At 36.4% G+C, this 288,358-nt stretch overlaps 8 protein-coding genes and 2 long non-coding RNA genes across 20 annotated transcripts in view; 6 read left to right on the top strand and 4 right to left on the bottom strand.

The window, feature by feature from the left end:
* Positions 1-47,518: 47,518 nt before the first annotated feature.
* LOC125386333 lies at positions 47,519-50,967 on the bottom strand. Its single transcript, XR_007226384.1, has 2 exons — positions 50,091-50,967; positions 47,519-48,938 (listed from the first exon to the last, which is right to left on the bottom strand). It is a non-coding gene; the product is annotated as an uncharacterized LOC125386333 (long non-coding RNA).
* A 9,794-nt stretch (positions 50,968-60,761) lies between these two features.
* Positions 60,762-75,444, top strand: LOC100647133 (myosin-IIIa). 5 transcript variants are annotated; one of them, XM_048412117.1, is made up of 17 exons: positions 60,762-60,919; positions 61,969-62,303; positions 62,467-62,748; positions 62,863-63,447; positions 63,506-63,897; positions 63,992-64,320; positions 64,463-64,969; positions 65,040-65,326; positions 65,472-65,746; positions 65,868-66,235; positions 66,373-66,483; positions 66,563-66,816; positions 66,894-67,102; positions 67,214-67,294; positions 67,763-67,927; positions 68,160-68,181; positions 73,453-73,555. In XM_048412117.1, the coding sequence occupies exons 1-17, from the start codon at positions 60,904-60,906 to the stop codon at positions 73,462-73,464; spliced, it is 4,230 nt and encodes a 1,409-aa protein (XP_048268074.1). In that variant the 5' UTR covers positions 60,762-60,903; the 3' UTR covers positions 73,465-73,555. The 5 variants fall into 5 exon arrangements, with proteins under 5 accessions (XP_048268074.1, XP_012167743.3, XP_048268072.1 ...); XM_012312353.3 differs by lacking the exon at positions 68,160-68,181 and having other exon boundaries at positions 73,453-75,444; XM_048412115.1 differs by lacking the exon at positions 68,160-68,181 and having other exon boundaries at positions 66,373-66,480; positions 73,453-75,444.
* A 2,051-nt stretch (positions 75,445-77,495) lies between these two features.
* On the top strand, positions 77,496-156,457 carry LOC100646853 (alpha-catulin). Of its 4 annotated transcripts, XM_048412119.1 has the most exons (13): positions 77,563-77,698; positions 88,241-88,301; positions 111,686-111,875; positions 137,296-137,573; positions 143,110-143,352; positions 145,939-146,202; positions 146,898-147,149; positions 147,435-147,594; positions 147,778-147,896; positions 148,032-148,361; positions 151,486-151,692; positions 152,422-152,912; positions 154,440-154,550. In XM_048412119.1, the coding sequence occupies exons 2-12, from the start codon at positions 88,287-88,289 to the stop codon at positions 152,827-152,829; spliced, it is 2,466 nt and encodes an 821-aa protein (XP_048268076.1). In that variant the 5' UTR covers positions 77,563-77,698; positions 88,241-88,286; the 3' UTR covers positions 152,830-152,912; positions 154,440-154,550. The 4 variants fall into 4 exon arrangements, with proteins under 4 accessions (XP_020721498.1, XP_003393373.1, XP_048268076.1 ...); XM_020865839.2 differs by lacking the exon at positions 88,241-88,301 and having other exon boundaries at positions 77,496-77,698; XM_003393326.4 differs by lacking the exons at positions 77,563-77,698; positions 88,241-88,301 and adding an exon at positions 93,589-95,515.
* Positions 156,458-167,272: 10,815 nt separating this feature from the next.
* Positions 167,273-169,287, top strand: LOC100646613 (26S proteasome regulatory subunit 6A-B). The gene is made up of 3 exons (XM_003393323.4): positions 167,273-167,508; positions 167,848-168,981; positions 169,054-169,287. The coding sequence occupies exons 1-3, from the start codon at positions 167,467-167,469 to the stop codon at positions 169,162-169,164; spliced, it is 1,287 nt and encodes a 428-aa protein (XP_003393371.1). The 5' UTR covers positions 167,273-167,466; the 3' UTR covers positions 169,165-169,287.
* Positions 169,288-169,782: 495 nt separating this feature from the next.
* Positions 169,783-170,910, bottom strand: LOC100646731 (RNA-binding protein 8A). The gene is made up of 4 exons (XM_003393324.4): positions 170,670-170,910; positions 170,374-170,520; positions 169,970-170,231; positions 169,783-169,888 (listed from the first exon to the last, which is right to left on the bottom strand). The coding sequence occupies exons 1-4, from the start codon at positions 170,728-170,730 to the stop codon at positions 169,858-169,860; spliced, it is 501 nt and encodes a 166-aa protein (XP_003393372.1). The 5' UTR covers positions 170,731-170,910; the 3' UTR covers positions 169,783-169,857.
* Positions 170,911-171,220: 310 nt separating this feature from the next.
* Positions 171,221-175,470, top strand: LOC100649913 (testis-specific serine/threonine-protein kinase 3-like). Its single transcript, XM_003393348.4, has 6 exons — positions 171,221-171,561; positions 171,648-171,817; positions 171,926-172,075; positions 172,146-172,419; positions 172,531-172,710; positions 172,781-175,470. The coding sequence occupies exons 1-6, from the start codon at positions 171,403-171,405 to the stop codon at positions 172,937-172,939; spliced, it is 1,092 nt and encodes a 363-aa protein (XP_003393396.1). The 5' UTR covers positions 171,221-171,402; the 3' UTR covers positions 172,940-175,470.
* LOC100646493 (glycerol kinase) lies at positions 173,011-175,875 on the bottom strand. Of its 2 annotated transcripts, XM_003393322.4 has the most exons (10): positions 175,737-175,875; positions 175,211-175,469; positions 174,879-175,096; positions 174,592-174,804; positions 174,395-174,505; positions 174,068-174,324; positions 173,756-173,961; positions 173,507-173,644; positions 173,359-173,436; positions 173,011-173,290 (listed from the first exon to the last, which is right to left on the bottom strand). In XM_003393322.4, exons 1-10 carry the CDS (start codon positions 175,815-175,817, stop codon positions 173,193-173,195), a joined length of 1,659 nt encoding a protein of 552 aa, XP_003393370.1. In that variant the 5' UTR covers positions 175,818-175,875; the 3' UTR covers positions 173,011-173,192. The 2 variants fall into 2 exon arrangements, with proteins under 2 accessions (XP_003393370.1, XP_048268155.1); XM_048412198.1 differs by lacking the exons at positions 173,011-173,290; positions 173,359-173,436 and having other exon boundaries at positions 173,516-173,648.
* Positions 175,876-176,680: 805 nt separating this feature from the next.
* Positions 176,681-181,622, top strand: LOC100646370 (zinc finger protein ZFP2). 3 transcript variants are annotated; one of them, XM_003393321.4, is made up of 12 exons: positions 176,681-176,873; positions 177,537-177,769; positions 177,843-178,016; positions 178,754-178,942; positions 179,025-179,353; positions 179,688-179,929; positions 180,006-180,186; positions 180,245-180,482; positions 180,572-180,712; positions 180,791-180,910; positions 181,021-181,176; positions 181,243-181,622. In XM_003393321.4, exons 2-12 carry the CDS (start codon positions 177,548-177,550, stop codon positions 181,474-181,476), a joined length of 2,226 nt encoding a protein of 741 aa, XP_003393369.1. In that variant the 5' UTR covers positions 176,681-176,873; positions 177,537-177,547; the 3' UTR covers positions 181,477-181,622. The 3 variants fall into 3 exon arrangements, with proteins under 3 accessions (XP_003393369.1, XP_012167672.1, XP_048268154.1); XM_012312282.3 differs by lacking the exon at positions 176,681-176,873 and adding an exon at positions 176,898-177,327; XM_048412197.1 differs by lacking the exons at positions 176,681-176,873; positions 177,537-177,769 and having other exon boundaries at positions 177,855-178,016; positions 178,708-178,942.
* A 77,222-nt stretch (positions 181,623-258,844) lies between these two features.
* Positions 258,845-266,705, bottom strand: LOC105666836. Its single transcript, XR_001099627.3, has 6 exons — positions 265,954-266,705; positions 265,808-265,865; positions 265,525-265,699; positions 264,429-264,495; positions 259,017-261,563; positions 258,845-258,890 (listed from the first exon to the last, which is right to left on the bottom strand). It is a non-coding gene; the product is annotated as an uncharacterized LOC105666836 (long non-coding RNA).
* Positions 266,706-283,779: 17,074 nt separating this feature from the next.
* LOC100650944 (lachesin-like) overlaps positions 283,780-288,358 on the top strand; it is a 124,245-nt gene continuing 119,666 nt past the window's right edge. The window contains exons 1-2 of the mRNA XM_048411658.1: positions 283,780-285,493; positions 285,677-285,879. Coding sequence (XP_048267615.1) covers positions 285,854-285,879 — 26 coding nt within the window. The 5' untranslated portion in view covers positions 283,780-285,493; positions 285,677-285,853. The remainder of the gene's footprint in view (positions 285,494-285,676; positions 285,880-288,358) is intronic.

The following is a 288,358-nucleotide window of genomic DNA, read 5'->3' on the forward strand; positions in this document are numbered from 1 at the left end:
GACCGATATTTAGACTGATATTTTATAGGCGCTATTTACCAAAATCTTAGAATGAATTTAGACCGATACTGATATTTTATAGGCGCTATTTACCAAAATCTTAGAATGAATTTAGACCGATACTGATATTTTAGAATTTAAATGTTTAATACGGGTAGCTTTACTCGATGATAAAACTGTTTTATAACCCTACCTTTCCCTACCATCTTTTCGCGAGTAGACGTTCATAAACCACTTTTCCTCGGTAAAGCATTAACAAAGACCAGCACGCGTTTGGTTTAATAAACCTGGCAATATTACGGTCCGGAAAAATTAATGAATCAATCAGAATACCCAGGAACGTTGAACGATCTCCTCGGGCGAGCCGAATGAACACCGGAAGAAGTATTTTGAATATATTTGGACCACAGTGTCGACAGGAAGATAAGTATTCCCTCGGCTCTGTTCTAACACTCCCCGTCCAACGGCAACCAAAATCCATGGAAGCGCGATAAAGTAATTGCGGTACAAAGTATGAAATATGCAGGAGGCCATACGAGGCGAGGGCGAGCCACACCAGGGGGAGGAAGATGAAAATGAAGACGCTGACGAAGAGCAAGTGGAAGTAGCAGAAGAAAGATAAGACAAGGGTTGCCTGGCCGGCGCGCTATGCCGCGGCGGAAGCGACGAGCCGAGGGTTCCCGCGAATTATAAGTTTTAATTACTGGAAGATGAGCAGATGGATTACTTCGTACCTTTTCTTCCCCTTCAACTCTTTTTTAACGGATTGCCTTGGCTTGGCTACCAGTTTGGATGAATAGTTTCGTAGCGGTCTACGAGAAAAGACAGAATTCTCTAAAGAACTTTGAAACACGTTACGACCAATAATTACATCAACGAAGAACAGTGAAATTTACTTTGTTCGAGCGAGGAAATATTAACGAATCTATGGTAATGGATGATATGAGAAACAAGTGATAATCGAAGAAAAAATAAAAATTCTTCTTTTTGCACGTAGAAGCCTTTAACTTCTCTTACTTAAGTCTAGTTCTCTACTACGAAAGCAACAAGGATAACAAAATTCTTGGAAAATCTATTATATATTCCATTGGTCCAACTCGAAAGCTTATGCTCGAGGCCGGTAAAAATCGATCAGATTCCAGGCAACGTTCGCTATAATTTATCATCTTGGAACTGCCTGCCATTTTGCGTAATTGAGGAACCGATGGCGGATGAAGACTTCGGCGCGAGAAATTGGCCGTTCGTGAAATTGATTGCCGAATGGATCAGCTGTGCGAAGGCATGGACTTTAACTATTCAAGAGTGCTGGCATTTTCGTAGCACTTTGCTGTCAGTTTTAGTCCCGTTTTCTTCGCAAGTTTCTTCGATGGGAACGAATCTTGCTAATTTTTCAAGAAAAATTACCGCACTATTTTCTTTCCAGTAATATTCTCATTTATTAACCAAGTAAATACTAGCGCTAGGAAAACCAATCGACTCACTTGGACTCATTCCAACGAATCAATAAAAATGAAACGATCATCGTTCGCAATTATTTTTTACCTTAATACGTGTTGTTCTCTGTTTTGTTTCAAATAAACAGATTGGTTTTCAAAACACGTAGGCGACTTTTAATGGCCAGCTATTTAATTAAAAGCGATCACTCAAAAATGGTTTTATTGCCGAAAAAGGATTACGTAATATTCATTCTCATTAGTACTAAAATATCAAAAGTGATTTCACGGGCTATAAGGTCTTTGAAATCTGAATGATATTTTGAACGCGTTCTTACATAACGCACAAGCCGCTTACATATTCATCGGCTCATAAATGTCTAAGGTGTTTTAACGCAACATCTTGTTAATGCGTAATATCGCCTTTTCTGTTAAATCAACACTTTGCAATGGCAGGCGAACAATTGCATAACAATCTGATACAACGCATCAAATTAAAAACGAACTATGTGTATTTCTAATTCTAGTCTGACCAATCGTGACCTATACTTTTGATTCGCGTTGTTATATACGAATATTCGTTTGGCTTATTTTTATGTAACGACAAGGCAATTTTTCTTTTTACTAACTATGTGAAAAGTATGTATTCCTTAGTTACGAAACACATGTAGTAGTGTAATATTTAAAATTAAGTCAGAGTATAAGTGTTGTAATAGAATGAGTTTTGCAACTGAAATTTGATAACATGTAATTCCCATTTCAGTACCTAATTTAAAGAAGATTATTTTCCTTAATATATGTTTTCCTGCAAATTTATAGATTTATTATATTATCGTGGCCATTTAGTCTTCTTTCGTTCGTTTAACACTGCGATTCGCATGCTCCCTGGAAATTAAGCAATTTAAAAGTATATAAAATAACAAAGGTCGAAGATGTTGACCAAGTGTCTCTGAAAACTGAACGATTTTGGACCTTCGATGATAACGTACGTGTAACTAACGGGAGAAATTTTTCCGTCGAATAGGAATTCACGATAGAATTCCTGGTCGGTGCAACACGACAGAAGCGATGCTGATTGGTGTAATAGTACGGTGGAAATGGGTTTGATGGACCGGTGCTGGGTGCTGTGACGATCGTCACAGTGGCACGTCGATGAAACGGCACTCTTCGACCGCCTCTCTCCGCTTATGTAACACATCCAGGCTCAAGTCTCTGTGTGTGCAAAAGAGGCCACGGATGCTCCAGTGCCACTCTTCGATGCATACGGTAACACAAAGAATCCAATCTGTGTGCGTGTTTCAACGTTATACGAGGTCAGTTTCGACTAAAAACATCGTATTTCTTACTTCAACATCACCCTGGTTATTCCTATCGAGTTAAACGTGGTTTAGATTTTTTCCAAGTTCGTTTCACGATTTTTTCATAAATTTATTTTCGATAAAATTTCGTTACGTCCCTCCCTTAAAGTACCATGTACGAGAAAAGTTAAATACGCATAATAATTTGTTTATATAAATTTCAACCCAGTAAAAAGATCTAATTTCATGAGATAGCATTTCATTCAAACAAAGTACGATGATTTAAAGCCTTACAGCTAGTATGACTATGTTACCGTATGAAATTTCTGCGACAAATATGCACCGATGAACGTATAAATGCATGTATATATGTATGTATGTAGTCGCAAATCTATGTAACATGCGGCTAGCCCTTCGTCACTCTATTCCATACTCTCGAATACATGGCCTGTTCACCGCGAACCATCGCCTACATCAACATTCGTTCGACGTGTACTAAAAGGGCCATGGTCCAGATCATTCCTCGAAATTGCTCATCTAACGGACACGTAACTCATCAATCAATATTTCCTCGTTGCTCATGACTTATCACGTGGAAAACCAATGGGCGGCTGCGTATAAGATTTCTAAATCCTCAACTAAATTAATCAAACACCCTTTTCGCCCCTGCTCCAGTTGGTTCACTGTGATCTAAAGCTTATCAAATAGAGGGGAATGAAATAGCTATACCAAGTTACCTCCATTAACAGAATATGACAATAAAACAAATTTTCGATTTCGATTTTGACGAATATTTTTTAACAGATTACTAGTAAAAAAATAATTTTTCCGTACCAAAGTTTAATCCTCGGAAGGTGACGGCTCGTGTTTCATTTAATAAGCCTCTTTTTTTAAAGAGCTTCTCAATTACAAAAATTGGCGATCATAAGCTATCGAAAACAACACACATAAATGGAAATTTTCTTGTAAAATGTAATGTGCTAGTTGCTTACTAGGCTAATACCATCTTAATTATCGCGAGATATTTATAATTCATCAAATATCAATGACTTTGCCCAATTAATACAACCTTTATATGTATAAATCATAAATCACGATAATTGCTCGTGTTATCAATGCAGGATCGAAGCTTGCGATATCGAAATAAAAAGAAAGGAACGGATATATGAATGCAGTCGGTTGCAATGGGATTGAAACTGTATCGCAACATATATGTATATGTCACTGTAGCCGTGTACATATTATAGCAGCACGTATTTCACCGATATGGACCAATGTACACTATCGGCAATGTTGATCCTCCTATTATTCGACCGGCGAATGGCTAACGACGATTAACGGAATGTTTAGAGCATTAATCCCTAGCATTAATATTTTCCCCCTCCCTTGTGCCTCATCTATGTCCTTTATGCATCGAAAACTTACGCATGTCGGTATATTAATGCGATATGTGTGCGTTCGCTATCAGTTCTCCGAAACCACCAAATATTACTTCTCGATTACAAAATTAACTAGTTGACAGTAAAAATGTTTGAATGTCGATAGTTCGCAGAAAAAATCTTCGATTTACCAGGAAAATGAAAGCGTCAAATTTAATCCTTTGAAACACGAAAACAACGGAAAATAATATATCGAGTGTACAATACACACGTATTATATAATTAATGAATTATAGAAACCGTTTTGAAATATTCGTTCCATTTCCGAAAATGTATCAAAGGTATACATAGATACTAATAACAAAAACTCAAAGATCGTCACACAAATTCCGTTGGTTATAGAAGTCGATAAAAAAGTAATTTGTCGCCTGGAATGGTATTATTAATTACACTTTATGGCAGCTTAAAGCGTAAAAGTTATCACTTTCGTGAAATATTCGTACCGATCATTGACTTTCGCAAAGAAAACTTTTTATAACGATAGATCAAATTTTAGCTTGTATCGATATTAAAACAAAAAGACAATATCACTCAAAAGTATTCGAAGATATTGCCTATCTTTGCAATTTAATCGCAAATTTAACAATAAAAGAATCTCCGACGATGTTGTTTTTATGATGATTATGTCAGTATACAGTGAATTGGATAAGTAGAGAATAGTAAAAGACAAAATTAATTTCCAGAAACTAATGCAGGATAACAAAATTGGCGGATAAAAGGTAGGTATATCGTTTGATATCCGCGGCGGATATAAAAAGCAAAGAAAAAGAGATCGAAAGTAGGATTAATAGCTGAGCAAATTCGCGCTGCCTGATAAGCGAAACTAACACGAATTGAGAAAGTTTTTCCGGCGGAATGGCAGTGGGCGTTCGCGAAGGGTTCGCGTGTAAAGTCACGATAAATCGTGCGAAGACATTGATAGCAGACAGCCAGCTCTGGATATTGCGCATTTACACAACGACGATATACAGGGTGGGTCAAAAACAGGATGATATCAAAGTCAGATGTTTCTTTCAGGACGAGTATAAACGCAGAGGAATCGTTGATATCTCAATCGAAATAATTCGATAATAATAATAATAATAGAAATTATCGCCCTAGCTACGAAAGGTTTCGATTATTAGTCGTTTCAAATCTACATTGACGAACGAGAGAAAATTTTAAAAATAAACAATTCAAAAGCTGTAGTCTTACATGGTAACTTTACAAAATGGAATTATATTCAGTACGAACGATAAACAGATGTACTATATGTATATTCTAGAATAGATATTCGTTGGCAACATAGTAAAAGATATTCATTATTAGTACAAAATTTATTAATTCTCGCACAGACGAGTAACAATTTGAATCTTCTTTTAGCCGCCATTATATATATTGCGTAAGTATTATGTTAAATTATAATGTATAAAGTATTATACATGTATATTTTGATCATATTTTGATAAGATAGAATATACGCGAGTCTTATCTCTATATTGTAACAATGTCCATATTCGATATCGAAATTGCTTCGGTTGCAGGATTAACATGGATTACGTTTGATAGTGTTATTAATACTGCATAAGAGGTCTTTGAACCATTATACTACTCGTTACGATATCATTATGTTATTATACTAATATCAATTTTAATTAATATCTATGATATATCTACAACCTACAAATAAAAAACTTCAAAAAAGGAAGATCGATGTAAATTATGTAACAATCATAAAAGATAAGATAAATTTATAAATTTAATAAATTTATAAATGTTTCGAGAAACATATCCCCATGTAACCTACAGTTATTATCTCGTAAGGAGCGAAAGGAAGGCCTGGCAGTAAAACAGAATCAAATCTCGAATAATAAATATTTCGCGAGTGGCAATACGCAGTGGGTTATTTTCTATCCATTGCCGCCATCAAGAAATATTTTACGTAGACATTTTCAGAAAACTCACCGACGAGCAGCACATTGAAAACCCATTCTCGCCAGGTTATCGTTGATGCGAACCTGTCTTCGATCTTGTTCTTCGACTACACGTCAAAAGGCTTTCTGTAACAGCAAGAGAACAGAAATCTTGATACGAGAACGATATATAACCATGTAATAATATACCCGATCGTGAGTTTCCTCGTTCGCAAAAGGAGGAAGTAAAACTCGGAATGCGACGTCGTGGTCGTAGACGTCGTCGTCGTGGTCGTCGTTGTCGTCGCCATCGTCGTGCGACGCTACCTTAGTTTTATCGTGCAGCCTCGCTCATATCGCGGTAACATCTTGCCCGGTAAATGAAAAAGTTATTGTTTTCCATTCTACCTCCGTCCCAGTCCTTTCAGTTGCTTCTAGGCCGTCCGAAGTTCCTACCGAGCAAGCAGACGAAAATCTTGCCGATGTTTTGCTTCGTGGAAGCATTCCTTTTGCCCGTTAAATACGTATTACAAGCAAAACGCCAAGTGTTTTTAAAAGAATAATATCTTGTATCATAGTCGGTACGTCGGCAACGAAAATATTAAACGAGGTCTATCTCTTTTTTAATAGACTAAATGGTTTAACTTTCATTTTACGAAAAATATTAAAGCTACGCGATTAAATATGTTAATATAAATCCTTTTGTCAATAAATTCGCTAGCCCTAACGGTAACTAGTTCTTCACCGTCGCGTCGCGTCGCGCTGAGAAAATCGATTCGTTCCTAAATATTTTCAAACTGTTCGGTTACAAATTACTCAAATAAGTATGGGCGAGCTCGACGAAGACCTAGAAGATAATTCCTCGTTGAGAAAAAAGGACAGCCTCTATATCATTGTTTCATTCGATTCGGGTGTCTTTATCATAGAGGCCAGAGTCAGTATGGCGAGGGCTTGACAGGCTTGAACCCCTATGATTGATATCTATCCCTTCCTCTTCTCTACGCCTCTCTGTACAACCGCCCTCCTTTGGAGTAAACTACTACGCTGCATGTCCCCTTTTCGATTATATCGTCCCTCCCCCATATACGCGCACAGGGTACACAGACACACGAGTACGCAGACACTGTTGGGAGGCTTTCGCGTTCTCGTGTTCGAGCTAGTCCACCGCCACCGCCGCCACCGGTCGATACGGCTATTATGAAAATTGAAAATAAAGGCACTTTTGCACCCACGCGTAGACGGATTCAATCGACCGCCTTTTTACTCCTTCGATGGGAGGGAGACCAGTCCGAGTCTTGTTAATTATTTCTTCCAGCTACTGGTCGCGTGTACCATTCCGGACGCGGACCGTCTCCGTTGCTCGCGGGGATATTCTTTCTTCCAACGTGATACCAGATCGTAATATCCTTTGTCGTAGCCCACTACCAGGTTATTACCTTTGTTTCTCTTTCGTACGAAACTCCAAGAAGAATACGATATTAAATGTGACTTTCAAGGAGATTGGCTGACGTTCGACTGTCAGACGTTTGCAAAAAATCTGTTCCATGTGTTCAAAGACAATTGATTTCCTTCCCATTCTCACCTATAAAATTATTATCATCGTCGCTGCTTCGTCCACATCACAAACAAAATTATACGAAATATACAAAATAAAGTATTCGTTATAACAATTAGGAGACAAAAGCAATCCGTATATACGTACAATCATAAAATTCATAAGAACATGAATTTACACAAATGAAATGATTAAACATAAACTGATGGATAAATGATTCAAACGCAATGTATATGCAAAACATAAAAAATGAAAAAGAAAAAAGAGAAGAAAACTTTCGTTACCGTCATTCAACTCAAAAATCCATCCCAATCGATTTTCTTGGCTGCAAACGTAAAGGGATTATAACTGAAAAGTAAGCCGGAAATGGTTACGACCTCGATAAAATATCGAACAGTGTCACTAAAACAACCAATAAAAGACAACAATAATGACGCAGGAGACGAACTAGGCTCGTCGGAATCTTGTTGCTGGTTTCGAGAGCGCAATAACCTATCTTTCAACAACACGCAGTACCAAGCACACACGTGAAACGGATGCAGACCGATCATAAGTAGAGACGGCGTACGATTCGTGCAAACAGCGGGGTGAACCATACATATTGGACAATATTGGAAACCATATTGTGAGACGAGCTTCGTACACACGTGCCTTCCGTGCCAACCACGGTACAGCTACGGTTTATTTATTGATGTACATACATATGCGTGTACTTACACTTTCGCGTGTGCGCGACCACGGGAGTGTTCAATTTAGTGATTTTGTCACGGTTCATTTCTGCTCGTCGGAAGGGCATATTGAAGGGATTCGAAGAACAAACACCGACCGAGATAAAATAGGAGTACGTTTTTTTTTTAGAAATAAATTGATAAAGAAAGGATAAGATTCGGTTGAACGTGTACACTCTGCGGCAGGGTGGACAGGTGGATGTTCGATTCACCAGGGTATATGTAATGTGGTTGAAAGGAAACAGATGAGATGAAAAATCGTTTCAATTTTTCTTTTCGAATTTGATTCAACAATCAAAGCATAGAAATAATATTCTACGCTTCTTTGATATATTCTGAAATTTTATTGATATCTGATCGATGAGATAATTCTACCAAGCTTCCTAGGTGTTTAAAATTGAAAAAATCACGAATGAATTTTTACATCTACCTGATATTAAGATGAATCGCTTTAAGATTAAAAAATTTTTGGTTACCGCGTTAATGACACAGCGTTCTCTCGTTTATCACGCTTCGTGCAAGTGACATGAGCGTTGCTACGTGAAAGCGAAACGAAGAAGCGAACAAAATAAATCGAAGAAAATATTTTTAAACGGTCAACATAGAGAGCGACAGCTACAGCCGTCGGTTACGCGACGGCTACGTCTCGGCACAATGACAGGTTTAATTACCGTTCCTAGTCATGGATACGCGAATTTCTCAACCGTTCTCCAGTTATTGATTTTAAATGCCGTTCAATGCTTTCGCTTACAAACGCAATATTCATTCTACAGGGAAACATTTAGAAGAATCTCAAACGATACCTATAGAAAAAGCAAATTTTCTTCGATCACGTCTCAAAATAAATTTCGACAAAAATAATCGTATTAAAAAATACTGGTTTAATCGAATTTTTTAATTATGTCGATAAAGTCATCGATAGTTTTAACGTTATAAACGCTCTTATCGCGGTCTGACTAAATTTTCAACTAAAATCCGATCATCGAAAAATCAATCTTCCATCGAAAATTTACCTACAACTTAAACTGACGAGTTATCGATTATTCAAAAAATTAGCGATCAAACGAGTGCGAACGTAAATCACGCGCAGCTAAAACTCGAGCATACACCTGCTCGTCGGTTTCACCTGCACTGTGACGGTAAGAACAAGTTGTTCATCCTCCGAGTAGTCGTCAGGGGTGATTTACGAGTCCGTCGCGAGTTTTGGAATTTAGAAAATGCATTTAATCTAAGTGTAAGGAACGACGATGGTGCGCGTCACCTTTTCACCGGAGTAGGGGGCATACCGAAGAGGAATTGAAATTGCAAACCGGCCAGAGAGACGGCAGCCATTTCAGGTTAATTCTATTAATTAAATCTCCTTTGTTCTGTACCAGGTATACAGGGTGATTCTGAAATCGTGATACAACTGGAAAGGAGGTGATTTCACAGGCAATGGTAGATAGAAGATATATTGTAATATAAAATTTGTTCGTACGAAGCTTCGTTTTCAAGAAAATCGATATTAAACATTCGTCGATAAAGCGTTCAAGTACTAACGCTCTACTTGTTCCTTTTGTTATTTACTTAATTACTTTCCTTTTTCCGGAAGCAGCACGATTTCAAAATCACCCTGTACAGCAAACCGACAATCTCAAACGGCAATATGATAATTTAAGCGATATAGGGCAGGAAATTCGATACGCAATTCGATTCTTTTGCAATCAGCTAAACGATGATACGGCTAAGCGCTGTGTCGTATGGAAACATAGCTTTGTGATCCATGTTCCGGCATCGATTCCCGGACAAGCAATCTGCGTGTCTGATAAGAGCGCATCTTTTTTACCTACCACTCACCGAACAAAGAGAATGTCGTCACCATGTAACTTTCTACTTCGCTCAAATTACAATTAAGTGAAGAGGGTAAATGGAAAAAGCTGGTCGAGGAAAACGGTAAGCAGGTCGAGGATCACTTTTCTAATAAAATCCATCATCCGAAATGGTTTGCGTGAAATGGTCCTTAATCCATTCAACTATGTTTTAGCAATTCGATCAAACAATTTTTATCTACGATCTCGATAATTTCGTTTCAACAACGTATGATTGTATCGTGCGTTCTTTTGCCTTATTAAGGAGGCAATTGCTGTTTGATTTCTTCGCTACTTAAAACATTACGAAATATTTCACTACCAGCGAATGGTCCCTATATACGGCCTATATACGACTTCCAGTAGAAATGGCCCTGATCATCATTATTATTTATGAAAACGGGGAAAAATCAAGGTTCTTGAGATTTCTCTGATATCGGTATATACATACGTATATTCACGGCGAATAAAATTCGAGACGACGACGAGGTACAGGTTGACAGTGTGATTGTGGAGGGTGCATGATGCCAACTTAAAGACAGCGAGAATACGTCGTATAACCCGGCCGCTGTGAATTTTAGTGAGGCATTATAAAATATCCGTTAGTCTGGCTATCATAAACGTTAAACGCAACGCAATGCCAGCGTTAAAAAGACCACCGAACCGTATGTCGGTGGCCGGCGCTGTTCCGTTAGTGGCACCGTTAAAGGAACCAAGGCTTTCACTCTTCTTTCTTTTCGCTTCTTTCTTTTTCTTGTGCCTTTTATTATCTTTTGGGCTCTAACCGTCTGATTTGACCAATAATTTGACGAAACATCGAGCGTTTCGTAAGAGTGGGATCGATCAACGCAACGGACGTTACGTTAGAGATTGAACGTCGATATGTAGAAATGGTTAATGCGACGTGATTAACACGATAAATGATTCAATTTCGTGCTATTCAAATGCTTCCTTCCGTTTAAATGTCACGCATTTCACAGTCGCAACGACGCTGCTCCCAAGAAAACACCCGCTATGACGTGAAAACGTGCGTCTCCGTTTCATCGTACAGGGTTCTAATGTTATACGAGCCCCGTGAAAAGTGGCCATTAAAGAAAAACCGAAGAAACGGAAGGGTAGAGGTAGAAGGAAACGACGTTCCTGCGTCGCATCGCACGTTTACCAAGCGAATTAAATGCACCGGCGTGGTTTATCGCCGGAGAAGAAACGTTAAGTAGAAACGGATACGGTTTCGATTTTCCCATTCCTACGACGACATATACACGCGTCCGCAGTTACATCGATTTAATTTCATCATGGAGAAAGCCAAGCAATCGGCCGACTCATCGGTCATCTCCAATGCTAGTCTTTGAGACATCAATCGCAGTAGGATGACGTTAAGCGATAAATCGGAGACAATCTTTCCTTTCCAAAAAGAATCCGAGCTGTTTAATTCCTCGCCGATATCTCGTACGATTTATCGATTTCGCATTTATAAGAAAGTGATTTCAATTTCATAGATGTGAATGTAAATCTATATTATTTAGTAAATTTGTTATTTTCTTCACAAACCTACATTTTACCAAGATTTCGCAAAGAAAATAAGAGAAAAGAACGAAAAAAAAAAATTGGAAAGGAAGAAAAAATTCGTAGGAATTTATGAGGACTCGAGATAACATGGTTGTAATTACATTGGTTGCGCGAATCGAACGTTAGAAGAGAACGTCAAGCGTCGATAGAGTGAACGCGAAAAGGTTCGAAGAAGTAGCTTCAAAGGAACGGAGACTTTATTAAGTCCCAAAAGAACAGAGTAATTCGATTTGATTTCCAAAGGCGTTTCTGCATTTCTAGCTCGATATCGAGAGTAGCTTCGGCGGCGAGGCAATTACTTCTTCTCGCGCCTTTCCCGCAACCCGTAAGGTAGAACCTTGAGCAAAAGCATGCGTAGTACTTAAGGAACCATACGTAGTACGTAACGCCACGACGGGCACACCTTTAACTTTAATCGTGGAAAGTTACGATCGCAAAGGGAGTTGTTCACATCAAACAGAATCGCATGCTTCGGAAATCGAATCGAACGACGCGGTTCTTTTGGGGTTTAATAAAGTCCTCACCCTTTTGAGGAGATCTCGTTTCCCTCTCCTTTGGTCCCTTCTTCTACTCACTCGTTCGACTGGTAGCCAGTTTCCTTCTGATACGTCATGGAATGTTCGGCATTGAGAGATTCGCAGAAATCCCCCGGGCGAGTCGGGCGAGAAAATAAGTTGGACATATAATTTGAGAAGCTGAAGGAAAATAAGCAACAGCGGAACTTCATCCCCGGCAGCGTCAAAAGGCAAAGAAAGCCGAGGACGAAGCTGGCGGAGCGGAGATGAAAGAAGACCCTACCTTCGTCATGGCCACGCAACACCAAGGGATGCTACGAGGTAACAGATTGCAGGCAGATAGAAAGAAGCAAGGGTTAAGTTAATCCGGTCGCTGGGGCGAATTCGTAAAAAAAGTGGCACGCAACCCAACTTGGAGACCGTCACCGTTCAAGATCCTTAATTAGAACTTAATTCGAATTATTCTTCCTATAGGAGCTAGATGTAATCACATCGTTCCTGCATTTCCCTCGAGGTTGAGAGATCAAATTTTGCGACTCATATCGACTGCTTTTTACTATAATACTTACCAATGTCAAAGATCGAGTTCCGGTGTTTCCAGGAATATATTACAATGTTATTAAAGATTACCTCAAATAAACGTAGCTGTTAAAAACTGCTTGATTACGCTGCTTGATTCGTGTTATTCCGAACATTTAAATATGGAGACACGCAGTCTGAAGGCTTCCAACTGTCATTCTTCTGCCGCTCTATTCACCGCTCTTTTACGTTGCATTTTTGTTGGTTCCCTACGATGCGTTCAGGAAGAACGAAAAACTTTGATGCTTGCGTCGGACAAAGCGGACCACAGCCGTACAAAGTACATTTCCCCAAATAGAGTTCATCTACGTTAATTACCACTACATAAAAATTTCCTTGGCGAGATTATTTAAAAAATCTATTGGAGGGAAACACCGTTCCTTTCTAACGCTGCAATACAACAACTGAAATATTCTCATTCCCCAACAAAGGCGAATATTATTACTCGATGCTCGAGCCAAAAGGGTTCAACCAAGTGAAAAATCTTGCTATTTTCAGTTCGTGTTGTCCTTTATCCGAATGAAATAGCAATGAAAACGAGCAACGAAAGTGATTTTATAGATAGGCATCTCCCGGGTATTTTAACGGCAGAGTTTTTATGCCAGTGACGAATATACAGAGAAAGAGAGAGAGAGAGAGAGAGAGAGAGAGAGAAAGAGAGAGAGAGGGAGAGAGAGGGAGAGTGAGAGAGAGAGAGAGAGAAAGAGAGAGAGAGGGAGAGAGAGGGAGAGTGAGAGAGAGAGAGAGAGAGAGAGAGAGAGTTCCGTATCTCGAACGAGAGTCGCCACTGACACACATATGCAGAGACGAATCTTTATGTACTCATCGGGCACATAAGTGTACCTACGCGTGCAATATGCTTGAAGTAACGGCGCCAGCAGCATGAAACTTGGTCTGGGGTCAACCAGACCGAAGGACAATACCGATTCGCCGTTTCCACGGAACTCTGGAATCCGAGATGTCAGCCAGCTCGTCTAATTCTGAATTTAATAAACACATACCTATCTACGAGGGAGGCATTGAGCGCGCAGATGTTTGACCTAGGTATAGGTACAGCAGCATCACACTGCGTGGACCACCATAAATAATATACACCAAAATGAGACCTAGTATTGTGTGTCAGTTTCCCGACGCGACGCGAAGGAACATGCATTAAGAAGATTAACAATAAGAGAAGAGAAACATCGGTAGGACAACTAGATGATGCCATGTGCCGCGCAAACAAGAGTTTCGTTCTCGCAACACACATACATTCATGGATCTTGAAACGAAACAGGTTAATTCGTTGAAAGAAAATAACCTGCTGCTGCTAATCGTAAAGAATTCATTCATGGGGAAGAACATATTTCACGATGATATTAAAAGTAAAGTAATACTAGCGTGTAATTTCGTTAGCCTTTTTAAATTCGGCTCTCGTAAGAAATTCATAAACTCGGAATTAATTATAGAATCGCTAAATAATAAAATAAAAACTTTACTTAACGATTCTATAATTAGTTCCGACTTTATGCTGTAAAGCCTGAAAAAAGAAGAAGATTTAGCTCACAACGTTTTAACCAAAAATTGCAACGTGCTGGTGAACAGTGAATATTTTTATTAAAACCAACATGGTCGATCTTGCTTGATGGGTATTACGTTACTTGTTATATTCGAAATCGTAGGTAATAATTTTTTGCTTTATCGTCTCTGCGATTAATTATTATTTGTCTCAAACGAATATCGTTACTTCACTTGATCGCATAAATTTATTACAATACGAAATTAAAAATGAAAAGGCTGTTTCGTGTTGAATACGATAAATATCGAAAATTTTTAATTTTTGTTTCATTAACCGTTCCATTAGTGAGAATTATTTCGTTATTCTTCCTAATAAGGTATAAGTATAAACATAAATTGTTCATATTTTATTCAACCCATTTTTTTCGTAGAGTATAATTTTGTCGTACCTACGTTTGCAACGAGGATTGTAAGCAATTTCGCTGCATCATGGCCAAGTTGTGCACCTACACTAAAATTTCCTCGATTGTGACTTTTTTCTATTTTTGTACCATGCTAGTAAAAAATCACGTTGTATAAATTATAATTCATTTTAGATGTTTAGTAAAAATCGGAACTACGTTTTGAAAAATTATATAAAGCGCACGTACCCTTACTTATCTATATTTGAGAGGTGGTAAGAACAAAATGTTGAAAATTTTTGGAACCTTTCGCTCGTGATTTTAGCGTCAATTGTCTTTGTTGTTCCAAAGAACAATACGATTCTTAAGTAGTTGGGAACGATTAATAATTGATGATGGAAAGAACGTTGGACAATTCGTTTCGGTTTGAAACTTTAGTAATTAACTGATATTCTTACGACGAGCAAACGAACGGTTAGAAAACATTAAGAACTGATAAAAGCGTGGGGAAACGAGATTTCTTCGAGAGAAAGGTAAATTAAAATCAACTTAACAAATTAAGCGATTAGTCGCGCGAGAAATTCCCTTTTTCGACAGATGCGAAACGTCGTATCTTGAACAAAATTAAGATTTATTTATAAGAAAATTCCATTCGTTCTAGTCGCAATTTGTAATTCCATGCGTGCCATCGGTTTATGACATATCGAGAAAATTAATTTTAAAGGTAAACTATTCACTAAAATAGAGGTGTCCCTACTCTATCTCATAAAGTTAAACCTGTTTTAATAAAAAATTGCTTCTGCCTGGGCAGCAAACGCGCTTTCAATTCCGAGGGTATCGTAGTCAAAGAGTAGCACTTTATTCTTATCATTTATCGCGTTGAAGTAAGTCAGTATTGCACGCATTTAGAACCCATTCCTGATCATCATCTACTATTACATTCGCGTGGTATCAAGGTCGCCATAAACTCGCCGCATTAATAATCTTACGCAGCCAGTTTACGCTTCGGCCACGAACACTTTTCCATGTGTTCCACGGTGAACTTTAACCGTACAAAACTTACGCCTCAACACGATCCCAATGTAATAATTGCAAAAAAACTAGACGAACTTAAGACTAGCTTTACACAGTTCATAATTCGCTTAAATAAATTCGGCCTGAACTAACTGCAAGAAGAAACGTACAGTCCAGTAAATAGCATTATATGGATATGCGCCAGATGCAAGTACAGAAATTCGTTAGACACTTGAGAAAGGATTTCTAGAAGCGACGGAATAACAGTTGCCATATTATTCGAACCTCTAAAGAATCGAGGATTTAAACGAATTCGAGACTACAAATACGAAACGAACACGAAAATGATATTCGTTGGTTTCATGGCGTAAAACGATGAATTTGTCGCGTTTAACGTTCCGGTTAACATAGAGGCTCATTCCGCGTGGCAACTATCTCTCGAGAACGTTTAAAACGCAAGGCATTCCGCTTGCGAAGTACCGAAATTGTAGCATACATTCGAAGCAGACTTTACGCAGACTTATACAAACAACGGTTTAACGCTGGAAAGGGTTAATGAAAGCCGTTGGAGAATGACGCGAACGATGTCGTATCTGGGGGAATCCGAGCACGACGGAAACGAGCTTAAGGGAATAAGTAAGACACTACCCCCGTGGGGCCGTGTACGGTGCAAGAAATAAGTAAGGGACAAGCGTGAACGTGGCTACGGAACGTTCAGGGCATGGAACTGGTGGAATTGGAACAGATTTACTTGGATTTCGGGCTTCCTTTCCTGTTTCTAGCTTGACTCAACAGAGCACCAATGTCTCGTCGTAGAATAGAAAAGAGGGTTGCTTCTTCTATCACGACTTCCTCGTTCCTCAATTATACTCGCATTTCCTTCTCCGTGCTTTCTTCGACGCTTAGTTATAGTCCATCGAATTCACCAATAATTGGATGAATTTCGATCCACGCCGGAAGTTGCTTATGGATTGGAGCGCATCGATCATCCAAACGTCGGGTTCGAACGTTTCAGCGAATTAACTTCCGCGAACTTATATTTAACCCTGCTACCTTCTTCCAGGGTTCTCCCACCCATCGACCCACAGTTTCTCTAAGAAAAGTTTATAGCTTCGCAGAAAATGAATCTTTCGTGTAAAATTGAAAGGATAAGATTTCATATTTCGTTTAATCCATAAACTAAGAAAGACGAGTAAAATCTCGTTGACAAACGAAATCGTTCCTATTAACCAATTCTGGATATTTCTCTTTTCATAATGTTTCTAGCAATTGCAAGAACGAGAAATTTAAAACCTTTCGTTTTCGTAGATTTAATAATTTTAGCGTGTTAATGTCTATTAAGAGAGACGGAGCTTTTTTCAGAAACGCCCGAGAATCAATTACATATGAAACAGAACTATAAACTTGACTTTATGGCATCACAAAACTAAAGCTCATTGAACTAATGAACAATGTGTTTCGATTCAATCATCGAAATGAACCGAGCCACTTCTGAGCTCTGCGATACTTCTTGGCCACGGAGTAACGCTCGAGTTTCTTCGCTCATGGAGAAATTAGACGAGAGGAGAGGACAATCGGATGGTCGTTTAGCCTGACTGGAACATACCACGTGGATAGACGTTCAACGTCCAACGTCCATTGTAAAGCCTATCTCGCTCTTGGCTTAACGGAGATTTCGCACGAATGTTCAGGAAACCAGACCGCGTTAAAGATCACGGTTGGTTTCGGGAGGAAGATTGTCTTGGTATTGGTGGAAAGAAGTTGGGGAACGAACATAGGAAAAGTGGAAGAAGAAAGAGGGACAGAGTCGACACCGAGGGAGAGAAATCGCACGGATCTCACGGATTTTCGGATTTTATGCTTCTTAGGCATCGGTCCCATGCCTAAGCTCGAGCACGAGTTTTCCTTCCTGCTATGCCAACCAACATACACCTTAATTCTTTACCTTGTGTCCTGCGCGAGCTCTCTTATCACCGGAAGACCTTTCAGGTTATCGTTCAAAGAAGATTTATGGTGGACGATGCTTAGTAGGAAGAATACTAAGCCGAAACTCTGTTGCTTGGGCCCGGTAGCTTGGCAACTAGAAATTTCAAAAGATACTAATAGACACGAGATCGTTTTCTTTCAACGTTGCCAAAGAAGTTGGGATATTTTTATAATATTACGTTTTAACCGATTATTTTAATGGTTAATTGTTACATCCATGTATATGGAATATAAAAAGTCGGAAGGCGAGAAAATGCAAAAACCAATGAGAAGAAGGGAAAAGATAGTCACACGATGCAGTTGAGAATTCTATCGTACCTAATTATGTAATTTGTAGGGACGACAGCTGTAATATCGCTAGTATGACAGCGAGTCTTTCATCGACAAAGGGAGAACCACTGGAATCGACGATGCTATCAGAGAAATTGAAATAATCCCATAAAGGCAGAACTGTGAGCATCCATCGGTCACCCCGATATAATCCTGGCTAATGAATAGCAAACAACGATGTACACTTCTGGGGTAATACGCCGTAACTGTTTCTATGATTAAGGAACTTACTATTACGTTATACAAGCTAACATAAGAAGTGCTGTATATCAAACTAAATTCCAGGAAGGTGGTTTCCTGCAAGCTGTGCAGTCGCTGCGTTAAATCGCTGATTATCTTAAGTATCCACATTATTGATAAAATATATTTTCCTAATTTACCTTTCCCCTTAACAGAACGTACGATCGCTTTTGATTTTAATGAAAATTAGAAAAGAAGCCAGTTGCATGTGTTGAATAATTACGAATTATTTTTATGAACATATCACGATATTTACTTCGATGGAATTTTTTTTCACTCGTACGAATGAATGTATAAAAGTATTATACATATACAATGATCTAAACGAATACGAAAATCTGGGCTAATGATAAATATACCGCATGAAGCACCGCTAGTTCTATCAACAGTACATGCACACTTGAGCGATAAATTGTCCGAGTTATATGATATTCTACGGAGAATTCAAACGTGAATCCATGTGCGTTACGTGGCATACGACACATGCCAAGGGCAACCGCAGGGAAGCTCGGAGGGTAAGAGAAGTTTTGAGAGCACTACGAGGTATAGAAGCTCATCGACGCGTCAAAGTGGACCTCGCCAATTTCATAGGAAGGTGAGCAAACAGAGGTTCTCAAACTATTCTTATCATTTAGCTTTTCTCAGCTGCGTAAGGCAGCTGATAACGTCGGTCCTACTTCCATTTTGCAACGTTAAAACATGAAATCGTCTCTCGCCTTAGGGCAACACATTAGTGCCGTTTGCTATCCATGATACGTTAAAATACAAAGTATAAATACAAATTTATAGACATCGAAAAGAGATCGAAAAATGAATGCAAACTGATTGGAAATATTTTCTAAATGGAAGACCAAATTGTAAATGTCTGCGGAAGCGTGCAACGCTAGGTATCGTTGGAGATTATTGATACTCGTAATCAAAAGGTTATATAACTGTTAGATTGCGCGCGTACATTACGCAACAGCATTATTTGCGTACAACCCTCCTATAAATCTCATTAGCCTTCATTAGCATTCGTCTGTAATCTGCATTAAATGAGCTCAGTCCCCAGTGAAAAACTAGCCAGTCACTGCCAGCGCGATTACCAAATCGCCAGATTTGTTTTTCTATGTTTTATCGCGCAAACAATTTCTCTATCTTCGTTAATGGTCACGTGTATTGTTTGCTGAATAAAGAGAAAGTTAATATGACGTTACTATAATTTACATGGAAATTGTCCCCTCGTTAAATTAGCTCGATACGTGAGATATATCAATACATATATCAAGCAAACGGAATTCGCGTACAATTGCGCGTAATTCTACTGAATTTCAATTGAATTAATACGTAATAACGATAAAAGAAGTTACAGCTTGTGTAATGTCGCGCTCTATCCTGGATATAAAGCTTTTGGAGGAAAGACGATTTGTACGAGATGGAAAAGAAAATTTTCGAAAGGTGTAGAAACGCTGGCGTATTGCTGATCCGCATGGTGCTCTTAAATATATGTATATTATGTCTCCGAATTATAACAAGCGTCCCGAGATTATGCAAATGTTTAATCGCGAAGGAGCCCGCTAATGGGAAGAAATTGCAGCGCTAGCATCACAGATTAAGTGTCGCCCTCTCAAGGACCAACCGTGCAGAGACAGCGAGAGCAACCTCTCTAAGAACTCCTTCTTCCCTTAACCGCTCAGACCCCTTTCGCTTCACCTTGCTTGTCGGCTCTGCCGAGATAAGGATTTAATTTTTGGCCACCTTTAATCCTAATTCCGAGTTACTTGGAAAACGGCCACGCCGCACCTCTCGTCTGTTGCTCACCCCTTTCCTCGGTTTTCACCTTAACCGCCAACGATCACCAGTTCTATCATAGGATAATCGTCACCTTTAACCATCTATTTCTCCCTTTATCGAACACTTTCTTTTCTTTTTTAAATTGAACATAAGCTATAAGTTTTATCGTTAATTTTTTACTGTCAATCGATCCTGTAAAATTATACGAATTATAGAATTTTCAAATTACATAATTCTGTCGCGTACGCGTTACGATAATAAGATGCTATTTTAATTGTCGTCGATCATTCCAACTGACCGAATTAACAATAGATTCTCTGGCAGAAAACTGTAATTCTAGTCCTTCACCGTATAAATAAGCAACGGTTACACGTTAAACAAATAAATGGATATATTTCAATTTTCTATCCCAACAAGAACGTGGCAAACATTTCCTCAATCAAATAATACAACAACGAATGAAGAAAGCGAGCGACATGATGAAAATGCTATGCCCGACTAATTGAAAATGTCTCACCGTCTAAATTAATGCAAATATTATTATTCTTTGACATCGTTGGCGGTTCGCTTTTTCGGATAATCGCTCGGATGATAATAAGAACCTTTCCTCACGGAGAGGACGTCGTATTTTAATACGTTGTCGACTGGCAACAGACAAAATTTCTTGACAAGGAAAGGGCCCTTTAGTTTTAATCTCGTTACTTAAATTCTATCAAGGGGATAACACCTATTAATTCGTTCCCAGAATGAACTCGTTAAAGAAGCTCAACTTGGTCGTGATATAACTTTGTTCGCCCGGTGTGCATGAAAACATTCGACCATTCTTTAAACATAGCCCGGAAATAATCGGGGTAGCAATTGTCACGATAAATGCAGTTATCCAGGCCTCAAAGTCTCAGAACAGTCGATTCGATTTCTTATCGAAAATACTTTGCACAAAAGATATTTCACCAAGCTGGAAATCTTGCAGACTCAAGATTCATTTTGCGGATCGTGTAAACTCGATAAATGTTTCTTTATTTTTTACACTCGATCGATGTGAAATGTATCTTTATTAAATACAGTCCTGTAGCCGTAGATAAAAAATATGCATATATTTTTATGTGGTCTAAACAAAATATTTTCTACGGAGGGAATGTTCAATTCGTCGAAACCAAATATTTTTTCACGGAGCAACCAACTCTTTCGGAGAAAGTTTTGTTTCCACGAATCATTATTATCAGTTACCTTTCCTGAATCGTTATCATCCTATTAGATCTAACACTTGGAAATGATCTACAATTTATATAAAAAAACACAACGATTCTCAAAAATATCCCACAATATCGTCTATAATCACTCCTAATTATATCGAAATCAAATATACCGTATTAAAAGTATCGAGGTAATCAGAAAGACGGTAAGTTTCGATTCGAAACTGAAATGTATTATAGATTTGTACGTTACATTTTTTATACCTGTACATTATGTAATCTAAATTACATTTTCCCCCTAATTAAAGATTTTCCACTTGGACTATGATCAATTACCTTAGCTCTTTGTAATTTTATTATCGATGATCAGAAAAATGTTTGAATCTTAATTAGTGTTTGATCAAAGTTTCTTCCGCAATAGCGATTGATGTATCGTGAACCCACAAGAGCAAGATCAGACTGTAAACAAGGATTATAGGATTACGAGTCGAATCCCTAAGTCAAGAACGAGGTAACGTCCTCGCATTGCATATGTGCATGCAGCAGATTTATACAGAGTGTGAATAAAATTCAAGAAACTGTGAACAAAAAATCCTCGACGATACTTTCGTGCATTTGCGACTTGGAATATCTTAAAAGAAGAAATCGGAATTTTGAAACAGCTGTCATTCGATTCGTGAATCGAGTCGGTTTATGTTAATATTAATCCGTGAAGCATCTAAATTCGCTATACCGCCAATTCTACTGTGTAATTCCGATAGATTTATTTTTCAAGTTTTTCCAAATTCGGGATTCACTAATTACTTGAACTTATTAAAAATTTCGACCACTTTTGAAATAGATTGAACGCTCCATGCCTCTTAATAGCAACGCGAGAATCCTTCTTAAATATCGCGTAATAAAAGATGAGAAAAATAGTAATCATGAAGAAACTTCGTTATTGTTCACTCAAGGAAACGTTTCCACATGGTACGTAGCACTTTCAGCGGATTAATGAACTCTGTACGTATATTAGCAGAATTTTCATCCGCATTTCGTTATGTTATATCGTAAGGCGAACTCAGTACGGTGGTTCCCTGTGAACGAGCGTTACCCAGTTGTACAAACAATTAAACTAATTGTTAAAGTGATAAATACATATGCGCGGCACAGTATATTCCCTCGGGATCGATATAACCCGTGTACACGGGATGTACCTGCGTACGTACTCGACTACACAGCAAACACGATGTTACAAGAGCTCCTCTGAGTGGCACGTGTTGTTCTTACTCGCAACGTGAACGTGAACACACGTAACGCCAAAGAAAGAGATAGCTAGACAAGAACAGAGACATGGAAAAAGCTTCGTGGCGGATTCAAAGGAAACGGTCATCAAAGCTGGCGACTATCCTATCGTAAGAAGATGCACGAACGCATCTCACCCTTTAATTTTCGTATTTTCAGATCAGATATATCAGGATATTGAGATGTTGAGGAATCATGATACTCGTTGTGAATGATTTTACTTCGTCTCTAACGAGAAAAGAAATGTTTGCGAAGTGACGTGTGACAAACATTAATAATTTCCAATTGGAATAGCTTCACGTGCGATACTAATCAAGTACGCCGGGTTTGATCAATGAACTTGCTACCGTGTACCGTCATTCTCACGGAAAATATATACCTCATTACTCTTGGCAACGGTCTCTATCCTCCACACCAAATTATATATAAATTGAAATGGAAAATATTGCACATACCGACGCCAATGTTTATTCGCCGTGTGTATATTTAGTTCTGGCAGAAACCATTTTCATCCTTCGATACTCGATGCTTTCGGTGCGACATGGACACAACGTCACGTCGCGTCGATCATTGGTCGATCGAACGGGGAAAAAAGAAGAGATCGTTCGATCGAATGACAGATTCGATCTCGGAACAATATAAAGTACGATCAAAAAATGTTATCTACGTATCACGTACACGTGCCAACATTCAAATGCAAATATCTTAATAAAAATTCATTTTTTAATTTCAAGCAAATGCACATGACAAAGTTGATTGCGAATAAATTTTTTATCAAATCGAGTATATTCTTCAGAGGCACGAGGTCGGATATGAAATCGATCGAAAAAAAGTTAACGAAACGAAATCTAATTACTAATATCAATCGTAGTAACCCGACAACTTTCGACACAAACGCTTTTTGCGTCGATGATAACAATTACGATATTACTCGGAGAGCTTCCATACCCACTCTCTATCTGCCGTGTTCCGACAATTAATTTTTTAACGAACCAGGTAAATTCCAGCGCAATCCCCGTTGTTAATTCATCGAAATGTTTATTCAACGATCCACGTATACTTTACCGCGAGTTCATAAATACACTATACCCGTGAAATATACCAGTAGTAGTAGATTCGCCGTGTGATTGAAAACACGATTAATCTTTCACGTACACCTATAATGCGACAAAGATAGGTTATTCTTTTCTTCGATACGAGTCGTGAGTAAGGTCCTGATATCCTTTTTTCATAGTCATTGTTACCAGCAGCAGCTGATTTTCGACAAACACCAAACGCAGAGATCAATTTTCCTCTTTCAGTTTTATTTTCCAGTGCACGTTTTTCTCTGTAGTTACAAGCTCGAATAAAAGTTCCACTGTATCGTTTACTATAGGATAGATCGATTCGCTGGCATTCACTCCGGTACAAGCCAGTGTATTCGATTACAAAACCAAAGTTTCATTAATGACAGTAAATTCTATGGAAGGAAATGTTTCGAAGAAATTGTTGGCTGTTACATCGCGGCTCTCGGCGAATCAATGCATAGTAGGTATTAGCAAGAAGAAAATTTTCACACGGGTACGTGCGCCCGTATAGCACGTATAACGCTTCTGTGCGACTGGCCGAGCATTAAATAATATCGCACTCTTCCACGAGCGGAGCTTTGTTGCTAAAGCTGCTTTCTGCTCCCTGCTGTGAAATTGCTTCACGCCTACGTCGATAAGTTCGAAGGGCTTTTTGATATTTTCGTTGCACTGCACGCTCGATGAAACTGCACTCGCTACCGCGTGGCCAATACGCCACCGTTCGCTGCACTTTCATTAACCTGATGCAATCCAGATAAATAACCAACTGGATGCAGGAACATCGACTTCGCGTCGATTAAGTGCCGCTTGATACCACGATAACGACGCCGGTATCCGTGAACGATTTATTATTTTTACTTCATAAAAGCTCCCTATATTTTCAATTCTACTAGTTCTTCAACTTTGCTATTATCAGGCAGAAAGTTTCTTTTGCGTGGAAAGATATGCCGAAAACGGAGAATTAAAGATTTTTGTAAGAGGAATTCAAAAAATCGAAATTTCAAAATTTGGATAGACACGCGCATTCAGACGGCGACTTATATTTCAAAATTGATTTTCTCGAAAACGACACTTCAACCGAAAACAGTTTCGACTTATTTTTGTATGTAGAATAATGTTCTACCTGGTCCATTCGATGACTGTGTATATGGACGCACTGTATGCACAGTACACGTTCCATGAATCTTATCGATGCGGACATTGAACGCAAATAGTATGAAGTAACTACATTCCGCAAATATTGTGCTCGCAGTGCCGATTACAATAAATCACACATATTTTCGTAAGCAAAATGTATAAAAGCCATTCTGTTTCCTAAAAGATTAAAAGAAATTTTTTAAAAATTATGCAGATATGGAGACGTCGATTAATTTTCCTGTCGTTATTGGGTTCTGTGTGGGACTCGAACGAAATTTCAGTTTTTCCATTTCTAATTACATATATATGTTCCTTTTTCTCCTATTTCTTTTCATTTCCTATGTTTTTACTGCCAGAAATTACATCGAGGCTTACCCGGTTCACCACCACACCTGCAACTTTCCCACCCTTCAAGCTTGATATCTATCGATTTTCTTTAATCTTTCACAGTCAAAAGATCGGCGGAAATAGCAAACACCGGTTATCTGGATTTACGTGTGACACATTCGTTGCGAGTTCATCCAACTGACCTTTAGGGATTAATTTCCTTAAAACGGGTAAACAGACATTTTGCGATAAAAATGTCAGACCATACTACTTATTATTAATACGTAACTATCGCACTAGGATCAACAAAGATTGGAAATTCAAGCGTCCTTTCGAGATTTGTCACGCTTGAAAGGTGGTTCGATTTTAACTGGAGGTAAAAAGTCCTCCCCAACTTTTATCTTAGAATTTTCTTACGAGCTAGCGTTTCTATTACCAAAGATAAAAATATAAAACTCGTATTAATAAAATCAAAATGAAAGGTGTATGATGAAGTAATACATAATGCAAGAGGGAAAAGAGTCTTTATGTATTTCAGAAAAGATCGTTTAAATTTCTGTAGATACGGCAAACTTTTTGCAGTGTGTAATACTAAAAATCAATTCCGTCTTTTAGCCAGTTATTATTATTAATACCTTCAATTGTAGCGAACTACTAATTATTGCTAGTACAAGTTTACCAAGGATCCCATTTTAACTGAAAGACTGAACCGCAGGAATATATCGCGGCACGTTAATGAAGGCGGAAGAAGAAAGATATCCAAGCTATTCAGGAAGCGAAGCACTCAAGAAAGTTAAGTTTACAATCAGGTACGTTGAGAGGAAAGGTAAACCTACCTTCGTCCTACAAGTTAAAACCACCGGGCTTGGCTAATGGCTCCGAGCATCAAATGACACGCGACAAAATAAAATGTCTCTTATAAGGAGGTTCTTATTTCAGAAGACAGCACGCACATGGTGTTCCGAAGAAACTTTTTTTAGGAACGTTCCCTGTAATGGAAACCGCAAAATGGAATGGTCCAATTACTATGAGAGTTAAATAACAATTACTTCGCACGAATTTACTCCACTTTCTAATATCAATAATCGCTTTTATACTATTTACAAGAAACTTTCCTTTAAATTTGCACCATATAAGGTGTTTCAAAGGCGTAGATCGAATAATATTATAAAGATAATGAAGGATTTTACCGTATGGTACAATGATATCCGTTATTCTACCAAATTCAGTTGGAATTGCATTTTTTGCACAACTTATGATAAAATTCGATGAAAAGTGAGGAAATTAGCAAAAATATAATGTATTATATATGAACAATGCGCTCCGATTCTCAATTAGATTTGAAAAATTACGATCACTAATGACTAAAGAGATTCGTAATGCGTTCAGCAATATTATACAGGGATAAATCATACCGCCCTGGTCTATAATTCCGAAACACTTTATATTGGAATATTTGAAAGATAAAAATAATTTATAGGAGGGAAATGAAACAAACATATTAGAACAACGTAGAAACAGATATTTATCAGTCGAAGAGTGTAGAAGCTCCTTACATAGAAGCAACTGTCGTTTTTTTTTTTTTTTTTTTTTTTTTTTTAGAGAGAGAAAAAAGAGAGCTAACGTTCAAGTTCATCGAAGAAACGCAAAAGAAAAAGAAACAGTAAGAAACAGGTGAGTGGAACGTGCATAACGTTGAAAACGACACACTTTGGCAACTTTTCGTTCGGTTCCTCTGGTAGATCATTAAATGGGTAAGGAAGAAGTTTCCCCTCTATTGGTGAATGGTGCAAGGTAAAATCGTTGGAAAGTGAAGGAACATCCCATCGGGGTTTCGAGACAACTTCTTGACCTTGCAACTCCTCGTCTTCGTCACCGTACTCGTTTCCGCCGATGTGAAATTACCGTGCAAACGCAATTGAAAACGCTCGCGTAAATATGATTCGAGGACCGGGAACTTGGCTAAAGAAACTAGGGAGCTTCGGAGATGAAACGGCGGACAAGGATCAACGAAATTCTATAGCGAATTGAAATTCAACGATTTCGAAACATTTGCGTCAATTTCATTCTTTCAATAAGAATAGACATCTCTGAATTAAAAAAAAAATCAACGTCCATCGTAGAGTGTTTATCACTCCCTTAAGAAGTAATCTCGAAACATTAAAGAGCTAAGAGAAAAAACGATTAAATTCCAGAGAATGGTCAACGTCATCTAGACACTTGGCGTTATAAAACAATGAAAAACATAAGGCAGAGAAATCGATTACTATTCACAGAGCGATTATAAAGTTACATAAGATCAATTTTAAATTAAAATTTACGTATAGATTTATAAATTCACCCTGGGACGTTTCGATCGCTATGTTACGAGGCTCGAATTAACGAACAGATTAAATACATCGCACGGTACGAGCGCGATGTTACGTAGCTACATCGACCAACAATTTAATCTTCAATTGCATGGAAAATGATATAATATGATACTTGGAAAGTAAGATAATAACTTGACGAGTTGTGCGCTGTTTAATCGTCCAACGGAGTTCAGTAGTTGCGCGTCATGATAGTCAGACTACTCGAGTTCCCAACAATTGAAACGGTATTAATAACAACTTCTAAACTGATTAGTGACAAACCTTCTATTGAAACTTCGCATTGTCGTCTCTTGTCTTTCAAAAAATTCTACGGTTCCTTTGTTTTTCTATATTGAAATACCAAAATTTGATAAAAAAAAGTATACGATTTTGTCTACGTTATGACAAATTTTTATCAAATGACTATCCTAGATACAACTGTATCAACGTTCGAATTATTTCGATTATTTTTAAAGAGATAGACTGAAAGATTCTTCTAAGAGCTGAGGTAGTAAGACGTAGACTATGTGAGAATAGATTCAAGTAGTGACTTACCGTAATGGTCGGGCCGTATCAGGCAAAGATTGACGGAGAATCGCCGCGATTACTTGCTCAGCCGGTCGATCGCGTTGCTGCTCGTTATGAAACGGGTCACACCGCCTCTTCGTTTCACAGTTTAAAGCACGATGACCCCACTTTTCTCTGTGGTGTTCGTCAGAAAGTCGAGATGTCACGTGCAACACCGAGGCACGAGTCGACAACTCTGGCGGCCCCCACGTGACGTGTCATGTGCGTACCCGCATGAAACAGGAACAGGTGCCATTGTCGACAGCAACGTCCAATTAAAAATGAATGAAACAGTAGAATCGAATCAGTTCTAGAAGCCGACTGAAACGGAGAACCTCGTGTGTTTCGATTCACCCATCGAGAATAACTGCAACTTGATAAAATCCTCTATCGAGAAGTAGAGAATAAATAAGACGAAGAACTATGCTAAGATTCGTTGTCGATGAATCTCCAAATCAATTCACTTAGCTTTCAAGTCTTTTTAAATACGAAATGTGAATCTACGTTAGAGCTTGTACATCAGAAAAGAAATTTCGGAATTAAACTTGGAGCGAAACTCGCAATGAGTTTTCCGCTTAAGAGGGTAGAGAAATGGGACTTCGTAAAAATTGAAAACCTAGCGAAGAATATATCTTATATTTGCGATCGGTTACCGGAAAATCTTGTTTCAAAAAATGAAGGTAGATTTATTTCCTCAGAAGAATAAATTTACATATATGTATAGTACAAATATTATGCAACCACTCATCTAGAAATATTAGGATAACCTAACGAACATAACCCCAAGGAATTATTCAAAACTTTGACACAAAACACTATACTAGTACCAAAATGAGTAGCGTATCGCTAACGGAGAAAAATCACTGTGAGTCGAAAGTCGACGATGAGAAAGAAGTCTGCTTGTAATTAGTAGGTTTTGTAAAAACGTCAAGAGACGAATCGGTGAAGATGCTTGAATCTTTCTTGTCTTGAACAGATGAAATTAGTCGAATAGTCGAAGGATCCCGGTTGAAAATAGAGTAACGGAAAGAGAATTTTGTTCATCGTGTTAGGAAACTGATGGTAAGACACTCTATCGAATTCTCTATCAAATGATGAAAGTACATACGGGTAATGTAAGTTTTCCGAATAGGGAGGGACTCTAACACGCGCAACGTCGAAACTGCATCCAAGAGAAGCTCGTGATAAGGGGTTGTTGACTGTGCGGATGCGGACGTTAGACTGAAGCGCTGGTAGGATCACTTGGAGGATCGTGTTGGACGGTCATTGGCGATCGGGAGTGGCTCTGACTTGATTTCGAGGGACGCATGCGCACCCCCTTTTTCAACCAAAAGACCCCACTAACAGCTCAGGCGTTTTCCACCTTCTTTCGTCTCCCTCCTGAAGCCACCAACACTATTCAGAAGCACCCTCCGACTCCGACTAAAGGGTAGGGTGGATAGGTGATACGGTGACGAGACACCTATATGTTCGGTATATCGGCTCCATCCAAAGGGAAGAAGGAAGGGAAACTTTGAGAGGTAAAGGAAAGGGTGCGCGCGCGAGAGTTTCGACCCCTCCTCTTCGTACTTCTCTCGTAACGTCGTCGGAAGAATGGTCGAGAGGGTCTACTTTCTTGGTTAGAACTCGTCGAGAAATTCGCTCGAGAAACATACGATACGTCTTTTCCGTGCGGTCCATGTGATCGTTCACGATTATTAGCCATCGCTCGCTGCAGTTAGTTTTTTCCTCACGTCGAACGATCGCTATGTCCTTAGGGTATATCCTTAGGATATCGCGTTCCAATGAAAATTCGTACAATAAACCAATTGTTTTTGTTTATTTAGGATGGTAAACGAGCATAAGTTTGTTCAATATACATGAAACATATAGACAAAATATAACGAAATAGACTATAACGAAACAGACTATAACTAAATTTAGAACTGTAGACCGAAAACTGAAAAATGGAAAAAAAACTAAGACTAAATAAAAGTACATTGATATAAAGCAACAGTTATAAAGGTGAATTACAAGACTATGCAATAATTATATCAATTTTATCAATTATATGGAAGACTCGCTTTATTTTTGATATAAAAATCGCAGTGTAAAAGTTCCTAATTACTAGTTTCACTTGCCTTTTAATTCAAGGTATTAATACTTCATCGCAGAGGAAATCTAATAGTAACGGAACATTTCGTAGGGAACCGAGAACAATTCGAGTATAACATAATGTTAAAATACACGTAGAGACGAAGAAGGATGAAGAAAAAGAGTAAGTGAAAAAAAGAAGGAAGGAGAGCAATAATTGGTTCTAGTACTTCCCTCCAGGTTCTATTTACTATTTATTCCTGTAAATCTTTGATTGCGCCGGATGGGGATAGGTGGATAGACGATATCGGTTCTAGAGAGGGGGTTGGAAAGAAGAAGTGAGGTGCGCGCGCGTTTTCGAGCCTCCCTCCCTTTCTACGATCGTACATCGACGAAGAGAAAGATAAAAGAATTCGTTGCACCCTCTTCCTCTTTCTAGATTACTGGTTAAAGGACGAGGTGGAAGTGAATTTTCACAACGGAAGAAATTTTCTTGCGAGGAATAAGAAGGGAGTGTACCCTCTGACACAAAGTGTCCTCGTAAAACTTATTTAGAATAGATTAGTAGCGCTGAGTATTCAGTGGACTCATTTATATCATAAAACATATGTGCGGTGGAGAAATGCGAATGGTAATCGATATGCGTTAAACTCGACGCGAATAGACAGACTTACATTTAAACGCAAACATCGACAAATAAAATTATTTAATTAATGTGTAAGTACATTAATAATTTTACTAAACTAGGAATTCAACTCGATCTAGACGACGAAACTATATGTTTAAATACAAAAAAAGATACACTGTAAAAAGATAAAAATATGTCACAACGAAATATAAAATCATTTCGGCTCATCGATAATATGTAAAAGAATCTAACAGGCGCTATAGCTAGATTTCAATGTTCGAATGTACCTCAGTTTTCTCATCCTTCCACAGAATTTCTAGCAAGACGAACGTAATCTTGTCTCCTATCACGAATAATAAGCGAAAAGTGACACATGACACGGCGGATCGTGATTATCGAGTAACACTCTATTTTCGGGGAATAATAACAACGTAGGCCAAGATTACGATCGTGTGTCGTATGATCGAATATCCCACGAATGAGTGCTTTTAATGGACGTGTATACCTACTTGTCACGTGATATATACGAGAAAATAGTAGGGTTCATCTAGTAGGACAAACACGTATTTATACCTTGCCTAAGGCGCTATTCACGAAGAGTGACACTACGTTTAATCGCAGCTAGTTAATCGCAAAAGGTCGTGCAAGAACAAGTGGATAAACGTGGATTCTACTTCCAACATTTAGTTAATTATCACGATTAAAAAGTTGTATATTTAAGTGTCAACAGCTGTAATAACAAATCGTTAAAATAATTTCCTTTCATCTTCTTCCGGATAATCCAATCCGATAGGTCGTTAAATCATTTGGCTCTTTTCGCAAACCAGAGCCGCGCAAAGAGTACGTTAGATAGCGAGAAGACAGCCAGCAGCCAAATTATATATCATAACGTTGATAATCCGATTGTCGGATCAAAATCATGTATCATCCCCGTATCATTTGAATACCGAATAAACGGATATATCACGTAGCGTCCTGTCGCATGGTTTAGGCACTTTATGTAGGAAGAGGTCCAACGTACAAATTCTCACACAGTTACGTGTCCAGGTATACAGGCGCCCGTCTCTCTACCACGGAAGCGTGATTTGTCAGCCAATGAAAGGGGGTGAGGGCTAGTTAGAGCCGTATTCATTACAAATTACAGACCGTGGACTGGTTTTATGATACCGCAGGAACGCCAGGCATACGCGGCCAAAGCCGTGTGCTTGTTTTGCGGTATGCCCCCTTTTAATCCGCCACAAACGTTCATTTTCTGGTCAATTATTGCTAATTTTCGTTAGAACCAAGAATTTGCAACCCGTCTGTCGGCTGCCGGATGGTCCGGCCGCATGAAATCTAAGCGTTCTCCGGTTCATCGTTGCAAAGGGGCTGATTTGCCTTTCTATTTCCGCGTTTTCGAATCCATTCACCGGCGACCCTGCTGTTTTTGGCAGCCCACAGAGACCGTCCAAGTAAAGCGAATCGATGGAACTATAAATGAGATTATAATTGACAATGAGCGAATTGTCTTCTCCATAACATGACAGTTCTTTGATTATTTGGAAATCTATAGTCATTTTCACTGTATAGTTCACTAATTCAAATTACTAATGTTCAACGTTTTGCTCGTTAACGTTTTTAACTATAGATATTATTAGATTTTTTCTCTATAACATGGTTTTCATATCAAAGATTTTAAATATACAGAATAATATTATTGCATATATCTAATATAACGCTAATATATCGTATAGTTCATTTTACTAATATAATATTTGTTTTTATGATATCGATATTGATATCATATGATATCTATATTTAATTGGAGATTAAAAATTTATTCTACATATGTTCTATATCTTATATGTATGAAAATATTTGGATCTCCGATCAAACTGTTAGTTCGAATGCACAGTTAAAAAACCAAATGGCAAATCGATTCGTTAAAAGGAACACAAAAAATGATCTGACTGTATTCTCCATAAAGTTTGGTATTCCATGAAAATAAACTCGTCGAAAGTTGGAACGATCGCGGAATCGAAAAGAAAAAAAAAATGGGAGAAACAAACGAAAGCGTACGTGGGACGAAATCGAAAAGTGGATTATGCTTGACGCGACTTAAATGTATATCGCTTATATTTGCACGTGAGACAGTAAAACGTGTCAATCTCGTATCCGGGGTAACAATCTCGCTCGTGTCAAACAGTTACACATAGTCGTAAAATGGGGATCCAATAAAATTATAGGATCGGCACGCGGAGATCACGAGATCAAACATCGTATAAAGAATCCTATCGGTTTTCCGCACAACGTCCGTGAAAACCTACTCAAGAATTTAATATATTGTATTTTTACGATGAGCTACGGTTCGAAATAAAAATTGAAAACTATCAGCAAAAACTGTGCTCAATTTTTGTCGATAAATTGCAATCGATCCCTATCAATTTAAGAACAGAATGTCGCTAATGCGAGATTGACAGACTGCGAAAGGAAAGTACACGACAAATAGTAGGCAATACGAGCTCTGCTCGTGATCAAAGTATAAAAAAGAAGCTTCTAAAATGTCGTAGATCGAGTTCTTTTGATTAAGGGAAGCGACACCAAGATTTCTCGATTTTAATTAGAAGTCGTTGTTAAGAATCGAAGAAACAACAAATTAAAGACATTCTATTTTTAAATTATAATTTACTATCCATCTATCGCGTAAAGAGTAGGTAGAAGCGCATCATATGCTACGATACTTTATCTCCTCGATACTATCGGAACACGTTGCTTCTATAAACGATCGTTCGTTATATACACAGATGTAATTGTAATCGAAAAGAGTTTACATATTAGCGTACAGAGTGCTATGTGACAATAGTTAACGATCGATTACCCTGCTTAAACGTGTGAATTAATTCGTTAATATCGCAACGAAACGTTCATAACCGGAGTTGACATTGTCTTTGCAAATAAAATACCCTCCCACAACAGCAGCAACCCTGTCTGGTCTATCGACACTACACACAGACACTACAACACGCCTGTCGCATTAAACAGGGACAAAGCGTCAAGTCAAGTGCCGCTAAGTCATGTCGAAATTATGCATCATGGCAGTTTGGACAATTTTCCAGCCGTTTAAACCGCAATATCTTCCCGGTTACCAACGTCCACCCCTTCTTCCTTTCGGCACAGACGTGGAGCAGTCGGGCTTGAAAATCTTCTACGCGATCGCCACCCCCTCACGAGCATATATGAAACATTGTGGAGGCACGTGTACCAACGTCGATTCCAGTTTTTTTCATCGTCGTTGCGCACAACAGATTTGGAAATTATGCAAATCTTATGACAGGGTCTGCGAGCATCGATCGACCCATCGAAAATTATTCATTCGCGCTACATATTTCATTTAAATTTACCTTTTTACTGGCATACTGTCTTTCGTTGATACATGGCTTTCGAGACTTCTATTCTCACTCGACAATGCTATATTTGTAGAGGTTCTTTTTTTGAGGAATATTATTCCTACCTTCACTCTTATAATTTATCCTGCTGAGAATTAAAATCTTTTTAAACCGTCGCTATTCATACTTGCGCCGTTCTAACGTTTTATTTTTTAATGACAGCCAATCCCAAAACAATTTCTTTTCTAACTCCGATCTTTCAATAGAAACTAATAAAATAAATTTCGTCGAATGGTTTGCGTATCTTTTAATTATATCCTAGTATCCTTATTATTTGCGTGATAAATTACTATTAAGTTTTGCGATATTCAGTTACAGCACTATAATTACGAGCCGTGCATATCGCTCTTTAATAAACAATTAATACACAACGATATAACGATACTCTGAAATTACGTATTTCGAAAAATAAGTAATTGATAAATATTGTCTACTATAAATTTGGCTGGTTACAAAAACGATTTAATTTATAACATTATGTATAGCAAGTAATAATTAAGAAACGACAAACTCGGTGAGGCTAAACTTGTTTTAAAACTCCTACGACTAAAATGCGATATGTATATGTGTATTTAGGAATAAGTACACAACACTTATGAGAATATTTAAGAATATTTATTGCGATTAAAGATGTTACTTAACCATCGTTGTAGCATTCGTTACCTCAAACCTAGTGAATTTACAATTTCTATAAATAAATGGAATACACGTTCATGATTCTCAATCATAACGAACTTGATTTTTGAACAACGAAAATTATCGTTTGCGTTCACCGACAAAGTAAATGATATGTAATTATTTGTTGATGTTTTTAAGCGTTACAATGTTACCTATATCAATCATGGTTCGATATTTTCGCATCGCGCGATTAATAACTCTATGATTTGCAACGATCAATGTCAAAATTACCAACTGTAAATTTAAAATAATGATACAGTCTCGAAAAAAAACGACACGGAGAAGAAGTGTAAAACGAGTATACCGTAAAAGTTGCACAGTAAATTAAACTACAAAAATAGTAGCTGCACGCGCCTGTCTAATGGCTCGACAAACAATGCTTTACCGTGCAGTTCGGTGCACAACGTTATCCGTGTGTGCAACTTCCAAAGTTCTTTGGTAACTCACATAGAACGGTTCATTTTTGGTATAACGATTATAATATTAATTCAGCATTAATTTGAATTATGGTATGAATTTAACATTCATACACGATAAAATCGAAAAATTAAGTAATGTGAGATTCACTTCACGTAGCTCGATGAAAGACCCCAGTAGTAAGAATATACTTAGATATATTATTCGAATAATATTTTGACTATTCAAGACAATGTTCGTTACTGATAAACTCCAATGTCACGAAATGCCTTCCTTTTTGCTTTTCATGATTCTATATCGATTTGCACATATACGAACACACCGACACATACATGCGCGCGCGCAAAAGAAGCACGTACATCAGTGAAACACGACCATACTCGTTAGCATAACGATACAACTCCAACTCGGATGAACGAGCACGTGTATTCGACCCTCATAAGCCATAAGCCAATGCATATTTATATATTTCGAAGTTGCACGGTATGTAGAATACACGTTATTAAGTAATAATCCTGTTAAATGTAACGTTAAACAGCATTCACATCCGTCCAGACAAAATTGTACGCTGAAAGCTGTGTTCTTACTCGATGGAAACGAATCGTCGATAGATATCACGTCCGACGCGATGAACGATAGCCGAGAACACACAGTTCGTTTAATTTAACACGTAGCTAGTATTTAATTATGTTATTTACGACTGTTATAGAGTTATTTACAAACAGGCAGAGTTTAACTTCATTTATGCGGCGTATTTCTATCCGTAAGATCGGAAACATTCTGATAAACTTTGGTATAAACGTCTATCTAATGCAAAAAGAAAAAAAATAATAGACTTGGAAACCCATACAGACATCTACATCTTCGATATCGTACGATGTATCTTAACTCGTGAAGAACTACGAGGCACTGTACCTAACGATTTTTATTCAGTGCGAAAGTATATTCTAAAAAAGAATATTCTTTGTGAAACAGTGATGAAAATTCTGCCTCTGGATGGTGAGTAATATATAAATAAATTACAATCTCCATGATCGTTCGATAAGAAGGATCGACACGAAGATGGACGGTATACTCAGAAAATGGGGAACTAAAAATGGTTGACGTTATCGCTAAGCAATCTTCCTGTATCGAACCTTGTCTTGTCGGTACAATGCATTCTGATTTAACGAACAGCCGGACTTCGACGATCAAGATGTTACCGGCGATAATACAGATGTTCCAGCAATACCACAAACACGACATTTCTATAGCGTGGCTCGAAGGAGGGGTAAACGAGGAAATATAAAAAAAAATATTACAGAATCACTTTTAAAAGAAATGTTCCCTGCAACTAATAGATAGAACGCGAATATTTATGCAAATATATAGTTCTATGTCTGTATAATTAAATATTTGCTACCAGCGTCAAAATATAACTAAAATATCAATTATTTACTCAAAAAATTAAGAAATCTTGCAGCTTCCTATCTTGAGATAACCAAAATAACTATGTTATGATTATTCAAAGAGTGATACGTCTTTGAACTATTACATATGTATATTAATCATAAATTATATGCATAAATTGTGCGCCGTATTTATCAACACAGAGACATTTTGTTCCGTTTCGAAAGATAAAAGAAAAGGAAACTAGTGTTTCTCCCCTTCCTTTGGCACGTGGATGCACAAAGAAAGGGAGAAAGAAAAACGAATTGAGAAAACGAGCCTCTGAAAAGGTTGTTGAGATCTGACGAGGAAGATAAGGCAGTCTCGTTGGGGCGCTTTGTGGTTTTTAACCATACACTGCTATGATTGGAGGTTCCCCACAAATCGAGGCTCAAGCTAGTTCAATATTCGATGATACGAGAAAATGAGAGCGTTATTCGCGTACCGATTGAGATCAAAGGATCGCAAAATGATCATTCTTTAACGACACTGTCACCAATTTTTAAACGTAATATTAGAACATTCAGGAAAGAAAAATAATTAGAAAATTATTCAAACTTTCAGAAATTGTTATCCCGTTTCAGTTTTGTAATAAATAAACCATATGTCGAACGATATAATAAAAATTTCATCAATTAGAACAATACAATTTTTCTCATCGATTATTATTATTATTATTTTAAGCAATTTTAGCATTGAATAAGAATGCTTCTTATTATATTTATTGTTACATATTTAGTTTCATTTGCGCATTAAATGTACAAGAATTCGAATTTTCTGTCTGATTCGTCGCATATATTTCGGTGAACGTTAAACGACGTGATTGTGGAACATGTTCAATTTTTGTTATGTCAGAGGACGAGAGTAAAAAAGAAAAGGAAACAGACATTCGTAATTTGCAATCAGTAGCGAAAAGATAAAAAAATAAACTTCATCGATCTTTCTGCCCAGAAAACCATCTTTTGAGCGTAAAAAGAAGGAAATACACCTTTTGATGTTTAGGAAATTGGAATATTTCTTTTTTACAGATTTCCCGTGTGATCGATGACACCGTGCAACGCGAACAGCGGGCCAATTATTCTTTAAGCTACTTATGATCATTAGCGATTCTTTCAATCCTACCCTTGATAGTTCTCGTTTCTTGCAATCACCATTGAAACATTTTCTGTTATTTCATTTAAGGATTGTTTTACAATCTCTTTCCCTTTATGTCCTTAAAATATTGTAGAAAAAATGCAACAATTTTTACAGGTACATTGGAGCGTTTATCAAGATTATCCCCTATAATTACTGTTATTCCGATCTCTAAAACTTTTCTCAACCCAAAAAATTATTTCATAAAAATCAAACCTTTGATATACTATAAAATATTATAAAAGTAACGAGTTCTTTGCAAAAGGGATAGAAGAGCGTCCCTGCTGTTTTCTAGGATACTCGACCATTCGATATCGAATTAGAATCCGTGACAAGGAAACCCTTGAAACATATAATATCAATAGCTCAAACAAAAGGAACACGTCATTATTTTATCCTGGCGTGGCGTACGCCTGCTCGAAGCACATATTGAGTGCTCGAATTTCCGTGACCTCCCTAACGAATATGTCCACTATCGCCTACGAGTAACTCGCCACTTATCGCGTCCTATTTATCATCACTGGCATATTTCAGGCATGGGCCAGGTAATACTTAGTAGATGCGGTTGCGTACGTGGCCTGTATTTGCATTGCACTTGAGTCGGGCCACGCTTTTGCTCGCGTAATGACCACGTCGAGTCGCTGTAGATGGATTTATGTCCAATTATTTCTTCCTTACTCATATCGAAGACAGTTCGTGATGTAGCTGTAAAATGACAACAGGTTATCTGATTTTACGGCGAGAATGGTTGATAATATGTCGCGAATATTCAGAAAAGCACCTGTGTTATAACGCGGAATAAAAAAAGATAGTGCCGTCTACATTTTACATGGTAGAACCTTGAGAATTTCATTCTACATATGTATATGTATACCAAGAACTTCGTTAGTAGCAATTTTCTTAATGTTGTGTATATTTTATGAAATATATTCATTAGTTTCATAATTAATTAATTAGTTTTTAGAAAGACGTCGAATGTACATAATGGAAATGTAAAAAATGAATAATCAGTCGTACCATACATAATTCTTAAAGGCTAAAATAATTAACATGTTTTATTTAACATTCCATATATAATGAAGTAATATTGAATTGCAAAGAAATAATGATTTTATGTGATACCAAAGAGAAAATATTCGAATGAAATATATAAATGAAATGTTTTTTCTCTTAACACACGTCTGTTTTACTATACTTCATGCAAATTAGAATTCACGCATGATCGAATAATTATTTGATAAGTATAGACATAACTAGGAAATTTTGTACGCAAAATATCTTAAAAAAAATATAAAAACAAGATAAAATTAAAAAAAATTGTAATTTATAACTGCGATGGATTGAGAAAACATTTATTACAAAAGTGAGCAATTTGTAAGTTTCGAACATAAAATGGGGGAAAGCTAAATTAGTCTTTTTATTTGAATGTGAGAGTACACCGGATATCGAGCTATCGGGAAGTTAATGAGAGGTTTTTTTCACTCGGCTAATTGAATTGGCTTTCTTGACATTCCTACGGTGCGGCAGGAATACTTGGCTTCGTAACTTGCTTAAACGGACGACGCAACTAACTTTAGTTGTGATGACATATACACAGACGTTTCAATTAAGTCTTCAGTTTCATTTACCCCCTGACGATTTGGCGCGTCACCCAAAGATATTAGTTCATCGAAACCCTTAAAATATCCCATTTCAGACCCGCTGTGTACACTTGTGTACACGTGTACAATAAAACGAGAACTGATGGGTTCTACATTTATAAACACAATAAATACAAAAAAGTTTATACTTCTTAATATAAATACAAAAAGGGGTATAAATACAAAAAAAATTTTCCAGAAAGGTATTATCGACTTCGAAATGGGCTGAAAAATGAAAAATAATTTTCTTTGTATTCATACAAATAAGGTGCGCGAAAAAGTATGACATAGTTTCTATTTCGTCTATATTTTACTTACATACATATGCAAAAACGGTTAACATTACTTATTGACCTACTAAACAGCATATTCAATATACTACAACCTTTTCGAAAACGGTGGTAAATGCCGTAAAATACTTTAGCGCCATCCTATAAAATTTCAACTCATTTATATTCATATTATTCAAATTTCAACAAGTTTATATTTAATTTTATTAAATCGAAATATATTATAGCACAAAGTTACATAGAACATTTTTTAGTCTTGGCCAAACTGGAAAACGTTATTTATATCCGAACTGATAGGAATTACAATTAATGTATATATTAATAATGTATAAGTTAACAAAATTATGTGTATACCAAACTTGTCCCTAATTCAAGATACAATTGTTACAATTACTGATGTTATGCAAATAGAAGTGGAAATAGGCTATATATTAATAGTATTTTTAATTTGGCCTCGCCTTCGAAAAGATTGCAAATGACGGTAATTTATTTATATCGATTTATTGTATGTTTCAATTCTTAATTCTTATTAAGGAACAAACAACTGTATAGGCTGCCCAGCTCTGCATGCGAATAACCGTGATAGAGAAGTATATTTCTATAACTTAATAATTCCGCTTTGTAAGTAACATTCGTTCCAATGTTTTCTGCGACGTAAATACGAGTTGAAGCTTATATTGAGAAGCGCAACCATCGAACAATTTGCTCATGCGGAGCAAGTTATTATAATAGCGCTCGCCTAGGCTGCTGTAGATGAAAAAGGAATTAAAAATGAACGTTCAAAAAATCCAATCATAATTTATGGCGATGAAACAATATACGATGACCCAGTAGATTTATATAAAGACTAACAGTAAGAGATAGTTGCAATGCCGGAAGTGTGTTCTTTAATAGCATTCGAAGTCTTAATATTCAATAGAAAGATCTACTTAAATCAGTTTCTGCAATAATTGAAAAAGATATTAAAAACGGGTCTATGAAAGTACGGAAGAAATGTTGTTTTTCATTATCGGAAGAGCTGGGCAGTGGCAAATCGTTCATTTTAAAATTGCTTGTCGGACCTGTTAAACGCTGATATAATCCTGCAGTCGACGCGATAATAAAATCGTCTATTATCGACGTAACTTCTTTAACTAACGTTATGAGCCGTCAAATATTCGAAAAAACTGCATTCTGTTTTCTCTTTACCCACTGCGAAAGCCACTGCTTTGACCTATATACCTGACTATTGATGGTATCAATAATCAGCGATATAAATAATATCTTATGAAAATTTGCAAGTAATTCATTTAAGACTGCAGGAATTCGAGATCAATGAAAAACTGTTTAAAAGCATAAATGTACTTCTCCTTGGTGACGTCATGCAACTATCTTCAATGGAAGGGCATTGATGTTTTATACAACTACAGCGGTGTGCAGCAAAGATTAATTATAGCACCAATTTTCATTCTACGAATTCACCATTAATATAATATGCAAAAAGATGATTATCTTAGACTTGGCAATATATAAATTACACGCAATTGTATTAAATAGGATTGTAATTGATTTTAGCGGAAAAGATTTGCAAAGAGCCAAAACTACGTCACCGTTGGTCGTATGTAAGGTTTAAACGACCTAGTCATATCTGATTTAACACCGAACATAAATTCTCAATAAACCGCATGACGAAAGTGCACTTGCAAATATACACAGGTTACGACGACTTCTTTCACAAAGAAACTGTTGCAATCTATTTCTTACAACCAATATGTAATGAAACGACCCAAGTTTGCTTAAAGCGATACGACACGGGTCAAGTCAGCTTTGAGCGACCAGCCTATGTACAGAAGCACACGATGTGCGCTTCCAGAGGCAATTTTGTAAAAAAAACTCCAATTTCACATCGCTTCCAGCGACGAATTTGTAGATAAACGACCAGACAGAACGCAATGTAATCGGTGAAAAAATTTTTCAATCGAAACTGATCGGTGGAGTACCCCTACAAGATGCAGGAGGTTTCATCCCGATAACTCATTCCAATTGTGAGTAATCGATAAACATACATAAAAATTGTATACATTTTTGTAAAAAAAGTAGTTTACAAAAAAACGAATGCAAAAAATATTGTAATTGGACGAACGGAAGAACGTGCCCGACGAGATGCAAACGGAATCACCTTTATTGGTCAAGGCACCTCGGAGAATTCGAAGAAATATATAAAAAAAATATACGCATAGAATTGAGATATCTTCTGTCTTTTCTGAAGTCTGCATAAAAGAGGGGGAGGGGGTTTCTCATTGAGAAATCATCGATTCTCATTATGAATTGAATACAACCGATCGAAGCGTTTACGCTACAAAGCGTTATTATACGTAAAAAAAGTAATAAAATATATAAATATATAATATATAATACGAAGCGTTAAAACATCCATAAACCACATATTAGTGATTATAAGAAGTTCAATGTTCAGAAATAACAAGAGTTAAATTGATTACATTAACAAATTTTTAACGAGACTCTTATCCGAGTAAATTTTTGAAATGTTTGCGTGTTGCATAATAACCTACTTTACCACGAAAAACGCGGCTGTTATGAAAACTCAAATGTTATTGAACATAGAACGATTAGTATAGATGCCGTTAGTATAAATGTGGAACACTTAACGATCAATCTACAGTTTCAGTAAAGATAATTAAAGCAATTGGAAGCTACCATCGTAATATTGATTAACAGTAACCGTTGTCAAGCACCCTATGTAATTCAATAAGAGGATATAATTCAATAAATATCCCGTTCGAAATAAGCTTTAAAAAATCGTCTTCGATATCCCATATTTTACAATTATCTTAAATAATAGTAATCTGTATACATATATATATATATATATATATATATATATATATATATATATATATGCATATATGTAAATATCTATACAGAAATAGCGATCAATTATGATTAATAATCCGATTTATAGTACACAAAGACAAGAAACCGCTCGTTAGGAAGATCAAATTAATCGTTAGAGATTCATTCTCGAATATCTAGAAATCGTAATAATACCGTCGTGGTTGATGCAATAATACGTTTCGGAATACCGCTCTATACTCATACCAAAAGAGAATAAACCGAATTGCTATAGTTTATAAAGAAAAACTTAAAATTTCCATTTTTAGCTTTAAAAGCTACTGCTGTTTGGTACAAGTATGGGTTATTAACATATTTATTATCATCCCAAAATTACTAATTGCTAATTATGTGCATAGCAACATTTCTCGGCTAATTATATCTCATCATTTCATCGTCGATGCAATCAGCATCTTGTTATTACATAATCACACTACTAGCGACCGATTTATTAGTAGTTGTTCAATAGTTGTTTCTATTAAACTTGAACACGAATGAAATCCGGTTACTGTGGGTTAACGCAAGATAAACGAATTGTTTCCGAACAGATAAAAACAAGAATAAAACACTAATTATAGGAGAAACAAATAGAAGGAAGAAAAGGAAAAAATTAAACAAATTCGATCGCGTCCCGCATTGTCCAGATCAATTGAGAAGCCATGGGTGGCCAGCTTATTGCTTTGCTACCGTGAATTTGTGAAATTAAGAGTGACGCATGGGTGACGATGTCCTGCAGAGAAATTAGGAGTTTGTCGCAAGTCGCTAAGCGGAATTTATCGTTTCTGTGGGATCAACCGATTCCGTGGGACCCTCGCCGACTGTGAAAGGATTCTTCAATTTATGCAAGGGGTGTGTAGAACGAGCAGCTGACGACTGAAACGTTGCGAGACCGTTTTTTCTCGATCGATAAAATTGTAAGTCAGATGATGACTGTTTGATAGATGCGGGAATAGGGGACGGCAAACGGATCGGAAATTTATTTTTCGACCGGTTTGGCAGATCGTATCGCGATATTCGACATTCGCGACGATTTTCTGTCATTCTTTATGAGATTGAATTAAAATTATCCAAATGATAATATTCTTTACCAATGAAAGATGATACTCACGATATGAGAATTACCGTGAGACGTGTAATAATTGATTGCCAAAGCGAGGAGAACCCCCCCCCCCCCAAAAAAATAATTAAAATGTAATCGATATGAATACGATTCTAAGCATATATGTATATCGAAACAAAAAACAATGTAGAAAGAGCAGCTAAATATTAGCTTTTACATACATACATATGAACTTTTTAAAGATAGTGCTAACATTACTCATAATTTTGCTATTTAATCCATACACGAGCGAGGAAGATTAATCTACACAACATATGGTGCTTTTTCATCCTTATCCGTGCCCTGACGTAAGGTAAACAAAGGCAGATGTTGTTATCAAATATGGTAAAAACCAATCAAGTCAAAAGTGAAAATGTATCTTTTGAATTTTTATATCACAAAAGTATATATTTAGTTTCTTTTCACCGATTGAATAGAAAGTTTATGATAGAGAAATAGAAAACTCAGGAGATGATAGGAAATTAAAGGAAATGTGGAGAAGTACATTGCTCATTAATTATGAACAAACAATTATGAACATTGTTTATTAACATCAAATAGATATGAAAGGCTATATTACTTATACTATTCTGTACTTAAAAAGAATAGTTTGAAAAATTCCGTACGATATCATGCGTATTATCACAATAAGATAAGTTAACAATTTATGACGGAACTCGATTAATAAAACTTAGTTGGACGAATTGCAGAAGTTGGCAGGCTGCAGTAAATTTTTCATTTATTTTATTTGTTATTATATTTATAAAATTTTAGAAAAATTCCCTTTATGAAAGTAAAAATGTAAAAAATGTATTATAGTCTTCTTGCAGGATAATTAATTTATTATTAATTAGTAATATAAGCATTTTAATAAAAATCAGTTTGGTTGCTTAAATATTGATAAAAGCGATTTCTACAAAAAATGAAAACTGTTTCATAGAACACATTACTCCATCTACTTGATCATAAATGTATTAAACAGAGGACCAAGGAAATCGATGCGAAACACGCTTGATATTTCATAAGCAAAAGTAGCAAAAAGAAATTTAAGTTAATAAAGTATCGACCGTCCAAAATTGTTATAAATAAATATTTATCAAACAATCATAAATATAAATTAATTTGATATATTATACATACTATATTAATAGTTTATTCTCTTTTATGCTGGATCTCCCAAGGTATTTATCTACATCATAATTTGATTTTTAGATATTAATATATTATTTTTAAAAATAAGAAGAAATTACATAAATACCTTTGTATATTTCTAAATATATTTAAACATATAATTGAATTTTTAAACCTCAATGTTGAAAGCTACTAATTTAAATTCCTACCAGAAATATCGATACAAATACTTTTAAGTGCAATAAGACGTTCTCTTGTATGAGTATAGATGTCTATCTGTGATTTTAAATATTTAATTAGTTTTCACTTTATCATGTACTGGTAAACGAGATCAATGTAAATACATATGTACATACATTATTCATTCTCTGTAACCGAATAGTCGATGATATTATACATACGTGTGTATATAGAAAAAAATCAAAATATTATTTAGTTTAATCAAATAAATTTTTTCTTACAGATCTAATAACGTATCGTTTGTAATACGTTTCATAATTTTATTTTATAGTTAAGAATTTATTAAATAACAACAATCTTGTGGTAAACTGTTTCTTATTGTTTAAATATTAAATTTCTCTCCGCTGTAACCAATTTTCATAACTATCCATGCTAAAGCAATAATCGTGTTTATAATTCTATATTATTAATACTAACTGCGAATTTATAAAAGAATATTTTGGGAAAGACGTTATAACGAATATAGCGACATGTGAAGATACTTTTTAACACCTCATATAAAATACTAACCAATATACTAGAGAATAAGTATTAAACGAATTTTGAAAATATCGTTAATTTGTATTATGAAAAAGTGCGTTACGAAAAATCTTACACATTTTACATTTATCGTTATTCGTTCAGTACTCAGTTCTAACATAAACTAAACTAAACTCTAAACTCTAAACTAAAAACTATTAACTATTATAAAATAAATAACAAATTATTTGATGACAGTACATTAGACAGTAGGGATTTAAAAAACATAGATTCATGTGTACCTATGTAATATTTAAGTTAACAAAGAAACTATCGATTTTCAAGAGTAGGTAAGTAAGGAACTGTGTACAGTCTTTAGCAAAAATGCAACGATTTACCATTGTGTTAAGTACTTTTCTAGAAGACACTAAGTAGGCAGATACTTGAGGTACTTCATCTAAACTTATGCACATGAATCATTAAAGATAATACAAACATTCAGAAACTGTTTTCCACCGTCTAGTTCACTGCAAATATTTCACAAGCATCGCGCTACTCAACAGGTTTTTACACTAATCGCAATTTAATTCGTTATAATTTCTTCTTGATTGTGTTCTGTAATTGACGCTGCTTGCAACATTAATATCTCTTCTGTGAAATTCGTTTAATTAATGATTACTTATTATGCGTTTGCTTGATTATATGGCAAGAATACAAGTTTGCACAAACTTTCGCAATTCTTTATATTGCACTATTGATTATCTTCTACTAATTAAGTTCCGCGAAACATAGCTGTCCCTAATTCACTGAATGTAACTTATCTTGTTTGCATAGATAACTAAAGTCTTACAGTAAAATAGAATACATATGATAGCGTAAAAATATCAATAATGTTAAGATCTGTTATTGTCGAACGATATTAAAACAAATAATAAAATAGTAATTATAACTGCAATAAAATTGAAATATAATATAAAATAATTTGATGAAAAATACGTAGCAGAGGAGTTATCGCATAAAACATACGATGATAAATTAAACGAATAATTTGAGACGACGTTACGTATCATATACATTACAATGAGCGTTTGTGTTTATGCAAAATTATTCAAATATTAAAGGAAATGCAAAATTATTAAAGGAAAAGTCATCCCAACAAAACAACAGTTAGCGTGAAATCTAAGATTTTATCGCTGTAATTATGGTTATACAATAATAAATGTAACAATATAAGCTCAGAAATTATTCCAATTATCTATTGTATGTAGAAAAAGGTCATAATGTGAAATTGCCAAGTTTGTAAAAATGTGGAGAAATAATAAAAACGCTGTAATATTATATTAACCGTGGAAATTAAGTTCCTATCTTTTAAAAATATAACAGCGGAATATTCTTACGCGTTAATGTAAAATAATAAAGCATTTATCGTAGTTTGTTAAATTTTTGTATATTCATATTATATATAAGTATAATACAACTGATCCGAACGAAAGACAAATATATGTTATATCTTGTTTATCGAATGTAATGTTCACGCTTCCTGAAACACGCGGTTTTCAAAAAAATTGCGAGACGAATGGTACAGTGTCGGTTAATACTCAGTCGAGAAGAATGAAAACGCGTTAGAGAACGCACTGATGCATCAAATCGTGAAACAATTTTTCCAGATAGGCTTTTTCCTTCTTTTTTCTCGTTTGCAAATGTTGACGCGCTACTTGGTACGTGGAATTAGATAAGAAACTGTCCGATATAACGTGTCATAGTCATAGCCTAATAACTTACCATCAAGAAAATTCGCACGAATCCTTGCGTGTTATTGAGTTTCGCCGATAAATCATTCTGCTAGAAAGTTTAATCACTTTGAGGTAATAAATGCGACAAAACACTGCATAAATGCCGAGTAAAACAAATATTAATGATGAACCTTAAATAATAAATGGATAATGAAATTTTCATAAAAAGTCTGAAACTGAAGCTGTTGGCCTTTTATTCTTTTTCCATTGTAGTAGAATGTACAGGATGTTTTATCAGTGATAGTACAATTGGGCGATTCTACCTTTATTACAAAGTAATACAATTTATCGTTATCGTTACTTAATACTATACTTTTCAGTATCCATTACAATAAATATAAACGTGTTATACAAATATTTAAAGTAAATTTTTGATCGAAAATGTCAAAATTCCATGTCTTTCATTTACTTTTTCGTACAAGATCGCCTTTCTATTTGACCATACATATTTGAATTATGGGAAAGGCTGGATATTAAATCGTATAATCCAATCGACAGACGTTTAAAGTAATTCACTTTATATTTTACGCGTATCTTATTATCATCTATTATTAGCATCTCATTTCGCATGAAACAAGGCGAATACAGTTATGGAAAATACGCAGAAAAAACAGAGGAAAATCGAGCGAAAAGAAGAGTAACGTTAGATAGAACCGCAGAACACTATTTACTTCATTCATTGCTGTAATCCATAGCTAATTATGAAAATTTAATCGCCTAGATGATATATCCTACGAAACACAAAAGTGTGAAAGGTATATACCAACGGTGTTAATATATGCGAGTATCTTTTAAATCCGATGAATTCTGGTGTCTAGAGAGATAATAACATTTATAAAATTCTACGATAATCTACGATATATTTAAAGCGTATACTTGTGTGACAGCGAAACTATAAATTTGCATAAATATTCGCGGTCTGACTATAACCACGTTTACGTTATTATGCACACAGTTAGGTTGGGATTATGAGGTCAAAATAGTGGATAAAAAACATGATAAAAAATCTTTTACGTAACTTTTTAACTATAGAACAATCCTCGATATCTTTACTTGAAAATGTTTTGATCGTGTAAATGTGAAATGTCGTGTAACAAGGAAAACTAAAATTGTTATTTGAAGGGATTCGGCTGTTTCATATTAATCGGATAAATCTCGGTATCAATCGAACGAAAGAACGAACGAACGGGCGATCGGATAAAGTTAGCAGACGCAAGCGGAAGGAGTAACGGATCATTGTGAGAGGCAACGTAGTAAGGAAGAAAAAACGGAGAAAAGGAGGGGGCACCAACGTGGTTCCTGTGGCCGTGTAGCAGCGAGTAGCGAGGAGCGAGCATCAGCCGAAGACAGAAGCAGCACTCGCGTGCCCTGTTCTTCGCTTGCCAATCCTGTCTGTATCGTTTCGAATGTACAGTACCGGAGTACCGGTTAGACAACCACACCGTGGCTAAGTGCTGTGAACTTACTTCCGACAGGGATTTTAAGCTGGTCCTTTTTTTCTACGATTGACACGCAACTGGTTTCAAATTCCGCGTCCCTGATCATGTTCGCCTGAGTCTTCTTCGCGAACCACGGGGACTTCTGTCACTCTGCAAATCGATCTTCAATCAATGATTCGGGTAAGCAACATCTTAAAATGTTTATCGACATACAAATATTTTATGGTTAAGTGTACATACATCACAATAACAGGAATGCTTGGCATAAAAGTAATCGTTCGATACGAATGCCTTATTCGATCGATAATTGGTCGAATTTGGATTTCAATTGGTGTTACTCTACCGCGTATTTTGAACCATTTTCAACCTAATCGAGTTTTTCTATTTTTAGCAAATTTCAGTTTGAAAGAAATATGAAAGATTCGTTTGGTTAAAACATTAGGTCTTAGTCGTATGATATTAGAATATTACGTAGTTTTAATACGTGTCTTTTAGATCCTACGTTTTTCCTAAATAGTGAGCAATATATATTATATACATACATGTATATATGTAACTGAACAATCGAGACGTTAAATCAATTACCGTGATAGTCCTGCCCCAGAATATGATCTGCTTAAAATAATGCGAATTCTCTCATGATACACATACTGGTTTCTTACTATTGCATTATGTACAAGGCTCCAAGAATTCATCCACTTTACGTTATTTGTAATTCTTATAGGCGTATCACTCGCAATCGTAACGTTTTCATTAATTGTAATAATCGTCTAAATGTTATAGCATGACGAATGCGTCGAAGGAGCGCTTTGCACGCTACGTACATAACACGTATCTTGCATTCATTCGCAAACGCGTCAATTAAAATTAAGCTACAAGCTGAAACGATTCGTAGATTTGTTCATGCCATAAAGCGTAAACTATGAAAATATTAAAACTGCAATTTTAAAGCCTTTTCATGTCGATCATCATTATTTATAAGAAACATTTTGGTCTCTGATAAGCAACGGAATCAATCGATAATAGATACGGATAGATCTTTAGGATTATGATCGATAAACCAATTTTTGTTTTATCGAATAGCAGATTTAAAAAAAATATTCGACATTTAACATAAATATAAATTAAATTAAATATTGTACGATGATAAATATGGAATCGAGTAATACGATCGAATTTTAGAAATATGTAATTGTTTATCACAGGGAAAATAAATTACATTTAAAATGCGTATTTAGGTGTTCTAATAAGCAAGTGAGTTTAATTAAAATATTCGAAACTCGAGTACCCGAGTGTTATTACCTTGGAAGTACATGCTAAAAAGTAGAACAGAGAGATTTATCGATCTATCAGTCTTGTAAATATTAACATCTTTGGTACGAGCCTCGACTACATTACTCGACAGCCGCCAAATATATCCCTACGACCGAGCCTCGACTAAAGTCAACAATACAATACGCTACGGCTACGCATCGCTCTTGCTCGCAACCGTTAAATGACACTACGCGGCAGTCGAGCGCCACACTATATCGTAGAGGTCAGCAGTTATGATAAATCTGTGATACAATCGAATCGTAGGATTAGTAATCGATAAAGTGAATTGTCTTTACACTATATATTGGGGTATGTAAGCATCCAGTATAATATATATATTCGATTGTATCACAGATCTACATATATATGCGATATTATAAACTGGAACGATAAAAGATCATTCACCAAAGAAACAAACAACGTGTCAGATCGTTCAAATCGTATTTCTTATAAATATTTATCAAAGTATTAAATGATCAAGACATATCGCATTATGTATTGTATATTGGTTTCTACATGCAAAAATTAAATATGGTGATACGTAGTCAGAAAATAGGCATGCACATAAGTAAGTATGTACCTTGAACGCGATCGCAAACAAAAGGTCAAGAACGATCTTTGCCAGTTATATTTAAAATAAGCAAATATCGGAGATATTCAGAGAAAGGTAGAAAGACTGGGCAAGTTACTATAGAGTGCTTCTGATACCCACGTGCATTACAGAAATGGCAATAACCAATGGAACCAGTTATAAATCGGCTGGAACGTTAATGCAGGCCTTTGTGAATCGCGAAAGAGAAGCTTTTCAACCACGCCCACATGCGAAACTCGTTCATTCCCGATCCTATTATTTTCTGCTATTTCCATCGAAAAGGAAAGACAAATTCGGAAAAATGAAAAAGAAAAAATAATTTCAAAAGGAAAATTTAACATTCACATAGAATTTCTTTCAATCTGGGAATGGAAAAATGATATTCACACGCTCGTAACTTTCCATAATTTGTTCCAATTATATTTTGATGTCATTTTACCATTCGCAGCCTGAGAGAAATTTCATTATAGAAAAATTATGAATATCGAAATTTACTTCCAATCATGGTACATATCCAATTCTCTATGTACAATTGTTTACCTTCTTCGTATACGAGTTCGTTACGCGACATTTTATTTTTAAGATTGATATTAACACACCAACGAGCGCAGAAATACTATTAAATACACGCATGTGCACCAGTTGGTTAGTTCTGTAATTATAGAACTAATCAAATATCGTAGTACATAACACTTATTAGCCTTAAGTAATACGAGAAATATTGATAAATTATAAACATAATAATAAGATACAAATAAATATTCCTTATATATGTATGTATGTATATACGATGTGTGTGTGTGACGTTTCAATCCTTTATAAAGCATTCCGTACGAAATAAATATTTACGGGCAATTATTTATTACTTTTATTATATTTTGTTCTTCGATAGAAGTAATCAAATATATAACGATAAAAAATTGCAATGATCGATATTATATAGTGTGTTTACTACGTCAGGATTCATTTACTGTCAGGAATGCATTAGTAAAAATTTCACATCGAGTGAGTGAGTGACTACTTACAAAATAAGCAACGCTATCGGAGAAATGAATGGTCATTTACGTGGAACGATGACCGGTACATTTTGCCTCTCTATAAGGACGTGACTGTTGATCGCTGATTACGTGAAAATTATTACAGGAAACAAACGTCCAAGCTATGCTTATAAGGACTAAGGAAATTATTATGTAAAAGAAAGTACAGGAGCCGTACTGATCCATTTATTGAATGATTTCATTAGTGTTTGAGTATCGCAAAGGTATATTTGATACACTTCACTGCCTTTCTTTGCCATCCGCACTTTCACGCGAAATTATTTCAATAATAATTCGAAAGTTATCTTTATCGGATCTATTTTATAACTAATAATAAAATAAGATTCAATATGCGATTTTTGAATCTTCCTTTTTTAGAATTATATCATGGTATAGTATATAACATAGATAAGGATGTAGTATAAAGAATTCAGTGTAGTCTTATATGTTTTCCATATCGGGTCGGTTAAATACGAAGAAATATTCTGCTATCATTTTACTGTTATATTTACACAGAAAGGATCACGTAACATTCTGTGACACTCGACATATAAAAAAAGAAAATGATGAATTCGTCGCTACACGCCACAATGTTGCATTCTATTGCGTTAATTTTCTTTTTTTTCTTTTCGTGCGCTTCGTTGCATTCAGGAAATGCATTTCCACTTCCTCTACGATCGATACCAACATCTAAACTAGATCTTCGCATGATTTATAAAATAGGATGTTGAAACGTTGCGTAAATCTCACAATCTGGGTCAGTCAAACGAATTAATAAAATCATTGAAACTTAAATAGAAACGTAAGAGCAGTATCGCTGATCCGTGTTCACGGATTATAAATCCATCGAGTACCTTTCTTAATTCTGCAGCTAGCAGCTGCGTTAAATTAATACGAAATATTCATACTGTTTCGTAATAGAAAAGTCACTTTCGCAGCAGAATTTCTTTCGCTAGCAGGTTTCCATCTAATTGTCGTTAATTACACTGTCATTTGGTGGAGGAACTGACAAGGAGGAAAGCATGTGTTCTTTCACATTATTCAGTTTAATTTTGCGAACTGCAAGAACATTTTATATCGAGCTTAAATTACACGAATAAAATGAAATTAAATTAAATTATGTGTCTTTAGATATCACAAGGTGACAGAAAAATTGGAAAATATCGCGATCTTTTCGTGTATTCCTATAAAGTTTCTATGTTTTCACGTTCAACAATCGCTATTATTTGAAATGTATTGCTTTTAACGGAGCAAAAGGTGTTGCCTGTTTAAAATTATCATAATCGATTAAATTTTATTCTTAACACGAATAATGTAATTAACTTCGAGTTAATTCGCTACATTGATACAATTTTTGCTTTGCTAGTTTTATACAATGGAATATAACATTAGATAGAATTGGTAGCTTGGAGATTTATTTTTAGTAACGTTATATTACACTTGGCAAGAAGGGAAAGAGACACTAGAAACTAAGATCAATGATCTGCGAAACGATCGTTCAGCTCTGAATCTTCCTGTGGATCGTCGTCTTTTCAACGCGGTTTGACTTTCTTCCGCAGTTAATTATATAGCTTCCACACTACTTTCCTTGGTTGTTAGTGCAATTGTTGTCCATCACATAATTACATTCCATTTCCATCCGTACCGCAGATTACTTTTTCATATTCCACATCTATTAACGTTAAAATTACCGACCGGTAATATGTATCTAACTATATTATACGTAAACGATTTTAATTAAAGTAATATAAGAAAAATATAAACAAATATTTCTCGTAGTTTTGTTGTCGACATTCAAATTACGAATACGAGAAAGAAATGCCTGAATTGCAATACTTATAATTACCACACCGCTTGTTTATGTATCTAGAAAAAGAACTCGTTCATCTCAACTTGCATTTCATACGTTCACCATAGTTGTACCAGCGGTTGCGCATGTTTTTTTATTAATGATATATTCCAGCAAAGTGGTAACAAAAATCAAATATCTTTTTTTATGTAACAGTTTTCATGTTGGTTTCTTATAAAACGTAACACCAACATACGATACACACAGGTAGATTATCTTAATACTTAGAACATCTGTCATATTTTTCCTTTCCGGTTGTCACTATTCTTTTCATCCTAGCTACCGTAACGTGACACCACATACTTCTGTACCACTCTTCTACATCCTACTTGAAGGAAAAAGCAACCGAGATATAAACTAGCAACGGATTCAAGTTAATTAGATTCTGAAGTTTATAAATACGTAGACGATAATGGATTACATTCACTACAAAAAGGAACTGAACTATAAAAATAAATCGGATAAGGAAGCATAACGAGAGTTTCCTGAGATCTATTCATCATGAGTCTATCCATGAATACATTCCCTGACGTTGTTCGGCCTACACATCCAAATGATCGTGGGTGTTTCATTTCCATAGAAAGGAATCGCGATTGCATTCATCGAGAATTTTCAGTCATTAGAAGACCAGTGTAATTATCGACGCGACTCGTTCCGTAGGAAGTGTATTGCACAATTTACACTTTGCGATGAGTCTGATCCATTCAACTATCCAGTCAGAACTATGTCTGTCCTATCAGTCCGCCAACGTTGCAATTGAATTTTCCCGGCACGCTGGACACGCGTAATAGAGCGGTACTTCGTGGTTCGTTTGGAAATTTCGATCGTTAAAAGAAATTGTTACTCGTCTGCCTTCCGTTCACCGTCTTAAAGGAGTCTTTTTTCAACCGAGCAATGGCTCGTTGAATCGCTATTGCCAGGTTTTCTAGGCGGTCTGATTATCACTATGGCAAAGCGCTGCTAAAAGCTACCTACCAATAATTTCATAACGCCGCGCCGTGCCACGTCGTTTTTATGAATCTTTCTTCCACGCAGAATGTTTTTTCTAGATAAGTAGAATGGGTGAAAGTGTTGTTTAAAACATATGGAACGATTAAGGAAAAGAAGTTATAAATTTTACTGAAATATTCAAAACAGTTTCGTACGATATTTGCGCTAATTGCATACTGATTTGAATCTATTAACCGAGAAAGACGAGTTAATTCGTCGTTCGGATTCTTTATTCAAAGATTCTCCATGTCTTTACGTGCCTACCTGGTTGGTAAGTAATATCAAACTATTCGGTTTATTAAGATACTTATAAAATTGTAAATTCTAACTGCGAAGACTCGTATACTTTCTAAGAAACGCAAACTTAAATTTTACTATATATGTAGAGTCGCTGTCGTCCGAAATTAGAACATGCAATTTCAGTAAGGTAATTCAATGAAGTGTATCGTGTATCGATATCGTGTTTCTCCTCCAATAACATTTGAAAACCAGTAAACCGTGAATCGAGGATCTGATAACACGTCTAGGAATCAGTATCGTGACTAGATTGTATGTATGTGTAGTATCCTTACCGATTTTTAAAGATCAAGATTTGCTACAAGTATCACTTGAATTTTATAGGAGCTGCTAAATAAGGAATTTGTATTTATATTGTTAATTAATATAATTTCGAACGTTCATTCGAAAGTAGAGATGCAATACGATGAAATTTAAAATCGGAATATTTTTCAACAATCTTGTAAATATTCTGACTTCATGAGAATTCTTGCATTTTACATCACAGGCAGCTAACCGACGCGACGAATACAATAGGAAGTACGTTATGTGAATTCGTCAAGCACGAGATTTCCGACCGGAAAATTACCGCGAGAAACTAAATATCAAACTTCCTGGATAAATAATGCTAATAATTAATCGTAATACTTGCAAATTTTCTCGCTTTCAACGATGTTAATTGCGCCGAATTAGACTTTTTATTAAAGCGAGTTTCTTTCTCAGGCACAACTTATATTAAAAGTGTAACATTTGACGGAGGAAATAACCAACTATATTACTTTTTATTTCGTTTCTTCATATGTAGCGGATGGAAATAGTATTAAGTGGTATTTGTTCAATAATTCACATTCCTCCTACGGCTGATTAATAAGAAAACTATAATGGTCGTGTTCGAGCGTAGCGAGTATGGAAGCAAATAGTGGTCAAAGGTTGGAAAGTAGGGCTTCGCATTATTGTGGAATTAGCACACTTTTACGGAGTCACCGATGGCACCGACACGACGCAAATTCTATGCATCTTTTAAAACGCTGTGCACGTATGTTTTTTCAACAGTCACGTAATGATGATTTAGATGAAGTAATCTATTACTTTTTATGCGTAACATACTGAATTCACCGATGAATCGCCAATTTCAAAACAACTTTACAGAAATTAAAACGAATTATTGCAAGCAAAATATGTACTCTTTATCAGATAATAAGCACATACGGTGTAATTTGTGAAAAAATAGCTCATCTTCACAGTTGTTTGTTCGGGTACTCGGAATTTATTACTATAAAATCTCTGCTAACTTAAAATCATACGAATGATAGAGAAATGGACACCATCGTTGAGGGAATGTTTCTCACAAGAATCTGTAATAAGAACAACAACGGTTTCGACTGGCCACAAACTTCCATTCATACATGGTTTAAAATATCGTAAATTCAATTGCGATCCTTAGTAACGTGACACGTACGATTCGTGAGATGGATTGCGGAAATGTGAAAAGCAAAATACGAAAAAAAATCGCAGCATGTTTGGCCGATTCATGCTGACCGCGATTTTTAACCGTTCACGTTCTTATCGAGGTATAGTCGACGTAATTCTTCGCGAGAATATGATTCTCTAGAAATGTAGTCCTCGAAGAAGAAACAAGACGGAGGAAAGAGAAAAAAGATGATGGTAAAAATGTGTCGTTCGTTGTTCGATGACGATTGTCATGGAGAAATGATCGCGAGGCAGACCGATAATTTCAATGTTCACCAGTACACGCTCCGTCGAAACGAATATTTCGCGGTTACCGGAATTAATATCGCAGTTCCATTCTGCACCGACAAACACCGATAACACGATATCGAGGAAGCATGATCCAATTTTATGTCGCGATGAACGATAAAAAAATATCAAACCACATAAAAAGGGCTTTATGCGGAAAGCGAAGTCGGTCACGGATTAGTTTGCGGAATCGTCGGGTGTTAGACCGTTGCTGCAGAGAAATTTTGCAGTTGATTTACACTGTCGCGCCGCTTAGCTGGATAATAAATGATACCGGCCACGATCGTAGCTTGTCGTATATCGTTATTCTAACCTGTCAATGGTTAAAGACAGGCTAACTTGTCATACGAATTCGCGTCGATCCTTTAAAGTTTATAATTTATTTACATAGGGTTCTCTAGCGCGTTTAACGTGCCGTTTCTCTTACAAATATGTATATTTTCATCCGAGGTATTTAAATACAAATTGTTACGCCACAAGTACGAGTTTCTATTTCGCCTATCAAAAGCATACGAGAGTAGTCGATGAATCATTCGTTCAATTATAATATAATCGATAGGTAATTTTATTTTATTTGATTTTTTACTAATTTCTTCTTAAAACGTGTATCCATGTGACGATAGACATCATCGATCCATCAATGACATGCATTATATACTGTTCCCTGTCATAGTGTGCAGCAAATCATCCTATAACACAAAATGGGACAAATATACTCCAAACACATATTCCATTGAGAAAATAAATAAATTATTAAAAGAGAATACCTAGATAAACAACAAGATAGGGTGCTTTCGTGATAAAAAGTAAAAGATAATCGATAATCTGCAGCTCTTTACGTAATTGCAGCAACCAGCTAGCTTCCCGTCAAATTATTGTACGGTACGGTAAATAGCTGAATTTTACGAACTACGATAATAAGCTATTATAATAAATATCATAGAATATTCCTGGCTTATTGTGCAAACTAGAACGCAAGTTTTCTTAAACAATGTACAATTATGTATATGTCTATACGAGATCGTGGGATCTGTAACTCCTTTGAAAAAGAGATCACATTTGAAACAATTAACGCAGATATCTAGTTCACAGTGGTATTGTTTAGAGTGGTACGTGGTTTAAACATTACGCAGCAGCAGTATAACCATTGATAGCACGCACTGTACCGTTACACCGTCACGCTGAAAGGATTAAGACAGCGGAACTGTGTATATGATTGGAAAAGCCTCTGACCTTTCACTTCATCTAGTTTGTCATTCGAAAGATGTTTAAGTCTAATATTACTGAATAGTGTAAAAATAACAAGTTCCTCTGTCCAATAATTTTTGTTCTAATTAATTATCTAATATATTACTCCTACAACACACGACCTCTGACCTTTCACTTCATCTAGTTTGTCATTCGAAAGATGTTTAAGTCTAATATTACTGAATAGTGTAAAAATAACAAGTTCCTCTGTCCAATAATTTTTGTTCTAATTAATTATCTAATATATTACTCCTACAATACACGACATTGGTTTATATATTCAAAGAATTAGAGAATTTCTGTGCTGTCCAGACAATGTGTTGAAAGTATTCAAAATTGAAATTCATGTTCTATATAAATTGCTCCTATAAACTAGTAACAAAAATGTTAACAGGTTTCGCAATTGACATAAAACACGAATGATTTACAAGGATTTTTAAGTACTTCCTATCTTGTACAGATTTACGTACAATTACAGTTAACTTTCGTCACTCCGTTTTGTGTTTTATTCAATTTATTTCATTATAAATGTCACTGTATCCCATATAGCGTCTATAATTACCAAATACCAATAGAACGTTTCATCATAGGAAACCACGTAAATTGCAACGAAGTAACCCTGACGAAAATGCGACATAATTGAAATTGATAGTCGTTAATAATGAAGTTTTCGTAGCCAATAACATGGTTGTAACTGAGAAGCCACGATGTTCGTGATTTGACCGGCTTATACACCACATTAGGCGTAGTCAAGTATTGTCCAAGTATAGTTGGTATTGTCAAGTATAGTTGAATATCATGATGCAGCTCGAAGAGACATTACTTTACAGTTGGGGTGACTCTAAGCCAATTTCACGTCGGGTTTCTTCGCTCTAATACCCCTATCGTACCACGTGACTTCCCTCATGGCAAATGACCATTGTTTAGCAGTGATACCATGCTCGAAGGTATCGATACCAACAATACCATCATCGTAAAATGCGATGGCAAATCGTTTGTCTTGTCAAAGAAACGAGATCATAATCGAGAACAATAAGTATGATCGATGGTACGAAATTGGCACTACTTTCGAAACGGATAGGAAAGAGATGTTCGCAGAAGAGAAATCATCGATCTGTGAAATTGACAGGATTCTCATATTCTAGGTCGAAGACACTGATCGCCAACTTTTTTTAGCAACTGCTGTTCTTTCGGATAAATGTTCAAAATTGGATCCGATATTTGAACAAAAGAAATTTCGAACAATGTACGTAAGTAGTACCTATACCTTCAGGAAGAATGAAGTTGAATTTGGTTGTATGCGATCGTTAAACAAAGCTTTTATGGAACGGCGGTACATTTGCTTCGTTTATAGAAGATATAAACGCCTTTTAACGTATTTCTTTCCTTTAAAAAACCGACATGACTTGTCATGTAAAATGTAAAGAAGTTTGAAAAATTTTGAAATTTCAGTAGAATTTTATTAAATTTTAAATAAAGGAGAGGCAAAGAGAGAAAGGAAGAGTGCAACAAAGTGTATTCTTTAAACAGAAGCAACCGATAAAGTTGCAAAAGACTACATATTTTTAAAGGAATTCAAGAAATATGAGAATAGATTATATGTAGGTGTAAATGTAAAGGGATTATGTGAAATTATAAATTATCAAATTTTACGATATACATATAGGTAATATATACATATAGTTAAAAGAATGGTTCTTACAACTTAGCACGGATTTACATTTAATTGGGCAATTCGGTGTTTAAAATGCATAACGTAATTTCACGAACAAATTATTCCATAAATGCCAAACGCAAACAGAGATCGGATGCGTTTGACACACTTCACGTGTCTTGAACGTCACTTTGAACGTGACTGTAGATGGCCAATGGCGATGCACGATAATTAGCACCTGATCAGGCATATGCTTACATATGCAGTTACTAAAACCTGCATGCTCGTTTAAAAGTATTACGAAATTATTTGTATACTTTGACCTGCTCTTACATTTACATCTCAAATCAATATAGACATTCTAATTGTACGTTAGCTTTCCTTTTTGGAAAGAATTATATTTTACAAATCTTTATAATTACTCCATTTAGTTTGTTCGCAATGTTCGTTCGGCATGTACATATTCGAGAACACGAAATATTGCATTTCTCTTGTGTATAATTTTGCCATAATTTTGCCATAGAATTCATCGAATTTTTCCAACTGGATTATTAAACTGATTAATCTATTTCTTAATCTATATATGACAATCTCTTAATCTATCATTGTATCATTGACTACACACTTGACACCCGTGATCTATAAATGTCCTGTTTAATTTAGTGTCATAAAATGTCATTCGAAACCACGAGTGAGTGGCTTTGATCCTTAGATGGCTTCATCCAATGGCATAAGTTACTTATTATCATATCTTGGATTTATATATGCAGAAGCAGGAAACAGCTTTTCATTATCAATTAATTAGACTCAATTTCGTTTTACGCATGTCCTTGCAATAAGCGATACAAGAAAAATAAAATTACGTAACGATGTTGTTTAACATAATTTCGAAAATGAAAATAGACGAAATCCGACAATCAGGTATATGAATTTATTCTGATCGAAACAAATGATATCGGTGAAAAAATAACAGTTTTCCTATTAGTACCTTTTTTGTTACGTATTGGTGGTTACGTGAAACAAGACTAAAATATCTATTTATCTACTTATATAAAAACCATGCACGGTGCATATCAGATTCATAATGCATATACGTAAGCATGTTCAAACCATTATGGAATTAACATCAGAAATCAAAATGACAGAGGAGCACGTGGCGTGGTCTTCTTACGAGACCTATTTCTGAGAGTGAGCACAAGTGCGCCGGTCCTACCGAGCCTGATCCTATTAAGGAGTTAACAGGTATCTGGTTAGAAGACGAACAACCCAGTCGTATTTCACACCTGGTCAAGTTAACAGTGTCTATTGATAATCACTGGCGCATCATTTAATTATTTAGGGCCTTAAATAAGGCATTCAGAATTTTAAAATATCCAGCGTAAACAACGATTACCAAAATGGGTGATATAATTGGTCAGTAAGAATTCACGTCAAGGAAAAATTTTGGCGAACAATATAGAAAGTGCAGTGGAACAATTGTTGGTAAATTCGACAAGGGAGAGAAAGTGTTCTATACTTTGAACTCAGTGAAATTTTATTAGTCTATAAAACAATAGAGCTGCATAATCGTCGATTATTATCTATTGTTATAGATGCCTTAACCAAAGAAATTTATATTAATTTAATTGTGAATTCAAACTCGCGTATGTTTCGAAACAACTGGAATTTTTCTATCTGTTTCATTCATGTAACTAGTTGGCAATGCGTAAATTCGATTACCATAAGAGAATATGTTATATAATTAACTACGCTGATATATATAAATCTTCATTGTAATATATCTATTTTGACAAGACTACATATTCATTTGATTTCTAAAATGATTTCGGTAAAAATCAATCTTTCAATATTATTAATACTAAATAAATTTACTTCTTCGATGATCACACTTTATCTTGTTTCATCTATTTGCTCTTTTGTAGTATTACAAGATAAAATGTGACTTATTTTCAATAACATTTTATCTATCTCTTCTATGGAAAGATTTAGTTCCAAGAAATGTTTTTATTGCCCTATACTTACACGGTATAGCAGTGACAACATTTCTCTTCGTGGTTCACCGCAACTTTCTAAGACTCGAACAAGGAATCATCTCGTATAAAACTACCGATAAATGCAGCACGTTATGTTATTAACTTCATTCACGATTTATCATTCATATATTCATACACGATTTGAGTGTACCATACTCATTACATCCCGATAGAATTGAAATTTATATTCGTAATAATAATTGAAGGCATTAACGTAATAAAGATATTAATATAATTTTTATGCATTATTATCAATGTGTATTATTAATAATAAGATGGTAAAATTAACTAATTTTTTAATTTAATTTATTAACTAACTTAATATTACTAATCTATTAACTTAATATTACTAATTAATGTAATTTAATTTACAAATTAACTAATTTTACTTGTACAAATAAAATGTAGAAATATAATTCCCTGTTTCAGAAATGACCGGTGGAGGGACCAATATGGCGTACCACGGTCTGAGTCAGCACGTAAATTTTGACGTGATACCAGATCCTGGAGATCGCTTCGTCTTGGAAGAATTAATCGGAGAAGGAACCTATGGAGAGGTTTACAGCGCGTATTGCAACGAATCTGGCAATAAAGTTGCAATTAAAATTTTGGAGAACGTCGCCGACAATATCGAGGAAATCGAAGAAGAGTATCTGGTGCTGAGAGACTTAAGCCATCATCCTAATATTCCTCTCTTTCATGGCTTGTTCTTAAAAAGAGCTAAACCTGCTCAAGAAGAGGATCAATTATGGTTCGTCATGGAGGTATCGTTGCACTAATTTTCGTCTTATAATGTAAACAGGAAAACGTAACGAATATACAATCGAATACATCAATATCGTTACCTAATTAAACGTTGTTTGATACCGCTTTGAAATTTCCAAAAAAAAAATTCACATGAGTTATTATAAAACGTTCCGATTGTAGTTATGCACCGGAGGGTCGGTGACCGATCTCGTTCAAGGCCTGAAAAAAAAAGGAAGGCGCCTAACGGACGACCAAATAGGTTACATCCTCGCAGAAACGGTGGAGGCACTAATTTATTTACATAGCAATCATTGCATGCACCGTGACGTTAAGGGACACAATATTTTGCTTACCGAAGATGCACACGTTAAACTGGTTGATTTTGGCGTGTCTTCGCATCTCGTTGCTACCCTCGCCAGAAAAAATACCTCGGTTGGCACACCGTACTGGATGGCACCTGAGGTAAATTCCAAAATTCTTTCTTCGACGTTAAGTCATCTTTCGATTATCAAAAATTTCAATCGTCTTATCAAAATACGACATTAATCAATGTGAAATCTTACAAATTACGAATAGGTGATAGCTTGCGAACAACAACTTGATTCTTCTTACGATTCTCGATGCGATGTTTGGTCAGTTGGAATCACAGCAATCGAACTAGCAGAGGGCGATCCACCCCTATCTGAACTGCACCCTATGAGGGCACTCTTTCAAATCCCCAGAAATCCACCACCGTCCCTCAAAAATCCAGATATCCATTCTCCAGAGTTGGTCGACTTCATCACGGAATGTTTGGTGAAAGATCTCGAGCACAGGCCCTTTGCCAGCGAACTAAAAGAGCATCCTTTATTGATGAATATCGAGTCGAACGCGGAAAAGATTAGAAACGAACTACAAGAGGAGATCCGACGTCAAAGAGCTGATGGAAAAGTTCATAGACAGCCCGAAGTAACGACCAAACACGGCAAATTGAAGACCGATCGGAAAGCTAGGCCAGAAAAAATGTACATGGACGACCTGGCTGCTTTGGACATGTTATCGGAGGATGCAATCGTCGATCAGTTACAACACAGATATGAACAAACTCAGATATATACTTATATCGGAGATATACTTGTAGCTGTTAACCCTTTCACAAATTTGGGACTGTATACAGGCATCGTAAGTATCATCAAACTCTATTTATCGAAATTTCTTAAGTTTCAAGTTATTTATGCAGGAACAAAAAAGATACAAAGGCCAGGCAAGATCGGACAATCCACCTCACATTTTCGCTGTCGCCGATGCTGCGTATCAAGCATTGCTACATCAACGACAAAATCAAGCAATTGTAATTAGCGGGGAGTCAGGAGCAGGAAAAACGGAAAGTGCGAATTTGCTGCTGAAACAATTGGTTTACCTCAGCAAAGCTCCTAATCGTAATTTGGAAGAAAGAATTCTTCAGATAAATCCGATAATGGAAGCTTTCGGTAATGCGACTACTGGGATTAACGCAAATTCATCGAGATTTGGCAAATATCTTGACTTAACCATGACTAAAGGTGGTAAAGTCACTGGTGCCAGAATATACGTATATTTGTTAGAGCAATCTCGCGTTGTAGCTCAAGCTGAGTAAGTTTCTGTATATCATGTATTTATCGATATGTACATTGTACGTTGAAGCTATGTAATAATTTGAACATTCTGATCTCGTTGATTCACACAGAGGTGAACGCAATTTCCATATATTTTACTACATGTACGATGGTCTGGAGGCAGACAATCGTCTTTCAGAATTCTATCTGGATTCGAACCTTCGGAAGCATCATCGATATTTGACAGATCAGAGTCAAACATCTCAAACGCATATCGATAAATTTCAACAACTAAAAGTCGGTTTTAAATTACTGGGATTTCAAGATAGCGAAGTGGACATAGTATATCGTATTCTGGCTGCGATACTTCATCTCGGTGATATCGAGTTTGGTGAAGTAGCCAGCGAGGATAATACCGATAACAAAAGCCGCGTGATTGATATAACACCTTTACACAGAGGTAATATTACCAATAAATTTATCTCTTCTAAATTATCGTTTCTTTCGTTTTCGTTCCTTTTCTTCTTACTTTTTTCTCTCGCGAAGAAGTACTCTTTCGAAGAAGAATTTATGAAATTTATAAACTTCGAAACACATTTCAGTTTCGCAATTACTTGGTGTGGAAGAAAATGATCTTTTGGAAGCATTGACATCAAATTCCGTTATGACCAGGGGAGAAACAATTACGCGTAACAATACGGTAGCCGAAGCGTGTGCGGCTAGAGACGCGATGGCAAAAGGATTGTATGGTCGATTGTTTGACTGGATGGTCAATCAAATCAACTGTTTACTATGTTTCAATCGTTCACCGAACTACGAACCGCTGGCGATCGGTCTGCTGGATATATTTGGTTTCGAAAATTTCCCGAGGAACTCCTTCGAGCAACTCTGCATCAACATCGCCAACGAACAGATACAATATTACTTCAATCAGCATATTTTCACCTGGGAACAACAAGAATATATGGCGGAAGGAATACCGGTAGATTTGGTCGAGTTCTCTGACAACAGACCCGTTTTAGATATGTTACTCAGCAAACCTATGGGACTTTTGGCTTTATTAGACGAAGAAAGTCGATTTCCCAGAGCCACTAATAAATCCCTAATCGGTACGAATCTCCAATTTTTTGTTTTTCGGTAAAAGTAATGCATTCCATAATTATTGTACATATATTACAGAGAAATTTCACAACAATATCAAGTCTAAGTTCTACGTAAGGCCAAAATCGGACGCAGTTTGTTTTGCAGTCCATCATTTTGCGGGTCGCGTAGTTTACCAAGCAGAAGGTTTCCTAGAAAAGAACAGGAATTTCTTACCTCCTGAAGTAATCCAGCTGATCAGGCAATCTCAGTACGATATGGTCCGTTTCTTGTTCCAATGTCCGATCACGAAAACTGGCAACTTGTATTCGGCTGTTCACGAGACTGATTCAAAAAAATTGTCACAGTCGAATCAGAATACAAAGGTATCTAGGTTTAGCTACTCGATTAAACTATACAGGCTTGACAACGCTGACAACTCGAAAACAACGCCGTCGCAGCGATGATCTTACAGATTGAAAATTGCTGGAAATTTGGTTTAAATGAAAATTTGTTTGTAAATTGCATTAGGAACGGTACTCCAGTCGGGGATTGGCGTCACAATCCAGAGCTCAACAAACCGTAGCAACTTACTTCCGTTACTCCCTTATGGATTTACTCCAAAAGATGGTATCTGGGTCGCCACAGTTCGTACGATGCATAAAACCGAACGACTCTAAGAGCCCACGATTCTTCGATAAAGAGAAAGTCGTGAAACAATTGAGATATACCGGGGTCTTGGAGACAATAAGAATCAGACAAAATGGATTTTCGCATAGAATATCGTTCAACGAATTTCTAAAAAGGTACTCCTATCAATTTCGAAATATTGATCCAATCAAAGTTCATAGATCAATCTTTATTAAATATTAAAAATTAAACGGGCTGTTTTAAATATTTTTGATTAAAAAATTATGTATGTTTCAGATATTGTTTCTTAGCATTTGGATACGACGAACGTGTGGTAGCGAATCGCGACAATTGCCGTCTCTTTCTGATCCGTTTGAAAATGGACGGATGGGCATTGGGCAGAACAAAAGTTTTTTTGAAATACTATCATGTCGAGTTCCTTTCGAAGATGTACGAGGAACAGCTGAAGAAAATCATTATGGTTCAATCATGTGTTCGTCGATGGCTCGCTAGAATCAGATTTAAGAAGCAGAAATGGCAATTCGCCGTGTCTGTTGTGACACTACAACGTCATATTCGTGGCTGGTTATCGCGGAAGCACTTCTTAGAGGAAATGAGGAAGAAACAAGAAGAGGAAGAAGCAACTGTTCTACAAAAAATGCAGGGTATATGAGTTTCCTTCTTTGCTTTTTTTTTGTTTTGTTTTTTTGTTTTTTTGAGATTTCTCTCGGGGAATAAAATTCACAACATACATTATACATTGAAAAGAATATAAAACGAATCGATTTAATATGTTTCACAGAGGAACAGAAAGAGAAGGTGGAGATTGAGAAGCAGACAGAAGAAGACGAGGAGGATGAAACTACGAAAGAAGAGTTGAAGGAAGATGATGCTGCAGCTATCATACAAAGTCGTAAGATTAATCCTGATAAAAGCATAAATTTACGTTGAATTTCATAGAAATTAATGTAACAAATTCTTTTTGTCGTTAGATTTCAGAGGATACACAATTCGCAAACGCTTTGGACCTGAACTGGAAGAACGTTTCAAGAAGATCTTGAACAACTACGATGATAAATTTGAGGCACATAAAGCGTTACTGCGCGAAGGTTTAAAGAACGAAGAAGCAGCGTTTATAGTCCAACGGTGGTATAAAAAGGAAAAAGTGAAAAAAAGGAAACCTCCGACAAAAGATCTGGTACATCATAAATTAAGGCAAGCTGATCTTATACAATTTTCTCAAAACGTGAGTAAACGAAATTTTAGATAAAAACTTTGATTCCACTTACGCATAATGTTTCATTTATTCCAACGGTGTCGAAGGTTCATATGAAAAATCAAGAAGTGCACAAGAATCTACGTCACAATAAGCCAGGAGTCCGATTAAACGAGATAGAAGAACCGCCACCGGATTATGTTCGACCCGAAGGATTCAACATGGTGCAGCCGATCATGCAATATCGAAGTGGCAATCAAGTGGATGGAGAAGAAACGATCAAGTACTACCGTGACTTGAAGGATGAGATGAGCAGGTAAATAGACATAATGCATTGACGCGATCGATTATTCATTCTCATTTTCTTCGAGCGAATGAGAAATTCGAATGCTCAATTTTCCAATGCTTTTGGCACTCGCATCGGAAGTGGTTCGGACTTCGAAGAAGAAGAAGTTGGCTGGGACTTACCGTTGATACAGCTAGAAAATGACCTTCACCCATTGACGAGGTACATTCGTAGATACCAGGAAGATTTTATCAAATTATTATCTACCTCGCACTACACCTGTAGATATTTGTAAATCTTCTTCGACCTTTTTTCGAATATCATAGTACTAGGCAGTAGAGATCTACATTAACATCGTCACTGAAGATCCCATAATCTTTTATCGAAAATCCTATTCTATCCTAGAATACAGAATATCCTCTTAAAGCACTTGAGCCATAAATTCACTAAAATATTCAAAATAAACGGGCTATTTGTATTATCCTTGTACCATGAATCTTATTGTTAGTTACACTGAAAATGTGTCCCTTGCCAACACATCTACAAAGCGAACAAACAGTTTCGAACTTTAGCAAGATTTTAGCGGATCCTACTATCAAAGAACTTTGTACTATACCTATGTAAAACAGTGACGTAGAAAGCAGGAACGCATGTTGCGCATGAAAATTATTGCTTTATTTCTAATCTCAGGAGTCGAATTGGGCAGATTCTGGAAGTGAATACCGAGAGGAGAGAACGTTTGGAAGCTCAGGGAGACTTTGCGATAGCTTCGGAACAACAACTTTCGGATATATGGCACAAAGCTTTGAGAAATCCGAGCGAGGATCAGCAACAAGAGAACTCGGGCAGAGTGGGGTAAAGTCAAACTTTCTCAATTAGACGTTTATTGTCTTCTTGTCTAAACTTAAGTTTTCCATCTAAAATGGAAACACTTCCCCTCAAACAGACAGTTATCATTACGTTCGTTCCTTTACTTGTCAAACTCACAATACATTGTTCTTGTAAATAGGCAGTATCGTTGAATTAATCATTGTACGATAGCAATCGAGTTTTACTAATCTTTCGTTGTGTTTCTGTACCTTGCCAGAGGTATCATGGCAAACTTCCAGGTAAAACTATAAACTTATGCCATCCGTAGTATGTATCATACCTGTTTCAGAGATTTAATTTCATTTAGAAATCGTTTTAGGGTAGATTTTATGTAAATATCAGAGAAAACCAACTTATCTTACACACGTATCTAGTGATGGGATCTGAGACACTTTGAATCAGTTCGAACAGGATACGAAGCTTAAAAGTCTTGAAACCCTTGATAAATAATTGATCGTCTTGGAAATCTTGAAAGTCTTGATCGTTTTCGATGTCTTGAAAATCTTAGGGCCCGCGATAGGGTTTGATAACGTGATGTGACTCAACGTATACTGAACGTAGAAAGTATTCTACACACTTTAAAACGGAATAACTGTTTGAAAATTGGGTCAGACGACTTGATCTCTTTTGAGGAGTTAGAAGGATTAGTTTACTAAATGACGCGCAAAAAATTGTAAAAAAGTTGCAATTGGTCGAAATTACGAAGAAAACAGTAATGAAAATTTCAACAACATATATTGAACCCACCCACTGTATATTGCAGTTATGTATAATAGTAATGTAGACGCGGATAACAAATGTGCATGATCGACCAACGTGTTACATGAGACTGCAGTGATGAGTATTCATGTCTTACTGCTTTTTTATTATTTTGATTCAAATAGTATCATTGATATAAAATATTAAAGAAATTCCAGAAAATGTGAGTTATCATAAATACATTTATTTATGTTACTCGTTTCTATAGCTTGCAATACAGATTACGAATACTGATACAAACCTGGCGAATGCGAGGAAAAACATATAACGAACTAGGAAAAGTTTTTCAAATTTAGAACAAAAATTATGACAGAAATAAGTTTATTGCATATACATTAGTTATTAGCTATTAGATAACAAAATCGTATTGATGAAATTGATATAGTATCGTATATAATACAAAAGATAATATAATATAATATATGGTATAAAGTAGCAATTATATTTTAAGGTGAATAAGTTAATAATTATAAATAATAATAATAATGCTTCGTAATTACGTATATCGAACGGAACACGCCTCGCCGATTTCAATGAACTCCAAATATGTCATTAGGCACTGATCATGTTATGATCAGTTTCACTTATTCATATGTAGCGACTTATTCGTTGTTTATTCATATAACTGCCGCTCGGCTTTAGTTTTCGAGATATTCATATAAATAAATATTCTTAAAACTTTTAGTTTAATGTAAGTTTATGTACGGATATGATTATATTTATATTATACGTTCGTGCTGCGATGGGTTTATACTACCCCTCGGACTTCAATTTTTAAACACATGGAAATAAAAAAAAACTTAGCTTATCTATTTGAAAGCATGTGCTTCGGTAAATGACAGACTTTCCTTATGTTCACTAATATTAATGGGACTAATAGACTTTCTAATTGATCAAAAAATGATTCAGGATAAAATAATATAGCTCGAAATATTTCTAATTAGTATAAAGAATAGTTTACCATAAAAATGTATGTAACGGTTACATACCGTTGTTTATGTTTGTTTGGATGTTGTTTGTTTGGAATGTTTTTTATGGATTTTTTCACCCAAATCTAAAATCAAAGTATCAAAGAAAGAAAGTTTGTCATTTACTAAAATAATGCTCTCTAGTAGCTATGCTAGGATTCTTATTTACTTGTATTTAGAAAGAGAAACGTGAGGTCACATTTAAGTAAAAAGTTCAGCAAGAATATTACATGAATATATCGAAAACTACAACTGAGATAAAACTTCAGTAAAGTTAACTCATCTCCGATTTCGATAATTTTGAAATATATTGTAAGTTTATTGCCGGCAATAGACATTGAATTCTGCTTTTAGTTGCGCGTCACTGTGACAGTGTATGTGTCAGTTTGGTTGCCGACCGCTGACCGCTTATCTTCTGTTTATAAACGAAGATCGGCCGAGCTTAAAGGTCTCGTACACAATTACATACACGAGGCTGCAAGAAGCATCTGTTATAATTTAGCTCGATTAAAAGTGAATACAATCAATGTATCGTGTTTGAATTAGACTTTTCAATCCGGCGTTGCCTCGCAGCGACTAGATTGAAAAGTCTAACTCAAACCCAATACATTGATATTCACCTTTAATTGAGTTCTAAGTTACAGGAGACAATTCTTGCAACCTCGCATATGTAGTTATCACGGGGTCTTTAAACTCGTCCGACTCTCATTTATAAATAGAAGATAAGCGGCAACCAACACTGACGCGTACGCTACTGCAGGCGCACAACCACAAACAGAATTCACTGTAGTGGTATCGACAGATTTTTGCGAATATCTTGGGAACTAAGCGAGACTGCCGATCATACGTATAGGAAAAAATTGTTCAGAATCACGTATATTTACCGAATCATGCATATTTACCGTTTAATATTCTGCATATACTTTATTTAGTTGTAAAAAAAGTCATTCCGATCCATTCCCAATTTAATAACTATCCATCAAAAATACAACCTTCTCTTAAATCTAGTTGCTTAGCAAAAGACAAGTATTCCAAATGCAAAATTTATCGAACATACCAAAATATAAATTAATTTTAAAAATCGAGACACGTTGGAATTTAAGATACGAAATATTTAATGGATTATTATAATAAATACAAGCAATGACATCAACACTATCTTCTTTCCCCCATTTCCTTCGATTTACTAACTAGAAATGAGCGAAATACATTAGCTAAAACTTTGCTTATGTTACAACCATTTCTTTCTTTCATCATAGAATTCAATACTGGATCCGATATCTCGATTTCTAAAGTTATTATAGCCATGAAGCAATTACACACTTGTCTTAAATTGAATGGTTAGAATCTTTCAGTCATAAAATTAAAACAACAAATATCTCAAGAGGAATTTATGTTTAGTGAAACTGCTGAAGGAGCAAAGACACATACATTTTTTTTAATCTTTGTTTATTATTTCCAGGTTTTTTACATATTTTTTTCTTTTTTTTTACATGATTTTTTTCCAGAATAAACGCTGAATTCTGGTTGTAGGATGTTTCAGGCAAAAGTACCGATACGCGACGGTACGACATAGCCATGCATTATTACATTTTTTTTCTTTTTTTTTTTTTAAGATTATTATTGTAACTTAAATTTAAGCCGCTGTTGCGCTGTGCTTATGTGCGATATTTTAATTTATGTCCTGAAAGCCTGGTCGCAAAAACAGGACAGTTCGTTAGCCTATTTGGGAAGGGATGGGAGAGGGTAGACTGGGAGGGGAGGGGAGGGGTGGATGGAGCAAAGACATTAGTCAGATCAGATTTCAGATGTAGCTGATATTGAAAGTACCTCGTTTGAGATAAACACTGATAATCCTTAATAATATTCCACCTACATCTTAATAATACATCACTATGAACTCGTTGTCTTGAACTCGAAATCGTTGTCTTGTGACAACGAAGTAATATGATAAAATTTAATTAGTGAAGATTCTATAACGGAAAGTTGTGTTAATAGATATTCAGATCTGTGGCGGCACTCGATGACAAATACCGTCACTCGACACTAACTACTAACGAGTAACGGCAGCGCAGTGGTTTGCGCCTTCCCCTCCCCTCTCAGTCCATCCCCTCCCATCCCCCCCTAATAGGCTAGCTAACTGTCCTGTTTTTGCGTCCAGGCTTTCAGGACATAAATTAAAACATCGCACATAAGCTCAGCGCAACAGCGGCTTAAATTTAACTTACAATAATAGGCGTAAAAAAAAAAAAAAAAAATGTAATAATGCATGGCTACGTCGTACCGTCGCGTATCGGTACTTTTGCCTGTACCACCCTACAATTAGAATTCAGCGTTTATTCTGGAAAAAAACCATGTAAAAACAAATATGTAAAAATCCTGGAATCAATAAACAAAGTTAAAAAAAAAAAAAAAAAGTGGTTTGCGCCTTAGGTTACAAACATTTCGGGACCCGGGTTCGAATCCCGCGCTCCTGTGGTTCGATTTTTCTTCCACGTATCTAAATTAGAAGAATAATAGCAGTACCCCAGCAACGACATCTACAGCCAGCAACTCTCTACTACAATTATCACGGCCAATACAGTTACATCTCAGATCCATTACAACATTGGAAAAATAAAATATCCAAATATCCCAAATAGATCATAATTCCTGCCTTCGAAAAATTTCTTTCGCGTGGCATTAATGTGGCAAAACAAGACAAAATTGCTTTTGCTAATTAGTAAATTTTGTCTTGTTTTGCCACATTAATGCCACGCGATAGAGATTTTTCGAAGGCAAGAATTATGATCTATAGCAAACAAAACATTAAAACATGCCACTTTGAATACAATTTTAATATTAAATAAATATTATTATTTATAATTATAAACTTATTTAACTTTAAATATAATTATTACTTTATACCATATATAGTATATTACATTGTGGATTACATAATATTACATTAACTTTAAATACGATTTTGTTATTAAACAATTAATATATATATAAACAATAAACCTATCATTTTCATAAATTTTCTCCCAAATTTGAGAAATTTCTATATCAACACTCGTAATATGTACCGCAAGCTACAAACTATAGAAACGAGTAACAAATAAATGATGATAACTCAATATTCCTGAATTTTTTATAATATTTTATGTCAATGAACTTTGAACCAAAGTAATCAAAAAGTGGTAAGATACTGAATACTCATCACGCTATCAAACACGCTAAAACACGCTAAAAAGACCAGGATATACCAAAACTCAAGACTTAAGACTCCAGACTTATCAAGATTATCAACAGCTTTAAGCTTCGAATCACGTTCGAAGTTATTCGAATTTTTTGCTATATATATATATGTACAGATTCCATGCGATTCGAAGTATATCAGACCTCACAGATAATGTATCTTTTTCTTCATTTAATACACTTTTGACTAACATACTTTAGTTACTTTAAATTATGTAATTTATAAAAACAAAAACTTATTTTCTGATGCATACATTCTAATTAAAATATAAGAGAGATCGTAAAAAGCTGTACAAAAAAATAAAACATGTACGATCGAAGAAATATTTAAAAAATAAATACTTTATCCGACATTTCCATAAAATTTTTATCATTCGAATTAAAAGATGTCTATACTATTTCTGAAGTACATATTCCGATACCGTAGATCATTATTTATCTTCATTCTTTGAGTTTCATTTACAAATCGGTAGTTTTGAAATCGATAACGAAAGATCAATATTTTAGGCGATCTTCGATTTAAAGCGATTCTTTTGTTTACAGTACAAGGACTAATCATGCGGCTGGCAAAGACTTGCGGTTCCCTGAAAGATATCCGCGCTGTAAACAACCTACAGTCGACTCTTCGAATATCAACCATTCAAATGGCCTACGATTCAAATACATCGACAGATACAACGGTGTAAATGACCGTCAACAATCTATCAGTGGTCAGCAGTGTATCGTCAATGGATATCATGTTGCAAATGCTCATCAGAACCTGTTTAAGGGAGGTTCTAATTTTCCAATGGGACGATCGGCATTTGTTAACGGGCACGTTCCTCTAAATAATTATCACGGCCTCGCGAGCGGACACGAAACTACAATCAATAACCATTCAAACTCGGTTAATGAACATTCATCGGCAAACAATTTGGTCAAAGTCAGTGGATACCCACCTTGCAGTAACGGATACCGAAATATCATTAGTGGTTGTGAAAATGGTCTGTTCATAAATAAAATGGTCGTGGGAGATGATTTGATCAAACCTTCGAAATTAAACAATGGCCTTAAAAATAATATAAATGGTCGTGTAAAGGAGATACAGCCTACGAAAGAAAATGACAACTTAAGTAAACATCGATCACCTAACGTAGACAGCAAAAAGGGAATCAACCGATTGGTTAATTGTCAGAACGCCATCAATGGTCGATTAGCTGCGAGAAAAGATCTGGGTAAGGATACGTTTGGGATCCCAGCTGATCTCAGACAAATTCTCAAACCGACTGTCGTCGTTCAGAAGCGACAAGAAATCTTTAAGGTAGATTACGATCCAGAAGATATCAATGGACCGTACAATTTTCGGCAGCTATTGAAACCAGCTGAATACCTTCCTACGGAATCTTTAAGAAAAAGGAAGGGCAGCAGCTTAGCTTGCAACGGAGTTTCGGTATCAAAGGACAAGGTCACTGAGAAACACGTGAAAAGAAGAGCACCGCTCGCACCAAATCAAAATAAGCTCGTTAACGCAAAAAAATAACCTCAATGAGATGCCCGAATGTTCAAACTTTCTTAGACATGTTTTTTCAAATATTCTACGGGCACTTAGACTACCATTAGACGATGTAGAATAATTATCAATCGCATATACGAATTCCCTAAAAAATATGTTTCTAAGGAAACATAAGCACAGAAATGGCAAAAGATACTCGAAGAAGATTTAAGATTTGAAAAAAGTATAACAACTACAAAATAATTCTTATCTAGTTAATATAACGCGATATAATATAACGCAACATAAGACAAGGTATTAATGATTCGTAAATTTTATCAACCGATATTTTTCAGTATTATTACTATATGAAGCTGAAAATATGTGAGTCGGATCGTTTAACGAATTGTGTAGGTATTAGCCGTATCTAATAATTTTTAAACTTATGCGAACTAGTTAGTTTCGTTAAATTTTGTGAATACTAGTTATTCGTAGAATTTTGAATTTTTTTTTAAAGTATCAAGAATTCATTTGTGACGAAAGAATATTAATAAAATACAACAGATTCTGTGAATTTAATTTATTGTAATTCATGATAACACGTTTGTCATCTATCGAGTTATTTTATAAATACTTATTTCTCATTATTCGTTCGACTCAATAATTTGATCTTTTGTATCAAATAAATGAAAAAAGAGATATTGATTTGTTTGATACAATCAACTGCTGCTGCTTAACGAAATACATCTTAAAAATATTGTTCATTTAGAACTAGTCATGTGTAGCTTTACAAGAGTTAGATGTGTTCGATAGTTTTAAAATAAATGTTCACAAACTTCTGACAATGTCTCATCGTAATATTTATGTTTTAGACGCGTACGTATAACTTTCAAATACGACCACCAATATAATCTATTGATAAACTTGTTCATTAGCATCTCGTCCTATTAAACGTTTCCGAATACGTCTTAATTAGACGCTATTGTCAAATGTTTATTAAATCCTAATACTAGTATGTATTTCGAAAATACTGCTTGTAAATAAAATTCTGATAGAAGCAAAAATATACTTCTATTTATTATTACATTTATTATTTAAACATATAGGTTCTATTTATTTCGAGTTTTGTTTTTCGGAACTATTATTTAATATTTTGATATAAGTCGCAAATTTATTTTATGAAATATTTACTGAATTTAATTCTATAAGAAAGAATAGTTGGATAATTTTCTGTTGATAAAATAACGCGTTAATTGTGTCAAAACTACTTTATGAAAATCTTCATGATAGTTTCAATATTCAATATTACATTTTCAATATGTTACGTCCTGTGACCCAAACATATATTACCATTTCCTATTCATAAAATCATTTAATAATTTATAAAATCCTCCTTACTACGATCAAGCCTCTTACCGTCCTAAGATTTAGCCTTTTTTTGATTATTTGTCAACATACTGTCCAGGTCCTTAATTTCTACAATTCTTTAAGTCGAGACGCTCCTTGGGATTGAGTTGGAGTTGGATGTAAGTGCCCAAGAAATACTCTCGATGTTCAACAATAAAGTTTATTTAACAATTAACAGTCAACAATCAACAATCACGCTTCTCCAATGTGTTTGCTTCACTGTTACGCTAGACCCTTCGCACTTCGCTGTTCGAAACGGAATGAATCTTTTGTTCAAAGCCGAACAGATTCTTTTCCTTCGTTGCCCTTGATATCCCCACTACGCACGCGTTTGTTAGATGCCCGCGACCGTTGCCGCGTATGCATTCTTCCGAATATTCGGCGGAAGAACCGTAGGGATATCGATGGTACATTGGGCATATCGGCCTTACGCTTTGATGGTATAGCGCTTTGTGTCGCGAAGCCGTCGGAAAGTTCCGTCGTCGAGTGCTGCCACAGAGTTATTGTTCGTTACGGTAAAACACGGGATAAGCGGGTTTTTTCATGTACAACACTCGAAGGCCGATTTCACCCGTGAGCGATCTTTGGTAGGGGATGGCCAGCACCCATCCTTACCTATCAGTTTTTTTTCATCCAATTAGTAGGGATGGTCGTTGCCCTCGCTTCCTTACCGAAAATTACAATCAACGAATCCACTTGTCTCGTGCTCTAGACGCACCTATCACTAATTTTCCTCCTCGATATCACTGTCACCGAACATCACTTGTAATCAACTATTCGGTCAAAATACTCACCTACATCTTTCACACGCAACACTAGCAAACACTTCAAAAGTTGTTGGACTTCGTACCCCTTTTTCTTACTTACGTGTTCAAGAAGTGAGCCATTAATACCTCTGATTCGGATTACAACCTTCTTAATATATGTATGTTTTCTGTGCCGGGGTACATCACCCCATTTGTTGTTGGACTTATTTGTAACGTTCTTTTTCAGTATCGGGGTAACAGTATTTATCCGACCACTCCGTTCTCGGAGTACCGCAATATTTACCCTACCACGTCGTTCTTGGGGTAACACGATATTTACCCTACTACTTCGTTCTTGTCTTTTCTCGCTTCATTCGTGTTATTTTGCGTTTCTTAAGTTTACACAATATATCTATAGAAGTGGGAGATCGTAGGTGTAACAACAGACAAGACGGTAAATCATACGTACAAGTCTAAGGTTTTGATATATTAATAAAATTTGTATTTTGTCAATGAGATTAGTTTGAAATTTATATTAAAAAAGAGATTTCGAAGCGTTTAACGCAATGCTCCATTTTCATATTTCTGTTAATGGCGCGCAAGCCGTTAACAGATTCAAAATTGCATACCTTCTTTTCGATATAATCCTGCTTCGAAAATTTCATCCTCGCTGTATTCTACGCGTACTGTATTTTGTCTTTCTTTCAGTTTTATAGAAAAATTCCGATTAAAAAGCGATTAAAACATGGAGAACTAGGAGCAATAAACGAGCACTATCCAAATGCGGTAACTCCATTAGAACTCGGAAGATGGTGCTACCGTAGCTTCTTGAAACTTGGTTGCATAGTTACACGACGAGAAGTTGCAGGTATATCACCGTTGCAACTGAATGTCGCTGGCGTCGCCGATTAGCAACGCAACGATTGGCTAGTAATTCGAATAGAGGGGCATCTAGGGAAATAAGTGGAAACGCACGAGTGTTGTGAGAGGGTAGTGTGGACGCACGAGAAGCAAGAGGGGTGCAACGAACCCTCTAGGCTCGGTTCGAGTCTACGGAGCTCGGAGTTGTGTTCGAATCATGGCGACACCCGACCCCGTAGACCCAGCCACCCTAGAGATAAAGACCCGTAGCATAGAACAGACACTACACCCACTAGTAAAGCAGGTAAGACAATTTATCGGAAACCGGAAAAAAAGAATGTTTGTTTGCTCTAATCACTTGGTTTTTATTTGAGCCGCTTACATTCCTGGCTTTTAACCGCGCTAGGTTAAGGTCTTACCCCGGCTTACCTCGATGCGTTACGTTTTTTTGTACCGTTGCACGGTATTCGGTATCATCTATAGAATAATCATGCTTGTGTGCGTGTTCATCTATACGTCACTCTGCGTATACGTGTATCATCATACACGTGTAAGAGCGTGTACAAACGCGAACGATGCATGTATTCATAGGTAAGTGAGAGAACCGTGTACACGACAGAGAAAGAGTAGAACTCGTAAGACGTGAGAGAAGGACAAACAAGCGTGCCGGTTGCTCTTAAGAGCGGGATAGATATACACAAAGAGTGTGTATGCGGGGGATTAAGTGTTACTTACGATAGAGAACGTGCAGCATTAACCATTCCTGCGATATCGATTTGATCTTAACGGAAGTGCCCTTTTTAGGCCTCCATGGTTTTACTTTCAATAAAAACAACACTGTATTTGACAGTTCTCACGCCGGGCATGTGCTTTCTATCATCCAGCGACCGGGCTGCCACGCGCTCCAACTAACAGATATTTTGGTACTACATACATATACATACTTCTTTCTCTTCTGTCTCTTTCTGTTATCCACCTTTTTTATTCTCACTCTTCTAATCATGGCTACATACATGTCTATATGTGTGTGTGTGTGTCTATGTATGTATGTGTGTATGCATTTATCGGAAATCACATGACTTGTGTTTCGTGTCGCGGCGTCAATTTTGAGTTTTCATAAAATTATGACGAATTTTTCGTTGTGTGTAATTGCGGTATACACCCTATAATTTGTATGCATGGCCGTCGGTACACGCTAGGAAGCACACATGCAAAAGCATGCTATAAAAGTCAAATCACGTTGGACGAATTTGTGAAAAGTTTTAATCGAATGAATTCGATCGGGTTAATGCACAAAATACCGACCATATTATATCACTATGACAAATACACATTTAGATTAAATTATAGTTTCAATAAAACCTAAAAATTTACAAATCTAATCAGTCCAAATACAAAAACATATTCCGTCAACAACCTTTTTCGTTTTCGATTTTACAAAATAGAAAACGAGAAAAAAGATAAAGGAAATGCGTAGTATAGTGAAAAATAGAACCAAATATGTTTAATTACAGAGGCCATTTCGTGACAAACTTTAGTCGCGTAATTAATGAAACAAACGCCTTTAGCCTCTGTCGCTGATTTCAGAAATGAAAAAGGGTCATAAAGATTTTCAGTCGTTTATAATAGTCTCTGTTCATAGCTGTGGAATTGATTCTCTATAAATATCGTGTCTATTCCCTGCAGCAAGTCGGATTGGATAATTTTCTTTAAATTTTCTTATACACTATCAAAATATAACTGTAAATTTAATCAAATGGGTAAATTCTTTTAATAACGTTAGGTAATTAACAGATTTGGAACTTATATTAATTTAAAAGAAAGGCGCCGAACCAAAGGTTTGAAAAATATTATTACAATTTAATCATATTTTGTAAAACAAATATCAAAGGATTACTGCTCCTTTAATTAAATGAAATACAGTTCGTTTTCCTCTTTGAGCATATTTCAAAGGGTACGTGGCTTTAAAAGGAATCTGAATTGACGGTAATCTTGTATCGCTGTGATCTGAAATCTTCACCTCTTTATAAGACGAAATAATCAAACATGAATTCCACAATAACTTTGTTCATAAGAAAACATCGTTGTCAAAGGCAGAAGAATAAATAAACAGATTCGAATGAATTTTTTGTATCGAAAATCCATTTAATTTAATAATCAACGGTCTAGCTTTTTTGCATTACTTATAGTAGCTTCAAATGGTTGCCTTGGTAGTTCTATACCACGAAAGTTGAATGATTATATTGAGTAGATTCATAAATATCGATGATTGTGAATATATTTAATTATATAGTATTACTATAAAATTTTGTTTAAGAAGGTATTGAATAATTTTAGGAAAATCTATCAGCATCGTTGAAAGATTTTTCGATTTCAAAAATTTCCATAGAGAGCTTAGACGATTAGGAGCAAAATGCAAAAATGGCGTGTTTAAAAAAACTGATATGTGACAAAGTGCTTTATGGATAGTCAGGTAATAGGAGTGATCGACCGGTCCAATTAACCAACCGCCGTTTGCGGGAGTGTCACGCTGAAAATTATTTCAAGTCAAAAGGGAACGAAATATCAGTCGGTCATGAACGACCTTTGTGTCACATTAAGTGATATTTCCTAATGTTAGTGCACACGTATGGTCACAAAGAAACGGGAAATTGGTGTGTATTGGTTAAACCTCTTAGATAGAAAAAGCACGCGAGTGTCTGGTGCATGACACAGAAGGCGATCGTTACGGGCTGCAGCCACTTGTTAGAGCTCCGTCTAGCCACCTCCTGCCTCTTTCTCCTATCTTTCTTCTACTTCTCCCTTTCCCTTTTCTATCTACTTCTATCCTCTGACAGAGACCTTCGACCTATACTTTTCGTACAGTCTATTCTTCCCATCCGGTGTTAGAGTGATAGTCGAACTGCAGTCAATATTTTATTGATCATCGCCTACTTTATTCGTTGGTAATCACGATTATTTCCTTTAATGCCCATTCCTTTCTTTTATTTCATTTTCCCCTGCTTATTTCAGGTTTTTCCACGGATCTTCGATCGATCGATCATTATTATAAAATAGATTTCCTTGTTTAATTCTTTCAAGACGATAGGTTGTTGCAATTAATTTTTTAAAAAACCGTCGAATTGTTATGATTCTTCTATTGTCATTCAAATCTAAGAATAAAATTCATTAAAAGAACTGATAAGTTACAAAGTATGAGAATTCATGAATTTTTGTTGTTATTTAAAAAATAATTATAAAGTAAATTTAAAAGTTAAAAGGTAATTATGGGTGTTGTATTTTTCATCGCTATTACGAAAGGTAAATTAAAGAAAAATTCCTGGAACACTTCAATTAATCGTGGTTCCACTGTTGAACTCAGGTTTTAATATCATCAATGTGTTAAGATTGAGACTGCAGGCTGTCCATCATTCGTGTCAATTGTAAATGCAAATTAGACACTAACTATAGAGTAATCTGCCGACTGATATCAACATCGTAAAATTTTAGTTCCATACGAAATTTTAAAAGAAGTGTTCGACCAATTTTCTTTTTTTATTGTATGTATTACTTCAGCTAATTCCTATGGTTGTATGCTTATTACTGTTATTGTACGTTTTTTACCTACAAAATTAAACTATTTTACGACTTTGAAAGATCTTTTTTTGTAAGTAAAGAATATAACGACAGTTTACTTTTAAGTGACAGATTTATGAAGTCATTGCAATATGTTTTACTCGACTGATTAGGAAGATAGGATTGAACTTTAAATTATTCAGGTTTATGTTACCTTTCGACATTTTCTCAGAATACTTTGCATACTTTTAACATATTTGAAGTTATTCCACGATATTTATCTTTTCAAATGCTTTTTTCGCGTAATATATTTCAAATCCATTGTAAATGTAAAATTTTATTGTCTGTTATCCTCACTCCCTTTATCCTTCCTTTATTTCAAATTGTTATAAATGATTATATTTAGTTTGATGTCTATCACTGTAGTATAACATTTGTTTATGATTTGTGAATTTCTTACAAAATAATAATTTTATATTTTCTTTAATAACTTTTTTAATAATTTCATATCATCTCCCTCTCCTTTTACTTTGATAAAAGTACGTTATAACACTAGAAATATATCGTAGTCTCTACTTGTCAAGTAGGGAAAAAAAAGAATTTTTAGTGGAGAAGTCGGCGACACATTCGTAAGCCACCAATATCTGGTGAGAGTTTCTCGAGTGACATACTCGAACACTTCAATTAACCTCGATCTTCGACCTAACCCCACAGTGACCCATTACTGACACGTTACGATCAGTAACTACGACCACAGACTTCCGCAATGTCTGTCCATGGTTATATATATATATATATATATATATATATATACATATATATATACGAGAAATTCTGACAGATAAATGGTGCCGTAAGGAGTTAAAACATCTCAAAAGATATTTTGCCAGTATTTCAACAAACTTATTTAACTTGGTCGTAAATCTTCTTAAAATGTTCTTTTACCACGGACATATCTCCTTCGAGTTTTCATGCATAAACAGGGTTGCTTATGCTTTATATCTTTATCTTTATACGATTTTATGAAACACGTTTCCTATTCTTATTCATATAAGAAGATGAATTTAAAATATATCCTGGAATTTTTCAATTGTAATCTCCATTGTCTGTTGTGCTCAAAAAAATTTGGAATAGGAATTTCATAAAAATTGTTTGCAAAAAACGCAATATAAACACGCGTAGGCCTAAAAGTATGATTTACATTTCTGCTTAAAACAGATTCTTAATTTACATTTTTCGTTAAAGGAGTTTTAAAGTGGTACGTATTAAAGTTAATACCTCGGTCTACTGTCTCTTTCAACAAACCGATTATGGATTAGGTTCGAATAACGGGAAGCAATTTTCTCGTGCACATACCAAATCCCACTAAGCAGTGACTTTGTCGGTAAATTTTGCACTGAAAAATTACTTTTCGTACTTTCGATCGTTCAGATGTTAGCGATTGAAGACACGGAAAGACAGAACTTTTCGCGACAAGTGTGCGCAGTGAACTGTAATTTACGACCTCAAAAAGCAGTCATTGGTGTTAAGATCCTCGGCGAAGTCACTATAAACCCCAAACGTTTTAGAAAATTTAATAATGATGTATAATACAACGGTAATTAAATGATTTTATTGAAACGATCTCAATTTTGCAAATTTTGTCTATTTCCGAGCATCAAGTGTCCGAATTTTATTTTAAAAAGTAATTTATATATAAATAATATTTTATATACATATATGTGTGTGTGTGTATAGTCATAAGAAAATATAATAAATGTAGAAAACGTAGCTATGTTCTAAGTATACGAATTCCAAATCAATTAAGTTTATAGACAGTTAAAGTATATCTTTATTATATATTACATTGTTAATAGATTTAATTAATAAATTTTAAGCTTCTAGTCAACAAGAGAGCTCTTCAGTTTAAGTGTAGTTTTGTCATGTATTGTGGACAATCAATATTTCCTTCAGGGATGTACTTATTTACTTGTTTCGATTTTTAATTTCATCATTAAGCAAAAGACCTGCAGATATGTCGTTAGACATTACAATTTTTTACTCTAATTTCTTTCATTTTGCTTATATTGCGCTTACAGCATTTTCATCAAACATCATCATTGATCTTTTTGCATAAAATTTGAAATTTCCTTAAAGCATTTTACAGTATTTACCTTTCAGATTTTCTCATATATTTATGAAAAGTTCAGAGGCGCAATGATGAAATTGAAATACATAAGAAACTTTCAGTGAGTCCAACTTGAGGCTATGTGCTCAAGAAGTTTAATCATTCATTAAAATTCTTCCCACTACTTTCATTACCGTTTCCTGTTTTTTCACGTTCCTGTTGTCCTTGGAGTTTTAACACAGAGCTTGCACAGAGTTCCCGTAATATTATTCAATATGGTGTTCCCATTGAAGAATCGCATTACTTTCTAATTAAACCAATAATGTCCTTTATTTATACAATATGTCTATAAAGAACGGAATTTATTGCACGAAATAATTAGTTGATATCAGTGTAGTCTCCTTGTATTTATACTTTGGATCTAATACAGTTCTTTAAAGTTTTACGTAAACATCCATCACAAATAATTCGCTGCTTATGCAACGAACATATTTTTCGTCCGCATGCAAAGCAAGCATGCCAGAAGCCATCGAACAAACTAATATTGACCGTCGGTCTATATTATCTATCCAGTGATAGTGAAAGTTTGATTAATGTTTTGCTAGAGCTAAGAAGGGTTAATATCCACCGTATGCATTGGACTTCAAATTATTCCATACCCCATTAACATGATAAAATCTTAGTATTATGCCAGAGTTAATTGTCTATATCATGTAATTTAAAACGAAAAGAAAAGATATGCCGATATTTCTGCAACAGTTTCAAAGGAAACCAGTTGTAGCTGTTCACGTGGCACGTTCAGTATTCATTTGTCTCTTTGTATGGCGAAAGTTTGTACGAAACAACAACCTGAATTTTCTCAGATAGACTCTAATACTTTCAATTATTTTCCTATATATATAAATTAAATTCAGTTTATCAGATTACCATATATGTATGTCCCTTGTAAAATTGTATTCCAACAAAAACTCATTCGAGCTTTCCTAAACCTACAACGCACCTATCGAGTTAACGAAGTTTAAGGAAAATTTGTTTCTCATAAATTAGATACTTGCTTCATTTCTTGTAAGCCGTTTCGATCGCCATTTCATAATCAAAATCAAGATGAAGTTTAAAAAAGGTATCTATTCTTTATCTTACATGATTTTGTTTCGCTTAAAAACATGATCAAATGGGAATAAATTCCATAATTGGAAACATAGATCTTTCTTAACCGCCTAGCCACAATAAAAGGCTTTAAACAGACTATAGCATCGCAGCAATTATATTAAAAGCAGTGTAATGCAGTTTTTCGAGCGTGATAGTCCATTAAAAGGGAATGCCACAAATTTCAATTTTCAACGCGCACCACTTCAAAACGTTCATCGTCGTTTCTATCGCCGGTCGTGTTAGATCCAGCACAATAAACTGCACGTATCGGAGACCATTATACTGGAATAAAAAGTTACCAGCCTTTTCTACTTATTACTACTTATCTAAAATGAATGGCGTATAAGGATTTTATGTCGCACAACGCTTTTGCATGATCTCCAGTCATAACAAAGATAGGGGAACAAATAAACATAAATGAGAGAACATTTCATTATCGCTATTAATCTAAACAAGCAGAGGAAAGATTCTATTAATAAATTTATAAAGCAGATTACAAATACATAATCAAAATTGTACTTATTAAATTCTTTCGTAATGAATACAAAATAATGAAAATATTGGGTTCGAAAAATTTCTAGCACAATTTACATAAAAAATAAGAAGTCACATTTTGAGACAGCCTGCTCCAATCTTCTCTTCTACTTTCCGATAGAAAGAAAAGAATAATAAAAAAAAGAAAGGAGAAATCTACGCAAGTGACGTGGTTTTGTCGAGAAAGTTCACTGATTTACCGATCGTAATAACGTCTGAGGGAAGATCATTCAATGAAAATCCGAAGCGTATTCATGACGTTTCTGGATTTCTGAAGGAAACTGAATCGAGATTGCATAAGCGCGAAGCGTTTGCAGCAAAGTTCGTAGGCTGAGAAAATATGGGCCAATCGTAACTTAAGAAGTAAAATTTGTGGAATCTTTGCGTCATTATCTTTTAATCAATTACGAATTTGACAAATTCAAAATTTACCAATCCAATTATATATATATAAATTATCGAATTAATTAATTTATCGAATACGAAATATAAAAGTAAAATATATATATATTTTTTTTACTTTTATATTTCGTATTCGATAATAAATGAAAAAAAAGTAATTAAGTTAAGTGTAAAAACGAGATAGAATCGATAGATACGAATCGAGAGTAGAAAAGTACAAGCATCAGTGGTTGAATGTAAACTGTTTCATTTTATGAACCTAATAGTTCACCTAATAGAACCTACTAGTTACAAAGTAATACGAGAGTGAGTACCTGACACTGCATCTAATATTAAAATGGAATGTCCAGAAGACACGTTTTGATATTAAAACACCGATACCTTTCGATCAACTAAATTACAGCATTAACATTTTTCATACAATTTTTACTTCGTTTCTATCGAAATGTTATTTTGATAACATTTAACATTAAACTAATCTGACATTTTAGTTGTATTTCAAAGCATTCGAGTATAATATAAATCTCTAGAATCTATATGAATATCTAAAAGAATGTACTATTAAAAACTTGAATTATGACTTTAAATTATTCTTGATAATTATTCTTTTATTCGTCGATATTCGAATTGTTATGATCTTTAGCATGGAATTCAAACAATAAATGATTCTTCCGTATTTACAAATTCAAATTTGAGAAATTTTTTAAGGATAACAATTTACCACTGAATTTTTGATAAAAACAGATCATAATCAAGCGAATTATACACCTACACATACCGCAACATTCCCCAATTTGAAGATACAACAATGAAAAAGTTGGCTCTTGTTGGCAATGAAAACGCGAAATACCAAAGAAACGTATAAATTACGAGAGATAAACTAGAACAGACAATGAGGAAAGCATCTGAATAGGGTAAAGAGATCGAAACCGTTGTATAGTTTCCTGGCGAACTGAAAAATATCAAAGTTGTTTGTTTTTCTTTATTTTAATTTCCAGACTGCAGAGATTTCATAATACTCCGCATCAATCGCGCATAAATCAATGAGACGCGATAAAACGGTTGAATTTTGCATTTTACGTCATATTTAATATCAAAACCTGCATTTTCTAATATTCGCTACAATATTCGTTTTTCTTACAATCATTCGCATATAATATACGGTAGCAGTATTTTATAAATTACGTAGATATATTAATATTTTACAATATTGTTAACTTTATTTTTCATAAAAGATTAAATTTTAAATGGTGAAGCTCAAATTTATAACGATTCGCGCTTAATTTTTTTACAAATTTAATAGTGCGAACAATCTTTATAATTTACAAATTGGAAATTTAGAAATTTTTATGCGGAGTTTGCACAATTTTAATTTTATAGTAACGAGCACAAACGGCGTACCGTTCGTACTTATATCTTTTGCTTTAATTAAATGTTATTTATCTAATTATAACTGCCTGTTGAAACAACATCAAATTGTGGTACGCGTAAAATTAATTTCACATTGGAAACTTCATAAATGTTGTAATATGTGAAGTTATGAAACACGGTTGTACGAATTTCTGGATCAGGAAGTTATAATTATTTTAAAATAGCCTTTAGCTCCCTTCTTCACTAAGCAAACTTTTACATCCTCATTTTCACGTCCAACGATAATTCGGCACCATTTCCTATGACTAAAATTTTAGTGCAAGGGAAGAAATAAAATTTTGTCGACATTTCCTTTTTCGTAATTACACGACCGGTATAATTTTACGAGCAATAATGTCTTTTTGAAACTATTTAATCGAAAAAGATTTACTAAAGAATTATCGTCGATTTCCAAATGATCGTTTAAGTATATTTTTCAAGATTTATTTATTGTTTTATTTATTTTTGCAAGAGTCAATAGTGTAATCAGAATGTCAAGAACGTAATCCTTTCCTTGGACGTCTTATTTAGGACGACGTTTCTCAAGAACGAAACGGCCTGATTTCTCTTCTACGTGATAGTGGTGCAATGAATAAGCTATGGAACAAAAGTAAACGAGGAAACAAAGGGATATTGATAAAATGAAGAGAAGGCAACGGAGAGAGAAAAATGTGATTTATCTTACACAATAATAGCAGGTTTGTGTTCGTTGATGACAAACATATCAAACAAGAAAAATGTCAAATTTGATCGTCTCGTTTCGCGAAGTGGGTCGCCTAGAAAGAGAAAACTCGAAACTTTCTTATGTTTCGTTCGTACTTCATACTCTTAACTCACTTATCAGAACATCATCGGTGTCGGTATAAACTTTGAACGATTTTGAATATATGAGATTCATCCGATGAAATTCGCATTCCATTTTTTATCGCGAATAAATTTTCCCAAGACGAGTTGAATTTTGCATTTTCATTCTTCAATTCTTCGAAGCCTTGTCCGTTAACGCTTCTTCTCTTTAGATGCAATTTGTTCTTGACTTTGAAAAAAAATGTTCAGCTGTTTGCTTCTTCGGTATTATTTCTAGCGGAATATTTTAATAGCATTTTACCATGTTAATAGAAAACAACACGAGTAAGTGTAAATTGCAAAAATATATTCATGTTTCAGTACATGAAGCAAGTACTAAATGTAAGAATCCTTTTACTATGGCGATTAATATTTTTATAATGAAACTTTCTCGCGACAGCTTCCCTTCGTACTTTATTGCCCTTCATTTCCAAAGGGAAGGCTACTTTATTAGGTATCGCATCACTTGTCGCGTATGGAGTATTTGACGTATCTCAAGTGTGTGTTTCCACGTAATAATAATACCGTAAATATTATTCCATGATAACGCGGCAAAGATATATTGGGGTAATATCATTTCACATTATGGCGAATTTCAGAAGGGATATACGACGTTATTTCTGGAGAATGTCGAAATCTTCGTCGCGAAAATAAAATCAAAGCTCATGCTCTGTGGCGCAACGCGCCGTGCCGCAACGCGTCGCGACGACGGCCAGAAATACCGTACAGGGGAAAATAGCGTCGCTTTTGTTTTTACGCTAGAAAGTAGAGCGAACAAGAAATCAGCGCGGTTGCACGAGATCATGATTTTTCACTCAACGTGAATGTACGATATATGTGTTCTAGGCACTTCTTCTCAATCTTCGACAGGCGAATTGAGTTCGTAGGTATAATGGGTTCTTCCATGGTAAGTGTTTAGTGGACATTGTTCCACCGATACATAATCGCTACCTACATGTGGTGTAACACTATTAGAATTATCTAGATGATTAGAGGTATTATCCAATGATGTTGTTTACGTGTACGTATTAGAGAAAGAGAAAGAAAGAAAGGAATAGACAGAAAACCGAACTCAACTGAATATTTCTTTCCAAGCTTTCGCAAAAATTTGTTGCAATACTGTTCTAGATCGATGTAATTAGAGACGAAAAAGAATAACAAAGCATAAATGGTTGGAAATGGTTTGTTACATTGGCATAGAGATCCGTAGAAAGCGTTAATTGTCGATTGTTGTGTATGATTAGAAAAAAGAGGGAGAAAATTGTAACCGTTGTATCGCCATATTTGTGTTTTTCTAATATATTATCGAATATTTTTGTTTTCGCTACTTTTGTTCGAGTAGTCTATCTGACGAACGAAGCATGATTTCAATATAAAGCTCGGTTTGCTATACTGTTACGTTATATTACGTTACGTTCGCCGGAGAGATTTCTCGATGCTCCTCGGTAAAGTAGTACAACTTTTAAATATTAATTTCCTCTTTTGTCCTCTCAAATTTTATGTCTTTAAAATTTACTTCGACGCAAGTCGTATCGTAATTGGAAAGTAGCCGAAAATTCTCAGAGCTATGCGACCAATTTTGAAACAGAATTCATATCATTAACTTTTAATAGTCGTTGTTCGTGTAACAATATATTTTTTTAACATACCTGGCAGTAATGTCTAAGAGTAATATAAAATCAAAATCAGTAATCAGAAAGGTATTTAAATTCTCTTGAAAAAAGTTTTCAACTTTTAATTTCTTTTAAGAATATGTTTTCAAAGATATACTCGTAAAACCCCTTAAATTCGATTTTCTTAGTGTAATTTCGTAAAATGGATTTGATCAAATGGAACTCTTGCGTACGTTTTATACTACGTGAAATTTCAATTTTTGACAAAGTTATAAGAAATAACTGAATATCTATTAAATATTCTTCCGACCTAACATCCTGTCGATTCTTATTATTATAATTACTTTTGCGCTCTTTTCTACAACCGTTTTAACTATTTCTTTACTTTCATTTCTTTGTTATGGTCGTTTCCTTTCCTTTCCACTTCTTTTTTCCCCTTTCCTTTCCTCTCCTCTCCTCTCCTCTCTTTTCCTTTCCTTTCCTTTCCTTTCTTTTCCTTCCTCTTCTTTCCTTTCCTTTTCTTTCATTTAGAACATAAGATCTATGTAATAAAAAAGTAAAATTCCGTTAAGAGCTCGTCCCGTTTCCAAACGATGTTTCCTCAAATTATCATACAATTCAATGCGTCCATTGTCTTGCTCGAGGGAAATTTCATTATAAAAATTGCTTCTTGTAAAAAACGAAAGCTTTTCCTTTTTGTTCTTCGTACAAATTAGCTAATGCAATACAGTGGGCAAAAGAGCACCGATCGCAAACAGTAAATGCTTCGAAAAGGATTGAATCGAAGGGTTCTCCTGTGAATAAGTATCTTATTAACTGGCGATTCGAAGTCGTGCTCCATTAATTATTTTCCTAGTGACACATAAAACATCGACTGTATGTGATACATACGTAGTATGTTATAACTATAAGAGGTCCATAAAAAGGAGCCGCCGTGGCACCGTATAGTATACATATTACATATATGCAGTAGAAATTCGGAAAATGAAAGCGCGAATGCAAAGCTCATAGCTGTTTGTTACTCTGGAAAGTTAATTAAATATTACATGTAATATTAAGTTGGAGCATATGAAATGTTTTTCTCAAATACAACCTCAATTTATTCGCTTTAAGGTTGATCGATTCACCCCACGTATTATTATGCATTATTAGAATTGTTAATAAAAGTTCTGAAGATGGCTAACATGACAGTTTACATGTACCTATATAAAACGGTATTAATTTTATTCCGCACAATATGTACCTTCTTTTTAATTAAGTAGAGGTGATAGGTAAGCCAACTGCGTGGAATTTCTCGTTTTCTCTCACGTGTCGCGCGAAGTGTGTAGGAAAGTATCGCACATAGATTTCCGTGGAAAGACGTTTTCGATGACTTGCTTTAAGGTATTTGCTTCCCCTAATCTTTCACATGGCACGGTACGTACATATCTAGTCGATGCAGATACATTGGCACTCTATCATTACACTATCAAACAAAAACCGACTTCCTACTCCTTACGAAACCTGCAAAGTTCACATCTTCTGATTCATTACTACTCCGAAACATATTTTCTATTCATGTATTTTTTACTGTATAATCGAGTAGCTATTGGATCTAAAATATTAATCCTCGATAGATGCACAGAAATTGAACTTCTTGTTATCGTAAAAGAGAAAAGACATTATCGTTTGCGATGAATTACAATAAAAGCGTTAGTTTTGCGATAGACTGTTCTCTGAAAACTCTTTTCTTATTTCTCGCGTGCTTCCACAAGTGGAAGAAACCTTCGAGCCGTAAGGCTACCACAAATATGTACAACAGTCACGTTCCTGCTTAGTGTTCTCCTTCTGCAAATCGTACCGCTTTTGTCTCATTTTGGCGTTTAGCTTCGCTTTCTTTTCTGAAATTTCTTCGTTCCCTTTTGCGATTTTTCTTTACCGGTCCAATTGTACAGGATCCATTTTTTCTCTTATCAAAATAACAAACAAGATCCTATAACGAGAACAATACAAAAGTATTGTAACGAAATACATATATTGGAAATTATAAAAGAGAGAAAGAGAAGCTTTGTAAGTGTGAATGTATGATGGAATCTATTTGTATGTGATGTTGTTTTACGGAAGATATTTGATACGTATTTTTTCATTACCTTTTTACATCGAAGAGAAAGAGAATGATAAAAATACGTCATTTCTTAGTTGGACCATTCTTTAAGAACCGAATAATTTTAGATATATTTTAAAACTCAATTTTTCAAACTAGACAGAAAAAATGTGTTAAATTTTCGTCTGGTATGAATCTTGTAACTGCATATGTCCGATCACGCACAATCTCTTTCTACTGAATTGTACAGATTGATTTCCTGTACCAATTTCAAAATGTAAATGAAATTTTGTTTATATCTCTGAATATGTTATCGCCAAAGAAAATGCTTGGAAAACGTATTATTGTGTATTACGACTTTATAAATTTCTTTTCTCTTTTATTCGTATTTAACTTCAACATGAAATGAAAAAAATTAAAAAAGAAACAGAACGGATTTGGTAATTTGTATGGTGACGGTATACACGTAGTTCGTATAATTTAAAGAGACTAGACTTGAATTTTTAGTTTTTTTGCATGTGATTTCTTTTTCCTCTATTCGCAAAATATATTTTTAATTCTACGTGATACTCCCTTCGTATTTCGTTGTGGTGAAATCTCCTTCGCAACGCTTGGCTTCTACGATTCCATTTTATCCTTGCAAGGAGATATATAAGATCGCTGTTCGATGATTATAATAATATAGCACTTCCTGGTCTTATAATAATTCCCGTTCTGTAGTAATATTATCTAACGCTGCTTCATAAAGACGCTTCTTGTATAGAAATTATTAAATAAATTCGCTACTTTCGCTGCTATTTAAAATCCTATTTATTTGTACGGGCAACTAAGAGAACTCACTTTTATGGTCCGATACTTTCATACATGGTAGGTACATTTAAATTTCAGAAGCTTCTGAGCGAAGCTGAATGTAAATTAACCAATTTTGGAAAAAAACGTAAAAGGTAGTAATCTCAATCTATTACAAATAGTAATGCGTGAGCGATTTGAAATTGTACATTAGCACGAAAAAAACCGACATTATTTTGCCAAAAAATGAAGTCAACATATTTCGATCGTTTTAGATAATTGTTAATAAGTATACTATGTACTATATATACTAGTATATACTACATACCAGTGTGAAAGTTATTAGAGCTTCAAATTGGTCGCAGAACTTTTTAAATGCTTTATGTAAGTCGTCCTCTAAATTAATTCGTTTTCAAACTTGTTCGATTTCCTAAACGATTAAATCATCATCAAACAAGTGCTAGTAATACGCGAACTCGATAATAATTAGTTTGCACCAACGAAAGTCGAGCCAAATAGCGTTAAACGCGCGCTTTCGTTTCTTATTGATATTTTCTTAAGTTATCCGTATCGCCTATAAAAAAATTTATGATAAGAAAAAATCAGCGAGCCAAATGGTTTATCTTTGGTTTGACCCACGCCAGTGGCGCAAAATACTCTTAATGGTTCGATAATCGAATATCTGTCACCAGATTTTCATCGAACATGTGAAGAACTGTAGCTCCAGATTTACGAACACGAGTTGGATAAATAAGTATTATGGTTTTGTATAATTTATATAACGATCCTTTGCACGATGTCGATTAATAAAGATTTGTTGCGACTTTGTTGTTCATATTTCCTTTTGGACAAATTGCTTACAGGAATTGTATTAGGAACAGAACGTGCTTAGTCGCATAGAAAATAGCTTATTGTCAAAATTACTTCGCTTCACCGATATACGCAAATGTAATTTTATACAACGTACAACGCCTATCGTATCTCTCGACCAAAAGAAAGAAATATAGGTCGAATCAGAGTTGAAATTTCGGTATTCGGTCCGATCGAAGATTCGACTGTAACGAAAGGCGATATCGAGGTAGAAGATCGATATTGAGAAAAATTAACAACCAAGCCTGGCTATTGTTGACGAACCAACAAAAGATTCGAAACTAGCGGTGCAAATGTTCCTATCCTCGTCGCTGTCGATCCGTAACCAAGACATTCCCGCGCTTTTACGCTCGAGTGAGCATTACGGAAAAGAAAAAAGATAATAAAAAAGTGAAAAAATTAAAAAGTGACGTAAGATTCCAGTCTATATAATCACCATAGAAACGTTGAACGTGGAAATCTGGTATAGAGAATGGTCGGTGGTGGAGGGCGATAGAAAAACGAAGATGAATCCCAGCGACGCAGAAGGGAATCGGCATACGGAAACTGGAAGAACGATGGAACTGTGAAAATTACGATTTCGCGGGCGAAAGTGCGGGCCTGCCGACGTATTGATTGTCGGTCGGTGGAGAGAGTCAGCGCGCCTGTGCTCCAACGTTTCACGCAGAGACCACGGGAGAAAGGGAGAGAGAACAAGAGAGGAAGCGCACCAGTAACGAAGAGAGGAAGCAGCGAGGGCGCACGGAGGGCACACGGAGGGCGGAGAAACATCGACAGAGGGAGAGAGGGTATGGAAGAGGGAGAAACACCCTCGCCCCCGTGGTCCTGCTGCCACCGTGTCGGTTTCCAGTCCAGTCTTCCCCTAGGCACTCGACAGGCCGGTACCTGTTTCTCGAAGCGACACGCACTCTGTCTGTCGTTCTCGCAGCACACTCGTCAAACACACGACATTCATACATACATACAACATACATACATATATATATATATATGTATATACACACATACATGCACACATACGCAGATACATTCGTGGACACGGTTCTTCTGCACGTATGAGTCTACACACACATAAAACAATTCGCCACGACGTACGGTGTATCTGTATATATGATACATAAAGATATACTCATACGGAGAGAAAAATATAACATACATAATATAAAACGAGGAAACGTACGCGGGCGCACACGTAGAAAATACAAACCGCGCAGAGGCACCCACATGTCTACTCACACTGTGTACACGCGTACGCGAGAGACCGTGCCGCACACACGCAACGAGTGGTTATCGCCTTCATCTTTGTCGTTTTTGTCGTCATCGTCACTACCGACTTCGTTTTCAACTTGTTCCTCATCGTCGTCATCGCAGTTCTGGTCGCTCCTCTACTCCTCTGTCGTCGCTTCGTCCCTCTATATCACACGGCACAGTTATAGAAGGAAACGAACAAAACCAGGCGTGTTACATCGTAAAAGAAACGAGGAATAACTCACACACGATCGGCTGACGAAGAATTGCGTGGCAAACAGAGATTATGGCCCGTGAAGGGAGTTAAGCCTTGTGCCGGTTTCCTCCCTGCAAAAAAGATTCGCTGCTTCAGGAAATATCAATCAAGACTCGGCAACCTACGATCTTGCATGCGAAACCGTTGTTTAGGAATTCAATAAATAGAGGTTCGAGATTACTTGAAATGTCATCATAGCCGACGGAAGTCAAGGATATTCGACCACTGGTGTCTGACACCATTTCTGAGAAACGAAGAATTCCGTTGGTTATTGTGATCGGTGGGAAATCGATCAGGCGAAACTTGGACAACTCGCGATATCGTCAATGACTTGGTCGTTCCATCTTGAATCATAGGAGAAAAAGAACGAGGCCTAAAACCAGTGCCCTTCCATTACCATGTGAAAATCTGGTAACCGGTTCACGCTAACCTGGCATCGTGCTATCTAGTGGACGGCAAACTGTTAATACGCAAGAGAAGTTACCAGTGGAAAGTTAGTCTGCTGCGTGTTGCGGATCATGAACCCTGTTTGAAAGGCGACGACAAACTTTAAAAGTGGGGTTCATCGTACCACTTTTCGTGGGAGACAAGTCCTGAGCCTGTGGTAGTAGCCTAAAAACAGTGATCTTCCTGTAGATATACATATATATACATGAACGCCTATTTTTGTTCTTCTTCAGCTCGAAAGCCGAGCCCATTTTTTCCGGAACTGGTCATGTTAGCGAAGCAAAGAGATAAATAGTAAAAATTATCGTAATTCTAACGAAGAAGCAGAGAACACACTTGTTAACGAACGACATCACCTGCACCGAGAGAGATTAAATATTTCTATATATAGAAATCTATATATGTATATAAATACATATATATATTTGTATATCTATCTATATATGTGTATATATGCATATATATAAATGGAAAGTATACATATCTTAACGATGTTGATGATTCATAGTATATTTTGATCATACGGAGAGTAAGATAGAAACAAAGAGTGTGAGTGAGAAAAAGACAGAGAGAGAGAGAGAAATTAGCGAGAGAACGAGTAGGCAAATCGACAGGAATAATAATAAAAAAAGTTCGTAATATATGTAAAAAGATAAAAGTAGATATTAAATCGTAAATAATAAAACAAGGGAAAGAAAGAAGACGAAAATCGAATTGTTCGAGCCTGATCGTCATTTATAATTGCCTACATGCCTGCCGCATTCTATCGACGTGACAGAAGCATGTACGACTGTGACATGATTCCTGATCGTCAGGTATGTTTTACGATAATCTAGTACTTTTAGTGCTTTTAATCTGCCGCATCGAAATTTCCAACGATTCATGACACGTCGAACAAAGATCGAATTGTATCGGCGAAATCTAAGTGGAAATCGTGATAAATCGATAAACATGTGTTTTCAAAAAATATGTCGCAAAGATTGAAACGAAATTTGGAAGAATCGATAAAGTTTCGAATGCTTCCCGATCGTTTTTAAAAAATAAAAATAGTTACGAGCAATTTTAAGATAAAAAACTAATACGTCCGAGTACCACACGAGCAAATGATATTTCTTTTCAAAGAATTTCATTTTATACCTGAAAGAAAAACTTATTTTCTCTCATATGAACACAATTACTAGAAGCATATACCTTCCATTAACTGTGATCAAAAAATTTTGAATAGCGTATAATCGAATAGTACTCTAAAGATTGGAGATTACATTAACGAAACAAGCAACAGCATTTTTACTGTCCTTTATGATTTCCACCGATAAAAAGAATCGCAGTAAGATCATCTCAAATCTCTATAATTAATTCGCGATGGTTATACGATCATTATCATTGCATCTATATCAAACGGTCGTGACACAAAGCGGATCTTTGCGCGAATCCAAGTGCGATGTTTCTTTGTAACTTAAACTAATATTTTATTTAATAGTTTGGAAGTAAATGATCTGCCTATTGTTCTTTCCGCAACATAATTAAGTTAAAATATTTTTCGTACGAATTTGAAACCAGCGATAAGTCCAGTAACGATAACGTTCATTTTAGAATGGAACGCGATGATTGATCTAAAAATATAATTCCCTTAAGCGTTTACACAAGAATGAGAAAACAAGCTAGAATGGTAGAACAGCTTTGAAACCATCGGTTAGGTAAAACTTTCTCGATAAATTCTTGCTGAATCCTCGATACAGTCCACGAGTAAACTGAATTATTACATCTGATCATGATTATCGTAACATACGATAAGAAATGAAACGGTTTTGCAAGCAAGAGGAATTCTTTCAATTCGATTATTATGTAGTTTCATAGGTTTTGTTTCTTTATCAAAAATTTGACGTGAAATAAAGGATTAAGACTAAAGGATTACGAATTCGATTACTGATATATTCTCCTTCAGCCCTGTCATTTAGGAAGCAATTTTTCTAAATTAGCTAAAATCTCAATGACTTGGAACTCGATTAAAATTTGGTAATCAACATTCCCCTACCGCGATTTCAAAAACAATGTTTCTAATTAATATTTTCGCAAATGCTCTTGTTTTAGGTCTTCGGTTTCTATTATTCTTTTAGCATAATAGCCTAGCATAATAGCTAATCCTAGCCTTATTAAAGTTTGCATTTATCGTAAATTAAATACCAATTGAGAAAATAGACAACTACAAAATAGTATGGTATAAAATGGTATGGCTAATGATAACAATAGGTAACGACACTTCGTTGAAAATCGATAATAAAAAACAACAAAATTTACGAAGCGATCTATGTAATATATTATATTTATACTGATTTTTTAAAATTCGATATTTTCAATTCCGCGAAACTTTCATTCACAAACATTTTATTAGAAATTCCGTATTTTAACGGAAATCTGTTAGACGTATCATAAAGAACATAAAGTATGCGATGCATCACTTTGTCAGTAAACGTGTATCAAATAAAAACCCGAAAGAAAAAAGTAGAAATAAACGAGATTAAGAGATAAAGTGGGAAAAACAGATCTAGAAAGATGAAACGACGGCCCTGCTTCTGCAAAATAACGACGTCTCTAAGCTATCTTTTGATTGGTGTAACACACTAAGAATTTGAAATCGAAGTGTACGAAATAGGTTGCCTAATTCTACCGATCTTGGTAACAGAATGTCTTGTTTCAGAGGAAAGTTCAGTTTCCGAACAGTTTCGTCGCAATTTCCGTTCTTAATCTCCACCTCTAATCTAGAACTATTAATCCTTTTTCACTAAGAATTGTGGTCAATATTATCGCGTTTCACATCTAAAACAACTTTGTCTTTGAGGATATTATAGTATCTACCGCGATAAAAGATTTATTTAGTTCTAATTTCAACTTGAGACACAGCTAACATTTTGAATTTCAACAAGGGACGAGATGTACGTGAAATGAACATGATTTGATAGTGACCACGAGATCACATTAAAAGATATATCTGTAATCATCGATGCGAGTAGAAAATCCATTCAACTATGAATATTTCAACAACTTTCAACGATGCGAATTCCGTCGAAGTATTTTGGAAGAATTTTTATGTGCCGATCATTCATTTTTGTATTAACAACGATTCTTTCGTATTTCTCTCCGAGCTTAAGATAATTTATACCGATAGAAAAGTACAGTTTGTTTCAAAATGCTGCAAAATTGAGAATTAAAAAATTCTCGATAATTATGCTAGTTGATCTACTTTTGATTGCATCATGAATCTTCATATCGTGGGAATAATGGCGAAAACTTGATTAAATATATCTTTAAGCACTATTCACAACACATTTCTCGTAGATTCGTCAGCCGCTCTCTGGATTCGACCAACCCCTCGAACCCTCTCATTTTTAGGGAGAATCCCCAACGGAGGAAACCGCCCTTTCTCCGCTATTCTGTGTCTTTTCTACTTGAGAGAAGGCAACTAAGCTGGTATAGCAAAGTCATCTCGGTGAAGTGAATTTCGTACCAAGTCTACCATTAAACCTTACTTATTACTTTCTCTCGGGGACATAGCAAGCAGATATTTTTCATATCGAGAAAAATTATTAGGCCCTATGTCCAACATGTTCTAATGCTCGATCTTTGTTGTTGTCATTTTATTTCGAGAAGAACGGAGAATGAAATTATATTCTATATAATTTCCAAGTGGTTAAACATGATATAATTTGAAATATTTATTCTTCTTTTATATCTACAATTTATTAAAACGAACGCATTTATTACTTTTATCGAGTAAAAAATTTACGTGTTGCTTGCAAAATCAAATCAAGTTTCTTACGATACTTTATTATTTACAACACGTAAGGCTCGTTAATATTTGAATTATTGAATTATTAAGTTTGAATATTCTTTTCTCATGTATCGATACATATTTACGCGTTTCTATAGTTTTTCGTTGATAGGCACTGATCAATCTACTCGTAACAAACAAGTTTTCGATAAATTTAAATATAGAACAGAATTATCTAGTGATATCGTAAAGAATCTTTACTTAGAAATAACGGGACACAATAAAAGGAATTCTATCTTATTGTAACTTATTCTCATAAGTTTTAAGTTTTATGAATTTTATTTTTATAAGTTTATTTTTATTTTATATTTTTATGAGACTGTACTGTTTTTCTGTACTTATTTTGTTTATTTATTTATTTCTTTTATTATAACTATTCCTTAGAATGCCTTCTGGCTTGCATCGTATTTATAATACATTTACATTCTAAGCTCTTATCTTATTAATTACTTAACTGAATACATTTTATCTCTATTTTACGTTCGAAAAATTAACGGTAATCTAGAGAGTACATATTACATAATAGGAAACGTAGAAGAATATTATTTAAAAGAATATAAATAATAGAGAGTATTACTCGTAGAGAAATATCCGTTTAATCCGTTATCGTTTCCTTATAGTCTATGAAGCATGACCGTTACTCTTAAGTAACAATACTTATATTGAACGTTTTATAATTGTTATATCTAGACGATATAATCACATAAATGTTTTATATCCTATATTTTCAAAGTGACAATTACTTAACGAGGTAGTTAGTTTCTAAATAGTTCATTACGAAGTTCTAATTATCCATTTTCGTTAAAGTAATTAAATAAGAAATTGATGTCAATTAACTGTTTGTATAATGTTTCAAGATATTCGCAATGTAATCTCTCCTCCGATAAGTTGAGCATAAAGTTTTTTCGATCTGAAGTTATTCTTATACACGTCTGAAAAGAAATCTGATCGCTTTAAAAATATTCCACCAATCCTCACAACAATTTCTATATTTCTTTTTAAATCCAGATAAAACGATGAAAGTAGCGTTGTGTTATATATTCAAAATTAATTTGGAAGTAATCCTATTTTATTAAAGAACATAAAGATGTTTTCGTACATAACGATGTCGAAAATGTTCTCGCTGATATCAGCTTTTGTTACAAAACAACTCAAATACTGTCACGAACAAAGAATCAAAGTATCTTTGATCATCTATCGATAAATTCCTAACATTTCTACGATATTAACGTATAGATTTGATAATCCAAACCTTTCGAATGAACTGTCACATGTTAATGATCACATCGTTTTACAATACGATTTCATCGAATCGTCAGAGGCATCGATTTCAGCGAGGTACAGGTCGTTATAGCGACGGCGAATCGTTTTCCGTGGCATATCTATGGAATCACTTGGAATCCAATCATGGATAAACGGATTACGTTAACCCTGCACGCTGTATCTTTGTTTACATAGTAGTATCGTGAACAGGAACATCATGCAAAATTGTCATCTTAGTGACAAGCCAGGTTTCTCTTTACAAGAACATCGACGAATACGTTAGTACACCTAGAATAAGAAGAGCCTAAATTTCTAGAGAATTTTAATTAACAGATAATCTTGTTTCCAGGGATTTTCAGAATATTAACTAGAATGTACATCATGTATGGTTAAATATTATTAATATACTAATAATATTAAATATTATTAGTATATTATATATATTACATATATTATATGTATATATGTGTGTGTGTATGTTTTATATATAATATATATATGTATATATAAATGTAAATGTTTAGCTTGCACTGTTTTCCCCCCGATGTGCTTATAATGTCATTAAGTACGTGAAAGCGTGTATTAATTGTGCACATTGTGAGTTTTCGCATTTTGGCGAACCAGTAATTTCGCTTTATGCGCTCCAATGTCTTCTCTGCGCTCAGTTGTCCCGCGTCGTGGTGGTAGAGACGACATATCTGGAAGCGCGCGTTCTTCGGCACCACACATGCCTTTCCTTTATTAGGTATTGTCTGTATACCTTGTTGTCTTTCAAGGTATACTCCTCGAAGTACTGTTTTGTTTTAGGGTTCCGATCATTCGTTCCCAGGATCTTTCTGACGTGTGCCAGTTGCTCGTCCTGCAACTGAGCCGCCATTATCCAATCGGCCTCCGTGATATCCACGTACGCAAAATTCAATATCGGTAGCGGGTTTTTACTGAGGGCCATTCTTGTTCCGGCGCGGATATCGAAGGTAAATTCTTGTACGTCCAACCACCAAAGTTTGACCCTGGGCAATAAATTTTTCTTCGAGAACGTCGTCCTCAAAGAGTTGCAGTTCGCGACCACCTTGAAAGTAAGGCCGAGTAGGTAAACTCTGAAGTACCGTAACGCCAATACTACCGCCATCGTTTCCAACTTGTAAAAATGGTAGTGTGGTGGTCCGCCGTGATCTGTTTGTTGAAGTACGCGACGACGGTCATGCCTCCATCCTATTACTTCTGTATAAGCATTGCTTTTACATCTAAGGAGCTCGTATCCTTAGGTAGTTCTGTTAACTGTTTCGGATCGAAAATCATCGTGGTCAACATTCTCTTCGCTTCACGGAAATCCTGTTTCTGCCTTTCCCCCCAACACCACGTAACATCCTTCCTGGTCAGTCACGTAATCAACTCCACGATCCTTGCGAAATTCTGAATGAATTTCCTGAAAAAACTCGCAAGTCTCAACAATTGCCGCACTTCCTTGATGGTTGCCAGCACCTTCATCTGCAGCACGGTTTCGACCTTCCATCATCCCGGCTGCACTCCCTCTTCGCCAATTTCTCAACTGAGGTACTCAACCTTCATCTTAAAGAAAGAGCATTTTTCCAAGTTGAGGGTGAGTCCGTGCGTTCGTAATGTCTATAATAGCTGCCACAGCCACTCTATCCCCTTGTCCATAAGCCGTTAGAACGTGGCAGGGACGTTCGTTAGTCTGAAAGGCATTCGCAAAAGCTCATAGTACTCCTCTCGCGTTACGAATGTCGTCTTCGCAGTGGAGTTTTCCGCCATCGAAACTTGATAGCATCCGGATGCCAAATTCAGGCCCGTAAAATATTTAGGACCCCCAAACTTGTCGATTTGGTCATCGATCGATCTGGCATTTAGCTTTCGATAATCAACGCATATCCTGCAATTGTTCGTATTTTTCTTCATTAAGGTAATCGGATTTGCATACGGCGAATCCGACTCCAAAATGATTCTATTGTTCAACAATTTCTTGACCATTTCTCGTTGGTCCTTCTTTCCAGCTCCGCGAGGCAACACGGACGCGTCCATTGCGCGCTTAATTTTGAGTACCGTTTCGTCTGTTTTTCTTAACTCGCGCATTGACGACAACGTGCAACAACGAAACTCGTCGATCAACGCAACACACTTCCGATGCGCTTCTTTCTCAATCTCACCAAATTACAACTTCAATTTCGCGATCACGTGCGCAGAACCCGATATCCCTCCCCGTCGTGATTTTCTTCCGCCCGAACGTAGGACTCTCGTTAAATATTAAACGGTTTCCACGTTTGATCATGACTACATGATCTTATAATCTGAAGTTCTGTCTGATGATGACGAGATGCCGCGTGTATTTGTCAGGAACTACGAACGAGTCCACATTGGTCTTCACGTTTTGGATCGCGATCATCACGCGAGCCACCTTATTCTCCACCATCGTTTTTCGCGCAAACATTCGAGGCAGTGCATCCGCGATAACCCTCGTCGCAACACCTAACTACCTGGCTACCGACGAGCACATCACGGTGCACGCAATACCCGTGTCAACGAGGCTATTTACTCGATTTCCGTTGACACTTATGCTAATCCATATAAATTTAGCACCGGTTTTATACGGTCGAGAGTATTTTCTTGCTTGCTAGTATCACCCTCCTTTTCGGATTTGTGGCACCGTCTCGCGATGTGTTCCATCTCTGAGCACCGCTGTGACACCTACCACTGGTCGTCAATAGACGCCCTTTTCCTCTTTTTTTGGTCGTCGCCGGTCGTTCCGCCTCCTTCCGACGGTCCCCGTCGATGGCCGTCGGACGCAGCCTTGATTCTCTCGACGTGATCGACACTGGACGACCCCGCGTTACCCGCCCTCGCGACTGCATGTCGCCAAGGGTGCTCATAAATGCGTATAACGCGTTGGAGTCATAATGCTTCGCCGAGCTCACGGTGCGGGCAACAGCGTCGTCCGGCATACCGCCGATCACCATATTCGCCTGATATTTATCAGGTATATCGATATCTAAGTTTCGCAATTTGCATGGCTTCTGGAAACAATAATCTTCTAAGTTCTGCCCAGGCCGTGCTTCATACGATGCTGCCTCCTTGAACAGACGGCTAAATGGCACCGTCTTCAAGAACTGGGCCACCAGCAGTACTTTCGTCTGCGCGTAGGTGATGATGATATTGGTGTCACATCACTTCCTGAGGTCACAGTCGCGTGGCAATCAACTGCATTACCGACAAGTCGTCCCAATCATACCGCTTGATAAGTTCATCCACATGTCAGACCCATTGTTCAATCACTACAACTTCGTCTTTCATGAAGACGAATACGGAGATTAATGATTCGTCGGCGAGTCGGGTATGTGGCCGCGAGTGTGAGCGGTGGCTCAGATGCACGAGCATTTGCTCCAAGCGTTCTAATCGACCGTCCTTGTCCGGGGTCCTACAACACCCATGCGGCGAGCGTGGACGCGAACGCGCGGACGATCAAGAGCGCGGTTGCGAGCGCGCAAACAATCGAGAACGCGGACGCGAACGAAGGATCTCCACCAATCGTTCCAGCCATGCCAACCGTGCTCCTCGGTCTTCATTTTTCACGTTTTCCGCATTTTCGCGTCGCACTGACGAGACGTTCAGGAAAGAATCATGTTTCTTGAACTTGCAACGGACGCACCGCGAAATACCGATTCGCTCATTTCTTCCTTTTCTATTCCCTCTTCTCTATTTTTCCTTTTTCGCACTCCGCACTGCACGCGATCACTGTGAAATGTTTCGCATTATAGCATGTAAGCGAATCTCACTTCTGATATGTAAGAAGCACTAAAAGTGAATTCACGGTAGTCCCGCTTACAGCACGTTCTGTAAGCTCGGAAAATAATGAACTCGCGTGATTTTATTTTTACGTTCGTCCGTGGTGACGATTGTACAAAGAATGGTCGAGTACCCTCGGCGTCGCAGCCGCGCAAAAGGTCAGAGCCCGCTAGCTTGTGTTCTAACCAGGGAGAGGGCATACTTTCGACACCCTCATGTGGTTTCGTTATCTCTTCCTAGAACCCAGGCAATTGCAATCGTAAGACGTTGGGACCGCTGGGCCACACACCATGCGGATGAGGGCTTAATTTATAGCGCTCTTAAATGTTGACGCCTACTTTTCTCATAGCCGAAGATGATGAAAGACAGCTTGTCAGCCCGGGCTTTCGATCTTCGCATTTTCTTACATTGTATACATATAAGTCTAATATGTAACCAAGGCTACTTCTCATACAAATCGATTTTATCAAGATTTAATGTAAATGTGAACAATATTGTCATTACAATCGGGCACTGTTCTTTGTAACAATTCATTTGTTACAAGGAAGGTATTGTGGATAAATTTAAAACTATAGTCTGCGATTTTAGTTGTGCTACAACTTAATTTATGAACGTGCAATTTTTTGCGATTGAGATGTCGGTCTCGTGATCATCAATTATTATTATTATATACGAAGCTTGGAGTATTATTATTATACTTGAATCATTTCTTCCACCCTCGACAAAAAGGTATTCTTTTCCGTGTACTTATTTGTCCCCTTGATATAGATAATCAAAAGAACAATACAAAACTCCTTGTGATATACTAACTACTCGTTCAGTTTAAACGTGAAGGAATGATATGCTTAACTCTGCGAAGGTGAAATTAGTTGGTGAGGTCCAGTTAGCCAGGAATAGAGCGAAGTTTGAGATAGTTTCGTCGTTTCTTAATTTCATTCTTCCCTTGAACGGTGCCTTTAGATTTTTAACAAAAAGAGCAAACGACAGTGTACTGGATAAGCATCGGAAATTAGAAGCATGACAGGAGTAAATTGACTGGGTAATTCATTTCCATCGATTCCCTAAACTCTCGTTTTACGGCAATGAAATAGACTGCACTGGTAGAGCGGCGTCTGGTTAACTCCTAGTCATCCGTCGTTTATCTGAGTGAAACTGACGTAGTGCTTTTCCATTTGAGCAATTTAATGGATTACATCGAATCTCCCATCACGATTGTTTGTTTTCATGATGGCAGGAAAATTGGATGAAATCGGCATCATGCTCGGCTATTTTCAAGGAAAATCTTCGCGTGCCATTTCGACGGAGCTAAAATTTACATTGTAGAATAAAAGCACGAGACCAAGGGAGCTGCTGCTATTAGGTTGGTGTCGGTAAAATGTTTCTTCGAGTAAAACTAGAGCTAAAAATTAGAGCTAAAAGATTGATCGTCATTTATAATTCGGCACTTAATCCTTAATTATCCGAAACTTTTCGCATTTTTACTTACAGTCTCCGTAATTTTCCTACTTTTTCTCTATACCTTTTTCAATCTCATGGAATTTGCTTGAATCCTTCCATGATTAAAATTTACTGAATAAGCATTGTCACTGTTTCTCCGAGATTTTCTATGATTCAAACTATATTACCATTTGTTCAACGTTTCTTCTTTTATGATATATTTTCAACGAAAGCGCCAAAGAAAAGTTATATGCCATACGCTTATAAAATATAACGTCAGAAAAGTTGTATACAATTGCGAAATGTTTATTTAGCTTACTGTATTTTAGTAAAAATATGAAAGTATAAATAAATAAGAATTTTAACTTTCGCGATGGAACAATACATGAAATTTCAAATATAATCGTCGCTTATCGTACAAAATTAGTAAACAAGAGACTTAAATAAAACAAGTGAAAATAAAATCAGGGTTCCAACCAGAATTGTATCCTCATCCTGATTAAGATTCAAGCGAACGAAACGAAAGATTTATATCAGATGTTCAAACTTTAATAAGCTGCCGTTCGCTGTTTCGTTATTTCGCTAATAAAACGCCGACAAGATAAATAATGCATAAACAACGTTAGTGAAAGGAAAGAATGTCTTGAAACTATGTCGTACGAATGGTTAAACCGCGATTGAGTAGAAAATGGCGAAATGAGGAAGCACTGTGACGGATGGCGTGAACGATGTAAAAGCACAGCTCATGCATCTTTTATAAGGGTAGAAGTAGAAACCAAGGGGTTGTCGTGAGTAATCGCATAATACGTACAAGAAGGGACCAAAGGGGGAAAATCAAGAGGAAATGTCGAAGGTTAGATCATGCACAAGCCAATGGCCACTCGTTCTAAGAGGCTCTATCCTCTTAATTAACTCTACATCCGAATACGTTTTATTTCTACGTCGTTGCCATCCTTTCTGACAATAACTATCGATTATCACTTTCTATTTAGCTGTTGCATTGTTTTAAAATATTTAGCATATTTGGCAAATTTAATTTATCGAGGCGAAAGGATCAATGAAAGTATAAATTGAATATGCCAGGTACAAACAGACGATCAAACTTTGGTGTCGTGTATACATTGCGAATTAATTTTCTATAATGCGTATTAATTTTCTATGCGTACGAAAGCATAACATTAGAAAAAATCAAACGATCGCACACATAAAAAAGGCATGTAGCGTAACGAGCAGCGAGTCGTTAAAAAGTTCAGTGACTTCCATAGCGAAAAGAAGAAATGTATTGAAAAAATAAATATCATAATATCAGATTGTTTACGAGCATGTGACCTCTCACTTTGAGAGACTCTGCAGCCCTGATTAACGCCAGATTAAATATTTACGATCTTTTACAGCTAACCATCACAACAAGGTTCGTCTTTGCACTATAAATTACAGCGGTTTCACAGGACCCACTGCAGGTGGTATCGTTCTAAACCGCCATGTTCTCCCTGACTTCCGTTTTCTCCGTATCTCGTTGCAACCAGTTTGATTAATCGCATCCGCGAAATTTCCCATATAAATTTCTCTATTTCATTATAGTTTATCGTTTCTATTTTTTTGTGGAATTTTTTACATCATCTACAACTTTTAACAGGAAGACTAATTTTCCATTGGATTCATTTATATTATAAAAATCAATTCATATTTTATGTGATATATTAACATTAGAAACAATAGCTTTCTTTTTATGGTAACTATTTCTCGTTATAGTACAAGTATATTCTTTCTATAAGTCGAAAACTACACGTAATATAAAACTCCTGATTTCTGGACAGAGAAACATGTTTTTTCAAGCATCTTGAGCTAATAAAAAGTATGAAATATAAAAATATAAAAAGAGCCAATGCGGCAAGTTAAAAAAGTAGCACCTAACGTGGAACATAAGAAATTTGTAAAGAAATATCTTTCATTTTTTAAACGTATATTACATCAATTTTCTTTGTCTTTTACACGTTGAACACGAAAATGAATGTGCAATCTCTTCGTGATTCTAACGAAAACAGCGAATACATTTAATTCATTTCTCGCTATTATTGTCTTGTTCTTAATTTTCGCTACAAAATAAATATCATCAAATATCAACATCATCATCAGTAACAGCGTCATTGACATGTTCGATATTACAACGTGTTCCATATTAACTACTTAATTCGTTAATTACATTATTTATAAATCAAGTCGATGCATGTGTAAACACCGATTAACTATTATCACATTGTATTTATCGCTTATTGTGCAAAATTACCGATTTTACATAATCGGCCAGCGTTACATACCGTCCACATTGATTAATACGTATAACAATTGTTCTCTTATCAGTCGTTCTCCTAACAACATCAATATCTTTTTTTAAGGACGAAACAGAGAAAAAGAAAAGAGGGAAGAAAGACAAAAGATTATGGTTGATGACGGAAATAATTCACGAGGACGTCAGAGAAACGCGTCAAAATCGGGGACATTAATTAGGAAGTCTTAGAAATTTGTTCGTAAAAGGAATTCACGGGTTGAGAAAACTTGGTTAATTCGTGAACTTGGCTTTTTAGATAGAAAAATGAACTGAGTAGAGTTGGAGAACTGATTAAAACGTACGATTCACGACGTTATGCTTCACATAATTTGTGGAACCCTTTTCGTGGTTCCATCATACAGGAAGATTTAACGCTAATTCGAACTACCACGGGAATTATTATGCATCAACCTTGTTCGATTTGAATTCGAATTAATACGACAAAACTATTATTAATAACGTCGGCAAACTGTCTGATAAATGGTTCGCACTAATTTTGTACATTCGGGAATCGCAAGATCACGATGCAAAATATTCACCATAGAGGTTCTCATAAATACCGTGTATTATCGCACATCCAACATCAAATAATATTCTATCCGCGATAGATAAAATTCGGGATGCGATCAATGCTATCCAACTAATTGACTCGTAAAATTTTTATTTATACGATATTAATAGGAAATAGAATATTAATAGGAAATAGAATTTATTTTATAACCAGTCCCGTTGCAAATGATCTAAGCGAATTAAAGTTACAACAGCTTAAAAATATCGTTCGAGTCTGTTGGCTTTAAAATTACTTAGTTGCTTTGCATTATTTCTTTACTAATCATTTTATTCTTAAATTTCTAATATTTTCTCTGCATATAGCACCTGCTCGAGGTATTAATTCCATTAATTTCATCGCGGGAGTCATGAGATTGATAGCTAAGACCCATCCAAGATTTCTAATAAACAAATTACATGCGATTCGCATAATTCCATGTATGCAATAACTTTCTTATTGCAGGAAAGATGAACTTATGCGAAGAATTTGTTCTCCGTCCTGTCGCTGGATGTGTGGCCTACTTATATCGAACTAATGAATTTACGAGGTTCCTTCCCCACGCGACCGTACGACCTTACGGTGGAAAATTTTCATCGTGATGTTAAGTTAGATGGTGTCAGAGATTAAAAGTATTCTTAAATAGTAATTCCGATTAGGAACCGACGTTATTTTCGTGATATTAATGCGTTCAAGAACGCGATATGTTAAATTCTGGAGAATTCTCCGGACGACTTTATTTTCTGACGTATAGGTCATATATTCGTCAATTTTTAGTTTTTAATTTTCTCTAGAATTTTCTACCCGAATTCAGAGTGATCGGATCTTAAATTACGACACATTTTCAACTGTAATAGAAATATACACTAATGCTTACGATTAAAAGTATGCAATCCTCGTATAGTTTTACCCGAACCTAATTTAATATAATATATTATAGAAAATTACGGATAAAAGAATAATCGATATTAATATCAATGCGATAATCGCATCATTTATTAATATTATAACTGTGTATCGTAAGAAGAAGGAAAACGAAATCGTCTATTATTCGAAAGATATTAATTTTTTGATCCACGTGTCTGTTCATATCTCTTTCTCCAATTTGGATTTAAAAATTTCGGATTTTTATTTTTTATGACGTTGCATATAAAGCAATACAGAGAGAAGTTCGATGACAACCGAACTTCGTGAAATACCTGCATATTTAACGGAAGGGTTGTTAGTTAGAGACCGCATAGTATCAAGAGTAAAAAAAGAGATACTGTCATGTCACAACAGAGATGTCCTTTATCCTTTCCATGGAAACTATACGGCAGCAATTGCGGGAACAAACGCGATCCTAGGGAAAAACACGAACCAGAGAGGCTGTCTGATTCGCAGTTGAAATTTCAGTCAACAGTCGTCATTGTTTGGCCAGTCTCTTATTTTGTCCCCACGGCGATATTAAAATCTTCCACGTGCTCGACAGTTTTGGGAGGTATAAGTTCTGGTTTGAAACGAAAAAAACCCAGTCGACCACAATGAACACATTGAGAGGAAACGAGCTGTACACATCGTCGCACATCGTCACTTTGCACCTGTCTCGATACAGGACATTTAACAATGCTCCAAAGTACAGATCTACGAATACGAATCATGAACCGAACGCCGCGTATGTACGTATGTATATAGATTGTAGATACGTGGGCAGCGATTGCATTGGTATTTGCTATTCGGTGTTGGTATTTGTACTCTTGCCTACATCAATATGTACACGCAAGTACGTATATGCGATCATTCGATTGTGCGCATTCACGTCGCGAAACAATACCCCCGAGTTCAGTTCATCTCTTTCCCAATATCCCTTGCTCCCCCTTTTCCTCCGTGTCAATTTCTCTTTCATTTCTTCCATCGCTGCTACTTCTGCCTCCCTGACCCTTTGCCTGGCATCCAGATGCTTTACGGTCTTCGCCTGATTCACTATTTTCCTTTTCTTAGTCTTTTTATCTCTTTATATAGGCGTTTAATTGTTGTTCTCTCAACTGTTCGTAAATCTCTACAATTATTCCGACTGTGGCCTAATTTTCGTTTTCTCCCTTCTCACACTTTATTTCTTTAGATACGTTTCTTTAGCCTACCACGTAGTTTCCTCGTTCGCCTCCCTTCTTTTTATCCTTGCGCTCTTCTTCTTCCTGCCCCCGATTTACCTCTGAGTTGAGCTTCCTTCGATCTGGAAACTGGCTCCGTTCTCTATACCCTTATAGTTTTTCCTAACTTGTCTCCGATTGTGGAGTTGGCGAAATCGTTTAAAGAGGACTGGTCGACTAAAATACATTGTCTAATTGTGTAGAAAGTGAGATATATACAGGGAGGATCCGGCGAAGCCTAGAACTATAGGCTGGCTAACGGGGTTACTCTCCTGCAGCTTTTCTGAATACAGACAAAGTTCGGCATTTACGTGGAGGATACGGAGGCGAAGAATGAAAAATCTCTGTCTGGTCGTTAGCCAGCAGACAATACAATCCGAGCGTGGATGCTTTCCATTCTAAACATACAGTGGATGAATTTACGCGCATATCGCAGAGATGCTTGGTTTTCGGAGTGTCGCACACCACAATGCAACATTAATAATTAGAGCTAGCTTGAATCTTGGTTAATAACGAGGTTCTACCCCTCGTACTCGTGCATCTTTAGTTATTTCGCGTCGTGTCATGGTTTTTTGAAATCGATGACATTCAGTAGAAGTACGTAAATCGTATTGCTTCGCAGGAGTTTGTGAAGTACATTTACATATATACGAGTATACACACATACATATCTCTGTTTAATATTTAAAACTTAAACGAAAGACAAAGCAACGGTTAGTAATTAAGGAAAAAACACGGGACAAGATGTTGCGTGACCTTTTTTAATTACGATTAATCTTTCTATGGGCACAAATCGAGTGAGACGTGCTTGATACGATGAGTATCGATGCGGTCATTTTTATGTACCGAGAATAGTATTTTTATCTACTGAAAAAGGCATCGGATATACATTATTATTAGCTTTACAAAACTCGTAAATCGTATCTGATGAAGTTGTTTAAAATATATTTTTCTCGCATTGCGCTCCTGTAAGTTGCATTTATTTATGCAAAGTTCAAGTAATACCGAATATCCACGAGTTTTTCCTCGTGGACATTTTTTCGTGCCCGCGAAACGTTATAAGGTATACCAATATAGTGAAATCATCAATAAATCCTTGTTGGTGCGGAATTAACTAGAAACCTCGTTCGTTTCTATGAAACATATCGGTCTTTGAGTGTGATGCATGAATCTATATATTATATTCGTGAAAATTCAACCAATTTACCGGAGTTAATCTGCATGACCAGCTGCTTTTTAAATGGCTGTTTCATTCACGACTAGAATGATAACCTGGAATTCAGCCAGGCAAATGTATACTCTAATTTTATTCTCGTTAACAGGAGGAGTCCGTTGAGCATAATTTCTTAGAAAAATATCGTTTGGATTGCAAAGATTCACTAGTTATTTTATCATCTATGCAGCCACGCAAACATTCTATCGTGTTCCAAAGAAATGTTTTTTCTACGGGATATTATATTTTTTCATTTGTTTAAACAAAGTTACTTCTCTGATAGCTCTTATCTTCGATTGTAATTTTTTTCAAGATACATATCGTAGTCGATCTCGAACGTAGTAATTAAGAAACATAGTAACTTCAAAGTTTGTAAAAGTGGCGATATCCTTAAAACATTGCTTGTCCGATGTTACCAATCCGTCTTTCTTCGTTTTCAGATTTCTACGTTAGTGTCGCACAGAGAACGTCCGCTATGTTCGGACAGAAGTCTCCGTGCTGTTGCCAGAGTCGGACAAGCTGTGAATCTGGCAGTAGAGAGGTTCGTCACTGTTGGCGAAACCATCGCGGATGGAAATCCAGAGATCAGGGAGGACATGTACCAGGCGTGCAAGAGAGCAAGAGATGCTGGTAAGTCATTGTCTGCAATCTGTCTATAAACCATTATTGACTATACTTGATTTGTCGTTATATGCATATAATGAATGAGCCGAGACTAGAGAAATCACGTTGCAGGCGTTATTTCTTCAGATTTCGACTTTTATCGAACATAATTCATAGGAAAAATTTGTTAATTTCCATTTCTGTACTTTAACGTGCCGGAAATACATATATGCAGGAAATTATTTCTTCCGTCCTTTAACACTGGGTTAAAGACCATCTACATGTATATAAGATTTTCACGCAACAAACGAAAGTTCATGTTTGTCGCGTTAGTAACCGGTCATCGAGAGATCGCCAAAACTTTTTAAGCAAATAGAGGTGACCTAAAAATTTCTGCGAAGATTTTAAAGCCGCTTGAAGATGTAAAGACGTTTGTCACGAATTGTCGCTTCTAAAAGTTGAAAGGATATCTCTCAGCAGGCATTCAAGCTCGTGCTGACGTTCAGAGAGACCTAGTCATTGTTACTTCCAACAAGTTTTACTCCAGCTTGACTTCGGTCTACTTTGCTCTCTTGATAGTCTGTGACACTGTCGCATCGGTACTCACTAGTAGCTCTATTCGTTTGGAAATAAAATCTCTGATAATACCCTTGTCTGCGAAACTCACGAAAAAGCAGCGTTATATCGTAGTTCCTTTATTTGTAGTATACTTCGTACGATCCAACGTGATGCGACGTCCACGCAATATTTCGAAAATTAAATGTATTTATGTACAGAGCGGGACGAAGTAAAAGAAAGTAGTTAGGAACTTGGAAATATTAGGTCATCCCATAAATTCGTGCCGTTTTTCGAGCGGTTATATATGTTAAGATTGTTTACATACCTTTCAGTTTCATGAAAAAATGTAATCCCCCTCTCGTTGTACAACTTCTTCCCATTTTTCTAGTAGGGCCATTATTCCGTCTTGATAAAAGTTCTCTTGTTTTTCTTTAAAATAATTTTCTAAGCTATTTTTGAAAATGTCAATATTTTCAAATTTTTTATCTACTAAAAAGTGTTGTAATGCTCTGAACAGGTGGTAATCAGGTAGGACAATGTCTGGGGAATATGGGGGATGTGGTAAAATTTCCCAATTAAATCCAGACAATTTTTTTGTAACGCTTTTCGCGACATATGGTCTAGCGTTGTCGTGATGGAAGATAACGTTGTTCCTATTCACTAAACCTGGTCGTTTTTCAGCTAGTACTTCCCTTAATTTTTCTAATTGAGTGCAATATTTGTCTGAATTAATGGTATCACCACTAGATAAAAGTTCAAAATAGAGTATTCCTTTATAATCCCACCATACACACAAAAGAACTTTACGTGGATGTAACCCTGGCTTTGCACAGCGTTGAGGTGGCTGATTTCGTTGGGACCAGCTACGTTTCCATTCAGGGTTTTCGTAAAGTATCCACTTTTCATCACCAGTTACCAGACGTTTAAGGAATGGCTCATGTTTATTACGCGCAAGTAATGACATGCACACAGTCATTCGTTCAAGACGGTTCCGTTTTGTAAGTTCATGGGGCACCCAAACGTTCAACTTTGACACCATCCCCATTTTTTTTAAACACCTATGAATCGTTGTCTTAGGTATTTTCAGAACATTTGACATCTCTTGAACTGTCAAACTTCGTGATTTTGGAGAAGAGCGTCCCAATGATCTGCAGCAGCAGCGCTGGTTCCATTTCCGTCGTTGTCAGAGAGCCCTTCGCGCGTAGAATTCGTGTCACCGTCCTGTATGGCCTTCCCCATAGGTCGGACTCGACTGCTTCTGACAAGGCACGGTCCTTGGCGATCTTGATCTCCCTTTGTAGCGAGCGCCATAGCATGTGGTACGCTTGGTAGCGCAGGGAGACTTCTTCCTGGTCGCTTCGTCACCAGCGGCGAACTCTCAGGTACCGTCTTCAGGCTCGGACACATCTCGCCCTCAGCTCCGCGATATCGGGAGTCCACCAATACACGGCTCTGCTTCGCCCTGTGCCCAGCGTGGTTGGCGGTATAGACGTGTCACATATTGCCGTCATGACTCGACGGAGGTTCTCGACCTCGTCCTCCACGCTTGTTTCCGTCGGTGTCGTCAAGGCCTCCCAGTTCCAGGCAGCCACTATTGCGGCCGCTCGAAGCAGACCGTCGTCCCTTTCCTTGATCTTCCACCTTGGTGGTGGGCGCGCGCGTTTTCTTCTCGGCAGGCCGCGACCATCGCCTGCGGTCACCGTTACAAGTCCAAATGTGTCTTTCACCTCCATGAATATGTAAAGGTGATCCGAGAGTGTCTCGATCTCCTCGGCCACTCTCTAGCCTGAAATCCACCTGAATGCATCGGGGGAAGCCCATGTGATGTCAATGACGGAGCTCCCCCTCCATGCCACGCAGGTCCTGGCCGAGCTCCTGTTCACCAACAGGAGTCCAAGTCTCGTGGCCCAATCTGACAGCTCGCTGCCGCGCGCGTTGGTCCTGGGGTTTCCCCATTCCGTGGAGTGTACGTTGAAGTCTCCCAGGACGAGCACCTGCCGAGGAAGGTGCCGCCTGACGCAGTCGCCAACCCCGTCCAGGAACTCCTTGAACGCTGCCCATCCGCTGCTGATGCTCATCCGGTGACACGTACACGCCCACCATCATCATTCCTGCCCACTCGACCGCGACGTATCCGTTGCCGCGCTTCAGCGGAACTCCGTGGGTGAACGGCGTTGACGTCCAGGTGACAGCGACCATTTCGTCCGTATCTCCGGCCCAGTCCGGAGCATCCAGAGCTCTATGATTCGGTCACCACCGCTAGGGCGACCGTGCTCTCCCGAATGATTTGGTAGAGCAGGTCTTGCGCTCGTCTTGACTGTCCCAAGTTGGTCTGAAGGATGCGCATTTTCTCAATCACCTAAGGTCATCGCTTCCGTGGCTTCTTCCGTGCTAGCCTCCTTGCTCGCGGGCTTAGGGTCGGGGATTTCCTGTGACGGTGAGCCTTTTTCGTTGCCACTTCCGACCGCGGATCCGCAGATGGTTCCTCTTGTTTCCTTTTGGGGGGGGGGGAGCGCAGGCCGGTTCCCTCATCCTGTGTACCAATGGTGCTCCGTGCGCCTCGCAAAGCAGGCATTTTGGGTTCGCGGCAGTGCATCCTTTAGCTTGGTGACCCGAGTCGCCGCATCTGTAGCACAGGTGCCCCCTGTCGTCCTTAGAGGTGCATGTCTTGCTTATGTGCCCAATCTCCAGGCACCTGTAGCATTGCAAAGGTCTTCACTCGATGGCTTCGACCTTCGCTATCGACCATCCTATGGCGACCTTGCCAGCCTGGGCCAGTTTCCTCACTGCACCAGCCGGGCCTTGTATCCACACGGATCCAAGACTGTTTCGAGCGAGGCGGATCTCTCCCAGTTGGACGTCTTCCGCTTTGCGGACTCTCCTTCGCCAGGGTGTTCCTGATTTCCTCCTTGGTGGCCAAAAGGTCTATTCTGGTCACCCTTGCTTCCGCGGCTCGGAAGGGTGTCGTCACGAGGACCTTGCTCGGATCCAGCGTCCGGGTCAGCCGTGATGCGAGCGCAGCGGCCTTCTCCCTCTTCTGGTCCTCGGAGACCTCCAGAACGACGCCTCCGGTCATAGTTTTACGCATCCTTACCGCGTTGATGCCAACCTCGGCCAGAGAGACGCTGTCCTTGGCGCCTCTAATGCTGCTATGTATCTTTCCATTATCGCGAAAGCGCTAGGGGCGGGGTCCATCGTTCTTACCATCTCTGTTGCACCAGCGGCAATGGACCTCGCCACTTCTCTCAGCATCTTCACGTGTGTGCCCTTGAGGTTACAGAATGTCTCGGCAACCTTGGTCACCTCAGAAGCCCGACGGAGCAGTTCCGCTCCTATGTCCGACGTAGTAGATGTCCTCATCTCTTCGGCCAATTCCGTGGGGAGCTCGGGAGATTCGCCGGTCTTCCTTTTCTTCGCGCGGGGTGTTTCGACGGCGCAGGTCTCTTCTTCCTCCGTCGTTTCCTCAATCCGTAGGCTCCCCGTGTTCAGTGCGGAGCAGAAGAGGCCCTCCTTAAGAGGGACCGTCTTCCTCATACTTCTGTTGCCGGCGTGTGTAGGCTCAGCAGCTAATTCCGCTTCGCCCTCTCCACTCATGGTTTCATCCGCCTCTTTATTCTCCCCCACGGTTGTGTCCTTTTTCCCCCATTGAGCGCACAAAATGGCCACTTATACCCGCGCTTGTCACTACCGCCTGTCACTAGCACTTTGAAATGGCTCGCGCGATGCGCTTTCGGCGTTTTTTTCCACAGGCACTAGGCCTTCACTCTGATTAACTTCCTTGTTCGAATTCTCCAGTTTTCCCGGAGATTTCGATCAGATTTCCGTCCTCTCTACGACTGCTCCATGCAAATAACCTTCGAAGCGATGACTGCTGTAGACCTGAAAAGCTAACAACGAGCATAGGCGAGAATGGTAGGATAATGCAAGAGGAACGCATTTATCATTGTCACGTCTTGTTAAAACTTACGCATAATATTTACGAACATTGTTAGGTTACACGTCCCTGTGATCGCTATACTCATAATCACTAAGAGTTTTAAGTTTTAAGTAAGTTTGAAGTAAGATGCGTAAATAACATTTAATTTGCGGTGTTATTAACGGTTCGATATATACTTGCCTATCTTCCATATTGAAGCATTGCGTCTGTTTTTCTTTTCTCGTCCTTCGTTTCCTCCCGCTCGTTTTTCCGAATCGCAACATAACGTACAAAAAAACACTTCTGGCTGAAAACTTTGAACATCGTCGCTAAAAGAACATAAATGCAAACTCGCGTATGCAACTTTACGGAAAGCACCGGTAATAATACTACTAGGAGAAAAAGTCGCGATATCCTCTTCCGCTCAAGGCAAAACAATTCTCGAGAAAGTACTTGGTAACATATTTGCCCTGTATTGATTTATTGCGCTAAAACATACAAGACCGAAGAACTAAGCGAAATATCGATCTATGATATAACTGACCAAAATATTTCTCTGATTTTGTGGCACTAACTTCGAGTTTTGTAGAACTCATTCGTAAATGTTTTCCGATTTTACTAGAACAAACGAATGGTCTGGTAAAATCGTCAAAGAGAAATGGAGATGTATTTCGATGGAAAAAGATGAAAATGTTTCAAAAATTCGCTGTCGAAAGTGCGGTCGTAAAACAGCACGATGTAAAATTCAAATAAAATATAATGCATTCACCTATTTCATGGAGCCACGGGAGGATGGAAAACATTTGCCAGGTTGAATGTTTTCCCGTGTAACGTTGGACAACGTCATTAACGAATCGTATTAGGTCACCCATAAGTTCGTGCCGACTTTTGTGTATACATTTCATATGTCGATTTATAAACATACGGCGATAAGGGACCAATGCATTTGAAAAATGGAAAAAAGTTGTACAACGAAAGGGGGATTACATTTTTTCATGAAACTGAAAGGTATGTAAACAATCTTGACATATATAACCGCTCGAAAAACGGAACGAACTTATGGGATGACCTAATATTTTTGCATTTTGAATAATGGCGTTCAATACGCCATATACATAATTCAAGGATAAATCAAGAAGCATATTTTCATAACGTGAGGTCTCCTTCGTGCCTTTTTCCAGGGTGTATGCCAAAAAGTATCTCGAATGTATAAAGCGAATACGCGATGACCCATATTCCTTAGTCCTTGAAAGATTTTTCGCTATCCCAAGTGGAGCCTTGAGCAACGTCTTCTCTGGATGAAAAACAACCAGAAAATTATCGCCACGAGATTTTTTAATTTTACAATCTCTATACTAAGTGTTACGAATCAATAACAAATTCTGTAGCTACCGACGTAGTACGTAGATACGCTCTGATCGTTTCACGAAATATGAAGTACTCTAAATTCGGAAATGTAAAATCGAGAATTACTGGAATTGGAAGATTATCTTGAACATGTTAAAATTTACGAAGGTCAATGGAAAAACGCTAATCTCTGGCTAAAATCAGGCATAAACTTGATTACGACAGATCTTAGTTTTACGAACGATATCGCGGAAATAATTCGCCGCGGTTTGACACGAGTGTATCTAAATAAATCTTCATGTGCTGGTTCAATTTCACATTTCATCTTCTTAATCCATTCATAAATATCGAACATCTTTCTGTAAAAAAATTCGATATATTCTATACTTCCACTACTACTACTATTAATGCATTTGAATATGAGGATCTAAATATTTCGCGAACAATTTAATACGAATGAATATAATTTCCGAACCAAATATTTTAATTAAATTAATTCGAATCAATAAACAAAGTACATCAAATGCCTCGTTATTTTTGGTAAAATAACACCATCGAGCTTAATTTTATTTGGAACATCCGATAAATGCCATGACATATCCTTCGAAGCAAACGTTCACTAAATTATATAATCTTATCGAATATTTGGAACGAGAATATGCTCAAATATTTTTTGCATGACGCGACGCGAACTCTAAAACGAATTAACTGAAAATCATATCAACTCCAAATACGCGGTTATTTACCGAGCAAGCCGAATAGTTCCGGTGCTAGTTACGTACTTGGAATTACAGATTATTCTATTTTCAGATAATTTGTTAAATTAGTGAATAAATTCAGAGAAAATTCGATTGATTCGTCCCATTGGAAAATACGCATTGATAAAGCCCGCAATGGCAATTAGACCATGATTAATAGCTAATTGGGACTCTAATAGGAACGGCGGCGAGTTTGAACGTGGATCTACAGGAAATTGCGGCGATTTCGTCCGCAAGAACGATTGCGTCCGTGGTGAACGATAATTTACGATACACAGATTCGAAAATTCACTGGATGAATCCAGCTGGCCACGGCGATCGCCTCTTAAAGATGTGTATTTACGAGCGACATTGCATGCCGGGTGAAATAACTTTTATACGGCACCAACTACATTTCCCGTAGTCCAGTTAGTTTAAATCGCTAGCAATAATCGTCGATAAATTCAAAAGTAGCATTCATGTCCCTCCTTTCTTTTCCGATTTACCATATAAATTTCGTACTTGTAATTCCTTCTTCGTATAATGAAAATCTTGGTTTTTAAATGCTAATCGTACGACGACGAAGCGAAATGTTTATTTTCTATTTTCTCGAACGAAAACATTTTTCCCTGTATATCAGGTCTGTATATATGAAACCAGAATTTGCCTATAGATGGCCCTAGCTGATAATGTAGTTATCACTAAACTGCGTCATTGATGCCAAAAGTCTTTGTTGACATCTCACAAACATTTTCAACTCAGAACAATACAAGTTTCATACAACAGCATAGTTTGTAATAGCGTTGAACATGTCGAATTTTGTGCCTGGAAACTACGATTTGCGGACAGCATTGATTTTCTATTACCATTTGAAGAAAACTGCTGCAGAATCGCATCGAATGCTTGCCGAAGCTTACGGTGAGCATGCTCTTGGTAAATCACAGTGCTTTGAGTGGTTTAAAAAATTCAGAAGTGGCAATTTTGACGTGAGAAACGAAGAACGTGGAACGTGGAACGTGATCTATTATGAGCTGTTAAAACCTGGCGAAACCGTTAATACTGAGCGCTACCGACAACAAATGATCGATTTGAATCAAGCTTTGCGTGAAAAACGACTAGAACATCAAAAAAGGCAACACAAAGTAATTTTGCTTCATGATAATGCACCATCACATACAGCAAAACCGGTCAAGGAAACGATTGAAGCGTTCAGTTGGGAAATACTTTCGCACGCGACTTACTCACCAGACTTGGCTCCATCCGATTACTATTTATTTGTATCGATGGGACGCGCACTTTCTGACCAGCACTTCACTTCTTATGAAAATGTACGAAAATGGCTCGATGACTGGTTTGTTTCAAAAGAGCGACAGTTTTTTTTGGCGTGGCATCCACAAATTGCCAGACAGGTGGGAAAAATGTATAGCTAGCGATGGGCAATACTTCGAATAAAATATTTTTAATCATTTTCATACAATAAACGTGTATTTTCTATAAAAATTCCGGTTTCATATTTACATACCTGGTAATATGTAAATATTCCCTGAAAACGATTTTCCCTGTATAATATGAAATCTGAAAGTGTCTTCATGAAGATCTTGTTTGCGCGATTAATTTTGCTTCTTTTTCACGAAAATCAATAGGATAAGAGCTTCCAAAAGACAAAGAAGCTACGAGAATCTTCTTAAAAATTTCATACGGAACAAATATTTGCATGTTTCTCGCGCTTGTTAAGCTCGTTTAGCCGCTGAAAAATTCAGATCTAGCGTGGAACAATAGGCAGCTGGTATCAGGAAAATGAATAACGCGAGAAAATGTAGTACGAGGTCGAAAGTCGAGAGGTAGACGATGTTAAATGAAAGGGCAAAAGGCGTGGAGTTAAAGTAGAGGAGTAGAAAAACAAAGATGCTGAAAAGTTTGAAGATGGTAGAACGTGGACGGGAGATTTAAACGATTCGTTCCTTTACCCTTCTTCCATTCGATTTTATTCACGAATCAATTAATATTTCGCCAATTTAACGAGTATCTTATGAAGATGGAACGATACCAAACGGACGTCAGAGGAGTATAGAACGTGCAAGAAAAGTGATTTTCCTATAGCAGGATGACTCGTATCTTGAATTTTGTTTCAAAAAGTAAAAAGAAAAGTTCGTATTTGCCGCTAAGCTGCGTAATATATCAATTTCGCAGGAAGCTTTGCACCATATACGAGGTTTCCCAAATTTTTAGATCGTGCTCTACAACCTACAATACAAGTCCGCAAAGTACGTGTATGGACAGATTAACTATATATATAAAAGAAAAGAAGAGATAGAAGAAGAATTTTCTCGTTGAACCGTTTGGAATTGAATTGCAATGTCTGCACCTGGAAAAAGAGCGTATAAGCGAGCGTCAAGACAGTTTAACCTCCAATTGCAGTCTTTACCATGGAACAGAGCTGTATCAAATGTTTCATAGTCTTGGAGTGCTTTACGGACAAAGATGAGCCGAAAAGAGCGGAAAGCAAGTAAGGCAGAGCCAGCAACACGGCTGGAGAAAGTGGCGAAATGCCAAGCGATATATCGTCGTGAACATCGCCATCTTATAATATCTCCTTGGTATTCTTGTTAAAGACAAAGGAATAGGCAGGCGATCGCCTTTGCCTTCCAACTCCTTTCCTTGACCACCTAGCATTTTAACGTCGTTGTTTCTATAGGTAGATTCATAGATAAATTACGCTCAGAATTAATATCACTGGCTTTGGTTTATGTCTTATTTTCCTCTCCATTTGGATTTTAGACGATGATTTTTAGCGACTTTTTTTAGGCTAATTTAGTGGATTTTCTTGCACGAATGACGCGTAACGAATTGTGAAACCAAAAGGATTACTTTTCATTCGGTTTAGTAGTAAGTACGTGCGATACCAAATTCTCGGTTGGTTAACGTCTTCGTTCTATTCCTTCTTGAAAATATAATAAGTTTACTCTATATCGTACAAGTCAAGGTTTAACCAAAAAGGAATCGAAAAGCGTAGCACATACATATTTGGAAGTTCCAATTTTGCCTTTCTCTCGAAGGAAGCGGTTGCTGTGTCGTCATCCACTAATAACTACATCGATCAACGATGAACGGTAACTTCTTCCACAGTCTGTGTACTCTTACGATAGACGGCACTCTGCTATTTTTATCCCGTCTACCTTTTAAGATCGGGTCAAGTAACGTGCAAAACATTTATTAACCCCTGAGTATTTTCTAACTAATAACCAGGCCGGGAGCATCGTTTCCCCAGACATCGATATAACCGGACATAAGTCTTTCCAAAACATTTCCTTTTCCAGTATCTGTTTAATTCTACTCGATCGTTATTTTTTAAGATATCTTTTCAAAACGATTTTAACTGAAACTGATCGCGAAAATTCTAACGAACCCAACAATTTAAACACACTTACGAAAGACAGGAATTTATTCGACTCGACTCGATCATTAAATCTCTCGATACTTAAGTAAGTCGAGCTTTGCTGAATTTCCACTTATAGCTCTCGGCAAGCGTGATGGAGTATTTTCATCGCAAGACTTGGACGAGCGTGGAGCTTAAAGCGGTTATTTTTTATAAGGTTATACTAAACGTTTAAAACTACGTTTGCGTAACATCGCAAAAAATGAACCTGTAGTAAATCGTTTTTAATTAAATCGTACGTCTATAAATCGTAGCCCGCTCGCTCTCCCTCTCTAAATTTCCTTTCGAATATTTCAACGATTTAAAATCACGAGCGCGTTTATCATTGACTCGTAGAAACAACAAAATGCTTAATCATAAACATGAATGAAAGCTTTGGATAGAAAAAAGGTAAATTAAAACTTACAAAGAGATTTATTCCATTCGCTACTTTGTTCTACGAGTAATTCGTTCAGAAATTGCTTTCTTGCTTTAGATTACAATTATTTTAGACGATGTAACATTTCTATTATCGAACAAGAAAAATAAATTCGAGAATAGACGCAACGTGAACACAGTTGCATATTTTCAGCTACGTTCGATTCATTTCGTATGCAAGACGAATTTTCAATGGAGCTTGAATCATTTAATATCTGTGCCATGCGTCACGTACACTATTGGCAGTGCATTTCATATTGCAACATATATGATGTATGTTCCTAAAGGATTAATCAAGAAGCCGGAAGGAACGTTAGCGTATTTCACTTGATATTCCGTGTAAGTATACATGTACATTCGATAGATCTGTGGCTTACTAATTCCGCATACATCGAAGATGCAAGCTCGGTAACTTTATCTTTTTTTGCGATATACTCGTGTACTTATAATATTCATAATTTCTGGTCCAACTCGTATACGATAATGCAATAATTCGTTGAGTGAGCAGAACGATTGGAGACACACTGTTCGTTTAATGTCGTTAATTTCTTTATTGATGATTATGTGATTGTATTCCTCTATCAAAACAGCAATGACAAAGTTGAAAATTTATCGCGAGATTTAAAGACGGCGAACCAGATGAAACGTTGGAACTTGGCTCGACGAATCAATATTTTTTCCATTATTATCGCCAAGTTATCGATTACGACAATTCTTCTGAAATTTTAATTATCATAGCAACAATCGCAATGGTACACAAATAGTTTGCGGAATGGTTTTCAACATCGTCAGCAGGTGTTAGACCTATTGTTAATTAATAATATCTAGAAATGGACCCTGTAGAGTCATTGATTTGTCTACATCTATTGTCACGGCAAAGGATCAATGGGATCGATCTACCAATCGGTGAACTGGGTTATACGCAATGCGTCTATATTGCGGTGCTGCGATATCTGTAATCTCATGCTCTCGAATTTACATGAGAAACTGCAGGACGATTCAATTGCGTTGTTTATGTACCGCTGTTATATATGCCCAAATAACTGTCGAAATGCGATCAAAACTTACGTTTCTAGTGAAATGTAGGCGATGATAGCATACTTTCATGCTCTCGCTGCAACCATTTTTTTTTTTTTTTTTTTTTTTTAGAATATTTACAATCAATTCTCGTCGAGAATTTTCAGTAACTTCATTTGGCGTGATACAATGACATGAATTATAATAGTTTTATATTGTTCGTTCTAGTAGAATCTAAGGATTTAATCTAGAGGGTATTTTCTTTTTAGTCTACGGATCTGGTCCGTCGTGTCCAGTAGTTGGGTGACTAATGGATTGTGGTGGTTGTTGACTCTTGTGTTATATCTGCTTCTGGACTTGTGTATTTCATCTTTGACTGTAGGTATCTTGAGGTCACGGTGGATTGTTTCGTTAGTAACATACCAGGGTGCATTTAATAGGGATCTTAGCGTTTTCGATTGGAAGCGTTGGAGAATTTCAATGTTGGAATTACTTGCTGTTCCCCATAGTTGGATTCCGTAGGTCCAGACAGGTTTTATTACGGTCTTATAGAGCGTAATTTTGTTCTGCGTGCTTAGGTTGGAGCGACGGCCAATGAGCCAATAAAATTTTTTGAGTTTGTCCCTGAGTTGTTTAGATTTGTCTAGGATATGTTGTTTTCAGGTTAATCTCCTGTCCAGAGTCATGCCCAGGTATCTGACTGTGTCCTTGTTGGAAACTATTATATTGTTAATGGAGACCTGTGGGCAGGTTTGTTTTCGCAGCGTGAAGGTTACATGTGTGGATTTTTTTTCATTAATTTTGAAGCCCCATTTATGGAACCACTTTTCCATTGAGTCGAGACCTCTCTGGAGGGTGGATGAGGCTATTATCGGGTTGGTGTGGAACGCTAATAGCGCTATGTCGTCGGCAAATGTTGCTATGGTTATTTCTGTTGATATTGGTAAATCGGCAGTGTAGATGGAGAATAGAAGGGGTCCAAGGACACTGCCTTGGGGTATGCCCGCTTCCATTGAGAAAGTTGTGGTAATGGCGTCTGCATATTTAACCATGAATTGCCTATTGGTTAGGTAGGACTTTAGGATGGAGTAGTAAGTGTGTGGTAGGAGTTTTTTAAGTTTGTAAAGAAGCCCTTCGTGCCATACTTTGTCGAATGCCTGTTGAATATCAAGGAATACCGCTGAGCAGTATTTTTTCTTTTCGAGGGTTTGGCTGATATTGTGTGTTATTCGGTGGATTTGCTCTATTGTGGAATGCTGCTTCCGAAAGCCGAATTGATGATCTGGCAGGGTTTTCAGATCCTCTAGGAGTGGAAGGAGTCGATTCGTTAGCAACTTTTCGAATAGTTTTGACAAAGTGGGTAGAAGACTAATTGGGCGATGGAGCTAGTCTCGTGTATTGGTTTTCCAGGTTTAGGAATGAGTGTAATTTGTGACGTTTTCCAGGTTTTGGGGTAGTATTCAAGGTGAAGAATTGCGTTGAAGATTGAAGAAATGAGTGCAATCCCTTTTACAGGTAGTTCCTTAATTGCTTTGTTACTTATTTGATCATGTCCCGGTGCTTTCCTGGGGTCCAGACGATGGATTAATTCAGTAACCTCTAGAGAAATGAAAGGTTTAATGGGGAGAGACATTTGGAAGGGAGAATGCAGGTATTCTGTTATTTCAGGAGCGGTATTGGAGGAATGAGGTTTGAAAACGTTGGATAGGTAGTTGGCGAAGAGGTTGGCTTTTTCTAAAGGGCTTCGTGCCCATCCGCCTTGCGGACAGCGAATTGGTGGGAATTTTTTGGGGGGGCCGCGTGAGTTTCCTAGAAGCCTTCCATAGTGAGTAGTTGGAGTCGGCAGAGGGGGACAAATTGACGAGATACTTTTGGAAACAGTCATTTTTGTATTTTTTAATGGATTTGGTTAACTTCCTGGTTGCGTTGTTTAGCTTGCGTTTGTCGTCCGGTGTTCTATGGGTTTGCCATACTCTTCTTGGTCTTTGTTTTTCTATAATTTTGTTTAATATGTAATGGGGATATTCGTGTTTACTGATATAAGTCTTAGTAGATGTTGAGGAGCGGATGGCGTTTATTATGCTCATGTTTAAGTATTCTGTGGCAGTTTCGATATCTGCCTTTGTTTTTAGTGAGATTGAGGCAGAAGTTGAGCGGTTAAAGATTTCTCTAAAGAGCTGCCAGTTGGTGAGTTGGTTGTGAATAAGGCCATTAGGTGGGTTCTCGATTATTGCTGAACCGAGTGTTGCTATTACGGGGGAGTAGTCGGAAGAGAGTTCAGTCGAGGAGTTGATTTGGACATGTCTGGGCGAGATATTTTTGGTTATGAAGAAGTCGAGTAAGTCGGGGATTTTGTTAGTGTCAGCGGACCAGTATGTGGGTTCATATGTGGTGAGGTAGTTGAGATTGTTGGTGGTTATGCTTTGCAGGAGGTTTTTGTCTCTTGCTGTAACAAGTCTGCTGCCCCATTGGGTATATTTGGCGTTATAGTCTCCTCCAGCTAAGAATCTATTGCCTAGGGCGTCAAAGAGGCTGTCGAAGTTTTCTTTAGCAATCAAGTGTCTGGGAGGGCAGTATACTGCTGAGGTGGTGATTGTACCATGGCGGTCTTTTATTGCTACGCTTGTGGCTTGAAGGTAGTCTTTCTGGAATGATGGAAGCTCGTAGTGCTTAATGCTGGATTTGATGATGATTCCGGTACCGCCGTGTGCCTTTCCACTGGGGTGTTGGGTGTGGTAGAAGTTGTAGCCGTGTATTTTGAGGTAGTTTTTGTCGGTGAAGTGGGTTTCAGATATGAGCATTATGTCGATTTGCTGTTGTTTTAAGAATAGTTCTAGTTCAAATTTGTGCTGAGCTAGACCGTTGGCGTTCCACAGAGCTATTCGCATTGGTTTTATTTTGCTTTTGTGCGTATAAATTTGTCCATGAAGAGTGTGAGTAGTGACAGCAAGTTGTTAATTTGCTCAGTTTGCTTCTCGATAAGTTTTTCGAGTCTGGTGAAGTTGTCCGTGTTTTGTGAGGTGGGAACACTATTTTCTGAGTGTTCACTGTTGGTTTTCGAGTTGTTTATGTTTCCTTGAGTTGCCTGAGCATAGGATATTGATGGTGTGGTGAGTTTTTGGAGTCTTGGTTCTTGTATAGTCATTTCCTTGGGTCTTAGCTTTGGATACTTAGTATTATGTAGTGTTTTATAGGCTGAGCATCCTTTGTAGTTCGCAGGGTGTTCTCCTTGGCAATGGATGCACGTTGCGGGGGTTTCTGGGGATTTAGTGCATTGGTCAGTGGGGCGACTGCCTGCTCATTTTACGCACCGGAAGTTATGATTGCAGTATTTCTGCGTGTGGCCGTACCTTTGGCACCTTTTGCATTGTACTATCTCTTTCTTTACAAGAGGTGGTTCGAACTTAACTATGGAGTTCATCAGCCGGTTGACGTTGTAGATTTCTTTGTTATTTTCTTTTTGTTTTAAATCTACGAAAAATAGCGATAGGGGATTTTTTGTGACTCTATGTTTAATGTTGCTGATGTTGGTTACCTCGTGGCCAAGTGTTTGAAGTTCGAACTTTAGTTCGTCTAGGTCGACTGAGTGGTGGATATTCTGTAGCACCACACGAAAAGGTCTTTCTTGCTTGAGCTGATATGTGTGGAATTTTGCATTCAAAGTTTTTAGCAACTTAGTTTTCTATAGGCGTCTGGGTGGGTCGGCAGAAATTTCACGCGGTTGTTGTTAATTTTTAACTTGTAGTCCTCTTTACTGATATCTTTTTCAATGATCCTTATCATTGTTTGGATGTCGATTACGTCGTCAATGAATATTGGCGGCGGAGGGGGAATTCTTTGGGTATGGAGATTATTTACCGTTTTGGTTGTATTTATGGAGTCGTCCGTAGTCTCCAGTATTGAGAATCTGTTGTAGGTGGTCACTTGGCTAGCTGGTGGTTTAGCTTGACTCTTGTTTACATTTGTCTTGATTGGTTCCAGCTTGCGTTTTTTCGTGTGCTGGTCGTTTGCAAAGAGAGATGTGTTGCCCCTTTGCCACGGGGGAGGAGAACGGCGGTGTTATAATTTAGCTCCGGAGAGCCTGTTTGGAATGTTAGGGCCATCATCGAGCTAGTTAATTCAGTATGAAAGAACTAGTCGAGAGGCTGTGTGAACACTTAGCTAGGTTTGTTGGATTCGCTTTCGACAGATGGGCGTCACGTGTAGTTTTGTGAACTTCACAGAGCACTGGACACACGTCTGCACGCTTCGGCACTCACCAGCAAACTGATGCATTAACATTGAGTACAACTTAGACGCTAAAGAAGAGTAGAGTTCGTCATCCCGTTGACCGCGGATTCGTTATTGAGCCTAGGATCATTGTCATTAGCTTCTCGAGTATCTAATTACCACGACTACTTGTCAAATTCTATCATAATCATATTTGCACTAGTAAATATCTCCCCTATTGCATAATGATCACGTCTAATGCCAATAGGGATTCGTTTTACGCCCTTAACCCTAACTTTAATGTTAACGCCAACCCGACATATATATATATTTTTTTATATATTTATTTATTGAAATTCACAATTTGTCCAATTTGGACATTTGGTAGAATTTTTTTAACAGTTATATTAACATGTTGGTGGCTACCCACAGCGGGATACCATCCTCGCGTTTGCCAGGTTATATCCTTTATGAGGTCTGCTGGGTGCTTCCTTTTTCGCCTTCTGTCCATGTTTATGGTTTTGAACGTTTCCTCAGTTAGCCGGTTTGGGTGTGTTGCTATTCTTGATTTGTATTTTTCTGAGTATCTGCTAATTTCTTCTTTGACCGTTGGAATTCCCAGGTCCCTCCATATGTCTTCGTGTCTGACGTACCAAGGTCCGTTTACTATTGTTCTAAGGATTTTAGCCTGTATTACCTCTATTTTGTTTATATGGTTCATTGCTGCCGTCTCCCATAATCGTATTTCGTACGTCCAGATTGGTTTTATGATCGTTTTATATATTTTTAATTTATTTTCTATGCTTAATTTGGATTTTCGGCTTGTTAGCCAATGCATTTGTCTCCTTGTTTTCTGTATTTTTTCTATTATTGATTTAGTATGTAGTTTCCATGTGAGTTGTGTATCTAAGTGGAGTCCTAGGTATTTGACATGATTTGTTTGTGTTATATGCGTGCCGTTCAGAAGGATGTTTGGTGGTATTTTTTTAGCGTGAATGTAATATGGTTGCATTTATTGGCGTTTGCTTTTATTTGTTTTTCTTGTAGCCAATTTTCTATTTTTATGATATGTTCTTGTAGTATTTTGACTGCCGTTTCTGGGTTAGTATGCCTGACTAGTATAGCTGTGTCGTCCGCGAATGTCAATACTGTGCTGTTGGTAGTTGTTGGTATGTTCGCCGTATATAATGTGTATAGTATTGGGCCTAGGACGCTTCCTTGTGGTACCTCGGCCTTGATGTCTTTAACTTGAGAATGTGTGTCCTTGATTTTTATTACGAAGGTTCTGCTGCTTAGGTAGGATTTTATTAATTGGTGTATTTGCTCCGGGAATTGTTTCCTAATTGTTTGTAGTAGACTTTCATGGTTAATTTTATCGAATGCTTTCTCTATGTCTATAAAGAGGGCTGTGCAGTATTCCTTGTTTTCTAGTGCTACTATTATTTCGTTTATAAGCCTGTGCATTTGCTCTATTGTGGAGTGTTTGTTTCTGAAACAAAACTGGTGATCCGGTATTAGTTTTTTGTCTCCATTATTGTTTTTATCCGGCAATATATTATTTTTTCCAGTATTTTGGAAAATACTGGAAGCAGTGATATTGGTCTGTAAGATGCAGTTTGGTGTGGGTCTTTTCCTGGTTTAGATAACATTTTGATCTGTGCTAATTTCCATGGTTTGGGGAGGTATTGAATTCTTAGAATTGCATTGAATATTATTGTCATTAGTCTTATCGCTTTTGGCGGAAGCTTTTTCAAGATTTTACCATTGATTAGGCCGATTTCTGGTGCTTTGTTGTTTTTTGTTTTATCGATTATGTTTCTAACTTCTTGTGCTGTTGTTTTAGGTATGGTGTATTCCTTGTCGGTTGTGATAATAGTGGTTTGCGCATCCTCCTCCGTATGACTTTTGAGGTTGCTGTTGTTGATAATATGTGGTGTGAATGTGTTGCAGAGGCGGTTGGAGAGTTCTTCAGCTTGTTCTTCGTTGTTTCTTGCCCATGTGTTATCTGCTTTTCTGATTGCTGGGACGGGTATTATTGGCTTCCTTATTTTTTTCGTGGCTTTCCATAGGGAGTAGTTGATGTTCTCGTGTGTAGAGAGCGTCCCTATGAACTTTGTGAATTCGTTATTGTTGTGCTCTTTTATTTTGTTTTTTATTTCCTTTGCAAGTTTGTTTAGGTGTTTTTTATTTTCTCGAGTTCTGTGTTTTTGCCATTTTGCTTTCACTTTTCTTTTTTCTCTAATTTTGTCGGGTATTTCTTGCGGAATTGTTATTGTTTGTCTGCTGGTTGATTCGGGTGTAGTGGTTGTTCTTGCTGCTTCTTGGATAGTTGCTGTCAATGTTGCTACTGCCTGTTCTATGTGTTCAGGAGTTTTCAACGAGATGTTGCAGTTTATTTTGCTTTCTATTATTTCTTTGAAAGTTTGGTGACTTTATTGCATAATGTTTCTGGTTTGCTATAAAGTATTGGTTTGTTTCTGTACTCAATTATTATGGGTGTATAATCGGAGCTAAGCTCGAGGTTGGGTGTTATTTTTAGTTTGCTTGTGTTTAGTCCCCTTGTAACTGCAAAGTTCAGAAGATGTGGTTTTTTGTTCAGGTCAGTCGGCCAGTATGTCGGTGTTCCTGTGGATAATATATTGAGATTATTATTTCTAATGTATTTTTCCAGTGTTCTGCCTCCTTTGTAGTGTTTCTTGATCCCCATAGCGTGTGCTTTGAGTTGTAGTCTCCCGCTGCGATGTACTTGTCCCCTAGGTGCTGGAAGTATTCTTCCCACATTTGTGATGTTATTTTGTGTCGTGGAGGCACATATACTGCTGACAACTGGAAGTAGTTGCTGCTAGTTTGAACTGTGACGGTGGTTGCTTGTAGATATTCCTTATTAACTTGGCTGTGTAGATAATGTTTGATATCGTTTCTGACTATCACTGCTGTCCCTCTGTGCGCTTTTCCTGAGGGGTGTTTGGTATCATATATGGTGTAATATGGTATTTTCATGTAGCTTTTTGTAGTGAAGTGTGTTTCTGAGACGAGTAGTATGTCTATATTGTTACTGTATATGAATGTTTTAATTGCGAGGGCCCGTTGTTGTAGGCCGTTTGAGTTCCAGGCTGCTATTTTTAGAGTGTCCGTTTTTATTTTTTGCTTAGCGCGTTTGCAAGCAGTTGTAGCATGACTGTGATTTGTTGAGTTTGCTGTCTAAGTACTACGTTTTGTTCGCTTATCATTCTGGTTAGCATTTCGGTGTTCTTGATGGATTGTTTGAGAAGTTCTTTGATTTCTGTAGTGTCGTTGTTACTATTGTTGTGATATTGGTTGTCTGAGTGTGTCGATTGGCTGGTTACTTGCGCGTAGCTTCGACTACCAAAGGTGTTTTCCTCCTGCTTGCGAACGGGGTTACTTTGCGTTTTTTGCTGGAAGTTGCCACCGTTCAGCTTTCTTCGTGGTGTGTTGGTTCGTTATCCCTGTCATTGGCTTGTGATATTTCCATGTTATCGGCCTTTTTTTCTGAATATGTAGAGTCTGTAGCTCTATTTATAAAATATGTTTCTCCTGAATTAGTTATTTTTATTGGTGGAATCTGCACGGTTTCACGTTTCGTCAATGGACGTTTACTTTGCCGCTTTCTCTTCTCTCTTGCCGCACTTTCATTGGAGCACTGTTTCGCACGTCCGTTTAGGTCGCCTGCACAGGCGGAACTGAAATCTATATATGTATATCGGGTTCACATTATGATTAGGATTATGGGCGTGAAACGAATCTTCATTTGAATTAGACGTTGTCGTTATGCAATAGAGGAGATATTTACTAGTGCAAATATGATTATTACAGAATTTGACAAATAATCGTGATAATTAGATACTCGAGAAGCTAATGACAATGATCCTAGGTTCAGTAACGATTCCGCGGTCAACGGGATAGCGAACTTTACTTTTCGTCAACGTCTAAGTTGTACTCAATGTTAAAACGTGGAGTAATCACTGCGTGTAAGAACGATACTTCGTTTCGGTACGAGAGAGTACCGAGTCTCCATCAAGGTAACGCTGTCGAGGAAAACTATGATAGGTGTGTCTAAGGGCACGAGATCATCGGATTCGTGGAGAAAAGCCTTCGTTCACAGGGTGAGGGAAATTGACGTTACTGTTAACTGGTCAATTTCCATGTTGGTGGTTAGAAAAGGATGCTAGCCGCCCTTGAGGGAAAGTTGCTAGCAAGAAGCGTCGTTCGTGGAAAAAATAGATTTCTCCTATCTTCCCGTAATTGGAACGAGGACTGTTTGTCTGTTTGAAGGACTTTAGTTAACTAAATCTTAAGATTCATAACGGGTCCTCAGGCTAGCTGAACATGTACTGTGGAGATGCTTCGACGTCTGGTAATCATCTTACCCGAAGAATAGGGTCTACGTGTGGCGAGCCACGGGACAGAAATCGTTGAAATGTTTACCGTCGTGCCCCGTCCCAAGTATTTCTTTTAAGGAGAGTTATAGAATTACTCCATGCCTTTGTTAGACAAAACGATCATCCCTTGACCGCGGCTACGTTCGGCGACTGGTTGTCGCCTCGAGCCTAAACTCATTATCACAAATCTTGAACAAATACAATCGGATTGAATGATGGCAATTGCTTAATTACGGCTATGATTAGAATCTAGATTATAGTATTAAGAAGTTTTTCCAAAGTTCCAAAGGGAAGGCTTCGGTGTCCTTCCATCTCCGACATGTAAATACATTTTTTAATTCTCGATGCGACATCAAATTCAATTCACACGAGTTCATACGAATCGATCGCTCGATAAGTCGAATATTCAAACGTTGTCTCGTCGCTCTTCGAGACCGACGATGAACAGATACTAGGAATTAATATTTATTTGTACACTGAATTCGTCCTACTCCTACATACATGATCGTTAAAAGCGTTAATTTTTTGTAATAAAATCGATAAAGTAGATAAAATCGAAATAGAATGTACGCGGAAAGGGAGCAACGAAGGTAAATTTTTCCAACTGTATCGATTACATATCGAAATTCGTTAACGTTGGAACGTAGTCCAATTGGAAACTAGTGGGACGAGTATACGTAAAAAATATGTATGTACATAGGATGGTGTAGGCACTTTAGATTGATACATTGGTTGCGGTATGCGCAAGCTTTCCCTTCCGTCGAACAATGTGCTCATTCGCAAGATACGATAGAAAATAGTACGAACGATATCGAATCGGAACAATGCAATGCACTTGTGCGATTGTTAAATTGGGTCAAGGGGGATTGCATGGCGTACTTGATTTTCGATCTGCATAAAGCGTCCTAAGGTTTCTCTATCAAGGCAGCTGAACTGATTACGTTACGCGAAGTCATCTCTTCTAGGTTACTGTCAGAGTATAAACGGTGAAACATTTCGCGCAACGAATCGTCAAATTTTTTGAATAACGTCGCGCTAAATTTGAACGAAACGAATATGTAACAAGAAAATACGATACATTATGGAATGTCGCGATATCTTCCGGGCAAACTGTGTCGGGTATAAAACTATAAGCGTAAATAAGAAAAATATCGTGAAGGTTAACTTTGTTGTTTTAAGTGGGCTTAAGTTGTTTTAATTGGTGCACTTCGAGATTCTCTATAAAAAATTATTGATCTATTTATGTCGACGAACTATTATTTTACCGGATATTCTAACTTTTATCTTGTAAAATTTATCGCATGAAAGATATGGAAAGACACGAGGCACCACTTTTGTATTTGTTCTCCTTGCCTTTCATACGTTAAGTTTTGCGAAATAAAAGTTAGAATATCTGATAAACTAATAGTTTTTCGATATAAATAGATCAACAGTTTTTTATAGAGAATCTCGAGCTGCATCGATAAATATGCATTAAAAAATATATGACTCCACTTAAAAAAACAAAGTTAACCTTCACATGATCTTCACGCATACACCTACTGTAAAACTAATAACATCAGAATATGCCATTCAACTTTTATCTGAAACATTTTTCGATATAATTAGTAGTATCAAAAATATTTCAGCTTAAACTCTTAGATGACTCATCCTGTATACATTAGATAATGTTAGGTATACATATATTCACAAATTTAAAGTTTAAGAAACAATACATATAAAATTTCAAGATCTTCATAGTTTAAAAGATGAAATGATTTTGTGAAAATCGAGCACGATCGAATTAGGATTTAATCATAGATAACGAAAAATGTCGAGGGGAGACAACAAGATAGATTTAGCCGGCGATTCAACAGCATATCTAGTCTTCTACTTCGTTTGCTGCTCGTGCTTTCGAGTGCTGGATAAAATGGTCAAGTATAAAAACGCTGTCTGCTAACGCTTCGTTAAACACCTTCGACAATATAAACCAAAAGATGTTTTTATGTGACTGTCGATCGATAGTCTAATGATAAAACGTAGAAATTCAGATATGAATCTCTTCCTTATTAAAAATATGCTTGCACGGATTTTTCTATTTCACAGATTTAAAAGAATCTATAATAACTGTAATGTTCTCGATTACGGAGTAAACAGAGAACTTTGGGATAACTTTTATATTATACGAAAGTAGTAACAGACTTTTTCATCAATATAAAAAAAAGTATAAGTCGACGCAAATAATATCATAAGCCAACAAAAGTATATCGAGCGCGATAAATAACAAGGCAAAACTGTAGCACGAGACGAATTCTATTAGAAACGTTACACCCTATAAAAGTTTTGTATGCTATGGTAGATGGTTCCTGTTCCTCTCAACTGAACCGACACATCTTCAAACTTTATTTTTGTCGACATTGACTAGGGGTGAAAATTTATGGCCGTATCAACGATCCTAACTTCGGCGTCCGTGAAACGTGAAACTTTGCGCTACTTTACAGTGAACCGTAAGCGAAAAGCGGCCATGGAAAATAAAAAGAGAGACAAAAAGATACAATTTTCTAGTTGAAGAGGAAGATTCGAAAAAAGTATGTATTCCGATATTAAAATGACATAGTTTCTGCGATGACTCTTCAATAAAATAAAAACTGAACTTTGTTTCATAAGAACAACTATTACGCGTTTTTCTTTATCATCAAACCATTAATCCTGTCATAAAGTATTTTTTCTATTTTCATTTTTCAACATGTTACGCAATAAATTGTTGTTTCAAAATATTAATCGTCTGTCATTGGTTTCTGATCGAAATGCAATCAACGTCCTGTTTTATTCGCATACTATGTTTATACTATATTAAGCGAATGTTATTAACGATTAAAGCCGATTGATACTAGGATTAAGAACAGATCTAAATATTAACTTCACGAAGAAATTTTTAACAGCGAAACGTTCATCTAATCGACGATTTGATAATTGATTAGTCGTTAATATAATCGGCGATTAAATATCCACGATAATCGTTCGTTGCAACTAGGTCACATTGATGGAACATGAGATTAATTAAAAATTGTATTATTATATATATTTGCGTGGAATATCGATCAATACTGTATAGCAGTACACATTCAAAAGATTCGCAACTGGTTTACGATGTTAGAAAGCGAAAGAAATTAAATTTCAAATAGTTTACGAAGTAAATTTCCTCAGAGAATATTTATAAAGAAGTTGCTATATATTTGACATTATCTAGAATATTTGTCAAATGTATGTACATATATATATATAATTATATATTATTAATTATTATATATCATTTATATTAATATATTAACCTCTCGGAGAATACCTTGAGTTACATATATTTGTACTTTTAGGTAATACTTCTTTTCTGATCGAAACACGATCAAAGATAAGATATACTTCAGACAAATACAATCTTTATAAGCGCGTATATTTTTCTTAAATGTTTTAATTTTTAGCGGTCTTAATAAAACGATGCCTGAAGAAATTAAAAAGCGGTAACACATATAAAATTGTACATGGACGAAATAGATAAATAGAAGACCGAAAGAAATTATATGGAGATTTATAAAGTGGATTTCAGAATTCGTATCTTTAGAATCGAGATTCTATCTCAGACCAAAATCAGAGAATTTATGTCGTTCTCGTATCGTGTAGATATGACTTTGGAATTTATTTATAACCAAAGTTGAACACGCCTGTAACGAAACTCGTTTCGACCATAGCTATAATTTGCATATCATTTCATCAAGAATCAACATCTCTACACACAAATTTTAAAAGAAACTAAAAACTATTTCAGAACACCAAAATGCATCAGATTTGAAAGGAAAAAAGAAAAAGCGCAAGCTTCATAATTCGCATTAAGGAACATGAAATGCACACGATTTATTACCGTGATGAAAGTTAACATTAAAGAAAAACAATTTAACGATCGTAAACTTGTAGTTAAGTTTCTTACAATGTTAATTGGAAAGCAGGGAAGCTATGGGTAGAAATTACGCGGGCAAGGGAAATATCACGGCATCAGCTTAAATTGAGAAATCTCGTTTTTCTCGTGAGAAGAATAAAGTTGGTCATGCTATGTTGCTTTTACAGGAAATTACAGACACCGACGCGTCTGGCAGATAATTAAAAGCACTTGATTATAAATGTTATAGCCGTAAAATTTAGCGATTAATCGTTTTGCATATTCCGCGATATATTTGTGATAACTGGGTTTCGGTAAAAAAAAATCTACTACATAATACAAATTGACTGCATAATCTTCAGAAAAAGACCCGACTGTTACCGTATATAGTGGTCATTGGATCTGCAAAATTTTAGTTGAAAAATTAACTATTTGGTTGCCGACATAATGAAAATGGACACGCGGCAGACATAGAAATATACGGTAAGGAATTAAAGAACAAAATTCGAAGTTTCAATTATAGCAGCCGACGTTCAGTTTATCTTTCGAGTGAAAAATGAGAAAAGCAAATGTAATCGATATTCTTCGTCACACGTTGAACACGTTCTACAAGATAATAAATATTCATCGTGTTAGATGAAAGGAAATTCGATTGTCGGAGGCCGATGATATCAGCGGCTAACTGTATAGTAGCAACAGCCAAACGACTTGAAATCGTAGGTATAATGTGTGCGCGTGCAAGAGATTGATTTACATAGAACATCCTACGTATATATCCGAGAACATGTAGATACAATCCTTACAAATCTTAACCTTGTACTTTGTATTCGATGCGATTGCATCATAGATGCTCGATTAAATGTTCAATTCCAGTTTCACTCGCCCTTCGTAATTCACATCGTTATGTTCATCATTTTAAAAAATTGAATATTCGCAATTATACCGATAACAAAGTTGTTAAAACTAAAATCAGGTTCATAGTTATATAAAATATGGATAGAACGCTTGAAGTTGTAATTAATTGTATAATTACGTTATTGAAAGAAAAGAGCTTGATGAATAAGTGATTAATTGTGCATAATTATGCCACTCTGATTTTAGACATCTTTATATGCGACAAACACGTATTAATATATATAATAACAGCTATATCTATTGCGTAAACCTAGGCATTTCATCTCTGCGGTCTTCTTCGATTTTCAGAATAGATTTAAATCTATTATATTAACGTTATCTTTCGCGGTTGATTTATTCATAAGATAAAAAAAATGTATTCTTCGAATTTTATTAAATATGATTGTATCGTGATATCATTATCCTAAATTAACAAAAATCTAAAGTGTATTAAGTATAATGTTATTAATTTAAAAGAAAATCGAATAGAAAAATAGTATAAAGTGCAAATATGTAAAAAATTTATTAATTTATATACTCAAAAAATAATAAGCGGTAATTATAATTGCAGAATAAATTCAACGAAGGAAGTAATTTAATTTGCAGGCTCGGCGATCGAAAAATTATGCGAGTGCGCCACAGAGGACAGTTTAGCTGACCGAGGGTCTGTTGTCAGAGCTGCAAGATGCCTTCTTGGTTCTGTGACCAAGGTCCTCCTTCTGGCTGACATCGTCGTGGTCAAACAACTTCTTCTTGCAAAGAAGAAAGTGGCTCGTAGTCTTGGCCGTCTCGAAAGTGTTTCAAACTTTACCGAATTTGTGAAGGCGTTTAGCCAGTTCGGGGCGGAGATGGTGGAATTAGCACACTTAACAGGTGATCGTCAAGTAAGTAATTATCTTGATCGTAACTTTATACGATGTATAAATTATATCTAATTAATATCTGTGTTAGAAAAGTTTTTCTAATCTTGCTATCGCGTTTGCTTCCATCGGATAGTATTTCATGGAATGGATACGATAAGAATTCTTCTTCTTTGTTTTGTTATCAATAAATGCTTGAAGGCTCGTTTTAAGATGTGTAATATTCCTGAGTTAGTCACGTTAAATAGGATGCACGATTATGAGACAGGACGACATTGATCGTTACTACATTAACCCATATTTATTTGCCTCGTTTGCCGTGAATCATGTTCTTGACAGTTTTATAATTAGTATTCCGAGAATATCTTTCGCTACTTTCTGTATCTTTCAGCCACCCTAAGGTGTCGAATTGTCAATAAATTATCTATTATATTTATTATATATATATAGAATATGATATATATATAAATAAATATAATATAAAATATTTATTATATATATAATAAATATAATGGATATATATATTTATATTGTAATATATATATATATATATTTGCTTATATCGATTAAATTTAAAAATTTTAATTTCCGGTACATGTTTCTTTTAATTACAATAATAGCGAAATTCATTACATGTCATATCTATCATCCTATCATGATCATAATGTGAATCATGATCCTATATGATAAGTTTATTGATAGATGGATCTATTTATAGTGCTTGAAACAGGAAACGATGGTTATTTAATGCAGTAATGTGATATAACTAAGACAACTAAATTGATAATTCACAACTCACAACTAACAATTAACAACTCATAACAACTCGGCAACTAATGATTAATCTCAACTCTCCCCCGACTCAACCCTCTCCACTCAACTCTCTCCATTCAACTGACGACTCACAACTAACTTCTCGCGACTAAACTCTCAATTAACAACTAACAATTAATCGTCTTTCTCCCTCAAGCATCCCTTTGTCGTCTTTTCATACCTCCACCAGGTACATGTTCCGTAGCCGCCCACGATCATGGTCACGTACGTCTTCTTCCGAGTAACTATTTGACTGAAGGATCGAGGATATATTGATGGGCCGCTTGGCCCATTTAAGTTTCCCGACCCTTTCGGCCTGTCGGCTCTTAGGCTTTCTCGCAACATTTTTTTTTTCTTTTTTTATTTACTTTTTATTTTACTATCAATTCTCGCATTGAGAATTATAAGTAATTTTCTCTGGCGTGGCGCAGTGACATGGCTAATTATTTATAATAAGTTAATACTTATTATAGATAAGTATAATTTATAAATAATTATTATAAATAAGTAAATATTACTTGATCTAAATATCTAGTTAAATCTTGTGCTTAGGTCTAACGAGTAGTGTTTTTTTAGCCTGCGGATCTGGTTCGACGTGTTAAGTAATTTAGTAATTAGGGGGTTTCGATGTTTGATGACTCTTTTGCTATATCTATTGCTATATTTTGATATTTCTTTTTTGATTGTGGGTATCTTGAGGTCGCGATGTATTGCTTCGTTGGTGACATACCAGAATGCATTTATTAGGGATCTTAGCGTTTTCTATTGGAAGCGTTGAAGCATTTCAATGTTGGAATTACTTGCTGTTCCCCATAGTTGGATTCCGTAGGTCCAGACAGGTTTTATTACGGACTTATAGAGTGTAATTTTGTTCTGCGTGCTTAGGTTGGAGCGACGGTCAGTGAGCCAATAAAATCTTTAAGTTTATCCTTGAGTTGCTTCGATTTGTCTGTAATGTGTTGTTTCCACGTTAATCTCCTGTCGAGAGTCATTCCCAGGTATCTGACTGTGTCCTTGTTAGGAATTGTTATATTGTTAATGGTGACCTGAGGGCAGGTTTGTTTTCGCAGCGTGAATGTTACATGAGTGTATTTGTTTTCATTAATTTTGAAGCCCCATTTATGAAACCACTTTTCCATAGAGTCTCGACTCTATCTGTCTCGACATCGCTGGAGAGTGGATGAGGCAATTATCGGGTCTGCGTGGGAAGCTAATAGCAGCAAATGTTGCTATAGTTATTTCTGTTGATATTGGTAAATCGGCAGTGTAGATGGAGAACAGGAGGGGTCCGAGGACACTACCTTGTGGTATGCCCGCTTCTATTGGGAAAGTTGTGGTAACAGCGTCTAAGTATTTAACCATGAATTGTCTTTTGGTTAGGTAGGACTTTAGGATGGGGTAGTAGGTGTGTGGTAGGATTTTTCTTTAAGTTTGTATAGAAGCCCTTCATGCCATACTTTGTCGAATGCCTGTTGAATGTCAAGGAATACCGCTGAGCAATATTTTTTCTTTTCTAGGCTTTGGCTGATATTGTGTGTTATTCGGTGGATTTGCTCTACTGTTGAGTGTTGTCTTCGGAAAACCGAATTGATGATTTGAGAGTGTTTTCAAATCCTTTAGGTGTGGAAGGAGTCGAATCGTTAACATTTTCTTGAATAGTTTTGACAAAGTAGGCAGAAGACTAATTGGACGATAGAAGCTAGTTTCATATATTGGTTTTCCGGGTTTAGGGATGAGACTAATCAGTGATATTTTCCAGGCCTTGGGATAGTATTCAAGGCGAAGAATTGCGTTAAAAATTGATGTGATGAGTGCGTCCCTTTCATGAGAAGTTCTTTGATTGCTTTATTGCATATTAGGTCATGCCCCGGTGATTTCCTGGGATTTAGGCGACGGATTAATTCTATAATTTCTACAGAAGTGAAGGATTCAATAGGAGGAGACATTTGGAAGGGAGAGTGCAGGTATTCAGTGATAACCGCGGCAATTTTGGGGGAATGGAGATTAAATACGTTATATAGATATTTAGCAAACAGGTTGGCTTTTTCTATAGGGCTACGCGCCCATCCACCTTGCGGACGGCGGATCAGGGGGATTATTTGTGGGGGGCGTGTGAGTTTCCTGGAAGCCTTCCATACTGAATAGTTGGAGTCAGCTGTGGGGAACAAATTGGCGAGATATTTTTAAATACAGTCATTTTTATATTTTTTGATGATTTTTGTTAGCTTCCTAGTTGCGTTGTTTAGTTTGCGTTTGTCATCCGGTGTTCTATGGGTCTGCCATACTCTTCTTAGTCTACGTTTTCCTGCGATTTTTTTAATATGTAATGGGGATATTCATGGTTGCTGATAGAAGTCTCAGTAGGTGTGGGGGAGCGGATAGCGTTTATTATGCTCGTGTTTAAGTATTCCGTGGCTGTTTCGATATCTTCACTTGTTTTTAGTGAAATTAAGGCTGAAGATGAATGATTAAAGACTTCTCTAAAGACCTGCCAGTTGGTGAGTTGGTTATGAATAAAGCCATTAGGTGGATTCTCGATTATTGTTGAACTGACTGTTTGCTATAACGGGGGAATGGTCAGAAGAGAGTTCTGCCGAGGAGTTGATTTGGACATATCTTGGCGAGATATTTTTAGTTATGAAGAAGTGAAGTAGATCAGGTATTTTGTTAGTGTCAGTGGGCCAGTATGTGGGTTCATATGTGGTGAGGTAGTTGAAATTGTTGGTGATTATGCTATTCAAGAGATTTTTGCCTCTTACTGTGACAAGTCTGCTGCCCCATTGGGTATGTTTGACATTATAGTTTCCCCCAGCTATGAATCTATTGCCCGGAGCGTCAAGGAAGTTATCAAAGTCTTCTTTAGTAATGGAGTGTTTGGGAGGGTAATATAATGCTGAAGTGGTAATTGTACCGTGGCAGTCTTCTATTGCTACGTTTGTAGCTTGTAGGTAGTCTTTCTGGAATGATGGAAGCTCGTAATGCTTAATGCTGGATTTGATAATGATTCCGGTGCCGCCGTGGGCCTTTCCACTGGAATGTTAGGTATGGTAGAAGTTATAACCGTTTATTTTGAGATAGTTTTTGTCGGTGAAGTGGGTTTCAGATATGACCATTACGTCGATTTGCTGTTGTTTTAGGAAGAGTTCTAATTTGAATTTGTATTGAGCTAGACCGTTGGCATTCCAAAGAGCTATGCGTCTTGGTTTTATTTTGCGTCGGGGCGTATTAATTTATCCATGATGAGTGTTAATAATGATAGTAAGTTGTTTATTCGTTCTGATTGTTTTTCGATTAATTTTTCGAGTCTAGAGAAGTTGTCTGTGTTTTGTGGATTGGGAACACTATTTTGGGAATGGTCCCTATGGATTTTCAGGTTATTTTGATTTCCTTGTACTACTTGGGCATAGGAGATTGAAGTAGTAATGAATTTTGGAGGACTGGGCATTTGATTGGTTGTCTCTTTGGCTTTGAGTTTAGGATACTTATTTATGTATAGGGTTTTGTAGACTGAGCAACCTTTGTAGTTAGCAGGATGGTCTCCTTGATTGTGGATGCACTTCGCTGGGGTTTCTGGTAATTTAGTGTACTGATCAGTGGGGTGTGTACCTGCACATTTGACGCAGCGGAAATTATGATTGCAGTATTTCTGCGTGTGACCGTACCTTTGACATCTTTTGCATTGTACTATCTCCCTTGTTTATTAAAGGAGGTTCGATTTTTACTACCGAGTTCATTAATCGGTTTATGTTATATATTTATTTGTTATTGGTTTTTTGTTTTAAGTCGATGAAGAATAGGGATAGCGGGTTTTTAAAAATCCTATGTCTAATGTTGCTGATGTTAACTACTTCATGACCAAGTTTAAGAAGTTCGAACTTCAGTTCGTCTAAGTTAGCCGAGTGGTGGATGTTGCGTAGTACCACTCGAAAAGGTCTTTCCTGTTTAAATTGGTAGGTGTGAAAGTTAGCATTCAAGGTTTTTAACAGTTTTGTTATCTTTCTATATTAGCCGGCAGAATTTTAACTTGGTTATTGTTTATTTTTAATTTGTATTCCTCATTGTTGATTTCTTTCTCAATGGACTTTACCATTGTTTGTATATCGATGACATCGTCAACGAATATAGGTGGGGGAGGGGAATTTTTTTGCATATGTTGGTTAGTTGGTGAATCTGCAACGTCCATGGAGTCATTTGTGGATTCTAGTATTGAATATCTATTGTACATGGTTACACCGCTTATTGACTGTTCGTTCTGATTTGCGTTTGTGTTTGTTTTAGTTGTTTTCAGTTTACGTATTTTAGTGTTTTTGTTGTCAATAGTACGGATGGATATAATGCTCTTTTGCCACGAAGGAGGTAGCGCGGTGCAATTATGGTTTTGCTCGAGAGAGCCTGGTCGCGATTCTTGGGCTATCATCGAGCTAGTTAATTCAAGTTGAATAACTAGTCGAGAGGCTGAGGCTATGATTCGGGTAGAGATTAGGAGCGTTGGAATTTTTTTCACTAATAAGATAGAGAACACTTGGATTATGTCTGTTTCGATTCACTATCAACGAATGGGCAACACTAGATCCCGGCGTCACAGAGCACGATCGTACCAATAATTGTTATTAAATACGACATTTGTTCGTTAGATGTTACAAAGTCGCATTAATTATATGAATAACGTTCACGATGTTACGGATATACAAAGTAAATAGCAACACGTGGAACAGGAATGAATGGACGGAACGTTTCAAAATTCCAGAATGACTTGAAAGACGAGAGACGAAGGGCACAGATGGCTGCGGCTCGCCAAGTTTTGGAGAGAAGCACTATGATGTTGCTCACGTCTAGTAAAACTTGCTTAAGGCATCCGGAATGTCCATCTGCCAGAGAAAACAGAGACACCGTTTTCTGCCAGATGCGAAGAGCTATGGACTTGATACACTACGTGGTCAAAGACGGAGTATTAGATTGCAGTGAATCGCAGTCTTATTCCAATTCCCAGGTAAACAATTAGTTAATATACAATTATTTTTATTGAGAAAGGTATACATATTTAGATGGAAATACGTTCATATAAAGATCGTACAGATTTGAAAAAATAAACACACAGCAAGGTCAAGGTTCGTTGCATGCATATATGATACAGATTCGCACTAATACGGTTTCGACAAAGATTTGTTGCACCGCGATTATATATTCATGGAATTTTGACACCACGAAACCACGAATGTTGTTATACCTCATCACCTATAAACGTAAATATACATTTGATGTAACAACATACGACGACGTAGATAGAAACATTTATAATGAAATACATTCGAAAGTTTGGAACGAATCCAAAGAGCTTTCGTTTGCCAAATTCTGACTCATGTTTAACACATAATATACGATCGAGTAAAATTTTGGAGACCTTGATTAACTTTGGCCATCTTACAGTATGCGATAAAACAACGAAATAATTATTATTTTCGCCAGAAATTGTAAAAACTGAAGTAACGATGGTCATGCTTAAATTTCTCTCGTAAGTAGGAGAAATCTGTACAAAGACGGACAGAGGAGTCTCTTCCTAAGGTTGTCGCGTATTTAAATTCATTTCTGAAGAAGAAGAAGAAGAAGAAGAAGTTTTTGTTCATTTTAAGGAAGTATTAGCTAATGCAGATATTTGGAATAATATCTTAAATCTTAAATAGAAATCTTAAATATTACTTTTTTTTTAAATAACATTTCAAAGAAATCTTTTTTACCAAAATACAAATCACTATCGGCAACTTCGTATATTTCGTAATACAGAAATGTTTCCCCAATACGTTCGTATTCAAACTATAGGATTCGATAAAATAGGAGAAAATTACAAACATTCCAAAATTCATGTATGACCCGATATATCGGCACCATCGACGGATCGGCGGACATGCTCTTGCATGAACGAAATTCGTTGCATTTTCGAAGTTTAAGGAACATCTTCAGCATGGAATTAATGCGGTGAATTGACAGTAATGCGAATTGATATCGTACCACACATAACAACCATGCATAGCAAACGACGCCGAAGTGAATATCGTAAATGACGTTGCGATATGTTCTTCGGCACGTGCCAAATTGCAGGTAGCGCATTAATTTCAATTTCTCGCCAGTTACGTATGGAAGGCGGGCCAAATCTTCTCATCCCTATTGGGACAATAAAACAATAGGGAATTGTTTTGTCGAAGGTTAAATTCCTTTTTCATTTTGATCACCTTATTTTCTGCTATTAAGCTGATAGTATTAGGTCATCCCATAAATTCGTGCCGACTTTAGTGTATACATTTCATGTGTCGATTTATAAACATACGGCGATAAGGGACCAATGCACTTGAAAAATGGGAAGAAGTTGTACAACGAGAGGGGGATTACATTTTTTCATGAAACAGAAAGGTATGTAAACAATCTTAACATATATAACCGCTCGAAAAACGGAACGAACTTATGGGATGACCTAATAAATACGACAACCCTTGACCGCAGAAAATACGATGAACATTGTTTTATACAGGAGAAACAAACGATAAAAGAAACCTTTTTTGTATATAAAAATAATAAAGTCACATGAATGACTCCAAACACATATCTCGCGCAATAACGATAGAGCTACATTAGCATAGTTTACCAAAACCTGCTGATTCCGAAAAAGGTGTTAAAGCACCGACCAACTCTTATGCAAGTTTTACCACGATGTATAAAAGGGTTTACCTAAAACTTCTATCATTCTTCAACGAAAATACCATAAAATTCCAATTTTACCGCGTAAACAGTATACGTGTGTTAACGTATTTCAAGCGTCTTCCCGCTGGAAGGAAGTCACGATATTCGTAAAAGAGCTAACTAGAGGATGGATGAAAGCTTAAAGTATCAGCGAAAAATGTATAATACGTCCAGATTGACCGATAATCGAGAAGCTTTGAAAAGAAATGCGGATCGAGGTGCTCGGTCACGTTCAAAAATCTAGTGCAAGTAATTGCTATCTAGAAGAATTCATAGTTAATCGACGCCATCGGGATATTACATAGTCGAATGCTCTCTATCCTTGCTTAAGTGCAATCGGTTCAGCTGCACGTATCTATGCCGACCTTAGGGCGAGAGTATATTTAGGTATGGCGTGTCATTAAAGCTTCGCATGATATCTTGATACTACATAGCAACAGCAAGTACATATATACAGGTCATACTCCTGTGTAAATATAGCAACTGTTTGTTACATGCGCAATTAAACTCGAAGCATGTTTTTTCTTTTTTTAGGCGTTTTTCTAAAAGCAACATTCGCAAACGTATGAATAAAAAACAAACATAAATACCGTAATAATAAAGTTAATCGAACATCGCGTTATTTGCGTCGTATTAATGTACATTTACATACTCGCGTAGCAATTGTTTATTAAAAGAAGCGTTGAATATTAAGAATATTAAAACAGACTGAAAACTTTCGAACGATAGCGTACGTCGAAGATTGAATTATCGTTAACGTAAATCCACAGACGGAAAATAGTACGTATAGTATATTACTGGAAGAACAGAGAAAATCTTTTACTGAATCGATGACTGATTCCAGAGTCCGCAGCAGGAGGATTGGGATAGTAGCACGGCATTCTCTGCGTTGAAACACTTCGAGAGACTCGTTGAAACCACAAGAATGACTCTCCTAGGACCAGGTTGTCGAGAGACTCTCACCGCCGCGTTAGATACCGTTATTGAGAGAACGCAGGATTTCACTGATAGCGCATATACGAGCCACGAGCACAGAGAAAACATCCTTTTGCTTTGCGATCGAGCGCAACTCGAACTCAACACGCTCCTGCGAATCGGCAACAGTATGGTAAGGATCAATTTTTTTAACAGATCTCTTGTTAAAAGTTTAATACCAATTGTAAGTCTCTTTGATCTACCTACTAAAGTACTAAAAGTACAAGGAAAAAATGATGTCATGGTCGTGGATTTGCTAGAAAGAAAAAAGTTTAATTAATTCATTCATTAATTCATTCCCGTGGAAAAATAATCCGAAAAATGGCTGACATTCCGCTATAAATCTGAACGAAAGACACTGCTAAACTGAATCACAGTTACGAATCTACCACCGGCGAATAGGTACGAGGAAGCATGCGAACGATTCCCTCTTTAAAAAGAAAGAGAAGGTACTCTTCTTTTTGTCGCTGACTGTGAGAAATATCGCAACGCATATTCTCGTAAAATTAGTAATTACTTTAAACACGTACTATCCATCTTTAGGATACGTTAAATGAAATATTTTATGCTCGCTTACATTCTATCGATCATATGAATAAAAAAATGAATAAAAAAAAATGAATAAAAAAAAGATACATCAAGAAAGGAATACTCTACCGCTGAAGGTATCAAGACACTTCGGTGCTGGATTTATAGTAATGATGTTTGAATTTGATTAAAATCGCGAATGCCTCCAAAGAGACAATTTCTTTTGCTAAAATCATAATTGTACGTATACCAAAGGAGAAAAATAGTAAAACTATTACTACTATTATTATCTGGTATTAGAATTACGAAGGTGGCAGTGGTTCTCCAAGTTCTGAAATGGAGCAAGCTGTCTTGGGAGTATTACGTACCACCAGGGATCTTCGCCAGCAGCTATGCACGACCACGATGGAACAAGCGGCCGATCTTGGACAGGTAACTAAAGCGGGTCAGGAACTTGTTTCAACGATCAGGAACGTCGCTTTGGCCAATGACAGATATCTTCTTCAAGAAAGCAACGAAAAATTTCGCGAGTACATTGAACACATTCTCGAAGTAAGTATTCGATTCTGACGTCAAGATCGAATATTTCATTGAAAAATTCTCATACTTTAGATTTCGAATCCTTTCGCTTTTCTACAGTTTTCTTTAGAAAATTTACTCTTCTACGATATTAAGATCAAATACTAAACATAAAATGAAAGGTGTTTGAAAATCAGCTAATCGGTAAAGCTCGTTTAATCTTCATCATCGGCAGTGTCTTTTTCTGAAATGCCATCGAAATCTAAACGATATCATTAGCGATCGATAATTCACGTTTTCGAACATATCGATTAATAGGTGTGCAAAATGCTGAGACACGTTGCGCTCTCGGAATCGTTGCAAGTTTCAGCCAAGTTTACCGAAATTAACCTGAGAATATACGGTCCCCAAGTGGTGACAGCGGCATATACTTTAGCGAGACATCCTACCAGTAAAATCGCTAAGGAAAACCTAGAAGGTAGATTACTCATAACATATTAATCGCTAGTATTCCGCTCAGGAATTTCTATTCCACTCTTTGTTTTTCCGTAACGATACGTATATTTAGAAACTCTTCCTTGAATCCAAAGTCATTTTCGTTTCTCTAGAATCTCTAGGACATGGAGAAAAATACTGGATTTCATTCCGATACGTGTTTCAGTGTTTGCCGACATGTGGCAATGGCTTATGACTGACGTGACCACCGTGGCGAAAGACGTACTCGAATTGAATCAAAACCGACCTGAAAAACAAGTTTATATGTCCTTACCACGACCTGGAGTAAGTTAATTTGTTCATATTATGGTTTAGAATCGTTGACTCGATATAGTTTATTATTATTATTATTTAATATTTTTTGAATATCTATAATTTCGAATTTGCATCTCATAAGATTAATGTCTTTGTTTATTTCAGAAACACGGTACAACGAGCAAACCACTGAAACCGGTAAAATTGGACAGCGAGGAGCAGGCTAAGATCGCAAAGGCAGGTCTGGAGATGAAGCTGATCACTTCGGAAATGGATGCGGAAACAGAGAAATGGCAGGAAAGTGGAAGCGCCCTAGAAGAGAACAACGACATCGTGAAACGCGCGAAGAACATGTCCTCGATGGCATTCTCGATGTACCAATTCACCAGAGGTGAAGGGGCGTTGAAAACCACCCAAGATCTATTCACCCAAGCTGAGTATTTCGCCGAGGAGGCGAACAGATTGTACAAGGTTGTGAGACAATTCAGCTATCAGGTATGTATCAGTTACTAAGGCAGCGTAGATTCAGAACAAAACTGATACACATTTTTTAATTGGTCTGATGTTCAGATGTTATGTATATACGTGTATGAGTACAGGAAACACCTATACGTACACGTATACACGAACATCATCACTCTTACTTTGTAATCATACTCTTTTATCATTGTTTATTATTATTATTATTGTTATTATTACTATTTTTATTACTATTGTTGTTATTGTTATTATTATTATTATTATTACTATTGTTATTATTATTTGTTATCATTACTGTTTACTATTATCATTATTGTTATTATTCTCATGATCATCATCATTATTATTACGGATTCTATACTGGACTTGATTCCGAGTTTTTTGATCCTCGCTATATTGGAAATATTTTTACTTCGATTTCGCTAATTGATTTTCATTTTTATGTAATTGCTACGCTAGAGCTACGTCGAATCCAGACAAATTCCTCTTCTTGTTTACGGTGTATCATACGTTTATATAAGTACTCTTTTTGTGTCTGATCGATATTTTCAAGAATAAATAATATTTTAATCGATGAGAAAAATGTAACGTACGGAGTAATGTTAGAAATGGATTGGGGGTAGCTCGGCCGTGAGATATTAGCATTAGACATGTTCGAATTAACACGTTTGCTGCCCTTTCGACCCTCCTAGCTAGGCCGAATATATATATAGTTACCCAAAACCATTTTGATCTTTCTATATTTTCTTGAAACAAAAGTCAACAAAAACGCTAACCTTGTAATATATATTCTTGTATTATGAAACCCTTTTTTGACCCTCGCTCTTTGAATGCCTCCATCCAGGTAACTCTTTCTCTCTTTACTTTAGACCCTTGTTGGGCTAATAGAGATTACGTTCGCCTTGTATAAATCGTTCTCATTGCCGTGCATTATACCGCTCATTTTTCTGCGAACTCATTGTTCATCAGTTGCTGTTAAGTGTTTTCGTGTTTCTCTTTACATCACTACACACTATCTTTTTATTGTTCTATTACTTTACTATACGCAAGAGTACTGTGCTATGCAAAATCGTGCGATGATACCTGATATGATTTATCCCAAACAATCGTTTTTCTCGAATGACGTAGTATATTTGTACCTCATACGTTGCTTTTGTTCGTTCTCATTACAAGGAAGGACGTTGCATTTTTCATAGTGACTTACATGGCGGTAAAATAATTTTCGCTAGGCAATCAAACGATTACGTTGTTCCCAATTTGATAATCGAAAATAATTTCTATAGCTCGCGTGTTTATACCGTTACGGATTAATATTGAAAACAGCTATACGATAATTGTCGCATCGGTAGATATGTATTCTTCTTAATGTCAAGTTTCATACAATCGAGATTTGAAATGATCAAGTATATTCGAGTTTCGTTGTTTGAAAGTGTACGTAACTACGATTACATTTATAATATTTTTCGTGTTTTGTTTTTACGTTCGTTAAGAAAGCTCCAGCTGAGAAAATAAAAGTTCTTTAGATTAATCAGTTCAATAGCCAGAACTTTTTCAGACTCTGGTAATTAACGAAGTATGTATAAGTTCTGCAGCAGGATTGTGATTCTCATTTTGAAACGTAGACATACCGTTGAATCTCTCACGTCTCATACCACCAAATCAACTATGATCGTTATTTTGTTGATAAAACCAATTTTATATACGTACATTTACGACTTTTTTTGTGTACGATTAGTAAGGTGTGTTTTAGATGCTACGGGAATGCTTCCGTCTGTGGACGACGTCTATGTGCATTGTGGTCCCCCTCCTTCCACTATCTGGGGCATGACTATTATGTCTCAGTTTTTGCCAGCTTCCGATTCGACCTTTTTTTACACTTTATTATTAAATGGCAGCTAAAATGAAATTTTATTCTATTTTCGTGGGATCCTCCCGATAGAGCGATATTACTTTGTTACTTTGTTCGCTACAAAAAATTAAGATTAAAATACATGTGAAGATAAGTCTTACGACTATGACACATAGTCGTATAAAAAAGTATTTTAATCGCATGTAACTTGCTTCTAATTGAAAGCGCGTCACTTAATACTACTACGCATTTTACTCGCATAAGGACACGTAAAGTCACTCATTCTTCGTCACTTTCGAGACTCTATCATCGAAAGGAGTACGTGAAATAATTTTCTATGAAAGAAATTCTCAAATTCAAAAAGAAATACGTTTGATTAATTATTTATTTCAAGTTCATTTTAGCTGCGATCGTTTGAGAAAAGCGTATCGCTTGATCTTAATTATGATTCAAAATAAATTGTCATTCGAGAAGCTTGCAAAAACAACAAGGTCTGTACTAATTCACTGTCATTCACACAGTCACTCTCTAATGTTCTCGAACAGCAGACACGTTCTTTTTTCAAACTTGTTGCATTGTGTTCTATTAGGACGAATAGAAAATGTCTTTTGTTAACTTTACTAGATGCAATCTTTTTACAAATATCCAAGATATACGTATTTTAAAGTATTTATTATACTAGTCAATCGATAAAAAATAGAATCAGGCATTGCTTTAAAGATTTATTCGACTTCGCTACAAATGTATAACGATGATTTCGCAGGGCAAATGTAATTGGTGTTTTTCAACGATTCTCCAACAGAAATTGGATCGTATTATATCGTATCGTATCGCGTCGTTTCCTTTAGTAATGAAATAGCGAAAATACAAAAATAATAATTTAATCGAATCGTCTTTTATACGATCCTATACAATCAATTTGTATTTTGCGCAAAAATTTTTAGGTACTAAAAAATTACTCTAATTTATATTTTGCAGAAATTTTCAATACAAAAAACCACAATTTATTAACGATTACGCGCTCTCGATAACAAAGGAAAATTTTGCACAGAAATAACAAATATGTATAACATTTCTCTTATCTTCAAAACACGACCCATGCTTCGAGTTAGATCAACATCGAATTATAGATATACATAACATGCTAATATGGCAAATATAAAAATTGAAAAAATGAATTTTCTAGATTTGAAATATCTGATCACGTCGTTGGAAACGAATCACGATTACGTTTGCCTTGCGATACGAACGAAGACGTAAGATTGTATACGATGTTGTGCATGGGTGCAGGTACCAGGGGGACCGCACAAGAAAGAACTCTTGGAAAATCTTGATCGTGTGCCAACGTATGTGCAGCAGCTTCAATTCACCGTGAAGAATCCCACCGTTGGAAAAGCCGCCACCTTTACCAAAGTCGATAACGTAATACAAGAGACAAAAAATTTAATGAACGTGATTTCGAAAGTGGTGACCACGTGTTTCGTCTGCGCCACAAAGGTAAGATACGCTCGCGCGTTATTTCATCTTATACCATGCACAAGAAAAATTTTAGCGTCGACCACACCAATTGGCCCTTTTAGTCACGTTACATTTTTATCTTTTGTTTAGTATTTCCCTCACTTTTCATCTTTTCTTTTTCTTTTTTCTCTGTTTTTCTTTTGCTCGAGAACGAAATACGTATGTGTGTGTTCAGTCTTTATCGTTCCCTCGCACTTGTAGGAGGTATTTTGTTTGATTAAAATTGTAGAAATAGCTTGTTGAACGAAGGAACAAAAGACTGGGCAGTATTTTTTATCATAGCTGGCTTTGCGATAGTGAAAGTGATATGTTTTCATTTTTACATAATTGTTTAGCTATTATGTCATGTAATACTGCAAAGTTACGAGAAGATATCTCTGTGTAATACTTGTCTTTTTAACTATATTCGCTTAACGTGGAGCATTTCTCACGAGGATTCAAACAAGGAGAAACAACAAAAACAATTTATTTACACCTCATTTGTTCCTATCAGAAAATTTTCCAGTTTGTATTCCTTGTGTATTTCCGATATAATTATTACTCGTCAGATTTTAAATTTATTTGCTTGGGAGGCAAAACAAAGCTAACGTAAATATTCGCACAAGCGAACTACACAGTATTATAATATACATATATATATATATATATATATAGTAAGCGACGCAGTAAAGTGTGTTCTATGTATCCTTCCATGCATTCGTCGAATAGCACAATGTCACGATGCCGCAGTACATGGAGCTCAGTCCGACGATACCTGGCCTAGCTGAAGAGGATTGCTTGTATCCAGTTAGTCCGCAATTGTTACCATCCACCAGTCCCTACGTACAACCTTATCCGTTAACTTCGGCCCAGTTACACAACATTCTAAGAGGTGCGAATCTGGGCTTTCCACTCTTCAACTACAACACCCTGCCAAATACCACTTCCACCAGTACTGCTACACGCAATTCCGCATCCTTCGTTCATCCATCGGTCCTTCCATACTCGACACCCATCACGACTTCCACTTGCGGGCCGCAGGCTCCGTATTGCCTACAGAATCTACAGCTGCTGCAGCTGCAGCTACAACAGGCACAGCTGCAGCACCTAAGACACGCCGCCACCTTGCCGAGATAACACAGACTTTCGTTCGCACCCCGAAGGTCGCACGTGTTCTTCACGCACAGCTACAGAAGCGCTGTTCTTTCTGTTGTACACAGGTTCGATTTTGGTTTCCACCCATTGAGTTTTTCGTTTTCCGTTTTCCGTTTTCTGTTTTCATTCTTTTTCCTTTCGCTTTCTCGCTTATTGTCAGCCTGCTTCTCGCCTCGCTACTATGTATTCGAGCGAACGCCAATGATCGAATTACGATCGACCGAAGAACTTTTCCATTTCGAGCTTCGAATAATATGTACACTCTGCTCGGGAAATAAGTTAATTGAATTTCCACGGTTTCCATGAAGTTAAAATGACAGTAATTTCCGATTAGTTTAACACCTCGAATTTAGTCCTCGAGGTACGGCTATAGATCAAAATTGTTCTATGAAACGGTAAAATATCTAACGCGATATGACATTGCAATACCGTTAACCAAACGATCCAATTGTCCCATCTTCTATCTAGTACGATCGATCGTTTTCGCATCATTTGTGTTCGACAAACGCGTTCCCCTTCCCCCTTTCCGGCGCCGCTTTTTCTTATGCGATGCATTTTACGCGTAGTCTTTGTTTTATTGCTCTAATAAGTTGGCTCGATTTCTTGTTTTTCTTACTGTACTTTGCAGATGTTTTTTTCATGGTCCAATTTTTGAACAGCTTCGTTTCGATCGACAAGTTACACAGTGACATCGAATATCGATTTGGCATAGTTCACGGCACGAAGAGGAACTTTTAATCAATCTAGTTTCCTGTTTTCAGCTATCTTTACAGGAATGGATGCAATACCATATTTCACCGTGTAACGGAATTCATTATTTCTTCTTTCTCTATCGATATCATATCTGACACACCGTAAACTGTAAAATATAACGCTTGTTTTTTAACATACCAAATTAATTGACAATTTTCATTAGAGTAACAATTTGTCATAACGACTTCCGATTTTTCCAAATCATCAACTTTTTATAAACAAGTAACGATTCATTCTTCATGATCGCAGTGCATCATTAACAATTACGACCGCTAACGAACCCATTTGCAACTAAAACACTTCGAACGATCATGAAATGGAATATCGATACGGTGGACAAAAGTATTTTGAATTTACATATGATTAAAACGAACGAATAAAAACCAGCCAGCTGTTATTGACTTGCCTTTTTGTTGCGAGTCGATATCTTGATTATTTTTTTACGTTTAAGTCAAAAGGCTTTAAGTCAATATTTTAAACATCTATGCGCTCGATTGGCGTAGATATGACATTCCATTAACAATGAGGAACAAGAATCTTACCGAGCAACGTATTTCTAACTGTTTTTACACGTATAGATTCGTAGTTTATATCGACTTGGAGATCATGGAAGAGAGGTGGCGCAATAAATACACTTTGTATGTGTACGAATGTCTGCGAATGTCTGCGATAAATAGACACGCGAGGATAATTAAAGGGTGTATTGCCAAAGTACTTTTGGTCCGACGTATCGATCGAGAAGCTAGTCCAATGCTTATCTCCGTGATCAGGAAGAGTCGGCGGAAAGGAAGAAAAAATGTACAGAGTGGATAATCTGTAGTTTTGGATCTATTTTTCAGTACAACCTGGATTTCCGAGGTCTGTCGGCGCGTGGGGCCGGCGGCTCGCCGTACAGGGGCGGAGAGGGTGCAGGCGCCGATGGCGACGGTGGTGGTGCTGGTGTCGACGGCAGCAAGGCGGGCTCCGCCCCCGGCAGCGACCCGTCTGTCTGACAGTTTGGGATGGCCCGACGGGCCAAGGGGGACGCTCGCCGCACTCGGGTTTCCTTTCTACTTTTCTAGGAAGAACCCTCGCCTGCCCCACCGAAACGTACACGTCGGGCTCCCTCGATTCCCTTCGAGATCCCAACGGAATCTTACAGATTTTCGACGGGATTTCCAATCTTACCAACCAATCGTTTATGTTTATTCGGTTCCTAAAGTTTCTTATTTATTAAGCCTTATTTCACGAATGATGCACGTAGCATCAAAATGTCAATTTCGTCGAGAGAAATGCCGAATTTAAAAAATTCTATTACGTTTGAATAATTATCTTCTACTTGTTAAAAAATATGTTTATCTAAAGTCATGTTGTAGCAAAATATTACAAATAGATCCGAGAAATCCCATCGAAAGAACAGAATATTTTCAAACCAATTATTATTATTATTCTAGTCTGCAATTTTTAGCAAAGAACAAACGTTCATCGAATCACGTCGAGGAACGAATATCGAACAAACAAATATGGTCGAATGAAATGTTGGTCGTTCCGAAATGTTGGCCGAAACGAACGATAAAATTCGATGAAACCTTCGTTACAAGTTACAGGTTTCGATTAACGAATGAAAGAAATTCAATCTTATTTCAAATGTTACCGGTGCTATCCAAAATTACCAATCGACTGGTTTCTTGATTAACTAAGGATTGTCTAGGAGATAAGCTGACCGTGTAATTTCTTATGAGCACATTACATTTGTATCCGACGAGTGGACTTTGAAAGCGCGTTTGCTTTTCAAAGGGAATATTTAGAATTTAGATTATCGACGTGTACGTTTCTCAATCGTAATTTGCTTCGAGCACAAGCTACATATATTCCACTGATTAGTTACGGTACACGCGTAATCTTTGCGTTGCTCAATATAGAAAATGAAACGGGTTTTCCGCTCGAGAAACGGTTCCGTGTCGCTTCGCGTGACTGCCATGAAACGCATGACAGGAACCAATAGAGAATCACAAGAAATTTAGGTACGCTTTTACACAAAAAAGCGCACGCGTCAAACCGTGCAAAAAATCAAGAACACAAAGAACGTTAAAGCGCGTTCGTTGGCGTTTTAAAAGATATACGAAAAAACTGTTTCCTTAGGAAAGTAACGGCTATTTCGATTTTCCAAAATTTTCATGTAATCGCATAAAATTATCTTAAACGTGTTTCGACGCGTACGTTTAAAATCGTGTTTGCTCCGAACACGACCCATTTACGGCTGAACGAAATGTAAAATGAACGTCACTCGAAACAAACAATTTTTCCTGCACCCTTTTTACTCTCTTCTTTAGAATTTCATCATACGGTAAATTTTATCCTGCAATGTATCTATGAATAAAACGAGCAAGACGAGCGATTTAGACTCTAGAGCATCGTCGAGTTGTGCGATGAATTCAATGTTTACAGCGGCAATAATGCAGCCATATCAGAAAAATCGACGTCCGATGAGCGAACGGCAAAACTGTTTGGAATAATTAACGCCGTTAACAGAAGTCGCTTTACGCGGCTTTTATTCGAAAAATCCTTTCGCCAAAACAACGATCTGCGTAGGTAATTTGTTCTCTTCGTCCGTGACAGTATGCGTGCCTCTATCGTAATATATGTTGCTGCTGCTACCGCTGCTTTAAAATTCATTCAACTTTCCGTGTGATTTATCGAACGATATACATACGTGTAATTCAAGTGGCAGCGAAGCAAAAATTTCAACGCAGCACGTTTCATCGTTAACAAGTCGTTTTGTCTTTTGCTGCACTGACTTTAATCATCTCTCTGTCTCTTCGTTCGAGAATTTCTGAACGACTCCATATGCAAAAAAAAAAAAAAAAAGAAAAGAAAATTCTAAAACGAAAGAAACTCGTTCTTCCATGTAGAAAAGTTGGTGCAACGACAATAAACTCGATCGAAATGTCTTTTAAACATCCGCTTACGCGTCTCACCAACTGATTTTTCAACAAATTTCCCCACTTTCTTTCTTTGTTACGTCAAGTCACGTTATGTATCTTTCACCGTTAACGCAACGTGCTGCGAGGCATTACGCTTCTCAAGATTCGCTTTTGACGTTCAACAGTTAACTAATATCTCGCCAATTAACGTATGGCAAGGTATTAAACACTTCGATAGACAAACAGTCTCGCTTGTTACCTGAACAATGGCTATGCGTGACGAAGCCTAGAATCTGATTCTTTGAATTTTCAAACTTTTTACACCGTCGCACTAGGAAGCTAAGGAGAACGCAAACCTCTGCGATTTTATATTATAATACTATACCAAATATTCGTTCGGCGTCATTATTAAAGAAACGGTTTACTTATAACAATAATCGTCAGATCAAAATGATATGATGTTACTAAACATAAATTACTTTCAAGTTATACAGGATTAATTTTACAAAAAGATTGTTCTTTATGCTTTAAATTCAAATCGCTTCTTTCTACATATGTATAAAGGTATTCTCCTCAACTTCACACATTTGATACGCTAAAAGCCTCGATAAAAATAACTCAGGATAATCAAATTCCACGCAAAGAAATATCGCGCGAGAACGAAGACTATTCGTTTCATGATCCGAGACTTTTGCTTTTTACACTTTCGAATACCAAATAATTTAATAATTGACTGTCGAATGTAAGCTGCAGATTTTGCGAATGATGAAATCACGAGAGCAAGAGCACAGCTTGAATGATGGGGCAGGAGGTGGTTATCGAGGGTGACCTGGGGGCGGCAGCAGGGCGGTCAGGGACGTACTTTGTGGCAAAGACGCCGTTAGACAAGCACGATAACCGAAATCTCGTGGCTCGAGCTCCGTTAACTTAAAACGAATCGATTGCTCCACTCGATCAAACCCTATATGCGACAACATATTTTTTCATTCTTCCGAAAACGCGTGTGTCGTGTCGAAATTAACATTTGATCAGGCCGAGTCGAGTCAAGCCAAGCCAACCGCCTTGACAAAGGTGTCACAAATGAAAATCGTGCTCGTAATTGTAATACTTCCACGCAGAGTCGTCTTTGAAACCGCTGACGAAACGTCTGTTCATTCCCTCTCGTCGGAGAAACGGAAAATAATCAAGATTCGACTTTGGGGTCTGACTTTAGGGTTTGGCCTGAAGCGGATCGAAATGGAGAAGAATCATCGCGATCGATGACTGTACACGAGCAACGTTCGCTACGTTTTTTTATTTCATCAATTGACGGTCCAACAAATTTCTATCCACATTGAACATTATGCATTACGATTATATACAGTTACGCTGTACCGTATTGAACCGACATATCGTCCCATGCGTTCTTTGTACGCTATGAAAGTCGACATTAGAAATCGGAAGACGCAGGCATGAATCGTTGCTCAGAGTTTCAATGGATCCGATTAACAGTCAGAACCCGTTCCCGTCATCTTCCGCCAATCTCTATGCGTATTCGTAAATACAGACCACAGAACGACGTTAAACGAGCTTCCTCTCAACGAACCAGACGAAGCCAAGCCCAAAGAGATTTAAAAATGAACCTGTCGTTCTGCCACGGAAGTAACGATTTTGACGATTAGCATTAGCATTAGTAACGTTGCATTCAACAGGCGACTGAAACGTAAAAATCAATTGTACATAGAGCCATAAGTTATACGCAGGCTAAATGTCGACCAGTCATGCATTTCTCGTACTTACAAATATATATATATATATATATATATATATATATATATATATATATATAGAAGATCGATTCTGTATGTATTATACAGAGTTGGCACAAAGAATGTGACCGATCACAGGAGTTGAAGAGTATGAAGAGAAACGGGTCGTAGATGTCGATGATGCAAAGTCGTGCTATATTCCAGATACGAATGTAATCGCGATAATTTGAAACGATATTAATGTACTCTCTTTACGGAAATATCGATCGACTTTACTTCACCGATCAAAAGAGATTGAAAATATGACCGATGTAACGTTGGAATTGACAAGGATTCGGAACGATCGTAGGCGAATGAGACACATGCGATATCGACGAAGCCTCCGATCGATGAGAATTCGTTGATAGATCCTCGAGATGTTCCTAGGGTGTAATTACGCGAATCCGCGTTCTCGTATTGCGTACGCGTAACCTCGCAGGAATATAATAACCGACTTGTTATAAGTTGTAACACACGCACGTGACGCGTTTGTACAAACTCTGTATCATACTTTATCCGCGGTCTTTTAGAGTATATGATAATGATAGAGCTCGATCAGTTGTTAAGGGGTAAGCTTAAGTTTCTTTTCTATAAAACAGCACAAATATTTTATAAGGGGAAACCGAAAGAAGCGGATTTCCGCGTAAGCGTTCAGTTGATCATCTCATTATCGAATCAAGTTAGTGTGAATCATAGATATTGTTAATAATCAGAAACTATTTTCGGAGCTCTATCGTCAGGTCTCAGGTCTCAGGTCTCAGGTCGAGGAAACCAAACTTTCCCTTCGGCATGAAGGTGTTTTGTCGATCGAGTTACCGTACATACAAGGCTTTCAAGGAAAGCATTTCAATTTTGATCTGAATCTTTTCAAATAATTCCACCGTTAGTTATATCTTTAAAGTTCGAACGAATGTTGTAGTCCTTACTATCGAAGGAATATGTTTCACGCACACTGATCTTTGACAAGTAGAATTGAACTTAGACGCAACATTGGATTCATACGTTTTGCGCGAAGAAAATATGCAAAAGTATCCAAAATATTTAGAGGACAAAACGAATTTCTGTCGAGACTTTACTTCTTTAGTTGCGAATTTGCAAAGTCATCTGCGGTCTATCTCTTCTGGGCAACGTCCATCTCTAGCCGAATTACCGCAACTAAAGACCATCCCAATTGCCAATTCTACAACTTTCGTTATACGTATACATATACCTTGTATCTCTTTCTATACTTCTATTGTGTTTCTATTAGAAATCCAACAGATTTCAGAGTATAGATACATCTTTATCTCTTGCAAATTCGGTTTCTACATTAAGATTATTCGAAACGATGATCTTCGATAGTGCGTTCATTCGAGATCTGATAGCACAGTTTTGCGTTGGATCGGCTTCGTTGTTTCCTATCTGAAGTGGAGTTCTCGTCGTACATTAACATTAATACCAATGGTGATAGTAAATATATAGTTGATCGAAATTCTAGTTGTTGTATAGAGGTCAGTTGATAAGTGTAACGTGTATCGATAATATCGTTAAGTATATTAACAGCAACAATAATGATTATATGGCTAGCATTCACAGTCGTGACACTATTGTATATTCCAGAAGCTTGGCATTCGTATTCCAGAAACGATTGACGAAACCTTCTCGTTCATCGCTGTTCGAACGTCTCATTAGTCTCTCTCTCTCCCCACCCCCGTGTACTTATACATTGTCTCGAATTTGTAATTTTATTCTATGTATCCATATGTAATTCTACCTCAATTCGTAGCTTAGATACCTCCCTAAGAAGGAAAAGATTCTACTCGTGGATTAACGATATTGTATTTAGGTGTTATCTGCGTTTCGATCATTGATCAATCCCAATTTGTCGGCATATATGTAAATTAAAATGAATTCAACAGCTGATAGGAAAGGAGAAACGAGGTATTCGTTAATTGTCATTAGATTTGGTTCGTTCCAATTCGTTGACGAAAACAACGATTGTCACACGAAGCAACGCGCGAGACACATTTTCTAGGAGCTCATCGTTCCCATCGATTGTGCCTATCTTCTTCTAAATGTTAACACGTTTTTACTGGAAACCACACGCGCGTGTCACGTCTGTATACGCAAAATACATACGTATGTACTTATTTATATCCTGTACGACGTTCGTTTTGTAACTGTTTTATGCTCTCGACAAAAACAGGAAAACAGAACATAAAACTGGCAACGAACAATGTACATAGTGAAAATTTTAATGTCAATCTATATATACATAATACGCATAATATGTACCATTACGTGAATACTAAATACTAAATACCGACGATTGCTGTTAGTTGGACTATTTCGTGCCTCTGGTGTAATATTATCGATGATTGATATTTCATTGTGTCCTGTTTTTCTTGAAAAGAAAACGACAAAAGAAAAAAGAAACTGAAAGATAATATGAGTGAAAGCCGGTATGAAAAAACCAAGTAGCCTTGTGACAAGCATCTGAACCGAAGAAAAACGTGATTCGTAGATTTAAAAAGTGAACGATCAGATATTCGCATGTTTTTCTTGTCCGAGTTGTTGTTCTCCTTGTTCTTTTTCTTCGTCTTTTCAATTAATCGATCCATTAGTATAACTCTAAAAACAGAACAGGTAAAAGTTGTCCATTTATACCTAAATTATCGCACAATTTTCTATTTTATAAATTCCTTGAGATCTTTTATTTTTTATTTTTATTTGAATCTGTTTTCCATAAATTTGTCCGTTAGCGTATTCCCGACTCAAATCTATGTTGTATGTTTTGTTTGTCCGGAAAGATCGTGCCGATTTTTAAAGAAATAAAAAACATTTTCTTACTCATTTCGATGCATTAAAACTCCAACTGAAAGAGACGATTAAAAACTTTCTGAACAATCGGTATATTATTCTCCGAGTATTCGATCGATCACGGTTGCATCCAAACTATTAACCAAGTGAACATTTAAATAATTATTAATACAAAAGTCACTAGATTACTAGACAATCGCATTTAAATCGCGAACAATCGATTCTACAATCTTAGTCTTTCCATTTTTTAACGATCGAGCAGATGATGTAGATATCATGCTTCGTACATCAGTCATTCTGATCTGTTAGTCCTACGTTAGTCAGATTTTAGATAAATATCGATGACAATAATTTCGGGTAATTACTTTCACGTTTGTTCTAGCAAATGTTTGAGATTCTAATAGAACGTGCGCACTTGATAACAGGAACATGTCTATATTTTTTGACGTTATTCAATCGTGACATAATTGAATTTCCGGACGATGTTAAGATCGTAAACGATCTAAGACTCCCCAGGAATTTTTTATATTTTTCTGCTCGAATAAGACAATTTTTGTCGAGTCGAACGATTGCTTGATCGTAGACGACGTGAAAGTAAAGTCAGTGTTATTGATGCGACGATCGTGCTATTTCTTTCTCCTTCCTTAAGAAATTATGAACTATATGAAAAAATGTGAAGAAATGTGATATATGATTTGACTATTATTTTTATGAGCATTTAATAATATTTTATAGTTTTCTTTGAACAGTGAGTACAAATATGACAAGCGTGTTTCTTTTAATTGGAGCTTTAATAGTTTGAATATTACAATAGAAAGATGTAAAAGAGCTTCACGTAATTGTATAACAAAGTACAAAATAGTCTTTTAAACTAACATAGAATATAACAATTGATATACTAAATATCCAATAAAAAAGATAAATTTAAACGTATAGATATCACTTTAGTATTATAGAAATAATTTTTGTTCTAAACAATTCAATATACATATAAACCAGGTATAACTATAGCTATTGTTCCATCATAATTGTCAGTATGTTAATGTATTAATAAGAATTCGGACAAAATGTTGAAATATAGTTCATAGTCTTTTTAAAAAAAAGGGAGGGAGGTGAAAAGAAAGAGAATCGGTGATGTTGCGCCAACAACGCTAACTTTTTAATTTCTGAAATTTGCTTCTCGCTCACTTGCAACTTCCCACATAAAAAACTACATACCAGATACTACTGAATTTTTGACCGTATATTGTAACCATAAAAAGATAATATACCAGTAACGCGGACATTAATTAATGTAAAGAAAAAGAAGCAAATAAGACATACTATTCGATCTTCTCTTTTTAATTGTAACTCTTTGTATAACGTATTTCATAAAATCACTCGAAAGCTCTCTTTAAGTATATATACTATACGTGTATATTATGAGCTTATAATAATTAATATATCTACAAAAAAACATCGATAGATCATTGAATAGAGTTCGTTCGGTAGCTAAATCTGTCTCTACTTGATGTATCTCAACAGATTTGATTCTTAATCTATAATTGAAAGAGAAAAAGAAAAAAGAAGAGACGCGCGCGCAAACACCAAAAATAAGTCGTAAGCTTTATCTTTATTCAATTTTATGCGTAACTATTTAACATTTAAAGAAAAAAGAGCAAAGGTATTATTATACAACGCGTGGTCTCAGTGCGAAAAAATAAAATATAGATTTTTCTACATTTTATTATTGTGACTGATCGATATTAAAACACAATTGCAATTTCTGCGATTAAAGTCGTCGAACATATGTTACGCAACACGATTTACAAGCAAAAGGGAAGAAAGGAAAAGAAATACAAAAAATAAAAAATATACGTATATGTATATACATATGTATACGTAGCTGTTAACGTTACTTCTCTTGGGATTGACAAAACTTCAGTATTCACTAGACGGTCAATTGAGAAAACGAAGTAAATGTGCACGAAGCCGTAGTCGTATAGAATCTCTTCTCTCTCTGTAACGCTTTTGACAACAAAGAAAAAAATCGTGTGACGTATTTTTCGGATGTTTCAATAATTGCCTAATCATTTTCATACCGAGTGTCCACTTCGAGCCCCTCGACAAGAGTATATAACGTTAATCGCGGCAAGCGGTGATAATATTTAAAAATTACATGCAATTCGGGTCGTGCGTTATTCCAATATATATTTCAACGAAAACTTATGCCATTTTTTAACAAATTGCAACTACGTATCACTTCTTTTTCTTTTGTTATATAGAAATAATTTACTACATTCGCTATTTTAACTTTTTAAGTTTCCATTTTTTTGTGCAATTTTTCTACTCAATCGTGTTCAAATACAAGAAGAAAACCACATGCATTTGAACGTTTATATGACGAAGAATCGAAAAGCGCACGCCGTTGTTTTCACCCCAGCTCGTGACGAATCTGATCACCCATTTCAGAAAGAAAAAAGGATAAACTTATGTTTCGACAACTTTTTCTTTTTGAAGAATCTTTCTTTTTGATATCTATACCTGTGTATATCTTTAAGCAAGGTATCGTAGTCCTATGTCTCGCGAGTGAATCTCTGATCTTACGTCGATGAAGTGATCATTTTGATTCAGGAATGGACGAAGGAATAATTAGAGAAAACAGAGACAACGGGAAGTTGTCAAATTGATCCATTTGTTGCCTACACGAAACAGCTGATGTTTAGTTCACTTACAATTAATCAACAATTTTTTCTTCTTTTACCGATATATAGTAAAACCTCCAGCGTTCAATTTAGTAGGAAGATTTAACCGAATGACTAAATATTCATATTTTCATACAGTTTACTCTCCTCTATATTTTATTTGAAGAAAGTGAAAAGAATAATATTTTTGTCACTAACAACAACGAAGATATGATATAAATATAATATTATTTCAATTACTTCTTTCAATCGATATTATCTACCGTTCTTCCAGTTCGTCTCTGTATAGTCTGCGGTGAGAGTCGAATAATAAGAATCTGTATCGTCTATTTAGTGCGAATAGAATATTCCAACTTGATTCTAAAATAGATTAAAGAAATAATGGATCGAGCTCATTTAACAGTTAATTTTCCCAGTTCTAACGATTCATCGCATCAGGAATTTAAGTCGTGAAATTCGATCAATTTAAGAACCTATAATATTGCGATCGTTCGATCACTGAATTATACGGGTTCGGTTCGATTATTAAATTAGCAGAGGTGAGAAATCGAATGCCATTAAAAAGAGGTATTATCGAGTCTGTCACTAATTTTTTTCTCTTCTCTTCATTCGACTGTTCAACGTGGGGCTGTGATTGTCACCAAAACAAAAAACCAAAAAGGAAAAAATACAAAGAAAAGAATAAAATGGCCCCAGCACGATGTGGGGTAAATTTTTCAAACAGCGTCGCTTCGTTCTTTGCCGTGACTTCTTAGCGAAATAGATCGTTCAAAGACGACGAAAACTTGCGAATTATAGAATATTTCGTATAATTTCGTCTGAACACACGCCTTCGTAGTTCATACGGTCTTCCCAACGATGCTTAATGTTTCCTCGTTGAAAGATTAATTTGTAATAAGGACACGAGTGGTCGAAGAAACAGCCGCAAGGTTTGAGATATGAGATTTCTATTGTAGATTTTTTTAATAGAAGAAGGTTCGTTTTATCCATGGTAGGTTCGGTTTTATGCTTTAAGCTACTATGTGTGAAATTACGTAATAGTTGAGAATGAGAGAAAGAGAGAGAGAGAGAGAGAGAGAGAATGAGAAAGAATATTGAAAATTTAAAGAAAAAAACGCTTACCTACCTGCGATAATTTATTACCGAACGTTTCATTTATATCGACGATATACGGCAAAAGATATCGATCGTAGACGAATTTAGCGTAGATAGGTTTCGTACTTCGTATTTAATGAACATTATTGGATCATTGTATATTAAGTATTTCATGTATTGAAGCCGCAGAGGACAACTGAAAATAAATAATTGTAACCAAAAAATTGAAAGTTTCCTTAATCAACCTTTGAAATAGTGAGAAATATAAACCCAAAAATTATGATGGATACCTGTGCTTAGAAATTTAATATCCGTGTCATAATTTAATTTTATTTAAAAAAAATTGATTAATATACAAAAAACATAAAGATAATAATTATGAGTTCGAGATAAAATAATGGTAAGAGGATCAGATGACTCACAAAATGTGGGATACGAAAAAGCATTGAATATGTCAAGTCTATCGATAATTCCCAAAATTTCTAGATGGAATAAAAAAATAAAAAAATGGTATTTTACACCTCGTCCATCTTGTTATCTTCTAAATAGAAATATCTAGGTTTCACAAATAAGTAAATTATAATACATTCTTTAAAAAATGTACAGGAGAGAATAATATATGTTGTCGTCACTGACATAGGCCACTTCTACACCTTCGGGTCGGTGAGAATCTATTGAAAAAAATTTCTTGAAATTCAAGATCAAATTTTTTTTCGTTTGCATCGTATTCTATTTATCACGAAAACCAAGCTTGTCACAGGAATCATGGGTGGTACTTCAACCATTCTCTTGAAAAATATTGTTAAAACTCCATTGGCTTTTCCATTAACATTATGGACAATATATCTGCATTTCGCGGTCAGATCAAAGTAAATAACGCGATATTAATAAATAAACAGAATTATTCCCTAGCACGTATGGTGGTCTGACTTAAATAGAATAAAACACCTAATTTCATGATTTCAAATTGTTACAAAATTGTTTGCCTAATTTCATGATTTCAAATTATTACAAAAAGAAACTTTCAAACAAGAGTTGAATGACGCCGAAAAGGACATAATTTGATGTTATTAGTTTTTTTGCAGGTGAATACATGGAGGACAATGTTTTTTTTTATAGAATTACATTTCTTTATTCGTTGGTCGATGTATCTCGTTACTCCGTATAGAAAAGTATTAAATTCCTCTTACCTATATTTCTTCCTATATTGCTATACAAGAGTATAAAGTGATAAATACTTTATTTTATGTAAGTATTTGTGGTCCTTCATGTTCCTTCGAAAAACAGTAGAAATATTCTTATAAAAGAATTTTTCTATTTTTATTGAAGCATAGATTAAGAAAACATAGAAACGCCATCAACATAGAAAGAATTTCAAGGTGAATAGGAAGATCGCCAACGAGCATGGGAAAAATTCAGACAAAAATAAGCTTCACCAATTACTGCCTCTAACGGTTAATGATGGGGGAACGTGCGAATGTATGGCGACAGGGGAAATGTGCGTTCGTACTTCGTACTGAACCATATAGAGTTGACCGAAAAGCAGGTGCTTAGTATTTTATGATTAATGGTGAATTGACAATTCGAAAATCAGCGGCAAAATACTGCGCCGTATCACGAACACTTATAAGTTTTGTAAATATGTTATTTTCACACGAGAGAAGTTGTTTTAGCTCCATTAGTCAAGTAACGGAAACAAATTAATTTAAATTGACACAATTACACAAATTATTATACAGAAAATTATAAACTTATCATACAATTGTACAATTATTGTAAACCTGTAAATTGAATTGAATAACTAAAATATACTTAGTTTGTAAGTGAATAAAACGTTTAATCATTTTAAATTCTTCCAACAGCCATAAACCTCAAATTCATTCTAATTCTTGCAAGTTTAAGAAACAAGTTATTTAAGAAACGTTCAAGAAAATTGATAAATACTTAAAAATATTAAGAGAGTAAAATAATATAAGAGATATTTGAAACATTTTGAAATTTTTGAAAACGGAGCCATTTTCTGAGAAAATTCGAGAGCAAAAACTTATCGGTCAAAATAGTCATTTTATATTATAAAATAGATAACAAGATTGTAAAATGCTGTTAAACTATTCGGATTTGTTGAAATTCTTTCTAAATACATCTTATATTATTATTTTACAATAAATAATCTCATTTTTATCGTATTATATAATCATTTTCAAGATGATCTCAAAGTGGCTTTTCCGTAATTATTACAATAAAAAGAACAATTTATCTGTAATATTTATTTAAACTTTTAAACAATTTATGTTTTTTCGTTCTTATCCTTCACTAGTCATTTCCCTTCTCGTTGTGCACATGTATGTTCTCCCAACAAGAGCGTCAGAAATGTGCATATAGTTCAGCCGCTACCTGCTAGAGGGCCGGCCCTATTCTTAGTGTGCATTTTTTAGCTGATTTTTTGCTTATATTTACATATATGTAGATTGTAGATACTTATGAACTTAGTGGAAGTGGTTAGTGAATTTCATAATTCAGCAAACTTTCCGCATCGCATCAATTTATAAAAGATTTTGAACTTTTATCGTTTTAAAAATAATAAATTTATTTAAATAAATGGCTACCCTTGAGGACAAATCTCTCTGGGAGGATGGAGAGGTATAGATCGCACATTTATTTCTTATAGGTTAAGGTGGAATGACAAGCATATCTAAATTATCTTCCAGAATCGTATACTTTTTATATGATATGATTCGTATAGTATTTAACATACAAGATTTGATACAAATTAGATTTATTACATTTATTAAAATATTTGTGAAACAAGAAAATATTGCAAAAAATACAATCTTCTTTTATTTATATTCAAAAATTTCAGCCGATAAATATTAAAAAACTATTATAAATTTATTTCTAAAAGTACTTTCAATTTACACTATCTAAAATCAAGTTAATTATATATGGTGAAAATGAATATTTTTGTAATTGTTCTTATAGGAAGCTTTGGGTGAAGATGTTTGGAGAATGTCTACAGATGAAATTGTATCCCGTACACGTTTATTAGACAATGAGATTAAAATTATGAAAAGCGAAGTAATGCGTATTTCTCATGAACTTCAGGCACAAAATGACAAAATTAAAGAGAATACAGAAAAAATTAAAGTAAATAAAACTTTGCCATATTTAGTATCTAATGTTATAGAGTTGCTAGATGTGGACCCCCAAAATATGGGAGAAGAAGATGGTGCAGTTGTTGATTTAGATGCACAAAGGAAAGGCAAATGTGCAGTTATTAAAACTTCTACTCGTCAAACATACTTTCTACCTGTAATTGGATTGGTTGATGCGGAAGCTTTGAAACCTGGTGATTTAGTTGGTGTCAATAAAGATAGCTATCTTGTCCTTGAAACATTACCTGCTGAATATGATGCAAGAGTAAAGGCTATGGAAGTGGATGAAAGACCTACGGAACAATATTCAGATATTGGTGGCTTGGACAAACAAATTCAAGAATTGATAGAAGCTGTTGTTTTACCTATGACACACAAAGAGAAATTTGAAAATCTTGGTATCCAACCTCCCAAAGGTGTATTATTGTATGGACCACCAGGAACTGGTAAAACTTTATTAGCTAGAGCTTGTGCTGCACAAACAAAATCTACTTTTTTGAAATTAGCTGGACCCCAACTAGTTCAAATGTTTATCGGAGATGGTGCAAAATTAGTAAGAGATGCATTTTCGCTTGCAAAAGAGAAGGCACCAGCAATTATTTTTATAGATGAATTGGATGCAATTGGAACAAAACGTTTTGATTCTGAAAAAGCTGGTGACAGAGAAGTGCAACGTACTATGTTGGAATTATTAAACCAATTAGATGGATTTAGTTCTACTGCAGATATTAAAGTGATAGCAGCTACAAATAGGGTAGATATCTTAGATCCAGCTTTACTGAGATCCGGTCGTTTGGATAGAAAAATAGAATTTCCGCATCCAAATGAAGAAGCTAGGGCTCGTATAATGCAAATTCATTCGCGAAAAATGAATATGTCTCCGGACGTCAATTTTGAAGAATTATCAAGATCTACCGATGATTTTAATGGCGCTCAATGTAAAGCCGTTTGCGTTGAAGCGGTACATATATTATGATATTTAATAGTAATAGTATAATTCAGACATAGATCAATTTTTCTTCATTTTTTATAGGGTATGATAGCACTAAGACGCAATGCAACAGCAGTTACACACGAAGATTTAATGGAAGCTATTAATGAAGTTCAAGCAAAGAAGAAAGCCAATCTCAACTATTATGCCTAATGTGCTTTATTTATTAAGTTACATTCTATAATAAATGACTATAGAGACTGTAAACGAAATTAAATGTCAATAACAAAATAACCTCGTTTATTAAATAAACGACTCAATACGAGCATGTTAAAATTCCTGTGGATGTTTTTATATGTATAGGAAAGCCCAGCTAAATAGGATCACCCAAATAACTTTCATATTTATTGTTCTACGAAAAAACTTTTGAGGACAATGTTATAGTTTGACATCCTTGAAATACTACAACTTTGTCCTGACAAGTTTTTTGTACAACAATAAATAAAGTAGATTTAGCTGAGCCACCCTATATACTTAACTTCCGATTTATAAATTTAAAAATGCTTGCTGAAAATAGGAAAACAAAATTACATTTGTCATTTTAATTATCTGCTATTGTAATCCATAAATTTTATGTATGATACTAAAAGTTTAGTTACTGGCAAATTTATATTAAATAAATATATATATGTTTAAATTGTATAAGCTCCTATCTTTATAAATCTAAGTTGAATCCTTTTCAATAATTAATTATAAATGGATGGAACTTCTACAATTTATGAAATTTTCTGCAAACTATATTTATAATATTTTATGTCTTTACAATATCTGTCAAGTACAAAACGATCTTTATTCAAAGTAATCATACATGAGAGAAATAAAAATCTTTCTTGATAATCTTCTTTTTCATCGTCTTCTATGGCTTCTCTTCTTAATTCTGTAATAAAAGAAATTAATTTATTAGTCAAATTTAAATTTAATAAATACTTTTATACTAAATTTTTTAATAAATATTTACTTCTTTGGTCCCTTTACAAAACACCAATCAACTGAAATAGGTTGACCCAAGATTTCTGTCCCATTTAAAGCATCTTTTGCTGCTTGAGCTTCTTTAAACGTTTCATATTCTACCAAAGCATATCCTTTCAAGAAGCCTGTTCTTCTATCCAAATTTAAATGTAAATTTTTTATTTGTCCAAATTCTGAAAATTTATCTTGAATGTCATCCTCCTGTGCTTCTTCGTGTACTGAATTTATAAATAAAATCCATCCTTCTACAGCTATAATAAATTCTCTATAAATGTCTCAAAATTAAATATTTAATAATTTCACTTTTATTATTTTTTATTATGATAATAGCTTTTTATTAGGAAATTATACAAGTACTCTGTTAAATATAAAGTATTTAAAATGCTTTCTTACATCTTTGTGGACCTGGTTCATCATCGTCTTCCTCAACAATGTTCATTGATTCATAATGACCAACATCATCACGAGTGGACACCAATTCTGCACCATGTCCTCTACCTTTTCTCCTTTTTGCCTTTTCTTTTAAACGTGCAATACCCTCTAATAAATGAAAGCAGAAATATTATCAAAAATTATTATTTATTACTATAAAGACATACTTAAATCATATTAAAAGAAATCGCGCAGTAAAGAGGTTATAGCAAATGTCACACGCTTATGTATAACTCATGATAAAATATTAAACTTACGATCGCCTTCATCATCAACTTCAAACTCTTCTGCATTATCAATATCCAACACATCTGCCATAATTAAATTGTTAAATGTTTTCTTACAATAGTAACCTTGATCAAATACCGTATCACCGTATTTACCACCATGTATGGATACAAATCACGATGATTCACGACTCACATTAGACACAATAGTCGACAATCACTAATTACATATTATCTAGATTCTAGATGTATGTTTTTACTAGTTTTTATTTCTACCATTTAGAAAACATCGTCCTTAAACAATTTATGTAAGATATAAATATCCCTAATTTTGTTTTTTTATTTTGAAAAAAATTAAACTATTGATAATAAGATAAAACTATTTTATAAACTATATGTAGTAATCTTCTAAAAATTGCTTATGATGAAACTCATAAACCCATGAACTATAAAAAATATTATTTTATGATATTTTTCATAAAATCATCGTAATATCAATAACGATCGTATTTCAAATGTTTGCTATACTGGATATATATATGACGAGCATCATGCCAAATTTTAATCCATTAGCGTTCAAATTGACAAATTATGGAATACCAAATTTCCTTAAAAAATCCATTAAAACATGTAACTCAACAAGTAAAATGACGTCGTTACGTGTACTGAAACCGACGTAAAAATACAAAGAAAATAACATAATCATGTATTCATAGTGATTATTTGAATTTATAATATAGTACAGTAATTGTTTACGCATAACATGGCAACTGCACCAATAACAGATAACTCTCCGAAATCCTTATTAAAAGCCGTGGAAGGTAAAAATGATGAAAAATTAGAAAAGAAATTAACTATTCTCGAATCGCATGGATACACTCTTGGTAAAACAATAGGTACCGGTTCGTATGCCACTGTAAAAGTATGTTATGTAAACCATTTATTGATATTAAAAAAGTCAATATTAAATAACTAGTCAATTATTAATAAAAAAAATTGTAATGAAAGATTGCCAAATCTAATCGGCATGATTGCCAAGTAGCAGTAAAAATTGTTTCAAAGTTTCAAGCACCCGGAGATTATTTAAAAAAATTTTTGCCTCGTGAGATAGAAGTTGTTAAAGGTTTAAAACATCCAAATCTAATTCGTTTTCTTCAAGCAATTGAAACAACTCACCGGTTAGTTAACTTTTTTTTTATTTTATCATTATATCATTTAAAAACATAATTGTGTCTCATATTTTTCACTGATCATATATATAATCTATATAAATACTTAACATTTAGCGTTTATATAATTATGGAATATGCTCAATGCGGTAGTTTATTGGATATGATAAGGCGTGATACATTTATCGATGAATTTCGTAGCCGTCGATGGTTTCGGCAATTATTAGAAGCTATCGATTATTGTCATGGACGTGGTGTTGTACATAGGTAAAAGTTTAACGAAAAGAAAAAATATTAAATATCGCATATCACATTTAACTACATAATATTATTTAAGAGACATCAAATGCGAAAATCTTTTAATGGATCAGAACTTCAATATCAAATTATCCGATTTTGGATTCGCACGTGGACAAATGAAATCGAAGAACGGTATAGCTCCGTTAAGTGAAACTTTCTGTGGTAGCTATGCTTATGCTTCACCAGAAATATTAATGGGTGTTCCATATTTACCTCAATTGTCTGATGTATGGTCCATGGGAGTAGTACTCTATGCAATGGTTTATGGTCGACTACCATTTGATGATACAAATTACAGCCAACTTCTAAAGGTACCCAGGTACATTAAAGAGAAAGTAATAGAATCTAGTTCAACTTAAAATTTTATATGCTTAAGTAAGAATTCTACCATATTATTTCATTTTCTTTCTTTTACGATATAGCAAGTACAAAATAAAGTTATATTTCCTAAAGAACCAAACGTGTCTCAAGCTTGTCGTTCACTTATCTCACGAATACTTGTATCGCAACGAATACGGTTGGATATTGATCACATAAGAAATGATGTTTGGCTTGCTACGTCTCTTGTTACTGCCCAGACCTCTACTAGCGACATTTTGACAGTAATATTTCAAATTCTTTGTTTTATATGTTGTACTAATGGTTAGTAATATATTTTATATAATTTTGAAGGATATTCCTACAGTACCGAGTGTAAAGAAAATAGCAAGTGAAAAGAACAAAGGAACAAAAAGGCATGCGATTGGTATTGGAGCGTCAGTTACCGACGTTCGGTCATCTAATTTCAGCATTTTAGATGAAAGCAGCAATCGATACCGTTGTTTGAAATAAATTTCAAGTCTCTTATCTCCAAACTCCAAAGGACATTTTCTTGATTTTCCGTATTTCGTTTAATATTAAAATTATCACAATATTATGGCACTTTTATTTGTATTTGTTCTTTAGTTCATTCTTCATACTTACAAGGTTTAATATGACCAGTATAGTTAATATCAAATAAGAGTCCAAATATTTATTAGCAAACAGGACCTGCCTAAATGCATAATCTGAGACAAATACAGTACATAGTACTGTACTCATTCAGTCATAACATAGAATGATACTTGGCAATCATAAGCAAAAGTATCGTACTTATCACAAAAATACCAGGAGCAGTTGCTTTGTGGATATTCTTTGTATCGTCTGTAAAATAACGTAACGTTTCAAGTAAATTAACAAAATCAAATTTTGAGACCAAAATGAAAACGTACCGTTGGTATCAGTTACTGGTTCCCAACCTAAGCTACGATCGATAGCCATTTTCCATTGAGAATATAATATATCTCGTTCTAAATAAAACATGATTCATATCTTTAACGAACTGAATGAGCCAAAAATTCGAAAAGATATTGAACATACCATTCTCAGTTATCGAAGGTAGAAAGGTGTCGCTTGGTACAGCGGCGTCTATTTTCACATCCCATTTACGTATACCATCTGCATTTCCTGCAGCAATTGCAACTCCAAGTGCAGTAGTTTCACACATTAAAGGCCTCACTTTCTTGTAAAATTTTTTAATTAATCAGGTATTTCTTTTGCTCGTATATTTTGTTCTTATTTGTTTTAATCCCAAAAGGTAAAGTCTTTATAAAAAATGAATCCACTTACCAACTGGAATTCCACAAATGTCTGCTTGCATTTGCATTAACAAATTATTGGTAGTCATAGCACCATCTACCAACAATTTAGATAAAATTAAACCTGTGTCCTCTTTCATAGCTTCTAAAATGTCTCTTGTCTGAAAACAAATGGCTTGCAAAGCTGCCTTTATAATATGTGTGCTATTAGTGTCTTCAGTAATCCCACATATAACACTGAAATATTAAATACTTTGCAAGAGATATGTGATAACAAAATTAATTAAGATTTTTAATTTGATATTAACGAATAATTATAATGTTTAATTATCATGTTATTCACCTTCTTGCATCTTTCCTCCAATATGGAGCATATAATCCAGCAAATGCAGGCACAAATGTAACGCGATTATCAGTAGGAATTTGTTCAACAAGAGATTCAGACTCTTTCACATCAGACAGTATACCAAGGTTATCTTTCAGCCATTGAATAACAGCACCAGCTATAGCTACTGATCCCTCAAGAGCATATACCGGTGTTGCTTGTGGTCCTAACTGATAGGCGACTGTTGTCAATAATCCATGAGACGAATCTACAATCTTCAAAATAATTTATCAATATACAAGGTATGAAGGAAAATATTTTAAAAAATATTAAAGTTAATCTTACAGCAGTTCCAGTGTTGTATAAGAGAAAACAACCTGTGCCATAAGTGCTTTTTGCGTGTCCTTTTTGTAAACACATTTGACCTACCAACGCTGACTGCTGATCACCTAAACACTGTGTGTGTATAAATATTTACGTATAAATATCTATCTATAATTACTATTTTATTGATAAGCATATTAATTATAAGAAATATTAACTCCTGATATTGGTACTCCAGATAAAATATCATCTTGTATATATCCATATATTTCTGACGAACTACGGATTTCAGGTAAAATTTCTGGAGGTATATTAAAAAATGATAACAATGTTGGATCCCATTTTAAAGTTGTAATATTCATTAGCATTGTCCTCGAAGCATTTGTAACATCAGTGGCGTGGACACCAAAACTTGTCCCTCCAGTTAAGTTCTACAAAAAAATAAAATGCTTTTATGTTTCATATTAAAATACATTTCACAATAAACAATTATTATTGAACCGACCCAAATTAACCAAGAATCAATTGTACCAAACAGACAACGTTTTTGATCTAGAGCCTCACGAACACGAGGCACATTTTCTAGTAACCATTTTAATTTCAAAGCACTGAAATATGGACTAATCGGTAAGCCACAAAGTGGTTTCAAATAATTTTTATTTTGATTACGTATCTTTTTCAATATGTCATCCACGATCGAAGTTGTTCTCATATCCATCCATACTATAAGATAATAAATTTAAATTTTATTCTTCTTAATATGTAATTATTGATTTGTTGATATTGATATATACAATTGAAAACTGTGTATGTAAAAAATCTTGAATCAATGATTACCAATAGCATTGTATAATGGTTCTCCAGTAATAGAGTCCCATACAACTGTAGTTTCTCTTTGGTTTGTTATACCAACTGCAACTATATCACTAGGATCAATGGTAAGTTGCCTCAAATTAAATATAGTCTGATTAAGACATTCCCTGACTGCTTGTAATATTTCTGCAGGATCTTGTTCGACCCATCCTTCTTTTGGACATGATTGTGATATCGAAACCTGATGATATGTTAATACTTCGGCAGTATCCGCAGCAAAAACCTAAAATAATAGTACACACATTAGTAAATCATTGATAGAAATATAAAGAATGTACATCGAATGATGCGTTATTTATATTTTTTTGGAGGATCAATTAATCACCACACCGTTTCTCAATATATTAGTAAAAGTAGATTCAATAAATATAATGTATATTATGACCCAAACGATATATTACTTTGTTTATTACAAATATTACAAATTATTATTACATTAGAGATACTACACTAGAATAATTTAATTATATGATAATCAAGTTTTTAATACCAAAAATCTAGCACTACTTGTCCCTTCATCGATTGCACCGACGAGGGGTCCATATCTACTTGTCGACTCATTTTTGTTCATCTCATAAAAGACTGCTCGAACGGTTTATTAGTAATCACAGGTTTTTGTTTATTCGCTATCAGCCGGCAATTTAAATGAAGTGTCACAATCATGAATGTGAAATTAGCAAGTGAAAGGTTTCAGATTAATATGACATTATAAGGTTAGGTAACTGAAGGAATCATTCGATAAAAATAAGGGCTTTCAACCACTCGCACGTTGCTGACAGTTTTTCATCGATCGCTTTCTCGTCAAAGAACAACTTTCATGCATTGATGTATGTCGCATTCACAAACTGATTACCGGTTTCCATTCATGGATATGTATAACATAGAATGGTGCACTACTACTTAAAAACTATCGGTGGTCAAGATATCTCATAAAGTATATCTTATTTTGAACGTTAATCTACAGAGTAAAAAACGAGTTATGAAGAAAATACTGTGATTGGTTCATGGAATGTTTTGATAAAGCGCCAAGAGAACAAAATGATCCTTCTTCATTTACATGCAGAAATATTATACTAAATACATTTCACGAATATAGTTACTAATCTGTATAACTTAATAGAAAGGAGAATAACAAAAATATTTTGTTATATCAATTGAAAATTTTCCAATTAGATCACTTAAATTCAATAAAAAGTAGTATTATACAAAATAAATAGTCAAGCGAATAAGCTTTTCCTTTATAAAGTAATGAAAAATTTTTGCTAAATAAGCGTTTACTTCACAATATATATATTTTTAAATATTGTTAGTGTATTTTTTCAAATTTTATGAATTTTGTAAGATTGGAAATTTTGTAAAATATGGCTGGATTACGCGTAGAAAGGATCCGATAGAGGGCATTCAACGCGTGCATACGCAATCGCGCACCTCCACCTAACGCGAAGACGACATCAAATTGTCGTTTGCGTTTTAAAAAGTGGCAACTGTTTTGGCGTGTATTTTTCGTAATACTTTCATCGGAACCAACCGCTCTATCTGTCATGAGGACCTAAATGGCGTTGGCATCAACACCCATCTACCGTTTCGCTCGCTGCCAATCGTTCGAACAGAGACACGAAAATTTCAAGTCAGTGCTGGCAACTTTTTACGTTTATTATAAGGCTTCATTTTGACGAGGAACGCAGGCAAATATTTTGTTTACTGTTCCTCGCACGTTATTGTTAGGGTTATTGGATTTTAGCGGTTACTTATCGATGCGAGCGAAGAACAGAATGCTTCGTTCCATGCTATAACGGAAGCAATCTCATTGTATTGTGCTTCGACACATTATTTCTTGTTCCTTCGCTTGCAGAATGAATCGTCAGATACGTTATTGTTCGAGGATACAACGATATCGATGGTTGCATTCTTATTCTCAATATTCGGTATACACCGTGCGTGCTATTACATAAGAAGAGATTATCGAGAAAATTTTATTTTAACGGATATTTTGCCCCTGCTCACATTACTCGATCATGAAAGCTAAAAATTATTCCGCGACATGCAAACTATCGCAACTGCTCTTTTTAAATAGAATAACGGTATAATTTAATGTATTATGTTAAACATTTTTTACTTTTTTATATACTATATTTTAAACACGATGTTGAAAATTACTAATGTGTCCAATTAAAAAGGAAGGAATGATTATATATACACTAAGTGACAACATTAGTACTAACATGCAATTTATTGTATCATTTTATTGAGACTTTAAACCAATGTTTTAATATCTGCATTGTTTTTGTAGTTGCCAAAAAGATGACAGCTGATTCAGAAAAAGATAGTACTCATTGTTTGATATGTAACAGTAAAGTTGGTGTATCTACTAGGAATAGTATACGAATCTTTAATGAAAATTCTGTAACATCGTCAGAAAAATCACTTGTAGATGCTATTTGTACTGTCTTAGAAACAGATTTGAACGAAGAGAATGTACATTCTCTTGTCATATGTAAAAAATGCTATAAATTATTTAATGAGGTAAATGAGATATCAATTATTGTTTTATAGAAAATTATACAAGGGTAGTTAAGAAAATAACTGGCATTTATAGATTGATGAACTTGAAAGTCGACTGACAGAGGTAAAATTAGAATTATTTAATAACTATAAGAAAACTATTAAAAAGATATCTGATATGCAAAATGAAGAAGAATATAATGATCATGATTACATAGAAAATACAGAAAGTCAGGATACAGATGGAGAAATTAGATATATACAAAAGGTAATGAATAAAGTAAAAACTAGTTATACATATACATATACTATAAATATTATAATATATATATGTACAGGGTATCCGTGCAACTTGAATAAACAATAGCATTAAAATGGTAAAAGATGAAAAAGATTTTATTAAGAGAGATTAAATGGTTTTTAGTTGTGCATCATATGGTATCTGTGCATTTTACATAAGTGGTGGCGTTTCAGAGATTTTAGGATGATTTATATTTTTTTTTTAAATGGAATTATGCTTTTCTTATACACCATGCGATGTACTTTTTAATTCTCTACAAAAATGTATTAAGGTACTTGGGTCAAAAATGATTGGTTTAAAAGATATTTTAATCTTAATATTGTAAAACTTTTTGTATGAAAGACAGAGAAGAACAACTCACTAGCTTTTGGTTTATGTTTTTCTTGTTTTCCATCAAGTTAAAATATTTTCTAAATGAATCATTTCTTGAACCAAATACCTTCTCCTTTGTAGAGAATTAAAAAATGCATTGAATGGTGAAAAAAAAAAAAAAATATAGTTTTATTTATGAAGGTAGATATAAGCTTAAAATCTTTGAAATACCTTCACTTTCAGAGAAGACACGTGCACCATGCGATACATCATTGGAAATCATTAAATTTTTTCTAATGAAATTCTTTTTTATCCTTTGTCATTTTAATATTATGGATTGTTCCAGTTATATATATATACATATACATGTAATATTTCAAAATTTATGTAAGGATGAATCAGAAATTCAAGAGATGGAAGGAGAAGAAGAAAGAATAGAGGAAGAAGAAGAGGAACCTTCTTGTGAACCAGAGGAAATTATTCTGAAAGTTGAGGCCATACCAGAAACAAGTAGTACTGAAGAAAGAAAGAGGATAAAACGAGCAAAAATTACACCAAAAATTGAACCTCCCCAAGAGCGAGTAAGAAATGATAAATAATATGTTCATCAGTAGTTTATATTACTGTGAAATGATAATCTGCGATTATTCATTTATTTTCCAGACTGTTACTAGAGATGGCTCTATATATAGCTGTTTGTTATGTACAAATGAAGACGATAAAGCTGTAGGAGATGCAAAGTCTATTATTGCTCATGTGAGGAGTGTGCACGAAACTCGTTTATATATTTGCGATGTATGCGGAGATGACTTTAAAAAGAGAAATCAACTATCTATTCATCTTGATGATCATGTTGCTAAAGAGGAAGGAGATTTTCAGTGCGAAACATGTAATAGAATATTTAGTAATTTGCGGTTGTTTAGGGTTCATAGAAGAATACATTATCCACAATCGAAATGTTGGCCGTGTGAAACTTGTGGTAAACGATACAGGTAGATATAAACTACAATTTTTAATACTAGAAATACCACACCAGTCAAAATGACCGGTTCTACAATTTTATAAATGTATCAACCCTCGTTTAGAGATCATGGTCCCAGATGGATTAATAATATCAAAAATGTACTACATAACATAGAATTCCTTCTGTAAGAAAGTAATAAATCAATAAATATAAAAATATTCTATTATTATGTATTTTTCAAAGACCAGTCATTTTGACTGGTTTTGGTAGAAATAGCTTTGTGTTAACTATCGGTAGTTCTAGTGTTAAATGGTATTCACGTAGTGTAAACTAGTGTATATTGCAATTTGTTACTTTTGTAGTTCTAAAAATTTATTGGAGGAACATATTAATACACATACAGGTGTACGTCCATATGTATGTGAAAATTGTGGTAAAGATTTTGCTTCAAAATATACTTATAAAGCACACGTAAAAACACATGAAATACGACCTCGTCCTTACCAGTGTTCACAATGTAACAAAACATTTTTGAGCCAACAAAATCTTAATCAACATGAAAGAACTCATAATGGTGTAAAGGAGTATGTTTGCCACCAGTGCGGTATGATTCATTATTTTTTCATTTTTCAATTTCCTATATATTAAAAATATATTGGTATTCATGGCAATAATTACAGGGAAAGCCTTTGGTTCACCACATAATTTAGAAGTACACAATATAGTACATACTGGTTACAAGCCATACATATGTAGAGTATGTGGTAAAGCATTTGCTCGTAAAGCTGAAATAAGGGACCATGAAAGAACACATACTGGAGAGAAACCATATCAGTGTGAATTTTGTGGAGCTACATTTAGGTATGTCTATTAATTAGCAAATGTAAAAATAATTTATTATATTTTCCTAACGTTTTAGTCAACGATCAAATTTACAATCGCACAAGCGTGCAACGCATTATAATGATAAACGGTACAAATGTGACGATTGTGGAAAAGGATTTAAACGGCGGAGATTATTAGACTATCATATAAAAGCAGCTCATACCGGTGAAAGACCGTACAAATGCGATATATGTACAGCAACATTTGTATATCCCGAACATTTCAAAAAACATATGCGTATACATACTGGAGAGAAACCTTATCTCTGCGAGGTACTTGTACTGAAAATGATTATTATAAATGATTACTAATATCGACGATGTCTTTTTTTTAATTTTGGAATTGTATTGTAACATTTCAGGTTTGTGGTAAAGCATTTAATAGTCGAGATAATAGAAATGCGCATCGGTTTATACACAGTGATAAAAAGCCGTATGAATGTCTAGTATGTGGTATGGGTTTTATGAGAAAACCTTTGTTGTATGCTCATATGCAGACTCAGGTGAGCTGATATGATATTACAACGATGAGATTCTGTAAATTCTGCGACAGTACTAATCTAAATACGAATATTTTTTAGGGACACTTAAATGATACCATTGTGGTGAATCAACCGCGTCTCACTACGGAAGATGATCAAGTTATAACAATTTCTGATGGCAACGTGGAACTTTTAGTAGATGAAGCGGAAAATGACCAGGTAATTAAATAAATTTGTTTTTCATTTTTCTTTATCCTTTTTTTATTTTTCATATATTTATTATGTTGTAAGATGTAACTAATACCCTTTATATTTTAATTATTTTCTAGTTGGATGAAACTGAACTGTATGTGACAGAGTTAAAAGATCATGTTATCATACAGCAGCAAAATGAGGATCAAATGTATAACGAAGAAGATGTATTAAATATTCCGGCAGAGGAAAATGTTGCGGATGAGGAAGTAAATCATCTCGTAGATGGAGAAGTATGTACCAAATTATATGCTACAACGTAGTATATCGTGCAGATCAAAACAGATGATATTTTTCAGATGAACTTCGCTGAAAATGAAGTAATGGAATGTAAAACTGAAGATTCGGAGCAAGTAGAAGAGGTATACAACTATAATGAAACGGAAGATGGGGAAACAATAGTTGTACCAACTACCTCAGAGTACAAAGAAGCGGAAGAAGAGAAAAATGCTGTACGATTAGTACAAATTCGATTTCCAACATCGGTTGGTGGTGAAGGCCGAAGTTGGTTAAGCTTAGTACAAAACACGTGAATTTTTGTATCATTGTGATGTACTATAGCTTCTTAATAAGGAGTCCGCTTCTTAATAAATCTTTAAATTTAAGTACGTGTAATTTTGAAGAAACTGCTATATTATTTTTCGATTAAACTTGAATTTTGTATTTAGCTGTAATCGAAGCAAAAGGCAAAAAACTTAAACTCATTACACAATATAACATTTAACGTTTCCAATTTACTTTTATGGAAATGAAGATGGAAGAAATTGTTCAGAGTACATGAAAATGATGTTTAAAAATAGTAATATCAAACTAGATATTCTATATGGTTATTTATAACGCAAATCAGTCAATAGTATCATTTTAATTGTAATTTATTTCTCTTAAGCCGCGTTTTATGTTTATGACTCTTATCTTTTCGTATCTTATAATGGTCACTGCGCATGAACAATTTACTCAAGTTAAATTAACGAAAATTAGTCGTTAGTTTCATACTAAATTAGTAAATAGTGCCTATTAGTAGATATGTTTGTATATCCTCTAATAACTTTCATCATAATTCACTAAATGTATCGTATTAATTTTCTTGATATCAATACTTTTTTACGCGTTTAACATAAATTGTAGTTCGTAGCAAACATGCTGGCTATACTACCGAAAAGCATTCGAACGAGACGAAATTTAGCTGATATGGGATGAGACAGTAGATTTGAAATATAAGATTTTAGCTTCAGGATATTATAAGTTTGGAAGATGCAGGTCTCTACATGTAATAGATCTTCATTGCTATTAGACACACGGTGCATTCGACAATTAATACATATAACCATATGGGTATGAATGAGGTACGTATATGTATATTACATTCAAAAGCGTTTAATGTCAACACAAACTTCACGTTGATATTTTTTAATGTGTCTTTAATCTTTTTCGCTTATTGATGTTTCGGTCTTTAGGCTTAAGATAAAGATGGCTGAGGATATCTCTGTGCGTGAAACAAAAACCGGTAAGAGAATTATGTAAGTATATATCGCTGTTTTGCTTTGTAAAGCTTACAAAAAATTGTAAACTTTAAAAGAGGGCGTTTTAAAATTTACAAAGAAATCTTTGTAACCCATTTCAACAACATTATAAGGCTTACTTAATACGAGATATGCCACTATTCGCGAAAATAGTACAACCTTCCATTTATAGCGTTACAAAACAGGTGAAGATAGGTCAGTGTTGTTGCAAGCTAAGGCCTGGTTGATAACGGTATACGTAATGATTTTGCCATCTGATGTAAAACTGGTAGTTAAAAATATAAATATACGGTTTAACATGATAAAAATAGAAACATAGTGTAGGCTTCCTATTGAATAAAATAAATTTTAAATTTTTTGAGATGTGTCACTATCAAAGCAAAGCAGCGATATGTGAGTACATATCGTATATGAGGAGTGACATAATCGGTTTATGTTTTCGTGATTGGAAGAAAGGCAAGAAGAAAGGGCCTGATTTGTACGTAGAAATGATTCGGTCTATTCGAATAGTTTATCCACGGTTGCATATCATGCTACTGCCGTTAATTTCGTGAAAAATGTCGAACGGAGTATCTTAATAGTACGTTTCGAACGTATAACCTTTCAAGGGCAACATTTTATATTTCAAGCTTAATTACCTCGTCCCAATGATACTCATTGAATTTTGTTCTGCTCAGGGACCATTCGGAAGAATACCCAAGAACTTGCCTTAGCAGTAGAATTAAAGAATTTAAGATTTAAATGCTTCAAAGTACCATACAAAATTTGAACGAAGATTCGCCTTTCTGAATTTTTGAAATCAATATATTGCATCGTTTTTATGTGTAATATCTCGTATGACAAACCGTATAAGAATAATATTTGTTATAGACATGACATCATACTACGTATTTAATTTCTATGTATTATTAGTTATGTAACATTCTTTATAAATATTAATACAAATATGTACAATTAAATAAAATTATAATGTTCTTAGTCATTGTCTTTTTCTTCATTCTTTTGTTAGCAATATATGCGATGATAAACAAATGAAAGTCTACTTGGTATTAAATGATTAACATTCAAGATAAGTTATTTAGAGACAATTAGTTAAATGAACTCTGGGATCAATTCTTACCGTAATTATCAATGATAGATGTCAGTAGTAGTGCATGTGTTTTGCAGAAACGCAAAGGGGATGGTTTTGATAAATGACAGGAAATTACGGAGGACTGAGATACTCCATTCAGCGATTAATTGTCACGCTATTGTAGCTTGAGCCATCAAGCAGCATCTCGTGGCTCTCAATAAGTTAAATTGAGTGTGAATAATATTCGAATCCGGCAGTTTCTGTGTTGAGAATTCGCACCCTCAATGCCTCTTTATCCAGTTCGGTCTTTCAAAACGAACTAACACAATAACATCTAAGAATATTCAATTTTTCACAAAGGAATGAGATCTTAGTAGTCTCTCGTTAAATAATCATTATTTCTGGAATTACACATGGCTAATTACGAATCGATTATACAAAAATGTTATTTGGATTGATTTATATCTTGCTGTCCGAAATTTTAAAGTGCACAAGGATATTACAAGAATTTCCTTCAAAAACGTTTTATAATTTAAGTTTTCTAAAACTTTACTACTAAACAGAGCGGTAACATGAAGTAAAATCGTAAGGTTTTTTTATCTTTCAATAATAGGAAATGTTCCCTTTTCGAATTAAACTAATTTAAGTAAAAGCTTTAATAAGATCGAAACTTTGTGTAAATTTAGAAAAGATCTACAGCAATTTCCCTTTGAAAGAATAATTTACTTGCATAAGATGCTTAGGAATTCTCTGTTCATTCTCCACAAGTGCACGAATACACGACGCTTCTCACATTAATTAATCGACAAGTCTAATTGAATTGCCTTGTCTGAAAACCGTGATTTTAATTTGTCATCAATGTTTCATCAAATGCATAAAAACGCTAATTGTTTATTGATGAAATTAATGTTAATCATTTCATTTTTGTTACATTATAAGTAACTTTAAATTAATGAAAATAAGATGTTTGCAGAATTGTCGAGAAAAGAACACTCTTATGCACGCACAAAATTTCAATAATCTTAATTCACTAATAATCACTAATAATAATCACTAACTATAAAGGAAACTAAAAGGAAAAACTTAAACATAAATTGGTTGATTGCACGGCAAAAAGCTCTCGTAAATATCGCGTCGTTAGTGGCGGAATATCAACATGTCTCTTTTGCATTTCCTCATTGTCGTTTTATCTTTCCGCAAAATATCTGTTTCACTCACGAAGATTTCGTTTGTTTCCGTTTGTGGTTTCTCTGTTTTCCTAATCCGAATCTTTTTCTTTAAGCTTTTTTCTTCTTCCCGTGTACACGCACTGCATGCAAATGTATGTATTATCGCGGTATTCTACTCTGATTAGACGCCGTGTCCAAAATGAATCTTTAATGAATCTTATCCAAGACTTCCAACTCCATTCTGTAATGGCAACGTTATAATACATTATTTATAATAGTAGCGGTATCGCATTTTGCGAACTTATTTTAATAAGGAAAGTTGACGAACTTGAATGTCGTGCTCGTCGAATAATTCTAGGAGACATTTTGGTCCTTTCTCGGATGAAAATTTAGCTAAAGATTAAAAAAATCGTTAGATATATGTATGTACATACATATACTATCAACAAGAAGTTTGGAAGCACCAGCGTTTCTCTAAGCTTTCTACATCTCTACGTTACAATATGTGTAAATTACGTGATGATAAACGAAGACCAGGGCCGGCGTGTCCTTTTGCGGGGCGGGTTCAAAAATTTTGCGGGGCCTGAATACACATTCAAATCCTACATTTAAATTTTACTACGAGGAATTATTTATTTACAAATGCTGTTACATATTATATACTTTTTATAAGCAGTTTTTTAAACAAATCCAAGTAATATTTTTTCGCATTCGGCAAGAAATTCAATGAAAGTATAAAATCTGTAATCATGTATGACTTTTGAAAAAAACTATTGATGTAGTTTAATTTCTCTAAAAAGTAAATTTCGCTGAACCTAACTCGCAGGAACTTTTAAGATATTTGTAAAATATTTTACGAATTAATAATTTGTACGTCAGCAATATTAAAAAATGTATAGCGTGAATAGACAGATGACGACATGTTCGGAGATTTAAAAGTTGAACGTTTGAAAGTTTGAAAATCGCTCATAAGTTCATTTACCGAACAAGTATCTCACAAATTTGATTTATCAATCGAATGCAGATATCAATGTCCAATTGGTATTCTTCTGTTTGGAGGTCATTATATCTTTAATCACGGTGATATGCATTATCTTTGTATTTCCACGATTTCGTTTCGTATCCCGATGTCTCCTTTTGCTCGTTTCTCCCCTTTTCTCCTTCCATTTATTTTTACGCTACGTGTACAGAGTATGCAAATGTACACGTGTATTATTTCAGAGTACCGTCTTTTTCAAGTATCACGTGCAGAATGAACGAAACTCCCGAGAGATTTGTTTTTTACCAACGTCGTGCATGAAAGATACACAAAAGCGTCACGAGAAAACATACGACGAGGTAGAAACGAGCACAGGCCCGACCTATCCATATGTCGAGTCGATCCTAGGATCCTTTGATCCTATTCTGATTTACTTGTAAGTGAAGTGTAAGTGAAGGATCGAAAACTTGCCGAAAGAATACAAGTTCGTTGGATGTTGTCGGAATTTTCATCGTCTAGAGCTCAATACGTATCACGCCACACGATGGTTCAAGTTGCTGGCACCCGAGATTTTCGTGACATTTGTTCGAGCTTTTCGCCAGATTTATGAACCATTTTCGCGACTTACTTTTTTTCCCTGCGGATTCGCGTTAGAGATTTCAAGAGAATAAAGGACTCTTTGAGACAAAAATTACAAGAAAACACTGCGTAAAAATCAACTGACGTAACGAATGACAATGTTTCAAGCAAAGGAAAACATATCTTATCAAATATTGGGTTGGCAACTAAGTGATTGCGGATTTTGTCATTAGGTGGCAATGACGATAGTATTGACTAATTATAATATTAATAATAATAAACGCTTATCAATCAAGTATCAATCAATGTTCTAATCAAATAGTTTTAGTAATCTGGAAATATTTTTCATGTTACAGATGATACGAAAGATATTTTAAATAAAAGTTGTATAGAATTTCGAGAGCTATATACATCTTTTATAAATGAATAACATTTCAGGCATACTTAACTTTTATCTAAAACATTTTTGATACCATCGAACATAATTTCGAACATTGTTAGGTACAATTATACAAGGTTTTTAAAAATAACTAATAACAGTAGCTAATGAATCTTGAAAGTTTTGAAGTAACTTATGATAGTTGATACATTTTTGCAATGTTCAGGAGAATAGTAAGGATACATATTTGATTCGAAAATCAAATAGAAAGGCAATTTCGGTAACATGCAATTGATCGACAATTATCGAATCTTAAAATTATTCTCATATACAAAATGGAAAATATGATTTATCACGTTTTTTTCTGCGACTTTCCCACCGTACAGCGATCTATGTAGATAGTTTTTCGAACAAGTAATTATCAATTTCACTTACTTTTCATTCAAATAAGTTACACAAAATTAATTTCATGAGTAATCATCGCGAAAAGACTCGTGCATTAGTTACAGTTAACTTGAACCTTACAACTTCGAAGAACATTTCAAGAAGTGCATACAGTTTAATTTTGAAAAAAATTGACGTTGAATTTTCGAACTCTTATTTTATTGCATATTGATCTGATATGTATTTTCAATACAAACTTAGAATAATTTTTTACGACCATTTCGTAGATACAGACAAACAGGATGTTTATATTTACAATAACGTTAAACGATACGTGAAAACACACGTGGGTATAATAAAATATGGAAATCGATTTTAGCATTTTCGACATTCGGGGTCATGACGAAATTACAGGATATTTTACAGATCACGCATCTTTCAGATATAAATGTTAATTATATTTCACATCCATTCCTTCATATTGGAATTAGAGATCTATTAAATTTAATATAAGCGTTACTTTTGCGTTAATTCAGTTCGTGTATTAGACATATTCTATTATATGGTTCGTTAGTTACATCAACTATACCATATTTAAAATTTTTTTGCATTTCAATTGAATTTTTACACGAGTTTCTTTCACTTTTAACATTCTCAATAATTCTCAATAACGTTGTTGCGATGTATTTTAATCATATATTGAATGATTTTATTTCTTGACCCAGATTCTACATTTCAGATTTAACCGTTTAATTAATTATGTGTTAATTATCGACGATATCTGAACAAAATCGAGTGCTAATTTAAAATACAATTTTTCGTTATGTGCGGTAATACAATTAATAAAATCTGTCGATAACAATAAAATATTATTCGTACTTGAAACGTTTTTAAACATTTGAATTTGCAAAAGAACGAAGATTATTTATTTATTTATTTATTTGACGGAAAAGCTCATTGTGAAAGAGAAAAGAAGGTTATACACGTATGAAATGCAAAGTAGTATAAAAGGAAAAATAACACAGAGATGCGGGGACAGATAAAAATCAGGGCGAGATATGAGGTTGTAAATATTTACAAATATTTACGTATGTGAGGCAGCTTATAGAAAAGATCAGAATAATTAAATAAGATCAGTATAATTAATCATTCTGTTAATACAGTTGAAATAACCATACAATGTACGATAATAATCAACCCGTAATAATTCAGAATGACGCAAGTGTTTAGGCGGAATGAAGTTACAATTTTTGTATAATATTAGGACAGGTAATTAAATCATTGAGTGTTTTATGAACAAATAAGACGTCTAATACTTTTCTCCTATTCTCAAAAGTTGTAAAGTTGACACTTGATATTAAGTGTTCGTAATTATGACATGTTCGTGGCGAGGGATAGGAAGGATTTATTAAATCTAGCACTAAGGCGAATAAAATTATAGTAGGGAGTTTTATAATAGGGAGGCCAGATTATGAAACCGTATTTCAGAATCGGTCTAACTATATACAATACAATACAATAATCTAAGACCATATCCATGCGCATATCCGGAAAAAATTTAGAGGTTCTTTGAATAAATTCCCAAGACCTAAAGGTATGAGAGATAATATTTTTATAGTATTCGATAAAATTTAAGTCTGTGGAGAAGACAATACCAAGAATCTGGATCGAGTCAGGAGAGCATAAAATTGTATTGTTTTGAGAACAGATATAGATAACTTTCTTTAACGTACAACAAACCTTACAACTTTATATTTAGTTATATTAAAGGATAATTTGTTCAATAAACACCCCGTCCTGTAATCTAGATAAGTTATTCTAAATTAAGGGAGTAGACGTGGAACTGAAGATGGAATGAAAGATTTTTAAATTATCAGTGTATAACAAATATTTACAAAATAGGAAAACCTTGATTAAAAAGTAAGGGTCCGAGATGAGACCCCCGAGGGACTCAAGATTTAACATTAATGAATTTTGAGTAAGAGTTATCAAATTTAACTATTCACACTCTGTTCCTAATAAATCCAGCAAGCCATGCTGGTAGATTACCGTTGATACCAAATGTTGGAAATTTAGACATAAGTTTAGAGATAATAATTGCATCGAGCGATTGACAATTTTAATTATTTTATGAAAGGCAATGTAAATTACATCAACCTGCATACCGTCTTCTATGGAATCCGAAATATGATGATAATATTCCACCAAATGAGTTGCAGCGAAACATCCGTGAAAGAACTTATGTTACTGATTGATAATAATATTTTTACAGAAGAAAGATAACTTACAAATAGCGAAATCTTCGAAAATTTTAAGCATAACGTTTTGAATGCAAATTGGTCTATAACTTGTAACAGGAGGTAAATCACTGATTTCTGGGATCGGTATTAATTATACAAAGTTTTCAGGATACGAAAGTGGTGCCGAAAAACAGAGATTTCCTGGACATGATAAATGCGCAGAATTTAAAAGAGCCTCCGCTTTTTTTTTTTAATGCCGTTATATCCAGAACTAGAATTGGTATTAAGGGTTTTTATGCTATCATATATTTCTCCAATACCGAGGGAAATATTCAACAGATTGAAAATTTGAGAATAATTAACATTCTAAGAGCAGGTATTCAAAAGATTTCGTGAAACCGTTGGCCATAGTAATTCAAACCAAGCAACTGAAATTATCATCAACCAATATTAGTAATAGTAGTTCTTTATACAGAAAGTTCCCATTTATTGCAAAACAAAGCCTTTGTAGGTTTTGCGCGTTACGGAACCGTGTAGGAAGTAACGGAAAGCTTGGTAGACGTATATCGCACCGCGTTACATACATTTTTTATCGCGGTAGCTAGTGCAAAAGCGTGTTATCATGCCTGTGGGATATTATTAATGGTCCTTCATATTCATAAGGGTCCTGATAATGAATCGCACCGATGAGCTGGTACTCGACCATCAAACTACTCCCTTTTCGAGCAAAAGTAAAATTTGCGGATGCCCCTTTTCTTTCTCTTTTCTCTTTTTCTCGCAAAGCTGTTCTCGGCTGGCAATGACGTAATTATATCGACGAAAACATTGAGATCACTGGTTCCTTCTTTGAGATTTGAGAATGAGGATTGGGATTCTCATAGGAAATGTTTATCGTCGCGAGAAGTCAAGAAGTTGTCAAGGACGTACAGACAGGAAATTTATAGGAATTTCTTGCAAATCTCTGCAAAAGTCCACATACCTAGAGCATCGATGACTACTACGACGATGGCGACGTTTAACTCTCAATGTCGTCGGAGCCTGCAGATGTGTGCTTAGTCCTTTGAATCCATCTGTCGTCCGCAGTTTCCCCATTTTTAATTGAATTTTTTCACTCGCCAGGGAAGTAATTTATCCTTTTTATCTCCGAGCGAAATCACGGATTCCAATTGAAAGAAAGTTGAACTAGTGTCTTCTCCAGATGGCCACTCGTTTGCCAGAGGTGCTCCAAAACACGATAAAGCGACGAGCCCTTCAAAATTGTCAGAGACGTTCTTTGATCGATACATTTTTCAATAACTACAATTCTTTCTATACGCGATACCTAATGTAGAGAAATTTGAGCCAACCGTAAATTATCGTTATATCTACCTCTATAAACTATCCTCACATGAATTTATCCTTGCATGAATTCCAGCTGAATTAATAAATTATTACACATACGTTGAGGGTAGGGGTGGAAAGGAGGTGAACCGCAACAATCGATCGGCACATCTCATCATGTAATCCTATTTACCTCGTTAAGAAGGACGTGAAGCGCGTTAATTTCAGGTATCTTTGGGCTCGGAGCCAAAGGCTCTTCGTACTTTCCACCTGGCAGGCACGTAGCATAAAGGTTCTTTGGTATACATGGGGTCATAGCCGGCGCTAATGGCATTCACCGCGATTTCTGCACGGTAAATTAGACTCGGAATGAATGTGACTTTCTTTTCCCACTGGCGCGGTCGATTGCCCTGCTACGTGCTTCACGTCGACGCTCGCAAATATCTTGGAAAGACGTCACTTCGCCTTGCCTTTCGTCAGTGTCGAAAGGAAAATCCCTGGTAGATCATCGTAAAAGGAAGGGTATGATGCCAGAGACACGAACGTGTCCAAGGAATTTCTTCGAGAGATGCAAGAGTTTTAATGAAGCGAGACTGCCGCGAAAAGTATCTACCCTCGAAAGAAGATTTCAAGTTCAGACTGTGCCCAAATCTGGTCGGATATCACGAGTAAATAATATGCTAATCCTATCTATTTGCTGTCCTCGCTTCGATTCCCATTCTTCCGGATTCGTGTCCGTTGGTCGTCTTTGTCTTTTCTTCTTTTTACTATCTTCATCGGGGTTACGAGCCAGACTGACTGGACGGTACAAACTCCTCCGGTTCCTCTCTAATCTGGCGAAAGGCTAATGCATGTTATTCAGCAACGGGGACAGAAGGGGAACTCGATATCGACTTTAGATTCGCCCTCTCGAAAGGCCTCTCGTAACTTCTCGTTTGTTGTAAAATAATTTCAAAGGGGACAAGCCCGAGACTTGATCTGAGGCAATCCTTTGTTGTTTCGATGACCTGCCGCGTCACGCCGCGACGGATCAACGAATTAATGAAGTTGAATACGTGAACAGGCGATTCGTTAGTCTTGTAAGCGAATCGATTGGAGAGATGCTGCATCGAATTAAAATAATCAGAATTATGCTATATTTTCCTTGAATTCTACCCCTACGATACGCGTATGCGATATATGCATATCTACGTTACTCCGTCATAATAAAGAATTGAATAAAGAATTGAATTCAATAAAGAATTGAATATTTTCTCTGAGAGAGACAGATATTAAATAATAAAGAGAATGTGTTTTGTATAATAATAATCGTGCGTAGAAAATCTAAACAATTCTATTTTGCTATACATACATTGTTCATGTGGCAGTTTTCTCGCATTGTAAAGTGCAAGAATAAGGTGTACAGACCTTTTTCTATGTATCCGCGAGGGTTTGCCAACTTTTTCTGAAGAATTTCTTAAAAGGTTGTTGAATGTCTTTGTTCGTGTGCTTGGGTCGCACGCTCGTCCGCATACAGGTCGTTCCATAAGATGTGTAGTACTATAAAATAAAAATTCTTTTCACATTAACGAACAGGAAATTTGAATTCGTATGAGCGTTCGCTTTTAGACGGTTATTTATTGATAAAATTCATTTTCCGCATACAATTCTTACAACATACTTTATATGAAATTTGATTTTCTTGAAATTATTGCGGAACTGTATTGGCAGTAACGATGAAATACTCCTCGGCTCACCGTGCCGACAAATTACCTATCCGAAAGTATCCGAATAAATAATAAAGAGGTATCACATTTGAGCAGTAGCTAAGACAAAGTGAGTAGGGAACGTGGTAGTAATCCAAGGTTAAATATCTTTCAGTTTTCCATCTAAGCATGCTCTATGGAACACGCTGTATTCGCGAGACGTATCGATGGAAAATTACGAACAGGAGAGGACTTATTGAACGTAGCCGCAGGCTGTAAGAAAACTTCCGATCCGGGTAGTCCATTAAAATCAAGCTTCCTAGAGAAATAATTTTCACATATCAAGATGATCGCTGGCATGCTCATTCGCTAATATTCAGGTGAACTTCTTATCGGGATATTTTTTATTCAAGGTAATTATTTACATACCCGCAAGATACGATATTACATTATAGATTTATAGGTTAAAAACATCCCCTTATAATAAGTTTTCCTTTAATACTTGTATAATACCGAACAAAGAAAGCCTTGGAACTTTGTAAATTTCTTCAAGAATTTGTAAACATTCGCAGAGTTTTCTGTTTCATTATTTTCCTCCCTTTTCATTGTATCTTATTTTCTATCTTGTTAATGATAAAGTAACGTTAAAGAATAAGATTATCGTGTACAGGCGAGTATAACTTTTTTTGTTACAGGGCAACATCGAACAAAATATTAAATTTTTACAAAAAGTTGCCATTTTAATTTTTTTAACGTCAATTTATAAAGCACTCGAATATTTTTGAATACTTTTAATATGTAAACAATGGTTTGTCTCAAGTTAAAAGTTTTTTGCTTTGTGATATCTATATACTGTAGTACTTCAACATGCTGCGAAACATTGTTCTTGTTTTATCTGGGTTTACTTCAGATGTAGAATATAGAAGTCAAAGTTATGCTAGTATCTTACTATTATAATACTAGTTCGAATATTTATGAGACCGATTGTACGTATCGATTTTTGTCAGAAGCAAGAGAATCGTCAGATAAATATTTGATGTTGTTAAATAAATTGGAAATAAAATGGTTAACGCACACACGCATGATATATACGGACACAGCCGACATGATCATCGTTTTCAGTTTGTTCGTTCTATTCATTAATTTTTATACATTCAATTTATCAAATTTTTCAAATTTATGCTAAATTGCCTAGTCCTGGTAAAAGTTTTGTTATAAATACCGGGCGTGGTATAAAAAAAAGAAAAATAATAAATAAAATAAGAAATGTCACAATTTAGAACCGAGAATTTATTGATACGCATAATAGTAAAAAAGGAGCGAGACGTGTCACCCTTTGCTCTGATTAATACCAATGTTTAAAGCACACGTGGCGAGTTTAGCCACAAAGGATTCCTTTTAAAGGAGTAGGCAAGTTATATATAATTGAATTTTCGATAAAAGAAATCAAAGAAAAAAAGGAAAAAGATTCGAGAAGATATTGAAAGATTTGGTTTGATCAGACTGTGCAAAGTAAGAGAGTCGAGCACCTTCGGCCGAGTATGATTTGTCTCTAGGACGAGAGGTTCCTCCAGCGGAAGTTTTCGTTGTCAGTCGTTCACCGAGCCGACTCGACATTAGGATCTCTGATCGAGTCTCGTCAGTCAACGTGGATCAGCCCAAGAAACGAATAGAAAAAGGCGAAGGACCCGATAAGTAACACGAAGCTTCTACTCTGCTGCAAAGGCCATGTCACGTTGGCAGAAGTGGAGAACTAGGATAGAGGAGGAGGAGTTGCGGATTGAAGCCGCAACTAGTCTGCAGTATATTCTTATGTAGGCCTACTGGAGGAGAGTTTCGGCAGCTTTCAGGGAAATTTACGAGCTACGGGCTGATGGGGTTTCCGTGCTTCCTCGAACCTGCTACCTAATATCTTTACCGGGGCTCCCTCGATCTCACCCTCTTACTTTCCTTTCGCCATTCTGCTCCAACGTATATAATCGAAATACATCAGGCATTGTTTTATTATTTTACCTCCGGGGCAGACTGTGGCTTCTTCCCTGCGTGCACGAGAGCGTGTAATGCACTGGTGCATTAAATATCATCAGCGTTTGAGGGAAATCGTACGTGTTAATCGTAATAGTGCGTTTCTCGAAGTACGTACATCGAATAAGGTGTGATTTTGCCTCCGAAATTCTACGTTTATTGTTTATGCTAACGATTATTCAATTTTAGATAGGAGAATTAAATAAGAGTATCTAGAATGCTGTTTACAAAATAATTGGTATTTTTACGAATTACGGATTTCGTGCTCAAAACGAGAGTTTATATATTTACTTTTTTCCGGATATTTTTTCCAAATTTTTTAGTCTTTAGTTCACTTCTACCGACTTATTTGTTCCCTGCACTTTATTTTAGGTACTTCATTGAATGAGACGCCATAGTGGAATCAAATTTTCGACATTTTTCTTGCCTGCTTCAATTTTTTTTTCGTTCTTTATTTTCCATCCTTTTTGTTATCGATAACGCGAATCATCTTCCCTTTCTGTCAATCTTATCCGTTTTATCATATTTTCTCCAATTACTTACCGCTTATCCACTTATTTACTTCTGACTATTCATCAAGTCTTTGTTCTTCCGAGCATCGCAGGTTTTATCATTTTTTTCTTTTCTTTCTTTTGTTTTTCGACTACTATTTTATCAAAAGTACATCGAGAAAACATCCAGACGATCTAGAACAAAATTACGAATTTTTAGAGCTTCTATTCTCTCTGTAGTAATAACATTTGTTGCACTTTTTACATTGTGTATAACGTCTTGGTCAACGATAGAATGGTTACCTAGAGTTTATACACACAGCTGGGTCATTAAAGGACGAGTTAGATCGGAGAGAAAAGAAAATCGTTTTCCAACCTAGTCATCGGTCGATCTTTCACCTTTTCCGCTGGTAATTACGGAGATTTTATAAGGCAAGAAATTTTTTAATTCTTTCTTTTTTTTATTACTGTAGTTTTTAAGATACACTGATATTTTTGATTGACTACTTGAATTGTTATCGCCATTGTTTGAAATTCATTTTTTATCTTTCCTATTCCTATTCGATGCAACAATGTAAAGTTTCTCTTTGAATTGAAGTATCAAAGGTAGAATATATGTAAAATATTGGAAAGTAAAGAGATAAGATGAAGTGATTGAGAGAGATTTTCTCCATTGAGATACTATAGGAAGAAGCTGTCAGAGTTTTGATCGAAAAAGGATATCTAAATAGGATGAAGGGCATACAGGGTGAAGTTTAAAACAATCTCGTAAATCCCTTAAGTTCCATAAAGGAAATGAACCATGCAACAATAAGAAATTTCCACAAAGATTTCACATCCTTGGGTATCGTTATTCTTCTTCACTAATTTTGTATTTATATTAATTCTAATAATATCGCTTTTGTATGAGAAAGAAAACTTCATTAATTTTAGGAATTTTCCCGACAAATATAATTCTTAACTTTCTAAACTAAAACTAAAGGAAATCAGTTTTCGACTCTTGACATTACAAGAAATTGATATTTGAAGATATTTCTTTCAGTAAATTGTCAAAATATATATTATTTTTAAATGTGAATATTCGTTCCAAACTAGTTCAATGTAACTTCATAATAATATTAACGTCATATATAAAATAATTTTCAACTATGTTTTAGCAGAATCGCTATTTGATTTCGCCGTCAACAATCAATTACGCTTAATCGAGAGAGAGAGAGAGAGAGAGAATGGTGTTGCTCTTCGTCTCGAAATATGAGTCGACTGTAGCCTTTCCTGCATGTTTAGCCGTCCAAATTGCGGTAAACAATTACGGCCTAATACGAGGATAATCGAGTAATTATTATAAAAGCCGGAGCTTCATCAATCACCACCGTTTGATAACCGCCGATAGCGCGGTGGATGTTCTATTTCGAGAAATCGAGCCACGCCTATCCTACCTTAGCCTAATCGTTACTTGTCGTACATAAAAAAAGAAAGAAGAAGAAGAAAAATAAAGATTAGCGGTTGTCCTTAGGATTTGCTTACGAACCGCGTTTCTTTATCAAGTAATGTAATAGCTAAGAAGCGAATAAAACCGGAATGAACCGGAGTTGTTTGTATATCGTGTCGTGACTGATTTATTCGCTTCTAAATGTTCGTTAACCAGCATTAACAAATAAACATACTAACTAGGATCGATTTGGAGAAGTGCTCGAAGACAGAATAATACTAAATGCAAAACATAAAACAGCGGATGATACATGACGCGATTGAAAAACTTACAACGAGCAACATGGGCAGCATTACCAAATGTAAGAGTTCATGAGACGGTAAGCTAAGGAATTAATCATCGAAAGTCGCAGAGTAAGAAAAAGTTGGTAAGGATCAAGACATCCTCAAGATAAAACAGTATTTAATAGACTATTATTTAAACTAGGAAGGGTAATGCAAAAAATAAAAAATGAGTTCACACAATACATAGAAAGTCTTACAATAACGAGAGAACGGACTATTCGTTGTGGGAAGCAATAAAGAAATTAAAATGATCATAAATACATATACGTATCTTTAATAAGAAACAAGGCGGAGAATTGACTCCGAAGTGATAAACGAAATGCAAACATATTCGTTGAACGCCTAAAAAATGTTTTTCAATGTAATTAGTCGATTAGAAAAAGATGAAAGACGAAAGATGAAAAACAACTGCATAAAATACGTATCATCAACGAAAGTAGTAGAAAAAATAAACAAAAACAGTCCAATATCACTTCCATCAATTATATCTAAACTCTTCGAAAAGCTACTCCTGAAAACCCTTATGTCAATTGTTACAAAGCAGAATCTATATCCCAGCCACCAATTTGAGTTTACCAGAGTAACAAACACTATCGAAAAATGGTTTGAAGGAATGAAGATCTGTTCAGCATTTTTCTTAAATATGTCACAAGCCTTCGACAAAGTTTAGCACGAAGGTCTTTTGTAAAAATTAAAGCAACAAATACCAAAAAATTATTGCGAATTAATAGAATCATATTTAATCGATCGCTATTTTATAGTGAGAACAGAAAATGACTACACTGAACTACAAAAAATCAAAGCAAAAGTTCCACAGGGCAGCGTATTAAGATCAACACTTTACTTCCTATTCACGGCGCGAATCAGGCGCAGCATTAAAAATAATGTACTTGCTACTAAACAGGAAATCAGAATTATCTTTATACAATGAATTACTTCAGTACAATGCGGCGATAAAATCCATGTGGATTTATGGTATCTAATTATGGAGTTGTACAAGTAAATCAAACCTAAAAATATTACGATTCGAAAATAAGACACTAATAATAAATAACAAATGTAGCAAGGTACAAGGGGAATTCATAGAGATTTAGGAATAAAAGAAATAAAAAATGAAGTCAATAAATAGGCCACAAAGCACAATGCACGACTACAACAATATTCTAATGCAAAAGCAACACAGTTGATACATTATACGAACTCGTGAAGATTGAAAAAGAAACAACCCCAAGACCTCACTACAAACGATATATAGAAATCCAATGAGGAATTTCCAGGGAAGCAACTTCAATTACATCAATCGTACACGTAAAGAAGCCATATACTGATTAATTTCATAAGAAGATTAGATTTAAAAATATTCAGAAAAAAAGAATTTCGTTTGACGATATACATGTAGCATGAGAAAGACAGGGATTACTAAAACCACCGGTATAGATGACGAAACCTATTGATATCTCGTATGTACAATGTACAATATAAGTCCATTCAAGAGGTACAAGAATCGGTCTTTTAAACAAGATTTCTCCTTATCAAAGAAAGTGGTATTCGTTATGCGATAACTTAATAATTTCCAGTTATTTACGTTCAAATTTGACGTAATTCACATTTATACCATTAATTCATAATATTTAAACTACTACTTTACAACAATCTATTAATTTCTTACAGTTAAACTATTAATTTACAACAAATAAATTAATAATTTATAATAGTTACGCTATTCATTTATAACAATTTATTATTAATTTAAAATAATTACTCCATTAACTTTCAACAATTATATCAATAATTTATAACAATATGTTCCCATTAATTAAAAATAATTATGCTCTTACTTTATATGCCATCAATTCGCAGTGATTAAATTATTGATTTATTTTGTTTCATTTAATATGAACGAAATCATTGAAGTCTTCGGAATGGTATTTTATTTCTATTTAGTTTTATCTTTTAATTTTAAATACAGTATTTAATTTTTTATTTATCTATTTCATATAAATCAGTGCCAATGCAAAGTCTAACTATTGAACGTCTATGAATGGAATGTAATTCTTCATGTTCACTCAAAGCCAAAGATCAAACCGTATTCATGGAATTGAGGAAGCAAATGCAATTTGATCGAAGGCAACGAGATCTCATCGTCCATTCTGGTGTGCTGCAATTAGTAAGTCGCATGATTTGGTTTCATCGATGATAATGATACTATACCTATTCTAATTAATAAATTTCAATCACATTACTATATAATAAAACTTTGCTATAAAATAATTTTACATCTCCTGCTGCTGATGCTTAAAACTCTTTACGTAAATGGGACCTGAGTGTAATTACCTCTCCGTGGTGGGTCGCGCTAATTGGTATTGTTTTCCAAATAATGATACATAAAATATTATTCTGAATATTAGAAAATGAATGTAACATTAATTTTAATAACATTAGATTGCTACTGGGAAACGACATACATTAATATTTCCGAGTATTACTATTTGAAAAACGATATCAAGCTAAAAACTACTTTAATATAGTCTAGTTTGGATTATTCAAAACTGTTTTGGTGATCTATACTGAGCTAATACCCCTCTCTCTAGGGGTGCCGTGGACGCCGTGGGATGTCGTGAGATACCATACGATGCGTGTATTTTAGCTTTAATTAATCATAAGAGAGATACCTATGTCAAATCTGTTGTGAGCTCATTCTGTACTATGGAATTATTTATTCAGAAATATTAGAAATTAGGATTTTGAATGATTTCTATCTTATATGATAAATCTACTGATAAATGGATCTATTTACAGCGGATTAAAGAGAAAACGATGGTTATTTAACGTGAACTTAATGCAGTAGTGTAATATAACTAAGACAACTAAGTTGATAATTCACAACTCATAGTTTACAACTAATAGTTTACTACTCATAACAACTCGGCAACTCTCTCCCTCTACTCAACTCTTTCAACTCAATTCCCGATTCACAACTAACTAACTCTTCACAACTCAACTCTCAATTAACTATTGCCGATTAATTCGTCTTTTTCCCTTAAGCATCTATTTGCCGCCTTCTCATACCTCCATCACGTACGTGTTCCGTAATCATCCGCGATCATGGTCACGTACGCCTTCTTCCGCGTAACTATTCGACTGAAGAACCGACGATACTTTGATGTGTCGTTTGGCCTATTGAAGTTTCCCGACCCTTTCGGCACTTAGGCTTTCTCGTAACATTGTTTATAGCTCACCCGATATTTCTTAGACTATCTCTCCACGATATTACGCTTCGCGTGGGGCGATAGATTTTTTCGAGAAATCACGAAATTGTACGTTCGCACCGCGAATATTTTCTGATTGCTTGCGGTTTCTCTTTAGTTTCTTCCTACTTGTAAGAGCAATTTAGTTCAGGTACCTCGGAGATTATAATTTTTCGATATTTTTAAAAGTTTAGTGTTACGAAAATAGAATGTTAAACAGTTTAGTACAACGGCTCGTATGTCCCTTTTGCAAGACACGAAATTATATATACAGTGTTAGTAGCTTCATTTTCTTTCTGTCGTTGCAAGTTAGACAAATGTGTCTTTGATACCAAATGCTGCTAGTAGAGCTACGAATTATTGCACGATGTTTATAAAGATCGATGTAATTGTCATGATCGGCATACTTCAAATCCGATGGACCGATGATAGAGATAAAGATGTGGCGTCCTTGGCGACAATGTATATCGCCGAAGTGCCTAACGAGTCATCTATATCCCAACGGTCCTTCCACCGAATGTTCTAGAAGCGTGGCAACGGTCACGTACGCTTACAGGGTAGTGGGGATATTGAGGAATGACAAACAAAGAAGAAACAGATCCCACCGAAAGTCAAATTGTAAGAGCTTCAGTCTTGGAAAGTCACGGCTGGAGCTCAAAACCAAATCGCAGTCAGTGTAAACTCAAAGTACGAGAAATAAATTCTCTTGTATTTTTTGTTACATTTTATTTTTCTTTTCGTTTGAGCTACCCCTTTTTTTATTTTACGTGACATAATCATTGTATAGAATATAAATATTGCGTGATGTATGCTTTGTTTGAAATTTATTTAAGCACTGCGTGGAAGATGAATGTTCTTGCAGATGCACACCTTTTTTTTGTGTAGATCGTATCTGCTTGTATCTGTATCTTCTGTATCTGCTTGTGCCTCTGACTCGTGCGACCTCACAACGCTTTGGAAGTTGCGTAGTCGTCCAGTTGTATCATTTTGTGCTGATAACCTATAATATTTTAACCCGTAAGTGGCGTGCTTTCGGTGACATCGTTTCTTCATTACTTTTTTACTATAGTTTATATCTCGTTATTAATATCGTTTGATAAATACACGTTCATTTAACGATTCATTGAACATTAAGATAATTAAATTAAGCGGTCTTTTTGATATTTTTTGTTTCAATTTTCCTTCAGTTGTCTATTTACTAAATGATATTGTTACTGCTAGCTTCTATGGTAAGTTTTTGTATGAAAATTTGAGATTTATTGTATTTTCATTTAATTACTTTATACATTTGTTTTAATTTCTAGTTATTTTTTACGCAGGTTATTGCATCGATAGCAGGAATAATATAGAAGGACTAGGAATATTAATATATGGATGCAACGACGATCAATGATCAATCCGATGAATTTTCATGGAAATTTGGTGATGTTTAATTTATTTTAACCAAGACAGATGTGTATGAACAGTTCTATCGTCTTTTCGTTCGAGCATGAGTAACATTTGGTATACAATTTATATTTGTTTCAAAATATATTTGATACATATTTCATAATAGATAATTTCTTAATTATTTGGAATACTAAGATGAAAGTAAAGACGATTAAATAAGTCATTGTTCTATTCCGCCATGCCTATCAACACTATTTACATCACAATCACATTGGGGATCCCCATCACCCTGCATCGACTTTGATCGGAATGGGGTGCAAAAGAGTGAGTAGCTTCTGGACTGGAACTCACGATGACGACCCAGCGAAAAAATTGAATAAAATTGATAGCACATGACTGCAAACAGCAATAACGTTTACGATGCGTGAATGCGGGTTGTAAAGCGGGTCACGCTGCGTCGCTCTTTTTATGACCGCGGCCCTCTGGCGATAGACTACCAGGTCTTCAGTTGTGTTACTGCGCTTGGTGAGGGAATGATGCACCGTGGCGTTGCGGCTGTCGGAAGGGACTCCGACGGAACCGTATGGACAGGAGATCCGGGCTGGTTCGGGGACGAACTCCTGTCCCCGCGGAGATGTCGTCAGATCTCACCCTCCTCGACGTTAAGAGAACCTCCCTACAATAGAGCCGAGTTATTCGGGGTCGGAGGAGACGGTCTCAGGAACGGAATTGGAATCTCCGATTGTGGCCCCCGAAAAAAGAAAGAGGCCGGCGGCGAACTCGTTGGAGTGCGTGGCTGACATAAAGTCGGCGGTCTCAACATTGGAAATTATGCGAAATTATTATGCGGAAATTGTGCAGGAGAAGAAGGAGGTGGAGAGGATTGCCTTCACCTCTTGTATTTTCGAGCTATCGCGGGGAGACGCGGTCGTTAGAATACGCGTCAACGGGAGTCGTAAATTCCCGCTACGATTAGAATAATCGACACCACGAATAGTTCGATCCCCGTATTTCGATTAGGATAATAGGGGTAGTTGTTGTGGTATAACACTGAGATTCGCAGAGTTATAAAAGATATATATTTTTCAAACGATTTATACAATCACACAAAGTAATAACGTCGTTACTGAAGATACAGATAGCAAAGAGAAGGATTATTCTTAGAAGAGAAAGTTCGTGTACAAGGGCGACTGAATAGTCGATTGACTGTATAAAGAAGATTGACCGGATGACCGAATGAGTAAGACTGACTCTTTGCTCTCGTGCAATTGCGGAGGAAAGCTCGTGTGGGTGTGGTTTTTTGGGTGGAGAAAACGGATTCGTTGCTCACACTTTTCGTTCGTGAAGTGAGGGCAACGATTTGCGATATCCATTGGTTAGTCGATGTTGATGAGTGATGAGAGGAGACGGAACCTCCTACTACTGTTGCTAGTTTGATGCCTTTGTTTTTTGGGAAAACCCGACTTTTCCGTTAGGCATTTCCATCTTATGTTAGGCCACTACCCGCTTTCTCCGGAATTCTTAAGAGCGCGTAATAAACCCAAGGACCCTTCTAAAAAACCAGCTGAAAACACTTCTAGGATTAGAAAGTCTTTTCTGGCAAACAGATTGGCTTAGATCATGTGTGCGAACAATGCAGCTAGGATTGCAACTTTATGGTGGGTCCTTAGGCCTGTGGAGTGTTCGAAAGACGACACGTAGACCGTTGGTTGGCAAGCTGCGCGGGATGGCGTGCAGATGTGTTGCGCGGCGGAACACCTCTAAAAACCTCAAGTGCTCTTACGTGCGCTGGTCTCAGCCTCAGTTAACCTCCCATAGTTAATGGCTGAACCATCGACGGATGAGGACGAGTTCAGAATAGTCGTGAGGAGGAAGGGACGCAAAAAGGAAGTCGCTCCGACATTGGCGACCTCTACGAGCGGCGTCCATGCCCCTCGTGGGAAGTGCGGCTCTTAACGAGGCTGCCAAAGAGAAAGAGGGGTCGACTTCCCGAGATAAGGCGAGAATGTTCGCTCCTGAGCCCCCATCCGCTCACTGAGCACGCCGGTGGGATGACGGCGACGCAGACCGCTGGGGTGGAGGGAGAAGGGGTAGAAGGGAAACGGGCAACCGTCTCTACATCCTGACGAACGTAACCTTTGGGTCCCGTCCAGGACGCGGAGGCCGAGGCGCTCGCTGGGATTAGGGCTGGCATGGATGTCCTTACCTGAGAGGTGGATCCTCCTGCGGAGGTGGAGGTGGACAGGCTAAGGCGGGACGTGCACGCGCACTTGCGAAGCGTGGTATGCCTCGCCGCGCTGGTGCGGTGTGCTGCCGGTCGGGCGATATAGCACGTCTTAGAGAGGCACCGGTCCAGCGTGCCAGCCCCAGGAGGCGGTGGTTGGGCCCACTGTGCGGGACCTACCGTGAGGCGTGTGTGTCTTTGTAACGGGGTGTAGCGGCACATGAATGATAGGACAATTCGAATCAAAGTTGACTCATGTTGTTGTTTTGCTTTGGAGTATTAACACCGTTATGATATACGAAATGTAATAACAAACAAACTCCAGACAAAACAATATAACCGACCAGTATATATGTAAACTTCCTAAGAGTTCAAACGCGGATAAACAAAAGAACTTTCTCTGTTAACGGACAATGTGACCTTATTTGTCGTTACGGATAACCGATTTGCCAAACAGTCAGTATACAGATGGACGGTTAGAGAAGAAGAAGGATTTCGAGCATTAGAAATAGACACGGTCACAAGAAGAAAGTTTTTATTTAAAGTATTGAAGATTGACAGAGGAAGAGTGTTAGTTTAGGACGTTGAAAATTGATTCTCGATTTTCGGGTAAACAGTGCACAGAACTTGTTATTTATTGTTTACTGTTGTGGCGGCACTCGACAAGCCAAATACCAACACTCGACACTAAATAGTGTCGGACGACGGCAGCGCAGTGGTTAGCGCCTTCAGTTGACCGTGATCCTCCGAGCAGGCCGGACCTCTCGGCCCTAAGGGACTACCAGGCGTAGGCCCTAACAGTGAGCGCAGCAAGCTATTCAGTGTACAGTATACAGTGAGAGAGCGGAGAAAAAAAAAAAAAGCAAAAAGAGTGCTAAGCAGTGAAAAAATAGTGATAACATCACCCACACTACAAACAATACAAAAATAGAAGAGGAAAGGAATGAGATTGAAACCAAGGAGGCGGAATCCGCCATAAGTCCGACAAAAAAGGGGGTCAAAAGGAAGATAGAAAAGCAACAGATAATTAAAGATAGCAGCATAAGACCCGCTGCACAAAAGACGCGGAAACTCAATCCGCCTCCAAACCTGATAAGCAGGAACAAAAAAGAAATCAGACAAGAAAATTTAAAAGAAAAAGAAAGCGATTCTCAAGAAGAGTGTCACGAAAAAAACGAAAACATGAAACAAAAAAGAAGCCCCCAACCAATGGCAATCCCAATAAAAAACAGATTTGAAGCCCTCCAAGCTCAAGACCCCTGCGCACCGCAGTCGCAGGAAACTATCATCGAAACATTAAAAAAAAAAAAACGACTTACTAAGGAAAAGAGCAACCAGACAGCCCACACCCCTGGTCACATCACCGATAACCACGAACAAAAACAATGCCGCCCGGACAAGTACTTCCCCCGCCGCTCCGCCAAAAAAAACAACAACACCACATCATTCAACATTACTGAAAAACCAAAATTATAAAGGCCTGCCATCCAGCCACCCCGCTGAAGAACAGGCAGACCCCCCCACATCGGCAAAAGGGGCCAGGCCACCCCCCATCAACATAACATTACAAGACCCAAAAGATACAATAGCACTCATGGAAACTTCACTCAAAATCAAGAATTTCCACATCAAAAGAATCCACTCAGGTAAGCACGTGCTTTACCTTCAAAACATAAATGACTACACAAATGCAAAAAAAATACTGACTGCAGCCAACACGGCCTACTTCACATATACTCCAAAATCTCAAAAACCCCATACGTATCTACTAAAAGGTCTAGGTAACAGCTACACAGAAGCGGAAATACTAGAAGATCTAAAAGCCCTGAATATCGAAGAAGTTAACTTCACCAAAGTGACCCGATTCACAACAAGAAAATCAAGGGAGAACAACACATTGCTCCCAATCTATATAATTCAAGTCTCCCCCGATAGCAATATTGGGAACCTATTAAAAATAAACAGACTCAACTATCTAAAAATAGCATGGGAAAAAATAAAAAAAAACAACGATATCACGCAGTGCTACAAATGCCAGCGAATAGGCCACACTGCACAAAACTGTAACCTAAATTATCGCTGTGTAAAATGCACTGAACCGCACGGGCCAGGTGAGTGCAAAATAAAAAAAGAAGCAGCAGTAAGCAAAGAAAAAATCTACTGCGTAAACTGCAAAAACTACGGACATCCTGCATCTTACAAAGGATGTCCAAAACTCGTCGAACTACGGAAAAAGATTAATGATAAAATCACCAAAGCAAAAACATCAAAAACCGAAAGAATCGCCAAAATAAGCCGTAAGTACGTCCCCGAGCTAAAGTTCGCGGATATAGTAAAACAAAAAACAAGTATAAACGAGACAAGCCCGCTAGTAACAAACTTAGCGGCACAAGCCAAACAAAACCCAAACCCAACAATAGACGCACCCCAAATAAGCATAATAAATGTCATCGAAGACTTCAAAAAAAGCATCCTAAAAGCACTAAGCGACCAACAAACCCAACTAAACGAAATCAAAAAAGCACTAAATACGCATGAAGAAAGAATCGATTCCATCTTCAACATCATCGAAAATATAGACGAAGATTAGCCAAAACACACCCGCCCACCAATCACAGCAGAAAATAAACCAGATAAAAGTTAAACATCTGAAAATCATATCAATAAACGCCAACTCTCTAATCTCAAACCAAAAAAGATACAGCTTACTAACTCTAATTAAGAAAGAAACCCCCGACATAGACTTATCTCAGAAACCAAACTGAACTATAGACATAAGGTGCAATACAAAAACTACTCTATAATAAGACACGACAGACCAAACGCCACCCAAGGAGGAGGAACGGCAATCCACATAAAAAACCCCCTGAAGTTCAAAACAATACAAAACGACAAAATAACAAACTTCAAAATCCTAGAGACGACGATCATAAAAATAAAAATAAACAATAAGGAAAACTTATTTATCTCTGCAGCCTACGCAGCCTACGGAAACCAGAAACAATTTAACGACGAATTCGACAATCTCTTCCAACTTTTACAGCTCGACAAACAGGAAAACTACTACATAATAGCCGGTGACCTTAACGCCAAACATACCAGCTGGAAAAACGAAATAAACAACACGAGAGGAAACTCCGTCAGAACCTGGCTAGACAATAAAAGCATCTTCTACAAAACAAACCTTTATGGCTCCGAGCTACCCTCTTACCCAAAAGGACGCTCCTACCTAGACATATGCCTAGCAGACGCCCGAATAAAATTCCAAAACTTACGACCAAATAACACTCTCAAAACCATAGACTACGACAGTGACCATAACGCCATAGTATTTCAGATAAGCAAAAACACATCCGACTACCTAACACTCGAAACGCAGACCGAAACACCCAGGTACAACTACAAAAAGACAGACTGGAAAAAGTTCCAAAACCTGCTCGAACAGAACTGCGACCTAAAAATCTACAACAATGTCAACCTAACAGACAGACAAATCGACTCGTTCATGGACGAAATAGAAAAACATATACAAATCGCCCTACAAGAATCCGTACCGACATATAAAAAAAAAGACTCCTGCGAGCCATATATAAACTATAAAATAAAAAAACTACAACGAGATAAAAGCTACATACTATCGAAATTAAACTACCTAAGACACAACTACTCTTACGACAAAAGAGAAGACATAGAATTCCTAAAGTACCTGCTACACGAAATAAAATCACAACTAAAACAAGAATTCGCAAACTCTATAAATCAATACTGGACAAACAAAATAAAAAATATCTCCAAAAAAGACTCTGCTAGCATGTTCCCGCAGATAAATCAAATTTTCAGACCAAAGGAACAAAACTCCATCCCGCCCCTCAAACTGCCTCCAGAAAAAGCCTCCCTCATCCAAGAAGCAGGCATCGAGATACACAACACCAACAAAGACACAGAGGGCAACTTCATAATATCAAAAACAACGGAAAAACTAGACATTATCGGCACCCACTTCGCCAAAACTCACACACAAAACGAACACATGGGCCGAGAACAATTAAACAGAATTATCATCGCCGAAACAAACATACTAAAAAATAAAATAAAACAAGACATAGCGCTAAACAAAACAGTCTGCACATTCTCAAACGAAAACACATCGGACGACCCCAAACAGCCCGACCCAGAAATAAACTACTTTACAAACTTCAATCAACTAAGTACAATCTTCTCCACGCTAAACAACAAAAAATCCGCCGGCTTTGATGGCATCCCAAATATCTCGCTCAAACGCCTACCAAACAAAATAAAATGGTACTACACAGTACTGTTTAATAATGCACTAAACAACACGTACTTCCCCAAAAAATGGAAAAAAGCCAAACTCATAGCCATTACAAAAAAAAATAAAGACGGCTCATCACCTGCAAACCTACGACCCATAAGCCTCCTCCCCAACATAAGCAAAGTATACGAAATGATCATAAACAACGCCCTAGCAGCCTTCTGCTCAAAAAATAAGATAATCCCGGAAAACCAATTCGGCTTCCGCCACAAACACTCCACAATCCACGCAATAAACAAACTTACGTCGGATATCTGCTGGGCACTTAACGCAAACCAGCGAGTAGCCGCCTGCCTAATAGACATCGAAAAAGCCTTCGACACCGTCTGGATCCCAGGGCTCATTTATAAAATGATTAAAAAGAACTTCCCCGAATACCTAATCAAAATAGTATGGGACATGGTAACAAACAAAACTTTCATAATGACCGACGGCTCGCACACTTCAAGCAAAGAATTCTCCATAGAGAACGGCCTGCAACAAGGAACAGTAAATTCCCCGCTACTCTTCAGCATCTACAATAACGACTTACTAAACCTCTTTAACCTCAACACATCCACACACAAACGCTCCATAGCCTTCGCGGATGACCTAATCATCTACGTAACAGGCCGCAAAACCAAAACGATAAGAACAGAACTGCAAGAACTCTTTAACAAAATCAGCGATTACTATCATACATGGAAACTAAAAATTAACGCAAGCAAATGCGAAACCATACTATTCAGACCCAGAACAAGCAAAATCGGCCCAGCAGAAAGGGAACAAGTCAGGAAATTCCGCCTAAAAGAAAAAGCAAACGAAGAGAACCTCATACCACACAAAAACTGCGTAAAATACCTAGGAATAAACATAGATGAAAAACTAAATTATAAGCAACACATCGAAATCCAACTCTCCAAAGCCAGCAAAGCTTTTTGGAATACAAAAAGGCTGTTTTACTCCAGACTTCTCGATAGCAAAGTAAAAATCATGTGCTACCAATCGCTAATAAGACCCATTATAACCTACGGCTGCCCAATATGGTACAACATACCTGCGTCAATAATGGAAAAAATTCGCATATTTGAAAGAAAATGCATCAGAGCTTGCCTAAGCATTTACAGATCAGAACACAGCGGATACAGAAAATACGTAAAAAACAAAAAAATATACGACTTAGCCAACATCCACCGCATCGACTGTCACATCCTAAAACTAACGAGAAATCACTTCTCGCAAGCCGCGAAGATCAAAGAAAACAGCCTAATCTTCGGCTGCTTATACCCAAACGACGCATACTTCAAAAACACTCTGTTAACAGGCTACATCCCCCCCGAAGCCTTTCTATACCTAGACGAAAGAAACTATCTCCAAGACCAAAACAACATACCCATAATTTATCATATGCAAAGGAAAATAGGAATGAAATCTATTCAATACGAGGAAAACCTAGATGGCCGCACGGCAGACACTAGGTGGAGATACAACATGGCCCTCCCCCAAAAGGATACAGAAGACAAACACAGAAAAAACACAAAAAAATATTGGTGGATACGGAATTCACAACAAAAACAACAAGATAAAGAGCCACAGAACGGCAACGCTCACCGAACCAAAGTGTAAATATGTAAATATGTAAATAGATAAACAAATATTATACTAATCCCACAGAACACCCCTCCCCACCCCTCCCAGTCCATCCCCTCCCAGCCCCTCCCTAATAGGCTAGCGAACTGTCCTGTTTTTGCGTCCAGGCTTTCAGGACATAAATTAAAATATCGTACATAAGCACAGCGCAACAGCGGCTTAATTTTATTTTATTTAACAATAATAATCTTTAAAAAAAAAAAAGAGAAAAGAATGTAATAATGCATGGCTACGTCGTACCGCCGCGTATCGGTACTCTTGCCTGTACCACCCTACAATTAGAATTCAGCGTTTATTCTGGAAAAAAAATGATGTAAAAAAATATGTAAATAACCTGGAACAAATAAACAGAGATAAAAAAAAAAAAAAAAAGTGGTTAGCGCCTTAGGTTACGAACATTCGGAACCCGGGTTCGAATCCCGGCGACCAGAGTCCGATTTTTCTTCTACGCAATTAAATTAGGAAGAAAAATCAGCAGTACCCCAGCAGCGACATCTACACCCGTACGCAGAACCTATCTCGGTATCTCAGTCGGCCTGCATACATCTACAGCCCCTAGCGACAATTACTCCGGAAGAGGCCCAGCAACTACAAAACTATCACGGACAACATATACCACCTCACTGTTATTAAATGGTTGTTGTTTATTTAATTATTACTGCTATTCATTGTTGTTTACTCCTGTATTTCATTTAAGTATTTACACGATAAACTCGATTTTCAAACTTAGAATCGATCCCTAGATCATCCGAATTTGAACATTATATATATGTCGGATTGACGTTAAGATTTGAGTTAGGGTTAAGGGCGTGAAACGAATCCCCATTGGCATTAGACTTTATCATTATGCAATAGAGGAGGTGTTTACTAGTGCAAATATGACTATGATAGAATTTGACAAGTAATCGCGATAATTAGATACTCGAGAAGCTAATGACAATGATCCTAGGCTCAATAACGAATTCGCGGTCAACGGGATAGCGAACTTTACTTTTCGTCAACGTCTAAGTTGTACTCAATGTTAAAACGTGGAGTAATCACTGCGTGTAAGAACGATACTTCGTTTCGGTACGAGAGAGTACCGAGTCTCCGTCAAGGTGACGCTGTCGAGGAAAACTATGATGGGTGTGTCTAAGGGCACGAGATCATCGGATTCGTGGAGAAAAGCCTTCGTTCAGAGGGTGAGGGAAATTGACGTTACTGTTAACTGGTCAATTTCCATGTTGGTGGTTAGAAAAGGATGCTAACCGCCCTTTTGAGGGGAAGTTGCTAGCGGGAAGCGTCGTTCGTGAGAAAAATAAATTTCTCTTATCTTCTCGTAGTTGGGACAAAGACTATTTGCCTGTTTGTGAAGGACTTTATATAACTGAAACTTAAGATTCATAACGGGTGCTCGGTCGGCTAAACATGTACTGTGAAGATACGTTGACATCTGGTAATCATCTTACCCGAAGGACAAAGTCTGCGTGTGGCGAGCCACGGAACAGAAATCGTTGAAATGTTTACTGTCGTGCACTGTCTCAAGTATTTCTTTCAAGGAGAGCTATAGAGTTACTTCATGCCTTTGTTAGACAAAACGTTCATCCCTTGACCGCGGCTACGTTCGGCGACTGGTTGTCGCCTCGAGCCCGAAGTCACTATCATAAATCTCTAATAAATACAGTCAGATCGAATGACAACAATTTCTTAATACGGCTATGATGGAATCTAGATTACAGTACTAAGGGATCTTCCCAAAGTTCCAAAGGGAAGGTTCCGGTGTTCTTTCATCTCCGACATATATAAAAAACAAACAAATTAACATGGAGACAGAAGAAAGAAAAGAGCATCGGGGACAGGAAGATAGCAATTCAGAACATGAAAGATACTACCAGGACGAAAGCTGGAAGCCAGCGAAGGCTAGCAAAAAACGCAAAACAACCACAGACATAAGTGCCATAGGAAACCCAGTTACAGAAAAGCAGCGATGGCTGCAAGAATTACCATTAAGTAACTCCTCCAACTCATTAACGGAAGAAATAGACGCTGACCCCATAAATAAAACCACAATCCAAACAAATCATATTACAAAACCACCACCAATTTTTGTTGAGGCCCAAATAATAGACCCGCTCATCGATCTACTAAATAATCTAGACGAGAAAAACAACTACACAATAAAGCAAACAAAACTGGAACAAGTAAAAATACAAACAAACACACCAGAAACATTTAGGAAAGTTATAAAAGCATTAAAAGAAAAAAATGCTATCTACCACACGTATCAGCTAAAAACCGAAAGGAGCTATAAAATTGTCATAAGAGGATTGCATCCTAAAACGAACATACATAAACTAAGCGATGAGTTAGCAAAAATTGGTCATCAAACAAGAACAATAAACAATATAACAAGATTCGACACAAAGCAACCATTACCACTATTCTTAATAGAACTTGAACCCAGAAACAATAACAAGGAAATATATGATATCAAACAAATACTAAACACAATAGTAACAGTCGAACCACCACGACACAAAAAAGATATACCTCAATGCATGCGGTGTCAACAATACGGACACACTAAAAACTATTGCAACAGAAGCCCAGCTCGCGTCAAGTGCGCAAAAAATCACTTAACTGTACACTGCCCATATTCTGGAAAAATAGAAAAAGTTAAATGCTTCAACTGTAACGGAAACCACCCAGCCAGCTATAAAGGATGTGAAGTAAGAAAACAACTACAACGTAAACTGTTCCCGCCCCTACGAAGCAGGACAAGCACTAACACACAAGCCCATCAGGACAGCACAAAACCTGAAATATTACCAAATACAGAGCAAGCAATAAACACCAAACCTATCAGCACCAACACCATTGGTGGTCTAAGCTATGCTCAAGTAACCAGCCAACCAACACATACACACAACCAATACCACAGCAATAGTAACAATGACACTGCAGAAATCAAAGAACTGCTCAAACAATCCATAAAGAACACCGAAATGCTAACCAGAATGATAAGCGAACAAAACGCAGTACTCAAACAGCAAACCCAACAAATCACAGTCATGCTACAACTACTTACAAACGTGCTAAGCAAAAAATAAAAACGGACACGCTAAAAATAGCAGCCTGGAACTCAAACGGCCTACAACAACGGGCCCTTGAAATTAAAACATTCATATACAATAACAATATAGACATACTACTTGTCTCAGAAACACACTTCACTACAAAAAGCTACATGAAAATACCATACTACACCATATATGATACCAAACACCCCTCAGGAAAAGCTCACGGAGGGACAGCAGTGATAGTCAGAAACGATATCAAACATTATCTACACAGCCAAGTTAACAAACTGTAGGTATCTTGAGGTCACGGTTGATTGCTTCGTTGGTAACATACCAGGGTGCATTTAATAGGGATCTTAGCGTTTTCGATTGGAAGCGTTGGAGTATTTCAATGTTGGAATTACTTGCTGCTCCCCATAGTTGGATTCCGTAGGTCCAGACAGGTTTTATTACGACCTTGTAGAGGGTTATTTTGTTCTGTATGTTTAGTTTGGAGCGTCGGCCCGTGAGCCAATAGAATTTTCTTAGTTTTTCCTTTAGTTGCTTTGTTTTTTCTGAGATATGTTTTTTCCAAGTTAGCCTCTTGTCCAGGGTCATGCCCAGGTATCTTACGGAGTCCTTGCTTGGGATTATTGTGTTGTTAATGGTGACCTGGGGGCAGGTTTGTTTTCGGAGCGTGAAGATTTATATGTGAGGATTTTTTTCGTTTATTTTAAAGCCCCATTTTTGGAACCACTTTTCCATGGAGTCGAGACTTCGCTGGAGAGTGGATGAGACAATTGCCGGATCTGCGTGGGTAGCTAATAGTGCTGTGTCGTCGGCAAATGTTGCTATTGTTACCTCGTTTGATATAGGTAGGTCGGCAGTGTAGATGGAGAACAGTAGAGGTCCGAGGACACTACCTTGGGGTATGCCGGATTCTATTGGGAATGTTGCGGAAGTGGCGTCTAGGCATTTGACTATGAATTGTCTGTTGGTTAGGTAGGATTTTAAGATGGAGTAGTATGGGTGGGGTAGGATCTTTTTAAGCTTGTAGAGTAGCCCTTCATGCCATGCTTTGTCGAATGCCTGTTGGATGTCTAGGAATACCGCTGAGCAGTATTTTTTCTTTTCAAGAGTTTGGCTGAGTTCGTTCGTGAGTGCCGAGGCGTGCAGACGTGTGTCCAGTGCCCGGCAAAGTCCACAAAGCAGCAGTGACCATCCAGTTGCTGCTGAGTGCCGAGACGTGCAGACGTGTGCCCAGTGCCCTGTGAAGTTCACAAAACTCCACGTGACGCCCATCTGTCGAAAGCGAATCCAACTAACCTAGCCAGGGGTTAACAGCCTCTCGACTAGTTCTTTCACACTGAATTAACTAGCTCGATGATGGCTCTATCATTTCCAACAGGCTCCCCGGAGCTAAATTATCACACCGCCATTTTTCCTCCCCCGTGGCAAGAGGGCAACACATCCATCCTGGTAAACGACCAGCACACGAAAAAACGGAAGCTCGAACCGACCAAGACAAACGTAAACAAGAATCAAACCAAACCATCAGCCAGCCAAGTGACCACCTACAATAGATTCTCAATACTGGAGTCCACGGAAGACTCCATGATTACAACCGAAAAGGTAAACAATCTCCATACTCAAAGAATTCCCCCTCCCCCACCGATATTCATAAACGACGTAATCGACATTCAGTCAATGATTAAGACTATCGAAAAAGAAATCAGCAAAGAGGACTACAAGTTAAAGATTAACAACAACCACGTGAAAATACTGCCGTCCCACCCAGACGCCTATAGAAAGTTAACCAAGCTATTAAAAACATTAAACGCTAAATTCCACACATACCAGCTCAAACAAGAAAGACCATTTCGAGTGGTGCTACGCAACATCCATCACTCAGTCGATCTAGACGAACTAAAGTGCGAACTGTCAAACCACGGCCACGAAGTAACTAATATCAGCAACATTAAGCACAGAATCACAAAAAACCCACTATCCTTATTCTTTATAGACTTAAAACAAAAAACAAACAACAAAGAAATCTACAATATCAATCGGCTGATGAACTCCATAGTTAAGTTCGAGCCACCTCTTGTAAAGAAAGAAATAATACAATGCAAAAGGTGCCAAAGGTACGGCCACACGCAGAAATACTGCAATCACAACTTCCGGTGCGTAAAATGTGCAGGTAATCACCCCACTGGCCAATGCACTAAACCCCCGGAAACCCCCGCCAAGTGTATCCACTGTCAAGGAGAGCATCGTGCGAACTACAAAGGATGCTCAGCCTACAAATCGCTACATAATATAAGGTATCCAAAACTGAGACCCAAGGACACAAACATACAAGAACCTAAACTCCAAAAACTCACCTCACCAACAGTATCCTATGCGCAGGCAACGCAAGGAAACGTATACAACTCGAAAACACACAGTGTACACACAGGAAATAGAATTCCCACTCCACAAAGCACAGACAACATTACCAGACTCGAAAAACTTATCGAGAAGCAAACTGAGCAAACTAACAACTTGCTGTCACTACTCACACTCTTCATGGACAAATTCATAAGCACAGAAGCAAAATAAAACCAATGCGAATAGCTCTGTGGAACGCCAACGGTCTAGCTCAGCACAAATCTGAGCTAGAACTATTCTTAAAACAACAGCAAATCGATGTGATGCTCATATCCGAAACCCATTTCACCGACAAAAACTACCTCAAAATACACGGCTACAACTTCTACCACACCCAACACCCTAGCGGAAAGGCTCACGGCGGCACCGGAATCATAATCAAGTCAAACATCAAGCACTACGAACTTCCACCATTCCAGAAAGACTACCTCCAAGCAACAAACGTAGCAATAGAAGACTGTCATGGTACGATCACCACTTCAGCTGTATACTGCCCTCCCAGACACTCCATCGCCAAAGAAGACTTCGACCACTTCCTAGATACCCTGGGCAACAGATGCATAGCCGGAGGAGACTACAACGCTAAACACACCCAATGGGGTAGCAGACAGGTTACAGTAAGAGGCAAAAACCTCCTCAACAGCATAATATCCAACAACCTCAACTACCTTACCACATACGAACCCACACACTGGCCCACCGACACAAACAAAATACCCGATCTCCTTGATTTCTTCATAACTAAAAATATCTCGCCAAGACACGTCCAAATCAATTCCTCGTCTGATCTCTCCTCTGATCATTCCCCCGTGATAGTAACAGTCAGTTCAACTATCATCGAGAATACACCTAATGGCTCCATTCATAACCAACACACCAACTGGCAGCTCTTTAGAGAAGTCTTTACCCACACAACTTCAGCCTCAACCTCACTAAAAACCAATGACGAAATCGAAGCAGCCACGGAATACCTAAATGCGAGCATAATAAACGCTATCCGCGTCTGCACACCGGCAAAAACGTCCATCAGCAACCACGAATACCCCCAGTACATATTAAAAAAAATAGCAGAAAAACGTAGACTAAGAAGGATATGGCAGACCCATAGAACACCGGAGGACAAATGCAAACTAAACAACGCAACTAGAAAACTATCCAAAACCATAAAGAACTACAATAATGACCGTTTTCACAAATATCTCGCCAGCCTGTCCCCCACAGCCGACTCAAACTACTCACTATGGAAAGCCTCCAGGAAACTCACGCGCCCCCCACAAATAATACCTCCAATCCGCCGCCCGCAGGGTGGATGGGCGCGTAGCCCTATAGAAAAAGCCAACCTATTTGCCAAACACTTGACTGAAGTATTCCAACCCCATTCCTCCATAGCTGCAGCGGACGTCACCGAATACCTGCACACTCCCTTCCAAATGTCCCCTCCTATCCAACCCTTCACTTCTGCAGAGATCATAGAAGCTATCAGTCGCCTAAACCCCAAGAAAGCAGCAGGTCACGACCTAATAGGAAATAAAGCAATCAAGGAACTTCCCATAAAAGGGATTGCACTCATCGCATCAATCTTTAACGCCATCCTCCGCCTTGAACACTTTCCTAAGGCGTGGAAAATCTCACTAATCACCCTCATCCCCAAACCCGGTAAACCAATATATGAAGCCAGCTCCTATCGCCCAATCAGTCTCTTACCTACCCTGTCTAAACTATTCGAGAGGCTGCTCACGAATCGTCTCCTTCCACTTCTAGAAGAATTGAAAACTCTCCCAGATCACCAATTCGGCTTCCGAAAACAACACTCAACAGTAGAGCAAATCCACCGCATAACCCACATGATCAGCCAAACCCTTGAAAAGAAAAAATACTGCTCAGCCGTATTCCTAGACATCCAACAGGCATTCGAGAAAGTATGGCATGAAGGGCTACTCTACAAGCTTAAAAAAATCCTACCCCACCCATACTACTCCATCTTAAAATCCTACCTAACCAACAGACAATTCATAGTTAAATGTCTAGGCGCCACTTCCGCAAGATTCCCAATAGAATCCGGCATACCGCAAGGTAGTGTCCTCGGACCCCTACTATTCTCCATCTACACTGCCGACTTACCCGTACCAAACGAGGTAACAATAGCAACATTTGCCGACGACACAGCACTATTAGCTACCCACGCAGACCCGGCAATTGCCTCATCCACTCTCCAGCGAAGTCTCGACTCCATGGAACAGTGGTTCCAAAAATGGGGTTTTAAAATAAACAAAAAAAAATCCTCCCATGTACCCTTCACGCTCCGAAAACAAACCTGCCCCCAGGTCACCATTAACAACACAATAATCCCAAGCAAGGACTCCGTAAGATACCTGGGCATGACCCTGGACAGGAGGCTAACCTGGAAAAAACATATCTCGGAAAAAACAAAGCAACTAAAGGAAAAACTAAGAAAATTCTATTGGTTCACGGGCCGACGCTCCAAACTAAACATACAGAACAAAATAACCCTCTACAAGGTCGTAATAAAACCTGTCTGGACCTACGGAATCCAACTATGGGGAGCAGCAAGTAATTCCAACATTGAAATACTCCAACGCTTCCAATCGAAAACGCTAAGATCCCTATTAAATGCACCCTGGTATGTTACCAACGAAACAATCCACCGAGACCTCAAGATACCTACAGTCAAAGATGAAATACACAAGTCCAGAAGCAGATATAACACAAGAGTCAACAACCACCACAACCCACTAGTCACCCAACTACTGGACACGACGGACCAGATCCGCAGACTAAAAAGAAAATACCCATTAGATTAAATCCTTAGTCCTACTAGAATCAACAATATAAAGCTATTATAATCCATGTCATTGTATCACGCCAAATTAAGTTACTGAAAATTCTCAACGAGAATTGATTGTAAATATTCTAATAAATAAAAAAGAAAAAAAAAAAGAGTTTGGCTGATCATGTGGGTTATGCGGTGGATTTTCTCTACTGTTGAGTGTTGTTTTCGGAAGCCGAATTGGTGATCTGGGAGTGATTTCAATTCTTCTAGGAGTGGAAGGAGACGATTCGTGAGCATCCTCTCGAATAGTTTAGACAGGGTAGGTAAAAGACTGATTGGGCGATAGGAGCTGGTTTCATATATTGGTTTACTGGGTTTAGGGATGAGGGTGATCAGTGAGATTTTCCACGCCTTAGGAAAGTGTTCAAGGCGGAGGATAGCGTTAAAGATTGATGCGATGAGTGCAATCCCTTTTATGGGAAGTTCCTTGATTGCTTTATTTCCTATTTGGTCGTGACCTGCTGCTTTCTTGGGGTTTAGGCGACTGATTGCTTCTATGATCTCTGCAGAAGTGAAGGGTTCAATAGGAGGGGACATTTGGAAGGGAGTGTGCAGGTATTCGGTGACGTCCGCTGCAGCTATGGAGGAATGGGGTTTGAATACTTCAGTCAAGTGTTTGGCAAATAGGTTGGCTTTTTCTATAGGGCTACACGCCCATCACGTCGGATTGGAGGTATTATTTGTGGGGGGCGCGTGAGTTTCCTGGACGCCTTCCATAGTGAGTAGTTGGAGTCGGCTGTGGGGGACAAGCTGGCGAGATATTTGTGAAAACGGTCATTATTGTAGTTTTTTATGGTTTTGGATAGTTTTCTAGTTGCGTTGTTTATTTTGCGCTTGTCCTCCGGTGTTCTATGGGTCTGCCATATCCTTCTTAGTCTACGTTTTTCTGCTATTTTTTTAATATGTACTGGGGGTATTCGTGATTGCTGATGGACGTTTTTGCCGGTGTGGAGAAGCGGATAGCGTTTATTATGCTCGTGTTTATAGGTATTCCGTGGCTGCTTTGATTTCTTCATTGGTTTTTAGTGAAGTTGAGGCTGAAGTTGTGTGGGTAAAGACTTCTCTAAAGAGCTGCCAGTTGGTGTGTTGGTTATGAATGGAGCCATTAGGTGTATTCTCGATGATAGTAGAACTGACTGTTACTATCACGGGGGAATGATCAGAGGAGAGATCAGCCGAGGAATTGATTTGGACGTGTCTTGACGAGATATTTTTAGTTATGAGGAAATCAAGGAGATCGGGTATTTTGTTTGTGTCGGTGGGCCAGTGTGTGGGTTCGTATGAGGTAAGGTAGTTGAGGTTGTTGGTTATTATCCTGTTGAGGAGGTTTTTGCCTCTTACTGTAACCAGTCTGCTGCCCCATTGGGTGTGTTTGGTATTGTAGTCTCCTCCGGCTATGAATCTATTGCCCAGGGTGTTCTAGAATCTGTCAAAGTCTTCTTTGGCGATGGAGTGTCTGGGAGGGCAGTATACAGCTGAAGTGGTGATCGTACCATGACAGTCTTCTATTGCTACGTTTGTTGCTTTGAGGTAGTCTTTCTGGAATGGTGGAAGTTCGTAGTGCTTGATGTTTGATTTGATTATGATTCCGGTGCCGCCGTGGGCCTTTCCGCTTGGGTGTTGGGTATGATAGAACTTGTATCCGTTTATGTTCAGGTAGTTTTTGTCGGTGAAGTGGGTTTCAGATATGAGCATTATGTCGATTAGCTGGTGTTTTAGGAAGAGTTCTAGTTCAAGTTTGCATTGCGCTAGACCGTTGACATTCCACAGAGCTATGCGTCTTGGTTTTATTTTGTGTCGGGGTGTATTAATTTATCCATGATGAGTGTTAATAGCGATAGCAAATTGTTTATTTGCTCTGATTGTTTCTCTATTAGCTTTCCAAGCCTAGAGACGTTGCCTGTATTAGGTAAGGTGGGGGAACTATTTTGGGGAGGATCCTTGTGGCTATTTGGTGTATTTCGAGTGCCTTGTGGCATAGGGCTTGGTCATAGGAGGTTGAGGGAGTGGTGAGTTTGGTAGGGCTGGGTGTTTGAATGGTTGGGGGGATTGGGTTAAAGGTGAATTTCGGCGAGCTGGGTGTTTGGTAGTTTACCTCTTTTGTTCTAAGTTTGGGGTACTTGTTTGAGTACAGAGTTTTGTAGGCTGAGCAGCCTTTGTAGTTGGCAGGATGGTCACCTTGACAGTGGATGCACTTCGCTGGGGTTTCCGATGATTTCCTGCATTGGTCGGTGGGGTGTGTTCCTGCACATTTGACGCAGCGGAAGGTATGGTTGCCGTATTTCTGCGTGTGCCCGTATCTTTGGCACCTTTTGCATTGCACTATCTCCTTTTTGATTTGCGGTGGTTCGAATTTTACGATGGCGTTCATTAGGCGACTGGTGTTGTAGATTTCCTTGTTGCTGGGTTTCTGTTTTAAATCGATAAAGCATAGGGATGACGGGTCTTTCGTGACTCTATGCCTTATGTTGCCTCGTGACCTTATGTTGCTGACGTTGATGACTTCGTGGCCGAGTTTTGATAGTTCGATTTTTAGCTCGTCGATGTCTGCGGAGTGGTGGATGTTTCGTAGCACCACCCGGAAAGGCCTTTCTTCTTTGAGTTGATAGGTGTGGAAGTTGGCGTTCAGGGCCCTAAGTATCTTGGTAAGCTTCCTGTAGGCTTCTGGGTTCGTCGGCAGGATTTTGACTTTGTTGTTGGTTATCTTCAAGTTGTAGTCCTCCTTGGAGATATCTCTCTCTAAGGACTTGATCATTGTCTGGATGTCGATGACATCATTAACAAATATTGGTGGGGGAGGGGGGGGGGGGTTCTCTGTGCTTGATGGTTTGACGGCGGGTCTGCGATTTCCATGGCGTCGTTTGAGGATTCCAATACTGCGAACCTGTCAACAGCGAACTGTGACGATACAAAAATGAGAAGAAAATGCAGCAGTAATCCAGTAGCGACATCTACACCAGCAGCAGAACCTATCTCGGTCTGCTACAGCCAACAGAGTAGCGCACTATCATCACAACTAACTACTCTTACTACACCTCAAATTGGTGACCCCAACGTGATCGACAGCGAAAAGAGGTGACCGTGTAATAGCGCTACCGAGACTTCCATCATCGCGAATATAAGACAGTGGCAATCTGGATCTACCGCTGCGATGCACACGGAACGGCCTTTCCATCTTTAGCAAACCTCGACGCCTCACCTCCGATCCACGTGCAAAGCAGGTGACATACGAGATGATGACCGAGACAGGAGTGATGTAGCCAGTGCAAAGTCCATGGGCATCACCTTTGTGCTACATGTCATACCTAAGAGGAACAGAGGCCTACGATTGTACGCAGAGCACCCTGCACCGTACCGACAGGTATCCACCGCCACATCGAAAACTTCGCGCAACATTTGTACGGGTTTGACAACAAACGGCTGATGCTTTACTACACATATAAGAAACGTTATCACTGGTAAGGGGGTACTGTAGCGGCACTCGACGCCAACTAGAGTCGGACGACGGCAGTGTAACATCAATCTACATCAGAGACTACACCGCGAGCAAGATGGTAGCCAGGTGTCTACACATCTTTGGCGCGTACGCTCAATAGTCTTAAGGACCCACCATGGGTCATGGCATTTTTCATAGTTAAGGTCCTTCAGACCATACAAGTATCTTTTATTTTAAGTGTCCCTTTTACATTTATTGTTTACTACGGGCTAACACGGGAAAGTTGGTTTTCCCCACGTTCAGTATCTTCCGTTAGCAACTTTCTCTTGAGGGCGGCTAAAACCCTTCCTGGTCCACCAACATTTTATTATCCAATCGGAAGCGGTGTCTACCCTCACTTTCCTAACCAAAATTGTCATCAACAAATCCGATGGTCCCGTGTCCTTAGACACACCCACCTGTAGCTTTCCTCAGACACAGTATCGCCACTAAAACTCACTCAGTCTCTATCTTTAGAATAGTCAACATCTTTTTATCGAGTTTCTACCCTTAGACCAGTCGCGTACTTAATGTATCGGTGTAACTAGGTTTTGCATAAAGTTGTTGGAGTGAATTGTGATTTATGTATGTTAATTCAGCGTGTATTCCATTGTGATTGCTGAATCCATAATAAAGTTTAATAAAAGCAAAGCTGATAGTTGTGTTACGGCTCAATCTTTTTATTTTATCATCCAACCGTCAAGTTTACGTGACAGCAGCGCAGTGGTTAGCGCCTGAGGTTACAAACGTTCGGGATCCGGGTTCAAATCCCGGTGACCGTAGTCCAACATGCAGAAGTACCCCAACAGCGAAATCTACACCAGCAGCAGAACCTATCTCGGCCTCTACATCAGCAGTAGCACTATCACCACAATTATAACTATCTCCACCTCACTAGTTTTGATTAAAAAGATATAAATGATTTTCTATAGTGAGTTAATGTAATTGATAATTAGTACTTCATTTTTCATGTATAAATTCATGTTCTTATTTCAGAGGTGCCAGTTTTTTTTAAATACTAATCCAATGCATGAGTTTGTTTCGGATTCATCGATTTACAGAAAATACATTTCATTTACATATTTGAATATTTTATAGCGTCTTAAATATGTATGCTAGAAGCACAAAAAATGAAGAGAAATAAAGGATGTGGACAAACGAAAAGGGCTAGATATTACGAAGTAATGTTTGAGCTTTACCAATTAGGAAGTAATTATACATATGTAGAGAGAGGGTAAATTGTAAATGGTAAAAAAAATATAATAATGGTAAAAAAAGAACGAGTCACGTTCGTTTACTGAGCTATTTAATGTGACGAACTGATCATCAACGTTTCGATGTTGGAGAATGTTTGGATTATCGGCGCACGGTCGGCCGCGTACACCGATGACTGACACGGATACTCGAGAGAGGTTTCCATGTTTTATCGCCTACACATATTTCATAGAATTTTACTAGTGAAGAGGATTCATACTCCATACAATATCCCTTCCCTTTCCCATTATTACATTTATATTATTACGTAGATAGAATAAGCAGATATTTAGATTTTTATGTAGATATGGTTTATGGTTAGGTAGACTACTTCAAATAATCTTCAGATTGTAATCTAAGTAAGTAGGTAAGGTGTAATCTAAGGTGTAGGTAGTGAATAGGTGATATAGTAGTAAGAAGTATATAGTAGTAATGGCATCATAGTAAACGGATGGCATTGTAAAATGTATATATTATGTAGTAGTTAATTCTATTCGAAAATACTGGTTTTTTCGTGATATAATTACAGATAATATCTAGAACAATTGCGAACCACGACGAATAAAAATTAAAAATGCCAGAGTATCTTTTGCTCTACCGTGGTAAAGAAATCAATAATCGATAAATCAGTCTAATTTGATTATAATATTCTCTCGTAACTGTAATTTTTCATGTAATCCATTTTGAAGTACGCCAGCTAATGAAACTACCCTTTAACTTTTAGTTTACAGTTCACAGAATTACAACTTAAAAGTACCTTTTCGATACCCATACGAAATAATCAGCAAATCACATTTCCGACCAATTTAAGAGAAAATCCTGGCAAACGGCCGTTGAATATTTTCATCACTTGAACTAAGTTTAATTTATATCGTGCATTCTGTGAATGCGAACGACGATTCTCTGTATTAAGAGTTTTAAAGAAATTTAAATAAAGAAGAGGAAATAATTTTAATAACAAAGAATTTTAAATATAAATTTTTTATATATACACAATGTAATATTTCTAAAAAATCGATATCGTTATTGCTAACAGGTAGACGTTTGTTTCATTATCAAAGCTTTCAAGCGTTGTGTTTCTTCTTTTCTCGATTGATATCTGTTGCGAATTCTCGACTAAAGAGCAACTGGTCAGGTCACACCGATCGGTCGATATAGCGTACCTGGAATGAATTAACGCTCAAGGTGAAGGAAGTTTAATAAATCGAGTGTTAGAGTAATCTAGCATTGTATTCCCACTTGTTGAATACGGCGGTGGTAAGATCTTGTTAGGAGTGAAGTATTTCACCCGCACGGTACAATGTCTGATGATGAACTGTCCTCCCATGTTGCTGATTCTCCCTACCAGCTGTTGGGTTTCATCTGTCCATCGTGCCTTTCCGACTGGGCTTTTCCCGGGGTTTTTTACCTGACCTCGGAGTCATTAGGTTTACAGCTCAGGAAGAACATGTTTTTTTTTTTACTTATTTATTGAAATTCACAATTTGTCCAATTTGGACATTTGGTGGAATTTTTTAACAGTTAAATTAGCATGTTGGTGGCTACCCCCAGCAGGGTACCATCCTCGTGTTTGCTAGGTTATGTCCTTTATAAGGTCTGCTGGGTGCTTCCTTTTTAGTCTTCTATCCATGTTTATGGTTTTGTACGTTTCCGCAGCTAGCCGGTTTGGGTGTGTTGCTATTCTTGATTTGTATTTCTCGGAGTATCTGCTAATTTCTTCCTTGACCGTTGGCATTCCCGGGTCCCTTCGTATATCTTCGTTTCTGACGTACCAAGGTCCGTTTACTATTGTTCTGAGGATTTTAGCCTGTATTACCTCTATTTTGTTTATATGGCTCATTGCTGCCGTCCACCATAATGGTACTCCGTACGTCCAGATTGGTTTTATGATCGTTTTATATATTTTTAAATTATTTTCTATGCTTAATTTGGATTTTCGGCTTGTTAGCCAATGCATTTGTCTCCTTGTTTTCTGTATTTTTTCTACTATTGATTTGATGTGTAGTTTCCAGGTGAGTTTTTGATCTAAGTGGAGTCCTAGGTATTTGACATGCTTTGTTTGCGTTATATGCGTGCCGTTCAATAGGATGTTTGGTGGTATCTTTTTTCGTAGCGTGAATGTAATATGGTTGCATTTATTGGCGTTTGCTTTTATTTGTTTTTCTTGTAGCCAATTTTCTATTTTTATGATATGTTCTTGTAGTATTTTGACTGCCGTTTCTGGGTTAGTATGCCTGACTAGTATAGCTGTGTCGTCCGCGAATGTCAATACTGTGCTGTTGGTAGTTGTTGGTGTGTTCGCCGTATATAATGTGTATAGCATTGGGCCTAGGACGCTTCCTTGTGGTACCTCGGCCTTGATGTCTTTAACTTGAGAATGTGTGTCCTTGATTTTTATTACGAAGGTTCTGCTGCTTAGGTAGGATTTTATTAATTGGTGTATTTGCTCCGGGAATTGTTTCCTAATTGTTTGTAGTAGACTTTCATGGTTAATTTTATGTGTCTATGTCTATAAAGAGGGCTGTGCAGTATTCCTTGTTTTCTAGTGCTACTATTATTTCGTTTATAAGCCTGTGCATTTGCTCTATTGTGGAGTGTTTGTTTCTGAAACAAAACTGGTGATCCGGTATTAGTTTTTTTGTCTCTATTATTGTTTTTATCCGGCAATATATTATTTTTTCCAGTATTTTGGAAAATACTGGAAGCAGTGATATTGGTCTGTAAGATGCAGTTTGGTGCGGGTCTTTGCCTGGTTTATGTAACATTTTGATCTGTGCTAATTTCCATGGTTTGGGGAAGTATTGAATTCTTAGAATTGCATTGAATATTATTGTTATTAGTCTTATTGCTTTTGGCGGAAGGTTTTTCAAGATTTTACCATTGATCAGGTCGATTCCTGGTGCTTTGTTGTTTTTTGTTTTATTAATTATGTTTCTAATTTCTTGTACTGATGTTTTTGGTATGGTGTATTCCTTGTCGGTTGTGGTAATAGTGGTTTGTGGATCCTCCTCCGTATGACTTTTGAGGTTGCTGTTGTTGATAATGTGATAATGTGAATGTGTTGCAGAGGTGGTTGGAGAATTCTTCAGCTTGTTCTTCGTTGCTTCTTGCCCATGTATTGTCTGCTTTTCTGATTGCTGGGACGGGTATTATTGGCTTCCTTATTTTTTTCGTGGCTTTCCATAGTGAGTAGTTGGTGTTCTCGTGTGTGGAGAGTGTCCCTATGAACTTTGCGAATTCGTTATCGTTGTGCTCCTTTATTTTGTTTTTTATTTCCTTTGCAAGTTTGTTTAAGTGTTTTTTGTTTTCTCGAGTTCTGTATTTTTGCCATTTTGCTTTTGCTTTCCTTTTTTCTCTAATTTTGTCGAGTATTTCTTGTGGGATTGTTATTGCTTGTCTGCTGGTTGATTCGGGTGTAGTGGTTGTCCTTGCTGCTTCTTGAATAGTTGCTGTCAATGTTGCTACTGCCTGTTCTATGTGTTCAGGAGTTTTCAACGGGATGTTGCAGTTTATTTTGCTTTCTATTATTTCTTTGAAAGTTTGCCATTTGGTGGTTTTATTGCATAGTGTTTCTGGTTTGCTATAGTGTATTGGTTTGTTTCTGTATTCAATTATTATGGGTGTATGATCGGAGCTGAGCTCGAGGTTGGGTGTTATTTTTAGTTTATTTGTGTTTAGTCCCCTTGTAACTGCAAAGTCCAGAAGATCTGGTTTTTTGTTCAGGTCAGTCGGCCAATGTGTCGGTGTTCCTGTGGATAATATATTGAGGTTATTATTTCTAATGTATTTTTCCAGTGTTCTGCCTCGAGGTGTAATGTTTCTTGACCCCCAAAGCGTGTGCTTTAAGTTGTAGTTTCGCGCTGCGATGTACTTGTCCCCTAGGTCCTGGAAGTATTCTTCCCACATTTGTGTAGTTATTTTGTGTCGTGGAGGCACATATACTGCTGACAACTGGAAGTAGTTGCTGCTAGTTTGAACTGTAACAGTGGTTGCTTGTAAATATTCTTTGTTAACTTGGCTGTGTAGATAATGTTTGATATCGTTTCTGACTATCACTGCTGTCCCTCCGTGAGCTTTTCCTGAGGGGTGTTTGGTATCATATATGGTGTAGTATGGTATTTTCATGTAGCTTTTTGTAGTGAAGTGTGTTTCTGAGACAAGTAGTATGTCTATATTGTTATTGTATATGAATGTTTTAATTTCAAGGGCCCGTTGTTGTAGGCCGTTTGAGTTCCAGGCTGCTATTTTTAGCGTGTCCGTTTTTATTTTTTGCTTAGCACGTTTGTAAGTAGTTGTAGCATGACTGTGATCTGTTGGGTTTGCTGTTTGAGTACTGCGTTTTGTTCGCTTATCATTCTGGTTAGCATTTCGGTGTTCTTTATGGATTGTTTGAGCAGTTCTTTGATTTCTGCAGTGTCATTGTTACTATTGCTGTGATATTGGTTGTGTGTAGGTGTTGATTGGCTGGTTAGTTGAGCATAGCTTAGACCACCAATGATGTTGGTGCTGATAGGTTTGGTGTTTGTTGCTTGCTCTGTACTTGGAATTATTTCAGGATTTGTGCTGTCCTGTTGGGCTTGTGTGTTAGTGATTGTCCTGCTTCGTAGGGGCGGGAACAGTTTACGTTGTAATTGTTTTCTTACTTCACATCCTTTATAGCTGGCTGGGTGGTTTCCGTTACAGTTGTAGCATTTAACCTCCTCTATTTTTCCCGTGGATGGGCAGTGTGTCGTGATATGATTTTTTGCGCATTTAACGCATGCCGGGGTTCTGTTGCAATAGTTTTTAGTGTGTCCGTATTGTTGGCACCTTATGCATTGTGGGATTTCTTTTTTATGTCTGGGTTGCTTCACTTTTACTATTGTGTTTAGTAATTTTTCTATATCGTATATTTCTTTGTTGTTGTTTTTAGGTTCTAGTTCAACTAGGAATAGCGGTAACGGTTGTTTGGTATCCTATTTGTTGATGTTATTAATTGACCTTACCTGGTGTCCGATTTTTGCCAGTTCTTCACTTATTTTTCCGGTATTTGTTTTTGGGTGTAGTCCCCTGATTACTGCTTTGTAGCTTTTGTCAGTTTTGATTTGAAAAGTGTGATACGCTGCTTTTTTTTCCTTTAGTGATCTTGTAATTTTTCTGAATATTTCTGGGGTGTTGGTTTGCACTTTCACCTGGTCTATTTTTATCTGTTTGATGACATAGTTGTCTTTCTCTGCGGTGTTGTTTAGTAGTTCGATGAGGGGGTCAATTACTTTCGCATCTATGTATATCGGTGGTGGTTTGGGAATGCGGTTTTTTCGGACTTTCCGTTGGGTCCGTTGCTGCCTCTTCTGGCAGTGCGCTGAATGGATTGTGCAGCTTGATATCTTGTAGCCATTGTTTTTTTTCATATGTATCAATTTTCCTCGCGCTTGCGAGCGGGGTTACCTTCCGTTTTTTGCTGGAGGTTGCCACCGTCCAGCTTTCTTCCTGGTGTATTGGTATATTTTGCTCCCCGTCGGATTGTGTTGTTTCCATAATATCGTCTTTTTTCTTTACATATGTAGAGTCTGTAGCTTTATTTATGAAATATGTTTCACCGGAATTAACTATTTTTATTGGTGGAGTCTGCATGATTCCACGTTTTGTCGATTTTTGGCGTTTACTTTGTCCCTTTCTCTTCCCTCTTGCCGCACTTTCACTGGAGCACTGTTTCGCACGTCCGTTTAGGTCGCCTGCCCAGGCGGAACTGATTTTGTAAATGTAACTCTACTTAACAAAACGCTATCATCACAACGCTAAAATGAAAAATAATTAGAAATCGCGATGGAATAATATCGTAATGCTAACTCTTAAAGTGAATTCAATGAAAATTATTTATTATATGAATATTTACTATATGAGACAGCTATTTCAAATATTGTGATATTGCAACTCGCAACACTATAAAATTAATTAAAAACTAACATGTTCATAATCTAATTTTAAACAATGGAAAGCAGGATAAGATCTGATACGTATCATTCTCTAAGGAGTTCTAAAAATTCATAATAAAAATTGCAAAAGACAATTGAGATATCGTAACTCTATTCGCAACTCTAAAGCAAACACGATTATTATTTTTTTTTATTTATTTCGGTGTTTTTTATGAATTGTTTGAGCAGTTCTTTGATTTCTGCAGTGTCATTGTTACTATTGCTGTGGTATTGGTTGTGTGTATGTGTCGATTGGCTGGTTACTTGAGCGTAGCTTAGACTACCAATGGTGTTGGTGCTGATGGGTTTGGAGTTTGTTGCTTGCTCTGTATTTGGTATTATTTCAGGTTTTGTGCTGTCCTGTTGGGCTTGTGAGTTAGTGATTGTCCTGCTTCGTAGGGGCGGGAACAGTTTACGTTGTAATTGTTTTCTTACTTAACATCATTTATAGCTGGCTGGGTGGTTTCCGTTACAGTTATAGCATTTAACTTCTTCTATTTTTCCAGAATATGGGCAGTGTATAGTTAAGTGGTTTTTTGCGCACTTGACGCAAGCTGGGCTTCTGTTGCAATAATTTTTAGTGTGTCCGTATTGTTGACACCGCATGTATTGAGGTATATCTTTTTTGTGTCGTGGTGGTTCCACTGTTACTATTGTGTTTAGTATTTGTTTGATATCTTATATTTCCTTGTTGTTGTTTCTGGGTTCCAGTTCTATTAAGAATAGTGGTAATGGTTGCTTTGTGTCGAATCTTGTTATATTGTTTATTGTTCTTGTTTGATGACCAATTTTTGCTAACTCATCGCTTAGTTTATGTATGTTCGTTTTAGGATGCAATCCTCTTATGACAATTTTATAGCTCCTTTCGGTTTTTAGCTGATACGTGTGGTAAATAGCATTTTTTTCTTTTAATGCTTTTATAACTTTCCTAAATGTTTCTGGGGTGTTTGTTTGAATTTTTACTTGTTCCAGTTTTGTTTGCTTTATTGTGTAGTTGTTTTTCTCGTCTAGATTATTTAGTAGATCGATGAGCGGGTCTATTATTTGGGCCTCAACAAAAATTGGTGGTGGTTTTGTAATATGATTTGTTTGGATTATGGTTTTATTTATGGGGTCAGCGTCTATTTCTTCCGTTAATGAGCTGAAGGAGTTGCTTAATGGTAATTCTTGCAGCCATCGCTGCTTTTCTGTAGCTGGGTTTCCTATGGCACTTATGTCTGGAGTTGTTTTGCGTTTTTTGCTAGCCTTCGCTAGCTTCCAGCTTTCGTCCTGATAGTATCTTTCATAATCTGGATTGCTCTCTTCCTGTCCCCGCTGCTCTTTTGTTTCTTCTGTCTCCATGTTAATTTGTTTGTTTTTTATATAATATGTTTCTCCCTTTGTTGCCATGTTTATAGTTGGTATCTGCATTGCTATTTTATTTCCTCCTCATTATCACTTTGCAGCACTATTACTTTGAAGCACTTTTTCCCTGTTCACTTATACCTGGAGAGGACGACCGTCTAGACACGTTCGTCCTCCTCGGCTGCCCGAGCAGGAGTAAGGAAGAACATGTAATTCGAAATTTCCTAAAGAAGGGAATGGGCCTGTCCGTGCCATAAACATTTATTACAGATGATAAAACTGCCGCGCCGCGCCGTAACAAGACAATGCGGCAAATTCCATCGAATGAAATCGAGTTCGTATTAGAATTAATCTCACTGATACGCACTTCGTCAAGAAACATTCGCCGGTTTTTCTCGTTACGCCACGAAAATCACAGTTTTTCAACGACGAAAAGTTGCAAATATTTAAAAGTCGGTAAGTATGTATTTTTTCTGTCAAGTTCAAAATCAATCGCCTGAAACGAATACCAGGAATTTTGTGCCAATTTCGAATTCAGAAATTTTCTAATCCGTCAAGCTGATTAATTTCATAGAGGCCATGGAGGTTCATCTTCTGTATTCCAAAAAATGAAAGAACAAAATGTACAAACAAAACTCAACCTCTCTGATTTCGATAATTTTTGTAATATGTAAAGGAGGCATGATACTGAACAACTTTTTCTTATACATATAGCCGGCGGTCTCGTTTAGTTCCGAGATATTCGTAAAAGGATGTTGGTACCACACAATGAATTTTGCCTATAGTTATGCGCATGTGGCAATATATGCGTCAGCATTGGTTGCCGACCGCTGGCCACTTATCTTCTCTTTATGCACGAAAGTTGGATGAGCTTAAAGGCCGCGAGCACAACTGCATATGCGAGGCTGCAAGAAATACTTATTATAATTCACTTAAAAATGATTATCATCAAAGTATTGGGTTCGGATTTGAGTTAATATTTTCAATCTGTCGCCAAGTGGCCGCAAATGCTTGCTTGAAATAATCACAAATTAATTATAAAAATAATAGGCGAATGAATAATTGATATTATTTTATGAAATAGTATTTTTATCATTTTATGCAAGCATTGCCAACTGCCTCGCGATGGCCGAATTGAAAATACTGATTCAAATCCAAACTCAATACATTGATGATAATCATTTTTTATTGAATTATAACAAACATTTCTTACAATCTCGTACATGCACCTTGTACATGAATTTTTATCTTGGCTCTAATCCTAAGCTTGTCCCAAATGAGGGCATTTGTATACACTAATAGAAGATTTCGACCAAGTCAGTTTATCCGGCCGCTTACATCTTACGCCATCATAGACGCTCTATTCAACGTAGGATTTTCTACAGTAGTAGCGACAGTTTGTCGCAAATATCTCGGAAACTAAAGCCAATCATCAGTAACGGAACGTCAATGCATACGACAAAATTGTTCAGGATCATGCTTCCTCCTCTACGTATTAAAAAATCATCGACATCAAAAAGGTTATGTCCTACCTGTACATTTATCTAATGCAACATCGATTATGTATTTTGGTAAAATTCGGAAATTTTGTAAAAAACGAATTAAATATTTTCAGATATTTGAAACCTTAGAATTTTCATCGACGAGACTTAAATCTGAAAGTAATTCGGTGGCTTAATCCTGAAATAAGTGGACGGTTGGTGGATCGGTCTCTATTTTACCCAGCAGCAGTGAATCATCGAGCAAGAAGAGACGGATGGGTGGTAATAATTCGTCGCAGATAAATACTATTTAAGTGTAAGTATACTAAGTTAGAGTCGGAGAAATCGGTGGCCCGGTATAAAAGCAGCCGAAACGTCATCGCTTCGCCGCCGCGCCGGTGCGGTACTGTGTTACGACTAAGCCAAGAGAAAGAGAAGTGGGAGGATATGGCTCACTCCACTTTAGTCTCCTCGAAGAGAGCTCGTAGAGATAAGCCGCCGCCCTGACGACTGGCATGATGGAACACCAAGACCAGTAAAAACCCGAGACACAGATGTGAGGAACGGTTCGTGTGTGAACATCGGTGTGGACGGTCTCTGTTGTACGAGGGTGGCGTACGCACGATAGAGGTATACGGAGTCGCATCGCACCCTCATCTACCTTCAGGAACTCCGTTGGGGCTTTCTTCGGACGAATAAGGCGTATCCTGTGTTGGCAAGTCGGAGACACGATGCCCGCCTCTGTTAGCTCTTGTAAATGTAATTCACGAGGGTGCGGAACCTTGTATGGAGAATCGTAAATGTTTTTCGGCAGCTACCTGGGTACTTAGGTTTACCTTTATTTCTGGTTGTTCTCAACGGGGTTAGTCACCGCTGAAGTGATTTAGTTTTCGATTGAATCGTTGCGGAGAGTTTATATTTTTGTCTCACGACTTCAGTTACTTCGTTCCATTGAGATTCATTTTAGATTATTACTATAATCTAAAACGGATATTACTATAATCTAAAACAGATATCTACTGATAATATCAGAATTAACGACACTTCATTTCAGAGAGCGAGCATTAAGATCAAGAAAAGAATTTTTAAATTGATACATATTACATAGATTCGTAAACTAGATTTATAAATGGAGTAAGTATATTACAGACTATTAGATCGTTTGTATAGACTCTTTTCTATCGATAACCGAGAATTAAAAGCAATTATAGATCGGTATAATAAATCAAGATTACAGGGTGTCTGTGACTAACTGCACTACAAAATGAATCAGGAATGAAATCAAAGATCATATCATCGGTATAACAATCGGTATTACAAGCTGACGTATCAAAATATATATTAACGTTAGTCGCTATTAGAACCTATGCTGTCAACTTACTTGTATTGCAGAATAAATAAAATGTAGATATATGAATGCTGAGAATTCGGAAGGTTAAGTGAATATCTATCTTCCTTCAAAAATACCGAAAAAGTAAGGTGGTGACGTTGCTCCGCTCTGACATCTTCACCCTATTTCTCTTCTCTCAGCCTCAGATCTGTGACTTTCCACGTCCGGGATACGTAAGAGTATGCAGAAAAGTCGGATACACTCCTGTGTGAAATTTGAATAACGATCAAGCCCAGGGAAACCGGGAAAGGAGCCCGACTGACAATTCTGCAAAGGAATCCACATACCGCTAGTATTTTACACATCATTCTTTCTTCTTTTTTTCTTTCATTTCATTTCTCCAATTTATTTTGTCATATTTAACAAAAAGAATCGTCACATTCACTCGCCTACGTACAATCCGGCTTCTTCAAACATAAAAGATTTCAGATTTAGAAACCGTACCCTCTGCAACTTTCACGAAAAAAAAAGAATAAGTTTGAGGAAACAACAAACTCGCAGACTAGGGGGCATAATCAAGTTCTTTCGAAATGCTCATTCTCTTAATTGCCTTTTCCTAGATTTCATAAATTTTCATTATTATAATCGTTCCGTAAGATCACAGGGCTTGCGTGTTTTCGCACTTTTAAGGCGCGTGTAAGTAGGAGATTCGACAAATTTGAAAGAGTAGTATACGCACAAAGAGCCTCGTACATGGAAGGTCTCTTCAACCTTCCCATATATTTTTCCTCCTTTGCTCGTTCTTTAGAACCTTACGAACCGAGAAGGCGGAAACAAGCTCGACGAGACGCAGAAAGGACGCGTATCCTTTAGAGATTCGTAAGGTTGCCTTGACACACGTGTGATAAATAATTCTGTTTATTGACTTCTCTTTTTTCCCCAGTCAGGACTTCTTGTTTGCCCTACATAAATCTTGTGCTTTCAATTCGCGCAATCTAGCAGAAATCTATCGAAAATTCTGCTCGTGTCCACACTATTTGAAAACTTCAATTGCAATCTCTTAATATATCAATATAAAATTCAGTAAAAAGCAGCATATAACGAAATATTGGAGTAATCGTAATAATTAAAAAAATGAGATTAAATGAAATGTGCTGCACATGGAAACTGAAACAATATCAACGATAATTCAACGATTTCAGTAACAATAGTTTCCTTTTGTAATTATGAAGCAAAATCTAAAAAAAATCGATTCTTAAGAAGTTTGTCTCATTTTATCGGTAATATATATAATATTTCGTAGTTATTTTTTAACTTTGATGTGATGGTGTTACAATTACGTACTAAACGATATGACATCGTACACTACCATAATAAATGTGAAAAATTCCCGAACTCAACGTGGACGTTTTGTAATCCCCGCCCTGTTACGAAAAAGGTAGAAAATTTAACAGCAGTAAATAAGTATAACATCGTTACAAAGCTTTACGATGTAACAGCGTCGTCGCATCTACGCTTGCCCTGTGCAATTCTCGTATAAGCTTTACGATCAGTACGTGTTTCTTCGGAATGCGTTCCTTCGCCTTAACTGTCACGGGTCTTGCCCGATGACGAAAGAACTGTTATAGCGAAACAGGGGAACAGTAGCAGTGTAGACAGCAGAACGAAATCACTACTTAAAGTCGAAAACCAAGTCATGTCATATCTATAATAGCAAAGTGGCCTTATTTCGGAGCGTCTTTAAGAAAAAACTGCTGATGTGTCAAAAATTGACAAGATTAAGATAAGCGTCTGGAAAAATCTCGACCCTTGAAAAACTGTTCTCTTATTTAAGCTTATGATGGTTAGCATTATAGATTCTAAGATTATTGGTATCATTAGGAAAATTTAATTATCGAAGAATTACAAAGATTATAAATCAAAAGATTATAAATAAAATAATTATAAATTAAATAATTATAAATAAAATAATTATAAATAAAATAATAAGATACACATATAATAATAGTTAGAAATACAATACCTTATGAAAACTTGATCGTATCACTACAAATTGTTTATGCAAAGTATTAACGAGACGTGACTTTAAAGTATAATATAAATACTTAAAAAATATTCATGTCATGTTAAAACATTACCAGAATTATAATAGCTATAAACGTTGTTACGTTTCTATGTGAATTTTTGAATTGATATTATCGAGCGTTGAAGGCGACAAGTTACTTCAATCACAATTGCCCCCTAAAGTCTGATTCCTACAGCTTGCATCGAGCTGTACGGAAATTTAATGTTTCCTCGTTAATTTAATTTTATCCCTGATATGGTCATTTTTCAAAGAGAGAGAGAGTGGATCGTTACTGAGAAATGGCCGGCAATATCAATTCCATATACTACTCGTGTGAGTCTCGTTTGGTTAGATTCTCTACGTAAATTATGCTCGTTTACTTACTTAATTTGCTCATCAGAACCACCCGTTCCTTAGTCTTCAATTCGTATTTAACCTACCATCTGATTACAATTTTTCCATGTTTTTTCAGATATTTATAAATATCGTTTAAACTAGTATCTCGAATTTAAATGTATCATTTTCCTAAACATGATAAAACATTTTGAAATTGAATATATAGTATATATATGTTTTTTGTAACTTTTGGTTTTTTGTACCTTTTAACTTGGGCAAAGAAGTCCTTGTAAAATTATACGAACATTATGTACTCATTGCTATTAAGACATTAATTACTGTTATTCGATACAACTTGCAGTTGCTATTAATCGACGACTTAATGAATGCAGCTGGACTTAAACTTTACATAGTAAAAAACGATTAATGGACACGACTAATGAAATAAAATGCATAAATTTAATTGTTCGTAATTCGTTAAAGCTAGGAAAATAAATAGCTTGAGCGAAGAAACAGAAATAAATAGAAAACGATTTACCATTGAATAATTGTAAAATCAATAAACTGGAATATTTCAATTTACTCGATGCTAGCTAGAAAAGATAGATATTGGCAATTATGGGAGAGATTTTTCGCATTGTTTCATTATTTTTCGCACTAACCAATAGGGAATCATGGAATGAGAAGATACCCCTTTGTTTTTATTCTGATAATGGGGATCATGGTTGATCAAAGCATGTACCTAATCTACTGTGAGAAGTCGCCGGCTAAAGCAGAGTTTTGTAGGTGAGATAAATGGGAAGTTTCACCTATCTACACTTTTCATTAGACAGCAGTACCATGTATAATTAAAGTCGCAAGCTGTGCACATGCGAAGTTGTTTTTGCAAAGGCATTTATTAAAACAAACGTGAGATTCATTTTGCGTGTCACACCAACTATGCGACGGAAGAGTGTTAAGAGTCCTTTGTTATTTTGGAAAAAATTGGCGACCCATCCGTGAATGTAGGTTTATTATACATATAAATTTAACATTCTATACAATTCCGGTAAAATTTGTTATAAAATATATTATTAATTGTAATACAATGCGAACAACAGCTGCAGAATTTCGTTCTTTAAACCATTAACCGTTAAAACGCTTGTTGAAGTAGGCATTGCTTTTATTCCGTAGAATTTTCCATACTTTATAGAATCTGGAAGAGAACAACATTTTTTTAAGATAGTAGTATCGATAGACATTGTGAATTTCGATGGGGAAACTATATACTTTTCTTAATCAGTAAGAAAAACTCATATATATTATATTTGAATAAAAAAAAAACGCACGCTTCATACTGAGACCTGTTCTTTGGTTATTTATCGTTGATACATCAACGTGGAAGGAAAGATTGAAAAGAGCAATTGACAAGTACTATCTTCTTTTCGTGGTGGTGGTGAAAGTGTTAATCCAGCGGAACAAGTCTGAGGGAGCGTCCGGAGGCGAGCAAAGGCAGCGGCGCGTCGTCGGCATAACGGAAGTCTCAGTCGTTCTTTTCACCCAACATCAATGAAGTTTGTATCTGGCGCACATGGCGCGTGTGTATCCAGGTTGAGTTAGTGACGGGCGGGCTGTCGCCATCGCCAGTATGTGCCAGCTGTTTCACCACTAGCCTCACGCCAGGTCCGGCTTTGCACAGCCAGCCTCCCGCAATCTCTCCTTCCGATCTCAGCTTTAACAATCTTGTATGACGCAGGATGAGGGACAGTCGCTCGTGTGCCGCAGCTGTGACGTGGTTCGGCATATCATCGAAATATTATCTCGTCGGATTTTAACTCTGAACCCATCCCCTAGCCCCGACCTTGTCGCGGACAGTTTGAAACCTTCTGTCTCACGACAAACTTGACCGCCGAGATCATTCTCGAGCGATCTTTGATTCGTCGCGGCCACAATTATTTTTTTTATTTCTCTCGACTTGGTGCAAAGAGCACCTGAATTTCGGGAAAAGGGCTGACTTTGTTCAAATATCGTACGGTATGGTTGTTGACATATTATTTGAAAGCTAAAGGGAAAAATCAAGGATTGTCGCAAACCTTGCGTCCAAGCAATTTTTAATTAGGATTTGATTTAATGAACAACGTTTTGAATTTAATACCAAAATGAACGCCAAACTGATTGCAAAACTGATCGCAAAAAAGAAAGGACAAGCCTTATAAGTCTTGAAAATTTACGAAGTAAGTTGATTACGATCTACCGCCAGTAAGACAAAATTGGGTTAAACGATCTTCACGAAATATTAATAACGACTATCACTGATTGTAATCGAATTATTTGTCGCGATAAAAAGCAAAATGTGTTTAACCGTGTTTCAGTTTATGCTTGAAATTTATTCGAAATTATATCACAGAAATTGAATAAATTCATGCTAAACAATGTTTAAACAATGACTGTCTTCGTGCAACATACTGTATTATCTCGATAAAGAATGAAAGAATCGAATAAAAAAGTCATTGCTTCGTTTATTTCGATTACGCATATTGTGTAATTATATGCATTTTTCTCGTAATAAGTACATAAACGGAGAACGCCAATCATATCGATTCTCGAAACATTTCTGCCTTTGAAATATTCATTTGCAAGCTTACAGCTTTATTTAATATTTACATTACCAAATATTGAACGGCACGAAATATTCACTTCCCAGGTTAATATTTCTCGCAAACTACGAAAAAGGCTTGGTCAACGGGCACTGCATTATTGCAAAATTTATGCTCTTTGAAAACAGATTTTTCATCATTTTTTCAAATTGAAGAATAAAGCAAAAAAGAAAAATTAATCATCCGACTAGGAGGGAGATTCTATCTACGAGAGACGCGTTGTCCTTCGTTTTCCTTCTTATTAACTGCCAGCTTTATAAAACAGAAAAGAAATAAAGAAGAACAAACATAGTTAATATTTGCATAATACAATATTTGTATTATGTTGGAAGGATACATATTTAAAAGAGGAAATATTTTGACGTTGAATAACGATTGCTCGACTCGTGTGCTAACAATTCGTAACACTGGAAAAAGAGAAGGAGATGGTGGTAGTACATAGTTAAAAGTCACACGATCGTGACACGTAAGCAGCTATTGTTGCCGGGAGAAACGCATAATTATGATTTCTCACATTACATAGCCGGTGCAATATAAAACTTCTCTTTCACGGAGAGTCTTTTCTTTGAAAATTCGCTCCTGTTACACAATGTGCGCGGCAGAACGAGAGACAAAGTTCCCCTTTCTACGTTTCCTATAAACTAGAAGAGGAAATTACACAGCTCGCGTGAGTGAACACAGTCACGGCGCCGCGCCGGCGAAAAAACATACACTTTATTGTTCCTTCTAAGGAAGATAGACAAATAAATTAATTTACTTCAGTAAACATTAATTGCAACTGCGTTTCATCCAGCAAACTCACCATAAATGTGCCGGACGTTTATAGGGCAGAGATCGTTTCCAGGATTATTTAGGGGCGTGTTTTTATTGAAATTTACAAGAGGGCATTGTGTAGTAACGATTCCCCGCTCATTTGACCTTTTAATTTTCAACTGACTTCCGATTTCAAGTTTTTAGCGAAATTTCCGTCGTATACATTTCAACAATTCTCTGTAAAATAAATATGTTATTAGAGCTTATGAGATGATAATGTTTGAAATAAAAATAATACAGAAAAGAATGTTTACCTACAATGTATCGTATCAAGGGTCGTTTATGCAATTTTATGTTTTTCTGCTTGTCTGTTTTCTGGTTATTAATCATGACCTCACGGGAAAAAGAATTCTCTTTATTTGCAATAAACTTACTATTTCCAACTTTTAATTTTCCGCAAAATTACCGCCCGCGGTAAAATTATGTATTGAAAATATTCTCTTTGAAATTTCCTTATTTCTCTATATCATTCCTTTACTACAGATCCCTTTTTATTATAGACTTTTATTATAGATACAAAGCTGTATAACGTCTAAAATAAATCAATCAGGCGTTAATTGGATTAAATATTTCCCTAAAGTTTCCTATTTCAGTTCTTTCAAATATTGAAACATATAGGGTGCTCTGTCTACGCACAATTTTTTAATAATATTATGTATATGACTGTATTATTCATTCTAACGTCATTTATTATAATATTTCTATTATGCCTTATATTTTAAAAGTCATCGACGGATGACAAAAACGGGGATATTTTCGTCATAAGCTTGTTACAAATCGATATAAATTTGAAAATAGTAAATGTGATGTTTCTAAGATTTGTCTCTTTGGATTTTATTTCACTGCTTGACACGCTAAGGCGTATAAATCATCAATATCAAGAATAATAATTTATCATCGGATTTCATCGGTCTAGTACTTGTACTTGTACCTTGGTACGCGTCAAATCGATGACTTCCGACTCTCAGTTTTACCGTTCTGCAAGACAGGTTGAAACGAAAGAAGAAAAAGTAAAATGGGGGTGAAATTAATAACTTCATGGTCGATCGATTTCTCACGCGCGGGATAGATCAATTCAACGCCTTGTGACGCGTGAACGGAAGGTGACGCGAACCTCATTTCGATCCCCGCAATTTCGCTTTTCCCACGATTGTTCACTTTCCAAATCGAGAAAGATACTGACGCAGATGTTCCTTTATTTATTTCCAATTCTTTTTTCCATTTCGCTGGAACGACATTTGTTAAGTTGTTTCAGCTCGTTTCATTGTTCTTAAATCATTTTTGACATATATATGTATATACATATATGTCGGAGATGGAGAGACACCGGAGCCTTCCCGTTGAAACCGGGGAAAAACCCCTAATATTGTAATTTGGATTCTACCATAGCCGTAGTTAAGCAATCACCGTCCTTCAGCCCGATTGTAATTGTCTGAAATCTATGAGAATGAGTTTGTTAGCCGCGGTCAGGGGACGAACGTTTTGTCTAACAAAGTCATGGAAAAAGTCTATAGCCCTCCATAAAAAGAAATAGTTGTAACGGCACTCGACAGTAAGCATAGTAACGGTTTCTGTCTCGTGGTCCGTCATACGCAGACCCTATTCTTTGGGTCGATTGCCGGTTGTCGAGACATATTCGCAAAATATCTTCAGCCAGCCTGATGACCTGTCATAAACCTTAAGCCTTAATTAACGAAAATAGGTAAACAGTCTTTTCCGCGAATGACACTTCCGAAGACTGACCAATTAACAATAACGGCAATTTCCCTCACTCTCCGAACGAAGACTTGTCTCCACGAATATAAAAGAGCTGGTGCCGCGAGAGAGCGGAGTAGTTTTTCCTAAATAGCATCACCGTGACGGAGAGAGGGTTTCGAGTACGATCTCATCAACTGAGGTACCTTTTCGACAGAGTGCTTACTCCACGTGTTAACTGGGAGTACAACCTAGACGTTGCCTAAGCAGTCATATCGGTCTGTAAGATGCAGTTTGGTGCGGGTCTTTGCCTGGTTTATGTAACATTTTGAACTGTGCTAATTTCCATGGTTTGGGGAAGTATTGAATTCTTAGAATTGCATTGCTTTTGGCGGAAGGTTTTTCAAGATTTTACCATTGATCAGGTCGATTCCTGGTGCTTTGTTGTTCTTTGTTTTATCAATTATGTTTCTAATTTCTTGTGCTGATGTTTTAGGTATGGTGTATTCCTTGTCAGTTGTGGTAATAGTGGTTTGTGCATCCTCCTCCGTATGACTTTTGAGGTAGCTGTTGTTGATAATGTGTAGTGCGAATGTGTTGCAGAGGTGGTTGGAGAATTCTTCAGCTTGTTCTTCGTTGCTTCTTGCCCATGTATTATCTGCTTTTCTGATTGCTGGGACGGGTATTATTGGCTTCCTTATTTTTTTCGTGGCTTTCCATAGTGAGTAGTTAGTGTTCTCGTGTGTGGAGAGTGTTCCTATGAACTTTGCGAATTCGTTATCGTTGTGCTCCTTTATTTTGTTTTTTATTTCCTTTGCAAGTTTGTTTAAGTGTTCTTTGTTTTCTCGAGTTCTGTATTTTTGCCATTTTGCTTTTGCTTTCCTTTTTTCTCTAATTTTGTCGAGTATTTCTTGTGGGATTGTTATTGCTTGTCTGCCGGTTGATTCGGGTGTAGTGGTTGTCCTTGCTGCTTCTTGAATAGTTGCTGTCAATGTTGCTACTGCCTGTTCTATGTGTTCAGGAGTTTTCAACGGGATGTTGCAGTTTATTTTAATTCCTATTATTTCTTTGAAAGTTTGCCATTTGGTGGTTTTATTGCATAGTGTTTCTGGTTTGCTATAGTGTATTGGTTTGTTTCTGTATTCAATTATTATGGGAGGTATGATTGGAGCTGAGCTCGAGGTTGGGTGTTATTTTTAGTTTATTTGTGTTTAGTCCCCTTGTAACTGCAAAGTCCAGAAGATCTGGTTTTTTATTCAGGTCAGTCGGCCACATTAGGCATAGAATCACTGAAAACCCACTATCCTTATTTTTTATTGACTTAAAACAAAAAACAAACAACAAAGAAATCTACAACATCAATCGGCTGATGAACTCCATAGTTAAGTTCGAGCCACCTCTTGTAAAGAAAGAAATAATACAATGCAAAAGGTGCCAAAGGTACGGCCACACGCAGAAATACTGCAATCATAATATCCGGTGCGTAAAATGTGCAGGTAATCACTCCACTGACCAATGCACTAAATCCCCGGAAACCCCCGCCAAGTGTATCCACTGTCAAGGAGAGCATCCTGCGAACTACAAAGGATGCTCAGCCTACAAATCGCTACATAATATAAGGTATCCAAAACTGAGACCCAAGGACACAAACATACAAGAACCTAAACTCCAAAAACTCACCTCACCATCAGTATCCTATGCGCAGGCAACACAAGGAAACATAAACAACTCGAAAACCCACAGTGTACACACAGAAAATAGAATTCCCACCCCACAAAACACAGACAACTTCACCAGACTCGAAAAACTTATCGAGAAGCAAACTAAGCAAATTAACAACTTGCTGTCATTACTCACACTCTTCATAGACAAATTCATACGCACAGAAGCAAAATAAAACCAATGGGAATAGTCCTGTGGAACGCCAACGGTCTAGCTCAGTACAAATTTGAACTAGAACTATTCTTAAAACAACAGCAAATCGATGTGATGCTCATATCCGAAACCCACTTCACCGACAAAAACTACCTCAAAATACATGGCTACAACTTCTACCACACCCAACACCCAAGCGGAAAGGCCCACGGCGGCACCGGAATCTTAATCAAATCAAACATCAAGCACTACGAACTTCCACCATTCCAGAAAGACTACCTCAAAGCAACAAACGTAGCAATAGAAGACTGTCATGGTACGATCACCACTTCAGCTGTATACTGCCCTCCCAGACACTCCATCGCCAAAGAAGACTTTGACAGATTCTAGAACACCCTGGGCAATAGATTCATAGCCGGAGGAGACTACAATACCAAACACACCCAATGGGGCAGCAGACTGGTTACAGTAAGAGGCAAAAACCTCCTCAACAGGATAATAACCAACAACCTCAACTACCTTACCTCATACGAACCCACACACTGGCCCACCGACACAAACAAAATACCCGATCTCCTTGATTTCCTCATAACTAAAAATATCTCGTCAAGACACGTCCAAATCAATTCCTCGGCTGATCTCTCCTCTGATCATTCCCCCGTGATAGTAACAGTCAGTTCTACTATCATCGAGAATACACCTAATGGCTCCATTCATAACCAACACACCAACTGGCAGCTCTTTAGAGAAGTCTTTACACACACAACTTCAGCCTCAACTTCACTAAAAACCAATGAAGAAATCAAAGCAGCCACGGAATACCTATAAAAACGAGCATAATAAACGCTATCCGCTTCTCCACACCGGCAAAAACGTCCATCAGCAATCACGAATACCCCCAGTACATATTAAAAAAATAGCAGAAAAACGTAGACTAAGAAGGATATGGCAGACCCATAGAACACCGGAGGACAAACGCAAACTAAACAACGCAACTAGAAAACTATCCAAAACCATAAAAAACTACAATAATGACCGTTTTCACAAATATCTCGCCAGCTTGTCCCCCACAGCCGACTCCAACTACTCACTATGGAAGGCCTCCAGGAAACTCACGCGCCCCCCACAAATAATACCTCCAATCCGACGTGATGGGCGTGTAGCCCTATAGAAAAAGCCAACCTATTTGCCAAACACTTGACTGAAGTATTCAAACCCCATTCCTCCATAGCTGCAGCGGACGTCACCGAATACCTGCACACTCCCTTCCAAATGTCCCCTCCTATTGAACCCTTCACTTCTGCAGAGATCATAGAAGCAATCAGTCGCCTAAACCCCAAGAAAGCAGCAGGTCACGACCAAATAGGAAATAAAGCAATCAAGGAACTTCCCATAAAAGGGATTGCACTCATCGCATCAATCTTTAACGCTATCCTCCGCCTTGAACACTTTCCTAAGGCGTGGAAAATCTCACTGATCACCCTCATCCCTAAACCCAGTAAACCAATATATGAAACCAGCTCCTATCGCCCAATCAGTCTTTTACCTACCCTGTCTAAACTATTCGAGAGGATGCTCACGAATCGTCTCCTTCCACTCCTAGAAGAATTGAAATCACTCCCAGATCACCAATTCGGCTTCCGAAAACAACACTCAACAGTAGAGCAAATCCACCGCATAACCCACATGATCAGCCAAACTCTTGAAAAGAAAAAATACTGCTCAGCGGTATTCCTAGACATCCAACAGGCATTCGACAAAGCATGGCATGAAGGGCTACTCTACAAGCTTAAAAAGATCCTACCCCACCCATACTACTCCATCTTAAAATCCTACCTAACCAACAGACAATTCATAGTTAAATGCCTAGACGCCACTTCCGCAACATTCCCAATAGAATCTGGCATACCCCAAGGTAGTGTCCTCGGACCTCTACTGTTCTCCATCTACACTGCCGACCTACCTATATCAAACGAGGTAACAATAGCAACATTTGCCGACGACACAGCACTATTAGCTACCCACGCAGACCCGGCAATTGTCTCATCCACTCTCCAGCGAAGTCTCGACTCCATGGAAAAGTGGTTCCAAAAATGGGACTTTAAAATAAACGAAAAAAATCCTCACATATAAATCTTCACGCTCCGAAAACAAACCTGCCCCCAGGTCACCATTAACAACACAATAATCCCAAGCAAGGACTCCGTAAGATACCTGGGCCTGACCCTGGACAGGAGGATAACTTGGAAAAAACATATCTCAGAAAAAACAAAGCAACTAAAGGAAAAACTAAGAAAATTCTATTGGCTCACGGGCCGACGCTCCAAACTAAACATACAGAACAAAATAACCCTCTACAAGGTCGTAATAAAACCTGTCTGGACCTACGGAATCCAACTATGGGGAGCAGCAAGTAATTCCAACATTGAAATACTCCAACGCTTCCAATCGAAAACGCTAAGATCCCTATTAAATGCACCCTGGTATGTTACCAACGAAGCAATCCACCGTGACCTCAAGATACCTACAGTTTGTTAACTTGGCTGTGTAGATAATGTTTGATATCGTTTCTGACTATCACTGCTGTCCCTCCGTGAGCTTTTCCTGAGGGGTGTTTGGTATCATATATGGTGTAGTATGGTATTTTCATGTAGCTTTTTGTAGTGAAGTGTGTTTCTGAGACAAGTAGTATGTCTATATTGTTATTGTATATGAATGTTTTAATTTCAAGGGCCCGTTGTTGTAGGCCGTTTGAGTTCCAGGCTGCTATTTTTAGCGTGTCCGTTTTTATTTTTTGCTTAGCACGTTTGTAAGTAGTTGTAGCATAACTGTGATTTGTTGGGTTTGCTGTCTGAGTACCGCGTTTTGTTCGCTTATCATTCTGGTTAGCATTTCAGTGTTCTTTATGGATTGTTTGAGCAGTTCTTTGATTTCTGCAGTGTCGTTGTTACTATTGTTGTGGTATTGGTTGTCTGTATGTGTCGATTGGCTGGTTACTTGAGCGCTGCTTAGACTACCAATGGTGTTGGTGCTGATGGGTTTGGTGTTTGTTGCTTGCTCTGTATTTGGTATTATTTCGGGTTTTGTGCTGTCCTGTTGGGCTTGTGTGTTGGTGATTGTCCTGCTTCGTAGGGGCGGGAACAGTTTGCGTTGTAATTGTTTCCTAGCTTCGCAACCTTTGTAACTGGCTGGGTGTTTTCCGTTGCAGTTGTAGCATTTAACCTCCTCTATTTTTCCCGTGGATGGGCAGCGTATCGTAAGATGATTTTTTGCGCATTTAACGCATGCCGGGGTTCTATTGCAATAGTTTTTAATGTGTCCGTATTGTTGGCACCTTATGCATTGTGGGATTTCTTTTTTATGTCTAGGTGGCTCCATTTTTACTATTGTGTTTAGTAATTTTTCTATATCGTATATTTCTTTGTTGTTGTTTTTAGGTTCTAGTTCAACTAGGAATAGCGGTAACGGTTGTTTGGTATCCTATTTGTTGATGTTATTAATTGACCTTACCTGGTGTCCGATTTTTGCCAGTTCTTCACTTATTTTTCCGGTATTTGTTTTTGGGTGTAGTCCCCTGATTACTGCTTTGTAGCTTTTGTCAGTTTTGATTTGAAAAGTGTGATGCGCTGCTTTTTTTTCCTTTAGTGATCTTGTAATTTTTCTGAATATTTCTGGGGTGTTGGTTTGCACTTTCACCTGGTCTATTTTTATCTGTCTGATGACATAGTTGTCTTTCCCTGCGGTGTTGTTTAGTAGTTCGATGAGGGGGTCAATTACTTTCGCATCTATGTATATCGGTGGTGGTTTGGGAATACGGTTTTTTCGGACTTTCCGTTGGGTCCGTTGCTGCCTCTTCTGGCAGTGCGCTGAATGGATTGTGCAGCTTGATATCTTGTAGCCATTGTTTTTTTTCATATGTATCAATTTTCCTCGCGCTTGCGAGCGGGGTTACCTTCCGTTTTTTGCTGGAGGTTGCCACCGTCCAGCTTTCTTCCTGGTGTATTGGTATATTCTGCTCCCCGTCGGATTGTGTTGTTTCCATAATATCGTCTTTTTTCTTTACATATGTAGAGTCTGTAGCTTTATTTATGAAATATGTTTCACCGGAATTAACTATTTTTATTGGTGGAGTCTGCATGATTCCACGTTTTGTCGATTTTTGGCGTTTACTTTGTCCCTTTCTCTTCCCTCTTGCCGCACTTTCACTGGAGCACTGTTTCGCACGTCCGTTTAGGTCGCCTGTCCAGGCGGAACTGAAATAATAGTAGCACTAGAAAACAGGGAATACTGCACAGCCCTCTTTATAGACATAGACACATAAAATTAACCATGAAAGTCTACTACAAACAATTAGGAAACAATTCCCGGAGCAAATACACCAATTAATAAATCCTACCTAAGCAGCAAAACCTTCGTAATAAAAATCAAGGACACACATTCGCAAGTTAAAGACATCAAGGCCGGGATACCACAGGGAAGCGTCCTAGGCCGAATAATATACACATTATACACGGCGTACCAACAACTACCAACAGCACAGTATTGACATTCGCGGACGACACAGCTATACTAGTCTGGCATACTAACCCAGAAACGGCAGTCAAAATACTACAAGAACATATCATAAAAATAGAAAATTCGCTACAAGAAGAACAAATAAAAGCAAACCCCAATAATGCAACCATATCACATTCACGCTACGAAAAAAGGTACCACCAAACATCCTATTGAACGGCACGCATATAACACAAACAAAGCATGTCAAATACCTAGTACTCCACTTAGATACACAACTCACATGGAAACTACATATCAAATCAATAGTAGAAAATATACAGAAAACAAGGAGACAAATGCATTGGCTAACAAGCCGAAAATCCAAATTAAGCATAGAAAATAAATTAAAAATATGTGAAACGATCGTAAAACCAATCTGGACGTACGGAATACGATTATGGGAGACGGCAGCAATGAGCCATATAAACAAAATAGAGGTAATACAGGCTAAAATCCTTAGAACAATAGTAAACGGACCTTGGTACGTCAGAAACGAAGACATATGGAGGGACCTGGGAATCCCAACGGTCAAAGAAGAAATTAGCAGATACTCAGAAAAATACAAATCAAGAATAGCAACACACCGAAACCGGCTAGCTGCGGAAACGTACAAAACCATAAACATGGATAGAAGACTAAAATGGAAGCACCCAGCAGACCTTATAAAGGACATAACCTAGCAAACGCGAGGATGGTACCCTGCTGGGGGTAGCCACCAACATGCTAATATTACTGTTAAAAAATTCCACCAAATATCCAAATTGGACAAATTGTGAATTTCAATAAATAAATAAAAAAAAGAAAAAATAGATATGATTACACTGTACCGTTAAAATTATTATTATATTTTTAGTGATAATTTAAAAAAAAAGACTTTTTATTTATTAATAATTTATTTAAACGTGAAGCCTAATATTCAGACTTAATTTGAATAAATCGATTTTTTAATGAAAAATTCGTATTTTTGTTTACCCGTCAATTTGACGGGTCCCGTAGAGATAGCTATACTACATACAGATTTCAAAAATTAGAAAGCCTAGGAAAAAATAATTTTGTTTATAAATTCTTTAGATGAAATGATTAATTTACGATGCAAAATGGTTAAAATTGTTGCTATGGTTTTTGAGATATTTCATTTCAAAGTTCGAAATCCATCAAATTGTGGGGTCCCGTAAACCTAGTGATATATATGTAAAGTTTACCGCTAAAATGAAAATTTCAAATTTAATTTAAATAATTTTTCCAAGACTTCTGTTAAGAACTTGGTTGTTCATTTTGAAATTTGTGCTCCTTAAAGATTAAATAGCAAGCAAAGCAACGATTAGTGTGCTGGATAGTGTAGGTAAACGATTGAGTTAAAATCTGGAAAGGGAGCAACCGCCGAAGACCTGGCGTGTCTGGCGGTAACTCGTATATATAATTTTACGGATTCGTTTTACTAGAAATTCGATGGTACATTGTACGACGGGGTAGTTGGCTTGTCATTGCCGAGTACCAACATCGTCGTTTTAGGGTTGACGACAATTTTCAGTACGCCCACTTAAATGGGAAGGCAAATGACCATAATAAGCTTCTTCCGACTCGGAGCAGCTCGGACTCTGCGGTTTGCATAAGAGCTTTCTGTCTGTGTCGCGGTGAGTTAAAGGACACCCATGAAGTCTGAGGGTTTCAGGTAACGCGTAAGAAGGACTGTCCTGTTTAATTAACAAGCCCATTGTCGTCTGATCAACCCTGAGAGAACGGCCGGAAAACTACGAACGAACAATAGAGAGCCGATCGAATCAATACCAATATCTACGTCATTCTCTTCTTTTCTTTTTTCTTTTCCTCTCCGTTTCTCTGCGATCGAACTCTCTCGGATTTTCTGTCGCGGAATGTTTTATCCTTTAGACTCCTTTTTAATTCGACGACTCAAACCGCTACCGGACTACTTTTGTTGAGGAACTTGGATTCGCTTAATTGAGTTCCTTTATCATCGTTTCTGGAAATGTTCCGTAGTTTCTCGTGAAAAATGTTGTCCAAGCGTTTCGATTCTCTTGGAATGTTAAAGAGTAACGTCTTTGAGAAAAAATTAAAGACAAACACGATATTCATAATTATTGTTATTACTTTCATGTTTTTTAATACAATACGAATGAATAAGTTATTTCACGTAGACGCTAAATCGTGGATATAGGTACTTGTGGTTTATAGTATTTTGTTTTATATCTGGAATTACGATTGAGGATCATGGAGGAAAAATATGAAAAACACAATAACTTTAAAACTCGAAATGTTTAAAAAATATTGAAGACAAGTTAAGTTTTGAACATGATAATTTCTGATTAACGAATTTTCCATTTTTTATTGCACTTTCGCTATTGTAGAAAATTCTTGGTTAGTGCATTCGAAATCGAACGATTTAGTATCATATTATAACGGATTCCGTGACTAATAAATTGATTTTACTCAATAATAAATAAAGTGTTTAAAATGAAAGTAACAACGCGATGTTTAGAAATTGTCAGATAAATTTTAATGTGGCAAAACATATCTACGGTATTTATGTTTATACAGAAACATTGCGAACGTGATATTAATCTGAAGTCGTGTGCATCGCATCAGTTCGGTAGAACTGTCAGCTATCTTACGATCTCAATCTCGGTGAAATCCTGACGTTTTATGGGAAGGTTGCGCCTGTATTCCCGTGGATGGATATTGTACCTAGCCGCATATACGAAAGAGCAAGAAGACAGAAGCGCAATTACATTATTTATCGGTTCCACTATGGCTGTCGTTGAACGACCCATTCGGGATTTACTCGCTTCCCGGAGACTTCGATAATCGACCCCGAGTAAGTTTTACTTCCTGTTGTCCGTTCTGTTCTTAGGGACTTTTATGAAATGATTCTTACCCGTGTATATTGTGTGTCTTCTATGAAAAAGGGAAGAAGTGAGAACGAAGGAAGGTGATGTTGAAGTTTTGAAATCCAAAGTTGAAACGAATACAACTGCAAAATGCTAAAAGCGTATGCATATATACAAAATGATAAAAGATAAAGTACTAACTTCAAAGTATAAGAATTATGTAGTATAATACTTATTATATATACTATGTTATATAATATTTATATAATAAAATACTTATATGGAAGTATAAATTGGAAGATTAAACGAGCTTATGATACCGTTCACCGTTTGACACGAATGCAAAATAATCGATCAACATAGGTTATCGTTAATGAATAAGCGTCATCCGGCAGTTTGACGTATTTCTAATAATTCAATTCTGGATGCTTACTCAATTTCATATTTCAGGTTTTCATAAGCACAATGGTAACTTTTACACCGAAAAGATTGCTTTCAAAGCTTGCAAATTAAGCAGTTTTTACTTTTCTCGGTGAAAACTATAAGCCGCCAGAACATTGGATGCTTCTCTTCTTATCATGTGGCATAATATAAAGAGTACGGAAAACGGGATGTCAAAGATATTAACACAATTCTTATCACAGATCCAACGAAGTGAATAATGTTTGAGTGGAGTTGTAGCGAATTCGTCGAAAGAAAAACCGCGTTTTAGTTTCAAAAGATTCATACTTATTCGCTCGTAAAACGTAGAAAAGAAAGAAACAGGGATTATTGTTCTCTGTTTTCTTACGACAAGCAACGGCACAAGGCAGGGGTAGAAGAGCTAAGAATGCTTTCCTTCGTGCATTCAAACCACGTCAAGCATCTCCCCATATTGAGATCGCCTCGATTCTCGCGTAAAAATCTAAACAATGGGTCGACATTTCGGGAGAAGGGGGTGGGAAACAATGGTTACGGACAACTGCCATTACACCCGCGAGCAATAAGTCGCCATAATCAAAGAGTCTTTACACTTGTGCGTCAGATATATTACGGGTACTAAAGCGTCGATTAATATCCAAGCTATTTGAATCGATGATAGTCATTCTAAATTCTAGCACAATGTTATTTAAACATGAAACTGTGTAGTTATTAGACTGCATATGTTTATGTATTTATATACATATGTATATGGAAAGTAGATAAAAAATGTAAATCATTTACGTAATTTATCTTAATTTACGGTGGAAGCACCAGCTAAGAGTTTTTAAGACGAGGAAAGAGATTTTATTCTACGCTTTATATAAAATAAGTGTGGACAATTTTAGAGAAAAGAAAGATATTCATCCAACGGGATACAGTTCTTAACAACTCATTGAAATTCGATTGTACCGCAACATATATAATTGTATTAATAAAACTTACAATAAGGAGCGACGCGATTAATGTGAAAACAAAGGTAATAAAGAGATAAAGAATACACGCAGATGGAGAACTCGTTGGAAACGTGCGTCGTACATGTCGCAATCGCTAATCTTCCGCAACACGCGATTCCTTGGAAAATCGATTTCTCTGGAGTCTGACGGCAGCTTGGAAGCGAAACAGTCAACGGCGACGTAATAATCACAGAGTCCTTCGAGATCGAGCTGTCTATCGACGCCCACGTACTATCCGCTACTCCACCACTTACGTTTAACCATAGATTACAGCAGACAATTACCACGCGACTATCAGTGAGTAATTATCCCGACGTTAGCAGAAATTTTCGCATGCGTTCGACTCAGGTCGCGTGCACGTGCCCCCCACTCTCTGTAACACGCACTCACAGACGGACACGCGCACGATCTCTGCAGAGCACTGTGTGCTGCAGAGGAAGAAACGGTTAGCGTACGAAACAAAAGGTGGAGAGAGAGATAGATAAATAGATAGATAAATAGATAGATAGATAGATAGACAGATAGATAGATAGATAGATAGATAGATAGATAGATAGATAGATAGATAGATAGATAGATAGATAGATAGATAGATAGATAGACAGATAGATAGATAGAGAGAGAGAGAGAGAGAGAGAGAGAGAAAGAGAGACAGACAGACAGACAGACAGACAGACAGACAGAGAGACAGAGACAGACAGACAGACAGACAGACAGAGACAGACAGACAGACAGACAGACAGAGACAGACAGAAGGAGAGATGGTGGAAAGGGAATCACATACAGATAGAACGAGAATTTTTGTAGAACGGATACTAGGTTCCATTAGAGCGGATACTTTTAATACTACCATTGAGATTTGTTTGCCAATGACAATGCGGACTGTGCAGCTGTAGAGAGCAAGTAGGCATAGGCTGTAGATCGCAGCGGCAGTGGGAAGAGTCGAGAGGATGTGTCGGTGAGGGTTGGTCCGCGGTTGAAAACGCTTGCTACCACGTAGCAGTGCGGAGAACGAAGAGAGAGGAATTCTAGGTGGAAAGAGCGATCAAGAAAGGGAGAGATATAGAGCAAGGAGAGCGGTGGGTGGACAGGTTGGCGGTGGCAAGAGATGCGCCACGACACAATGGGGCAAAATTAATCGCTGAAATCTGGGTACAATGTAAAAGAGACGCGAGGTTGGGGGTTGACTGGGGGTTTATGAAAAAAGCTACGACTTCAAGCCATAAGTCAGCGATTTCCTCTGGTACATTGAGTCGGCGGCCGCGCGGACGAACGCCACCCGTCAGCTTCTAACTATCGCAGCGAGTTCTTACGTGGGACGATGGTGACCCATAAGACGTACGCGTCGCGTATGTCATTTCGAACGACCCGTTATCTTTACACCTTTCACGAGCTGCGGGACCGGACCGACTCTCCAAAAAATTGTCGGCCAACCTTCGCCTACTGGTTTCCAGCGTTATCTACCTGTTCAAGAGGAACGGCCGATTCTACTTCTCTGGTCGTTGAAACAGAAACTGTTTAACTGGAAAAAGGAGCACCTTGTTCAAGTATTTCGATACTTGGATACCATTCCATCGAATTGGTTCTATCGTTAGATTGTGTAGGGTGTAATTTTACGAAAAATCCGAAGGTAATAAAATATTTTTTTATCATTTGTAAGAAGATTAGAATTATTCAACAACACATTCAACAAATCGATATAAAGTCAATCGCGATTTAAAATCAATTTTAATCGTGTTGATGTCTTCTGATCTATTTTCATAAATCTTTTGAGAAAGTAAGAAATTCTTTCTGGAAAGCAATATTGTCTCTTATGTGTCATTTCCATTAGTTCTTTGTTCATCTCAGAATGAACAATCAAAGAGTTACTCAACAAGTTCAACTTATTTCGATTCTCAACGCACGGAGTGCTTTGCCGGCATAATCAACTTCCTAACACATTTTATTACATTACGTTGTACAAATAGCTACTATGTATATGTTACGACTTGACCTTATGGCTTTTACTCTATTTCACATGATCAGTTTTAATTTTTCTTATCCTATTTTTGAAAATCTTGTCTCTTTCCCAAAGTATGCACTTCTTTCAGAAGAACAAAACAAAACGAAAAGATTCTCTTTCAAATTCTTTCGAGAAGAAGAGTTTCCCATTTTTATTTCCATGAATTTAAAAAATAAAATAACGAACAATTTGCATCATACAATTATACTACGTGCGAAGTCATGCCATTTTTTCCAGTCATTTGAAAATTAGTTTAGTCATATAGTATAATGTTATAAATCAGCAGATTCATGACCCATGCTCGGTGTGTACCTACGGGTTAAAAGCTTGCTCGTAGTATTATTAAATATTTAGTTGACTAGGATAAACATTCAACTAGCTTAAGAAGCCCTCTTGGATTCATTACTTCTACTTTGCCGCGCTTCACAAGAACGGAAGTTCATTGTTATTAGGATCGTGTGAAGTACCTGGGGAGTTTGTAAGTTTGTCATGTTAAGTAAGTGCATTGAAAAATTAAAGTTTTTTGTTTCTTTTCTTTTACTATTTTGTTCATCGTTTACTACCTATAACGCATATTTTGTTCGAAATTGTCGAAATTCTTTGTTGCTATTAACAGCAAGCATGTTCGAAATCTTTCGTATTTGTAACATTATTTGTTTTCTCAAATAAATGTTTCGTTCGGCAAAGATACTGCCGAGAAAAAGAAATGAAATGAAGGATTCAGTTTGTTTGTTAAGTAATTGGTATCAAGCACATTTATGTCGTGACAATTGTATTCCATATTGCAAGTGGCTGTATAGTAATTGTATCGCAAACATAGAAAATTACACATAAATGTATCATCAACCCGAATTGCATTGTATTATAGAAATTGCAAATTGCCCGTTAAAATAATTAAACGTTAATTCGATATCCCTGTAACTTTGGAAAATATTTCGCTCGGTTTGATTAAATGAATGTTAAAAAAGTTTTTTAATCCAATAGAGGCAGAGAGAAAAGAGAGAAAAAGTTTATTTAAAATGCATGGGAAATGGAAGACGAATTTTACCCTGATACAATATTCACGGTACAATAATTTCCCATTCAAACTTTTAAATTCAAGCATTTTAAAGACAGTACGTAATATGCAACAAATTCTGTTGTTCGCTTTCACCGTGCATTTTTCGTTTTTATTCCTGTTTCATTTGCATGGTGCATTATTAACTTTTTTACCGTAACGTTGCGTAGTTGGCAAATGTAAGTATTTAACTGTGTAGCTATTTAACGCGTCACATATGTGTGACATTAGTTGCTTTCCACTATCTCTGCATCATACATGTATATGTGACGCATTCTAAAATCCGCTTGGTATCTATTTATCATCTTTTATTGTTATATATGTAGTAACTAAAATGGGTCTTAGAGAAAGGACAAGTAATGATGTTTTGGTTTAACAAATGATATTCAAAACAACGAACTGATTATAATATTGTCATACGTCTTGTTAGCATACTCGGCTCTCAACTTGCCGATTCACACTCTCCGGCTTCTGCACTCGCTCACTCTCGCTTTTCAACTCCCACTGTACGACTTCTAACTAAACTAATGCCCCATGGGCTAGCATCCCTTTGTCTTTTCTTAGCCCTACCAAGCATGTGTTCCGCGAAAGCCCGTGACCAGGATCACGTAGGCCTTTTCTACGAAACTATTCACTTGAAGGACCGACGGCACATTGAAGCAAAATTTAGAACTTGAACTGTGAACAGAAACGTTATCTTTAAACTTCAATGAATTATCGTTCTAAGAAAAATTAAGTGCTTTTCGTTCCCACAAAAGATATACAGTAAAGAGTATAACTTTTTTTTTTTATTTATTTATTTATTAAAATTCACAATTTGTCCAATTTGGACATTTGGTGGAATTTTTTAACGGTTAAATTAGCATGTTGGTGGCTACCCCCAGCGGGGTACCATCCTCGTGTTTCTTAGGTTGTGTCCTTTATAAGGTCTGCTGGGTGCTTCCTTTTTAGTCTTCTGTCCATATTTGTGATTTTGTATGTTTCCGCAGCTAGCCGGTTTATGTGTGTTGCTATTCTTGATTTGTATTTTTCTGAGTATCTGCAAATTTCTTCTTTGACCGTTGGGATTTCCAGGTCCCTCCGTATGTCTTCGTTTCTGACGTACCAAGGTCCGTTTACTATTGTTCTAAGGATTTTAGCCTGTATTACCTCTATTTTGTTTATATGGCTCATTGCTGCCGTCCTCCATAATCGTATTCCGTACGTCCAGATTGGTTTTACGATCGTTTCATATATTTTTAATTTATTTTCTATGCATAATTTGGATTTTCGGCTTGTTAGCCAATGCACTTGTCTCCTTGTTTTCTGTATTTTTTCTATTATTGATTTGATATGTAGTTTCCATGTGAGTTGTGTATCTAAGTGGAGTCCTAAGTATTTGACATGCTTTGTTTGTGTTATATGCGTGCCGTTCAATAGGATGTTTGGTGGTACCTTTTTTCGTAGCGTGAATGTGATATGGTTGCATTATTGGGGTTTGCTTTTATTTGTTCTTCTTGTAGCGAATTTTCTATTTTTATGATATGTTCTTGTAGTATTTTGACTGCCGTTTCTGGGTTAGTATGCCAGACTAGTATAGCTGTGTCGTCCGCGAATGTCAATACTGTGCTGTTGGTAGATGTTGGTATGTTCGCCGTGTATAATGTGTATAGTATTCGGCCTAGGACGCTTCCCTGTGGTATCCCGGCCTTGATGTCTTTAACTTGCGAATGTGTGTCCTTGATTTTTATTACGAAGGTTTTGCTGCTTAGGTAGGATTTATTAATTGGTGTATTTGCTCCGGGAATTGTTTCCTAATTGTTTGTAGTAGACTTTCATGGTTAATTTTATGTGTCTATGTCTATAAAGAGGGCTGTGCAGTATTCCATGTTTTCTAGTGCTACTATTATTTCGTTTATAAGCCTGTGCATTTGCTGTATTGTGGAGTGTTTGTTTCTGAAACAAAACTGGTGATCCGGTATTAGTTTTTTTGTCTCTATTATTGTTTTTATCCGGCAATATATTATTTTTTCCAGTATTTTGGAAAATACTGGAAGCAGTGATATTGGTCTGTAAGATGCAGTTTGGTGCGGGTCTTTGCCTGGTTTATGTAACATTTTGATCTGTGCTAATTTCCATGGTTTGGGGAAGTATTGAATTCTTAGAATTGCATTGAATATTATTGTCATTAGTCTTATTGCTTTTGGCGGAAGGTTTTTCAAGATTTTACCATTGATCAGGTCGATTCCTGGTGCTTTGTTGTTCTTTGTTTTATCAATTATGTTTCTAATTTCTTGTGCTGATGTTTTAGGTATGGTGTATTCCTTGTCAGTTGTGGTAATAGTGGTTTGTGCATCCTCCTCCGTATGACTTTTGAGGTAGCTGTTGTTGATAATGTGTGGTGCGAATGTGTTGCAGAGGTGGTTGGAGAATTCTTCAGCTTGTTCCTCGTTGCTTCTTGCCCATGTATTATCTGCTTTTCTGATTGCTGGGACGGGTATTATTGGCTTCCTTATTTTTTTCGTGGCTTTCCATAGTGAGTAGTTAGTGTTCTCGTGTGTGGAGAGTGTTCCTATGAACTTTGCGAATTCGTTATCGCTGTGCTCCTTTATTTTGTTTTTTATTTCCTTTGCAAGTTTGTTTAAGTGTTTTTTGTTTTCTCGAGTTCTGTATTTTTGCCATTTTGCTTTTGCTTTCCTTTTTTCTCTAATTTTGTCGAGTATTTCTTGCGGGATTGTTATTGCTTGTCTGCTGGTTGATTCGGGTGTAGTGGTTGTCCTTGCTGCTTCTTGAATAGTTGCTGTCAATGTTGCTACTGCCTGTTCTATGTGTTCAGGAGTTTTCAACGGGATGTTGCAGTTTATTTTGCTTTCTATTATTTCTTTGAAAGTTTGCCATTTGGTGGTTTTATTGCATAGTGTTTCTGGTTTGCTATAGTGTATTGGTTTGTTTCTGTATTCAATTATTATGGGTGTATGATCGGAGCTGAGCTCGAGGTTGGGTGTTATTTTTAGTTTATTTGTGTTTAGTCCCCTTGTAACTGCAAAGTCCAGAAGATCTGGTTTTTTGTTCAGGTCAGTCGACCAATGTGTCGGTGTTCCTGTGGATAATATATTGAGGTTATTATTTCTAATGTATTTTTCCAGTGTTCTGCCTCGAGGTGTAGTGTTTCTTGACCCCCATAGCGTGTGCTTTGAGTTGTAGTTTCCCGCTGCGATGTACTTGTCCCCTAGGTCCTGGAAGTATTCTTCCCACATTTGTGATGTTATTTTGTGTCGCGGAGGCACATATACTGCTGACAACTGGAAGTAGTTGCTGCTAGTTTGAACTGTAACGGTGGTTGCTTGTAAATATTCTTTGTTAACTTGGCTGTGTAGATAATGTTTGATATCGTTTCTGACTATCACTGCTGTCCCTCCGTGAGCTTTTCCTGAGGGGTGTTTGGTATCATATATGGTGTAGTATGGTATTTTCATGTAGCTTTTTGTAGTGAAGTGTGTTTCTGAGACAAGTAGTATGTCTATATTGTTATTGTATATGAATGTTTTAATTTCAAGGGCCCGTTGTTGTAGGCCGTTTGAGTTCCAGGCTGCTATTTTTAGCGTGTCCGTTTTTATTTTTTGCTTAGCACGTTTGTAAGTAGTTGTAGCATAACTGTGATTTGTTGGGTTTGCTGTCTGAGTACCGCGTTTTGTTCGCTTATCATTCTGGTTAGCATTTCAGTGTTCTTTATGGATTGTTTGAGCAGTTCTTTGATTTCTGCAGTGTCGTTGTTACTATTGTTGTGGTATTGGTTGTCTGTATGTGTCGATTGGCTGGTTACTTGAGCGCTGCTTAGACTACCAATGGTGTTGGTGCTGATGGGTTTGGTGTTTGTTGCTTGCTCTGTATTTGGTATTATTTCGGGTTTTGTGCTGTCCTGTTGGGCTTGTGTGTTGGTGATTGTCCTGCTTCGTAGGGGCGGGAACAGTTTGCGTTGTAATTGTTTCCTAGCTTCGCAACGTTTATAACTGGCTGGGTGTTTTCCGTTGCAGTTGTAGCATTTAACCTCCTCTATTTTTCCCGTTGATGGGCAGTGTATCGTAAGATGATTTTTTGCGCATTTAACGCATGCCGGGGTTCTATTGCAATAGTTTTTAGTGTGTCCGTATTGTTGGCACCTTATGCATTGTGGGATTTCTTTTTTATGTCTAAGTGGCTCCACTTTTACTATTGTGTTTAGTAATTTTTCTATATCGTATATTTCTTTGTTGTTGTTTCTAGGTTCTAGTTCAACTAGGAATAGCGGTAATGCTTGTTTGGTATCGTATTTGTTGATGTTATTTATTGTCCTTACCTGGTGTCCGATTTTTGCCAGTTCTTCACTTATTTTTCCGGTATTTGTTTTTGGGCGTAGTCCCCTGATTACTGCTTTGTAGCTTTTGTCAGTTTTGAGTTGAAAATTGTGATATGCTGCGTTTTTTTCCTTTGGTGATCTTGTAATTTTTCTGAATATTTCTGGGGTGTTGGTTTGCACTTTCACCCGGTCTATATTTATCTGTTTGATAACATAGTTGTCTTTCCCTGCAGTGTTGTTTAGGAGTTCGATGAGGGGGTCGATTATTTTCGCATCTATGTACATCGGTGGTGGTTTGAGAATGCGGTTTGTCGGACTTTCCGTTGGGTCCGTTGCTGCCTCTTCTGGCAGTGCGCTGAATGGATTATGCACCTTGATATCTTGTAGCCATTGTTTTTTTTCAAATGTATCAATTTTCCTCGCGCTTGCGAGCGGGGTTACCTTCCGTTTTTTGCTGGAGGTTGCCACCGTCCAGCTTTCTTCCTGGTATATTGGTATGTTTTCCTCCCCGTCGGATTGGGTTGTTTCCATAATATCGTCTTTTTTCTCTACATATGTAGAGTCTGTAGCTCTATTTATGAAATATGTTTCACCTGAATTAACTATTTTTATTGGTGGAATCTGCATGATTCCACGTTTTGTAGATGGTCGTTTACTTTGTCCCTTTCTCTTCCCTCTTGCCGCACTTTCACTGGAGCACTGTTTCGCACGTCCGTTTAGGTCGCCTGCCCAGGCGGAACTAGGAACAAAAATGAAAGAAAAGATATGTACAATGTCATTTTTACGGTAAATTTAAACGTTTTTTTGACGTAATAATCTGCTTTTTTTAATTTGTAAAAAAATTAATGGTTCGATTTTACACTACCTTTTTAATGATGATTTCAGAATAAATACATTCTCGATATCCTGCCCATACTCCTTTCGCTTTTAGAACAACATTAATATATTAATTAATTTGTCTTAGAATGCTCTATTGTTTCATGATATTCTGAAGATATTTTTTCCAGTGTTTCTAAATTCTGTTTTCTAATTTTGTAATTGACGTCGACGGTACATCGTATTCGCAGACGCCTCTTCAATAATCACCATAGATTCTCAATTGGGTTGAGATTGGGGCTTGGAGCGGAACATTCCGACGCCAAAAATTTTTGCGTCTTTAAGCCACTCTTGTACGCTTGTGGTTGTATGCTTCGAATCTCGATCATGTTGGAATATTACACATTATTCAGCAATTGGCATATTCTCAACAGTATGTAAACGGCACTGCTGCAAACTATCTTTGTATGTGTATTGGTTCATAATACCACTAATTCGATGTAATGTGAATCAACGCCAAAAGCTATAAAGCTCTCTCAGAATATAATGGAACCACCTTCATATTTTGCCGTTTGCTTCACATATCGTGGTTTGAGAGATTCGCCTCTGCGAATTTAGTACCACGAGATTCTGTCGGAGAAAATTCTGTTAACTTTTGTTTCGTGCGATCAAATTACACGTTCCCAATCAGCAATTGTCCAATTTTGATATTTTTTGGCAAATGACAAATGAAGTTTGATATTTTTCTTCGACAACATTGACTTCTTCTTTCTTTCAATAGTTTTAAAATCAGCTTTTTCATTATAAAAATTCTTCAAGCTGTCCATTTGTTTATCCGTATTCCTGTTGTTTCAATAATTTTGCAGCTATACTGATAGATGAAACATTATCAGATGTGATAAGACACACAATTCTTCGTTCGTCTTGCGGTGATAATATTATCGGTCGTCCTTATATCCTTAATAATATATTTATTATTTTAGGAGAGAAATCAATTATCCTTTTATCCAAGTTGGACAGTTCTATGTAAGTGTTTATAAAAAGTAAACGATAAATAACGATTCATACAAAATTTCTTAACAATGTTTCAGTTGTGCTCTTTACTGTGCATACACGTATACACATATATGTTCATTGTTCTTGAAAATTGAAAAAGATGAAAAAATCTAAAAGCGTAAAAATTCTGCTTTTTCTCTTTATCATGACTAATGAAATCACGGATATTTACTTTGTACAATCTGCGCACATGTGTAAAATCAGGAATAATTTGTTATACAATACTGTTTGATCGTTTTGATAATTTACGACTCGTTCTTAATCACATTAACTATGCAAACCATTAATTCTTTCAATAACCACGTTAAACATCGCTTAAAACAAATGGAATGGTTGGAAAAATGGTTGATTCGTTGTTAGTTTTCTTGTTATGGCAGACTAGGGAATATATCTGAATTTGTAGTCTGAAAGTTTCGAGTACTTTTAACCGGAGAAAATTAATGTACATATTAGCCATTAAGTCCTTACGCGAGTCTTACGAATGATGGGTAAAAATACGATTATATAAAATTACGATTATATAATACATAGAGAGTAATATATATTTTAATCATTTCCTTAATATTAAACAATGCACGTAAACGATATTTTATTAGACCCCCGAAATTCAAAACTTTTCAGCTAAATCGTAAAGGAAAATAGATTTTTCACTGTTAAATGGTTGATTAATTTAATTGATACATTTTCTACTTGAGATCAATTTCTTGAAAAATTGACTTTTCTTTCGGTCATGTTACTTTTCTTTCTTCTTTACGATATTTGCTATATATATACGTATACATAGTAAGTACATATAATCGTTTCTGTATCTGGGTGGCTGAACAGTAATTTGAAACTTTATTGAAATTCTAATCCAGGACCATGTAATTTTTAATTGAGTCCCAGTTCCATCAGACTCAACTAGCATATATACATACATACTCATATACTTTCAAATCCGATAATTAAGAATCTACCATCCTCGAAACGAAAGCGTAATCCGGATTATGTCTTTCTTTCGTCGCGCGTCGCCTCGTCTCAAGTTGTCCTTGTTATCTGTAGCCATCTTCCTTCATATTACCTTCCCATCCTATTACCCAGTATTCGTTATGTTTGATTAAATAATTCGTCATGACTTTAGTTAAATCAAATTGTTCACTAGTGATATCAACAACAAGGATAAATTATAGCGCAGATTAATATAACACAGATTTGTGCATACTGATCGTAAACAGAATTTCATAGATTTTAATGGAATAATACTTTATTCTATTAAATAATAATACTAACTAAATAGTAATTCTCTCTTTTTTCCACAAGTTCTGTGCATTCGGTTAATTGTCGAAGTGATTCCATAGTAATATACGGTTTGTGAATTTAAAATACTAGTGATTAGTGATCAGTGAGTGGCTGAAAATAATACATTCACTAGATAAATTGCACCTCGGTACAGGAAAATTGTGAAATGGCCTCTGATTACGGAAGTCATTTACCTATAGGCACCGTTTCCATTCAATCTCCTACAGTCAATCGTCGGTTACAAGAACGTCGTTGAAGGTGGCTGTTTAGCAAAAAAGATAAAGCTATAGCTATCGAAGCCAAAGGCGGAATTCAAATAAAAAATTATGCATTTGCAATCAGGAAAATTACAAATCCAAGAAATGTACGTTTTATTTCAAGGATCTCCAATAAAAAAATTTACGTTTTTATTGCTGGTAAAGGAATAGCTAAACAAATGACCAACAACTACGCTATCATCGAAATAAATAGATTGAGTCTTCAAGTTCGACAGTTACTAAACAAGTACAAGATAATCATACTGTCCAATGTCTATCTAACGATATCCACATATACTACTAGAAACATTATTGCAATTTGAATATGCACAAGGCTCCTTTATAATATTCCTAAGAGCAAACATGATTGAGAAAAATTCTTCACACATTCTCAGTTTTCATAGATATATTTACATTTATCCGGAGCAGGTTCACAAACTACCTGAGATAATCAAAATGGAACACGAAAATGCCGTTCATTGGATTTACTCATCCTTTAAAGTATTCAAATGTTTGTTATGCAAATAAAAGGGACATTTAGCAAGAAACTATACGAATACGGAGAGCGATAACATCAACTTATTAGGTATTGCATCAGAAGAAACTGTAAGTACATACAACCATTTTAAATCTACAAAATCAATAACATATAGGCCACAACATTCGATCAAATCAAGCTACTGAAAATACAGATACACTCCTTGAAACTGATACTACTAGAAATAAACCGAAGTCTATCAAACGGACAAGATTTGACAATACTGAAAACTCCAATAACCTCTCTAGCATCGATAAAATCAACGATACAATCGCAAATCAAGATATGCTTATTATGTAAAACCGACACAATCAAACAATTTAAGAAGAAAACAATTAAAAGAAATTGAGACAGAAGTATTGAAAATATGCTCCATAAGAAATGGATCAAATGTACATAATGGTTTCTCGAGAAAATAAAGACGATCATGTTGTATGCTTACATATCTCGAAAAAGCATACAATATGGAAAGATATGATTATCAGACATTTTTTTTAACTAAAAAATTACAAGTAATATATTCAACTGTATCAACAACGTTTTACATTAAAGATTTATTAGAGCCCGTCTTAAATAATATAATATTTTTAAATAATATATTATGAGGGTGGGTTTTGAGCACAACATTATTTCTGATCGTTATTAATGAAGTAATAACTATAATACCAAAACCGCTAAAAATGACAATATTTACTTATGATATTACGTTATTATTAATTGGAAGATCCCTCAAAAACTTCTCAACCATCGATGCAGAAAGCTCTTGATAATCTCCAAAAATTTTCTGAAGCATTAGATTCTTTTTTTCCAAGACAAAATCTACCTTCCTAATTTTTAGCCATTTGCGAACTGTCGGCAATCAAGGCAAAATTAAGCTCTTCTTAGACAATGAAGAACTAAAGCAAAGCCAAGAATTTAGAATCTTAGGTTTGATCTTTGAGTCAGAAGTAACTTGTTTCTCTCATATTAAAAAGTTTAAATCAGCTGTACTAGCTAAAAGATTAGTTATATTAATCAAAAATATTTACAGGAAGGAATTGAAGAAGGGCTGATTACACTGTCCTCTCCATCGCTTCGAAAGCTCTAATACGCCCAAAATTGCACTATGACTCACTGATTTACTATTATGTAAAAAAATGGATATTAAGTATACTATAGCCTATAAATAATATTGGAGGACGGGTAATCACTGGTGCTTTTTGCTTTAATCACAAATCTGTAATCTTTTAAGCAAAGAAAATTTTCACTCTCGAGTTCCGTCAAATGATACTAGCTCTCAATTTTGTAACAATATCTACGAAGCAACACGATAGCATATACCAAATCATCTTTTCTAGTAAAACAGAAACACTCTTCTTGCGAAAAACACTTTTATCCGCAACCTTCAAGGATTAGAGCCCAAAAAGTGCTAAATGATCTCAAAATCAAAATGCCTCCACTTCTCAAAAAACGGCATTACAAAACATGTTCACGAATCCTTTACGTTCCAAATATTTTAATTTGTATCGATCCTAATACTGAAAATAAGTCAATTCTCATAACTCAACTAAGTACCTCGACCATTAAACTAATTAATTTTGATGCTACACTAAATTATATGTGCCAGATTCGAAAATTCAATGGGTTGCAATTACACCTATTTGATATAGTCAGTTCAATCTATCAAAACAGTATTCAAAACGGTCTTGTATATTTTATGTTATTAAAGAAGTCACAAACTATATCAAATATGATATTCAAAAAAGATTTTTAATTGTAATTTATGCTAACTCGAAACTCATTCTCTTTGATAACAATATAAATGATCCACTAGTACAAGATATTATTGAGGAAACTTATGACTTATAGTTAGAATCTAAAGATGTCATAATTGCAACTTCGTCAACTTATTTAAATACTTCCAACAATCGCTGTCCTAATGTTTCAATAATAAAGTTCAGAAAAATGTACAACAGTTGTCATCCTTCCAGAGATTTCTAAACTTTCTTTAAATATAGGATAAAAAACATTAAAAACAATTATAGGAAGAATGCACCTCCATCCAATATACATAGAATGCGTAACAAAAATACTTGATAAAAGTCCAGCACTTCTTTGTAATAGGAAAGAACAAGTTATTCTCACGAGACTTAAGATTGGACATACTAAACTGATACACTCTTATCTTACAATTAAAAATGAGCCAAATAAGTGCAGTGACTGTAGCTGTATTCTGCCTGTAGATCATCCTTGTAATTGTAGTAACGTTTTCCAATACAAAATTAAATTTGGTCTTCCAACCGACTTTAAATAAAATAAACAAACAATAAAATAATCGGTAATCAGTACTTACCGATGGTCGAAAGTTACATCGACTTGACGTCCCTATCCTTGCTGTTTTAATTTTATGACATTCGAATCTAGAAACAAAATACATATAAATTTGTATATAGTATTGTACATAATTTTTTGTTGCAACCTCATTCTTCGTATCGACTCCATTAAAAACGGAAATTCGTCGTAAAAAGAAAAAATTCCTACTTTTTTGGCTATTAAGCACTGTTAACGGAGAGCATTACATAATAGTCGCGCCAATACGATATATATGAGATAGTGTTTTACGCACTATGCCACCGGTTAGCTTTGAATGAGTTAACTGCGTAGCGCAGTCAAGAGTAATTAACATTGTCATTCTTTATGGATCATAATAACGCAGGATAAATAATTGTTATCGTAATTAATAAGAAAGTATTGTTACAGGATCTGTGTGATTCCTGGCGTGCGGTTTATATTACGCCAGTGAAAACTGTAATTCGAGGGTGAACAATACAAAAACTTGCCAGGAAAAGATACGAGCGTTTTTCTGTGCGGAGGAGCGCGTAAAATGTCGCGTACAATCTAACGCGCAAAATAATTGCGCGGAACGAAAACAGTTTTAATTTTAATTTCTTTAGATTTATGTAGCGAGAAGTTGTCCGGAATTCGCAATGTGTACACGATCCTTCTTTAACGGTGAAACCGTTATTGTGATATATTACGGAAATCAACACCTTGAACAACCTTTTTCAGTACATATAACTATCGGTTTGAATTCTACCTGTAATTGTCAAAATGTGTCACAGTTTTATGATGCGTACGACACGAAGTCCGTGTTAGCGGGATCACTGCACATTGTTTTTTGCAATGTGGCAATAAATAAAATGAGATTTTTTCCAGGTTTGGGACAAATTTTTCTTAAAATTGGTTGTTGGTCAATCTTTCGTTTCATATAAATAAATATAAAGAATTTATATAAATATATGCTCTGTCTTCGTTTATGAGATATGACGAATCTATTGTGTACGAAACACCTATTGAAAATGTTGAAATACTAAGGTTCAGAATAGAACAAGCTTTCCAACGAATTCAGTAAATACCAGGAATCATCCAGAGTGTAGATAAAGGCTTACCTCGAAATATAAGTTGGCCATTTTGAGCATCTTCTGTAAATGTGATCAGATAACACGAAATCACAACAGAAAATTCCTTATATTTATATGAACTGTTTTCATTGTTTTTAGGTATACAGTCAGTTTCCGAAAGGGGTTCCATATGTCTTGTGTCATCATATATAAACAGAATTCACTGTAATGGTATCGATAATTCTTTGCGATTATTTCGGAAACTATAGCCAATCAATAGTGACATGTGCAGAAAAAGTTGTTCAAAATGTTGAGCTTTATGACATATTACCAAATTATCGAAATCGGCGGAGAAGTAGCTTTTCTATCTTCGTTTCACTGCGTTTCACCTTTTCAACAAACAGATTACATTTTTAATTGATCAAATACCGTATACAAATAACATGGAACATATGGCCTCGAATTAAGTAACAAAACCTCGAAAAAAAAAACTGCGATGCGAAGAATTAGTTGTCAAAATTTGCTTTCGCATTATGACTCTTTATACGATTTGCGGTCGCTGTCAACATCTGCGAACGAACGAAGCTCGGTCTTCTATTAAGTGATTTGTGCGTGAATGGTGATTGGCATTCGAACACCGATGAATTATAGACGGAGTATCAGCGGCCCCATAACGTACAGTACAGTACTAGTCATCCCCGTCACTGGCATACAGATACGCGGCGCCGCGTCTCTCTGAAGCGGACCAAAATGGTACTTACGTGTTTTTGTCGCGTTATTATACCGACTTGACGCGTATTGCGTGTTTCGTTCTTGGTTCATATTTACATGTCGAACTTGAATCAAATATCATTCGACCGTAGTATTCACGTTTAAAATTTTTAGTTTTGACAACAGTGTGCATTTCCAAATCGTACAAGCTTCAAATTTTTCGAATTAAGTAAGATTTTGTAAGTAAATGGCGCATACTTTGTTGCCTTAGCAGTCGACGTCGTCCGTTGGTTCGACAAAAATGTTTGTAGATTGATACCACACTGCGATGTGGATTTTGATCGAAGCGCGTGTATGTATGTTTACGGTTTACGCCATGCGACGAGAAGAAACGGTAAAAGGAGAAACGATCGTGATAACTTAATCACTAATCAGTCTGTTCACCTCTCACATTCACATCAACGTTCATCGTAAAAAGACGTTTCATCAAAGAGTTTGATTCTTCATTATACTCTACCTTTCCCTGCAGTTTAAGAGATATATATGTAGATATATGGAAGTGGAGCTACTAAATTACAGGGGATTACAGAAAGGTTATAGTATGCAGTTACAGCATGCATTCACATAGTGAAAACATCGTTCTAGTTGGTATATTACGAAATATAATGGTTGATACGAACTTTCAGCCTGCCGCGAGAGAAATTTACCGATTATTATCGAATGTTCCGCAAAGTTGGTTAAACCGAGACACAACGTTTAATGCGTTAAGTCAGCTGTTTCAAGTTGAATGCACGGGAATCTATTAATACGATCAAGCAGCTTGAACTCCTTTTAAGTTGAATGTGACAGCGTTTGGCAGGCATTGCTAATGATAAATTTAATTGGCGATAGACTGGTACAACTTTATGAAACGAAAAATCATATAAACATTAGAAGCAAAGATATTTGATAGGAATAAGAATATATTTTCGCTCAATCGTAGCCATATCGCATTACAACATTACAAACTCTTGAATTTCTTATTATTTGCGTCAACAACCTACGATAAATAAACTTATGGAAGTAAGTAATCTGTTTTCTTTTTTCTTGTACTTTTTGAGAATTAAATATTAATTGTGTACAAGCTTAATGAAATTGAGAAGTTTACGAAAAGTAGAGTTAATCGATTAGAGTCACAGATCTGTTCGTGGTAATGGCAAAATGTAACGTATGGATATATGTATATATATGTGTGTATATACCGATTGAACAGAAATAATTCGATTGATTTGGTAGAAAATAAAATCATTGGAGTGGGATGATGAGATTTACGCATCGATAAACCTATTATTCGGACAGCTTCCAAAAAAATTCTTTTGTCGCATTGATCGCGAGATTGCACGGTTATTGTTTTCCAATATTCGACGATATTATTTTCGTTATAGAAATAATTCAACAAACTTGCCATTCACCTAAGAAATAGATAGGTAAATATTGTAGTCGTTTACCGATCATTTTCTTAATTTTGTATTAGAACCATATTTGAGTTACGCGATGCTTATATTCGTTATCTACGAATGCAATATTGCATCAGTAAGAAGCGTACACATTTAATAAATCAATATATTTACCGTAACATATGAATGATAATCTTTTGTCGCAATATGATTTTCTATCTTTCGTTTAATTGTGGTTTTATCGAGAGAAGTAGCCATTGCGACTGCAGCTGTTTTTTTGTCCAGTCACTTTCGGCCTTTAACGAGATTATTATTGGCGCTAATTGATCATTGAAGCACACTTAAAATAGTTATTCCATCGAAATTATCCATAAATTGGCCATCGTGCAAAACACCTGACTTTACCCATTTTATTCTCTCGTAACGTAATACGGACAGATTCGGTCGATATACGATGCACGTGACAATTATTAAAACAGGGTCAACGTCACTTAACGTCCTCGTCATTTATCGCCGTTTAACAGAATTAATGATCACACCTGTACGCGGCCGGCGTGATACGTTCATTAATACGGCTGGATTTCACCGTGAATGCCGGTGTTTTTCGCGATACCAAAAAGACCGTCGAAATATTTCTCCCTTTCGGCGTTGTTTTTTAACCTTTTTTCTCTTTTTCTCTTCCTCTCTCCTTTTTCTGCTTTTTTACCCGCCGCGAATCAACCGCACCACGAGTATGGAAATATTTTTCAAAATATATACTGCGTCGTGCCACCTTCTTGTCATTTTCAAAATATTATATAATCTCGTTGAATATTGTAGGAGTTGAGAAAGTTTCAGAAAATTATTTTTGTCAATCTATGAACGAATACACCGTTGTTGCTCGAATATACAATTTTTACAAATATTACAAATTACCAATGATGATACAATAAATAAAAAGAAATATATACCTTTTAATAAAGGTCGTACTTTATATCAAAAAGCATTTACCCAAATATCGCCTATAGCTGTTAAGTTTTTACGTGATAAACAAATTAGTGAACACAGAAAATGTCATAACTTTGTAATCGATTTTTGTTGACCGATATAAATAGCAACGATACATATGGCTGCAACTATACTGGAAAAACTGGAAAAATAATATTTTCGCTGCTAATTTTCGTTTTACTTAGACGTAGGTCTAGTTTCACTGATGTTTTCCTTACATTTTTACGTGGTGTAGCTGTTATCGTATGTGAAGAGGACGAAGGTCGTGTGGATTAATAACGAGTCGTTGTTGTTGTAACCGTCAGATGTATTTGAGACCAATAAGTTAAATATAAACGTAAATGTTAATCGTACTATGAAGTATAAATCGTGATATAAAATCACGGGATGAATACTCGCAAACAAAGGATGCCGCTAAATACTTGCTACAAACTCAGTACGTACTCGATACGAAGGTGTCTCGCTCGCGATCGTGTCGGCCTATTTATATTAATCGGGGGGGGGGGGGTAATAGAATTCGTATTTGCCTACTTGACGACAATTGCCGGTAGCGGTGACATTGTTTTTACATTAACTGTAGCCTAGCGGTCTAGGTACTTTGAGACGACAACGACGTAATTAGCTTTGTCCTATGACTCATGTACCGCTACAGGTAAACTTATTAATGCTGAAAACGATCGTTCTCACTTTTTCTTTTTCGTATTAGGGGCATTTTCAAATCCTACCTAATGTTCTGTTAAACAAATCGTAATTTTTTTAGACTAATAAAATTTTTCGTCAATTATTCTCCGATTAATGTGAAAATCTAAGATCGTTCTTGAAATTCTAATTAGCGGCCGGTGTGGCCGCGATGCAACGGTTGGTTGTAAGATTGTTTGCTTTTTACCCCATGACAGCCTAATTTCGTATTCACCAAACGCAGTGTACCGTGTTGCACTTGATACATTCACATCCACATTCAGCCACTTCCACTGTTTTTACGCGCCGTCATATTATATTGTACATCAGTGCGTACTTGCTACTAATATACGGAGGTTTTTAGTAGTGTCGTTAACGTCACCTCATATATCAATCCACAAAAACGCGAAAGCTCGGTCCGCAAACCACCACGCTGATCAAGAAGTTGCGCAAAACGTTCAAAAGCAACAACCGTCATTTCTTCGTGACGCGACATGACACGTTCTTTGATTCGCCATGAATATGCGATTGCCGGCGAGAAAATTTCTCTTTCCTTTCCTTCTTCACGATGCGAACAGTCAGATGGAAATTTGGTTTCATTAGTTTATTATTTTATGCGAGAAAGCTTGCTGTCGAAAATGTTTGTCAAATTTTTTGTTTCTAGAGGTAATTTACGCGGTATATTTTGCAGATACAGTAGGAGGATAGAAGTACGCAGTCCATCAACGAAATACATTGAACAAGTATTAATTGCAAGCATTGGTTGAAACATTGGAATATACATGCGGGAATTATGAGAAATATAGTAGAGGAGAGTCAGATATAGTACAGAAGAAGTGCCGACCACTGTGTGTTCTTTTGTTATATCTTGGTCTAGAGTCGGTAAAAATCAAAATTAAAAGAAATAAGTTTATAATATAAATGGAACATACTAAAAGTAGATAAATTAATCTTGTGAGATTCAATAATAAGAATTGATAATTTGTAAGAGTAAAAATGAAAAATTGTCATCCAGTACCGACCAATTATTTAATTAGTAGATTTTTCGATCTCAGTGATTAGCAATGTTAAAGAAAAAATTTAGAGTTTAGAATACACATCTTCATTCAAATTTTATTTATACATATATCACAAGTATAAAGTAATTAATGTTTTCTAGATCTGTGCATTCAACACGTTCCCAGCTATTACATTCGTCGTTTTTGGAACATTGAAAGCCACAGCATCCTGTTTCTGGGTCATCTTATTTTCGAGGAGTTCCAAAGCCGCATTCGTGTTCTCCCCTGTCCATTTGTTGTTTTTCTGCTGTGGAATTTCAGCTAATTTAATTTCGATTGCCAATAGATTAAACTTACAGATAAAGAAGATTTGGTCTGTACTGATTGTCAGTACTGCATGATAAACACGTGGAAACGTTTTAGATTATAATGTATATAACATATTAAGAAAATGACAAAACTGGGGAGTGGAAATTATATTTAATATATATACTATACATAATAGAAAAAAATCATTTACCTGAAAAATATTAACTATAGAGGATAACTTTTAACAACTGTGTTAAAACAACAAAAATAATGGAATTAACATAATGACTCTGAAATACGAGGTATGTCACGAAAGTAATGAGGCTGGTCCTATAAAAATATTTATATGTCGTTTAATGAAAAATGTACACTGTCCCCTTCAAAATAGTTCCCTTAAGCAGCTATACACCACCGGAAGTAATGCTTCCACTCTTGGATGCAGTGTTAGAATTCTTCTATTAAAATTGTTTTCAGTTGGTCGATTACAACCAAAATGATGTCCCCTAAGATGGGTTTTAATTTTTGGGGAAGGTAAAAGGTCATATGGAACCTTAATTGTGGAACCACAAGAATACATTTGTTGGCCAAAGATTCATTTACAGAGAATGCAGCGTAAGACGCTGCTCGATATGTGGCTGTTCTATTTCCGTAATGCATCATTAAATTTTGATTTAATTAAATAATTATTATATAATGATACATTGATAAATAATGATAACAACAAATGATTCCATTAAATATAAATTTTGTAAAACTCACGACGATATCGCTTGTACCAGCCGATTCGAGTTGAAATTCATATTGAAGGTAGAATAGAGATATTACGTCCAAAATAACATCGCGGCGTTGATACAGTGTTGCATATTACGTACAAAGAGTTGTCATAGCTATTTGTTAATACAAATAAAAATGCTAATATTTGGCGAAAAAGCCAGAATTAATTTTGGGTCGGTTCTGTATGCTGATCAGTACTACATGATTCTCTCCTAGGCGCATTTGTATTGTATTATATGTACTTATTATTTATTATGTGTATTATATGTATCTAAGTATCTATGCGGAATGGAAACAATTGATTTATTTGATGACACAGTTACACAGTAACGACACAACAGTTAAAGGAGATAACAGTTTCAGATTTTTAAGAACTTTCCTTAAGAAAACTATTGAAAATATTAAACAAAAATTTCTTGAGAAAGCATAAAATTGAATTACTTAAATTATTTGATTAAAAGAATGAACCTTTCTTCATTTCAATTCTTTCTATACAATTTTATGAATCTCTTGCAGGATGTAATTGTTATCGACATGTATTCTATCATCTGTCATAGTTATTTAAAAACAAAAAATGAAAAAATTTTTTCTTTAAATATCTTTTTGACGGATGTCCTTTGGATAAGTGTTTTTAAATTGGCTTCGAACAGTGTTGAATATATCTAAGAAAATTTATCCATTGTTTCAGTCGTTTCTTGCCATTTCGAACTTTACGCATTTCGCTAAATGGAGTGCTGCAACTTTGTTGTTTTCATGAGTTCATCCCCAAATTATTTGGAGCACATATTTGAAATACTTTTGATTCATAGAAAAAAAGTTGATTTTTCTTAAACTTATTAGGTATATTTGTTAGTTTCTCATACATATACACAAGTTTTGGAAAACTTCGGGAAGATATTAATAAAGTATAATTATAAAATAATTGAACTATGTTAAATTAAGAAAAAATCCTCGAAATGAAATATTTGGAATAAAACATTTATTCTGAATCATGATGCAAAAACGGTAAAAAGAAATTGTTTCGATGAAGAAATTTTGAGTTCAGTTGACTAAAGAACCTTACAACTTTAAATATTTTTCAACGTTAACAGACGTAAGAAAATTAAATTATACGTACACTGAGCAAAGTTTCTCATTCACATTGAAAATGATCTACAACTTTGAAACTATAAGAAGAAAAAAGGAAGAAAGAAAAATAGTAAATGACAAAATATATTGATTAACAAGATAACATAAGAATTAGTAATAATTCGTAGAAATATCAATCGATTTCCCGAGAGAGTTAGGAATCGTCGACCACGTCGCGTCGCGTCGGGACGATGAAAAGTCCATGCAGCGTTGTCAACTGTCACAGATAAACTTTTTTCTTCCAGGATGAAAAATAGTAAAAGTAAGTCAGTGGGAAGGAAGATTTTCCTCTTGGGTGGGTTATAATGAGAAAAGTAATTCCAATTTAAATAATATCCCGAAGTGCCGGGAAAAATAATATCCTACGATCGCCATTGGAACTCGCGAAGAGAGGAAACTAATTCCAAAAGATAGCTCGGTCGAATGATCTTCTCGAGAAATGTCGAAGGCAATCGATAGAAAATATTCGCGATGCTTCTTTATTAGTTAAACTTACGATTAGTTTTCAAAAGGGACAAGCATTGGAAAATTATCAACCGGAACAAGTTTTCGCCCTTCGCGTATCTTGTACGACACAGTTTGGAAATGAAGCTTCGAGAATTCCTTCGACTTGGAATATGCCCCCTTAATTATATCTACCATATTCAGTGATTAAATAAAACTTGCATTTCTTTTTGATATCGTTGAAGCAGGCTGAAAGTATTATGAAATAGTTATACTAACTTGCTCGTTCTTAACATTTGTCATTTTCACCATATCATTTATTGTAGAACTTAACGATTCTTCGAATAAAAAGTTTCTGTATTACAATTGTCGTCGATTAACCTATCGATGTTAAACGATGTTTCATATTCAATCCTTGGAGAAGTTTTTCTCCAGAAACTTTTTATTCGAAGAATCGTTAAGTTCTACACAGATCGAAATTTTCGAAACCATTATAGAATACGAATGAGTATATGTTAGCGTCTTGCGTTTAAAGAAACCAAATCGATCTTTTAATCTCATTAACCTTAAAGGAATGAAGATATTGTTCTTATTGCGATTCTCAGAAAACTGTGTGATATTTGTAAGAACAGCAAAAATAGAACACTGTGTATATGCTTTGTGTGTATTTAATAAAGGAAGAAAGATATCGACTATAAAAACGTAGAAACTATTAAAATCTGCTTCTAAATATAATCGAATGAATAAAATTAGCGTTATTAAGTTGTAACGTTTGCGTTACTCTTATAGAAATATACTCTCTGTTAAAAGTTAGTTCGCATAGGTAGTACAAAAGTCGGTGTGGCTTCCGGCAAATTTCTAAAGTCCTAACCCAGTAACGAGGACATAACAGGTCTGACCGCGTGTTTCCTTTCATACGAAAATTCAGATGCGCTGTCGGAGTTTGTCGCACATGGAACAGAATATAACGCGGACAAAAAGCACGGTAAGCGTGTCTTTTCTTTCCATTCTTTCCCGTGCATCAGGAATTTTTGTTGGCGAACCGGCAGAAAAACGAAGAAAACTTAAGCAGACATATGAAAGTTGCGAAACCGGAGAATTCGGTTATAACTAACTAATAACATATTAAACAGGATCGTATCTTGCATCGACTTGCTCGAACCGTTTCATGATGTTTCTACAAAATTTATCATTCGAATTCTGTGCTTTCTAATTAACATTTACCATCGAACGATAGTAAACGAAACGATGCGACTGCGAAATTACAAAATAATAAGAGTCTCGCACGGTTTTAAAATATACAAATATTTCGAGCTGTTATCGATTTAATTTCGGACCATGTAATTCCCTGTGAGAAAATCAATAGGCATGTACTTGAAACTGACGGAGGACAACCGTCCTCTTATTATGTATATTTCATCGCTTCATTCTAGTATGTTTGAAATAACCTTCTGAGTACATCGATAAATGAAAAATTTGGCCTGATAATACTTGGATCGAATGCAAATTTTTGTAATGTATCATAGTTTGTATAATTCTTCTTTTGAGATTTGTAGTGCATCAAGCAACACGGTACTAGACGACATTAGCAATATTAATTTTGCATAAATAACCGCAGTTGCATCTTTCAACGCAAGACGTACATTTAGATTATAATGAAAATGAATTAGGAGATCCTATATCGTATTACAGAAAGAGGATAGTTAATTACATAGATATAATTATTGTATTTCATTAAAACAAGAAAAAGCAAAGACAGCAAAATGATAATCAGACTAAAGTAATATGGTATAATAAAGAGCAACCGTTCAAACTTGTTTATCGGTCTCCCTGTAATTTGGTAAGATATTCAAAGACCACAAATCGCTTTCAGTCTTGTTGAATATGTAGCGAGTAGAGAGAAAAAATAAAAAGCGAAGGGAAACAATAGAGGGAATGTTCACCCTCCTTCCATTGAAGAAAACGAGAGTAAGTGTTGCGGTTGGTGAGCTGGGGAAAGGCGTAAGAAGGCTTGGAAAAGGAAATTAAATCGATAACATTTGCCATTGTAAGGAGGCGGATCTAACCGTGTACGACAATTTTATCCGCTTTTAACGGGCTACAATATATTTGAAGTTTTACTCGTTGACACCACCTAGAGACCGAAAACTCGTCTGCAGGAGGACGATGTATGTAGATTTTACGTGATATCTTGAACCTCCTTTCGTCTGTTTCTACATAGACGCACACGCTAAGTCCTTTTACAGAGAAAGCTAATACGGTAGCCTGGGAAGCATTGCTTATCTTAACATCATATATAAAAATGACGGGTCAATTTTCCAGGAATTTTCAAAGTTAATTAGAAAAATTGTTAACGGCCGGACAGGGAGTGGCCGCTGGAAACTGTGTCCAATTAGTACAGCCGCTTAAACATCCTCTTGGTTTCTGGACCTCGTATCGGTTCACTTCGTAAACCGGCGAAAGCTTATTTAAATTTAATATCTTTATCATTAGCAATGCGGGAGCCGGTAAACGCGATTTCCAGTTTTAATTATCGCTCGTTTTCTGGACCCAGAGAATCAGAGAACACTCTTTAATCCCGCGAAACGGGATCGCCAATCGTTCCGCGACAATTTCTTCAAATATTTCGTCTTTGTTACTTCCGCCCGTTGCTACTGTATTCTCGTAAAATTTTCATGAAAACACCTTGCTCGTAAACACGCGCATAAATGCCTCCGAATCGACGGATATAGACACGCACAGCATCAAAGAAACTTTACGAGGATTCGTCAAGCTTTCCAGGGGCTAAAATCATTGGTATGTTAATGTTAAGTGACAGATAGAACAGTTATATAATCGAGTTAAAATATTTAATTTTAATGTGAGGTGACTTTCGAAATATCGTAGTCCAGAGTATAAGTCCGTGGAAATAGGAAAGGGCGTACAATGAAAACTAATTAATCGATGAAAAATTAGTCGATAACGTAACGAAATTGTGCAGCCTAGATGCGATAAGTATCTAATATATAATTATAAAATATTTAATATTCTATGAGTTTCTTATTATACAACCGGTGATTGTCATTAGCAAACCGCACAACCGTTTCTAGTTATTATTAAAGTTCCGTTGCAGTTTGTGCGTGCGACATCAAAGAAAACTCCGAGACCCGCTTAATTCGTCGCGACTGTCTGCCCGTGTATTTCATCATACGCGATAATTGCTGTAGTTACTAAATTTCAAGGGGATCCTTAAACGCTGTAAAAAAGCTTGGCACAATTTTTCACGACACTTCGCGTAATATTCTCGTTACTCTTTTAACCATCAGTACCATTATTTAAACTATTAAATTAACGCTTTATAGTAAAATAAGAGGTTTTAAAGGTTACGGAACGAACAGTACGCATACTGTTTAATAAAACAATAATTCTGTACAAATACGCTGCTGTACGTACAATTTTCCTAAAATTTCTATAACAACGTTTTGATAATATTAGATAAAATGTCTCGATAAAATTTCGTTATTATAAGTAACGCATTCTCCAACCAGAAGAACACATTGAAAATACCTTTTTACATTTTTATCCCGATTCCACGTTAACGTCGACTTCACCGGTATTCCAAAGGATTCTTCTCCATCCCTGTTATCTCGACTATTTCTCGCCCCAACAAAGCGAGATTCTCTGTCATCAATTCCGAGAGTCCTTAAACTTCCAACATCCGTTCACCGACAAAAATCAACGCGAAACTACTTCTCCTGGAATAGGACTCACAGCCGGATAACGTCCTGGTTTCAAGTTCCACGAGCATTACGAAATTTCGAACAGCCGCGTTCTTGCGAGCAGCCCCTAAATGCGCGTACACGGGCTAATCCGCGGGCGCAACATCAAAGAAACTTTACTGGGATCGGTGTCGTTTAACACGTTGCGACGATCCGTACATTCTCGCAGCGGTGGTAATTGCTATAGTCCAGCGTATTCATTCGGGCCTGTGTGTATCATCCACGCAACCCAGGAAAATGAAGAGCAAATGGAGTTTCGTTTCCGTGCCCGTCGTCAATTGTACGAACCGCGCGCACCCGCTTCTAGTTATCTGCTTTTTCCCTTTGTCTATACTCGATTCCTCTTTTTCTCCCTTTTTCTTTTATTCACTCTTTCTTTCTATCTTCTTATCTTCTTATCTTTTTCACCAAACTTATGTATATTGTGGTGATTTTATTCCAGTTTTGCTTAACCGATTAATCGTCGTTAATTGTAGTGCCTTGTCCCTATATTGTAACTGAAATTTTAATCGCTCGGAAAATTACAAAATTGCAAGATTTTTTGTAAAAAAAATTTCTTTGAAAAATTTCATTCTTATTTGTATGTGTGTATGAATATACATCTACGCATACGCGGGAAAGTCCTTTGGAATAACATTAGTAATTCAGGATGTTGATAAACGAGTTCTTAAGGTATTTTTCCGAGGAAATGAGTTCCTTAAAAATTTCTTCAAATTTTAACTACGTGTTCAAAATACACATGTAGTTAAAAATTAAGGAAATCTAGCGGTACAGAAATCGAGATATTGATCCTCAAAGTTTCCATGTTTAATGCGTAATCCTTATATTAAGCCGCCGACATTCTCATTTATTTGAAGCAAAAATTTTCTTAGCAACTTTTCAAAAAATTAATATATAACGTGAAATTGTGTTAAAAGAAGTACGAGGTATACACATCAATGTAGTTTTGGGTGAATATAAAATATGCGTGTGCACAGATATAACACTTCCACGCGTGTCTACATTAGAGGCAGGGTAAAGCATTCAGTTTTTCCGAAAAGTTTTTTTCTTCCTACGTGTGCTGATATGCACTTTCTCACGCATCATGACCTATGTTCTTGCGCGCAGTTGTACTCAGAGAAATACCTTAAAATATCGAGTTGTCGAAGAATATGATTTACAATACTTATTGCACAGTTTACAAAGGCGATTGATATGTATGAAAAAAGATGAATGATGGTTCTAGACGAAGCATAAAGTTTTATAAGATACAGCTGTTTCGGGCAATAAGTATGATTCTACAGATAAGTGCAGAAATCAATAAAATATGAGACATAATTCGTCTCTTTTCCAACGTCATAAGCTTCATTCTTAGAATAGAACAGGCTTATAGTTGTGAGATGTAGTCTGCATGGGAGAGTTTATATGAGTAACTGCTAATCAAAGGAAACGATGCTGTACTCAGTCGAGCATATTACTGTAGCATAGCCCAAATTACTGAGCCAGATTTCAAATCAAGTATTAGTGTTATAAATTAATTTTGATATTCTAAATATTTGTGAGATCAAAAGCTGTAAGATCCTTAACTATAATAACTCGAATGTGGTAATCGAAAGAGACTAAGTTGTCAGTAAAATAAGTATCTAAGTTACAAATTGTTTGAATACACGTTAAGTTGATACCACAGAGAGTACAGCTAAATGTTAGGGGAGATCTTTTACGATAGAAATAAAGAACTTTACATTTAGAGATATTCAAGAATAAACGATTACGTATACTCCATTGTTCCAGTCTATTAAAATCTTTTTGCAATGATAATTAGTTAGTACGAGTGTTGTTCTGCCGCGCAACACATCTGCACGCCATCCCGCGCGGCTTGCCCACCAACGGTCTACCTGTCGTCCTTCGAACACTCCATAGGCCCAAGGACCCACTATAAAGTTGCAATTCTAGCTGCATTGTTCGCACACATGGTCTAAGCACATCTGTTTGCCAGAAGAGACTTTCTAATTCCAGAAGTATTTTCGGCCGGTTTTTTGGAAGGTCCTTGGGTTTATTATGTGCTCTTAAGAATTACGAAGAAAGCGGAGATATACCTAACGAAAAATCTGAGTTTCCCGGTAAACAGTGTCGCCTAGGACCCAAGTTGGTAGGAGGTTTCTTCCTCCTCTCTTCCTTCCTAACATTGGTCCCAACCAATCGACATCGCGGATTATTGCCCTCACTTTACTAACTAAAAATGTAAGCAACGAATCCGCGTTCTTCGTTCAAAGGGCACACCCATACCAAGCTTTCCTCCTTATTCACATTAGAATAAGCTTCAGAGTTTTCCATCGTCTCTCACGGTGACTAGAGTTCCTGCATTTCCTATAACTCTCACCGTTCCTATATCTCTCAAATTTTCCTACCACAGTCAAAGATCTAACGCCTAACTTCTAACATTAAGTCTCATACCGTGCTAAGTTATTAAGTGTTTATATCTATTCAATCGTGTATACTAAGTGTTGGAAATACAAATTTTAACTCTGTGAGCCACAGTGTTATCATACCTGAATCACCCCTATTATCTTAATCGAAATACGGGGATCGAACTATTCGTGGTGTCGATCATTCTAATCGTAACGGGAATTTACGACTCCCGTTGGCGCGTATTCTAACGACCGCGTCTCCCCGCGAAAGCTCGAAAATACAAGTGTTAATTCTAAAAAATATTTCTAAATCATCAGCATATAAGAGAAAGAATCAAGATTAAAGTATTAAATCGATACCATTAATGAAAATATCAAATGGAAGAAGACCAAGGTGAGATCCTTCAGATATACTTCAGAACTAACCTTAATTGTTATAGGAAAAGAGTGATTATATCTAACAATTTGAACGTCTGTATTTAACGAAACTACATAACCAAGATGGTAAACAACCTCGAATGTCAACTGATTTTAATTTTTTAGGTAAAATGGAATAGCAAATAGAGATAGGGGGTTTTCTGGAATTGACATAAATAGAGCTAACCTGATAGCCATTTTCAATTGATGAGATGATGGTAGTACTACAAGTTCGCTATTACAGATCTACCGGTAACGAAACCATTTTGTTCTGGGACGATTAGATCTTTGATTGTTGGTTATTCCTAATTTAGTATCTGATGTTTCATAATTTTCCATTACACGTGAAATACATCAACAATCAAAAGAAGCGATACGAAAGAATTCATGTTTTAACGTCAAGAGTAGAATTTGCCAATTTTAATCAATTTAATTATATTGAGTTGTATAAGAAAAAATCACTTCTCATCAATTGATCAATTTTTGTTCCTGTAATATCGAAACTGAATTAATATAAATTGGCTCGTACAAAGAGTAGGAACAATCTCTCACGTATTTCGGGCGCGTTTCATTGACCAAAGCTAAGATCTTTTGCGCATGACGTTTCTCTTGTTATTTCAGAATAAGTTCAACTCTATTTTCGGGGATTGAACGAGTTGAACTTGGCGGATTTATCCAACAGTTTCTTCTAGAGGAATACATGAACCGGTAGATATTATTTTATATAGCCGAATTTTCCATGTTCATTTCGGAATCGGATCGATAGTGATAATCGATGAAACTGACAAATTTGAAAACTTGTCCTGCTTTAAAGTTAGTTAGGATGATACTCCGAATTATCACAAGATTTTTCGAAATTTTTTCGAAAATTACCAATTACGTATGTAAATGTGAAACAAAATGTAGGAAAATATCAAAGTATTTGTACGAAAAGTTTATTTGTGTCATAACAGAATTTTCATTTGTTCGAATGGAAAGTGTCTTCGTTGCCAAGTTATTACCTGGGTGAAGAAATCCATGATACAAAACTCGTGAATGCTAATCGTGAAAGAAATATCGTTTGAGTAATTCACTGAAAATTCTAACTGCTCAACTTTTAATTATGTTATCCGATTCACGAGCAAATGTCACAGATTGAAATTACTACACTCTTTGTAACAATTGCGAAACACGAACCTGCTGGCAGTATCGAAACGAGTTAATTAGGTTTCAGCACTGCCTAACTTGCTTAATGACATGCAAGTTGTTCCTTGGCTGTTATCCATCAGACGGTAGTTTTCATGTCATTTGAATATCTTTTCTGAGGAAAATGCTCTAATGTATCGATATGAAATAACCTTGATCAACATAATCGTTTTATATCGTTCGTTGAATATTGAACTCGAGTATCGTAAACAGTTTACGACCCAACGATACTAGTCTAAAGTTAAACATTGAACAAAGAATATCTAAAATTTTCTCGTCTAACAAATGTATTAAATTATCTATTTCGTTAAAACGGAGAACGATATAGAAAAATGTATAAAATGAGTGTTTAAAATATGCATTTATTTTAATCTCATTGTATAACCAATATAAAATCAATGATTTCAAGTTACCCATAAACCGAGCACGTTTTATCAATACTATGCGACGTTCTGAGAGGCATTCGGCTTCTTCATGAAATCTATCATCAAGAACGCCTAGAGAGCTCTGCGTATACTTGACGGAGCTTGGCGTCTATTAATTTTCAGCCAACAGTGAGACAGCCCTTGACGGCCTAATGTGATTACAACTTTCTGGATACCTAATCAGACTCGCGTGAGGCAAATACACCGAGAGGATAGCCTGAAACTTCCTGTCTACTTGGAAAAGATTTGTTCAAGGTGTCGTCTAACAGTTTTATGAAATCGCCGTCTATCAGGTTCGTTGGTGTTCCATGGTGGTTCCATAAAAGAGGAGAAACTCCCTCTATTTCTGCTGCTTTAACTCGCTGTTATTTTTCTACATATAATATAATGAATTACAAAGTTATTTTAAACTTACAATAGTGTTCTTTCTTATTTCAAGTTTCTTTCTTCCATCTCCATTAATTTTTTCGAAAGATTCAAACGATTTTATCTTTCCTATATTAAAACTCGTTTCGATTGTTCATACGTGCGAAATTATTTTTTACTTTTTTCTTTACACTTATATCTATCTATAATTCTGTGAATATCTTCAATAATGGAATCGAATTAATTATTCCCAAACATAAAATATAAAATTTATTCTGATCGACAGAAGTAATATAACAGGAGAAGAGAAAATTTTCAAGCAATACAAGTTGGTCGTAGTTGGAGTAATATGTATGCAATGAGACATTCGCATGCTAGCAATTATTGACCAAAAAGGAATGTAGTGAAGGTCTAAAGGCTAAACGCAGAGTATCAATGCGCAACTGCTGTGTCTTCTAAAGATTCCTTCGTAATCATTAAAGCGTACTAAATCACACAACTGATTGATAATACGAGTTGTTTTGAGAAATAAGCGTCGATTTGATTATCATTTCTTTTTGAAATCAAACAAATCTCGTACATTAGTTAAACTATTGATCAATAATGTTCAACAGCTAATAAATATGTAAACGACATTTTATTTGAGTAAAGTTAAATAAATAATACAAAAATAGTAATCAAAGCCTTTTTAATGCAGCTTGGCGTATTTATAAGATACAACATATTGTATCTATACATTATGTATATATAAATATACAATATACAATGTAAATTAATGTAAAAGATACAACAAATAATTCTTATGAAGTCGTAAAATACGAGTCATTGTTCATTGTAACTGATAATGTAGTAACGTATTTGAATTTTTGATAAAACGAGAAATTAAACCTATGAATACTTTAATTTTCAAGTTTGCCAAATTTTACCATTTTCGTGTTTATCTTCGAATATGAAATTTCACAAACGTGTCGCATTCGAAAATATTTCCCATTTCAAAATTACGAAAATTTCGTATACGCGATATTCAACGCCGCGCGTTGATACAATATCACAATCCAAATTAGTCGTCGCACACATTTGGTGAACTCGAGTACAATTTTCAACGATGGTATTCCACACTGATTGACGACGAACCACCAACTCCGAGATTCCCTCCAATCAAGCTTTAACCAACATCTTCGCATATTAAGATTTCATAAATCTAATAACGATAATGCACTTTCCCCTGTGGAGCGGAATTCTCTTCTCTTCTCTGTTTGTAATCGACGTCGACCAACCTTCGCGATACCAATTGTCTTTCACGTTTCCCCTTGTCTGCGTTTCGGTGCAAATTACTGAAGCTTTTTATCCTTTGAAGGACTGCAGTCTTTGCGATTAGATCAAGACTGGTTTCTCTTTTTCAACTTTTTCATTCTCTCTCCTGTCCCTTCTCTTTTCCGGCTGCTTCCCATTTACTTCTTTTTTTGTCTTTTGCTTTGATTTCGCGCATTTCTTCTTCTTTTTATTTTCTCCTTTTTCTTTCCGATGGTTACCCTGTTATCCTTCCAAGAACTTCCTCATTCTATTCCTCTTTAACTTTTGAATTTTGTTCTTACTCTCGTTTCCACCTTCCACCGTTTAGTTTTGTTTAGACGCTCTTTGTATCAGTTTCCGTTGTTTTTATGCAATGATTTTCTTCAGGGAGCAATGAATTGTGTAATGAAGTGCTAACTACGATAGAGAATGTACAAAAGGAGAAAACAATATCTCGATCCTTCTTCGTTCGTAGTCGTTGATAATTAATTTAAGTCACAATGCTATATTTAAAAAGGATAGCGCAAAGCTGGATTTACATTAGTCCAGTCGCTAGATCGAGCGACTGCATTCCAGTGGTTTGATTAGAAATCGGTCGATATCCATTATTGCGGACTTTCGATTCAATTGTTTGACTGGATTACTTGCTGGAATGATGCATTGTACTGGAATAAAAACACTGTTTACATTAGTACGATTGCAATCCAATGCTGGATTGGATCACTGGATTGGAATGCTACTGGACTAATGCGAACCCAGTTTAATTCCAATTTTCTTTAATTTACGTATAGTCAAAAGTCACGGTTCTTTTATTTCTTCTTCATTTAAGAACAAGCGAATTAAGTTCTTTGAGAATTGAACGATAACAAAGTACGACTTATTTCTTTAGGCTCTTGTTCCACTTGTCTTTGTCTTCTCTTTTTTCTACCACTTTCAACCAATTTTCCCATCTTCACGTATCCCCTCTTTCCATTTTCTTTTGTTTTTGTCTCTTTTGAGCCTTCTCCATCTGTTTCCTCGACTTTCCATTAACTTCCAGCGTACGCTGTCCTTCCATCTCTTTTTATCTCCATTTTTCACCAATCATTTTTTCCGATCATCTTCAACAATCGTTCCTCTAGTCTGTCACTTGGTCGTTTCCTCTCTTCACATATTCTCCTCTCACGCACCATCTTTCTGTATTCTTTACTTTGCTATTCTAAACTTTTCATTTTCTTTACTTTTTCGTCTCAGCTTATTACTAAGTTTCACTTTTCAGGACGTCTCCGTTATTTCGTTTATGCTTTTCCTTTAAATATTCTTCGCTTCTACAAATTTTATCGTACCTACCACTTTACTGGTAGTTCACTCTATTATGTCATAGCGTTTTCATCTATTATATACATATCTATTCTATGGCTGACTTTTAACTTTGTCGAATAAGTTTTTGCACTTTCTCTTCTCCTCTTTTGATTAACTCTCTTTAATTTTCTTTCCTTCTCATATCTACAATTTTACCAGATCTTTTTAGACGATAGTCATCTTCACTCATCAGCTTATTTCTTTTTTTTTTGTATTTATATTCCCCTTCCTCAAAATTGTTTGTTTTATGATCCTTAGCCCTACTGGTATCTCTATCTCTATCTCTATCGTTATTTATCACACTCTTCCATTTTCGTCGTATCATACTATCACCCTCACCTTTCGCCTCCAAGACTCGACTTCTTTCACTTCTTCTTTCTCCACTTTGGCCCTCATCCTAGCCCTCTTCTTACCCTTCTTTCTTTGTCGATCATTTCAATCATTCCTTCGCCCATTCTCTTCATCCTCTTATTTTTCTCTCGCTACGACTTAGAGACTTCCTACCTTACCTACAGACTTTCGCAAATCAATCAATTAGAAAGATATCAGTTTGACATAATTAGTCGTTTCGATTATTTTATCATTCCTACTCTAAAAATAACATAAGAGGAAATTAACTTTATTTCATGCTGCGAGATAACAGAATCAGAATGTGATTTGAGAGATTATTTCGAGGAATATGTATTTGAGTACGAAATATCAAATAAGATAGCTTAAAAATGAAATAATTCTAAGAATAATAATTTGCTTATTAAAATAGCGTAACACGTAATAACATTTATTGTTATTATTACTACATTTACTATTATTATTTAATTACTTCCAAACAGTTTTACTGATATAATGACGCATGATTTTGCTATATTGGGCTTTCGCGTATTTCAAACGTGGTCCAACGCCTTCTCGAAGTGGTCTCCCTTTCCTACCTTTTACACCCTCCGTTAGTTTCATTCTCGCCAACGTGACGATCCTCCCTCTCTCGTGACCGCGTGTTACTCTTCGTCACTCCTGCGCTCCAGCGCTCCAGCGAGCTTGCGCGCCTCATCCTGTACAGAAGAGGCCTCCTCGACGAAGGAGGACCACCGTCAGGATTCCGATCAGTTTACCGGCATCCCTCAGTCCGTACGTACGCGTCTGGTACCAGCGATCCGCGTGCCGTTGATCACGTGCATCCACGCAAGACGCCGACTCTCGTTGACTCTCACCGAGGCGACCGTGCAACCGTGCAAGCAAATAGGAAGAGAGAGAGAGAGAGAGAGAGAGTCCTTGGTTAGTTTTCACACAGGATTCAGGATGTTGGAGAAGTTTCCACATCCGAGGAATACCGACTCGCGATCCTCTGGGAAACCTTGAGAAACTTCTTCGAGGATAACGGTGCAGGTTTGAGATAAATTCATTTAGTCGGATCAGTCTGGTCCCCTTTATTTCACGCGTGAAATCTAGAAAGGGGCCGTCATTTTCGCATATTGGAAGATCTCCGCGTGTTCGTCGTATGTACATACGTGCAAACACAGTTCACTTGGTGACGAGTTGTTGACAACGAGGACGGGACGAATTTTCTAGGTTCGTTCAGGGGAATGTTTTTACATTGGAGGTAACTCTAAGATTCTGTGAATCGATGCATAACGATGGAGATCGATGGAGCTGAAGATTTACGTAAGTTTCATCGAACCTCGCACGGAACTCCGTCTCCATGCTGATAACTCGATTGCGGTGGTGTTAATGGAAGGCTGATCGGGAATGAGGAAACCATCCAACGTTTCACCGTAAGTAAATTAACGCGTACAGAGAAAGAAAGTGATAGATAGATACATAGGAATAGAAAGAGACAGAGAGGGAGGGAGAGAGAGAGAGACAGAGAGGGAGGAAAAGAGAGACAAGACCCAAGAGACAAGAGATAGAGAAATGCCCTTTCCGATCCGGTTTAAACATAAAGGAAAGAATTTCTTATTTCTTTATTTCGAAATAAAAATTAGTTTGTGGTAGTCATTGGTCATTCATGTTCTAGTTGGAAACGCGCGATCTTTATTTCCATATTCACGGTTATTCCTCGATCATTCCGTTTAACCTTACAACGTAGTCAGATTCTCGTGTCATTTGTTCCATCACGCGGTTGAAATGATTTAAGTCGGATACACTAAACACGAGTCATGTGTGTTTTGGTTGGTGTGTTTTGAATAGATATAGAATATAAAATATAGAATATAAAATATAGAATATACTTGGTGTGTTTTGAATATAGAATTTTATCTTGGAATAGATCTATAAACCTGAGGAAAAATGTAAATAGGTTTAACTACCATTACTTAGAAGCTATTTATTTTGGTTTAAAATATTTTGCAATATCTCACAAAAATAATTATAACTACATATGTATATGTATAAGAAGATAGTAAATACCGGTTGTAGCCACTAATTTGCCGTTTTTACTAGTATTCGCAAATCGATTAGAATATTTAGGATACGTAAGAGTAATAGGATACGTAAAATTAATTAGACTCGTCCAAGTTACTTTACTTTTTACGAAGCAAGAAAAAGGAGAAAAGGAAGGAAAAAAGTTTTATTAGACGACGCTAATGATTACACGGATGATATCCATGATTTAAACGGATTTAACAGCATTGATGTATTTAGTTGCTTTTTACGACAATTTATAATTGAAAAAACACAGGAACAAGTCAATGAATTACAGTGCAACGAAACTCGAATTTCCATCAAGAGGCCTCTCTTCGTGATTTCTCTCTACAGACTAGTTGTTTCTATCCCCACCTTATCTGGAAACTTTTAAACAAACCCATTCTTTTCGGCCAAGAAAACGCGCCTGCTCGTAAGACCCGTGGGATCGTTTCGTTAATCTATAAAAGAGCGATCGCGTTAACGTTAATGAAAGCTAGGCCGCGCGTCCGTGTGAAAATCATTTAATTAAAATTGCCGATTCGATGCGATACTCGACGGCTGGTGTAACGAAGTAGACTCGTGTTTCGGCCAAGAGAAGTTCTCTGGATTCTCTGAATTTTCCGAGCGAACTCGACAGATTTTCTCATTCTGTTAGATACCGGGCACGCATCTGTCGTCCCTGTTAGTTTCAACTGAAACGAAAAAAAGAAACGAGAAGCCAAAATCGCTTCCTCCTCCAAAAAAGAAAATCGTAAGAAGCAAAAAAAGAAAGAGGGAGAAAAAAGGTTGAGGAAAAATTATTGACCTCTTATCTCTTTCTTTCAGAAGTGTGTATCGAAATGCGAAGAAACACTGGTCGTTGAGTCCTTAGTCCTTAGGCACAGAAATAAATGGCGAAAATGCCGCGAGGAATAATTGGATTGGTGCTTCTGCTCGGTATCTTCGTTATCTTTTTTAATTGAGACACATTGTACACGGAGGCACGCGCTCGCCGGGCGAGTCTGTATTTGCACGCTTGTCCAGGAAATATACGTACTAGACTGTAGACTATACAACGAAGCAAAGAGGATGGTTGGTATCGTTGTATCGGGGCCGGTTGTCGGGTCTTTGCGAAAATTAAAATTCCACGGGCAACGTAGCTGCCGCGTCTTTCGAGGCCTCTCGATCGTCTCTGTAATTTACGATAATTGAGCAATTAGTAGAAGCCCTCTAATCACGGGGGATCGCGTAAAACAATACGGGAATTGATTTACACTGCACACGCCTCCATCAGATTTTCATGCGCTCATTTTCCTTCAAATTTTCTTGCCCTCGAGTCCGTATATGCGTTTATTCGTGTAATCCATGTGTGCAAGAGAGAAAATACGCCAGACACAAAGACATAGAATAAAATTTTGCAGCTCCTCGTTCCTCGCATTTCGTATTTATGCTTCGACGATTCTGAAATGTAATTCACGACACGGTGCTGTGGGTTTGTGGCTCTATGTTAACGATGGGTTCTGAATGCATTACTTTCGCAAGTTTATTCGCTTTTCGGATGCGTTTCTTCGTGTTCTCGACAGTTTCGTTGTTGAGAACGTACTTGACAGCACAGACAAATATCAACGATCTAATCGTTTGTTTTTTATGGACCTAATTAACCATGCATCGATGAAGTTATAATGTGTAGTAAATATACAGTGAAATGTGGTGAATACAATGGAACAATGCGTTTATAACGTTACGTTGCTGTATATACAACTTACAAGGTATCCCGTCTATAATGCATATGTACAATTGGTGATACGTAATAACTGTCATTCCTACTTAAATGAAGCAGAATAGGATTATGCTTGTTCCTGAATTCAG

The sequence above is a fragment of the Bombus terrestris genome, chromosome 14 (genome assembly GCF_910591885.1).
Source record: "Bombus terrestris chromosome 14, iyBomTerr1.2, whole genome shotgun sequence".
NCBI classification, from domain to species: domain Eukaryota; kingdom Metazoa; phylum Arthropoda; class Insecta; order Hymenoptera; family Apidae; genus Bombus; species Bombus terrestris.

Coding starts and splice junctions, on each gene's coding strand:
- LOC100647133 (XM_012312353.3), top strand. Junction 66,484..66,562: donor TGCAGCTATCATACAAAGTC/GTAAGATTAATC, acceptor TTTTGTCGTTAG/ATTTCAGAGGATACACAATT. Junction 66,817..66,893: donor TTATACAATTTTCTCAAAAC/GTGAGTAAACGA, acceptor ACGGTGTCGAAG/GTTCATATGAAAAATCAAGA.
- LOC100646370 (XM_003393321.4), top strand. CDS start 177,548: ATGACAGCTGATTCAGAAAAAGATAGTACTCATTGTTTGATATGTAAC. Junction 178,943..179,024: donor TTGAACCTCCCCAAGAGCGA/GTAAGAAATGAT, acceptor TTTATTTTCCAG/ACTGTTACTAGAGATGGCTC. Junction 180,911..181,020: donor ATGAAGCGGAAAATGACCAG/GTAATTAAATAA, acceptor ATTATTTTCTAG/TTGGATGAAACTGAACTGTA.
- LOC100646613 (XM_003393323.4), top strand. CDS start 167,467: ATGGCTACCCTTGAGGACAAATCTCTCTGGGAGGATGGAGAG. Junction 167,509..167,847: donor CTCTCTGGGAGGATGGAGAG/GTATAGATCGCA, acceptor TTGTTCTTATAG/GAAGCTTTGGGTGAAGATGT. Junction 168,982..169,053: donor AAGCCGTTTGCGTTGAAGCG/GTACATATATTA, acceptor CATTTTTTATAG/GGTATGATAGCACTAAGACG.
- LOC100646853 (XM_020865839.2), top strand. CDS start 77,612: ATGGCGACACCCGACCCCGTAGACCCAGCCACCCTAGAGATAAAGACC. Junction 146,203..146,897: donor TGCGAATCGGCAACAGTATG/GTAAGGATCAAT, acceptor ATCTGGTATTAG/AATTACGAAGGTGGCAGTGG. Junction 147,595..147,777: donor CGCTAAGGAAAACCTAGAAG/GTAGATTACTCA, acceptor TACGTGTTTCAG/TGTTTGCCGACATGTGGCAA.
- LOC100646493 (XM_003393322.4), bottom strand. CDS start 175,817: ATGAACAAAAATGAGTCGACAAGTAGATATGGACCCCTCGTCGGTGCA. Junction 175,470..175,736: donor CAAGTAGTGCTAGATTTTTG/GTATTAAAAACT, acceptor CTATTATTTTAG/GTTTTTGCTGCGGATACTGC. Junction 173,962..174,067: donor TGGAGGAAAGATGCAAGAAG/GTGAATAACATG, acceptor TTAATATTTCAG/TGTTATATGTGGGATTACTG.
- LOC100646731 (XM_003393324.4), bottom strand. CDS start 170,730: ATGGCAGATGTGTTGGATATTGATAATGCAGAAGAGTTTGAAGTTGAT. Junction 170,232..170,373: donor TGAACCAGGTCCACAAAGAT/GTAAGAAAGCAT, acceptor AATTTATTATAG/CTGTAGAAGGATGGATTTTA. Junction 169,889..169,969: donor TTTGTAAAGGGACCAAAGAA/GTAAATATTTAT, acceptor CTTTTATTACAG/AATTAAGAAGAGAAGCCATA.
- LOC100649913 (XM_003393348.4), top strand. CDS start 171,403: ATGGCAACTGCACCAATAACAGATAACTCTCCGAAATCCTTATTAAAA. Junction 171,818..171,925: donor GCAATTGAAACAACTCACCG/GTTAGTTAACTT, acceptor CTTAACATTTAG/CGTTTATATAATTATGGAAT. Junction 172,711..172,780: donor CTACTAGCGACATTTTGACA/GTAATATTTCAA, acceptor ATAATTTTGAAG/GATATTCCTACAGTACCGAG.